The 261,594-nt window shown below is 61.5% G+C and overlaps 8 protein-coding genes across 32 annotated transcripts; 5 read left to right on the forward strand and 3 right to left on the reverse strand.

Annotated features, from left to right (window-relative positions):
* Positions 1-2,152: 2,152 nt before the first annotated feature.
* Positions 2,153-117,285, reverse strand: R3HDM2 (R3H domain containing 2). 11 transcript variants are annotated; one of them, XM_044994698.1, is made up of 25 exons: positions 117,062-117,285; positions 50,925-51,120; positions 46,304-46,345; positions 44,548-44,634; positions 42,975-43,101; positions 40,917-40,995; positions 39,671-39,730; positions 37,879-38,019; positions 37,344-37,452; positions 35,472-35,567; positions 33,009-33,040; positions 32,855-32,908; positions 28,812-29,032; positions 25,993-26,153; positions 21,325-21,414; positions 20,272-20,514; positions 18,338-18,464; positions 16,784-17,022; positions 15,923-16,077; positions 15,103-15,203; positions 6,752-6,921; positions 6,451-6,595; positions 5,664-5,764; positions 4,303-4,387; positions 2,176-2,653 (listed from the first exon to the last, which is right to left on the reverse strand). In XM_044994698.1, the coding sequence occupies exons 2-25, from the start codon at positions 51,087-51,089 to the stop codon at positions 2,301-2,303; spliced, it is 3,183 nt and encodes a 1,060-aa protein (XP_044850633.1). In that variant the 5' UTR covers positions 51,090-51,120; positions 117,062-117,285; the 3' UTR covers positions 2,176-2,300. The 11 variants fall into 11 exon arrangements, with proteins under 11 accessions (XP_044850634.1, XP_044850633.1, XP_044850631.1 ...); XM_044994696.1 differs by lacking the exon at positions 117,062-117,285 and adding an exon at positions 103,440-103,644; XM_044994697.1 differs by lacking the exon at positions 117,062-117,285 and adding an exon at positions 103,530-103,630.
* A 2,457-nt stretch (positions 117,286-119,742) lies between these two features.
* INHBC (inhibin subunit beta C) lies at positions 119,743-129,075 on the forward strand. Its single transcript, XM_044994364.1, has 2 exons — positions 119,743-120,377; positions 127,331-129,075. Exons 1-2 carry the CDS (start codon positions 120,050-120,052, stop codon positions 128,071-128,073), a joined length of 1,071 nt encoding a protein of 356 aa, XP_044850299.1. The 5' UTR covers positions 119,743-120,049; the 3' UTR covers positions 128,074-129,075.
* Positions 129,076-144,076: 15,001 nt separating this feature from the next.
* Positions 144,077-148,802, forward strand: LOC123353347 (inhibin beta C chain-like). The gene is made up of 2 exons (XM_044994363.1): positions 144,077-145,321; positions 146,839-148,802. Exons 1-2 carry the CDS (start codon positions 144,934-144,936, stop codon positions 147,567-147,569), a joined length of 1,119 nt encoding a protein of 372 aa, XP_044850298.1. The 5' UTR covers positions 144,077-144,933; the 3' UTR covers positions 147,570-148,802.
* Positions 148,803-154,610: 5,808 nt separating this feature from the next.
* On the forward strand, positions 154,611-200,707 carry GLI1 (GLI family zinc finger 1). 5 transcript variants are annotated; one of them, XM_044995753.1, is made up of 13 exons: positions 154,611-154,771; positions 160,776-161,038; positions 189,268-189,439; positions 189,829-189,927; positions 190,092-190,287; positions 190,915-191,071; positions 191,392-191,490; positions 191,816-191,956; positions 192,210-192,359; positions 192,609-192,773; positions 194,943-195,191; positions 195,414-195,693; positions 197,536-200,707. In XM_044995753.1, the coding sequence occupies exons 3-13, from the start codon at positions 189,349-189,351 to the stop codon at positions 199,677-199,679; spliced, it is 3,771 nt and encodes a 1,256-aa protein (XP_044851688.1). In that variant the 5' UTR covers positions 154,611-154,771; positions 160,776-161,038; positions 189,268-189,348; the 3' UTR covers positions 199,680-200,707. The 5 variants fall into 5 exon arrangements, with proteins under 5 accessions (XP_044851688.1, XP_044851690.1, XP_044851687.1 ...); XM_044995755.1 differs by lacking the exon at positions 154,611-154,771 and having other exon boundaries at positions 160,265-161,038; positions 197,536-197,687; positions 197,820-200,707; XM_044995752.1 differs by lacking the exon at positions 154,611-154,771 and adding an exon at positions 160,265-160,665.
* An 11,034-nt stretch (positions 200,708-211,741) lies between these two features.
* On the forward strand, positions 211,742-216,945 carry LOC123353762 (zinc finger E-box-binding homeobox 1-like). The gene is made up of 8 exons (XM_044995172.1): positions 211,742-212,033; positions 213,185-213,334; positions 213,776-213,969; positions 214,204-214,291; positions 214,847-215,436; positions 215,733-215,886; positions 216,338-216,606; positions 216,910-216,945. Exons 1-8 carry the CDS (start codon positions 211,742-211,744, stop codon positions 216,943-216,945), a joined length of 1,773 nt encoding a protein of 590 aa, XP_044851107.1.
* A 722-nt stretch (positions 216,946-217,667) lies between these two features.
* ARHGAP9 (Rho GTPase activating protein 9) lies at positions 217,668-241,991 on the reverse strand. Of its 8 annotated transcripts, none has more exons than XM_044994985.1 (20): positions 241,534-241,991; positions 240,787-240,848; positions 238,556-238,592; positions 237,268-237,679; positions 234,224-234,480; positions 232,341-232,559; positions 231,312-231,458; positions 230,652-230,762; positions 230,264-230,325; positions 228,407-228,494; positions 227,309-227,404; positions 226,664-226,762; positions 224,158-224,284; positions 223,934-224,047; positions 221,652-221,750; positions 221,161-221,238; positions 220,910-220,963; positions 219,616-219,750; positions 219,201-219,306; positions 217,668-218,252 (listed from the first exon to the last, which is right to left on the reverse strand). In XM_044994985.1, exons 2-20 carry the CDS (start codon positions 240,810-240,812, stop codon positions 218,066-218,068), a joined length of 2,454 nt encoding a protein of 817 aa, XP_044850920.1. In that variant the 5' UTR covers positions 240,813-240,848; positions 241,534-241,991; the 3' UTR covers positions 217,668-218,065. The 8 variants fall into 8 exon arrangements, with proteins under 8 accessions (XP_044850920.1, XP_044850922.1, XP_044850921.1 ...); XM_044994987.1 differs by having other exon boundaries at positions 240,760-240,848; XM_044994986.1 differs by lacking the exon at positions 240,787-240,848.
* A 417-nt stretch (positions 241,992-242,408) lies between these two features.
* On the forward strand, positions 242,409-256,409 carry MARS1 (methionyl-tRNA synthetase 1). 4 transcript variants are annotated; one of them, XM_044994982.1, is made up of 22 exons: positions 242,409-242,592; positions 245,129-245,219; positions 246,182-246,260; positions 246,355-246,489; positions 246,891-246,966; positions 247,079-247,251; positions 247,857-247,969; positions 248,796-248,912; positions 249,350-249,553; positions 249,901-250,102; positions 250,362-250,436; positions 250,562-250,732; positions 251,026-251,121; positions 252,131-252,248; positions 253,305-253,518; positions 253,655-253,786; positions 254,268-254,372; positions 254,754-254,937; positions 255,050-255,121; positions 255,394-255,420; positions 255,699-255,815; positions 255,986-256,409. In XM_044994982.1, the coding sequence occupies exons 1-22, from the start codon at positions 242,535-242,537 to the stop codon at positions 256,136-256,138; spliced, it is 2,712 nt and encodes a 903-aa protein (XP_044850917.1). In that variant the 5' UTR covers positions 242,409-242,534; the 3' UTR covers positions 256,139-256,409. The 4 variants fall into 4 exon arrangements, with proteins under 4 accessions (XP_044850917.1, XP_044850915.1, XP_044850914.1 ...); XM_044994980.1 differs by lacking the exon at positions 242,409-242,592 and adding an exon at positions 242,741-243,220 and having other exon boundaries at positions 248,796-248,907; positions 249,345-249,553; XM_044994979.1 differs by lacking the exon at positions 242,409-242,592 and adding an exon at positions 242,750-243,220.
* A 154-nt stretch (positions 256,410-256,563) lies between these two features.
* On the reverse strand, positions 256,564-260,575 carry DDIT3 (DNA damage inducible transcript 3). The gene is made up of 4 exons (XM_044994994.1): positions 260,455-260,575; positions 257,884-257,931; positions 257,303-257,457; positions 256,564-257,225 (listed from the first exon to the last, which is right to left on the reverse strand). The coding sequence occupies exons 3-4, from the start codon at positions 257,429-257,431 to the stop codon at positions 256,782-256,784; spliced, it is 573 nt and encodes a 190-aa protein (XP_044850929.1). The 5' UTR covers positions 257,432-257,457; positions 257,884-257,931; positions 260,455-260,575; the 3' UTR covers positions 256,564-256,781.
* Positions 260,576-261,594: the final 1,019 nt, after the last annotated feature.

Genomic DNA, 261,594 nt, shown 5'->3' on the forward strand with positions numbered 1-261,594 from the left:
TAACACTCGATAGCGGGGGCCGGGGGCGCTTTGGGGGCGCAGGCTGCTGGCCGCCCCCCCCCCAGTCCGGAGGGGAAGGGGGTGTCTGAGACGGGTGCACAGCGAGCCAAGGCGGGGGGGGAAGGGGGGAGACACTCACCTCTGAGCTTCGGGCCCCCTCGCCGCTGGGTAAATCCTGCCCCGGAGCAGCTCAGCGCCGCGCAGATGGGCCCCGGCCTCGGCCTGGCCAGCGCCGACCCCCGGGCCTGGCTGCAGAGGGGCGCTCGGCGGCCGGCCGGGGACGGAGTGACAGGGCGAGAGGGGAGCGAACAGCTGAGCCCCATGCGGGAAGCTGACGCTGAGAAATTGGAGCCTGCACACGAGCAGGCCTGGCCGGCGGGAGCCGCTGGCTGGTTGCCTGGCGGGTGCGAGGCACCAATGGACGCGGGCACAGGTGGGACGGGCACTTGGGCTGCAGGTGTTCGGGTCCCACGTCCCCGCGGGTACGGGAAAGCTCGTCCTGCCCCCGGGATGCACCAAGCCATGGGGCCGCGCTTAGGATTCTCCTGGAACAGGGAGACCCAGCGGCCGAGGAGCAAGAGAGTGGTGGGCTTTCCCTTCCTGCAGGCATCGGGCTCCGGCAGGCTGGGGGGTGAGCCCCCCACGCAGGGCCTGAGGCTCGGTCTCCGGGCTGGGACAGGGCAAGGTCACGTCTGTGTCCTAGCTGGGGGGCCCTGCCCAAAGTTAGAGCAGCCTCGGGGTTGCTCCAGCTTGTGCTCCGTTCCCCATGGCCCTGGGCTGCAGACAGTACCCATAATGCAGGGAGGCTCCTGGGGAGATTGTGGCATCCCCAGTGTCGGAGTTTTGGGGGCAGGTTGGACAAACCCCTGGGTCACTGGGTCCTGCCTCCGCACTGGGCCCCTTCCAGCCCCCCATTGCTGGGATCTGGGCACAGAAGCTGGCTGGGGAGATGTGCAGCCGGGACCTCCCCCCCCCTGCTCATGGTGCCCCCGCTGCCCCGCCGGTACAGCCAGGCTGGTAAGAGAATCCCCCCCTGCCGGCTCTTACCTCTCGCTGCCGGCTTCTGCCTGTCACCGCGGGGGCTGGCCCGGCCCCTGGCCCCGGGGGGCTGGAGCGCCGCAGGCCGATGCCGGACCTGCCGGGAGGTCTGTGCCGGGCCTCGCTCCTCTCCCATGGCCTGGCGGGGCGGCGAGCCGGGCTGGTAGCAGCAGCCCACGGGCCGCGAGGCTTGGCCAGGTTCCCGCATGGCTGGGCCGGAGCCTGCTGGGTGCAGGGCCCGGGATCCCCCCCCCAAGGGGCACGGCTCAGTGCCACGAGGCCGATGCTGCGGGCAGGGGCTCTGCTGCGTCGGTGCCAGTTCCTGGAGGCTCCAGTTTGGGCAGGGATGTGGCCCTGGCTGCCCCAGGCTATGGGGCTCAGTGGGGAGCCCTCCCTCCCTCTGATCCTCTCCGGGGCCACCAGACAGCCCCATGCTGCCGGGAACGGGCTTGTGGGGGCAGCGAAGAGCTGGGGGGGGGCCCTGCCGCAGGGACTCTCACGCTGAAGGTCATGCCCCTCATTGCCCATCCAGGGGCGGGGGGGGGGGGGGGCTCGGCCCTACCCTACTCGGCATCTAGGCCTGCTCATTAGCCCTGCTGCTGGGGGGGGGCACATCCCACGGTGAGCACCCCTCCCCCGCTGGTGCCACCCCAGGAGGGGTCAAGAGAGGATGTTCCTGGAGGGATACCGGGGGGGGGGGGAAGAGGGGGCAGCGGGGGGGGAAGAGGGAGCAGACCCCAGTGGGGGAAGAGGGGGTGGTCCCGGGGTGGGTAGAGGGGGCAGACCCAGAGGGGGAAGAGGGGGTGGTCCTGGGGGGGTAGTCCCAGGGGGGTAGAGGGGGCAGACCCGGGGGGGGGAGAGGGGGGGTGGTCCCGGGGGGAAGAGGGGGCGGACCCAGAGCCACGGGGGCCGCGTCTCGCATTAACCCCCCCCCGCCCCCGCTGGGCACAGAAACCGGAAGCAGCTTTAAAGTGACGGACGATTTTTTTTTATATTTAAAAACAACCCCGCCCCCCCGCCCCCCCGGATTAAATAGACTGTACAGTGACCAGACCCAGCCAACACCGGCATGTGCAACGGAGCGCGGCGCCCGGCGCGGGACGAAACGAGACACGTGTCCGGGGGGGCGGGGGGGGCGCGTTACCGGGGGGAGGGGGGGCCATGTCCTTCCACTCCAGAAGGCGGCGGCGGCGGCTCAATTTCTCGTCTCTTCCTTGTGTCCATACCAATAGGGGCCGGGCGCGGGGGGGCGCGGGGGGGCCCTACTGGGAGCTGGCCCGCTCCAGCACCCGCAGGTCGAGGCTGCCCGTGGCCAGGCGCAGCCGGAAGCGGCTGGGCGCGCCGTTGAGGCGCAGCGAGGCGTTCTGGGCGGCCAGCGGGCTGGGGAACACGGCCACCACGGTGTACAAGGCCGCCAGGTCCGGGTGCCGGCCGTTCTCCGCCGGCCCGTGGTTGTCGCCTGCGCCGCCCCCGGCCCCGGCCCCGCGCCGCCCCGGAGGCTCCTTCAGCCACTGGATCTTGGCCCCGGCCATGGCGAGCTGGGTGAAGAGCTTGTCGGCCTCCGTGCGCGTGATGCCCTCGGGCAGGTCGGTCACCTCCAGCACCCGGCCCAGCACTGCGGGGAGACAAGGCCAGGTCAGCGGCTGGGAGCCAGGACTCCTGGGTTCCCTCCCCGGCTCTGGGAGGGGAGCGGGGTCTAGGGGTTAGAGCAGAGGGAGGGGGAAGCCAGGACTCCTGGGTTCCCTCCCCAGCTCTGGGAGGGGAGCGGGGTCTAGGGGTTAGAGCAGAGGGAGGGGGAAGCCAGGACTCCTGGGTTCCCTCCCCAGCTCTGGGAGGGGAGCGGGGTCTAGGGGTTAGAGCAGAGGGAGGGGGAAGCCAGGACTCCTGGGCTCTCTCCCCGGCTCTGGGAGGGAGTAGGGTCTAGAGGTTAGCGTGGGGGGGCTGGGAGCCAGGACGCCTGGGTTCTCTGGGAAGGGAGTGGTCGCTGCTTGAATCCCAGAGGTGGGAGTTGGGAAGTCCCTGCAGCTCATGCCCAGGGCACCCCCTGCTCCCTGCGGTGGGTGGGGCAATGCACGGCCCCATGCAGCCCTGCAGAGCCTGTTTTCCTCCCCTCGCTGGGCCCCGGCGCAGGACCTGGCTGTCACTTCGGGGCAAATGTTCCACCCTGGAGCCAGACTGGGGCCCGGGGACGCGGGTGGGGAGGGCTGGGGGGGACGAGCGCTCAGGGCTCCTTGGGGGGCTTTAGCACGGGGGCCTTTCCGGGCAGCACGGCCGGTCCCAGACACAAACCCAGCTCCCGGGGGAGGACGGGGGCAGCCGACGCCCAGGGGCCCTGGTTAATGCCTGACCTGGCCCAGAACTGAACCGCACCCGCCTGTGCCAGCCCCAAGCAGGGGGCAGAGCCGGGCTGCGCCCGCAGGCCGAGCTGCCCGTGCGCTGCAGCTGTCAGGGCACAGAGGGTGTCGCGGCCGCAGCTCTGGCTCCGGGAGCCAGGCGGGGGTGAGCGGCAGGTCCCGGCAGACTGAATTCTGTGCTAATATTAAACCAGCCTGTAACTGATCCCCCGGCCCCTCCCTGCTCTATTTCCACTGCCCGAGGGGGGCTCGCTTTAACAGCCTGCCAGGCACTGCTGCAGCTGTTTAACGCGGGGGGGGGTTAAGCCTCCCCTGAGCCCCTGGAAGGACACTGCCTTGCAGCCTGTCCCCAATTAGCAAGTGCTGATTGTGCTCCCCTGGGGGCCGGCTGAGCACCCTCTGCCCCGGGGCGTTTGGAGAGAACCATCCACCAGGCCCAAAGAGCAGCTTCAGCTGGGGGATCTCAAAGCACTTCACAAACGCGAACTGACCCTCCCAGCCCCAGGGCAGCGGGCGGCGTCACCCCGCTATGATCGAGGTGGGGAAACAGGCAGAGAGAGGGAGCTCTGCTCCAACCACTAGACTCCCCTCCCCTCCCCGAGCTGGGAACAGAACCCAGGAGCCCTCCAGCCGCTGGACACAGCTCAGCCGGGTGACCACAGGGCCCGTGGGGGGCAGAGAGGGCCAGTGGGGGAGGCCCGGTGGCCTCTCTGCTGCCAGCGCCCACAGTCTCCAAGGGGGCTCGTGGGCAGCACTTTGGACCAGGCGTCTCTCCTCTCTAGTGCCCCGCGGGTCCCGTCTGCCCAGTGACAAGGGCTCAAACCGCGCCCTCGGCAGGCGACTGGCGAGGGAGGCACCCGGGAGGCTGGGCTGGCGCGGGTGGGCGTGAGCAGCCCCCGAGGTCACTTGCCTACGTCGCTTGTGCCGAGGTCGGTGGACGCTGACTTGAGGGCCTGTCTCTTGCCCCGGTTTCCGTGTTTCATCCCTGTCTGGCCCTGGAAGAGCGAAAACAGTCTCACCCGGAGAAGCCGCCCCGTCCCGCAGAGCGGCTGGGAGCCCCTTGGCCAGCGGGCCCACCCGCCCAGAGCACAACGGTTCCCCAGCCCCCGGTGCAGCCGAGCTCAGGGCGCCCAGGGGCCCGTTTCCAGCCTGCATGCCCGGGCCAGGGAGCGAGGAAGCAGCTTGCTCCCTGTGCCGTCTCCATCTCGGGGGAGACGCTGCAGGACGCTCGGTGCGGACGTGACGGTTACATGGGAACGCAGCCGGACTGGTCAGCAGCCTCAGAGACGGGCTGCGGGCACTGGGCTAGGGCCCCAATCCGGCAGCACGTGGCGCGTCCCGGGGGAGCCCGAGCGTCCCGCTGCACCAGCCAGGGCCTAGGTCTGCAAAGGGCCACGCTCCGGGGGGGGCTGGCTCACTCGCCTGGCCTGCGGGAGGGGAAACCGGGGCTCACCCCCCACATTGTGCTTCTTTCTGAGGGGCAAAGGTGGCGGGGACCCCAGTGGCTGGAGTCGGAAGGGGGGTGGGAGGGTTGTTGGGCTTTTTCACAGGTAGGTGGGAAATTCTGCAGTTTCAAAGCTTGTTCCTTTCCCAGATCCAAATGCCGGATGCTTCAGAGAGACTGACCCGAACAGGCAGTTAGTGAGTGAGCCAGCCCCTGGCGTCCAGTCCCAGCTCCGGGCAGGCGGAGGCCACAGAGCCTGGGCTTCCATCCCTCACCATCTTGGCTAACAGCCACGGATGGACCCGTCCGCCGCGAACTCTGAACCTGCTTATACCCTTGGCCTTCCCAACGTGCCTGGCAATGAGTTCCACAGGTTAACTGGGCGTGGTGGGCAGGACTTGTTCCAGGTTTTGAGTTTGACAAAACCAGCGTTTTATGTCGAAAATCCACAGGCCGTGACAAACGTCTCCTGTTTCCCCACCTTGGGACTCAGGTCTGGCTTCCCCTGTCCAATTCTGGCTACAGCATCGGCGACGCCAGGCCAGCGAGCCCCTGCCCCGAGGGCGGGCTGGTGCCGCAGACAGACCCATAGGGATTGTATTAAAGTGCTCAGGGAGCAGCTCCCTCTGTGGAGCCCCCCAAGCTCTGCGTCCCCCAAAGAGCCCTCGAATCCGAACACGGAAGACCATTCACGAGCCCCCCCACTCCTCCGGATCTCCAGCCCGGGCAATGGCAACGCTGCCAGCCGACGTCGGGGGCCAGGAGGAGCACTGGCGGCGGTGGGGGGCCCCAGCCTGCCTCTGGGCTGGCGGCCGCAGTCCCCCTACCTGGTGCGCGCTGTAGTTGGACTGGCTGGGCAGCAGAGGAGGAGGGCAGATGGAGAGGTTGTACTGCAGCGGCTGGCCCAGCAGAGAGTAGCGCCCGTCGCCTGGAAAGCAGAAGCAGAGGTTTGGGGGTACTGGGGTGGGGTGGGGAGAGGTTTGGGGGGGCTGGGGCGGGGGGTGCAGCGCTGCGGAACCCCACAGGAGACAGTCCTGCCAGGGACACGCCCGTGTGCTCTGCCGCAGTCGTGCCCGTGAGCAGAGGTGAGGGCAGCAAGGGGGCGAGGCCTCCTCTCTGGGCACCGGTCTCACTGGCACAGGATGGAGAGGTGGGGAGGACGTGGCAGTGGAGGCAACGGACACTATGGAAATAACCCATCTGGTGGGTCCTGTAACAGCTGACCAGCAGGCCCTGCCCGGGTTCCGCCCCCTACAACAGCTGGCGCCGCCCCCTGCAACAGCTGGCCCCTCCCTGTGGGGAGCCAGGCTCCACCTCCTGCAACAGCTGGCCCCACCCCCTGCAGAGCCAGGCCCCGCCCCTGCAACAGATGGCCCCGCCCCATGGGGAGCCAGGCTCCGCCCCCAGAGCGCCAGGCTCTACCCAGCGACGTTGGGAGGCTGCCCCGGCAGGTCAGGGTTCACCCTCTGGCCACTGGCGCCTCCCCAGGGGGCCAGGCCAAGGGCCCACTGTGCGGATGCAAACTCCCACAATGCACCTGTCAGGCCCACCCCATGCCGTGGGCCCGGCCCCTCGGCGCTCTGAGCTTCAAACGCTCCCCGCAGCCCGTCTCACCTTGTGCTGGGCCCACGGGCCGGGGGAACTGCGTGAGGACCGGCAGCGGGCTGAGCCCTGTGCAGACGCTGTTGAGGTTGGTCACGGGAGACGGTGTCGGGGACTGAGTGGGGGACGTGATGGGGCTGGGTAGCTGGGTGCTGGCCTGGAGACGGGGGAAAGGGTTAGGCGCACGGATCGGGCCCCGAGCCCCCTACCCCCACCCCAAGGGGACGTGCTGAGCTGGCTCTCTGCAAGGGGCTGAATCCAAACCCCCAGCCCCCCCGGCATTGGGCTAGTGCCTGGCCCCCCCGCCCTGTACCTGGGCGCTGGTGTCTGGGCTGTACAGGTCCCCCGGCTTCTGCCCCCGCTGGTCGAGGCCATAGTATTTACAGTGGCTCCACTGCACCACGGGAGGGTTCTGCGGGGGCTGGGGGCCGCTGGGCACGTTCAGCTGCATCACGACCACGCCGGGCCCCGACGGAGACACCCCTGCCAAGAGGAGACGGCGGCTGGGACGGGAGCTCCCAGGGTCACAACACTGAGACTGGCACCCCCTGCCCCCAGCCAGGCCAGGGGCGCTCACATCAGAGCAGCCCCCCCAGCTACAGAAACCTCCACCTGGTGGTGCAGGGGCTTTCCAGGGGACCGTGCCTGGCACTGCACTCCACCCCCCGGTGGCTGGCACTGCATCTCCATGCCGTGCACTGCACCCCAATCCTTCCCTGTGCCTGACACTGCATCTCCATGCCTGGCACTGCACCCCAATCCTTCCCTGTGCCTGGCACTGCATCTCCCTGCCTGACACTGCACCCCAATCCTTCCCTGTGCCTGGCACTGCACTCCATCCCCCTGGTGGCTGGCACTGCATCTCCAAGCCTGGCACTGGACCCCAATCCTTCCCTGTGCCTGGCACTGCATCTCCCTGCCTGACACTGCACCCCAATCCTTCCCTGTGCCTGGCACTGCATCTCCCTGCCTGACACTGCACCCCAATCCTTCCCTGTACCTGGCACTGCACTCCATCCCCCTGGTGGCTGGCACTGCATCTCCAAGCCTGGCACTGGACCCCAATCCTTCCCTGTGCCTGGCACTGCATCTCCATGCCTGGCATTGCACCCCAATCCTTCCCTGTGCCTGGCACTGCATCTCCCTGCCTGACACTGCACCCCAATCCTTCCCTGTGCCTGGCACTGCACTCCATCCCCCTGGTGGCTGCCACTGCATCTCCAAGCCTGGCACTGGACCCCAATCCTTCCCTGTGCCTGGCACTGCATCTCCATGCCTGGCATTGCACCCAATCCTTCCCTGTGCCTGGCACTGCATCTCCATGCCTGGCACTGCACCCCAATCCTTCCCTGTGCCTGGCACTGCATCTCCCTGCCTGACACTGCACCCCAATCCTTCCCTGTGCCTGGCACTGCACCCCATCCCCCTGGTGGCTGGCACTGCATCTCCAAGCCTGGTATTGCACCCCAATCCTTCCCTGTGCCTGGCACTGCATCTCCCTGCCTGACACTGCACCCCAATCCTTCCCTGTGCCTGGCACTGCACCCCATCCCCCTGGTGGCTGGCACTGCATCTCCAAGCCTGGCAATGCACCCCAATGCTTCCCTGTGCCTGGCACTGCATCTCCATGCCTGGTATTGCACCCCAATCCTTCCCTGTGCCTGGCACTGCATCTCCATGCCTGGCACTGCACCCCAATCCTTCCCTGTGCCTGGCACTGCATCTCCCTGCCTGACACTGCACCCCAATCCTTCCCTGTGCCTGGCACTGCACCCCATCCCCCTGGTGGCTGGCACTGCATCTCCAAGCCTGGCACTGGACCCCAATCCTTCCCTGTGCCTGGCACTGCATCTCCATGCCTGGTATTGCACCCCAATCCTTCCCTGTGCCTGGCACTGCATCTCCCTGCCTGACACTGCACCCCAATCCTTCCCTGTGCCTGGCACTGCACCCCATCCCCCTGGTGGCTGGCACTGCATCTCCAAGCCTGGCAATGCACCCCAATGCTTCCCTGTGCCTGGCACTGCATCTCCATGCCTGGTATTGCACCCCAATCCTTCCCTGTGCCTGACACTGCATCTCCATGCCTGGCACTGCACCCCAATCCTTCCCTGTGCCTGGCACTGCATCTCCCTGCCTGACACTGCACCCCAATCCTTCCCTGTGCCTGGCACTGCACCCCATCCCCCTGGTGGCTGGCACTGCATCTCCAAGCCTGGCACTGCACCCCAATCCTTCCCTGTGCCTGGCACTGCATCTCCCTGCCTGACACTGCACCCCAATCCTTCCCTGTGCCTGGCACTGCACCCCATCCCCCTGGTGGCTGGCACTGCATCTCCAAGCCTGGCACTGCACCCCAATACTTCCCTGTGCCTGGCACTGCACCTCAATCCTTCCCTGTGCCTGGCACTGCATCTCCAAGCCTGGCACTGCACCCCAATCCTTCCCTGTGCCTGGCACTGCATCTCCCTGCCTGACACTGCACCCCAATCCTTCCCTGTGCCTGGCACTGCACCCCATCCCCCTGGTGGCTGGCACTGCACCCCAATACTTCCCTGTGCCTGGCACTGCACCTCAATCCTTCCCTGTACCTGGCACTGCATCTCCATGCCTGGCATTGCACCCCAATCCTTCCCTGTGCCTGACACTGCATCTCCATGCCTGGCACTGCACCCCATCCCCCTGGTGGCTGGCACTGCATCTCCATGCCGTGCACTGCACCTCAATCCTTCCCTGTGCCTGGCACTGCATTTCCCTGCCTGACACTGCACCTCAATCCTTCCCTGTGCCTGGCACTGCATCTCCATGCCTGACACTGCACCCCAATCCTTCCCTGCGCTGTGTCATGGAGTGTCGGGGAGACGAGGCCCTGCAACCCCGGCTACCTGTGATTCACCAGGACTCTCAGCCAGCCAATAAAACAGAAGGTTTATTAGACGACAGGGACACAGTCCAAGACAGGCCTTGTAGGTACAGACAACAGGACCCCCTCCGTCAGGTCCATCTTGGGGGGCCCCAGGGAGGCCAGAGCCCCATCTGGGCTCCCCTCTCTTTTCCCAGCCAGCTCCAAACTGAAACGCCCTCCAGCCATCTCAGCCTCCCCCTGGCTTCTCCCCCAGCCTTTGTCCACTGTCCCGGGCAGAGGGTGTCACCTGGCCTCCAACCCCCGTCCTGGGGTCTCCTGTTACCTGCTCAGGTCTCCTCCCTCAGGGAAAGTCTCCCATCCCCAATGCAGCCAGTCCCAGCAAAACTCCCCTGCAGCCTTCCCAGGTGAACACTCCCCACCCAGCATTCACAGAAAACATCAAGAACATTCCCACGTCGTCACATTTCTCCCCCCTTCGAGACCGAACTGAGCGGGGTCACTTCAGCCAGTGACCTGGGGAAGTTCAAACCCACCACCGTTCCCATGGATGCCCCAGCATCCCCCCCATTCTCTGGTGGGAATTACACCGGGCCCTTCCAGTTTCACGCCCCCCCTGTAGGTCGGGGTTGCTCGATAGCACTCGTAGTCCGCAGGTGGGAAGGCTTATGCTGCCCGTGCCCTTTTTCCACCCCAATACCCCTGGGGTTCAAGCTGGGCTGGGGGCTTCTCCCCACGTTCCAGTCTGGGGGGCTGTGATTCGGGCTCTCTTGGTTCAGAGCCCTGTTGACCTTAGCCACCCTCTGGAAAGGCTCCTCTGTGCTGGGCAAGGGCCCTAAAACCGTTTTCCCCTTGTCCTGGGACTTCCCCACCCTCTGGCAGGGGTCACAGGAGCGGCAGTACTGCCGGACATGGGGAAAGACCCCAGGCCTCTGCCTGATGCCTGAATTCCCTGGTGCCCTGAGAGGGGGATGTCATGGGCTGGGTACAGCGGCTGGCGGCGACACTTCCGGGGTACCTGGGTGTTCTGGGGGTTGCTTGGCCAGTCCCCTAGGTCCCCCCCATCAACACCTCAGTGAGCAAATGGTGGTGCACCCCCACTTCCTTGGGGCCCTCCTTGACCCCCTCATTTCAGATGCACCCTCGCCATGGGCACCTTGAATGGGGTCCCGCTCACCCCTGTCAGGGTCAGGTGAGTGTTGGGTAGCACCTGATCTGGGGCTACCACCTCGGGCCGGGCCAGTGTCACCTCAGCGCCCGTGTCCCAGTATCCATAGACTTTCCTCCCATCCACCTCCAGGGGAACAAGGCACTCGCTCCGCAGGGACAGCCCTGCGCCCACCCTGCAGACGGAGAACCTTGCGTCTGGAGCATCCAGCTCCCCAGAGAAGCTGGCCTGGGGCCCTCCTCCCTCCTGAGCAGTTGGGAAGCTGTCAGCCCCCCTTGCCTGGGAAGCCGGCCCCTCATCCGGCTGGATCCCTACCCAGTTAACCCTGTGTGGGTTCGATCTGCTTAGTCTGTCCTTGAGCCTGGGGCACTGGCTCCGAATGTGGCCTCTTTGGCCACAGTAATAGCAGGTCATGTCCCGTTGGTCCCCTCGAGTCGATCGGTTGGTCCTGACGCCGGATGTTCCCTTTGGGAGGGGATTCTCTGTTCCCCCTTTGGGAGGTCCCAGGGTGACTCTCTGCATCATGACCTGCTCCTTTGGGACTCCCCCCTGCCACCCCCTGACCGGCTGTTCACAAACTCGTCGGCCAGCCTGACCTGCGTGTCGTGGGTCCTCTGGCTTTTTGTCCACCAACCACAGCCTCAGTCGGACGGGCACTGTTCAGACAGTTGCTCCGGTACCATTAGGTTAACCACGTCCTCCCTAGCTGGGCCCCATCTGCCCACTTGTGGGCGTATCCCCACCTCCGGAGGCCAGTTCTAGATATGTGACCTGAGGGGTTTTACGCTCACTCCAGAACCTTTCCCGGTACATCTCGAGAGTCAGCCCAAACTCACGGAGCAGGGCCTTCTTGAACAGTTCATAGTCCCCGCCTCCGCCCCTTTCGTTGGGCTGTACGTTGCCACGGCTTTGGGGTCCAGTAAGGAGGTGAGAAACTGGAGCCTGTCTGCTCGGTCAAACCGGTGCAGCTCGCAGGCATTCAGGAAGTCATCCATGTCCTCCCCTTCCTTACGCCGGGCCAGGACGCCCTTGTCAAATCTCCACGCAGTCCTGGGTCTCCCATCACTCGCCGCAGCCGGGGGCCCGCTGCTCCTCAGCTTGGCCAACTCCAGCTCAGGCTGTCTCTGTTTCTCCTGTTCTGCTCGCTCCTCCATCAGTTACTGCTGCCTCAACTCCAGCTCTTTCAGCCTTATCTCCTTCTCCAGTTCCAGCCGCCTCAACTCCAGCGACGGGGAGCTCCGCCAGGACGATCCCCTGCTGGCCGCGGGGGTCACGGTGCCCTCGGTATTCTCTGGGCTCCTCCCAGCCCTTCCCCTAGGCATAGGTAGGAGGGGTCTTGGGAAGCCCTCAACCGCCGGCTGACCACTCCCATCTGGAACAGACACCGGTGCCTACGCTGCATCTGCCGGGCTGCTCCCCTCAGAGACAGGGTTCAGTTCATCCGATCGGTCCCCCTCCTCCAGCTGGGCCATCAGCTGGTCTTTGGTGAGCCTCCCAGTGCGCAGCCCCCTCTGCCTGCACCACTCCACCATGTCGCTCTTCAGGTGCTTGCTAAACATCTCCTTGCTGGCCACTCGCAGGCCTGTGTGCTCGCCGCTCCCCCCAGTTTCCAGGGAGACCCCGAGTGTGCCAGCCCTTCTCGAGGTCACCACCGCTCTGCCAGGGTCGAGCTGCAGACTCCTCCGCCCCTGGACCGCTCGCTGCAGTCCCCAGGGGGACCCTGTTACTGCAAAGTCCTTCTCGCTGGTCACACACTCCCAGGGGTTAATTGCCCCCTGAAACCGTCCCTCTCTGAGCCTTCAGCAGGCCTGGTCCTCGTTATCCCCCCTTCGTTTTACTGCTCCCCAGTCACTTACTGCACGGCGTGTGGGGGAGACAAGGCCCTGCACCCCCAGCTCCCTGCAATTCACTGGGACTCTCAGCCAGCCAGTGACACAGCAGGTTTATTTAGCCGACAGGAAGACAGTCCAGGACAGGTCTTGCAGGTACAGACAACAGGACCCCTCAGTTAGGTCCATCTTGGGGGGCCCCAGGGAGGCCAGAGCCCCATCTGGGCTCCCCTCCCTTTTCCCAGCCAGCTCCAAACTGAAACGCCCTCCAGCCATCTCAGCCTCCCTCCAGCTCCTCCCCTACCCTTTGTCCAGTGTCCCAGGCAGAGGTGTCACCTGGCCTCCAACCCCCCTCCTGGGGTCTCCTGTTACCTGCTCAGGTCTCCTCCCTCAGGGAAAGTCTCCCATCCCCAATGCAGCCAGTCCCAGCAAAACTCCCCTGCAGCCTTCCCAGGTGAACACTCCCCACTCAGCATTCAAAGAAAACATTAAGAACATTCCCACTTTGTCACAGCCTGGCACTGCACCTCCATGCCCGGCACTGCACCCCAATCCTTCCCAGTGGCTGGCACTGCACCTCATCCCCCTGGTGCCTGGCACTGCACTCCAATCCTATCCCCATGCTCCCCTGCCTCTGGCATGGCACCCGTATTCCTCCTCTCTGCATGCCTGGCACTGCGCCCCCATCACCCCCGCTGTGCCCACCCGCAGTGGAAACCAGGAGCTCCGGAGCCCCAGCCTGCACTTGGGTGACCCTGCAGGGCTGCAGCGAGGATGGCAGGGCGGGCGGCTCCAGGGCGTGTTCCCTTCCTGATCCAGACCACGCCAGGCTCCCCCAGGGAAAGAAACAGGGACCTGAGAGAGCAAAGCAGTGCCCTGGCTTGGCCACCGACGGCTCGGCTCCCCTGGGCTGGCTGGGGCAGCTCCGTCCCCCCGACCTCCTCTCTTCCCCCAGCCCCAGCCCTGCTCCTCAGGCGAGGCAGTGCAGCCTAGTAGGGCTAGCGCCACCTGGAACCGGCCTCCAGGCCAGACGGGCTGTGTGCTCCCGGGGTCGGCAGCTGCAGCCGCCCTGCCCTGGGAGCGGCTCACGGGTTCTCTGAGGCCCGGCCTGGCCAGCTAATGACACCGGGGGTTGCACTGCACTGGGACGGGACCGGGGCAGAGCCGGGTGGGGCCGTGTTCACCCCCTCGGTGCTGGCAGGAGGATGAGGGAAATTGACCAGTGCTAAATCCTGCTCCAGCCCCCGGGGGCAGCAGGGGGGCAGCTCGAGAAAGGCAGCCATAGCTGGGCTGGTGCAGCTGCTCTGCTCTGGCCTCGGCCTGGCTGCTGACCCCCGGCCCCCCAGCCAGCTGGCGAGGGGAAGGGTGGCATCACGGGCCACACAGCTGCTGCAGGGGCACTCCTGACCTAGCACGTCCCGGCCACTGGCTCGCAATGCCAGGCAGCCCCAGGGCTGTGGCTAATGCCGGTCAGCTACAGAGAGGTGTTAGTACGAAAACCCCGGCACTCTAGAGACGCAGTCCCTCGTACCGCCTGGCACCTCCCCCAGCACCTGCCCCTCCTGCATGGCCTGCTGCCCCCCGGATGTGCACCAGGGGCCCAGTTCAACATCCCCAGCAGAAACCCAATGGAGCTCGTGGGATTGCCGCCCCCCACCACTCTGCCCCCTCCCCACCCCCAGGGCTTCGCACACCCCACAACCACACAGCACACTTCATCCCACTTCACTGACAGGCCCCTGGTGAGTCACACAGCACGTGTGGTAGCCAAGGTGAGAACCAAGTCCCCCCTCTAGCCACTGGCCCCCACAGTCCTCCCAGAGCTGGGCATAGAACCCAGGAGTCCTGGCTCCCAGCCCCCACTGCTCTAACCCGCTAGCCCCCACACACCCCCCGAGCTGGGGATAGAACCCAGGAGTCCTGGCTCCCAGCCCCCCCTGCTCTAACCCGCTAGCCCCCACACACCCCCAGAGCTGGGCATAGAACCCAGGAGTCCTGGCTCCCAGCCCCCCCTGCTCTAACCCACTAGCCCCCACACCCCCCCTGAGCTGGGGACAGAACCCAGGAGTCCTGGCTCCCAGCCCCCCCTGCTCTAACCCGCTAGCCTCCACACACACCCCGAGCTGGGGACAGAACCCAGGAGTCCTGGCTCCCAGCCCCCTGGCTGTCACCACAATTTTAAAAGCTTGATTCCAGCCAACTCAAGGCTGTCGAGTCAGAACACCCAGAGCCTGCTGCAATACCTGGTGCTCCCAGCAGAGGGCACGCGAGGGCCGGGAAGAGCCCGGCTGGCCCTGGCTAGCCCACGGGCGGGGGCCGCTAGCCTCAGGCAGAGCAGGGCCCCCGGGCACCACTCCCAGCCACCGCGGGGGAGGCGCAGAGCTGGGCTCTGCGAGTGGAGCAGCCCCCCCCAGGGGCCTCGTTCTCTAGGCAAATGCTCCGTCCATCCCAGAGCGTCTGAACACTGAGCCGCCTCCGTCTCCCCCTCCAATTTCCCGACAGAGGCCTGGTGGCGGGAGGCCTGGCCGCCCAGCGCCTCCCCCGGAGCAGGCGCAGCAGCAGGACTGGCTGCCCCACACCAGGCTCTGCCTGCCCCACAGCCCGGCCTCGGCTCGTCTGCTGATGACCACGGGGACGTGCAACTGGGCTGAGACCCACCCGACTCAGTTCACAGGAGCCACCAACCGCTTCCCTTGGCCTGGGTTGGAGGGGGTGGGGGGGCTCAGCTGTGCCTTACCAACCCCCCCCAGAGAGCCAGCCCCTCCTGGGCTAGGACGCCAAGGGGCAGGGGGCTCTCTCCTTACCCGAATACTGCTGCTGCATCTGTGGCGGGCTGCAGGGCGAGGGAGACTGGGGCATCTGATACTGCTCGGAGCCGGGAGGCTGCAGGTACCCGACCGAGGGGCTGCCGGGAGGAGAGAGCAGCGGTGAGGCGTCAGAGCTGCATTTCCCCACCCCTGCCTTTGAGAGGCAGCTTCTCCCCAACACGGGCTGGGCGACTGCACCCGTTTGTGCTGGGGCCACCTGCCCCACTGCAGACGCACGGGGACTCGGGGCAGCCCTCCCTGGGCTGGCTCCTGTCTCACAGGCCCGCTCAGTGCAGCCGGTTCTGGGGAGCAGCACCACACAACGGCTGGGAGAAAGGAAACTCTGGCGATGCTGATGCCCCGACTCCTCGGGTGGGGAAGGCCGGCCAGGAGAGCAGGGGGACCCCAGCGCATCACCTGCCCTGCACCCTCCCGCGCTGAACCAGGCCTGGGCACGCTGCCACCCAGGGGCATCCAGGGTGGCACTCCAGCAGCAGGGCACCGCCCGCCCTGGCTCGGCGCTGCCCGAGGACATCACAGCCTGGGCATGGGGGCGACAGGCCTGCCTTGGAAGGAGCGAAACCCTCTGCTCCTCAGCAGCCGCGCCTAAGAGCCTGGGGCAGGAGAGGCCAAACGCAGCCCCCTAAGTGCGCCCCGGTCACCCCCCACTGCCCAGAATGGTGCTGGCCCAGCAGCAAACGCCGCTGATATTCTCTCCTTTGACCAAGGGCAGCAACCACCCACCGCCTGCCCCCCACGTGCAGAGCGCGCTGAGCTGCCCCCGTAGGCACCGGGCCAGAGACGCTGCTTCCCTTACCTGGTGCCGTTCTGCTGGGCTGTGGGGATGACGCTGTAATAGACCGGCATCCCGCCGGACTGCAGCCCTCCCTGCACTGACTGGCTGGCGGACACCAGCACCGGCTGCTGGAACGGCTGCTGGACCACCCCCTGCGACTCGCTAGCCACCGGGACCTGTGCCGAGAAGGGGAGGGGAGCCATGGAGAGCAGCACTGGAGGAGGTGGCGCTCCCACCCGGGGACCAGAAGCAAAGGAGGAACGTGAGAGTCCACACCAGCCTGGGGGCAGCCTGGCTAGGGAAGGGTGGAAGGCCCATTGCTAGGGACGTGCGGACGGAGAGCCCAGGCATTCTGGTCTGGGACTGGCTCTGCCCACACCCCGAGCCCCCAGCGTCAGGGCCTTTCGCACAGGGCCTCTCGCCCTGCCCAGCACGGGGAGGGAGTGCCGGGTTCACGCCACCGCCGGGGAATGAGAACACCCGGGGGTACTAGAAGCAAGGCGGGGGGAGCAGGCTTCTGGGGGACCCCGTCTGTGCAGCCGCATTATGCGCCCAGCCTCCAGTTCACACCCCCTGCTCCGGATTATTTCAGGAGCTAGAGGAATTTAGCTGCTCCCGCTGTGACTATTAATACCCGGTTACCCTGGAAACTGGCGCGGGGGCAGCGCTCAGACGTCAGGGCTCACACACCGGCCTGGCCCTGCCCGATCCCCCGGGCTGGCTCTTGGGGCGGCACGTGGGAGTGGCAGGAGCGACACGCAGGGGGGTTCCCTCGCCCGTGAGCCCAGGCTGACGCTGGGGTCCAGCAGCCTTATCTCAGCTGGGCTGGTGTCGGCCCCGGAGTTGTGTCACGCGTCCTCTGAGCGCCGCCCCGCTACCCACCTGGTACGAGGGCAGTGCCGTGTACTGGACCATCAGGCCTTGCATCTGGTTTCCCATGTTGCCTCTTTGATTGCTGAGGAGACCGGAGGTCTGCGGCTGCTGGACTCCCAGCATGCTTTGCATCTGGCTCCCCATGTTGCTCCTCTGATTGTTGAGGAGGCCGGGGGTCTGGGACGGCTGGACTCCCATCATGCCCTGGAACGTCTGCTGCTGGTTGGACATCATTGGCTGTAAACCTGCTGCGGGACAGGGGCGGGATGTAAGCGCATCTCTGGGGCGCCGCTGAACGCCAGTGACGAGCTCGGGTCCCTTCGTTCACGTTCATGCCCCGCACCCCAGCTGCAGCCAGGAAAAGCTCTGCAGCGAGGATGCCGCGTGGCACAAACCCGCGAGCAGGACGGACCCTACGACAGGCACTACAGTATTTCTACCCCGACCCCAGAGAGAGTTCCAACCTCACCCCCCCCAGTATTCCTAGCTGTTCTCTTGCCCTTTCCATCAGCAGCTCGCAGCGCACGTTACAAAGGGCGGCAGTATTATTCTCACCATTCTACAGATAGGGAAACTGAGGCACAGGGAAGGGCTGCGACTTGCCCAGTGACACCCGTCTGGTCAGTGACGGAGCTAGGAAGAGAACCCAGGGCTCCTGACTCCCAGTCCAGTGCACTTCCCACTAGGTCACACTGCCTCTTCCAGTTGGTTTATGCCTGAGCAGGAAAGGTTTTATGATATCTTGTGGCAGAGAGTCCCGCAGGCTGGATGGAAAAACTCCAGCTATAAAAACTCAGCCAGTTCTAAGTGTTCTTCTCATGCGTTAAACAGGCTTTAAAGCTCTGTCTTGCGTTCAGGTGATAAACACCAAAACTAAAGGTGAAACGCCAGCGGGGGTAGGAGCGGGAGACCCGCGGGACACAAGGCTTCTGGGCTGAGACAGAGGGTAGAAACTCCTCCTGGTTTCACAGCCTTAAAGGCCACATGGGACCATTGGCTCGCCCGGCTGGGCTCCTGCATAGCACACACCCTGGACTCCTGTCAAAGCCAAAGAGTTTAGTCAGACGGACACATTTCAGCCCCCAGGAAACTGAGCTGTGAGCCCAAGGCTAAGAACAGGGGAGACCCAGGTACCACCAAGGCCTGAGGCCATGGACCTCACAGGGAATTGGATAGGTGAGACTTGCCAAGCCGAGCACCCGCCCCCCACACTGCTGGAACCCCCACCCCCACCCCCGCTCCCCTTGCCAATCTGAGCTGGGGGGAAATCCCTGCCCAACCCCAAATCTGGCTGGTGGTGGGCCCCTGCGTGTGTGAACAAAGCCCACCGGCCAGGCAGCGAGAAAGAGGATTCGCTGTGCCGCCGTCTCCAACCCAGAGAAACATTCTGGAGCAAGTGAAGAGTAACCACGGGGAGTGGGCAGATAGACGAGGCCTGGGGAGCACAAGCCCTGCGCCCAGACTATTAATCTGGCACCGGGTGGAAGCAGCTCGGAAAAGGGCAGAAGGCCTCAGACCCCCCCCGCTGCCCAGCCCCGGCTGCTCCCTGCCCGAGCCCCTTACCCGGCTGTTGTGAAGGCTGCGGGAGCTGCTGATTGCGCTGGGGGCTGTAGGCCACCGGGTGGCTGAGAGGTCTGTATTGCTGGCTGGAGCTTGGATACTGCCCGGGCGGGTAGTAGGAAACCTGAATCTAACAGAACAGAGAAAGTGGGGGGTAAATGGAGCCGCTCTGAGTAACGGAGCCCCAGGCTTTCTGCCCTGCCCAGCCCGGCCCCCACAGGACTCCCGCTGTTAGACAGGAACGAGCCCCCACCCGCGAGCTCACGAAGCTGCCTCGCCAGGGCCGAGAGCCAGAGCCAGGGCTGCAGCCTGCGGGCGTGTGATGGGCACTGGGTGTGTTGGGAAGGGGAAGGGCAGGGGGATACGGTTAGTTGGTCTCTTGCTGCTGCTCACCCAGCAGCCCAGGTTCGGGAGCCCCAGCTCCTCCCCACACCAGGCCCCAGTGTCAGAACTTTGGAGCCCTATCGACGCGAGGACAAGCTGCAGGGCCGCTGTTTCTTTAGAGATCCCTAGAGCGTGAGGCTAGACGAGCCCGTTAGCGCGTCAGTGTAGAGATCACAGGCCAGCACGTCACCCAGTGACCCTGTGCAACGCGTTCGACTAAAGCATCTTCCAGCCAGGCTGGCTGTGGAGCCATCCAGAGGGGGAGACCCGCCCGCTCCCCTTGGCCGTCGCTTCCCAGAGCTCATCACCCGCCCTGCTAAACAGCGGGGCCCTTCTGCCAACCGGAACGGGGCTGGTTTCACCTTCCAGCCGCCGGTTCGCGTTCCACCTTCCTCTGCTAGGTCCGAGAGCCCCGCGGTACCTGGGATTCTCTCTGACCTGGACGCAGGGATCCCGTCACCACCCCCCTTCAGATTGCAGCCATCTCTGGGGGTGATACACTGCTCAGCACCACGCTGGGCAAGAGCGTAGGACAGGAAGTGAAGGAGAATCCCCTTCCCAATGGACGCTGACCAGCATCCTCTCTTACGCTCCACCCCAATGTCTCTCGTCATTCATGGGCTAGTCCCACCTCCTGATAACAGAGGCTCTGGGACTTTCCTGAAAGAATTCCTGGTTGAACTACAGCTGTTCTTGTAGAAAAAACATCCATGGCTCTTGATTTAAAACTGCCAGGGCCAGAGAACCCGCCACATCCCTCGGCAAGTTGTCCCGATGGTTCATTCCCATCACTGGTCAAAATGTCCCATTTCCAGTCTTAATATGCCAGGATTCAACGTCCAGCTGTTGGGTCATGTTAGAACTAGATACAAGAGCCTGTCACCAAAGTTTTGCTGCCCACGCAAGTACCCATAGACCTATTGTCAAGGCTTGGCCTATACTCGAAAGCCTGACTGATTATGGTGCAGTTAGAATTTGCCGGGCAGACGCTTTTATTTGGGAGTAAAAGTGGGGGGTTTCCGGTTTAGCTTAACCTCCTTCTATAAACTAAACCCAGAAAAGGCCTCCCCATAGCAGAGTAAGGCTGGGTCTATGCTTGGAAGGTTTTGCCGGCAGAGCTATGCTGGCCAAGCATCCCAAGCGTGGACACAGCGGATAGCTTCACAACGATACAGCCTATTCCAGCCCTGGGTCTGCGCTGGGGCTTTGCTGGCAACGCTCTGTTGGTTATGAGCTCATCCCAGCCCTGAACAACCGCTGCGCCTCCGGAGCGGAGTCTGAGTGCAGACCTGGCCCCAGAACGTCCCCTGGTAGACGACGGGAGGTCACATTCACACCGTAATTCCTACCCGTCTAGCCTTCCCGTGGGGCAGGGACTCTCTCTTTCTGGGGTGTGTGCAGCGCTGATCAGTGACTCAGGCCCGGCTGTGACACTGCAATACCCCTGGTAGCCAGCGCAAAGGATGCAGGCTGAGTCCCAACGTTCCCAGGGGGTGCCCCCCACTTCACCCCAACACCTGGCGCTTGCCTCGGTCCCAGCCCCTGCTGCTTACTTGCTGGGGAGGCTGCAGGTAGCCCTGGGGCTGCAGGACTTGCTGAGCGGGGGCCGTGTGGCCCGAGGTGGAGTAGCTGGAGGTGGGGAGGGGCTGTCCCGGGGACGCCATGATGAATCCCGTCTGCTGAGGATGCTGGGAGATGAGGGGCGGCTGGAACATGGCCGAGGACGGGTCCGGAGCGTCTGTGGAGCCCTGACGGCTGAGGCTGATCTGCCCAAAGGGGGAGCTGAGCTCTTCGGCCTGCAGGCGGAGGGAGAAGGAGAACAGAGCATGGGCAACGGTGTCTCTGGGTCATGCCAACAGCGAGGACGTGAAGCTGCTGCCCCCCCCCCCCCCGAGTTCTTATGGCCTTGGGGCCTGCCCTAAAGTTCAGACCCCTCCCTGCATCTTGCCCTGGCAGCCCCAGCCCGCCCCAGGCTAACGCCGCGCACTGCAGAGCCAAAGGGCAGCTGGTCGCTGCTGCTCGCAGCCTGCAGTGCTGCCTCCAGAACTGTTCCCAGCCGAGCACCTGCAAAGACCAGCAGGGACAGGACCGGAGCGCGTGGACGGAGGCGACCGGGCACGGGTCCGATGCTGCTCGTGCAGTCAGTCAGTAGCTTGACAGGCAGCACCCGCTGGCTGCTTTGGGAATCCAGACATCAGGCATTTGCAAAATGACCCCCGAATGCTGGTGCAGCCCCTCCGTCCTCTTTCCCTTGCTCGAGCGCCACCTGCTCACTGCTGCGTAAGGGAGCGCGTCCACTCCCTCCTACCACGCGGTGCTCTCCTTTCCCAGCATGCCCTGCGAGACAGCCCCAGGGGAGGCTGGGGGTCCCGGGGCCGAAGCACCGGGCGATGGGACGGGGGGCGAGCATGCTCAGTCTGGCGCCGCCTGGGAGTCCACACCTGCTTCTCAAGGCGCATTTAACACAAGCCACCAGGGCTACTGCCTGCAACCCGCCTGCCCTGGCGCTAGCCCCCTCCCGGAGAGTCGGGCCCTGCAGAACAGCCCGGGTTAGCAAAGCTCGCACAACACAGACACGGCACACACGGGACAGACACGGGTTATACCATGTTGTACTGCTGGGGCGGAGACACGGGCAGGAGGACCTGGGGGCAGGAGCTGGCAGAGAACTGAACAGGCTGCAGAGCTGGGACCGGCTGAGAGCAGCGGAGAAGGGGAGAGAAGAGAGAGGTGGGGGGGCATGGGGAGGGAGAGAAAGAAGGAAGGGCAAGGTTAGTCATCCGAGCTCATTCCACACACACACACCGGCGCGCGCTGAGGCGGCCAGCGGGGCTGCAGAAAGCTACGGTTTTTCATATCCCCGTGAAAAAGCAATGGATGCTGTGGGGAGCTGGGGAAGCCTGTCTCTGGGGGGGGCTGGAATGGGGGGGAAGAGGAATGGGGAGGGGGCAGCTGTCACCCCCCCACACACAAACCATGACGCTTTCTGCTCTACCCCCATGCAGGCACCACTGCTGGGCGCAGAGGGAGAGAGATCCCGCACTCCTCTCATGCCACCCCCGGGGTCCCCCCCCGCTGCCCCGCACCCCCATTTCAGCCACGGTGCCTTTCAGGGGCTGTTCAGCTGCCCGACGGCTCTTGGACTTGGGAAGATTTTTCTCATCACTGACCGCGCTGTAGTTTAACGCTGCTAACCCCACGTGACCCAACCTGCCATGAGATCAGCTACAAACCCATGAGAATTCAACCCCCGGGAAGTGCCGGGTTCTTCCCATTCACCCCCTGGTTCCAAGCTTTGCAGGGCCAAGATTCTCCTGTAATCACAGGACTCCGGGAGCTGAGGCTTTAGCCACGGCAAGACTTGGCCACACTGCACCTCCAAAGCCTTTGCCAACACCCTGTGGCTCCCGCCCAAACTCCCACCAGACCTCGGACAAAGCAACGGGGAAATCAACCACCGCGGGGGGGAACAGCCCCGTCCTGGCCATTTTGGGAGGGTGTGTGTGAAGCAAGCCCCCCTGCCCCCAGCTATTGGGGCAGCTGGAGCAGTTCAGCACCCCAAGGCCCCTGCCATTCCAAGCCACATCTGCTGCCTTCCATTCAGTTGTGCCATGGAGCTCGGACAGCTCTGAACCCCAGCCTGGCACCACGCCGCGCCTGGGGGTGCAAGGGGAAGCAGTGGGTGAAGCTGCCCTGCTTGGCCTCTGTGGTTCTGCTGCGCTGCTTTCTCAAGCGATTCCCACTGGGGCTAACACCCACCCCCCAACCCGCAGACCAACTCTCCCTGCAAGCCCTGGCTCAGCGCACGGGCGGGCGGGGAGCCAGCCACGCACCACGCAGAGTCTCCAGCCTCGTCTACACTGAGCGGTTCCATTCGCACTGAGTTCTGGCGGGCGAGCTGTCCGGAGGAGGCGGCAGGCACGGACTGCGTACACACAGTCAGCTGTTTTCTGATTCACCCGGATCAGCTGGTCTACATGGCTAGGACTCCGGGTGGAGTAAGCGCATGGCATTCGGGGTGGGTATCCCACTGTGCTTTGCTTCGTTGTGGCCTTGGTGCATTGTGGGATACGTAGCGGCAGTCAGACGGAAAGGGACAGGAGCTCTGGGGTGAAGGCAAACGGCTGCAGCCGGGGCCCAGAAACGGGCACTAGCCTGGGCCTCTTGTCACGGCGCCCAGCAGCGCTTGTTGTGCTTATGCCAGTTTGCTCAGCGCCCCGGTTCTTCGACTCACAGACTCGAAGGTCAGAAGGGACCATCCTGATCAGCTGGTCTGGCCTCCTTCACATTGCAGGCCACAGACCCTCGCCCACCCGGCTCCTGTAACAGCCCCTAGCCTCCTGCCGAGTCACCGACGTCCTCAGATCATGGTACAGAGAATCCACCATTGACACTCGTTGAAACCTGCAAGTGACCCCGTCCCCACGCGGCAGAGGAAGGCAAACCCCCCCGCCCACATGCCGCCCCCAGGGTCTCTGTCAACCTGACCCGGGGGGAAATTCCTTCCCGACCCCAAATACGACGACCAATTAGACCCTGAGCTGTGGGCAAGACCCACCAGCCAGACACTTGGGGAAGAATTCCCCGGAGTAACTCAGAGCCGCCCCCAGCCAGTGTCCTGTCTCTGGTCGCTGGAGATAGTTGCTGCTGGCAGTCGCAGAGCGGCTACATGCCATTGTAGGCAGCCCCATCACCCCTCCATAGACTAACCAAGCTGGGAGGGGGGGGTGACCCCACTGCTCCCCTGGGAAGCTGCTCCAGAGCCTCACTCCGCTGACGGTTAGAAACCTTCCCCTAATTCCAAGTTTACATTTGTTGGTGGCCAGTTTCTATCCGTTTGGTTTGGTCTTACAAGCAGCTTCCGGCTCGTGCCCTCCTGCCCCTCCCCAGTGCGAGTTCCGCTGTCTACCAACCCACCGAGGGGCAGAGAGGCCTTGGCGATCTAGGGCGGGGGGGGGCTGGTCCCCCTCCAGATGGAAGATGGGGAGTCTGGGTGGAACGGCAAACGTGGAGCTTCCCACACTCCCCTGCAACAAAACCTTGGTCCCAAGAGAGGTTACAATTCCCACGAGACGGCCTGCCGCTGGGCAGACACCCACTAGCTTTCCCATCAGCACCAGTCCCCCGGGGGAGCTGTCCCAGCACAGACAAGGTGTCGCTTTGCCTATGTTCGGCCATTCCCCGGAGGTAGGTTCCTGAGCAGATCCACACGCCGGGGCCACCCCAAGTCCAGCGTGTGGCACTGAAGCCCCGGACGGTCACGCACACAGCAGGAAAGTGGCTGGGAGCCATGGACCTGCGCAGGACACTGTCTCCCGAGACGAGGACGGTCCCCTCGCTCCTTTGGGGAACCTGCTATGGGGAGGGCAGGAAAGGGGACACTGAGCAACTCCCTCCGCAGAGAAACAGCTTTGGGAGCGACCCACAGAGCACTCAGACCAGAGCGGAGTGAGACTTTCCGATCAGCAAGCGGGAGCGAAAGCTGGCACCGTACGCAGGCGGCAATGCAGCCTCCCCTGCCAGCGGCTGGGACCGGCTACCACCACCGCCACCGCCCCTCACCCCGTCATTTGCTTGGGGGGGGGTGTGGCCAGCGAGAGACAGCCATGGAGACGTGGTTCCTGCAGGCTCCGAGAACGGAGCCGCGTCAGGAGGAACATCAAACGCAGGTGCTTTCTAAAGGGCCGTGCATCCACATCCGACCCTCCCGGCTGGAGGAGCATCCCGTGGGCGTGACCCAGGACAAGCATGATGGGGAGATGAACCTGGGCCTTTTAAAACACGGGAGACCAAACTCTACCCCCAGGGCTCAATCCCAGGCCTCCCGCTCCCTCTGACTGCGGCTGGGAGACAAAGCTAACCGGCTGCAGGATCGCAGGGCGGGAGAATTCAGACAAGCAGCAGCTTCTGCCGGTCCCTCCAGGGGGGCTGCAGGTCCGAGCACGCAGGGGGACTGGGAGCTGGCGTCTGAGGCTTTGTTTTCATGTCAGTTTACGGGCAGGCCAGATGCAAGTTGCCCTCTGCGAAGCTCAGGCAACCCGGCCTACTCAGGCCATCAGCTGAGCATAAGTGCGATTCTCAGAGGAGGGGGTATGGACCTGCCCAGAGCTCCAGGGTTTCCTGCTGCCTGCGAGCCACAGGAACGAGGAGCCAGGCAATGCCACGTGCCCTGCTGAGGCACAGACGGGTGGCAGTGCGGGCAGGCTGGCCCGGCGCAGCCTTCGCTGGTGTTTGCATGGAAGAGCTAAGAGGGACAGGACAAGCGGCCTGGCCTGAGGTCAGACAGCTGCTGGGTTCCCCGAGCCCACTGCCGCGCTGCTCAACCCTGCCAATCTCAGACCCCGTTCTCAGGAGGGGCAAGCACCAGGCTGGTGCCAGCACAGAGCACGGCCGTCTGGGGCACCAAAGGAAGGAAACTCTCAAGCTAAGAAGGGAAAATTCACCCGGGGAGCTCCCTGCTCCCACTCCACGGCAGGGGAAGGGCTCTGGATTCAGCGTCTTGAGATGGAGCTTTTAGAGAGCCAGATCGGAGCACAGGCCTGGAATCCTGGCTCCCAACACCGACTCTGTGGCCTGCAGCACGTCGCTCTCCCCCTCTGCCTTGCCTGCCCGCTCTGGGCTTCCCGGGGCACACGCAGGACTGATGGCTCCGGCGGCACTTTGCAGATACAAAGCTCAGAACACCAGCTCCACTTACCTTCTGCAGGCGAGACTCATGGGAAAGTCACGGAGACAGAGCAACACAGTGAGGTCTGGGGGTGCACCTATGCCAGGAGGGCAGAGCCCTACATCCACACCCAGCGTCCAGCTGGCGTGAACCCTCCTACCACGAGGCAGCGCCAGGGCAGGCAGGACAATGGGCTCTGGACTGCTGGGCAGTGCAGCCCACAGAACACTCTGCAGTGACCCCGCTGGCTGGGAGATCACAGCCCTGCCCATATAACTGGAATGCGAACTCCATCTCCCTCCTGAGGAGCCTCTGGGCGTTGGGGTCTGACTTCCTGAAAGTCAATGGGATTTGGGCACCTCAGCCCCTTTAGAAGTTAAACTCGAGGGCCCGATCCGGGGGCCGGAGCAGCGGCGCGGGCTGCCTTTCCCCGTTAGCCGACACTTTGCACAGCGAGGCAACTGCAACCCCCCAAAAACATCTGCACCCAGGAGCCTGGGGCCAACCTGCTGCCAACAAAGCCCGATTCTCAGCCTCTGGAGCTGGGGAGCTATTGCACTTCCGGAGCCGGGCGGGGGGAGCCTGAGGACACAGAGCTGTGACTCACCGGGGAGATCAGGTGATTACTCATCGCCGGCTGTTGCTGGGGAGTGGGTGGAAGTGCTTGGTGCTGCTGCGGCTGCTGCTGCACAGTGCATGGCAAGAAGCTCCCTCGGCCAGGCTGGGACGAGGAGACTTGGCTGCACGCTTCCGGGGCTAGCGACAGACCTGGCATGGAGAGACAAGAGGCAGCGTCGGTACCTGGGAGAGGGACCCGTGAGCTGGGCTGGCTGGCTCCCCATCCGCCCCCGGCTGTCCCGCCCAGGCTCATTCATCCGTATAAAGACATTTGGGTCTGCCTGCCAAATGGAAACCCTCCCCTGAGAAAGCTTCTGCTCTGGGAGCCGCGCGGGGATCAATGTGCTCCTAGATCGCGGCAGACGAGGAGCTGGTGCCACCCCTCTGAGGGGTCTCTGGGTTCTTGGCAGCCACTGAGCTGGCAGGTTGCTTGTTCTAACACATCACTAGCTGCTCGGCGGGAAAGCCACTTCCCCTCTCCCTGTCCACACTGCAAGCAGGAGGTGCGGCACGTAGGCAAGCTAGCTCGCTCCCACTAGCCGCCCCGGGCTGGCCATGCCCGGGACCCTGCCCGTGTACGTCTCTGGAGCGCAGGGTAGGCGCACCCAGCACACACGCTCACAGCTTTCTACGGTGCTCAATGCTGCACTGACGAGTTACATTACAAAATGGTGCTTTCCTGGCCCCCTTTGGTCTGTTCGCTAACTAGTCTAACCGCAGCTTGGCTGGGATCTCGCATTCCATGTGTGTGAAGCGCTTGGCACACTTGGGGGAGCTAATGCAATATTTTGCTCTGCCTGGCAGCTAGGGTGACCTGACAGCAAGTGTGAAAAATCGGGACGGGGGCTGGGGGGTAACGGGAGCCTATATAAGAAAAAGACCCAAAAATCGGGACTGTCTCTATAAAATTGAGACATCTGGTCACCCTACTGGCAACAGGAGAATTCTCCAACTCTCCTGTTCCAACTGGGTGCAAAAACCTGCCCAGAGCCAGGAGCATGCACCTGCATAGCTTGGGGAAGGAGCCAGGGTAAACAGGAGCAAACCTCTGCTGGCTGGAGGTCTCCACAGCACAGCACAAAGTGATTACTATAGAAAAAGAAGCAATTTGATGCGTTTGTTTGGTGGAATAAAATACCACATGCACATAATGTGGGGAACGTTTTCCCTCTGGCACTGGTCAGAGAGGGGCTGTTGAGAACAGAAGGGGAAGACGGAAGGCAATCCCCTTCACCAATAAAGACGCTAACAATGGGCAATCATCAGATATGAACAAGAGAGGGAAGAAAGGCGTGGCCAAAGGTACATCTCACTGGAGCCCCAGCTCTAACCAGGGCTAATACGTGGATGGTTGAAAGTGACTTGCGCTGCGCATACTGCAGGAAGCAGCAGGGTGGGCACGTGGCGGGGATCCATGCTGCAGAGTTTAATAAATCTCCTCTTCTGCACATTTTCCCGACTTAAAAAGTAGTAAGTCTGCAGAATAATTGCCTAACCCTGCATGGGCCTAGTAAGCCCACTCATTTGTCTATAGCAGGTTTGGAGAACGTTGGTTTCTTTAATTGCAAGTTACTTTTCTTCAGAGCAAAAAGAAGAAGGTATTTTCAGTTGGTTAGCCAGTGTATGAAGTCTGAATCCAAATCAGACCACGTACCCGAGAGACAGTCGTGGGAAAAAGTACGCACAGCTCCCTGCAATCAGAAACAGCAAGAACAGATCCTCTGCCGTGCCGCTAATTACAAGTATTTTCAAAAGAGCTCAGCTCCCACAATTTGAAAACCTAGCCCCAGTTGTGGGTGCTGGGCATGTGAAAATCTAGCCCCAAACTCGTAAGAAAACCTGGCCTCACAATGGGATGCGCCCAGCCCTGGTGCTACAAGGTAAAAGCTCCGTTGTAAAGGCCAGTCTATGCTCTGAAATAACACCCGGCAGATCCTAAGGTCAGTTCTTTACTCCTTCACTGGAGCAGGTTGTTGTGATGAAGCCAAACGATGTAAAACTCCACTAACCTAAACTAAGTAATGAATCGAAACTCAGCTATGAGATTCTCAGCACAGCACAGTGATGGCAGCTCTTCGGCGGGAGCGTTAGAGCGAAGGGGGAAGCAGGATTTCATTCTCCGCTAAGGTTTTTGTCAGTTGCCATCACCGCTGCGTGCAAGTGACGACGAAGCCGCAAGCTCTCTCCACTGAAAACGCCAGAGGACATCTGGAAATTCAGCACGCTGCTTTTCCTGCCTGTGACGTCCGGCTGGTCTCCCTAACAAGGAACCAGTCTGAGCGCTGGTAACGCCCCCGGGATGCCCTTAACCGGCACTCTCACCGGGCTGGGGACCAGTGTCAGTTCAGACCGGTTCACCAAGGCACGGGGGCTGAAATCCGTTATGGTGCGTCTGAAACTCCAGCCTGTGTTTAGTGGCTCTCTAAGAATTGGCAGCATCTGACCTGCTGTTAACTCTGACGAGATCAGCTAATTACTGGCTCCTTCCTCGTGAGAGCAAGAAAAGCGCAGGACGGTTTGTCTTGCGTGGGCAAAGTCCCCTTCCGGCAGCGAGAGCCCGCGGAGGGGGAGGAATGGGGGCCAGAGGACCTGCAGGCCCACGCGATGGGAGTGGGGCACCGCAGAGAACACACATGTTGCTGGGCCAGGAGATCACCAGTTCCAGTCCCCCCCGGCTGACATGTTAGATAAGGCCCCAGTGTCTGGTAGCTGCCCAGAGATGCACTAGCCCCCCCGACCTGCATGACACTGCATGACACCGGAATCACCGGCTCGGTGCTGTGGGCCCCAGCTCTGGCAAAGCGGTACCTGGCCTGGCTGTCCTGCTGGCGCTGCTCCCGATGCTGTCCCCTCGCGTGAGGATGGAGATGCCGCTGAAGCTGCTGGCTTTAGTGACGGGCGGGCGCAGGTTGCGGATGGAGCTGTCCGAGTCTGTGCTGCTCCAGGGCCGGGGCTCCAGCGACTTCAGCTCGCTCTCTGTGCTGCTCTGACGGCTGCCCGAGGCCCGGTTCAGAGCGTCCCGGTTCCCCCTGCAGAGACCACGGCGGTTACACGGCCTCTCCCAGCAGAGGGGAGCAGACGAACGAGCGCGAGCGGCGGCAGGAGTTCTGGAGCCCGGCACCAGACACGGGAAATGGGTGGTGCAGGGCTGCGGGAGTCCCCGGGGCTTTCCCAACGGCCTCGCTCGCAGGGCTGCTTGGGAACGAACTGGTCCGCTGACAAGCCGCCCCAAGAGCAGGCCTGGGCTGGCTCTGGCCAGAGACCCATGCACCCGGCTAACCCCCTACTCGCACCAGGAGCTGAAGGGGACACCTACACTGCAGCTGGGGGCGAGCTGGGCAGACAGACTGAAAAGCGCTGGGTGGATGCGGCACCGGTGGAGGTCCGGGCTGGCTACCCAAGCTCAAGCCCACTCTTCCCCCTGGGTCTGAGCTCGGGTGGCCAGCTCAAGCCTCTGCTGGTGCTGCTCTGCCCACACCGCTACTTGTAGTGTGTTCGGCCGAGCCCTGTCTGTCTGCCTGGGCCGGCAGCCCCGCTCCGCTGCAGGGCGGACGTGCCCTAATGGTCAAGCTCTCAGACCCTCCCTTTCTGAGGCAGAGACCGGCTTAGACCCCCACGTACACTAACACCCACCCAGCTCAAGGTCCCTTTGCTCTGCAGCAGCTGCTATACCAAGGAACCAGGCCCACGTCGTGCGGCTCTTTGTAGTTTAGTGTCGACACCCCCCCCGCCCCCCTGCCCCAAAGAAAGCCCCACTCGCTACCTCCGGGCAAGCCACCGGCTCCCGGCGGAGGTCAGGGGACAAGGCCAGATTTCTCCCCCTCCCCCAGGGTGGGGGCTGGATGTTAGAAGGGGGCCATGGCAGAGGACTTCGGTGGGACCCATGCCCAGCCCTCCCGCCCGCAGAGGAAGGGTCCCCCTGAACGTGTGTGGGGCAGCGGAACCAGAATTGTCACAAACACCATCCAGCCAGAGAGAGGGGCTTTGCGGGCTCTCCCCGACGTACAATCAGAGCTGAACCTCAGCCTCTGGGCTGGGAGCCCGGACCCCAGAGGGCGTGAATGGGTGCCACGAGGCCAGGCCGTGGGAGGGGCGGGGCTTTCGTGGAGTTGTGTCACCTGTCGGAACACCGGCTCCAGCTGATCGGGACCCCCCCCGGGGCTGCGGCTGCTCCCCACCCTGGTGTTTTGGCTATGCAGGCCCTGGAGCAGAACCCACCTCCTCCTCCCAGCTCCCAGCCATGGGGCGAGAATGCACATTGCACACGACCCACTGGTACGAGTGGGAGCTCGACGCCTACAGCAGAGGGGGCGGACTGGTGAAGCCGCAGCATCTTGCAGGGACAGTGGGGGCAAATCACCAGCTGAGCAAAGTCTAAGTAGCTTCTGGACACCACACCCGGTGCCCTCCGCGGCCCTCGCTTGGCCGACAGCCAGGGAACCGGAGTGTTGCTTTGTTTCTAACGGCTGAAGATCGTGCTGGTGGGAGGCTGAACCAGCTTCCAACACCCCCCTGCCCTGGCTGTAATGGGACGGTTCAGCCCGTTCGGAGCTACGGGGGAGCTGAGTCTCCATTCAACCCTCTGTCGCAATCATCCCCGATTCCTTTGGCCGGGTGAGAACACCTGCCAGCCACCCCAGACCGGACCCTGATGACCTACAGGTGGATAGGTTCCAGATTCTCCCTTGCTAATACCCTGAGCTATTCTGCAGTGCCCACGTCCGAACCCTGCCGCACAGCAACTGCCCGCCAGTGCTGTCTCACGCCGCGCCCTCAGCTAGTCGCGCTCCAGGAGCGTTCATTAGCACCGAGCTCTTCGCAGGGAATCGTTAATGAACAGCACGAAGAGAACGCTCTGAAACACTGAACTGCAGCAGGGTTCATTGGAACCTTGCACATTAAGGAGCACGGGGACCTGCCGTTCCCCTGCTGCCCCCACAGCCCCTCCCTGATGTCGCTGCCCCGGTGGCGGTGCCGGAAAGCCGAGGTTACAGGAACCGCCACGTGGGAGGGCTGTTGGGCTTCTTGGCGCCTGCTGCAAGCACAGCAGCCCGAGATGCTACCGCGGCGCTGCACGACGGGGGGCTCGGCTTCCGTGCCCCAGGGGCCCTGAGGTCTGGTGGTGGAGAGCGAGCGAGACAGAGCCCGGCACTGAACGACAGCGGGCGACAGACCCGCCAAGCTCCAGGTCAGTCCAGCTCCCCACAGACAAGGGCCATGGCCGGCAGGACTGAGGACGCAGGCCCCGAAACCCTTAGGCCCTTCTGAAACTTTGTACTCCCCCCCTCCCCCTGAAAAGCCCCCGTCACAAGCAGGGCTCACAGCTGCAGCCTCCCAGGGACGGGGGGCGCGAATGGGCCACGCAGACTCGGCTGTTGCCTACAGGCCCCCTCCTGCCACCCTCTGGTGCTGGGGGAAACGTAGCTCTGTGTTGGCCTAGGCCAGCAGCTCCCAATCGTTCCTGGTTCACTCACCACCTTCAACCCCGGGGACCAGCCCCGCCGGGCACCAAGCGCCCCCAGCCCCGGCCTTCAACCCCGGGGACCAGCCCCGCCAGGCACCAAGCGCCCCCAGCCCCGGCCCGGCCTTCAACCCCGGGGACCAGCCCCGCCGGTGCACCAAGCGCCCCCAGCCCCGGCCCTGCCTTCAACCCCGGGGACCAGCCCCGCCGGCGCACCAAGCGCCCCCAGCCCCGGCCCGGCCTTCAACCCCGGGGACCAGCCCCGCCGGTGCACCAAGCGCCCCCAGCCCCGGCCCGGCCTTCAACCCCGGGGACCAGCCCCGCCGGGCACCAAGCGCCCCCAGCCCCGGCCCGGCCTTCAACCCCGGGGACCAGCCCCGCCGGTGCACCAAGCGCCCCCAGCCCCGGCCCGGCCTTCAACCCCGGGGACCAGCCCCGCCGGGCACCAAACGCCCCCAGCCCCGGCCCAGCCATCAACCCCGGGGACCAGCCCCGCCGGCGCACCAAGCGCCCCCAGCCCCGGCCCAGCCATCAACCCCGGGGACCAGCCCCGCCGGGCACCAAGCGCCCCCAGCCCCGGCCCAGCCATCAACCCCGGGAACAGCCCCGCCGGGCACCAAGCGCCCCCAGCCCCGGCCCAGCCATCAACCCCGGGGACCAGCCCCGCCGGGCACCAAGCGCCCCCAGCCCCGGCCCGGCCTTCAACCCCGGGGACCAGCCCCGCCGGGCACCAAGCGCCCCCAGACCCGGCCCAGCCATCAACCCCGGGGACCAGCCCCGCCGGGCACCAAGCGCCCCCAGCCCCGGCCTTCAACCCCGGGGACCAGCCCCGCCGGGCACCAAGCGCCCCCAGCCCCGGCCCGGCCTGTCTGCTCTGCAGGCGCACAGAGCCCTTCGGGCTCTTAATCTGGCCCCTTTTGTCAGAAAGAACCGTCCGTCCGTCCGTCCGTTAAAAGAAATCAACAGAAAATGCGGCTGAAGTGGATTCCCTGGGCTCTCTGGCGCAACCCCCGGGGAACGTGCACCGCCAGGGCTCAGCCGTCCAAACACCACCACCAGGACCCAACACCGATGCACGTGTGAGGAGATGCTAATCTGATCCCTATTTAGACAGCTGGGGTTTATCACCCTGAGAACGCAGGTGTCAGAGGCAGGTGGGACCAGGTGGCTCGTGATCCTATGAGCCTTTCGCCTCCCCTCCTTCTCCCGCGACCCTTCAACCCTTGTTTGGAATGAATCAGCAAAAACGACTCCGGTGCAATTTAGTTTGGGAGACAAAAAAAAACAACGGATGTTGCAAAAGATACGACTCAAAGGACGCCACAAGCAGCCATGCATGGGGCGAGCTCCCGCTGCAGAACAACGTACGCAAGAAACCACACAGAGGTACCTAAAAATCTGCCTCCTTTTGTGAGAGCTAGAAGAAAAGCCTTCCTTGGCGAGTCTGTTGGTTAACATCAGAGAAAAGCATCGTTACAGGGTTACCGTGTCCTCCCCCGAGAAAGCTACAGGTGTGGCTGTGACACATGCTGGCTGGTACTAACCTGCTGTCGTTTAGATATCCGTTCTGACCCGTCTAGTGGCAGGGTGGAGCCGAGGAGGGGGAAAGAAAAGAGAAAATAACTGATAAGGCAGCAGTATTGGCACGTTACAAACAAAGGGGCGTCTGAACGCGGGGGGGGGGGGGGGCCGCTGGGCTCGGGATAGGGGCTGCGACACGCTCCTGTTGTCTCTGGCTCTCCAAGCCACTGGACACATTGCACGTCTGTCTAGATTCTTATTCCAGGGCCACCACCGGAGCATCAGGGACCTTTTCTAGCTCCTGCCTCCCCACGATGTCCCAGCACTCCCCAGATCCCCCGTGCTAGCGAGTGCTGGCCGACGCAGCATGGAGAGAAGAAGGGACTCACTCACACAAGAGAACCCAGGATTCCTGATGACTCCCTGGCCTTGCTCCAACCACTAGGCAATGCAGCAGTGCTTTCATAGTTCCCACATTCTCTAGCACGTCAGTGGCTCACACCCGGCAGTGTCGCCGGAGTTCAGCACGTGGCTCCCAACAAGGCACGATGAACACTGCATGCTGAGTCATTCCATTTCCTACCCTCTGCTCAGATGCAGCCCCACCTGCCAGAGGTTGCACGGTCGTCTCCCGAGGGTCACTAGACAATGACTCCCCCTGGGCCACCAGCCAGTAGCTCTGGCTAGCTCCCGGAGCGCTGTATCCTGACTCTCCCCTTGGCCAGAAACACGGCTTGGCGCAGGGGTCTTTTCAGCGCTCCGGGACCCCTCGCAGGGAGTGGGGGTGCGGCAGGTAAAGCCAGGAGCAGGTTATTAACCAGCCCAGATGCAGATTAGCATTTGGAACCGTCACTAAATCCAACTCCCCGTTTGTCCTGGCACAAGAATCCTGCCCAGAGCATGCTGCTAACAGGCACTGCTCAGCACGGCCTCTATCGCACCACTGCACTGCATTGACCTCACCCTCACCCCACTTCCATCCTGTAACCTCCCCCCCCCCGGGGGCCTGATTGCTACCTCCAGGGGCTGCCTCTAGGGAGCAAATTCCTTGAGGAACTTCCACTCCAGGTGGCCACTTAGCAAAAGAAAGAAAAACACCCCCTAACAGTCCCACCCCGGAAGGCGCAGACACATGGGTGCGGTCAGCATTCCCTCACCTGCTAGCTCAGCATGGCTACATTAGAAACGGCGGCCAGGAGATTCTGGGTACACAATTTGAGCTGACTGAAAAGGGCCGGATTCCCAGAGGGCGGGTGCTCTGCCCTGTCTGAAAAGCAGGTATCAAGTGGGGCCCCCGGAATCACCAGCCACTTGCAAAGAATCTCCCCGCCCCCCGTGACACTGCACCTCATAGTCATATTATGATGATATGGTTATAGCATAATTATGAGGCATTTCATGCAAGGTCAGTCGTGTGAGGCGTCATTGGGAAAGTTATGATTATCCTATGTGTGTGCAGGTATCAGTTTTGTCTCTGAAGTTATGGATATTGACTATGTATCTGTACTTCAAATGTAGTTACACCTGGGGAACACCCACTCGGCAAGATGTTTTCAGTCCTCGAGGGGGCCATTTGGGGGGGGAGTTGGGGATTGGCTCTGCTATGAGCAGGGGGGTTGGACTAGATACCTCCTGAGGTCCCTTCCAACCCTGATAGTCTATGAGTCTAAGGACTGAACGGGGGGAAGTGCTGGACCCAGGCTAAAGGGATTTCTAGCCTGTGGATGGAACCCCTGGGTTCCATAAAAACAGGACATCTGGTCACCCTGCTTAAGGATCTGCAGGTATCATCTCTTTGGGTGAGAATCTGCTAATTCATATCCAATCTCTTTAGTATAGTTTGCGTTTTTTATTTGCTAGGCAATCTGCTTTGATCTGTTTGCTATTCTTTATATTCACTTAAAATCATCTTTTGTAGTTAAACTTGTTTTTGTTTTAATCTAAACCAACGAGCTTTGCCTGGCGTGCTTGGGGAAAATCTCTGCTTGGTTAGCACAAGGGTGCATTGTTCCCTTCACACTGCAAGAGAGGCGGAGCGGGTATTAAACTCATAGACTGCCCAGATTTGACCAGGATGGTGCTGCTCCGGCGTCCCAAGCTGGGAAGCTGGTGGTTAGAGAGCCCGTGTGTAGCTGCAGCTGGGCGCGTCCCTACCTGTGTGAATGCTGGAGGGCTTTGCCGCTTGTCACATCAGCACAGTGCGAGAGGGAGCCCAGGCTGGTGGGTCAGGGGGCTCAGTGGTACCCCAGTTCAGGGGGCGCCCCGGGGGGGAACCTGTCACACCTCCGTTTCTAACCTAGCGACACTGATCAGGTCAGTGAAATGGCAAACCCACTGCCGGATCCAGCCCCCTGTTCACACGCCAAAATTATAACAACAAGCGTGGAGGGGGGGAGAGGGGCAGCTGGTTGGGGCGTGAGGGGCGCCAAAGAAAAAGCACCTTGAGAACCAAGAAGGGGGGAGGTCCTGCTAGCAGCCAGCCTTACCTCTCGCGCAAATATCCGCTCTCTGACCCTCTGATACTCCTCTTCTCGCTCTTCGATTGATTTGCTCCTCCTCCCGTCCTGCAATGGGATCCTGATCTAGAGTGACAGGCAGAATTCGGCTGGTTAAACGCTGGCTCCACGCACCCCGAGTGGAGCAGCAAGGGAAGGCGATGTGGCACAGCGCCCGGCGTCTGCCTGGTGCTCTGAGAACCCGACAAGGTCTCTGCCCCAAACGACTGCTGCTGGCAGGAAACGCTCTGGGGTCTTAACTGGCACATGTGTCCGGGTCAGGCAGAGCAGCTCTGCTTTGGATCAGCTGACTGGAGAGAGATCTCAGCTGCAGATGCTGTTTGTGGCTGGAAAGCGCACACCTCTGTTGCTAAGGGTACATCCACGCAGCTGCTGGGAGGTGTAAAATCTCCAGCTCAGCGACACATACACGTGCTAGCTCTGATCAAGCTAATGTGCTAAAAACAGCAGCTCAGCTGCGATGGCCCTGACCACCCATCTGGGATCTCAGACAAGATTACACTGGGGCAGCTAGTCCATCCTGCTATTTTTAGAGATCTTGCCGGATGAAAACTAGCGCGTGTACATCTATTGGAGCTGGAAATTACACCTCCCAGGTGCAGTGTGGACGTACCCCAGTGCTAACGGTGGCTGGCGCCATCAGAGCCTTCCTGCTTCGAAGCAGAGCCCCACGGCAAGGTGGAGCAAGGTTGCAAAATCCAAAGCGTAAAAGCTCCTCCCAGCTCCTGCACACCCTGTTGCTTGGACTCAAGATCTAGGCCTCATGAGAAGCATGGTAGCAAGGCAGGATCTGAGAAGAAGATGGGAGACTGCCCTCCCATGCAACAGCAGTTCTCTGTCCCAAGGAGCGAACCATCTAAAACAAGCATCGAAGCAAGCGATGAGAACACGTCAAGGGCGCTCCTGGGAGGAGAAGGCTACGGCAGAGAGGCGCATGAGACGGCTCCTTAGGAAGGATACCTGCCTCGCGCCAAGTTTTAGTTCTCCCAGTTTGTAGCCGGCATCCCAAGCGCAGGCGGGAAGGAGGTGAGCAGGGGGACGGTGCGCAGCAAAAGCAAACTCTGAGCGGGGCTGTGAAGCAGCAGAGCGGGGCTGCCTGGCACGAGGGCTCAGGCTGCAGGAAGCCACCAGCGTGGAGATGGAGCCGAGGGGTCCCTGCGCACGGAGGCTGCATCGCTCCTCTGAGTGAAGGCTCCCTTCTGGCCAGGGACCGAGGGGCCCTGCTGATTTCATTAGCCCGTGAAATGCTGCTTACTCGTCTGGCAGCCCTGGCGGGGGTGAGGGGTGACTTTGCGACGGCTCAAGCTCACTGTTTGTGCGGGGGAAATTCCTCGCTACTGCACGGCCCTTGGGGGCCCCTCGCCTGCCTGGCAACATGGTGAGGATTCCAGGGGAAAGCCTGGGGGGGGGGGGGGGGGAAGGATGCCAACTCGGAAAGCTCAAGAGGGCAATTGACTGGCAAGGCTGTTAACCATTTCACTGCTGAGCATTTAAGCAAAGGCCTTTTTTTTAATTCAGCCCAAACTGCTGGCGGGTTGAGGTCCAGTTTGCTGCAGAGCGCCTGGGGATCTGCCTCCCATCCACTGGCCCCCTGCTGCTGGAAGAGCCAGTAGGGGCCTCTGTGGCAGTTTCCTGGGAGTACAGCTGTGGAAGGAGACAGCACCGACCCAGGAGGGATTTCAAGCTGCCCCCATGCAAGCAGGAACGTCCCCAAACTCACTGATCAAAACACCGGCGGGTCCCATTCCCAGGCGACCAAGACGCCAAGAAACACCGAGCAAAGCTCGGCAGTCGCCCCTTCGGCTTTCGGGAAGGGCCTGGACACCTCTCACCCAAACTCACCTGATTATCGTCCCGGTCCATGCTGGCGTCGTCTCGCTTTAGGATGAACCTCTGCGGAAAGTCCACGTTCTTCTCGTCTTTGATGTGCTCGGAGAACCTTTGCTCGGGGCTGCAGGGAGGAAAGACGCCATCACGAGGGGCAGGCAAAGGTGAACGGGAACCTTCCCTGTGTTACTCTGCTGCCAGGCAGGGCCGGGGGTGCGAGGCAGAGGAGGTCAGGGCAGAGGTTCCAGGCTGCAAGCCACTGGGCGGCTCAAGCTGCCGTCAGACGGCCCCACCCGGTGCAGGCGGGCTGGGGCATCAGGGCATTCAAGGAAAGGGGAAGCTCCCACCCATGTCTGCACTTGGATTTGGGAGGGTGGGTCTCTAGGCTTCCCTCCTCTTTCATTCCCCCGCTCTCCACACCCCTTTAAAGGCCTGTCGGGATGAGGCTGTGAAATATTCCAGGCGTGCTTTGGGGATGCGGTGGGGTGTACGAGGCCAGGGAAGGGAGGGGGTTTCCCAGCCCTCCCCTCAGCCCCAGGGCTCTCCTTACATCCTGGTGTTACTGGTCTTGTTGATAATGACGGCTTTCCCAGTTTGGTCAACGTTATGGTCCATGCCGAAGTAGGCAGCTACCCTGTGCAAGAGCATCCTGTGATATGAGGTCATCTGCGGGAACTTCTTGAACTGATTGCTGAGAACAGAAGAGGGGACAGAGCCCTTGTATTCAGACTGCGTTAAACAGACCAGATTAACCTGACACAAGCAGGGTTCAGCCCAGAAAGACCAGGGCCCCGATTCAACACAGCATTTAAACACGTGCTTCGGGCTCAGCGACTTCACGCGCCAAAGCAGGGGTGGGATGACTCCCGGGCTTAACGCTGCGGAACCGGGACCCAAGGGAAGAAAGGCCCCGATTCACGCTTAACTTTCATCCCGTGCTTCGGGGCGTTGCTGGATTGGGGTCAGAAGCTGGTTCCAATGGGAGCTGGGTCAAGCAGGGAATTCCTTCACCCTGATCTCCTCCGTAAAGCCAGTGGAAAGCTCCCGACCACCCCCCGGGCTGTGTGAAGGGTGGGAGCAGCCCCCGGAGGGACGGGTGCTCTCAAGTGCTCTGGGTAGGAACGAGAGGGGAGTAGGACTTTGTGTTTTGAGCTGCCGCAGAGCAGGAGGAAAACCCTTAGAAAATCCGTTATGTCAAATCTCAGGCCCCCTGTTTAGAGGGGGCCCTGCCAAAACAGGAGCATCTTTAAAATGCGTCCTTCAAACAAACAAAGCTGACAGGGTCACGTTCGGACCCATCCAGAGTCTGTGCAAGAGACAGTTCAGGGCTGGGCACTGAGCTCTCGCTCTGACCTCCAGACAGGGAGGGCACCAGCACCAGACGCCTGCCCCTGCACCCCAGCTCTGCCCTGCAAGGGGCACCTCTGGGGGCAAGAGGGCAGTGGGTCTGCCTTGCCCCCAGGCTTCTCTGCTAAGCAGCTCCTGCCAACAGCTGAGCCAGCCTTTGTGACATGGGCCCTGGGAAGCGGCCTGGGACCCAAACGCATTTCACACAGTTGGTGCTTTCAGTCACTATGACCTGGTCTGGATGCGAACAGCAGCTAGCTGGCGAAAGGCTCTAGTCTTCCCACGCCCAGGAACGAGCCAGTCTCCCATGGGCCAGGGGCTGGGCTGGGCTGCAGACCTGTGCTCAATTCCCTGCTCTGCCTCCAAGTACCCAACTCACCCACCGGCCACACAAACCTCTGCCCTGGGTTGGCCAGGTGTTTCAAGCCCAGGCGAGCTTACACGGCTGGGGGGGCGGGCGGGGGGGTTAGAGTCTGAGTCTGCTTTAACTCTCGCTGGAACCTGCCCATTTTGCAGCGAGGACAGTGGCTAAGTCTCTCAAGCGTGGCTAGTCCTCCACTGCCATCTCCCTCCCTCCCTCCCCCAGGGAGTCTCCCCCAAAGGACAGACAAGTTACCCTGGAATTGACACAAGCGTCTCAGGACAAAGACTCACCCCAAGCCACACCCAACCAATGAGGACCCAGCAATTCGGAGAGGGCTTTGCTGTGAGGATGCTCGCACCCAGGCTAGGCTGACCCCATCTGTGAAACGGGGGGGGGGGGGGGGGAACAACCCTGCCCTGCCGCCCAGGGCTGTGGGAGGAAAAACGGACACATTCAATATTGTCAAGTGCTCAGATCCGGTGGCAATGGGAGCCGTAGAGCACAGCAGATGGAGCAGGCTGTTTTCAAGCAGCTCTTATCAGATATGCGTGAGCCCGTCAGAGCGAGAGCGCCTCCAACCGCCCCCGTCACCAACCAGCTTCGCTTCATGCAAACTCCGCTGGCCACTTACTTGTTATCGCTAATAAATTCCAGAATCTCCTGTTCTAACTTTAGCAGCATCATTCGATCCCTGTCCAGAAAAAGTGGGGAGGAGGAGAATCAATCAATCAATCACATTTCGAAGAGGAGAGAAGAACGCAGCTCATGTCGAGAACTGCAGGTTAACACTCCCTCCACCCCTGAGAAACAGAAAGTCCCTGGCATTAGCAAAGCTCCAGGTTATTAAAGACCCAGGCTTCGCCCTCCCTCCGCTGCAGCGTATAAAAAAAATACATAATCAAGGATGAGTCAAGTTTTTCTGTTCAAGGCGAGCCATTGCTGCATGATGACTGTGTTTCTGGGACCATTAGATCCTTGCGCCAGTGGTGGCCGTACAGACAGAAACACAAGCTTGTTATTTTTATGCCTAACCAGTGATTGGCAGCCGCTCTGATAGTTTATTACTGATATTGTGGCAGGCGCGCTACAGACAGGTCTTTGATAGCTATTTAGAGGAGGGATTTGAGAGCAATTAAGGCTCCCTTCCTGCCTGTATTCAAACCAATTATTTTTCCACCCTCAGTTTGAATCCGTAATGCATTAGCGTGTCTGTTTCACTAGCCTGCAATAATGAAACGACTGCTCCTCCTGCCTGGGTTTATCAACCTTCTACTCAGAGTCAAGTCCCCCTGAACTTCCAGATGTGAAACCCACCCCCAGGGGGGTTGCGATTTCTGACAGCCCCCCCGCCCCGCCCCGCATTTTGTCTGCAGTCTTGCAAACCCTTCCCTCAATCCAGGGGTGGCCAACCTGAGCCTGAGAAGGAGCCAGAATTTACCAATGTACATTGCCGAAGAGCCACAGTAATCAGTGAGCAGCCCCCCATCAGCTCCCCACCTCTAGTCGCCAGCGCCTCTCCCTCCCCCGCATGCGTCCCGCCTGCCGTGATCAGCTGTTTCGCATGCGCAGGAGGCTCTGGGGGGGCAGGGAGGGCACAGCATGTTTGGGGGAAGGGGCGGGGGCTTTGGGGGCAGGGCCAGGGGTTGAGCAGTGAGCCCCCCCCCGCCCCAGCACATTGGAAAGTTGGTGTCTGTAGCTCCAGCCCCGGCGTCAGCACCTATATAAGGAGCCGCATATTAACCTCTGAAGAGCCGCACGTGGCTCCGGAGCCACAGGCTGGCCACCCCTGCCTTAATCCCTGGAGTGTGGAGCATCGGTTAACAGCATCTTCCTCCCTCTGCTCAATCAACCGCTGGTTTTACCATCTTGTGACCTACCTTGGATTTTTTTTCAGTGTATTTACTAAAAATTCATGCAAATCTATTCCAGTGGAGTCTGTGTATTCTTGGCTGGAATCTGAAACAACACCAAGAGAACAGAGTCAGGGAAGCGTCCTGTCTTTTTCTTCAGAGTGTATTCAGCACCTAGGACTACGGGTCCTCATCCAGGACTCGGGCTTCTAAGTGCTACGGAAACACAATTATTCCTAAACCAGGCAGCACAAATGGGAAGCGATGGGATTCCTAGAGCGACTCTCTAGGGCTCAGTCACTGCCAGCGCGAGTGCGTATGAAGCCACTGAAGTCAATGGAGCTGACTCTGCTTAGAGCTAGAGAAATTAGCCCTAGATTATCAGTTTAAAGATTCTTACTACTAGCCACTGTCACGGAGTGTGGGGGGAGACAGGGCCCGGCACCCCCCACGTTCTGCGATTCACCACAACTCTCAGCCAGCCAGTAACACAGAAGGTTTATTAGACGACAGGAACACAGTCCAAGACAGGCCTTGTAGGTACAGAGAACAGGACCCCCTCAGTCAGGTCCATCTTGGGAGGTAGGGGGCCCAGACTCCCATGCTGGGGCTCCCTCCATTTCCCCAGCCAGCTCCAAACTGAAACTCTCCAGCCCCTCCTCTGGCCTTTGTCTCCTTCCCCAGGGCCAGGAGGCACCTGATCTTTTTGTTCTCCAACACCTTCAGATGGCACCTTGCAGGGGAGAGGCCCAGGCCATCAGTTGCCAGGAGACAGGGTGTCGCCAGTCTCTGTGCAGACCCCATCGCACTGGCCCCCTAGGGCTCTGCAACAATCCCACCCCCTGATCCCACCACCTAGATACTTACGAACTGCATAGGGGAAACTGTGGCACCCACACTATTCAGAGAAAACATTAAGCACATTCCCACTTCATCACAGCCGTTCAAAAGGAAGGGAGACTGCTCTTGTGATTACGGCACTTGCCAGGGACCCAGAACACCTGGGTTCAATTCCTGGCTCTGCCACACATTCCTTGCACGCTCGTGAGCAAGTCACAGAATCGCTCTGTGCCTCAGTTTCTCTAGCGGTAACACGGAGGGGGTGACAGTTCCCTAAACCCCCAGGGGCGGAGGGAAGATTAAAACATGAATACACATCTGGTCACCAGGGACCTATAAGAACCCACAAAGACCCAGAATAAAACAGTTTGCAAAGCACTGCAGACAACAGTTAGAGAAGGAAACGCGGAACGTTTTCATTCTAAAAATCTATTTAACATTCAGAGAAATAAAAATCTTCATGCAAAAGTTAAGGAGGCTGAAAAGAAATCTGCAAGAGCCCGATAGTCTCAGTGCCTCCCCGCTACACTGTTAAACAGGCCCCCCAAGCAGCGCTAGTGGGATGCCCTCTAGTGACCAAACGTGGACCCTCAGAAGCCTTCCACGTGAATGACTTTTGTACCCTAGACCTCAGCGGTCACTTCCCCGTGAACATCCTTCTTTAAAGTGGTAGCAGAAAAGCCGTACGGGACATTTCACCTGCCCCAACACAGCGGAGCGACTCTCAGCAGCAGGATTTCAGGTATGATTCGCTCTCTGGATGCAAATGTTAAACTTTGCTCTTTCAACCACTTTTATGTCCCGAAATTTTAAAAAGGGGATTTGTATAAAGCCTCTGGGTTGGACGTCTCCCAAACCCCCTCTACAGCCCCGTCTTTATTGGTGAGTTTCACCAAGAGACACTGAAAGCAGGAACTTCTCCGGGGTGGGGTTGTTTGTAGCTGCATCATTCAAAAACATCCAGATCTCCAAGACCATAAAAGGAAGCCACACGTCACAGAGCCATAGAAGCGTTGGCTGGACGGGACCCTGAGGTGTCAGCTAGTCCAGCCCCCCGTGCTGAAGCAGGATTTACTACACCATCCTGCACTGGGGTGTCCGGTAGAGCACCTTCGTTTACATGAACGCTCCCCCCTGCAAATGAAGTTATAACAAAACCCCAAAGGACGGTGCCAGTTAACGGAGCTCGGCTGAGTCCCGGCTGCCAGAACCCAGGCTCCTGCAGCCCCACGCCAGTGCACCGACCTCTAGAGAGCATTTTCCTTGGTGCCTTCTCCTTATTCTTGTCTTTTTCCTCTTTCTCGGGCCCATCTTTTGTCGACTTCTCCTCTTCCTTGTCCGAGGGGCAACTGACATGCAACTGAATAATGTCCTAGAAAGAAGCAAACAGCACTTTGTTGAGCTCAACGCCCCAAACGTCTCCTTGTGGCTCTTCGGCTTCCACGCACAGAGGCTGGCGTGAGCAGCACCAGGGAACACGCACTCGGTAGCTAAGTCACAGAATCACAGGACTGGAGGGGACCTCGATGGTCATCTAGTCCAGTCCCCTGCACTCATGGCAGGACTAAGTATTACCCAGCCCATCCCTGACAGGTGTTTGTCCAACCAGCTCGTAAAAATCTCCAATGATGGAGATTCCACAACCTCCCTGGGCAATTGATTCCGGGGCTTAACCAGCCTGACAGCCGGGCAGTTTTTCTTAATGTCCAACCTAAACCGCCCTTGCTGCAATTTAAGCCCCTTGCTTCTTGTCCTGTCCCCAGAGGTGATGGAGAACAATTTCTTCTCTCCCCCCCTTGTAACCACCTTTTATGCACTTGAAACTGTTACGTCCCCTCTCAGTCGTCTCTTCTCCAGACTAAACAAACCCAGGTTTTCAATCTTCCCTCCCAGGTCACCTTTTCTAGACCTTTCATCATTTTTGTTGCTCTCCTCTGGACTTTGTCCAATTTGTCCACATCTTTCCTAAAATGTGGCGCCCAGAACTGGCCACAATCCTCCAGCTGAGGCTGTATCCGCGCGGAGCAGAGCGGGAGAAGGACTCCTCCTGTCTTGCTCACAACACTCCTGCTAATGCAGCCCAGAACCGTGTTTGCTTTTTTTTGCCACAGCGTTACACTGTGCACTCATACGTAGCTTCCCCCAGTGCTCCTTCCTAGGCAGGTCATTGCCCATTTCGTACGTGTGCAACTGATGGTTCCTTCCTAAGGGGAGCACTTGGCATTTGTCCTTATTGAAGTTCATCCTATTTACCTCAGACCCTTTCTCCAGTTTGTCCAGATCATTCTGAATTTTAATCCTCTCCCCCAGAGCACTTACAACCTCTCCCAGCTTGGCATCATCCACAACCGTTATCTAGGCCATTATCTAAATCACTGATGAAGATATTGAACAGCAGACCCAGCACTGATCCCTGTGGGACCCCACTCGATATGCTGCGCTGGGATTCATGTTTGTTTGGGCAGGGCAGTTAAGTTGTTACTTATGATGCCTTTGCACACAAAGCAAATGGCTTGTCTTTATCAGCCAGCTGGTGTGAGTATAAATAGCAGGATAGTCCCGGTAGCTGCAGTGAAGGCACCAGGCCCTGGTCTCAGGTGGCTTTGTACCGGCATGGCTCCGCTGTGCTTCTGCAGCCTGGCTACGCTGCTATTTATACCAGCTAGTGCAAGAATGTGCCGTCGAGCAAGGGACTCGCCCCCTAGCTTGTACTGTGATGTGACCTAGGAAACAGAGCCATTGCCAGGCGCGCTTCTCCCAGGGACCAGCGCTGAAAAAGAGTGCTCACGTTTTAGGACCTGGCTAAATCTTGGCCTACCTGGGCTTCCAAGGGCCCATCCACAAAGGGGCTGGAGGATTCTTCACACACTGCCAGGCTCCTGACCAGCTTGAGCTTCGAATTAGACTGAAATACAAAGAAACACCACGTGCGTCTCAAGCGCACTCTGACGTGCGACTACGCCGCTCACTTCACCAGCGCCAATTAAACTGCTGCCATCACCATGACATGCCGGCTAAAACGCAAATTCTCCGAGCCGGCAGTAACACACGCCAAAGCAGAGCTCTGTGGGTGTGAGGGCAACAAATTATCCTTTTCTAGAGACCTTAATTGAGACTGACCCCCCCACACTTGAGGCGAACGGCTATTGTGCTAATCCACCGTACCACTTAGCCTCTGTTCGCATGAAATCTCGCCGAGCAGTTACACAGCCTGCTTCCGCCTCTGCAAGCCCACACACCAAACAACCTGCCAAGTGTTAAACCCTGAAACTGACTAAGTCTTTCGCAGCAGGAAGTGATGTTTCTGCTTTCCTTGGTTTAACTAAACGGCTGCCATCCCATTTCCACCGTACCTGCCTGCTCGATAACTTCGGGTTCAAAGTAACGCTTTTATAACGCTTCAGGACTCTCAGCCCTAAACGTGTCACCCAACCACCCAAGATCCTGGGGAGCTCCGGCTCTGGGGAGCAGGGCTGAGCCTAGCATGGGCTCTCCTCCACCGTGGGAGGGGGTCACCGGAGCACCAGCCTTCCTGGCTGCTGGATGCATTCCCAGATTAAGGCCAGATGAGACCATTAGATCATGTTGTCTGACCGCCACACAGGGTACTAATGAAGAAAGAAGGGTGCCATTGGGCAGATTATTCCAGCCCTGTTGCTTTCAGTCAACCATCCTAAGGCCAGATGGGACCACCCTGATCACCTAGAGTGACCTCCTGTGTAACATGGGCCCTGGGACCTCCCTGAAATAACCCACTTGAACTATGGCGTCTCCTTTAGAAAAACATTCAATCTTTATGGAAAAATCGCCAGTGGTCAAGAATCTGCCACAGCCCTTGGGAAGTCGTTCCAATGGCTTGTTACCCTCACTGCTAAAAACCTACATCTTGTTTCCACTTGGAATTTGTTTAGCTTCAAATTCCAGCCACTGGATTTTGTTAGGCCTTTGTCTGCTAAATAAAGGGAGTGGAGCAGGAAATAGATTAAAATCATATGTGATAAGCTGGCTCGTGCCACAATATCCTCTGAAGAGGAGGGAAAAATAGGTGTAACTAGATGGCTCCAAAACATTATTTTCCACTTATATTTTTCACTCTTATTTTAACGGGGTGAAAATTCACTCCTCCGCTGGGTCAATTGGTAGGTGAATGTCCTTAGTTGGGCAGAACACAGATGTATCCAAGTAAACAGCCACCCCACCAACTAACCGGACAAGCGAATTCCCTTCTGGAGTTTCATAGCCACAGGACTCCGTGGAGGGCACAGACCTAGCACTGAGAGCGCAGAGCAGCCCAGTGGCTTGTCAGGGTCCCCGGGGCTTGAGCGCAGGCTGTCAGTGTAATGAGAGAGAGCAGAACAAGCCAGCGAGGTGTCCAAACAGCTGCTGCGCTTGGCTCGAGGAGGCGGGGAGCTGATAGCTGGGGAACTGGTTTAATGGCCGGTTCCAGAAGCGCTAACTGGAGGATCGTGGCGTTCTGGGGTCAGTGTGGGACTCAAACCCTCTTGCCCCGGTAGCTCAGCGCTCCCACAGAAGGCAGGCCGGGGGGGTTGGGGGGGAAGGGGAAGGTCTCCTACCTTGGCTCTTTTTCTGGCGTGTCCATGATTTGAAGTCCGCCTCTGTGGAGAGAGGAAAGAGGAAGTGGGAGGTTTAATCTGAACCTGCAGTGACACACCACGGAGGCGCCCAAACCCCACCGCGTACACAGCACGTTCCAGGCCAAACCTCTCTGGTGGCAACAGAAGCAAGCGGATCCGAAAGGAGGCAGCACAGACGGTCGCCCACGGCCGCCTGTCAGACCCGAAGAGGCAAACATTCGCCGAGGAATCAGCAGAGGGGCTCAGACCCCTGGTCCCTCTAGCGCAGTGAAGTCTGCCCATCTCCGCCAGTGCGTGGCATCTGGTGCTTCAGAGGAAGGTGCAAAAAAAACCCCAGTAGCAGATGTGGGATAATCTGCCCCGACTTCAAGTCTAATCCTGGTCTCTAATAATTAGAGATTATTTTAAACCCTGAAGCACAAGGTTCATCTCCCTTCACAAATTTGTCATCATGAATTATAAAGCCAATCGAAGCCAGGACCTGGGTAGGCCTGATCACCAGGCCTGTGACGAGGCCCCAGCCGAAGACTGAACAGGAGCATGAAATGAAAGGTCGTAAATCCAGCCTGTCTGCGGCCCCCTCCTCGCCCCAGCCCGGAGTCTGAAACATGCACATGGCAGATGTTTAGCGCCGGCTTCCTCTAGCACCCCAGGAGCAGACCAACTTTCCTGCTGAGAGATGGCTGACTGAGATATTCCACAGAGAGAGGAGAGGATTAGAATGACTGGCTGCGGTGTGGCAGGATATGAAAGAGACAAGGTGGGTGAAGTAATTTCTTTTATTTGACCGACGTCTCATTCACCAATAAAAGATATTGCCTCTCCCACCTTGTCTTTGCAGTATAATAACGAAACGTTATTTACTCGCGATGGGGAGTAGGGATGCGTATGTGACGGGGCCGGCTGGAGTGGAGACAATACCCTCTTTATAGTTCACCCTCAACCGATGTGAAGTCTGCCAGTGTGTTCAGAATCTGCCTTCCAGGCCCGATGAAGAACTAGCGTTTCAGGACCTGACACCTGCAGCAGCCCTCGCTGCCGTTTAAAGCCCTCGGCAGCAGAGAGACACACAGAAGAGAGGTACAAGCAGCGGATGTTAACATTTCCCCATCGTACGCACAGCAAGTTCCCAGGAAGCGCCCGGATTGGTTTGTCCCTGAAATGACGCAGGTCTGGGAAGTCAGCATGAGGATTCTGGCCCCTACCTCGCTAAGCCAGGACAGTTAGATGGAGATGTACCACCTAAGTCTGCCTGGGAAGGTTTCCTTTGTAGCAGAGCTCTTCTCAGTGGAACAGCCCAAATCTCCGATAAAAGTCGACGCCTCTCACTCTGCTTCGGCACCGTACTGCGGCCATTTGATGCCAGCTGGAAGGAGAACGGCTGCAGAGCGATAAGAGGATTGCAGGCCGCCGGGACAGAGAGAGGTGGGGTCTAGCAAACACTAGCCAAACCGCTCCCAGACTCAGACCACAGGCCAGGAGATAACTTTGCTACAGAACTTCTTGCAAGAAGACTCTCTGGAGAGGGATCACTTACTGCTCACCACCTCCTCAGGGACGCCAGGGAGCTCTGGCTCCTTTCTGTCTACTATGCTCCCAATGCAGGTTTCCCTCCATTGGCTCCCACAGCGAGGTGTCGAGTCTGGAGTCTCACGCAGACCTAAATTGTCTGGGCTCAGGGGAGGAGCCTTCTGGCGTTGACTGTGCATGTGCTTTCTGGTGACACTCCTGTTTCATTCACCGTTTAGCAGCCAGGGCTGTGGTTGGGATCAAAAATCTGGCAATTTACCTCCTCGGGCTTTCGCCAGACCACAGCACAGAGTCCGTCCTATAGAGGAAGATCCTGAGTCCAAAAAGTAACCATGAAAACCCTTCACATCATCCATGGAAATGTGCAAACGGTGACTCGGGGGCAGCTGCTGGGGAGGGACAGGCTGGGAAATCTTTACCCTGCCCGGCCGAGCCTCCCAGAGCATCACACGGGGTAGCATGAAATGCAGAGCTCAGCAACGCTTCAGAACCAGCGTCTTTAGGTGGCGCAAAGAACAAGGCTTCAGGAGCTCAGGCGCTGTCTCGTCATCTCCCCGTCTGTCTGCGTCCGTCTGTTGTCTCTTGTCTTACACGTAGATTGTCGGCTCTTTGGGGCACAGACGGCTTTTTTGTCCTCTTTGTACCGCGCCTGGCACAGTCGGGTCGTGGGCCATGCCTGGGGCTCCTAAGGACTCCGATACATGCAGTAAATCAGGTTGTCAGCACAGGGGGGCACACAGGCCAGGTCTGAAGCAGAGATCACTTACCATGAGCCTTCTCACTCAAGTCAGAGAAGCAGGGGGCCTTTCACCATCTACGCTGGACTGATCCCTTTACGACTGTCACAAGCAGCCCTCTCTGCACTTCTCCAGCCGGGTCATGGGGGCACGTCTCAGTGCTCTGCAAACCTGCAGGAAGCCTCACGAGCCCCCTGGAAGCAGTGAGGCAATATCACCACCCCCACTGCAGTCAGGGGCCCACTGAGGGAAGGCTCGAAGCTCGACTGTCAGAGCGCCCTCAGCCCCTCTGCAAATCAGCCCTGCCCCCAGGTCACCTCCCCCTCCCCTGCTCCTTTCGCAGGCCTCGCTTCCAGACGGTGGTATCTTATTTGGCAGTCTTACTTTTCCTCCCTTAAAATCAGCTGCAGCCGTGGCTTCTCTTTGCGATCTGAAGCAGCCGAAGTCCTCCCCACCACGGGCTTGCAGAGCAGCTCGGTGATGAGGTCTCGTAAAGAAGCCGACCATCTGCCTGGCGCTGGGTGCTCCCAAGTCGCGGGAGCTGACGGGGCGGGCTCGGTTGCGATGGCTCCCGGAGGCAGACACCTGCAGCACGAGCGTCTCCGCTCGGCAAATGCCATCTGACACGCGTACTGACGCATTCGTCTCCATGTCAGAAGCCTCGCAGCGGAGCTCGTGACCAGCTCGCAGGGCCCGCTTACAGACAGCACCTCGTCGCGTAGCACGGATCGCAGCTCGGCGGGACCATGAGGCTCAGCCGGGCCGCTGGCACCAAGGGGAGTGGGGCCTTTCCCTGAATGCGCAAGACAGACAAATTCCTTTAAAAATGAGCTGGCTGGGAGCTGCCGCTCTGCAAGGAGCTCTGTCCTCTCAGCCAAAGTCCAAGCCTAGAAAAGCTAAGGAGCCATTTAACGAGCAATCGCACGCTAAACCCAGAGGTGAAGGGAACGGCCAAAGGCAACGAGCATCAGACGCTCAGCGTCCTTTCCACAGACCGAGCGCTAGAACTGGGGGGCCACCCCGCTGCAAGGGCCGATCCCGTCGGCTGCCACAACTCCACTTAGCAAGGGAGCAGGGAGCAGAGTGGCGAGAGGTACCTGAGCTTGGGCCGGGGTTATTGGAAGCAGTGGGACAAGCCGAGGGCCAGGTGAGCTCTGAGCGGGGGTCCCAAGACAGGCAATGACTCAGCAGCACCTGCCGCCATAGCAATCAAGGGGAAACGAATCACAGGGCTGGGGTGTCAATTGTTGCGGCTTCATTTGGAGCTGGACAAACCCCCTCCTACCCCATTCATCTTAAAGCGGCAGCGTCCTGGCCTATTGCTGCACAGCGATGGCGCTTGCATGCCAGTTTATATAGGAAATCTGGCGCCAGCCACTGGATTTCAAGCGCAGAATCACGCCGTGTATCATCCCAAACACGTCACGATCACAGCGACTACCATCCAGCAGCAAGGCCAACCTTCCCCACTTCAGTGCGAAGTACAACGGAAGCACCTTTAAGTGGTACGTTACCACAAATCGCCGTGTTTCGCAGAGATGGATGCAGCTTCAGCAAGATCCATTTTGGGATCTTTCCAAACCTTCCCTTCTGTGCCAACCGCAGGAGCCTGTTCTGAGAAAGCTGGAGTCTGTACCCTGGTGCCTTACTCAACGTGCTTGACAAGCCATGCCCACGCCCTACGACAGCTGGTGCCAGTCGGTCTGTATCTCAGTAGTGCCTAGAGACCACAACTGCGATCAGGCCCCATTGTATGGGGCACACAGTAAGAGACAGGTCCTGCCCCGAACAGCTTACAGGCTAAATAAACATAACAGGCAGGAGAAAGAGGCACAGAGAGGGGACATGACTTGGTGGTTACTCCAGTGATTTCGCTGGAGCGATGCGGATTTCCACAAGCTGAGGATCTGGCCCCCTAGTTGAATTCCTAACTCACCCACTTCCTGCAAGAGGGTTGGCTTGTTAAAGAAAACCCCGAGACGATCCAATTCAGCTCAAAACTTGGGTTCCTCCCTGAGGACTGCTCAGCCCACACACAATATCCTCTCTGTCTCTCTACAGAGCCACTCCCTCTTTCCTTACGTCCATCTGGGTAGGGTACTGAACCGCCTGCCTCAACGAGACAGCAAAACCCGCATAACCCTTTCCAGGCAGGATCTCCCCGCTAACTAGGTGGGTGTTTCATGTAAACATTTCCAGCCTTTGCAAAAGCATCAAATGGTTGGGGTGACTAGTGGGATGCCACGGGAGCCTCCACAAATTGGGCCAGTTTGCCATTGCCTCTCGTAATGGTAACGTTGGGACCGGAGGATGAAAAGGTGCCATGTGCTTACCTGAGACTCCTGCCGTACGTTGGCCTCCTCCCCTTCCTTCTCAACCTCTTCCTTGCTCGGTGACCTGGATACAAATTTGTTTTTGTTCACAGATTCCTCCACCAGCTTTTTTTCCGACTCTTTCATTATTTCCAGGGTCTCTTGCGTCGTGTTGCTGTTAGACATCGTCAGTGCAGTGCAGTGCAGCGATGGGCACCTGCAGGAGGAGAGGAGATGGGGCAGAGAGAGGGGAGTCAGGATGACGGGAGAGATCCAAGTCACAGCTTGGCCTCCTGGACAATTCGCTCACAATTTGCCCCATGGGATGGCCCTGCTCCCTCTGTAGCTCAAATGCCCCCAGGGACATCCCTGTGATACTTCCCGTGCAGCGATTCCCCTCGGTGCGAGTAAGAGCACCCGGGATTCATGCCCAACTTGCTGTCACCAGCTGGTTCCATACCCCCCCCCCCCCGATGCAGTCCCATTTTGCCAACAGCATGCACAAGCCAGAAACTTGCCGACTGCTGGAGCAGAAGCTGTGGGGTTCTCTGTAACTGAGAAGATGGAGCCAGGCTCGAATTAAGACAACCCTGGGCATGCCTAGGGGCACTTCAAAGCCCAACCCCTATTCTGTGGCTCCTGTCCCACCCCTATTCTGTGGCTCGTGCCCCACCCTCATTCCATGGCTCTGCCCCCCCCATCATGTAACAGCAGCAGCAGCGGCCAGACACACGTGTTGTCTTCTAAACAGGTAAGGAGCCCAATCCCACCACTCCAGACCTCTAGGCAGACTAAGTTCTGCCCCAGAGGAAGGACTCCACCTCCACCCAGCCAAGCAGAGGGCTGTGTGGCAGGGATCCCTGCTGACGCCACCCAGCAGAGCTACGATGGGGGTGACGGCAGAGAAGGTGTGCCCCCCAGAGCCTCGTCTGCTGAGGCAGCGTCCCCCAGAGCAGCGGCTCTGAATGAAAGCTAAGATGCTGATGTAACCACATGATTCCAGGTGGCTGGGCCTGTACTGCTTAAACCTTAATCCAGCACTGACTGGAGGCATGAATCCCTTGACGTCCAGAGGATCACCCTTAGAGGCCTCCAATACACACAACCCCACTCGGTCCACCCAGACACGCACCACCTACGCTGTAGAACACCATAATCGGTGTGGATGGACGCTAGGCAAACCGGCTTTATTTCACTCATCGCCATTTACTGCAGCGATTCCATGAAGGTGCAAACACACTTTCGACAGATGTGTCATTTTGCTGGCAACTTCGCAAGGTGCACTGAGGGTAAACTGAAATGCCACTAATGCAAAGCATACCCCATGGCCTAGTGGATAGCGAGCGGGACGCAAGAGACCTCGATTCAATTCCTGGCTCTGTCACTGGCCTGTTGGGTGAGTCACTTAAAAATCACTTAGTCGCCCCGCACCTCAGTTTCCCCATCTGTAAAATAGGGACAATGATACTCACCTTCTTTGTAAAGTGCTTTGCGAGCTATGGACCAAAAGAGCCAGGTGTGATTATTAGTATTAATATACCGTTAGGTGGAGATTTAATTTTCCTGCCTGCTTAAACTTTCTCAAGAGATCAGTTCAGAAAGTCGTCTCTGAACTTGCAGTTTGGAAGAGACCAGAGGCAGCATGGGCAGGGCCCAGTGTATTCCAAAGCCACGTCGCCCCCTTTCCTGCTGAGTTTGCTACAGACGCTTCTGATTGACAACAACAGTTTCTAGCCCATATGGTTGCAAAGAAACCCTTTCAAAGTTGAACAGAATCTAAACTTGACGCGGTGACATCTGCCTGAGACTGCAGACAGCCTGAAGCAACAGAACTGATGGAAGACTGTAATGATTCCAGTCATCAAAATAGAGGTTAATTCTGAAACCTAATAACGGCAATGTAAGTCAACTTTGTGAAATGGGTAGGTAATGAAGCTTCAGAGCAAGTAACTTGAACAGGCTTCTTCTAAGGACGACAATGCTTCTGAAATACTGTGGCTGCATTTGCAGTATACGGCCTGATATCTGTCCTACTGATATACTGGAAGGGGATATATAAATGAGAATGCACAGAACGTGTCTGCACTGGGACTGAGCCTGCTTGAATACAAAAAGCCTAGATTTAACACCTAAAGAGCTCTGTGCAGCTAGAAGGGTGGTCTCTTTCACCAGCGGAAGATGGTCCAGGAAAAGACATTACCTCACCCACTTTGTCTCTCTAATATCCTCGGACCAACGTGGCTCCACCACCACTTGAAAAACCTAAAAATATGTAAGCTTAGAAACTGGATGCACAGCTGACTGGATGCTTTGGCAGAACGTGCCTGAAAAAGAGTCAAACACAACCAAGATTTATTGACTGTGGGCTCTGCACGGGAATTGATAATATTCACTGGCTAATTCAGCCTCGTTCCACTTTAATTTGTAGCCCTGCTGAACATGGAACACAGGTTTCACTTTTATTGCAGCTACTGGCCTGGCAATACCAATCATTTAAATACTAATCACTAGTCTGAGTCCAGGAACAATTTCCACGTCCCAAGCCCAGGACGGAGAGCATTTTACTCCCGTTATTTATTTATGCAGGAGGTGTGGGAGGTTCTAAATTAACATGCTAATACAGCTTTCATTTCATAGCTACCCTCCCCTACTACTGTCACATTTACTGGTTCAAATTCATTCTGGGGGATACTGGGGAAAGGAATCTGACCATCAGGACAATGGCCATTTTACATGCAGGCTCCTGTTGAGTTTGGCGCTGGGTGAAAACACTGAAAGATAACTGCTGATCCTTCTGGCAAACGCAGGCCAGAAATCCAGAGGCAAAGGTTTCAGGAATTCATATGCAATGGAAGCTCTCTGTGAACCATAGACGTGTAGGACTGGAAGGGACCTCATAGGCCATTTAGTCCAATCCTCTGCACTCAAGGCAGGATTATGGAATAACTAGACCTTCTCTGACAGGTGTTTGTCTAACCTGTTCTTAAAAACCTCTGATGAGGGAGATTCCACAACCTCTCCAGGCAATTTGTTCCAGTGCTTAACCACAGACAGTTAGGAAGTTTTTCTTAATGTCCAACCTAAGCCTCCCTTGCTGCAGTTTAAGCCCGTTGCTTCTTGTCTTACCCTCAGAGGTTAAGGGAAACAATTTTTTTGTCCTTTTCTTTGTAATAAGCTTTTATGTACTTGAAAACTGTTATAATCTCTCTCTCTCCCCGCCCCCCGTCTTCTCTTCTCCAGACTAAACAAACCCAGGTTTTCAATCTTCCCTCCCAGGTCACATTTTCTAGACCTTTAATCATTTTTGTTGCTCTCCTCTGGACTTTCTCCAGTTTGTCCACCTCTTTCCTGAAATGTGGCGCCCAGAACTGGATGCAATATTCTGACTGAGGCCCAATCAACGTGGAGTAGAGCGGAAGAACTACTTCTCATGTCCCAGAATGACGCTCACTTTTTTTTGCAACAGTCTTCACTCATATTTAGCTTGTGATCCACTATGACCCCCAGATCCCTTTCCGCAGGACTCCTTCCTAGGCAGTCATTTCCCATTTTGTACGTGTGCAACTGATTGTTCCTTCCTAAGGGGAGCACTTTGCATTTGTCCTTATTGAAGTTCATCCTATTTACCTCAGACCCTTTCTCCAGTTTGTCCAGATCATTTTGAATTTTAATCCTCTCCTCCAAAGCACTTGCAGTCCCTCCCGGCTTGGTATCATCTGCAAACGTTACCAATGTACTCTCTAGGCCATTATCTAAACCACTGATGAAGATATTGAACAGAACCAGACCTAGGACTGATCCCCAGGGGACCCCACTTGTTATGGCCTTCCAGCTTGACTGTGAACCACTGGTAACTACTCTCTGGGAATGGTTTTCCAATGCGATTACAGGCTAGGACCTTGACAGAGAAACTCTAGGCTTGCATGCAAAACTAGGAGCATCATTTATTATTAATTATCTGTACATAGTAGCACCCAATTGACATCGAGGCCACACTGCGTTAGGCACTCCACACATGCGGTTTGTCTCCACTGCAATCTGAGGGTCAGTGCAGCTTGGGTAGACATACCTGCCCATAGATGCAGCAGCAGGGACTTCTGCAGCGATCAGCAACTCAAGTGCATACCTAGGTCTGGGTGGCTCCTACAGCATCACATCTACACTGCTGTTTTTAGCCACATAAAGCTAGGTTGGGTACGTTTACCTGTAATCAGCTGGGCCTGCAGCAGAGATACACCCACACAAAGGGTGGGATAGAGGAAGAATTAGTATTGCAGGGTTTGGGGGTTTTTGAGATACAGGATTAAAATGCCAGCTTGATCCACTTGGCTGCCAGTGCAGTGGTTTCCAGACCATGCAATTCCAGGAAAAACCTCCATGTGCCATGAGCTCTGTAGCACTCCAAGGCAAGCCAAGCCAAGCTCTCTGGCTGGACCTTAAGAACCAAAGTGACCAAGTAACCAAGGGCAAACGTGCTCCAGTCGGGTCCTAAGTCAGTTCCAACCTTGTCCCTGATTTGTACCCATGTCTGTTTCAGAATCGAAGTTGCTACGTACTAGAGCACAAGCGAAATGGCATGACCGAAACTGGGGTGTGCTGAAACCTGTAAGCTACCACTTTACATTCCAGGGGTTTCCTGATCCTCCTTGCACAGTCCGTCTGCAAAGAGCCAGCTTACAGCAAAGGGGAGTGATTGGGCCTCTCTGTTTTAGGGAGCAGCCTGCTTCGTCGCACACTGTTTCTGGGTTCGTGTGTGTTAGAATTCTGAATTTGAAGAAAGAAGTCAGGTTACGTTGCAACCTTCTAGTGACTGTAAATTGCCCCCTTTTCACCGGCCCCTGACAGCCTTTTGCAAGAACGCAGAATTGCCCAGGCACAGATCTGCCCCTGCCATGCCTCACTCCCCCCCGGAGCGTCTTCTTGGGAAAACAAAGGAAGGTAGCAGGAGAGGCAGGCTGCTGCGGAAGGGATTGAACCTTCCTGACTGCTGCATGCACAGTATCACCAATTATGTTACGTGGCTGACGTCTCCATCTCTGGCTCTGGATGTTAAGATGGGCACTAAGGAGATGCTGAGGGGAAAGCCAAGGCACCTGTGATCACCGAGAAAGTAAACAGTCCCAGAGGCCACGGCCTTGTTGTGGTTGGGTTCATTTCGAAGCAGAAAGGCGACAAAAAAACCCACCAGCAATCCCATAAGCAACTTTCTAGGCAGCGTGCCAAAGAGTGGCAAAGTGAGGATTCCTGAGTTCAGCTAAGGTTCTCTCCGCCCTGAGAGGCAGCAGTGGAATAAGTCACTAACAGAGATCCCAGCACACGTCTAATGCCATGTCCTCTGCAGCCAGCTAGTTGGCACCAGCTCTGCACAGCCCAGGCGATCAATTCTCAGCCTGGGGCAAAGCTCTCGGGCGCAATCTGTCGTTCCGGCCAGCGAACAGCCACTACCACAGGCCGAGGCAGAAGAGGGTCTGAGAGGAATCTGGAAAACGTACTGCAGGCTCCCAGCCGAGGGACCTGCACACAACTCACACGTGTCCATGAGGAGCCGTTCGGGTCTGACCTTCCCATGAGGGGCACAGGCTGGAGGTGAGGCCTGCCTGAGCCTGCTGTTATCTACGAGTATTAAAGAGACACCCTTTTTGCATAGGCTGGATTGGTAACACAACAAGGAGTACAACAGTCTGACACCAGCTTCCTTTGGCAGGTGTCACCTGGAGGAGATGGTTCCCTCAGGTGTTTTCCTCCTGCTGGAAGGTTCCAACAGCCCAAGGGCATTTGCTCAAAAGAACAGACTGGGTATCCAAAGCGACGGCTATGCTAGGCGAGCTGTGCCGTCACAGCCCAGGCTTGATAACGGACGGACTGTGCCCAGCTCAGCCAGAGCCCCTCCTTCCACCAACTATGCTTCAATGTTATTTGCTTTCCAAGCTCAATGTCCTTCCACGGGAGCTGGAATTCTGTTGGGGTCGCATGCACCTAGGAACCGAGCACACCACCTCCGGAGCACTGGGCTGCACAGTCAGCATGCTTGAGCTGGAAAACACGCAGGGAGAGGGTGGCTCTTTGATCCGAAGGGGCAGTTTAGAGGTCAGGACTCTGCAGTGGCAAAAGGAGACCTCCTGGGCAGCTTGGCTGGATATTCTGTAGCCTGGCACTTTATTTCCCAGGGGAAACATCTGCACTAAAATACGCAAGCAAATAGTCTGCAAAAGTCACCCCACTGCGACAGAACCGTCTCCCCCCACCAGCACTGTATTCAGGTGAAGGACAAGGGGGAGGAATCTTGGCCCATTTGTATCAGAGGGAGGAGAGAGTCTGCTACATACGTCTCATTCACAAAAGACCCGCATGATTATAGCCATTAACTATACCAAAAAAACCAACCTCCACCCCAAAACCCGCGTCCTCTAGCATCTCTCCTCTGCATACTGATTCAAAGCAGAGACATTGTGTTCCGCTGGTGCTTCTCATTAAAGGCTCTTGTAGAAGAGGTTTCCTTTCTGTGTGAATGAATCAGCCCCGCTCCCCCAGGACACGCGTGGGAGGCAGCGTAGGAGGTGGCTGACATGATCCGCTGTGACAACCAGCGACTTGCGGAGAAAGTGAAAGTTCGCAGGGCTGGGGGTGGGATGGGGAGCGGGGGGGGGGGGAGGGGGAGGGGAGGGGCGGTGCTGAGCTGCTCCTCACAAGGGATGAAATGATTACGTAGATACATCATCAGGGAAGCCACAAAATCTGGGTCAGGAGAGAAAACAATGAGCAGCAGGAGGAGAGGGAGCTGCTGTCAAATTTTCAGTTTGGGTTTGGGAGCTGGCAGGGTAAGCAGGCCAGCTAAGGCAGCAGCACGGTCCTTCATGCATGCCTGTTTGGGGTGGGGGAGGTGCACATCTACAGATACTGCCCCCCTCCCTAAGACAGGAATAAACTCCATCCCCTCTTACAGTTAGTAATGTCCTGCCAGTCCCTGCTGCTGCTCACCAGGGGTTCTCTGAGCACTTTGCCAACGCCAATAAACTACATTCAATCCATGCCAAAGAACCACCTCCCATGGGAGGCAGGCCCAGTCTGATTCTCATTTAACATGGGGGGAAACTGAGGCACAAAAGTCGCGTGACTTCCCTCACATTGTCACACAGCAAGTCAGTGACAGAGCCAGGCTCTCCCAGCCCCTTGCTCTGAACGTTAAACCAGGGCAGAAGGGATGTGAATCAGAAAGAAGTACTTCAGCATTTACTAGTTTGGAGGGGCCCGGTTTGCAGGGAGTGGCAGGAGATCACATGTAAGTGGGATCAGTTAGACTTGTTTCTTACTGGATTTACAGTGATGGGTTCACATCAGATCCTGTAAGTTACTTCATGGCTGGAAACTTGCCTGGTTTCCTTGTCCCGGGCCAGGAACGTGGTAATAGGGCGATTTTAGGGAACTCCAATATCTCAGCAGATTTCAGTTTACAGCATCGAATACTGAACTGTTCAGTGCAATCCTGCTTCTGCATGTTGCATCTGTCCAACAGCCTTCAATGCTTTCCAGAACAAACGCAAAGAGGAATCAAGTGCTGTAGGGGCGAAACATTGCCAAAGGAGATGGGGAAAAAGGCATAGTTCAGGCAGAGACACAGCAGGAGGTGGCAAAGGAGAAGGCTCTCACATCCAGGCTGCAGAAAGGAACAGAGAGATGGCTTGATGCCAGATGTCGGCTAGAGGACCAGACAGCGGGGACTCCACTGCAGGAAGGTAAAAAGCCCGACGGAAAGTCGGGCTTGTCCCCTTAACCATGGAATGTCCCTCTGCTCTGGAGTGCGGCATCTTGGATTCTCCATTGCTTTCGGGCCAATGCAGTAAGCTGGCCAGGCCATTCAGCACACTTCTCCTGCATGCACGGTTTCAAAGCCATGCTTAACCAGGTTTCAAAAACTGAACTCATGCACGCAAGATTAGCCAGTTGTTATTTTCAAAGGATCAAGTAGATCTTAACATGTGGTGGCAGGGGGTGGAGGGATCTTTCCAGGGCTTTTAACTCCTATCTCTCTTCTGTGTTACTCTTGTAATTATTTTTGCCTTCACAGGCCCGTTACGGACGAGCAGAGCCCATTCTTCACACCCAGACCTAGCCTACGCTGCTGGCTGTGTGGTAGGAAAATGTTGTTTCCAGAACAGACAGGACTGTAGCCACCAGATGCCAAGGAGAAAGCCTGGTACTTCTGTAAGAATAGCTGCTTTGGCTAACCAGGAAATAAAAACACATCCCTTTAAAACGGGATACTTGGAAATAAAACAGAGCCAGCCGTTCTTTTGGAAGACCCAAAATGCTCAGAAATATGCAACCCACATGCCAGCAGCTTATGCACACATGCCAGCCCAAGCAAGCAGGCAATCAAAAAGTTGGTTCTGAAGCCTGATCAGTCGGGCTGTAAGAGTTTGTTCATCCAAAGGCAGCTCTGCTAGGGAAACTGATGCCCAACTGCAATGAGAAAAAAAAAAAACTCCATCAAACCTTAAGAGAGACAAGAGAGAGGGAAAAATCTCCTCCTTTGCCCCAGTATGTTATTTCATAGCTCTATATAAGGCTTTGGTATTAATGTCGCATATCGCTGAATAAATACACCCTGCAAGGTTAAATGACGACATTCTCCCGTTCTGCTTGCTCATTGGCCTCCGGGTCGGCCAATCTGAACCACGGCTCCATGGCAACAGGCTCTAGCACCATGAGCAACTCGACAAGTTTTTTTTTATTTAGCTGTTTTAAAAAAAAAAAAACCAAAACCAGAAACTGCTGCAAATGTCTGTCATGTAACAGTTTGCACAGGAAGGAGGCGGCAGCAGAGAGACCCACAGCACGCTGCAAATCTGAGGCACTGGAAAAGCATCTGTTCCACTGGCGAATGTGCTGCCCGCCGCTGAAAGCTGGGTTTAGCAACAGCAATATTAGCACTATTTCACTGCATATGGGAATTTTCAGTTTCCCCACACTGCAGCCACTGGTAAAGCTTTCACTGTGGTAAAATTCAACTAGAACGTGCATCAAGAGGCTGTTCTGGAGAAGCGCTGTCCTCAGGCGGCTGTGGCACCTGATCGTAAAGGGCTCATCCCCAGCCCTCTGTACAAATCAAGCCTTATTTGGGCAGCACAACGTACCAGGAAACCACTGAAGCAAGAGCTTGAAAGCTAATGAGAGAAGTGCCCTTATAAGACTCCTTTTCTGTCCCATCCGCCCGTCTTCCTTCCTTAAAAAGGAAGGAGAGTTTCCACCAACAGGGAGCGGGGTTGGATGAAGGAAGACTATCCCACTACATTAGAAAGCTTCGGAGCATCGTTCTGAAAGAAGGCAAACGCCCCGGCTGTCTCAGTGCAAAGCTTTGGAAAAATGACCTATTTGGTGACATAGCCAGGATTTTCTCCACCTCTTCCCCTCCACATCTCCTGAACCCCTCTCCTTGTTCTTTTACAGATGTTTGAAAACGAGCTCTTTCTCTGACAGCTCGTGTGCCCGGTAAAACGGTGGAGGCCAGATGTCCTCCACAGCACAGGTCCTGTTACTTAATCGTCGCTTTAAGTCTTAATGTGCCTCATGACGACAAAGGTGGACACTCTGGAAATTATACTGCAGAGGGTTACGGCTTCAGGTGGCAGAATGAGCCGCAGGGGGTGGAGGGCGGCTTGTTATATAAGTGCCTATAGAAATCACAAGTGAGGGATGGGAAATGCAGCTGATCTAAGACATCTGGGAAGAGATTTTAGCTTTCCATGAGAAGTCAATAGGTGTCCAGCATCCACTGAGAGGAGCCATAAGTTAGATATCATGCGAGCGTATTGGGGATCAGATTTTCTATTCCCCAACAGTAGTTTCTACGTCTCCTTCATCAAAGGGGAGCACTCATGAGACTTCACATATCCCAAGCTCCACTGTTCCATCTTTCTCACCAATGATGCTACCGTGGACGGGGGAAATCTTATTTACTTACACAATGCAGGCCTTGCTCCTCTTTAGTGCAAAGCCTCGATCTGAGCAAAGCAGCCTCACTGGCCCCTCTACAGACCCTACGTTTGCTGCTTACGCTGCGGAGGGGGCAGGAAGCAATGGGGAGCTAGATGTGACCCAAGAGGACATGCTCATTTCTAATGGCTGTGTTCCTTTGTGTAACACGTAGGACATCCGACTCCCAAATTACTGGATGGCCACAAAGGCATTACACACTGCTCGGGTAACAGAGAAACCAGCCTCCAGCCAACCACGTGGTGGCTGGGCCCCCCATCTAGGGATGCTTACCAGCATTTAACCCTTCAATACCCAGGGTTGTCAGCAATCTCCCCTCCCAGGAGTTCATTCTGTACCAGGAAATTCAGTGTCTTTCCACCCACGAAGAGTTAATCTGAAGTGACTGGCTGACAGAACGCATAAGACTCTGAACCTCCAAGCCCCTACAAAAATGTTACAGCTGCACAGTTACATTAAGCAGAGCCCTGCTTCCTTTCATCTAGCAAGCTGGGGCACATCTTGAATCCATCTTTGTACAGAGGCAGAAGAGATGAGCTGTGATAACATTACTCTGGGGAGAGAGGACAGAGCAGTCGCTCTTCCCGATGCCAGCATGCGACTGCCGATAGTCCGACTATGCCCCACAGGGCAGTCCTCTTCCACAGGCGTAAATTGCCTGCTTAATTAATTAGCACAACAACCAGGGATGAGGTGCATTATGGGAAGTGCCAAAATTATTGCCACGATGGCTCTTCCTGGTTACATGTTAAACACGTGGGTTTGTATTACTTGGAATAACTCAAGTGATGTAATTTTATGAAAATAAACTATTTCTGTTACCTGGATCAATACAAGCACTAAGAATCAGGACGGATGTCAACTTGCTGCTCATGTAATCCATACTCTGACATTCCCAGCAGCACGACTGCTAAAAGACTCTTCTTGTGATACACAGACATCAACTGGGCCACAACCATAGAGGGGTTTGGTACTTGAGCACAAGGGGGAACCAATAAATATTGAGCACAGTTGTCCTGTGGGCTAATGAATGTCAACATTTGGTAGCCCATCAATTCACAGCCAACCACGTATCGGATGGAACAACAGTTTAACCAAGTTACTCTCTATTGCACTTGTTCAGAGTCTGTCATCCTGTGAATTGTAAAAGCTTCTGAGGAAGTGGCCGGGGAGCTTGGCACAAACCACGGTGCCTGGACCTACATGTGTTTTCAAAAGGATATTTTAAAACAGAGATGAGCTGCATGAGTTAAACAGCGGATTGCAAACTCCCCAGAGCAGGAATCAAGTCTCACAGGTGTGCAAAATACCTTACCCTGTTAGGAGCTGTATAAATATATAATAACGATTATTCCCTTGCTGGAAAATAAACAGCAGCAAGTATACAATGCATGTACTGAATCGTTACCTTCATTGCCACAAAATAAATATTTTTTCAAAGCTATTTAAAGTACGTCTACACTGCTAAAAAAGATCCGCCTCAGCAAATCTCAGTGCCTGGGTCAACTGACTCAGACTCATGCTACAGGGCTAAAAATAGCAGTGTAGATGTTCCCGCTCGGGCTGGTCCCTGGGCATTCAGACCCACCCTCTCATCAGGTTTCAGAGCCCGGGCTCCAGCCCTAGCGGAAAGGTCTTCACTGCTCTTTGTAGCCCTGTAGTGCAAGCCGTTGACCTGGGCTCTGAGACTCGCTGCCACGGGTCTTTTTTTGCCGTGTAGACGTACCCTTAGACACGGGTTACTGCTGCTGTTCATTTCACGGTCAACTCATAAAAACGCGAGGCATGCAGGGAGCGTGCAGAAAAGCAGCGAAGCCATCTCAAGCTGCAAATTCATCAGCCCTCGCAAGACAAGCAGCGTCAGGCTTGGACGGCATGTGGATGGGACCCCTCCCCCGACTTAGGCAGGCAGAAGCTCTGTAGGGAAAGGTGGAGGTGCTCCTCCCTTTGGGTCAGCATTATCCATTTTATCACTGATAACACTGTGCAAAACCGCAGGACCCCACATGGTGTGGGAGGCTGCTGGAGCTGTCAACCTTCGGCTATCGATCTAAGTTTTTCTCTCGTGTCCGTCACTGCTATCTGAACACTAAGACAGACTCAAGGATCTGAGCGCATGCAGTCATACGAGTTCCCATGGTGCTTTTCACAGGGTGTAAAATTCCAAATTCTGCAACTCCATTCTTGTTCCTCTAATTCCCCTGCAGTTTTCAACTCAATGCTGGCTCCTTTGTCACTTCCTGTCCCGAACGGTCATTGCGGTATTCCCGTACACCTGCACCCAGCTTACCTTCCAGAGGGGGCTGCATTTCAGTGGCAAGACAATTCCCTTGAATATCTTTGTTTTTAAACTAAGGGCTGGAGAAAAGACGACAGGCGCGGAGGAGCACATGGTTTGGACAGACACATCCTTCAGGGAAGGGTTTATTCAAGAGATACACTACTGCCTAGTAAATAGGAAAGAATAGAGGTTGGTAAAGTACAGGTAGGAACTGAAGAGAAACAATCAAACAAGAGCCCCATTCAATTACATCACATCAAGGCAGATAACTACATATTGACAACTTTTCTAAATGCTTGTATACAAATGCAAGAAGTCAAAATGCTAAGATGGGTGAACCCGAGTGCCTGGTATTAAATGAGGATATTGATAAAACAGGCTTCACAAAAACTTGGTGGACCAATGATAATCAATGGGAGACGATAACACCAGGGTACAATATATATAGGAATGACAGAGCAGATTGCCTGGGTGGGGGAGTGACACTACCTGTGAAAGAAAGCAGAGGATGGAGATGGATGGCAGGAGAGAGATCACTTATGTTCTTATGGTCATAGAGTAAAATACAGTAAAAATCTTAAATGGATCAAACTGTGCCACAGAACCTCTATGGACAGAAATCCCCTGCTTGAATAATTCGAGTGCAGCAATAGGAGCGTACTGCTGACCACCTGACCAGGATGGTGACAGTGATTCTGAAATGCTCAGGGAGATTAGAGAGGCTACAAAAACAGGCACCCAGTAGTAATGGGAGATTTCAACTATCACCCAGTTGACTGGGAAAATGTCACCCCAGAACAGGAGGCAGAAGAGAATTTCTAGACACTGCTTCTTGGAGCAGCCACCCCTGGGACCCACAAGGGGAGAGGCAGTTCTTGATTTAGTTCTAAGTGGCGCACAGGAAGTGAATGTAGCTGAACCGCTCAGTGATCACGACCATAATGTAATTACATTTAACATCCTTGTAGGGGGGAAATACCAGAAGAACCCCCCACAGTAGTGTTTCACTTCAAAAAGGGGAACAGCACAAAACTGAGGAAGCCAGGTAAAGAGAAATTAAAAGGAGCAATCACAAGAGTGAAACACCTGCAAGCTGCATGGAACCTAAAAATGCTCTCGTGGCTCCACAGAGTAAAAGAGGTGGCTGGAGACAAAAAGACATCCTGGAAATACTGGAAGTCAAACCCTACTGAGGAAAATAGAAAGGACCTTAAGCTCTGGCAACTCAGGTATAATTAGGGAGGCCAAAAATTTTTTTTGAAGAGCAACTAGCAAAAGACACACAAACTAAGAGCAAAACTTTTTTTCCCCAAGTACATCAGAAGCAGGAAGCCGGCCAAACAACCAGTGGGACGATCAAGATGCTAAAGGAGCACTCAAGAAAGACGAGGCTGTTGCGGAGAAACTAAGTGAATTCATTTGCTGGTCTTCATGGCTGAGGATGTGAGGGAGATTCCCACACCTGAGCCATTCCTTTTCGGTGACAAATCTGAGGAACCGTCCCAGACTGAGGCGTCAGTAGAGGAGGTTTTGCTAAATTAAACAGTAATAAGTCACCAGGACCACATGGGATTCACCCGAGAGTTCTGCAAGAACTCAAATGTGAAACTGCAGAACTCCTAACTGTGCTATGTGATCTATTGCTTCAATCAACCTCTGGCAGATAGCGAATGTGATGCCGATTTTTACAAAAAAGTAAAAGAGGCGATCGTGGCAATTACAGGCAGGTAAGACTCTCTTCAGTACCAGGCAAACCGGTTGAAACTACAGTAAAGAACAGAATTATCCGACCCACAGATGAACGTGATGCGGTGAGGAAGAGCCAATACGGCTTTTGTAAAGGGAACTCGTGCCTCACCAACCTATTGGAATTCTTTGAGAGCGTCAACAGACATGTGGAAAAGGGTGAGCCACTGGATACAGAGTACTTGGACTATCTGAAAGCCTTTGACAAGGTCCCTCCCCAAAGGCTCTTAAGCAAAGCAAGGAATCATGGGATAGAGGGGAGGTCCTCCCATGGATCAGTAACTGGTTAAAAGATAGGAAACAAAGGGTATGAATAAAAGGTCAGTTTTCACAATGGAGAGAGGTAAATAGCAGGGTCCTCCAAGGATCTGTACGGGGACCTCTGCTGTTCAACATATTCATAAACGATCTGGAAAAAGGGGAAACAGTGAGGCGGCAAAATTTGCAGATGATACAAAATTACTCAAAACAGTTAAATCCAAAGCAGCCTGCGAAGCGCTACAAAGGGATCTCACAAAACTGGGTGACCGGGCACCACAATGGCAGATGAAATTCAATGTCGGTAATGCACATTGGAGAATATTATCTCAAAACACATGCAAAATGACGGGGTCTAAATGAGTTCTCTCTCAAGACAGAGATCTTGGCGCAATTGTGGGTATTTCTTTGAAAACATCTCCTCAATGTGCAACTCCAATCAAAAAAATCTAACAGAATGTTAGGAACCATTAGGAAGGGGGTAGGGAATAAGACAGAAAATATCACAATGCCACTATACAAATCCCGCACCTTGAATACTGCGCGCAGTTCTGGTCGACCCCTCTCAAAAAAGACACATTAGAACTGGGAAAAGTACATAGAAGAGCAGCAAAAATGATTAGGGGCATGGAACAGCTTCCATGTGAAGAGAGATTAAAAAGACAGGAACTGTTCATATTAGAAGAGATACAGCTAAGGGGCGATACGATAGAGGTCTATCAAATCATGAATGCTGTGGAGAAATGTAGAAGGTGGCATCATTTATCCCTCAAATAACATAGGAACCAGGGATCAGCCAAAGAAATGAATAGGCAGCAGGTTTTAACTAAACACAAGGAAGTCCTTCTTCACACAACGCACAGTCGACCTGTGGAACTCACTGCTGAGGGACACTGTGAAGGCCAAAAGTATAACTGGTTTCACAAAAGAATTAGATCAGTTCATGGGGGATAGGACCGTCAATGGCTAATAGCCTAGATGGTCAGGGGCGCAACCCCATGTTCTCGGTGTCCCTAAACCTCTGGCTGCCAGAAGCTGGGACTGGATGACAAGGGATGGATCACTCGATAAATTGCTTTGTTCTGTTCACTCCCTCTTAAGCATCTGGCAGAGGCCATGGCCAGAGACAGGATACTGGGTGAGATGGACCACTGTATGGCCATTCTTATGTTCTGATCTCGCAAAGTGTTTGGGAGATCCTGCTGGATGGGAGAAGGTGCCATGTCAGTGCGAGATTATTATTTCGATGGGATTAAGACGTGTACTAACCATCCTGTCGCATGCCTGAAAATAGCCACTGCCGTGCTAACCTGGCTGTGGGAGAGGAGAGGACATTGCAGCGAGGCAGCATTCGAGAGTGAGATGGCTGACGATGACAGGCAGGGACTCGAGCCATTTCCATGCCCCAGAACCAGAACCCGAGCTTGGCTTTTAGCAGATAGAAACTCAGCCAAACTCACAATAAAACGACACCTCTGCCGTTCTGCTCATGTGCGGGGGGGTGGGGGGGGGAGAGGTCGGCCAGCATCCCCCGTTTTTCTTCCCACAGCCCCAGATGGAAGGCTAGGGCTGGCAGGCGGTCCCCATTGAGAAGTTTGCAGCTCCTGCAGTGGCCAGGGTGGGGGGTGTCCCTGTGTTTCCTCCCTTAAGGAAGGCGTGTGCTGCTCCCCAACCCAAGCATGGTCTGGGCCGTCAGGCAAACACTGCTCCATTGCACTGCCTTTCCTGTTCAGTTCACAAGGTGCAACTTACATCCCGAAAGCCAGGTCAGGATCTGGCCCTGTATTGCTGGGTCTAGGGAAATGAGGCTGGTGCACATTTTAAGCCTAATTGCAGTCTGGCTAGCTTTGCCCCCACAATGTTTTTGGGTGGGGCAGGGAAGCGACTTATCTCCAGGCTGAATTTGTACTTTATAAACCTCCATGAATAATGCAGGGATAACATCTACCTTCTGATGCCTAAAATGGTCTCAAGTGTGAACACAGTATTTAGCTTGACAAAGTGCCATTTAAATATAGGCCTCTGAACAATAGAGCTCTTCTACCAAAGCACGGCAGCTTGTACTGGCTCGGTCACAGATTTCAAAGCACCTGGATTCTTCCAGAGCCGTGAAACACCTTCCTTTATTAAGTATTGAGCAACAACAAGAAATAATCATCCAGAATCTTAACATCAAACCCGACTTTAAACCCAGAGGCTCCATGAAAAGCAGAGCCAGATGCAAACTCCCTCTTAGCAGACCCTGTTGGTTCCCTCACAGCAGGATGGACAGACATCAGGAAATAGGCTCAAAGAGGGAATAGAACAACCTGGCACATACAACGCAATTTACTCGTCCCTTCATATCTGTGTTCCCTTTCCTGCTACTGCCACAGTCGAGCTCACACTGCTCTGCTCACCCCACCCGAGGACATCACAGCCTGTCTCAGTGGAAATGGCTGTCGTCACTGTGAGATCAAAGGGAGGGGATGAGCTGACAGGGAAATCCCATTTCCAAACATGAATCTTTGATTTATAGCACGAGTGGCAGGAAGATTCGCATGCGAAAAAGGTAGCTGGGATACAGGATCAGCTGTGATGCATTCCGAGCGCCCAGCTCTCCAGGCTCCAAATTGCCTGAGCTACCTACAGACCGGCCTCTCAAACGCCCCTTGTATTAGTCCCCAACTTACCTGCGCTCCACACAAATACGGTGCTCCCCTCACTTTTAGTGCTCAAAATTGTTAGACTCATTAAACTGTGGCACGGACGAGATTTTCACAAGCACAATCGACCAGTCAAGCATCTCACTCCCAATGAAAGCCAGTACGATTTGGGGCTTGACTCCCACTGGTGGCTTTGATAACCTCTCCCACGTGCATTTTGTCTTAAGCACCACAAACCATAAGCAACTTAACATGGTGGGGTGGGGGTGCATAAGCCTGACCAGTAACATCCCTGCTGAAAATCCATTCCAAAAGGTACCTGGTAGCCAGCGACATGACATAGCTTTCACTTGCTGTCAAAGCGGAGCGCATGGACACTTGAGAGAAGACAGTTCTGCTCCCCAGGTCACACCACAACAAACTGCAGCAGCTCCTTATACTGCACCCACCACGGGATTGTCCGGCACTAGGGCTACGTGACACTTTCGATTCATTTTAAACTCCTAATGTCTCAGGTGCTTTGAATTTTTTCTCCCCTCTGAGATGCCAGATTTGTCTGGGATTTAATCAATTCTTTGCCATCTATAGCACTTTCCATGCAAGGACCTCAAAGCACTTTGCAGTTGTTATTATTTGTAATACCACATCACCACCTGAGAGCCCCAGTCACGGACCAAGACCCCACGGCGCTAGGCCCTGTACAAACCAGTGGCTGGGTAACACTTCCCCTCCTTTTAGACGAGTGGAGAGGACCGCACAGGGGGACAGACACAGTCCCCGGCACTAGTCAGTAGCCACTGAAGCTTAAGGCCTAGTTACTTAGAAAACGTGATTCTTATGGTGGCCGTGACTATGAGAGATCGAGGACTCCACCGCGCTAGACCCTGCACAAACAGAGCGACACACGCCGGCCCTGCCCCAAAAGACCTTACGAGCTACACAGAGCAGACAGACAAAGTGAAGGGAACCGTATTCAGCAAGCAGAGGCAACAAGAGGGTTACCAAAAGAAGATGGGTTTAAATGATGCCAGAGAGAGCTATTTAAATCATATGCTATTAGTGGGGTTATAAGGTCTTCTCCTAAAGCACACAGGGATTTCGGGGTGAGAGCTCCCCCCCACCCGATCTAAAGTCTTGGATTTGGGGGAGGAGGGGAGAGACCGTTTAAAAAAAAATGAGGATAATTAAGATGGACATCAGTGAGGAAGGACCAAGGTTTTCTCTAGCTGTGGAAGCTGTAAATATCCGTAGCCAGCTCCTCCCTGGGTCGCGGCTCAGGACAGATCTCTTTAAAGGGAGTACCTCGGCTCTCCATATCACACCAATTCTCCCTCCCCATCACCGGCTATCACTGTGCTTGCTCACCGACAGGGGAACTGCCATCCCTGACGTCAGAGCAGCAATTAATGAGGGTTGTCCACCACAGGGGTTTCCTGAAAAGCTAGCAAGAAATTATCCACCTACTTTCTACAGTGTCAAGATTCACTAAACCAGCTCGGCTCTGCATTGGGATTTCTTTAACCCTTCCGAGGCTGGAATGTCAATCCCTGGCACAGTTCCCTCCGCCAAGCGTCCTATCTCCGTCAGACAGCCCCAGGCAGAATTCCCCCCATCTGAACCAACAACAGAAACAGACCATGCCAGCTAGAAAGACGCTTGCAAACGCCAGGTTGGCAGCTTGTTTCGGGAAAGGGAGAAGGGTGTCTAAGAGTAAATACAGCTTTTAACCCCTTCCTCCTTGAGAACCGAGCAGGCTTTCATGTGCCATGTCTGTGCCAACTGGAACTGTAAGCTCAGCAAGGTGAAGACAACTGGTAGGAAGAACCAGCCAAGCTTCTACGTACCAATACTCATACAGCACTGATTCTGAGCAAAAGTTCACTGACTTCTTACCAGCTACTGAATGGGAAGATGCAAACGACAGACACACACAGACTGAAGGCCAAACTTCATAGCGGCAACACTGCAGAAGATGCCTGGATAGCTTTCAATTAGGGGATTATACTGGAACAACAGGCTCGGGGCTCAGTTAACCACAGTTGTTAAAACCTTCATGCTGTTTAAGCACCATATGAAGTGTGCCAGCCACTGGGGAACTTCTGTTGAAAAAAGGGTCTAGGCTCCAGCACCTGCTCATCCCCAAACCTCTCCCCTTCTAGGGCTCCTGCTCCTGCTTCATAACACTGTAGCACAGGGGTTGGCAACCTTCAGAAGTGCTGGGCCGAGTCTCCATTTATTCACTCGGAGTTAAGGTTTCGGTGCCAGTCATACATTTTAACGTTTTTAGAAGGTCTCTTTCTATAAGTCTATAATATAGAACTAAACTATTGTCGTATGTAAAGTAAATAAGGTTTTAAAAATGTTTAAGAAGCTTCATTTAAAATTAAATTAAAATGCAGAGCCCCCTGGACCGGTGGCCAGGCCCCGGGCAGTGTGAGTGCCACTGAAAATCAGCTCACATGCCGCCTTCGGCACGGGTGCCATAGGTTGCCTACCCCTGCTGTAGCAGAAGATAGCTCTTAGCCACTGGACATTTTAAGTAGCCACCAGGTACCACAGCAACTACGAATGACCAAGCCACGGATGTTTTCGAAGAAAGATGCAGAAATGGAACAGATCAAGGAATAAAATCCAGTGCTGAGATGATTGGAGGGCGGGGGGGGGGGGGAGAAACAGCTGCAACTTTGCAAAGCCAGCTCCGGGAGCTGGGTTTGAAAATGGAAGGGGAGTTGGGGAGGGGGTACATAATCCCAGTCCCCCACCTCCTTGCTGAAATGTCACCATTCAAAGCAGCAGATGCTGCTGCTATTTTCAGACCCTCCAGCTCCAGGTGATGCTCACAATTCTACATTCTGGGGCTTTTTCAAATTAAATAAACAAACAACCCAACAAACTAGCCTCGTTTTCGGGGGGGGGGGGGGGGGAAGGAAAGAGGTCCATTCAGCTACCAGCCCTCCCAGCTAGTGCATCATATTCAGCAGAACCAGTTCTCAACACTGGCTCTAAAGTGGAGAGCGTGCCATCGAATGGGATTTTCTCCTATATTTTAAGGCAACTCTTTGGAAGAGGTTTGGGGGGGCAGAATAACACCTCATGAGTCTGTTACTATCCAGACCAACACAACAAGACATTTATGATGAGAAAAATCTTAGCCAGAAGTGGTGGGGAGGGGAAGAAACAGCCCTGTAGAAAATCTAACTGCATAATTTAGCCTGAATATATCCAATGGCAGGCAGCCAGCCAGCCAGTCAATTGCTCACATCCGAATAGTCAACATGCAGCTTCAATCCAAACAACCCACCTCTGCCCTCTGAAATTTAATTTGGTGGTGGGGGGTGGGGGGCGCTTCTCTTTTTAACTGGAGAAGAAATTGCCAGGAGCAAGGTGCACGAATGCGCAGCCAAAACGCAACAAGACTTGATAGCCCGGCGTGAGGAACTCCTTAATGACACGGAGGAGCGCAGTATGTATATGGGGGATTCCCCTGTTTCCTGTAGCTGCATCCACAGCATCACAAAAGGAGGAAGGAGAAAGCCTCAGCTCTGGCTCAGAACCCCCGGAATGAAATAGGGACATCAAAGGGGGAGAGACTAGAGAGACTCCTGCACTAACCTGAGCATTTAACCCCATTCAAGCAACAGAAATCCTGACACTCATTCACCACACTGGAGTGGTACAGAAACCGGCATCATTTAAAACGTTCTCAACATTATATTCTGTATCTACAGAACCGAATCTCCGGTGAGCTCTCTAGCTCAAATTCACCGGAGACTTTATTCCAAAAATAAACTCACCCCAGTGGTTCTGCACTCACCGCAAGTCATCTATTCCCCGTTCTCAACGGAGACTTCATCGCCAGGACCGGTTCTAGAGGAATTTTGCCAGGAGATTGTTGCTTCTTGGAAGCCTCCTGCCCCCCCCCAACCCCCACCCCTGAATGAAATGCTAGCTATCTTTGCTGCTGCTACAGCAAGCTAATTGCTCTGACAAGCCGCTCTGAAGCAAAGCAGAGCCCAGCTGTTTGGAAGGATGTCATAGAGCTCTGCCAATAGCCACACACCCCCTCTCCTTCTCATTCAAATACTTCAATGGAGCTGCCTCCGCAAGGCTCAGAGAAGGCTTTAAAGATACAGCATCCCTTCTACTGCCAGGCACTATAACTGCTGTAGAAGAGATCACCCAAGAGTGCCGTGGAAAAGCAGAGGTAGGTTAGGGACAGGTTTAGCTGACTATCACTTTGCTCTATCACCATCATCTCCAAGCCAGCGGGAGGTTTGCATTTCTAACAGCTCCATTTTATTCTCTTTTTTTTTTTTTAAAGCATTTATTATTGGTTCAATGCTGACAATCCTCGCATTCCCTAGAAGGCGCAACCTATAGACCACCGTGAAGAGATTTTAAGCCGCTCTCTTACTTAACTTGCACCCGTGAAGAGACTCTTGAAGTCACGCCGAACTGCACAGAGCGCTGCACGAACACATAGCCCGGGTCCACACTAGAAAATTAGGTCAACTGAACTATATTGCTCAGGGTGTGAAAAATCCACCCCCGCGTGATGCAGACAGCGCTAGGCTGCAGAAGAATTCTTCCATCGACTTAGCTGGTGCCTCTCGGGGAGGTGGATTACCTACGCCGATGGGAGAACCCCTCCAGTCGGTGCACGTAGTGTCTACACTGAAGCACTGCAGCGTTTCAGGTGTAGACAGGCCCATCGTTAGAGAGAGTCCAACTTACAAAGAGCTTACAACCGAAACAGACAAGACACCACCTAGGTCTTAGCTAGCACTTTTCATCCGTAGATCTCAGCACACTTTACACGAAGCAGGTCAGTAATCATCACCCCCATTTTATAGATGGGGAAACTGAGACTCAGAAGGAAGAGACTTGCCCAGGGTCGCCCAGCAGACATGGGGCAGAGCTCGGAACAAAGCTCAGGTCTTGTGTCCCAGTCCAGCACAGAGATTAAGGGTAAAACTTTCCAAAACATCTAAGCGACTTACGAGCCTAAATCTTATTTTCAAAAGTAACTTGAACACTTAACCTAAGTCCCATTGACTTTCAATGAAAAATAGGGTCCTAAGTGCAGGGTCACTTTTGAAAATGGGACTTGGGTGCTTTTGAAAATGTTACCCTAAATGACTCGCTACAGGTCACACAGGGCGTCTGTGCCAGTCAGACTGGAACCCAGGTGTCCTGAGGGCCTCAGGACATGTGTTTGGTCTGGTTCCTGATGCTCCTTGACAGATATTCCATACTGGATCACTTGGTGATTACCTGTTCTGTTCATTCCCTCTGGGGCACGTGGCATTGGCCACTGTCAGAAGACAGGATACTGGGCTAGATGGGCCTTTGGTCTGCCCTAGTGTGGCCATTCTTATGTGCTTATATTCCAACATACTTGGAGTAGGATGATGAATGACTGTCTTGAGCTACAAAGAAATCTTTTTAATTATTTCAGAATCATTAAAAAATAGTATTGTGTCATGGCTGGCAGACTGTCCTTCTGACCTGCCTTTACAAGGGTTGCAAAGTTAATGTAATCCTTTGTATTCTTCTGCCCTACCCAAATACAGTGCACCGGTAACCCTAGTTCTTAAAGTAAAACAAACATCAGGCGCCCACCCCACTTGAACAACAGAACAAACGTAAGGTCTGATTCGGGAAGGCAGCCCTGTAGGTGTTTACATTTAAGCACATGCTTAGAGCCCCATGCAACTTAAGATGTTTAAAGCGCTTTCCTGAATCAGCACCTTATGGTACGTCTACACGGCAGTTAAAGACCCACAACAGTGTCTCTCAGAGCCCAGGTCAACTGACTTGGGCTCACAGGGCTTGGACTGTGGGCCTCAAACCAGCAGTGTTGACATTCAGTTGGGAGTCCGGTCTCTGAAACCCAGCAATGGGGAATGGGGTCTAAGGTGACCAGAGAGCAAGTGTGAAAAATCGGGACAGGAGGTGGTGGGGGGTAATAAGGGCCTATATTAAAAAAACACCCAAAAATCGGGACTGTCTCTATAAAATCAGGACATCTGGTCACCAGGGGCGGCTCTAGACATTTCGCCGCCCCAAGCACGGCGGCACGCCGCGGGGGGCGCTCTGCCAGTCATCGGTCCCGTGGCTCCGGTGGACCTCCCGCAGGCGTGCCTGCAGATGCTCCACCTCAGCCGCGGGACCAGCGGACCCTCCGCAGGCAAGCCGCCGAAGGCTGCCTGCCTGCCTGCCGCCCTCCCGGCGACCGGCAGAGCGCCCCCCGCGGCATGCCGCCCCAAGCACGCGCTTGGCGTGCTGGGGCCTGGAGCCGCCCCTGCTGGTCACCCTAATGGGGTCTCAAAGTCCAGCTCCAGCCTGAGCCCAAACGTCTACACAGCTATTTGTTAGCCCCACAGCCAAAGTCAACTGACCTGGGCTCTGAGACTCGGGGCCACAGGTTTTTTCTGCAGCGTAGACGTACCCCAGAGCCCACGTGAACAACACAGGAATATTCTTGACCAGCCATTCTTCCCTCTAAAACCTTTCGAGATGTTGGTAATTATAACTAGTCTCCTCACACTCTGCCCGAGGAAACATTTACATCAGAAGCTGCAAAATGGAAAGAGACAGATCTATGGGGTAAGAGTCCCTTAAATCCACCCCACCCACCCCCAATCATTTCAAGACTTTCCCCCCATGCCTGACACGCAACACTTAAGACTAAATGACTTGTTCACATTCACACAGGGAGTCTGAAGCGGAGCAGGGAAATGAATCCAGTCCCAGCTCTTCTGAAACGGGGCCCTTTGTGTAGGCTTGGACGGATTCGCTTTTTATCCATGAATGTCGATGTCCTCGTACACACAAACCAACAAAAAAAATACTTCCACCCAGGATCATCAACATTTAAGTAAGAGAAATGCTGCTTGAGAACGTCTTAGAGTTTGCTTTAAGGACATTTACTTTGTCCATTCTGATATGTGATGTCGACAACTTGTGTTTTAAATGGTTATAAATCTTAACTTTTTGACTCTCCACATCTATTGTCATTACTGTTTGACCCCCTTCCCCCCTTGTCTGATCCCCCCAGAACTTCCCACAACTGTGAAAATGTCAAATTGACAGAAAGTGGAAAAAAATGCTTGAAAATAAATATCAATATTCTCAGTCCAAATGATCATTCTGCCATGTCTACCCACGTGTCTGGAGTGTGCACTGACTGCCTAACGTGGGCCCTGATCCTGCAAACGCCCCAGGGAATAACTCCATCCACACACCGTCCCATTGAACTGAATGGATTGGAATTCCTCCTTGCAGAATCAGGGCCTGAGGCTGCAAGACTGACGCTGCAGGGGCTGGATATTTCTCTCTGTACTAGAGACGGTCTCAGCAAAGCTGCGAGGAGTCAGACGCTAAGGGAGGCAGTGACTGGCTGGCTCTGCAGCAGCGCTCTGCGCAGCTCAGCACTAAGCTAGTCTGGCAGCACATGCTCAGTGGCAGAGAGCGTGTGCTCAGAGTGACTCCCTGTGGCAACCGAACCCAGCTGAGCCGCAGGGCTCTCGGTGATTAGCCCCAGAACTCACCATCATTTTTTGTTTTGTTTTTTTTTAACTCCCTGGATTTGAGGTTAACCCTGGAGATCTCTGCTCTGGTCACGTTACTCCCAGGCAGCATCCTTTGCTCTTCAGGCCAGAAGGACTTCACAGGGCTGCACAGGGTCCAGATTCTTACGCTGCTCCATGCATGGAGTAGCTACAGAATTGGACAAAAGATTAAGCACTTGGAAAACTACCGGCAAGCCTTGCATGTGCCAGGGATCTTAGCCCAGCTAACCAGCCCACCATGCACTCTGCAGGCCTAAGGCTCCTCTGCCATTCCAATGAGTCTCTCCAACCCGTCCCCTCTCTGACTCAGGGTAGCTTAGAGCAGCCCCTGGCGTACCCCAGCTTGGGAGCTGTGCAGCATCAAAATGAGCAGTGGGGTAAAGGAAATCTCTAGCACGCCTCCAGCCCCTGCGGCGCTGCCTGGCCTTTCTACCCTCAAGGAACCTCATGCTTCAGAGGGTGTGATGGCGCGTGGCCAAGCAGGCCTGGCACATCTCCTGCAGGGGCCCTTTGGTTTAAACACCACGGCTGGTTATTAAGCCAGACTTAAAGCAGAGAGGAAAGTGCTGCAGAGCCTGACTAACGCAACTTCCTCACTCGCAGCCCAGCCACCTGCAGGAAGCTCAGCAGGGGGAGAGTTCACAGCCTGCATGTGCTTCTCCCCCGGGACCTTTCAGAGCGCTGCACTGGAGGAAGGGTGCAGATCAGCACAGGCTCATCCGGCCTTTTAAAGATGGCAGCCTAAATACACGCCTCCTTTTCGAGCCAGCAGCATGAAACAAGCGTGAGAGAGGCTTTCCTCGGCTGCACCTGTCCCCCAGCTGGGAGGCGGCAAATCCTGGGTGGGAGGAAGAGCCAGTGTGTCAGCCCCGCTCTCCCCCCCACCCCCGACAGCCTTGATTGCAGCAGGGGGGCGGGTAAGCCCCACATGTAACTTGCCCACATGTAACTTGTATCCTGCTTTTCACAGCTGAGCGCCGTTTGCTGAGACCCCGGGTGCGCGCAACGAAATCTAGGTCAGAGACAGGGAAGCGCAGGAGAGAAGCTGAAGCAAAGGGCATTGTTTGTGCTCTAGACTTGCAAGGAGGCTGCTGGCACATGGCATGGGAATACCGGGGAACAGGCTAGCAGCACAGGTGCAAAGAGCACCCCCAGGCATGAACCTTCCCTCCCAAGCAAATGCAGATGAAGTCGCTTGTTGCCGAAGGGGTCACCTGGTTGTTGGGCGTATCCCAAGAGCTGCAATACAAGGTACAGTTTCTAGCCTCATCTGCACTAGAGAGCACAAAGTTCATGGCACTGAACTGGCGGGACGGCACTGATGAAAACCCCGGTTGTGCAGCCGCGTCCACCCAGCGCGAAGCTGCCGCAGCAAGGCGGGTCTATACGTACAAGGCTAGCTCGGCCCACTGAGGCCTGGAATCTAGCACTACTCAAGCAGCCCCTTCCAGCCAGGCTGGGAATGGTGCAGAGGAGCTGCCTCCAGCTCTCCTTCGGCAGGAAAACCAGCGTGCCTGTGCCAATGCCGCTCGCCGGCCTGCTCCGTGCTTCCTTCAGAGCAGGCTGTAGTGAGGTCACACGAGAACAGGGATGAAGCCCCGAGCAGGAGCCACATGGGGTGCATGGGAAATTTGAGGGTTCCAAATATCTGGGCCATCCAGGACTCCAGCTCAACAGCCTTCGCCTGCACTGCCATAAACCAGGAGTCTGATTTGCACACTTAGACTGAAGGACCCCAGAGTCGAGGCAGCTGCCCTCAGCTCACCCCACGCCACTGTTGTGCTGCACAAGCCCAGAACAAGCTGCAAGCCTCCCTCGCCTTCTCTGCGGTGCACAGCAGCTCGGGGCAATGCCAGGACAGAGCTAGAGCCAGAACACCGTATCTTCGCTGTCAAACGTAAGCCGGCTCGAGGGAGGCTGGGTTGGCCACGGAGAGTGGGAGAGGAGAATTCTCAAATTAGGTCATAGCGAGAATTAGCACTTTGCTAGCTAGGATCCTACAGGAAAGTGTTTTGCCCTAGATTTGCGTTCCAGTGAACAAAAGTATCAGCTCACTGTGAATCACAGAAGCATCCTACGGAAAGCACTGCAAGGCATCGCGTTTGTCTGCTGCTCAGAGACTGGATATTAATGGCAGGCTGCACACACTGCACTTTGGAATTTAAAATCGTGTGCTGCCAGTTACCTTGCTTAACTATTCCTGGGGCCAGCCTGCTCGTCTAGCTCACCCCCCGCCTCTCTGCTCCCCACCAAGATTTCCAAGGCCTAACGATGGCGGGAGTGCCGCTAACGATCAAGCATGCTGGTAAGGATGTGCCTGTCCCATGCCAACGAGAACACGATGCTAAGCAGCTTTCTGGTTCGTAAACATTTCTGGATGGACTCCCAGCGCTAGGGGCGGGGATCCAATCTCGGCCTGACACCGAGGACTGGTGTAAATGAAGGAGCTGCCCTGGTTTTCCATTACTGACTACACCTACAAGCTACGACACGCAATAGGAGTCAACAGTGTGCCCTTGTTGCCAAGAAGGCTAATGGCATTTTGGGTTGTATAAGTAGGGGCATTTCCAGCAGATCGAGGGATGTGATCATTCCCCTCTACTCAGCACTGGTGAGGCCTCATTTGGAGTACTGTGTCCAGTTTTGGGCCCCACACTACAAGAAGGATGTGGATAAATTGGAGAGAGTCCAGCGGAGGGCAACAAAAATGATTAGGGGGCTGGAGCACATGACTTATGAGGAGAGGCTGAGGGAACTGGGATTGTTTAGTCTGCAGAAGAGAAGAATGAGGGGGGATTTGATAGCTGCTTTCAACTACCTGAAAGGGGGTTCCAAAGAGGATGGATCTAGACTGTTCTCAGTGGTAGAAGATGACAGAACAAGGAGTAATGGTCTCAAGTTGCAGAGGGGGAGGTTTAGGCTGGATATTAGGAAAAACTTTTTCACTAGTAGGGTGGTGAAGCACTGGAATGGGTTACCTAGGGAGGTAGTGGAATCTCCTTCCTTAGAGGTTTTTAAGGTCAGGCTTGACAAAGCCCTGGCTGGGATGATTTAGTTGGGTTTGGTCCTGCTTTGAGCAGGGGGTTGCACTAGATGACCTCCTGAGGTCCCTTCCAACCCTGAGATTCTATGATTCTATGGACCCTACACCATTAGTGGGGTCTTTTCCTTGGACTGGAACAGCTCACAGATTAATCCCCAGGAGCACACCTCAGTCAGAGGGAATGCTGCACGCGATGCGTGTTCTCCCTCCACTGCACTATGCTCATCTTCTACCTTTTGCTCCAACTCCAGGCCATGTGGCACCTAACAGGGGATTAGACTCAGTGTGGAAATCCCAGCTTTCCCGGAGGAACTGCCTGCCCTTGCTCAGTAGGCTTCTCTCCATGAATTCATCTAGTTCTTTTTTTAACCTGTTATGGTCTTGGCCTTCACAACATCCTCTGGCAAGGAGTTCCACAGGTTGACTGTGCGTTGTGTGAAGAAATACTTCCTTTTGTTTGTTTTAAGCCTACTGCCTGTTCATTTCATTTGGTGGCCCCTAGTTCTTGTGTTATGAGAAGTAGTAAATGACACTTCCCTATCTCCTGGTCAACCTCCTCCTTGCCCTGGCAAAAATGGCCATCTACGTGACCAGGGAGAGGCGGTTGGCCAATGGGGACTCCTGCGACTGTGGGGCTTGTTTCCGATCCTTAGTCCGTTCACGTCTCCGGGCGGAGTTCCTCTGGGCGGCGTCCGCTGGCTCCCTTGACGCCTTCGAGGAGCTGTGGGCGCTGTCCGGGGTTCTCTGCTCGGTGTCCCTGTCAGGCTCCCTTCTTATGACCCTTTGACCGCACTCCTGTCCCTGTTCTTTTATTAGTTGTCCCCCGCAATTAGTGGGTTTCTGAGGCCCTGTGGAACCTCCCCTTAGGCTGGGGGGGATCCGTTAGCACGGGGTGGGCTTCGCCCGCCCCGTTTCCCGGAAACCCAATAGATACTTTCTCTACACCAGTCATGATTTTATAGACCTCAGTCATATCTTCCCTCAGCCGTCTCTTTTCCAAGCTGAAAAGTCCCAGTCTTATCAATCTCTCCTCATACAGAAGCTGTTCCAGACCCCTAGTCATTTTGTTGCCCTTTTCTGAACCTTTTCCAATTCCAATATATATTTTTTTTAGATGGGGTGACCACATCTGCACGCAGCATTCACGTTACCATGGATTTATATAGAGGCAACATGATATTTTCTGTCCTATTCTCTATCCCTTTCTTAATGATTCCCAGCATTCGGTTCGCTTTTTTGACCTGCTGCTGCACACTGAGTGGATGTTTTCACAGTGACTCCAAGATCTCTTTCTTGAGTGGTAACAGCTAAGAGGTAACAGCTAGGGAGGAGCAAGGCAGGGGCTGTATGGAGCACCAAGGTTACGAAATACTCCTGGCGGACAACCCTGCACTGGGAGCCCACCTGTGTGCAGCGGCTTGTCTTGCACACGCTTCCAACCAGCAGCACAGCACATTCCACTGCCCCTGCTGGGGATGCAGGGAGGAAGGGCAGCTGCTGCTGTCTCTCCTCCTCCACCAACGCCTCCCCTAGCAGAGGAGAGAACCCCACTAAGGGAGTGGAGAGCAGCCTGGCCAACCCCCTGCCACCCTGCAGGAGAGGCCAGAAGTAAGTAAGGCGGCATGGGGGAGAAGGAAGCCAACCCCAGCAGGGAATAGGCGCAGGAGGAGGAGAGGAAATGAAGTGGTGAGAGACGCTCAGGGAAAGAGGGCAGAGGAACTGATCAATTTCAGCAGGTAGCTGGAAAAATCCCTCAGAAATAAAGTCCTTCCCACCCACTCCTTTTAAACACTGGCATTCCCACCTCCTTTGGATACGGGTCTGTGTTTGGGGAAGAGGGGAAAGATGGAGAAAAAACTGCCAACCCCCTGCCCCCCCGCAAGAAAAACAAATGAAATCACACACACACCCCCCATGGAGCCCAAAGCAAGCTTTAGTTGTCACACATCTGCATCCCAACGCAGCGGGTACTTGACCAAGGGAGAGGCTCCGGGTTCTCCCTCCCTCCCTGAGCTGCAGCCCAGAGCAAAGGGCAAGTTGTCAGCAGTCAAAACAGTGAAACTGAACTCCATCGTGAATGCGAGCCAGAGCCTAGGGCAGCACAGTTCTCCCCTCCCTGCCGCCCTGGCAAAGCCAATACTGACTACACAAAATCTGAATGATCACCTGTTATCACAGGTCGTGGCCAAACTCCCATCATCCCTTGCAGCCCCTTCCGAGCTGGGGCTAGCGTGATTTGACGTGCACCAAATCTGTCAGCGGCTCAAGACAGACACGTGGACACCAGCGAGCAGTGGCAAGAACGTACTGCTCCATTCAGCTCCAAACAATGATAAATAATTCAGGAAGAGAAATGCCGCAATAGAGAGTGCAGCAGGGTTTAAAAATAGAACATACGCTGAAGTCAGGGGAACAGGGAGGAGAGAGGGAGAGAGACAGAGAAAAGCTGTACAGAAAAGGGATCTGCACCGCCAAGACACTGCAACCAAGCCACCCAAAACTCTGCTTACTGATTTTTTAGGAACTCAACAATACAATCATAATTTGGATTGTGGTAGCATCTAAGAACCAGAGTCCTGGACCAAGACTGTGTGTTGATACTTAAAAAGGCATCAACATTTGTCCTACCCTTTTCAGAAGAAGGACTGCATTGGCCAGGCAAGTGTATCCCAGGGGTGGTGGGGGGAGACTCCTGAAAGCAAAACCTCCTTTCTTGTTACTTTTTTAGCTAGCCCCGTGCTCGCACAAGTGGCTGTTACTCGAAAGTGACCCAATAACTAACACGTCTATTTGTGTGATGGAGCGAACGAGACTATCAGTAAACATTTCGTTTGCCCAAATACCCCAGGGATTAGTACAAAAAGTGAGATTTTAAAAATTACAAGGGAAGGTAACGTAACAGGCCACTCACTTCTCAGAAATTCAATATTAGTGGAACTCTCCATTGCAACTCAGCCCGCTGCATCTCTTGTTTGCAATGGGGTCCTCTTTGCTACCTTGCTCAACCGTTAATGCAGTTTTAATTAAAACAATCACATTCTTAATCTGACACGTGAACTGCTAATATAGGGAAGATGTTAAATAAATAAAAAAATACATACAAAACCACATGGAACGGTGTTACAATTGAGAGGCCTGCGGTTCGATCAATATTTCATTTTGAAATGCCCTTGTGATCTTAGGAAAATCTACTGGTTCTTGAAAAGCTAGTCTGTAACAAAACACCCTCCGCTGTCTCCTGCTTGCCAAACTGCCCCTGCCTTCTGTTCCTGTGAGTGGACCAGAGCAGCAAGAGAGCCAGGAATCCTGCTCTCTCAACACTTCGGAGAGCAAAGTGGTTTGTATATTTCAGTGCCAGAGCAGCGAGACTGAGCAAAAGAGACGTTGGGATGCAGGCTCATCCGCCTGCAAACCAAAACACAGCTGCTGAGTGTCTAATTTTAGGTCTTTCCCTGCTGGGCCTCAACCAGACCAGAGATTTTCATGGTATTGTTTATATCTCCTACGACCAGGGGTGTGACGTTATTGACATAATCTGGGACCATATAGATCATTGTTGCAACCAAGTGGCACCAAATCTTGTACAAAGAGGGTCTCACAGGGTGTCTAAGACAAGGTTATGGTTTGCTGGTTATGCTATCTGTATGTGTGTATCATTTCTGTAGTTGGAGTTATGAATATTGGCTCTAGACTGTATTTCAAACTTATGCTCTGCTTCTGGGTGACACCCCAGACAAGTTTCAGAGGGGTAGCCATGTTAGTCTGGTTCTGTAGAAGCAGCAAAGAATCCTGTGGCACCTTATAGACTAACAGACGTTTTGCAGCATGAGCTTTTGTGGGTGAATACCCACTTCTTCGGATGCAAGCAGTGGAAATCCAACCAAAGACAAGTTGGTGTTAGCTCTGCCTAGCCTGCTTGATGACCCATTAAGGACCATCAGCTACACAACTGACCTGTTGAGAGAAGGCAGATATGCCTTGTAACTCAGCAAGGTATGCAGGGACTTGCCCATGTGACTCCAGACTCCATTTTGCTGTAATTTTCCACAATAAGAACAAAGAGATGTTCTTACACCTGGAAAAGACTATAAAAGGCTGATGCCTCATCTCCATCTTGTCTTCAATCCTGCTTCTTACCTCTGGAGGGACTTTGCTACAAACTGAAGCTCTGAACAAAGGACTGATGACCCATCCCAGCTGTGGATGTACTATACTCCAGAGACTTGATTTGAACCTGTAGTTTGTTCTATCACTGCTAAAAGCCTGAACCAAGAACTTTGCCATTATTGTATGTAATTGATTCCATTTTACCAACTCTTGCTCTCATCTCTATCTTTTTCTTTTTATGAATAAACCTTTAGATTTTAGATTCTAAAGGATTGGCAACAGCGTGATTTGTTGGTAAGATCTAACTTGTATACTGACCTGGGTCTGGGGCTTGGTCCTTTGGGATCGGGAGAACTTTTTTTTCCTTTTACTGGGGTATTGGTTTTCATAACCATTTGTCCCCATAACGAGTGGCACTGGTGGTGATACTGGGAAACTGGAGTGGTTAAGGGAATTGCTTGTGTGACTTGTGGTTAGCCAGTGGGGTAAAACCAAAGTCTTCTCTGTCTGGCTGGTTTGGTTTGCCTTAGAGGTGGAAAAACCCCAGCGTGGGGCTGCAATTGCCCTGCTTTAAGCAATTTGTCCTGAATTCGCTCTCTCAGTTGGGTCCCACCAGAACCAGCATCGTTACATGGGGCTACCCATGGCAAGCACTGGGCTGCTATCTGACACCACAGTGTGAAGAAGATAAAAAAGCCAAGCACAGAGTGAAGGTGAATTATCTATCGTGATGCTGATGCTGCTTTTTCAGGATAGCAAGTAACATTACTTTACTATAGCAGAAGCAGAGATTACGGAAATAACCCGAGTCCAGTGAACTGGGGCGTTTGTTTTTTTTTAAACTATTTATTGGAATTTTAAAGAAACAAAACAGTAATAAGAACAGCCCCCAAATTTTCCAAACGTAACAAAGAGACCAAGCTGTACTGTAAATAGCTGTTGAAAACACATAGCGGGCATCTACAGTTATAAACAAGGATATTCGCCTATAGATTCATCCTCTAATGGATTCTCTCCTGTTAAAAAGCCAGGTGGATCTCCATCCCTGATTTGAGTAATTCTCTTTCAGATACTCAGTGAAGGGAGCCAAATCTGAGGGAACTGGACTTGTTTAGTCTGCAGAAGAGAAGAGTGAGGAGGGATTTGATAGCAGCCTTCAACTACCTGAAGGGGGGTTCCAAAGAGGATGGAGCTCGGCTGTTCAGTGGTGGCAGATGACAGAACAAGGAGCAATGGTCTCAAGTTGCAGTGGGGGAGGTCTAGGCTGGATATTAGGAAAAACTTTTTTCACTAGGAGGGTGGTGAAGCACTGGAATGGGTTACCTAGGGAGGTGGTGGAATCTCCATCCTTAGAGGTTTTTAAGGTCAGGCTTGACAAAGCCCTTCCTGGAATGATTTAGTTGGGGTTGGTCCTGCTTTAAGCAGGGAGTTGGACTAGATACCTCCTGAGGTCTCTTCCAACCCTAATCTTCTATGAGTCTATGAAATCTGATTGCCAGCAGCCTCTCTTCTTTGCTTTATAGACGGTAGCCTTTTAATCTTGAGTCTCTATCACCATCATATCTAAACCTATTATCCCCATGTCAGTCGTTCTGGAAGTCTCTCTAGTAAGATCATTCTGTGTTTTGTAAGCAGACACGCTAGGTGTACAAAATGTGCTGAATAAATATCTACAATTACAACAGATAGTGACTGTAGAAAACAGACCTTGGGTTTCCTGGGGTCGATGCAGATTGTGTTACTACGGATATAAGTTTTACCACTCCATTCCACTGGCTTTTTAACTTTAGGCATGCCCCAACACATGGAATAAATGCTTGTTTACATGGGAAAATTATTCTGGAATAAGGTAGATTGGGAATTTAAAGCACAACAGCTATTCTGAAATGAGTGTCCACACAGGGAGTTAATCTGGAATAAGAGTGCCTGTTTTACAGTTTAACTTAATCCACTTTGGAATCCCCATTGCAGAATAGATATTCCAGTCAATTTCCTTATGTAAACAAGCCCAAGTCTCCTTTCTGGGGATTCCATCCTCAGCAATTTAGGGTTAGACCTGATTGGAACATGGGGAGCTTGTACTAAGTAGGACCCATTCAGAGCAGAATATTAAAGGTCCCAAACTTGGGTGACCTCTGTTATGTACCAAGATAGTGTGTGTCAGCTTTGAATGCCATGGAGCCTTCATTGGAGAGTCTTCATTATTTAGATTCAGATAATTAGCAAAGACATTCTAGGAAGCCTAACAATCAGAATCACATCCTGCCTTTGGAATATCTCTGGCTACAGACCCACAAACGCTTGCAGTCCTGCGGGAGAGCAGAGCGGAAGAGACAGACTGCCTCTCTATAGGGCTGAAGAAAGGATGATGCACCTGCCTCAACAGTGGGCTTCGGCATTACATGAGCCACAATGACCTAGGAGGATTAAGCCAGGCTGGGGAGCAGTTTAAATGCAAAGATGGGTTAAAAAGCCATTCAGCCAAGTGCAATAACCCCCACCCAGGCCCCCCACAGAAATGACCCAGAGACCCAACCCCTCACTGGGAGAGGTAGCCCAGCTGGTACGCTCTGGTAAGAGTAACACAATGCCAGCTCTGCAACCAAGAAATGCATTGCCAGAGGTCAAGGGCTCAGAGAAGGACCTGGAGTCACTAAGGCTACGTCTACACTACAGAGCCTATACCGGCATAACCCGCTAGAGCAGATGCAGCTCACACTGACAGAAGGAATTTTTCTACTGGTATAGGAACCCCGCCTCCCTAAACAATGCTAGTCATGCCGACCCAAGCGCTCGTCTGTCGGCATAGCTGCTTCCATGCTGGGGGGTTTGCTGGCATAGCTAGGTCAGTAGGGCTCTGTTTTTTCACATCCCTGACGGACATCACAGATATCATCATAGGTATCATGAAATCATAAGACTGGAAGAGACTTTGAGAGGTCTTCTAGTCCACTCCCTTGCACTCAAGGCAGGACTACGTACTTTCTACACCATAGTATTATCTAGACATAGCTATGCCAATATAAGTTTTAAGTGCAGACCAGGCCCAACAGAAAACGCTGTAAAACTGGGGCTCCCAGGTGAAATCAGAAATATCGCACACAGTGGATAACACTATGGGCCCATTCATTGTACTGGTTGGTTTCTGTGTTCTGAGCAGGTTTACCGCATCCTTCACCCTTCTGGCTAAGGAGGAGGGGATTACTTCTGTCCCCTAATGGGATAAGCCGCATTTGGGACAGGGAGTTCTTGCCAGAGTAACAGGCTATGTGGTCAGAAAGAACAGGATTAATGACTTCTCAATGTGAGCCACACCAGGAAAGTGGAAAAAGCCATAAAAGTGAGTAATTAGCCACTCAAACTCCAGTCGTCCCTGCCAACTGAGCTTGTATTCCTGACGTTTAGCCAAAATCTTAAGGCCTCTTCCCAGCTAAATTTCATGACACTTCACCATCAATCTCCATGAAATTCAAATGAGTCAGTCTCACGAATGTTAAAATATTGGTTGCTTCTGCCAGATGTTACTATATTATAGCCACAGCAGATGTTATTTACAAACAATATTCAGCAACTCCCAGCCCAATGAGGTGTGAGTGCGTCAGTGTAGTCTGTCTTTCAACCTTGACTCTGCGATCTAATGACTGAAGGCAGGAGACTGAACCCCAGGACTCCTGGGTTCTCTTCCAAGCCATGGAAGAGGAGTGTGGGATAGTCACGAGAAAAGGGAGCCAGGTAGTCAAGATTTCTGGGTTCTGTTCCACTGACTTGTATGAGACATTTGTCCAAGTCATTTCATTGTTCTGTGCCTCAGTTTCCCCATCTTTAACACATGGACACCACCATTCATCTTTGTAACGGGCTCTGAGATGTTCAGACAAAAGGGGCTAAAGAAGAACAAGCCGTTGTTATTCTCTGGCTGATAAACTTTATCCTCATGCCCGGCTTGAGTCCCATAATCAAAGAATCCATGCGACAGTCCTACCACTTCCATTAAAACAAACGACTTGACACAAGCCGACAAATTGTAACTCACGCTGCTCTAGACAAAAGTTAAATGTCTTGAAATGCCTCTGGGGCAGATCTGTGTCAACCGATCCATTGATTTTAAGGCTAGAAGGGACCATTATCATCATCTAATCTAACCTCCTGCCTCACATGGGCCAGAGGACCTCAGCCAAGACTAATCTGTGCACCAAGCCCGTAACTTCTGTTTGAGCGAGAGCAGATCTTTTAGAAAATCCAGTCTGGATTTACAGACTTTAAGTGAGGGAGGATCTATCACATCCCTAAATTGTTCCAATGGCTAATTAACCTGACTTTCAGAAGATAAGAACGGCCATACTGGGTCAGATCAATGGTCCACCTAGCCCAAGGGTAGGCAACCTATGGCACAGGTGCCGAAGGCAGCACGCGAGCTGGTTTTCAGTGGCACTCGCATTGCCTGGGTCCTGGCCACCAGTCTGGGGGGCTCTACATTTTAATTTAATTTTAAATGAAGCTTCTTAAACATTTTAAAAACCTTATTTACTTTACATACGACAATCGTTTAGTTCTATATTATAGACTTATAGAAAGAGACCTTCTAAAAATGTTAAAATGTATCACTGGCCCGCGAAACCTTAAATTAGAGTGAATAAATGAAGACTCAGCACCACTTCTGAAAAGTTGCCGACCCCTGACCTAGCCCATTATCCTGTCTTCCAAGAGTGGCCAAAGCCAGGTGTTTCAGAGGGAACGAACAGGACAGGGAATCATCAAGTGATCCATCCCATCGCCCATTCCCAGCTTCTGGCAAACAGAGGCTAGGGACACTTCCAAACATGGTTTTGCATGCCTGCCCATCCTGGCTAATAGCTATTGATGGACCTATCCTCTATGAGCCTATCTAGTTCTTTTTTGAACCCTGTTATAGTCTTGGCCTTCACAATGTCCTTGGGCAAAGAGTTCCACAGGTTGACTGTGCATTGTGTGAAGAAAAAAACCCCAAACCCTGTGCCTTACTTCTGATGAGTTCCCCACCAGCCACACATCCAGTTCAGCTGGGAGGAGCTAGAGCGTCTACCAGTGAAGAAAGTGACGTGGGATCCTGCTTTATAACAACAGCAAGTTTCAGTTTTAAACAGGAAAAATAGCAACTCGCTTTAATTTCAAAGTGTGACACAACCCCACCCCCCATAGTTTTATTTAAACAGTTAAATTTGCCAGTAGCAGTAACATGCAATTAACCTGACCACCCCTCCCACGGAAGCTCAGCAAAGCTGTAAAGCAAATTTATTAGGTGGAAGAACAGCACTTAACTGGCAACTCAAAAGGCAGCGTGATTTTACAAGGTGAGGCAAGAGAAGGGCACCTTTACCCGCCTGGCTGAACAGATGGCCAAAGTACTTCTGCACAAGAGAACTACCCTTTGGTGCACAGCAAAACAGGAAATCCTTCCACCACCCCCAGCCAGCTGGCTGCCAAAGCCGCTGCAAACATGCTCATGTCCAGGCCCCACTGCATCCCCTACACTATCGCCACCCCCGAGTGTTCAAAAATCGTAAGCTCAGCCAAAAACATCATGAGTGGCTTAAAAATCATGGAGATTTAAATAAACTAAGAAGAACGAATTTTGGTTCTGTTTATTTGCCTTCTAGTTCTGGAGACTTTAGGGTTTGTCTTTTCAAGCTTTTCTCTGCAGCCACAAGGGCTAGACACGTTTTTTTCCCCCTTAAAGAAAGGTGAAATTCTCCCATCGTCACCCAACTTCAGGAGCAGGGGCTTTAAGAATATTACAAGCTACCACAAGAGTTGGCAACTAAGAACACAGCTGGTGTCCACCAAGCCTCACACAGACTTTGGCTTGGAGAGGAGCTGAGTGTTTCACAGAGCAGCTCAACTGCATCCATGTCATAATGGCACCGACTTGAAGAGAGTTCAAGGACCGGGCTAAACCGACTTCAGACTTGATTGTGGCCACAGGGGTTCACACGCTGTGACGAAGTGGGACTGGTCTTACTGGGGGCTGGGTACAGAAACTAAGTTCCAGCAGCACAAATGCCTGACACTCTGTCTCCTAGCAACTGATGGCCGGGCCCCTCCCTGCAAAGGTGCATCTAAAGGTGTGCGAGACAAAGGGGTCAGGTGACCTCCTGGCCCGGGAAGGAAGCGGAGGAGAGAGGAGGGGCCGGAGGGGGTGGGGCAGACTGTTGTTGGCTGGGGAAACAGGGGAGCAGGGAGGAAGGGCTCTGATCCCCGAGGGGGGCTGCAAGGCCCCCAAAATGGACCTAACCGGGGGGATCTGGTTATCTGGGCCTGCAAAACCTGTGTTGGACTGTGTTCCTGTCGTCTAAATAAACCTTCTGCTTTACTGGCTGGCTGAGAGTCCTGGTGAATCGGCAGGGAGCCCGGGGGTGCAGGACCTGACTCCCCTACACTCCGTGACAACTGGTGGCAGCGGTGGGATCGACTGCACCCCGTGGACGGCGCTTCCTGCAGTAAGTGACTGGGGAGCAGTAAAACGAAGGGGCGATTCACCCCTGGGCGAGTGTGGCCAAAGAGCAGGACTTTGCAGTAACAGGGCCCCCCGGGGGATCGCAGCGAGCGATCCCAGGGGCGGAGGAGTCTGCTGCTCGACCCTGGCAGAGAGGGGGTGACCTCAAGGACTGGCACTCTAGGGGTCCCCCTGGAACCCGTGGGGAGTGGCGAGCACCCCGGCCTCCGAGTGGCCAGCAGGAAGATGTATGCCAAGAAGCGCAAGTGTGAGCTGGTGGAGCTGTGCAAGCAGAGGGGGCTGCGCAGTGGGAAGCTCACCAAGGCCCAGCTGATTGCCCGGCTGGAGGAGGGAGATCGCAGGAATGAACCGGTCCCTGTCTCTGAGGGAAGCAGCCGGGCAGATGCAGCGCAGGCACCAGTGTCTGTCCCTGCTGGGAGGGGTCAGCCGGCCGCTGAGGGCTCCCTGAGACCTCCCACCCCTAGGCCTAGGGGGAGGGGGAGGAGGAGCCCAGCTACCAAGGGCACCGTGACCCCCCCCGGCCAGCAGGGGATCGGCCCGGCGAAGCTCACCCCCCAGCCGGGGATCGTCCCGGCGACGCTCGGCCTCCGTGGAGCGCAGGCGGCTGGACTTGGAGAGAGAGATCAAACTGAGAGAGCTGGAGGAGAAGCAGAAGCAACGCGAATACGAGGAGAGGGAGAAGCAGAAGCAACGCAAATACGAGGAGAGGGAGAAGGAGCAGCAGCGCAGACATGAGCTGGCCATGGCCCAGCTGAGCAACAGTAAGGCCCCGGCTGCGGTGAGTGAGGGGGGGGCCCAAGCCTACAAAGAGCTTCGATAAGAACTTCCTGGCCCGGCGTAAGGAGGGGGAGGACATAGACACCTTCCTGACGGCCTTTGAGAATGCCTGCGAGCTGCACAAGGTTGACCCTGCAGACAGGATCCAGTTCCTCACCCCCTTACTGGACTCCACCGCCGTGGAGGTGTACAGCCGAATGAAAGGGGCGGAGGCGGGGGACTACAACCTGTTCAAAGAGGCCCTGCTCCGCGAGTTTGGGCTGACCCCGGAGATGTACCGGAAGAGGTTCCGGAGTCAACATAAGACCCGGGAGGTCACATACCTACAACTGGTCAACCGGGCGCAGGGGTACGCCCGCAAGTGGACAGCTGGGGCCCAAACTAGAGAGGACCTGCTTGACCTATTCGTACTGGAGCACCTGTATGAGCAGTGCCCATCGGACCTGAGGCTGTGGTTGATGGACCAGAAGCCGGAGAACCCGCAGCATGCAGGCCGGCTGGCCGACGAGTTTGTGGACCGTCGGGCAGGGGATAGCAGGGAGGCGTCTCGAAGGAGCAGGCCTGCCTCAACGCAGAGAGAGAGTCCCCATGGGACCTCCCAGAAGGAGCCGAGGGAGGGCCCCCACCAAAGGGAAACATCTGGCGTCAGGTCCAGTCGTCCCACTCGAGGGGAACCACGAGACATGGGTTGCTATCAGTGTGGCCAACAAGGCCACATATGGGCCCAGTGCCCCAAGCTCCGGGACAAACTGAGCAGACCAACCCCACACCGGGTCAACTTGGTAGAGACCCAGCCGGAGGAGGGGCAGCGTTCGCAGGAAAAGGGGGCTGGCCGCGTACCACCTGCGAAGGAGGGAGGGGGGCCCCGGGTCGGCCCCTCCGAGGGGCTGGATGCTCCCCGCCCTGAGTTTTGGGTTTACAGGGTGGACACAGGGCTGCCCCTCCGGAGCGAGTGCCTTGTTCCCCTGGAGGTAGACGGGAGGGAGGCCACTGGGTACTGGGACACGGGCGCAGAGGTGACGCTGGCCCGGCCCGAGGTGGTGGGCCTAGATCGGATGGTGCCCAACACCTACCTGACCCTAAGGGGTGTGATCGGAACCCCATTCTGGGGGAAGAGTTACCCCAGGTCATTCCAGTTTCCTGCCCCCAGGGGGAAGCCTTATGCCGCCCGCGCCCTTTCCCCACCCCAATACCCCTGGGGTGCACGCGGGGCTGGGGCCTTCTCCCCACATTCCAGTCTGGGGGGCTGTGATTTGGGCTCTCTCGGTTCAGAGCCCCCCTTCTGACCCTGGCCCCCCTCTGGACAGGCTCCTCGGGGCGGGGCGAGGGTCTTACAGCCATCTTCCCCCTGTCCCGGGCCTTCCTCCCCCTCTGGCAGGGGTCACAGGAGCGGCAGTGCTGCCGGACATGGGCAAAGACTCCAGGCCAGTAATAGTTTTGTAGCAGCCTCTGCTGGGTACGCCAGGCTCCCTGGTGCCCTGAGGGGGGAATGTCATGGGCCCGGCACAGCAGCTGGTGGCGATACTCCTGGGGTACCACCAGCTGCCTCCTGATCCCCCCTGACTCCATCTTCCCTGGGGGAGCCCATTCTCGGTACAGGAACCCCTTCTCCCACAGGAACCTTTTCCGGCCACCTCGTCCCAACAGTCTGCCCCGCCCCCTCCGGCCCCTCCTCTCTCCTCCGCTTCCTTCCCGGGCCAGGAGGTCACCTGACCCCTTTGTCTCCCACACCTTTAGATGCACCTTTGCAGGGAGGGGCCCGGCCATCAGTTGCTAGGAGACAGAGTGTCAGGCATTTGTGCTGCTGGAACTTAGTTTCTGTACCCAGCCCCCAGTAAGACCAGTCCCACTTCGTCACACACGCGTTCTCCCTGGGAGTCAACATTTTCTCTGTTTGGCTCAGCCCACTGGTATGGCCAGATTTGAGGCCTTTAGCTGTTTGAGTTTTGACAGAGACTGGAGAAACAAAACGTTAAACTAAAAAGATGGGCAGACTTTCTCTACGGGGGAAGGGGTGCTCACCACTGACTTTGGGGGGCTGAAAATTGCTCTGCAACACATGAATTGTTTTATAGGAGGAAAAGGTTATCTGTCAAGTTTGGGGGGGAGAGGGGGAATGATGATAAACGTCCTGCTTTCAAAGACCCTGAGCACCCTTTTCTCTCATTGACCAACTGGAGCTGGGGTTGCTCAGCATTTCTAAAAGACAGGTCACAACGCGAGAGCTGCTAATGGACTGGGATAATTCTCTGCTTTGTTCAGAAAGGTTGGGGGGGGGGTTACAGCAGTCTGGGACCCTGGACTCAATTCCTGGGTCATCACTTACCCTCTCTGTGCCTCAGATCCCCATCTGTAAAACAGGGATAACACCTCTGCTCTAATTAGGGTGTTGTGAGGATAAGTGCATTACAGTGATGGGGGATATAGATTAGTTGGAGATCCCTTCTTTCCCTTCATCCTTTCACTGTCTTGCCGAATAATGCTGTAAGCTCTTTGGGGCAGGGACCGTCTCGGGGGTCTGGGCAGTGCCCGAAACAATGGGACCTCGCTCCTGGTTGGTGCCTCCAAGTGCTACCATAAAACAAACCAAATACCACCAGCATTGCCTTTGGGATCTGAGCACATGAAGCCCGTGTTCCATGCATGGACCCATCTATTCGGGAAAATCCTATGCTCAAATGAGTCAGAGGAGGTGGGTACATTTAGCCAGACGCCAGAGTTGCATCGTTAAGGGACAGAAGCAGAGCAACGGCACATTATCCATGGGGAAGCAGCAACGGCGATAGTTTCCCACCACTGTAACTGACCCATTTCTCTAGCTGAGTCTGTTTCAAATTGATTTGCAAACTTCTAGAAATAGCCAGGCTTTAAATGGAGGCCAGAAAGATGCTGACGGTACTTTTCGGTTTGAGCTTTCGCTTCTCCCGTCCCTCTCCCATTTTCCATCCAGATTCACCACATCAAGGCCACAACAGGGCAGCCTTCTGTCAAACAAAGATCAAGGGTCACTGGTGACAGAGGTGGTAGGAGAAATGGGTCCTGGCCCTTGTAAAGAGTTCGAGCATCACAATGTTGCTGGACAGCCAGCTTAAGGCTGAGAATACTATGAGGGAAACCACCTTTGCAAAGAACATGAGATCGTTGGAGACTACAGTTAAGGGAGAAATCATAAGAATGTAAGAATGGCCATACTGAGTCAGACCAATGGTCTCTAGCCCAGTATCCTGTCTTCCGACAGTGGCCAGTACCAGGTGCCCCAGAGAGAATGAAAAGAACAGGGCAATTATCAAGTGATCCCTGCCCTGTCACTTATTCCCAGCTTCTGGTTTAGGGACGGGTTTAGGGACACCCAGAGCATGGGGTTGCGTGCCTGACCATCTTGGCTAATAGCCATTGATGGACTTACCCTAAGTGAACTTATCATATTCTTTATTGAACCCAGTTCTACTTTTGGCCTTCATGTCGTCACCTGGCAACAAGTTCCACAAGCTGACGAGGCGGTGTGAGAAGTAGTACTTCCTTTTGTTTGTTTTAAAGCTGCTGCCCATCCATTTCATTGGCTGACCCCTGGCTCTTGTGTCATGTGAAGGAGTAAATAACACTTCCTTATTCGCTTTCTCCACACCAGTCACGATTTTATAGACCTCACTCATATCCTCCCTTGGACGTCTCTTTTCCAAGCCGAACTGTCCATGTCTATTTAATCTCTCCTCATATGAAAGTTGTTATATACCCCTAATTAGTCCTTCTCTGTACTTTTTCCAATTCTAATATATCTTATTTGAGATGAGGCGACCAGAACTGCACACAGTATTCAAGATATTGGCGTACCACAAATTTATATAGTAGCATTATGATATTTTCTGTCTTAATACCTAACCCTTTCCTCACGGTTCCTAACATTGTTAGCTTTTCTGACTGCCCACCACACACTGAGCTATGTTTTCAGAGAACTATTCACAATTACTCCAAGATCTCTTTCTTGCGTGGTAACAACTAATTCAGACCCCATCATTTTCTATGGGTAGTTGGGATAATATTCTCCAATGTGCTCTACTTTGCAGATATCAACATTGAATTTCATCCGCTGTTTTTTGCCCAGTCACCCTGTTTTGTGAGATAGGTTTGTAACTTTTTGCAGTCAGCTTTGGACTTAATTACCTTGAATAATTGTGTATTGTCTGCAACTTTGCCACCTCACTGTTTACGCCTTTTCCCAGATCATTTGTAAATATGTTGAACAGTGCTGGTCCCAGTACAGATCCTTGGGGACCCTGCTACTTACCTCTCTCCACTGTGAAAACTAACCATTTATTCTTCTCTTTGTTTCCTATCTTTTAACCAGTTTCTGATCCATGTTTTCTTGTACGTTATTGTATACTGGCTCCAGACTGATTTTAAGTATCAAACTGGCACATCTAGTCACTCCTGAGACACACCGCATCGACTCCATCTAGTCCTTCTAGCAGTTCAAGCCACAGATTGAGACCTATCTTTTAGGCATGAATATCCTGCAGCATGTGACACAATACAGCTGAGTAGATTTCATCTCAAGACAATTGTTTAATGTTTAGCTGTGAGTCTAGAAACCCTCTTTTCAACAATGCAGGAAGAACCAGGGACCCACTGTATGAGAATGGAAAGACTCCTCTTCTGTACCCAAAAGCAGGAGACCACGGCAGCCGTACAGGTAGAACCCCCACAGCGCTCCTGCATTGCAAACGCCTCTTGAAAGGCACTACAGGATGACCTGAGCTAACTGAGCTTCACCTTAGATTGCACTGAGAGGGACAACTAACAATTTAAATACAACAAAAATCACCGGTGGCCCATGATGTGGGGGGAGGGGTTCGAGTTTTGTGCTTTGGGGGATGGGTCCTTTTTTTTGTGCTACTGTAATTTTAAAATATCCTCCTATTTTACATGAAAAAGTTGGGGCTTTTTTTGGCTAGTCATTAAAAAAAAAAAAGAAAAATGTGAAGAGGGAACAGTGATAAATTTCACCGGCAGAGTTGTGCCAGGGGAGACGCCTGGCTTGCTCAGAGCTCTGGAGAATTGCTATATATAAAGTAATGAAATATGTATTATGTCTATAGCACTGCCGACACGCTGGGCATTTCACAGACAAGCCCAGGAGGAAGTCGATACCCATGCCCTGAAGAGAGGCTGGCTGCCAAGCCAGGAAACCTGAACTAAACTAAGGTGCCACAAGGACTCCTCGTTGTTTAAACTAAGAACGTTTTCCCCTCACTTGCTTTACCGTTTAAATAAGATGGGTTCCTTCGGCAGCACGAGACAGCCCCATTCACGAGGCCTGGGAACATTCAGCCATTCTAGCAATCCAAGCGGCTCAGCACCCTTACATGCTTTACAATAACCACGAGACACCCCTGGAATGGATACAAATCCTGTCTGTTTGATCACTTCCAATAATATTCCAGCTCAACTACTTCTATTAGCACCATCACTAGACAGACTTGCAGATAAGGCAGGAACCAGCCTTTGTTTCAAGGGAGGGGTTATTTTACAAATCCACCTGTCTGCAACCCCAGACAACTACTTACATTGGGCTGCAGAAGTGGGAAAATGCCTCTAGTTGCCTGCAGGGCAAGCCTTAAAGATTCTGACCAAGGTTTACTTTGCATTCCCCGCAACCATGATGTCTAAATCATTCATTTTATGACACGTCAAATAGGAAGGAGGGTCTTACAGCAGCTTCCAAACAAGAGCCTCAAAGCACTTTCACGGCTGCCTAGAGACATTTTTTTGACCTGGTATAACTAGAACAGAGAGGTGCGTGAATTTTTACCAAGATACTGTGGACGCAATTAGACACAGCCTTACAGGGGCCAGCGAGTTTGTCCCGCAATGCCAAATCATTCTGGATGTTGCCAGGTTTGATACACTCACCCAGTTTGTTTTGGGATGGGGGGAATAAAGACACCAAGCCACACTTTCAAGCAGGATCAGAAGCATGAAGTCTTCCAAACCAGGTCAGTTTCCGAGCCACAAGGAGACATCTCCCATAATAAAGGGGCTCTGTGTCTAAACTCGGCCCAGGAGAAATGAGGCTCTCAAAGAAAATGATGTCAAAGCAATAGAAAAATTTTAAAACTTCATTCAAAAAGATATAAGAGGGCTGGTCTAATGAGTAGGCTGCATCTGCCCACACTCAATAATCAGCGGAGAGAAATTCAATGGGAGTCAGCAGTGACTCAATCTGCAGTGCACAAACCCAGAACGCGCTCCCAATACATAATGAAATTGGGCTTTCTACAGAACAACATACCAGCATGTGCCCTATTGACAAGCTGCATACAAGGGAATCCCAGCATTCTGACACTGCAACTGTCTTGGAAATCTGATCAATGCTTCTGCGGCTGCAGCCCACACTCAGGAACGAAAACAAGGCTCAGCAGGAGAAATCCTCACTTTTGCTTAGGAACTCAAAAGCCAGAAGTAGGTCGTGTTGTCTTTTAATCGGGTTCACTAGGGCTTAGAGAACAGGAGAAGGTGCAGGGGATTGTTTTAAGAGAAACTGGACATTCTGAACCAAGACAAGAGATTTCCCCCGGCACCTTTCTAGGGCACAGTCAGAAAAGCCAGTTCACAGATGGGAGGTTTCCAAAGAGAATGCTGAGTTGCTTATGGTAAACAGCAACCCCAACATCACTTTGAAAGGCATCTGATGTGGTTCCTTTCCTCCAGATAGAGGAAGAAACCTTCCTTAGCCAATATTCAAAGGGAGAGCTACCTGAGACACCTCAGTACAGAACTCAGTCGGGAGTGCTCTAATTTGGGGGAGGTTCTGCGTTAAATCCCGCAACAGGACTTCTGCCCCAGACTCACTGCAGTGGCCTAAGAGGTGCAGCGCTACCCCGAGAGCCCACCTGCTCATCTCCGGCTGCTCCTGTCTAGGGAAGGAGCTAACGATGGGTTACAGAGGGAGTTACTTTCATTTACACCTTCTTAGATGTCAGGTAGATCTACTGCCACAAAACCCCACAGACAAATTATTCACGAGCATGATGAGGTGCCTGTCTCCCGCTGCCCAGGGGTCCGTCTCTCTCGCTCTGTTTTTTATAGGTTTCAGAGTAGCAGCCGTGTTAGTCTGTATCCGCAAAAAGAACAGGAGTACTTGTGGCACCTTAGAGACTAACAAATTTATTTTAGCATGAGGTTTCGTGAGCTGCAGCACATCCGAAGAAGTGAGCTGCAGCTCACGAAAGCTCATGCTAAAATACATTTCTTAGTCTTTAAGGTGCCACAAGTCCTCCTGTTCTTTCTGTTTTTGATGTTACTGAACCAGGCGCTAACAATTGGGAAATCTCAAGCTCTATCTAGGAATTTATAGACTCCTCCTCCCCACTCCCTGCAGCATCTGAGCACCTTACAAACATTAACAAGTCCAACACTCCCCTGGGATGAGTCACTAGCATGTTCCCACTTATGCAGATGAGGAAATGAGCAAAGAGAGGGGAAGTGATTTGCCCAAGGACACAGAATCACAGAAATGTCCAGCTGGAAGGGACCTCGAGAGTTTATCCAGTCCAGCCCCCTGTGCTGAGGCAGGACCAAATAAACCTGGACAAGTCCTGACAGGTGTTTCTCCAACCTGCTCTTAAAAACCTCCAACAATGGGGATCCCACAACCTCCCTCGGAAGCCTGTTCCAGTACTTAACTACCCTTAGAGTTAGCAAGTTTTTCCTAATATCGAACCTAAATCTCCCTTGCAGCAGATGAAGCCCATGTCCCACCTTCAGTGGACACTGAGAACAATGATCATCGTCCTCTTTATAACACCCCTTAACATATTTGAAGACTTAGCACGTCACCTGCTCAGTCTTCTTTTCTCAAGATTTTAACCTTTCCTCATTGGCCAGGTTTTCTCAACCTTTGACAATTTTTGTCGCTCTCCTCTGGAATCTCTCCAATTTGTCTGCATCTTTCCTAAAGGTCATCTAGGGCAGAGCTGAGAATTGGATCTAGACTTCCTGATTCCCATCCGTCCTGAGAGCCAGAAGTCTAAAGTGAGGTTCTGATGGCCACACACACCTTAGATTACAGGTAGAGAAACATTTTTTTTTTTAAATCACCATCAGATTAAAGTCTTGTTTTTAAAAAATAAGTTTCCTTACCAACATAATCTTAGTGCATTGAAACTGGACAAATTTCGTTTTCTGCACCTCCCTCAGCTTAGACAATGAAACTAGACTAGTCATTATTAATAGCCATCGTGTTTATTATGATGGTGCCTAAGGGACCAACCGAGAATAGGGCCCCATTTTATTGTGCCTGTGTCGGATAAGCACTGTGCACATTACAACACTGCAGAAATAAATAATTCCTGTCTTTTAATTAGTGCTTAAAGTGTGTGAGAGGAAGTGGCCACAGACCCACTCAGAGAAACATAATTCAAAATCGAGCCAGGAACACACTTTAAGCACTGGTTACCAAAGTTGCTGCTCCCAGATTCTGATAGCCCCCCCATCCCCTCAGAAACGCTTTTTTTCAGACCACTTTAAAGCAGTGCTTTGAATAGTTCATTTCACTAGGGCGACAATGTTTGGGCTGAAATCGCCAGAGAAGAATGGTTACAGCCAAACAGCAACAACTTTTCACTGGGCACTTTAAAAGTTCATGCAGACATTTGTATTTATCTTAGATTTTATAATCACTTAACTCTACATTCTAATCCAACCTACACAACATTGTCCCTTTAAATGCCACACTGGGTGGAAGGAAAGTGTCTATTCCACCCCCTGCCCTACGGCAGAAAACTAAACCTATGCATGTCTCTATTAAACTGCTACCTACCAAGGACGGATTAATCATTTTTCCAGCACAACACTTCATGGCGACTGTATATAACCAATGTAATTCCCTGCCACCCAAACACAGCAGGAAATTGCCAATTAGGGATTTGCTACAGAATGCATTGTTTGCTCCCATACCTGAGCTTTCATTTCACTTACTGGACATGAAGTTCTTCCTTCAAATCAAAGTTTCAACCACAGCATCTAGTTTGGGGTTCTCAACTTCTGACATCCCAAGGCTGGCTCTCAGAAACTCCAGGGAACTGGGGGTGCTCAGCAATTCTGAAAAAATTAGGCCCCCGAGGACACCTCACACTGGGCTCCTGGAATCAGAGACCACTTCGGCACATTTGGTTGTAACTTTTCTAGTTGCAGTCACCTCCTTCAGGCTGGCAACGCTTCGGCTTGGCGCCGGGCATCAGCCTGTCTGGGAGAAGCCGGGCACCTGGGTTCTATCCACAGCCTCACTGCGTGACCTTGGGCAAGCCACTTCCCCTCTCTGTGCCTCAGATTATCCACCTGTAGAACAGGGCTAACACTCACCTATTACAGTGGGGCTAGGAGGATTAGTACATTAATGCTGAAAAAGCCCTTTTCAATTCCTTCAATGAAAGGTGCCAGAGAAGAGGAAAGTATTATCATTATTCCTCCACAACAGCCACTGCTTCACGGGCCGCTCTGACTCATGCTGGTTCCCCAGTTCCAAGTTTTAGTGCTTTAAAACCAGCTTCGCCCATCAAGACTCAGCCGAGGGCTTCAGCATCCATAGGGTTCAGAGCGCTACTTGCCACACTGCACAAAACAGGAACTTCCTCGGAGCGGCAATACGCTCAAGGAGCTGCCTGAAAACAACGAGCTTTCTAAGGCTTTGGCTACATGGGAATGTTAGACTTGTTCTCCAGGTATGATCTCCCACCCACGCCCCCCAGTATAAGAATGTCCATAGGGGTGTTTATACTTGTATAACTGATTTAAAAAAAAATTCCCCGTGTACACAATCCTGTGAACCCTTTGGGGCAGAAACAGTCTTTTCATCCTGCGTTTATACAGCAGCTAGCACCACAGGGTCCTGACCCACAGCTGGGGCTGCTAGGTAACAGACAAGCCCCAATTCACTGCTGAACAGACTGTGCAACGTATAAGAACGGCCGTACCGGGTCAGACCAAAGGTCCATCCAGCCCAGTATCCTGTCTACCAACAGTGGCCAATGCCAGGTGCCCCAGAGGGAGTGAACTTAACAGGCAATGATCAAGTGATCTCTCTCCTGCCGTCCATCACCATCCTCTGACAGACAGAGGCTAGGGACACCATTCCTTACCCATCCTGGCTAATAGCCATTAATGGACTTAACCTCCAGGAATGTATCTAGTTCTCTTTTAAAGCCTGTTGCCCAATCACTTAGTTTTGTGAGCTCTTTCTGAAGTTCTTCAGTCTGCTTTGGTCTTAACTATCTTGAGCAGTTTAGTATCGTCTGCAAACTTTGCCACCTCACTGTTTACCCCTTTCTCCAGATCATTTATGAATGAGTTGAATAGGATTAGTCCTAGGACTGACCCTTGGGGAACACCATTAGTTACCCATCTCCATTCTGAAAATTTACTATTTATTCCTACCCTTTGTTCCCTGTCTTTTAACCAGTTCTCAATCCATGAAAGGATCTTCCCTCTTATTCCATGACAACTTAATTTATATAAGAGCCTTTGGTGAGGGACCTTGTCAAAGGCTTTCTGGAAATCTAAGTACACTGTGTCCACTGGATCCCCCTTGTCCACATGTTTGTTGACTTCAAAGATCTCTAATAGATTAGTAAGACAGGATTTCCCTTTACAGAAACCATGTTGACTTTTGCCCAACAATTTATGTTCTTCTAGGTTTCAGACAATTTTATTCTTTACTATTGTTTCAACTAATTTGCCCAGTACTGACGTTAGATTTACCGGTCTGTAATTGCCAGGATCACCTCTAGAGCCCTTTTTAAATATTGGCGTTACATTAGCTATTTTCCAGTCATTGGGTACAGAAGCTGATTTAAAGGACAGGTTACAAACCATAGTTAATAGTTCCGCAATTTCAAATTTGAGTTCTTTCAGAACTCTTGGGTGAATATTATCTGGTCCCAACCATTTGTTACTGTTAAGTTTATCAATTAATTCCAAACCCTCCTCTAGTGACACTTCAATCTGTGACAATTCCTCAGATTTGTCACCTACAAAGGACAGCTCAGATTTGGGAATCTCCCTAACATCCTCAGCCGTGAAGTCTGAGGCTATGGCTACACTTGCACTTCAAAGCGCTGTCGCGGCAGCGCTTTGAAGCGCTAAGTGTAGCCAAAGCGCCAGCGCTGGGAGAGAGCTCTCCCAGCGCTGTCCGTACTCCACCTCCCTGTGGGGAATAACGTACAGCGCTGGGAGCCACGCTCCCAGCGCTGGGGCTTTGACCACACTGGCGCTTTGCAGCGCCGCAATTTGCAGCGCTGGAGAGGGTGTGTTTTCACACCCTGCTGCAGCGCTGCAAATTTGCAAGTGTAGCCAAGGCCTCAAGCAAAGAATTAATTTAGTTTCTCCGCAATGACTTTATCGCCTTTAAGCACTCCTTTTGTATCTCCATCGCCCAGGGGCCCCACTGGTTGTTTAGCAGGCTTCCTGCTTCTGATATACTTAAACATTTTGTTATTACCTTTTGAGTTTTTCGCTAGCTGTTCTTCAAACTTTTTTGGCTTTTCTTATTACATTTTTACACTTAATTTGGCAGTGTTTGTGCTCCTCTCTATTTACCTCAGTAGGATCTGATTTCCACTTTTTAAAAGATGCCTTTTTATCTCTCACTGCTTCTTTTACATGCCACCGGCAAATTCACTCTCGATCTATTTTCTCCAGTTGAACATCAGGTTTGGCCATTGTTTCATTTCCAGGGATAACTGCAGCCAATTGGCTATTCCCAGGAGTCAACGGGAGACACCTCCTCACAAGCCAAGTAATGAGGTGAAAGAGGATGCTGCATGGACTCTGCTCATCCTGGGACACGCATCCTTTCCAATCCTTCTCCTCTTAGCCATTCATTTCCCTGCTGCCCTGAGTTTCATCCTGGGCTTGTTTGTCTGGTCTCACTCAGAGTCAGGGATCTTTCAACCTGCAGTTTGTAAAGTGCCAGGTACAGATCTGGAGCCGTAACCCAGTAACAGCCACATTTTTTTTCAGGATTTAAAAAAAAAATTGGGCCATTTTGGCTAAAGTTTTCAAAAATGCCAAGTCCCATTTTCACAAGGGACTTAAACACCCTAATAACTGTGGCCCCAGGCGCCTAAAGATGCAGATCGGCGCCTAGTAAGATTGTCCAAGCACTCAAATCCCATTGATTTCAGGGGGAGTTAGGTGCCCAGGCATTTCTGAAACTCCCACTAAGTGCCTAGCTACATCTTTAGACCCCTAAATACCTTGTAAATCTGGTCCTAAGTCCCTGTTAAAAGTTTTACCCTTTAAAATTAAATGTTAGTTGAGTTTAATACAGGCAAAGTAGCTCAAATAACAAGATACATAGCACTTTTATAGCACCTTTCACGGGAGGATCTCAAAGCTCCTGTGCAAACATTAAGCCTCCAAACTCCCTTGTGAAGGAGGAACATTTTATTACACTCATAGCTCAGATTGCATAACTGAAGAGACAGGTGAAGCGACTTGCCCAAAGTTACCCTACAAATCATTGACAGAGGCAAGACTGGAAGCCAGGTGTCCAGGCTCCTGTTCCCCTCTCTAAACTGTACCAAACACCGCTTTGGCTTAAAGACACGCAGCAGACAGCAGCAAGACACTGCAAAGGCGGAAAACTCAACTGCTCTAATCAAACAAGCTGCCAAGTGCAAAACTCATCTGCTGAGCAGCCACACAGCATCCCCCAGAGATCTGAAAGCAGAGCAAGGAGACGCTCTGAGCTCAGGAACTTGGGGGTGAGCAGACAGAAAGCCTGGGATGCTGAGGAATTTTGACAGGACATGATTTAGGAGAGGGAAATCAGGCTGGATCATTAATCCAATCTGTCCCGAAGACACAGCTATCATGAGGTTTGCATTATCAGCTTTGTGAATGAGCAGGCATGTTGCTCTGACTTTCCGTAGGACCTGGGTTTAATAAAGTAACTGTGATGACAGATGCAAAAAGCTAATTTGAGGCTACTTTTCTTCTCTGCTGCTCCAGGAGCCTGGATATTATCTGCCTTGGCTCTTATTAAAATCCCCAGAGATCTCAATTCTGCAGCAGCACTAGTTAGTCTAAATTTAGCAAGGTAATGGAAAGAGTTAGAAGGCATGCAATTCATTTTAATATCTGCACCTTTAAAATCACTCAGAAATTAGCTGCCTGGCAACATAAAGCAGTCATCCAGAAAGAGAAAAATAATCAAGATATACGCTAGATTATCAATTGATACAGATGCTAATGATCCTAATTACAATACTCACTTCAAGAGCCTACAATGGCCAAATCTTTGACAAAAAATGCTTGCATGCCAAAGCGCGTAGGGAAAACGGCAGCGTTCAGGACATTTTAATAACCTGGTGTTAAATTACGGAGCAAGACTGTATCAGCAGCTCTTCTGCCAGTGTTTTCACATGTCACACAAAGTAAAGGTACACTGATAATCACGTTTATTTGGGTTCCTTATGGACACTGGCCATATACTGGGAAGTCACGTGGCAGGTTTCTCAAAGAAAGAATCAATTGGTCCAGTCACTACAACTGGGTTAACCTGCCTGACTCCCATGGAACTCTTGCTACACCAAAGTTATACGCAAAAACAGTTCTCTTACCTTTCATCACATGCAATAAACGGACACCCAAAATAGATGGCCTTTTGGCACGGAAGTGAAGACACCCACAGAGGTCGTTGCTCCTCTCACCTGACTGGTAACCGGACCCAATTCACAAGAGGGCTACCGCACGGAGCAGGAAATGCAAGTAGGGCTCTTCCAAGTCATGTCCAGGGGGGCTGCTTGGCTCTTCATTAGACTCCAGCTATTAAAGGAAAAGCTCACTCTAATAACGCACTGCTGAAACAGACGGCTGCCAGACACTCTGAAAAGGGCCCAGCAAAATCTCTACTTCGACTGCAAGTTCTTTGAGGCAGGGACCCTCATTTTGTTCTGTATTTGTACAGCGCCTGGCGCAACGGGATCCTGGCCTGTGCCTAGGGCTCCTAAGCGCCACTACAACACACACGTAATAAGAGGTTACAGACATACCTCCCAGAAGGCTCTGCAGTTCATCAGCATCCCGCAGTCAGGCGCCAGAAAGGCAGCCAGGAGTCACCACCCCACATCGCTTGCTGGAAACAAGCACTTGGCACTTCAGAGTCTGCCAGTTTGCTGCCACAGCGTCAACTCTTTTGTGATGCGGTTGTATTTTATTTTAAAGTAGAAAGCGTCCAAGGGCCAAACTAGAGTAACTCCCTCCCCCTTCCCTCCTCGTCAGAGCAAGAAACACTGATGGGAAAAGTGAAGACTGCAGCGTCTGCCAACTCCAAACATTAACGGCAGGCACTTACACGGTGCCCCCTGCTGCGGTGTGCTCTATGCCGGCAACGTACGGCAAAGTCCAAAGTACGCAGGCCCCATAGCACCTGCCAGCAAAGGGGTCACAATAAATCATCTAGGGTCTAAAATTAAAGTAGTTAGCGGCTTTTCAACGCCGCTCTCCTCCTTTTTGCTTACTGCTTGTTTGTCGACGTTTATACAGGAAACAACACTTGCCCTCTAAAAACATACTGGACATGCCAGGCTTATCTAAGTCACTGCGGACACCAGAAATAAGAGGCCCTAATACTGAGTCTAACTGTCAGAGCAGGACATTGAGAGTCAGGCCTCTTGGGTTCTTTTCCCAGCTCTGTCCCTTGGCACTTTGGCCAAGTCCCTTCCCCTCTAGGGGCTTCAGACTCTCAGTCTGTGATATAAGGTTCCTGCTTCCCTACCTCACAGGCCTACTAAGAGATTCACTGTTCTTAAGAGCTTTGAGATCCGCAGAGGACAGAATCTAGAGGAGGATAATGGGCTGTTACTATTGGAAATTTTTCAGAACAGGTTTGATAAACACCTGCCAGGGGTGGTCTAGGTATGTGAGGTCCTGCCTCAGGGCAGGGACTGGAGTAGACGACCTCTCGAGGTCCCTTCCAGCCCTGCATTTCTAGGATTAGAAACTAGCATTATGCAGAATAGAAAGCGCTTTAAGACAGAAGTAGCTACTTTACTCTTTATGAATTACACTTAAACAGCGAAGCTTAAACCGCTTCATGACAGGTGGAAAGTGTGATCCGAGGTCCCTTCTCCCTCTACAGACCTTAATGCCACCACATCAGAGGCCTGCTGCTCCCATTTCAGTCTCAATATAACACAAACCTTCAGCACACCACACCGAGCTGCCGCAGTATGTCACGGATGAACTTCTTAATTTTTATTTTTAAAAAGGCTTGGGCCAACACAAAGGTTAAACACCGCTGGCATTGACAGAGCCTACTTCCAGCCAAGATGAAAATCCATTTCTGGGACTGTGCAAGCAAGCAGAGAAATCTGAACACCTTCTGTCTTTTGATTAGCTTTGGGCTCCGAAGGACAGGTTATAGGGTCTGACCTTGCGGCCACTGGGGAGCTTTGTCTTGCTTTCAACAGGCACCAGATCAGACCCATGCTGCTTAAAGCTTCGGCCCTCAGAGAACAAAAATAAACCTCTCTTTGGTAGAATCATTTCTAGCTCAAGATTTTAGCTCCCCCAGAAAACGATGATCTGCCCAGCTATGGAACTCTAACATGGATCAAGTGTTTTATCAACAGCTATGTTCATTCAAAAAAAAAAAAAAAGTAGAATGAAGAATTCTCTACTCTTCCCAGTTTTGACCGAGATACTGCACCAAGTGAATCAGCAACATGACAGAAATGGATTTAAAATAAATAGAAATCCCAGAGCTGCCCTTTCACTAATGGGTGCAGTTGGCATATTCTATAATAAACAGGTAAAAATTACAATATTAAGATATATGGTGTTCATTAGTATTTTCCACTCTTCTTCTGGACTAATATAAAATATTGAATACAGCCCCAAAATCTAATGAAAACAACTTCCCCGACTGAGCGACCACATTCAGGATCAGCGGAGTTATCCATTACCACTGAGCCATGGCTGTTCTCAGCAAACATGCCCAGACTGCTACTCAAAACATCAAACGCTAGGCCAAGATTTACAAAAGAGACTCGTTATTTTGGGAACCCAACTTGATACCCCTTAAAGAAAGTGATGGAAAGGGAAAGGTAGAACGGGAGAGCCTGGGCCAAAGGGATGATGGCATCAGGAGAGTATAAAAGTTGAAAGTGGGGGGAACTCACTCCCCACATCCTCCCCAGTGGTTTAGCCTACAGATTGCCTCCTTAAGAACCCTTAATAATAATAATATAGAGAGATATACCCATCTCATAGATCTGGAAGGGACCCTGAAAGGTCACTGAGTCCAGCCCCCTGGCTTCACTAGCAGGACCAAGTACTGATCTTGCCCAAGATCCCCCTCAAGGATTGAACTCACAACCCTGGGTTTAGCAGGCCAATGCTCAAGCCACTGAGCTATCCCTCCCCCCTTCTTTCTCTCTGTCTTCAGGCTAGAAATGTAAAAGTTTTCCCGCAAGCTTTCAACAAACATTGCAGAGTGCACAATTTCATGCTAATGCAAGAACAGAAACGTATCGTATGGAACGTTGCAGTAAGAGCTTTTCTGTGCTTCTAGACCAGGTGAACAGGTCCCATGTGCTTGAAGCTGGGAGGTGCATCAGACAGAAAGGATGAAGCTCGAAGAAGATGAAATTTCACATGGCTGATGCTCAATAGGCGACACTTCAGGCATGGCGTTAATGGAGTAATGCAGTGTCTTGTAAGAGAAATTCTAGTCACTGCATCTAACTACAGATCACTAGAAACAACCGGTATGTGTCAAACAGAAGTACGAATAATTATCGAGCGGGAACCCCTGTCTCAGCAATCTGATCGCACTGTCGTGTGGTTACAGCACTGGACTGAAACTCATGGGATCTGGATTCAAATCGTAGCTCTGCCACAAATTCCTGTATGAATATGGGAAACTCATTTAGTCTTTCCTGGCCTCAGTTTCCCTTTTGTAACATAAGCCAAACAAATTCTCCTCTTATCCTCTCTCTGTTTAGACTGTAAACTCCAAAAAGGTTCCTGCATTCAAATGCCAAACTGCATCTCCTGCCTCTAAAACTGCATCACCGGATTGGACTTCCTGCTGGGAAATACCATGAAAGAGAGACCACTGCCAGTCGCACTGAAGGAGGTATTCAGAAGAATGACAGGTAGTTTTAGAAACTCTTCTGAGACACCATTTTTAATGCATATCCTCTTATTCAGTAAATACTCAATTACAGTTCTATGGAAACTCTTGCACAACGCTAAAAGTGCCAGGTAACATTTAAAATGTTATGCTGCTCTGGCTCCCCATTTCCAAATTGAAACTTACAAGAAATCTTGATCTCTGAAACCTCCTGCACACAATGCTTCAGCCAGTTTAATTTGTGTTAGTCCTCTCTGCATTATGGATAGCAATGAAAATTGACGAGGACAGGCCACATACTCAGAAGCTGCTTGGTTGGAGATCATAATCTTATCACATTTTACTTTGCTGTTAGAGGAAACAGAATACAGCGAGAGGGGGAATGGTGGGGGGGGGACCACAAGGTGGTGGGGGGGAGACAGAGAGAAAGGCAGAGCAGAGAACAGAAGGGCTGGTTTATGGTGTTTTTGTACCCATATAGCTAAATCAGTACAGAAACTGTGAGTAAAGAAAGGGAGAAAGAGATAGAAGTCTGGTCTAGGTGAAGACGTTGCATGGGTTGAACTTACCCAGCGCAAGAGGCTGTGTGGACACTGATTTCGGTATGAGTGGCTTATTTCAGTTTCGTTTTTGTCAAGGTGTTCACTGGAACAAAACAGGTATGTTTTACATCGACCTTAACTAGCTACATCAAGGTAAAAACTGTCTTGTCTCCACTGGGATTTTACAGCAAGTTAGCAATCTCAATGTAAAAACATGGGGTTTTTTACAGTGAAGACAGAGCCTTGATCTATTAGGAACAGCTTTAACTAAGCCAAATAAGTCGCTCTTACGCTGAATTAGGAACATTCACACAGGCTTCTGCACCAGATTAACTACACCAGCATACACTAAACCAGTGCAATTATCTCACGTTAACAAGCCCTTAGTTAAACTGGTGGCAAAATCCCTTGTTTCAGTTTATCTTAAGCCCCCTTCCTAACTGACTTAAGCTAAACAGCAATAAGCCTGTCTTAAAGTAAAATGAATGTCCAATCCTTTGCATTAGTTTAACTAAACAGGTGTAAAATCATGTTAAAACTTGTGCAACTTTCATGCGTAGACCTGCCCAGAGGAGGTGTAAGAATGAGCAAAGAGGAGGAAGCCAAAAAAAGGAATTCTGATGTTTTAAAAAAAAAAAAAAGTAGAGTTTCTTAAAATACATATTGAACTAGTCAAAGTTTGCATTAAATACTGCACGTGCGCACACACGCCCTTGACCTGTGAGCCTCTGGTCCATCATATTAAGAAAGCCAAAAATATTTTAAAAAGGGAACAGAATTTTAGAAGACGCTAGGTGAAATCCTGACTCTACTGAAGACAATGGCAAAGCTGCCATCAGAGTGGCCAAGATTTCACCCATCACACTTGTAAAATAATATAAAAACAAACTTCAGAGCTGAACGTACCCTCCCAGGCTGAATACAACTCCACAGCCAGATTTCTGTTAAGGGCTGAATTATAAACCTCCCCCTGAAAAGAGGGTCTTATAATGGAAGTGATGACACAACCTTAAATATAGCAGCACAAATGGCATTGCTATTATAAGGGGAACTAAAAGCATCTGCATGCAGACGAGGGGATTTGGATATCATGGAGAGAAGCCAGAGGCGGTGGGGAACGTGACAGTCAGTGGGGGCTAAAGACAGAGAGACGGTCTCTGATCCACCATCCCTCTGCTTTGCCAGCAGGGCCAGCCCCAACCAAGTTTGTCTGCTTCTCCCGCAAACCTCTCCACACTCTCTTGCGCATTGCCTTTACTCCCCGAGCTGACCCATAGGTCTGCTGCCTCTACTCCTCAAGACACTGCTGCTGCGACACCTTGGTGTACCTCTCAACAGTCCCAGGTCTCACAGGACTGTCCCACTGTGAACCCCAAACCCGCTATCCCAGCTGAAGTAGCTCCTGTTGCACGGGACTGGGTGGGCTCGGCTCCCTGTTCCCAGTGCTGCAATCTGCTCGCCGGCGCCCCAGGGTCACAGCACTGCTCAGGTTTGGCCCAGCCCCCCTTCACCGGGGGGCAGCCCGCCTGAATCTGAGTAAGTGACATTGCCACCTTATGCAGAGGATCACAGGGTCACTCATTCACATTTGGCCTGGCCACCCCCACCCCCTCTTTAGCCACTGAAATCTTGTGGGGGTGGGAGGAAGCCTTGAGAACATCAACCAACTCATGGTGGCTAGATTTGGAGGGCCACCAACAACAGACATTTGTTTAATTTATACTGAATTTGAAGCACTACTGTTGCTCCTTCCACACACACACACACACACACACACACACACACACACTGACCAGCAGCAGAATTCCAGAGCCTTGCAGGCCAGCTGCCCAAGGAGGAGAAATCGGTCATGCAGGGTCTAGGTACATCCTCAGTGTAACTTGCTTTATTTACACTACATATGCCAACACCCTCTTCTCCAGTAAAACAGAGCAAGACGTGCAAAGCTGCACCAGTTTAACTAAAGGGATGGGATCACACCCCTTTTAACTAAACCAGTGCAGTGTATTGGCCCTGCATCAGCTTAAACCTAGTGTTCCACCAATCGCCTCGGCACCCCTTGGCATCAGGGCGTGGCATTGCAGGGTCTTTCCCTGGAGATCGCACCTCTGACCCTGCGCTGTCCTGTCTCTGTCCAGGACTCAGCCCTTTGGCTAAGTTACGTCAAGTCTGGACGTCTTACAGGGTCACAAAAGTCCAAATAGAAGTTCACACAACAAGGGTGGTTCTGTCATGCCTGGGCTCCTCTCCAGCATCCCCCCTCCAGCATCTTCTGGACTCTCTCTGGCTCTGGGATAGAGCCCTGACTTCCCAGGCTCCTTCACCATCCCAGCCCCTCTCCCAGACCCCACTACAGGGCCTTCCACAGAAGCCCAGCTTGCTTCCTGGAGCTACTCCTGCAACAGTCTTCTCAGTCCTCTAGTGGGGCCCAGTGTTTCAGGGGGAGCCCCAGCCCGTCTGTTCCGCCCCCTCCGGCGGAGATGCAGTTATTTATAGCACAAGTGGGCGGACTGAACAGAGCTGGCTAACCCCAGGCCTCCTGGCCCTTAAAGGGACAGGCCATCCTGGGTACATCTACACTGGAATAAAGACCCACCGCACAGCTGCAGCTGGCCTGGGTCCGCTGATTCGGGCTCGCAGGGCTAAAAATTGCTGTGTAGACATTCAGTTCTGGGACCCCCAGCTGAGCCTGAATGTCGACACGGCAATATTACAGCCCCACAGCCTGAGCCCAAGACAGCGGACCCAGGCCAGCTGCAGCTGTTTAACTGCTTTGTAGACATCCCCCTTTACACATCTCTTAAGGTGAAGTGAGATGGGTTTAAGTTAATGTAGGCCACACCCAGCGCTGCGCTGGTTTAACCAAATCGAGTGCAACATCACAGCTCTAGCTAAACTGGTACAAATGTGTGTGCACACAAAGCCCTGCATCTCTGCTGGCCTGGCAGCAAAGGAAGGTAAAAAATGTGAGCCAACCAATCCAGAGACGCTGAACCAAAGAGAAGCCAGCCGAGACCCTGGGCCACAGCTTGGTGAGGCAGGAAGGGCCCCATTCAGTTCAGTGAGGGATAGACTCAAGATGCCCAGTAAAGAGCATTTCATTGCCAACACAGGTAACTCTTCCATTCCTCATGTAAGCAAGACAAGGAAGACCCCCCTCAGTTCCACCATTTGCGGCAAGCAGCATCCCATTTTGGTGCATCCACCACTTATTTTCCTTCCGCCCTCAAGGAGCCATGCACCAGGAACCTGAGAGACACACTCCAGCCCACCAAGGAGCCCAGCAGAGATCGGAGAGCTGCACGCTCATATTCTGAACATCTGCACAATCTGCTGTGAGCGGCACCTCCCCTGGGGAGAGCTTGGAAGAGCGTGGCGGTGTCAGGGTGTCACGCAAAACGGAGCTCCTGGATGTTACCACAGCACAAATAAATCATTCATAATAGGGGAGAGCCCCCTGAGTAAATGCAGGTAGATTGACCCAATTTTATCTGATTATCAGAATTTTAAAAAAATATATTGTTGATCTTTATGGTCCTGAACTGGTTTCTCTGCTGCCTCATTCCATTGCAACGATTGCCAGTGCCCCAAGAGTGGGATGGCAGAGCAGGGCTTGTATATTTAATCACGTCCATCTTTGCTCACCGGGCAAGAGTCAAGACTGTCTCCCTGGGACGAAGGACAGAGACATCCTTGAGGGGGCCATTTAGGGAACTGGGGTAAAAATCTGTCTGGGGATTGGTCCTGCTTTGAGCAAGAGGTTGGACTAGATGACCTCCCGAGGTCCCTTCCAACCCTGATATTCTATGATTCTATGATCCTCAAAACCTCAGCCAGCGAGCACACTGCGCATCTGATAATCAGCCAGGTGATCAATCGATAAGGGGAAAATGGGACTGGATATTCCCCTGGAATAACACAGGAACGCTGGGGGCCAAGGGGATAGACTGGGCGACACAGGATTCCAGCCATTCATTCCAAACTTCAGACCTCAATGAGATATTAGTGCAGGGGTGGCCAACCTGAGCCTGAGAAGGAGCCAGAATTTACCAATGTACCTTGCCAAAGAGCCACAGTAATACATCAGCAGCCCCCCCATCAGTTTCCCCCCTGCTCCCAGCCAGTAGCGTCGCTAGTGGGGGAGCACAAGTGGCACCTTGTCAATTTGAGCAGTGAGCCCCCCCCAGCACATTGGAAAGTTGGTGTCCGTAGCTCCAGCCCCGGAGTCGGTGCCTATACAAGGAGCCGCATATTAACTCCTGAAGAGCCTCATGTGGCTCCGGAGCCACAGGTTGGCCACCCCTGCATTAGTGAATAAAACTTACTAAGACCCCAGATGGGAGGCCAGCAGTTTACTGAACTACTGTCCAACGTTACTAAACGGCTCAGCATTTTGTCTCCGTGTTCATGCAGCAAATGGAACGAGCGAATACAACAGCTCCATATGCTACTCACCTCTAGGTTCCGATCCAGCCCCAGGTCTTGGCTGGGGAGCGGAAGCAGCCAGGGAATGGGATACAGCCCTTCTCACCTCCAGGGAACCAAATCCAAGGAGCGGCAGGTTCTCTTTTCAAATGGCCATTTGGTGGCCTGCATGGAAGGAGCTGGAGGATTTCAATGCAGGCGCCCCCGCACACACACAGAAATCTACCATCACAGCTAGCAAGTCTCAGATAAGCCAGTGGCTGAACTGGCCAGGAGACGGACCCCCTAACTCCTACAGGCCCCCTAAATCTGGAGTCCTGGTTTACTGGTGGGTGAAGCCGCTATGCAAATATGCCTAGGCTGTGCCAGTTCAGTAGGCAGAATAAATCAGTCTCCAGAGCTATCAACCTAGCACCTTTCATCAGCATCTAAATTCTCTTCCATTAAAAAAAAGAGAGAACAGTTGAAAGCTGCCAGGACTTTAGATCCAGATGGAATCCACCCTTGCGTTCCAAGGGAGCCAGTGAAAGAGATGGGAAATCTTCAGCAAATACATTTCACAGCTCTTTGAAAATACAGGAGGCACAGACAGAGTGCTGAGACACTGAGAGAACAGCTGTATTTAACAAAGGATTTAGGCAAACAGGCTGCTAACTACCAAATTGCTACCTTTGCTCTGAAGGAAAGTACTGGGGACACTCACAGCTATGACTTAATTAAGGATTGCCAACACGAATTTAAGAGGAGAGGCAGGGAAGTTATGCCATTCACACTTGAGAGAACTTAGGCAGAAAAAGCAGAATGGATTTGGGGGGAATGAATAAAGCAGTGAGAGATCTTAACTTTTCTAAATGGTTAGAGAAAGCAGGCCTGAATGTTCAAAGGGAGACTGAACATGTAGGCTGAATTCCCAGCCGGGAAGGCAACAGGTGCACCAAGCCCACTTCAGCTGGCGTCAGAGACAAGGAGGATTGAACCCAGGCCAGCCACTGGTGGAATTTCTTTACACGGAGAACAGTTAAAGGAGCATGAAGGCTGGGAGGCCTAAAAGTAGCTCGGCCAGCTGTGTTTTGATTTGCAGACACACACGTGTGCTCGTCCGTTTCATTTCTGGCAAATGGGCTGGGGACTGAAACACACCAACGCTGCTGCCCAGAGTGACGGAAGAGAAGAATTCCCGTGTGCATCGGGCGCGTACGGGACCTTCGCAGGCAGGAAAAGGTCACATTCTCACAAACATGGGCGCAACCTGGGGGTGGTTACTAAAGCTTTAACTCTGCAGCCTTTATTCAATTCTCCCCCTTGTTTCCCAGGTGCTGCTCCCCTTCTAGGAACGCCAGAGTCAGTCTGCAGGGAAATGTGTCCCCGTTGGTGGCTGCTCCTTGGATCCCAAGGAAAGATCCTAAAGATCCTGCTCCTCCAAAGAACTCCCCCGTCCCCCAATACCAAACCACTCAGTTAAGCCCTAGGAATCCGATGTCTTAAGAACGATGGAAGCTTCCTTTGGAGGAACGGTTGCAGAGTGGGAGCCGTGTTAGTCTGTATCAGCAAAAAGAACGAGGAGTACTTGTGGCACCTTAGAGACTAACACATTTATTTGGGCATAAGCTTTCGTGGGCTAAAACCCACTTCATCGGATGCATGCAGTGGAAAATACAGTAGGAAGATATATATATACACAGAGAACATGGAAAAATGGGTGTTGCCATACCAACTCTAACAAGACTAATCAATTAAGGTGGGCTATTATCAGGAGGAGAAAAAAACTTTTGTAGTGATAATCAGGATGGCCTTTTTCAAACAATGACAAGAAGGTGTGAGTAACAGTAGGGGAAAAGTTAGCTTGGGGAAATAGTTTTTACTTTGGGTAATAACCCATCCACTCCCAGTCTTTATTCAAGCCTAATTTAATGGTGTCCAGTTTGCAAATTAATTCCAATTCTGCCGTTTCGCGTTGGAGTCTGTTTTTGAATTTTTTTTGTTGGAGAATTGCGACTTTTAGGAGGAACGAGATAACTCGCAGGGCCGTGCACCTTCCGTTGCTCCTGCTTCCCAGCAAGCGCGTGCAAAGAGTTGCAACCAGCCACGCGGAGGAGGAAAGAACCCAGGTCTGTGGCAGAGCCCACAAGGGAAGACTCTGCTCCTGCCCCCACCGCCAAAAGAGTAACACAAAGTGCAGTTGAGCCACCCTGCCTCCCTAGGAGGTCATGACCTTGAACCCCTCCGTGGGACACAGGCAGGGGAAAGATGAAGCAAGGAAGAGACAGCACCAAGCAGTCTGAGAACACTAGGATGAGGGGGAGAGGTTGGGACTGCAAACTGCTACACTAGACCAGATATAGCTTCAAAAGCTGACAGCGACACGAAGAGCGCTGGGGGGGATCCCATCCCCATGCAACTTCCTTGGAAATGGTGGCATTTTTCCCACCCCCACCCCAAGAAGTTAGGGAGCAGGCAGCTAAAAGAAATGCTCTGAGTTCAGGCATTTAACATTTAAGTTAAATGAGAAATTTACATTTACAAAGCTCCTTTCATAGACTGAGGCTATGTCTCCACTCACAACACTACAGCCCCATAGCGCTTCCGTGTAGACCCGTGGTTCTCAACCCACGACCCAATCAACACACAGTTGTGGCTCACGTGACCTCCTTGGGGCCATACAGGTAATATATATGTCATGTGGATGCTGCCCACATAACACGGAGAGCTTCATATGCGGTCCACAATGGTAAATAGATGGAGAACCACTGGTGCAGACACTCATTACAGCAATGGGAGGGGTTCTCCCAAGGGGCAGTAGGTAGGTCAGTGACACCAGAGGTTGGGTCGGCGTAGCTACATCTCTCAGGCACGTGGATTTTTCACACCCCTGAGACACTGAGCTCTGCCAATGTCAGTTTTCAGTACAGACCAGCCCTTAGATCACACACTAAGCTAAGCATAAATACCTACTGAAGTGGGAGCTGGCCACAGAAGGCCTTGAGATCAGACAAGTGGTTTGCATGCTGGTATAACAAAGGGATCACTTCACCACGCACTGAAATGCAGCCACCTCAGGAACCAAACACAGCACCCATTTAACAGCGCACAGCAATGGTACAAGACAGTTTAGGCCAGGAAGTGAACAAGAATCAAGTCTAATTACCTGAGCTGGAATCTGGTCAAGACGCAGAGTTGAATACCCCATATTCAGGGGGCAGGGGGAGTGCCATGCCAGCCACGGGAGTTCTGAAAGCCACAAATGGCCTTGGCCAAGCTTTTCAGAAGTGAGTAACAATGATTATGCCCTTAATTTCTGGGAGCCCAACTTGAAACACCTCAAAGGGAGCTGATTATCGGAAAGTCCTGAGCACCCACTCCCTGAAAGTCAGGCCCCTTTGCAGTGCCTGTCTCAAGCCAGACAGCTAAAAATATTAGTCACTTTTGAAAATCTTAACGGGGGTTTTAGTTTCATAGTCCCTTCAGCAGCTCCCCACCAATTCGGAGGGAAAAGTACATCTAACAATCATGCCTCTGCGGGTTCTCCCAGGCACTGGCCAAGCCCTATTTTGCTTGCAAGCCACGAGGGGATGCCAGCCCGAGGTGTTCTCGATCCCAGCACAAGGTGTTCTGGCTGCAGCTAGGAGCCTAGGCGAACCACAGGTGCGCGTATGGTAAGACAGGCGTCTCCTGACACAGAACTAGAGGAGAGGAGGCCTCATGACAGGAGCTCCCCCAGGGCACAGAAGGTGTAATCAACCTACAGGTCAGAGACAGAGCACAAAGTGCAGGCCCAGACACCACTCCGATAGAAGAGAAGCTGCTAAGGGCTTTATGTACAAGTTTATGTTTTATGCTCAGCTCAGGAGCCGCTAGGTTAGCTGCCTGCATTAAGGTACAATACAGGAGAAATAAAGGAAAGGGGAGGAGGCATAAATCAAATCTAGCCCATATTGTGAAGAGACTGCAATCCTATGACAATAGTCCAGCCATGATAGGACTAGTACCTGGCCCACCATTCCAGCAGCCAGCATGACTCACCGTAACTTGAGCATGGGCACTCTTTGGACAGCCCAGGGCAACTGGCCTTCTGCAAGAAGATTCTGCAAGGTTGGAGATCACGGAGATCACATAAAACCATAGAGATTGGCTCAGCGGCGTGGGCCTCAGATCCCAAGGCTCAGTTTTGGTCACCCTATCTCAAAATAGGCATGGAAGCAGTTCAGAGAGAGGCATGAAAAACAATCAGATGCCTGGGAAGACTTCCACAGAAGATGGGGACTGTTCAAGAGATGACAGGACAGAAGAGGGTGTGATAGAAGTTCATAAAATAACTCATGATACAGGGGCTCCTATCTACCCTCTCCTAACACGAGATCACAGGGACACGTCCAATGAAACTGATCAAATGAAAATGTTTATACACCACCTGCAAAATTCACTGCCAAAAGAGATCTTCATAGCAGGATTCAGAGGACGGGATAGGATAGCGAAAATAGCGAGTTACATTAAACATGATATTAAACAAATACTGTAAGGGATAAAACCTGACACAGGGCATAAGGCAATGGCTAACTGACAGTGGTTTGGATGAAACATCCCTTTTAAGAACCTTATTCTATAATTAAGGGGCTTCTTGCAACTCTCCCTGAAGCATCCATAGATGGTCAGACAGAGGACAGTGAACTATATAATACAGACCACTGGCCTGGCCTGCTCTCCAGCCTTATGGCAAACAAACCAAGTCCCAGGAAGTTTACTGTGTTTGTATTTTTCAGAGGAGCTCTTAAAAGCAAAGGCCCTGTTCTGTAAGGATATTAAAGTTCCCATCATGCTTTTCAAAAGAGCAGGGTGTTTGCTCTCATTTCCAGGCCCAGAATTCCTCTCCCCATATCGCCAGCTGCTGCCCTCCAGTCCAGAGGTGGCTGCTAGCTGCCTTTCGAAAGTGCTGCGTGCAGGTAGTTTGTGAGTAACAATAAATAACAGTAATTTCTCTCTCTTACGGAGCGCTTTTCATCAACAGATCTCATAACACTTCACAATCTTTAATCTCTCTCTCTCTGAGATGAATGAGGCCACAAACACCCTCACCCCCACGTTATCACAAACTTTGGGCCTTTCAGATGCCCTCAGATCCCATCTGGACACATCCCTTTACCTCTGACTCCCAGAGACACTGGTCCCAGAATACCACTGGCATAGGCAGGTGGCCAGTTACAAGCTCCCCGACATGCTGACACCACATGAAGCTTTTCAAGCCTCCTGCTGGTTCCTGGCTCCTGCAGAAGTTGCAGGTGGCCAGAGAAGCAAGAGCCCCAACCCTCAGGCACTGGCCTGGGACGTTCAGAACAAAGGGGGACCCTCAGGAAGCTGGGAGATGAGGAACCCCCCTCCCCAATTTCACCCTTCGCTCCCCCACAAGAATCTCCAACAGCAGAGACCCCGGGGGCCTCTCGGAGCACCCAAGTGCAAAGCAGCAGGGCCGAAGGGAGGGCAACGGGGCGCCGCTAGAGGACAGGAAAACGACTCCGCCTTTGAGCACGCACCTGTGCTCCCACCTGCCCCTTGGCCCGGGGCTGGGCCTCCCGCAGGCCCCACGCTGAGCGGGGGGCGGGAAGGGGGGGCGCCTTTGCCATCCACCCCGAGCCCGGGAAGGGGGCTGGTGACACCCCCCCACCCTCCTCTGGGTACAAACTTCTCAACTCCAAAGGGGGGGGGGTAACGCCCCTCGCCTCCCTTCCAAGCACCGAACGTAGGGGGCTGCTAAACCCCTCCCCCCCCGCTCCCCCACCCCTGGGGGAGGGTCTAGCCCCTTCCCCCCCCCGAGGGGACGGGTAATAGCCCCCCCCAGAGCCCCCCCTCCGGGGCGGAAGGGGGAGTTTTACTTACCCCGGGGGGGTCTGCCCCCCTCCCTCTCTGGTCTCCGCTGCCGCCCCCGGGGGCGGGGGGGCTCTGCCGAGCGGGGCCTGGCCCGGCCCCTCCTCTGGAGCGGGGAGGGGGGTTCGGGGGTTCCGGGGCTGGGATCGGGGGGGCCGGGGCGGCCGCGGGGGGGTCGGTGCCGCGGGGGGGGCCCGGGCCGGGCCGGGGGGGGCCGGGGGCGGGCGGAGAAAAGAAAAGAAGGAAAAAAACCGAAAAGGAGGAAAAGAAAAAAAAAGAAAGAAAAAAAAAAGGAAAGAAGCTGCTGGCCCCTCCCCCAGCCGGCGTGCGCGCTGCGTCACCGCTACGTGCGGCCTCGCGTCAACGCGCCGCGCCGCGCCGCGCCCCGGGCCGCCTACCCCGGGCCGCGTTGCCAGGGGCAACAGCGAGACGCGCCCCGCAGCGGCCCCTGTCGGCCCGGAGGGGCGGAGCCTTGCGGCCCCGCGCCACCTTAAAGGGGGAGCGAGCGCCCCAGCCTGCCTCGCGTCCGCAGTGCCCATGCGCGGGGAGGCTCCGCCCCCGGCCCCCCTGCTCTCCCAACCCCTCCCTCCAGCCCCCACTGTTCCACCCCCCGCTCCCCCATCCCCCTGCTCCAGTCCCCCACTGTTCCACCTCTCCCACCCCCTTGCTCCCCCATCCTGCTCCAGGTCCCCCATTGTTCCACCACCCCCTGCTCTCTTAGCCCCCCTGCTTCAGCCCCCCCCCCACTTTTCCACCTCCAGGGCCCCCCACCCACTGATCCAGCCCCTCACTGTTCTATCCATCCAGCTCCCCCCACCCCCACTACTCTTGCCCCCATTTCTCCAGCCCCCCAGCCTCCCCACTGTTCCACACCACCTCCTGCCCCAGACCCCATTTCCCTTTTTTTTTTTTCCCCAACAAAAAAAACAAGAGCATTTTTAACCAAAATGCGAAATTTTAATTTTGGTCAACAGGTTATTTGTCAGAAGTGTGTTTTGATTGGAAAAAATGAAGCCAGCTCTATACGGGCCTTTCCCTGCCCCAGGCCAGCTGGGTAAAACTGGTTGATTTTTTTTTTCCCACCATCAAAATGTATTTGTTGGCATCCACCTCAAATCTTCTGGCCTGCTGGTCCCAGCGGCAGCTGTCTGAGGGCTAGGCCTGGTTTACCACACAGCTACAGCGCTCAGAGGGGTGAAAGCGATACACCCTTGAGTGCCGTAGCAATGCTAATCTAACCCCCAGTGTAGACAGCCAGGTCGATGCTGCCTACAACAGAAAAACCCGCTGCATCATTGTAGGTAGCATCTACGCACCCCCACCACCACCTCTCGGGCATTACAGCAATATAGCTCCAGTGCCAGAGATGTGTAGCTATGGCCCTACGCTAGGAGTGCTTTGCTAGTGCATCTGTCCCAGCATACTGTCCTGGCAAAGCGCTCCTTGTGTGGACGTGGCTTCTACCCTTATCAGTCTAGCCACCTGTGTCTACACTAGGGGCTTTTGGCAACATAGCTTTGTCGGCCAGAGATCACAACCCCATCCCACCGCTGACCGAGGGAGCCGTGCCAGCAACAGTCTGTAAAGCAGACCCAGCCTGAGATTTGGGAATACCTCTCCTCCAGCTCTGTCTCTGCTACAGCCACTCGCTCTCCTATGCTGGGACCAGCTGTCTGCCAATAACTCTTTGCCACACACAGACTGCAAGCTCTGTGGGGCAGGGACAGGCTGTGTGCATTTGTCCAGCGCCCGGGACAACGGGGCCCTGACCTGACTGACACCTGTAGTCACTATCCCAGTACAAATGTAATAGTCACACACTGACTCCTGTGTTCAGTCCCAAATCAGCCATGTTTTCAGCCTTTTTTTTTTTTAATTGATCTTGGCTTCTAAGTCACAAAACCCAGCCAGATCCAGCAGGACCCCAAACACATCTCTCCCCCAGGTCTACCTTAACACCTCCAAAATCCGTGTCCTACGGGAACGTTCTTGCGGGATCAGAGGGGCGTTTATCTGCACTGGGATCAGCCAATATTTGCGTCAGAGCAGTGAAACGAGACTTCCCAGTAATCCAGGAGTGGGGCTGTGAAATCAGCTCACAGAAGTGCAGCCTCCACATTGGCTTTGACCCTCCCGGCACTGACTTTGTGGGGCTCCTTTTCCAGACGGGAACCCAGCTCCATTGCTGTGGTGGTAACTGACCTTGTGCTGTTTGAGAAAATCAGCCTGCTGGATCCCTATTCTCTTTGCCTGCGGGGATCAGAAAGAGATGGCCACCGGGCAAGCCCTCCTGCTTTTAATACTCATCGGAGTAGCCGAGCCAGGGGCAGGTAGATGCCCTGCCTGCGAGATGGCAGCCCTGGACCCAGAGGTGCAGAAGACGTTCCTCACTGAGCTAGCAAAGCAAAGTATTCTTTCCAAGCTGCATTTGAAGGAGCGACCCAATGTGACCCAGCCAGTCTTCAGTGCTGGCCTCCTGACAGCTCTGGGGAGGCTACGTGTCGGGCGCACGAACCCGAACGTCACGTTGGAGATGCCAAACCAGAGCCCCAAGACTGATGAGCAAGAGTATGAGATTCTCAGCTTTGCTGAGCCAGGTCTGTAAGGTCTCACGGGGTGTCTCAAGGGGTGCTGCAGGGGCATATCGTGGGAAATCATCCCCCAAGAGGGGCCTCTGCATGGGGGTATTTTACCCCATTGCAACCCCAAAAGGATGCAGGAACATAAATCACTCCCCCGAGCACTTACATCCAACCTTACACCGCAAGGAAATAAACACATAAGAGTAGTCCACTGTCAAACTGGAGGAGAGTGTTTAGCGGGGTTCTGCAGGGGTCAGTCCTGGGTCTGGCACTATTCAATATTTTCATCAGTGACTTGGGTAATGGAGTGGAGGGAATGCTGCTACAGCTTGCGGATGACATCAAGGCGGGAGGAGTAGCAAGCTTTGGCCTTCAGGTTTAGAATTCAAGTCCTTGACGAATCAGAGCATTGATCTGAAATCAACAAGATGCAAGCCGATAAAGACAGAGGGCAAAGTACGTCACTGAGGAAGGAAAAATCCAACGCACAACTACATGTTGGTCACGGGGAGGGGAACTGGCGAGGTGGTCGTACTGCTGAAAAGGGTCGGGGGGGGGGAGAGTGGATCACAAATTGCCGATGAGTCAACAATGGGACGCAGTCGCGAAAAAGGCTCATGTCATTTGGAGCTGTATTAACAGGTGTGTTGGGCGTAAGACACGCGGCGGGGGCTCAGCTGGTGTGTTGCGACCAGTTCTGGGCACCGCACTTTAGGAGAGATGGAGACAAACCGGAGAGTCCAGAGGAGAGCAGCAAAACATGATCAAAGGTTTAGAAATCCCGACCTGTGAGGAAAGGTTAAAATAATTGGGCAGTTTAGAAGACTGATGGGGGGACCTGATAACCATCTTCCAGTGTGTTAAGGGCTGTTACAAAGAGGCTGGAGATAAATTGTTCTCTATATCCACTGAAGGTGGAACAAGAAGCACTGGGCTTCATCAGCACCAAGGGAGATTTAGGTTTGATATGAGGAAAATCTTTCCAACTATGAACATAAGAACATAAGAGTAATTAAGCTCTGGGATAGGCTCAGGGAGGTGGTGGGATCCCCCTCGCTGGAGGTTTTTAAGATCAGGTGGACAAACAGCTGTCAGGACTTGTCTAGGTTTACTTGGTCCTGCCTCAACACAGGGGGCTGGGCTGGATAAACTCTCGAGGTTCCTTCCAGCCCACTGCTACGATTCCATAAGGCCACATTCTCTGTGGGTATAGCGGGGTGAAACACCATTTAAGTCAGCAGGGCAGGTCCCGTTCACAGCAGCAGATTTCGGCCGTGGAGCAGAATTAGCCCCCGGAGAAGGCAGCGGTAGATGTCTGGCTGGCTGGCCTCCAGTGAAGGCAGTGGTAGATGTCTGGCTGGCCCCTGGTGAAGACAGCGGTCAATGGCTGGCTGGCCCCCGGTGAAGGGAGTGGTAGATGGCTGGCTGGCTGGCCCCCGGTGAGGGGAGCGGTAGATGGCTGGCTGGCTGGCTGGCCCCTGGTGAAGGCAGCGGTCGATGGCTGGCTGGCTGGCCCCCGGTGAAGGCAGCGGTCGATGGCTGGCTGGCTGGCTGGCCCCCGGTGAAGGCAGCGGTCGATGGCTGGCTGGCTGGCCCCCGGTGAAGGCAGCGGTCGATGGCTGGCTGGCTGGCCCCTGGTGAAGGCAGCGGTCGATGGCTGGCTGACTAGCCCCTGGTGAAGGCAGCGGAAGATGGCTGGCTGACTAGCCCCTGGTGAATGCAGCGGAAGATGGATGGCTGGCTGGCTGGCTGGCCCCTGGTGAAGGCAGCAGTAGATGGCTGGCTGGCTGGCCCCTGGTGAAGGCAGCGGTCGATGGCTGGCTGGCTGGCTGGCCCCCGGTGAAGGCAGCGGTCGATGGCTGGCTGGCCCCTGGTGAAGGGAGCGGTAGATGGCTGGCTGACTAGCCCCTGGTGAAGGCAGCGGAAGATGGCTGGCTGGCCCCCGGTGAAGGCAACGGTGGATGGATGGATGGATGGATGGCCCCTGGTGAAGGCAGCGGTAGATGGCTGGCTGGCCCCTGGTGAAGGCAGCGGTCGATGGCTGGCTGGCTGGCCCCCGGTGAAGGCAGCGGTCGATGGCTGGCTGGCTGGCCCCTGGTGAAGGCAGCGGAAGATGGCTGGCTGACTAGCCCCTGGTGAAGGCAGCGGTAGATGGCTGGCTGGCCCCCGGTGAAGGCAACGGTAGATGGATGGCTGGCTGGCTGGCTCCTGGTGAAGGCAGCAGTAGATGGCTGGCTGGCTGGCCCCTGGTGAAGGGAGCGGTCGATGGCTGGCTGGCCCCCGGTGAAGGCAGCGGTAGATGGATGGATGGCCCCCGGTGAAGGCAGCAGTAGATGGCTGGCTGGCTGGCTGGCCCCTGGTGAAGGCAGCAGTAGATGGCTGGCTGGCTGGCTGGCCCCTGGTGAAGACAGCGGAAGATGGATGGATGGCTGGCTGGCCCCTGGTGAAGGCAGCGGTCAATGGCTGGCTGGCCCCTGGTGAAGGCAGCAGTAGATGGCTGGCTGGCTGGCCCCTGGTGAAGGGAGCGGTCGATGGCTGGCTGGCCCCCGGTTAAGGCAGCGGTAGATGGATGGCTGGCTGGCTGGCCCCCGGTGAAGGCAGCGGTAGATGGTATGACGGTGCTGCCCGTGGGAGCCAGCTGAGGTCACTCAATCAGGGTGAACTGCAAACCAAACGGGGCAGACAAACCCCCAAATGCTGGTGGTTATTTCAATACTTAGATTTACCAAACCAGCACAAAGCAGCTTCTATAGTACCTGTGATAGACCCAGGCCAGTTGGGTACAGCAGAATAGCAGAAGGCAGATATACTGGCCACTGGATTAACAGTTTTCTGTTCTCTGACTGACCAGAGCAGGAGCTGCTCCAGGCTAATGAGAACACCTGACTCTAATTAAGCTGTAAAGAGTCAGGTGAGGCCATTCAGTTAATGTGACCACCTGACTCTAATTAAGGCCCTGCTGATACTATAAAAAGGGCTCACTCCAGTCAGGCAGGGGAGTCAGGGAGCCAGGGGAGAGGAAGTGCGGCTGAAGGGCTGGTTACTGAAGACACCCTCAAACCATCGTTAAAGGAGCCCTAAGGTAAGGGTGAAGAAGGGAGAAGCAGGAGAGCTGTGGGGAAGTGGCCCAGGGAAATGTAGCAACTCTGGCAGTGAAAGGTTGGCTGCCAACAGCTGCTGCCATTAGGGCCCCTGGGCCGGAACCCGGAGTAGAGGGCGGGCCCGGGTTCCCCCCAACCCACCACTACAGGAACAGCTCCTGGGAGGGGAAGTCAGGTCCCTGTCAGGACAGGAGGCTGAACAGAGACGGTGGGAGTTCTCTCACCAACCTCCTTGCAGCCTATGATGAAAAGGGCTCAGTAGACTGTGACCCTGGCCCTAGAGAGAGAAGGGCTACGTGGAGGGTCACAGTGAGCCACTGAGGCTAAGCATAAACCGCCTAGAAGCGCAGGACCCACAGGAGCAAGGTCAGAGCTCTGCCACATACCTCACTGGTCACTTAGAAGTCCAAACCCCGCAGTTCCCTTAAAGTGCCCAGCCTCAGGCCTCCCTCCAGACACACCTGTCAGATATGATGATGATTTCTGAGAATCTTACTTCATCATATAAAAGAAAAGGTTCTTTCAATCCCAAAGGATCAGCCACATACCCGGGTCCAATTATAACTTAGATCTTCCCCAAAATACACACTATAGCCAATTCTTATTAACTAAGCTAAAATTTATTAAAAAAGAAAAGAGAGAGAGTGTTGGTTAAAAGATCAATAGACAGACAGACTTGAATTCAATTCTTGAGGTTCAGATACATAGCAGAGATGAGCTTGTAGTTGCCAAAAGTCCTTTTAGAAATAGTCCATAGGTTATAGTCCAATGTCCATATTCAGAGTGGCTCCAGTCAATGACTGGGGATCTCAATCCTTATGGCTTAAGGTTTCCCGCTCTTGAAACCCAAAGCAGATCTGAGATGAAGCAGGATCATGTCCCAGGCTTCTTATACATTTCCAGCAGCCTTTTGGCCTGAGAAAACAATAGGCTTAACTCCTTCCCCCAAACATCCTGGCAATTAGCACAGAGTAATTTATCCATTAAACAGTTCAGATACAGGTTAGCACAACCTTCAAAGAGACACATAGACAATAATACTATTTCACTCAAGTATCATTATAAATGTTAATATTCCTTTTTTGATCTTTGAATTAAAACTATAGCAATAGACAAGACTTGTTTGCTGACATCACAAGACCTGAGCAAACATCTCCCCTTCTACCTCTAACAATGCAGACTTGCATTTCAAAGCTTTAGTCATTTACATATCTGCCTAACCAGTCCTTAAGGTTCACCCATGGGTCAGGTCAGTCTATGAGTTAATTAACTCTTTCTGGCCCTTTCACCTTTCAAGGAGATATTATATCACACTCATAACGTCACAGATGGCTGGCTGGCCGGCCCCCGGTGAAGGCAGCAGTCGATGGCTGGCTGTCTGACTAGCCCCCGGTGAAGGCAGCGGTAGATGGCTGGCTAACCCCCGGTGAAGGCAGCGGTAGATGGCTGGCTAACCCCCGGTGAAGGCAGCGGTCGATGGCTGGCTGGCTGGCCCCCGGTGAAGGCAGCGGTAGATGGCAGCGGTGAATGAGGCCTTTTGCTTAGTTGAATTTTTGTTCCACTGTGCTTTATGGTACAGTACACCTCTACCCCGATATAATGCCACCCTATATAACACTAATTCGGATATAACACGGTAAAGCAGTGCTCCAGGGGGACAGGGCTGCGTGCTCCATCGGATCAAAGCAAGTTCGATATAACGAGGTTTCACCTATAACACGGTAAGATTTTTTGGCTCCCGAGGACAGCGTTATATCGGGGTAGAGGTGTACTTGAAAAACCCTCTGACTCGTTAGCTCAAAGCTAGACGGGAGAGGAGCTAATGTAACTCTGTGGAGAGAGTACAGGGGGCGCTAGATGGTTGGGGATGCTGCTGTCGAACAGCTGCCATGTTCCGCCCCAGATGCAGCTCCGTGTTCAGAGGGCATTGCTGAGTGCATACAGATTGTAAAGTGCTATGGGATCCTTCACTCCCCCAGTGTAAAACAGGATTAATTTCTCCTTCCATGGAAATTCAGCCGCCTCTGGGGTGGAACACAGCCCCAACCCTCCCTCAGCAGCACTAACCCACCCGGTTCTTAGGTGGAGGAGGTGAAGATCAACATATCCAGCTGAAATACCAGGTGCTTGGGATAAAAAGCGACTTCTCAATGCAGAATTTAGCCAGCGCCCCAGGGCTGACACCCCAGCCTCACATTCTATCCTGTCATTTTATATAAAAAGCACCATCAGCTCTTTAGCACCGATGGCGATGAAGATGGTGTTTCCGGTGAAAGCCAGCACCGCGCCCCCTAGCACTCTGCCAAGGGCTCGCTTGGGCCAGACTGAGAAGACCACCAAAGCACTGGGCTTTCTTTGTCAGGCTCCCACCCACAGACTCACTAGCACCCGCCTGCTTAGCTCACCAGCGGGCAGCCAGGGCGGCCCGGGCCGGCAGGCGCAGGAGTCTCCTGGTAATGGTTTTGGCTGGGCATGGAGCTGTCTGAAGTGCAGCCAGCAAGACGGTTGCCGGGCCCGGCCCTTGTGTGTATTTTTCCATGGATGTCACTGTGCCTGTGGAAGGAGCTGCTGGCCAGGGAGCCTCCGTGGTACTGGGTCTGTACACCCACGGAGGCAGGTCTGGACGCCCCGTGCCATGTCCCAGGCAGGCCCATTGGCCAAAGGAATGACACACTGTGTTCTTCAAACATCCCAGAACAGTGCTCCCCCGGAATACATCGTAGCCCGATGCAGGCCCGGACAGAGAATCTCCTAGCGCAGAGATGTGGCTGCAAATGAACATGCATCATGGCCCAGCCCATCAATCCATCCTCTAGATCAGGGGTGGGCAAACTGTTTGGCCTGAGGGCCACAGCGGGGTTCCAGAACTGTATGGAGGGCCAGGTAGGGAAAGCTTTGCCTCCCCAAACAGCCTGGCCCCTGCCCCCTATCCACCCCTTCCCACTTCCCACCCCCTGACTGCTCCCCTCAGAACCCCCGCCCCATCCAACCGCCCCCTGACTGCCCCCCAGGATCCCTGCCCCTTATCCAACCTCCCCGCCCCCTTACCATGCCGCTCAGAACAGCAGGACTGGCAGAGGCCAGCAGCAGAGGCTGCGGGGAAGGGGAACAGCAGGGGAGGGGCCGGGGACGAGCCTCCCCGGCAGGGAGCTTAAGGGTCAGGCAGGATGGTCCCACAGGCCGCATGTGGCCCGCGGGCCATAGTTTGCTCACCTCTGCTCTCGATCCAGACGCAAAGAAAGGGATTTTTCTTTTCGGATTTAGATCTGTAATGCCGGGAGAACGGTGATCTTACATTTATAGGCGGCGTCTCCTAAGGGATCTGGGAACAGCAGCTATAGGCAAGGATCTCACCATCCCCTGCTGAAATGCAGCTGCCTCTGGGGTGAGATAAAACAGCACAGTAACACTGCACAGTGATTCAGGCAGCAGGAAGTGGAAAATGGGCCAGATCCTCAGCTGGTGCGGGTCAGTGTCGCTTCATTCAAGTCAATGAGGATTGTCACCAGTTGAAGATCTGGCCCCATATCTTTCTCCAGCTTTACCAGCAAAGGGAATGTAGGAAAGGACACCAGAATTACCAGCCTAGCCGATATTCCGCTGCTCGCCATTGGAGTAAGTCTGGAGGCGAAGGAAAACGTAGGGCCACCCCAGGCGTGGCATATCCCGGTCGGTGGAGTCCCACGCCGTGGCCCCAGAGCTGGGCTTAGCATTTCATGCAGTGGTCTCCTGTTCCCTCCAGTCTAGTTCCCCCCATCCCCAATAGAAAGGGCACTCCTGCCCCCCCTCCAATGCCAGCCTAGCCCAGCTGCAGTGGAGCCCTCACTGCTTCCTTTCCTAATACCCCCCTTGCTGCTTTGTCTGCAGGGCCCACCGCTCCCAACAGGACGCGTCTGCACTTCCGCTTCACCCAGGACGCCGGCAGAAGCGTGCACGTCCTCCGTGCCGACATGTACGTGTTCCTGGCAGCCCCCAGCGGCCCCGCGCGCAGGGTCACGGCGAAGCTGCTGTTGTCCGAGCCGGGCGATGCAAACCCGACGCTGGTGGGCAGCAGACAGCTGGAGGTGAAGCGGGGAGGCTGGGCCGCGGTGGAGGTGAGGACAGCTGTCCAGAGCTTCTTCAGCAAAGCCGGCCAGAGACTAACGGCGGAGCTGGAGCTTGAAGGAAGCCCGGAGCCTGCCCTGCTTCTCAGCAGCAGCGACTCTCACCGGCCGTTCATGGTGGCCAAGGCCCGGGCCAGACCCCGACACCGGCTTCGCCGCCGGGCCGTCGAGTGCAGTAGCAACTCCAGGATGTGCTGCAGGAAGCAGTTCTTCGTCGACTTCAAGGAGATCGGCTGGGAGGACTGGATCATCCAGCCCGAGGGCTACCGCATGAACTACTGCACGGGGCCCTGCCCCACCCACGTGGCCGGCATGCCCGGCCTGGCCGCCTCCTTCCACACAGCCATCCTGAATCTCATCAAGGCCAACGACGCGCACGCCGCCTTCAGCTCCTGCTGCGTCCCCACGCGCCGCCGGCCCCTCTCTCTGCTCTACTACGACCAGGACAGCAACGTCGTCAAGACCGACATCCCCAACATGATCGTGGAGGCCTGCGGCTGCACCTAACCCGCTGCCTGGCGCGCACGCAGCTGCCTTGGCACTGAGCAATTCCTCCCTCCAACCGGGACTGGGCAGAGATTCCCCCGCCGAGGCCCCGTTCCCACTGGTCCTGCTGTTGGAATTCACGTCCTTCGTGTACGTGACTGATCGTGCCGCTGAACCGTGCCGTGTCAAGCACCTTCTCTCCGGAGGACGGGTACTGGAATCTCACCCCCCAGCCAACGGCCTCCCTCTGCCCTTTCCCGAGCCGTCCTGCAGACGCCAACCAAGGGCCCTTTGCAGCAGTGGGTTCTGCCATGTGAAGACCCACCCTGCAGGGAAATTGGCCCGAGCCCCCCAGACCTCAGAGACCGCCGGGGGAGATGCTGGGCAGGGTCAGAGAGGAGGTCAGTGCTGCTAGACAAATTCAGGCGGGAGGAAAGAAGGCGTAAATTCCTGATGGGGAGAGTAACTAGCCATGGGCACAGTTTACCAAGGGCCGGGCGGCTTCGCCATCACGGGCCATTTTGAAATTGGGACTGGATGATTTTCCAAAAGCTCTGCTCTCGGAACAACGGTGGGGATGCTACCCAGGGGCTCAGACGAGACAGTCACAAGGGGCCTTGGGATCTCTGGGTCTGCGGCTGAGCGGGGCGGGGCACAGGGGGCCACTTCATGTCGCTTGGGACTAGGGTGACCAGACAGCAAGTGTGAAAAATCTGGATGGGGGTGGGGGGTAATAGGTCCCTATAGAAGAAAAAGCCTTGAATATCGGGACTGTCCCTATAAAATCGGGGCATCTGGTCACCCTACTTGGCACCGAATGGGAGCTGCAGCCTGGGAGGCCAGCTGGCACGCGTCGAGTCCTGTGGAACCAGGAGAGCGGTTTGGGGTGAGGCGAGCTGGTCCCGACGGGAGGGATGCAGCCCCGGCTTCTCTGTCCGTAAGGCGCCCACAGCCCTTTAAAGTGCCTGTTCCTCCCTCCCTGAGCAGCCTCTGTCCTGTGCACTCAATAAAATGCTGCATCTGTGTGCGCGTCACCTCAGTCAGCTCGCAAGTCCCTCCCCATCGCCACACGCGGATCCCAGTCCTGCCCCAGCCCCAGCCGGTGCCTGGAGCCACCACGCAGCTGCCACGGCTAGTGCTGCGCAGCGCCCAGCGGGCACCGGGAGCTGAACCAACCAGGGCTGCCCCCACCCGCCAGCCATTCCCCATCAGGGGCCAGGCAGGCTCGGCCTCGCACGCCAGGGCCCGCCCTGATTCCAGGGGCTACTCGAGAGGCTGCTGCCAGCTCCCCAAGCCTCAGGGGGCCCGGGACTTGCTTGCCCCTGCCGCAGGCTCTTGCTGCCGGCTCCTGGGGGTCGCCTCCCGAGGGGCAGCGCTCGGGAGCGTGGGGCTGCGGATCCTGGCTCTCTGCAGCCGGCCCGCTGGGGGCGGAGAGGGGGCGTAGCAGGGATGGTGGGAGCTGTTACCAATCGCTGCTTGCTCAACTCGCATCCACGCACCCAAACAGCACGCGGAGGGGTGCCAAGCCAGCTGGGGGGCAAAAGTCCTCCCCCAGCTGGGCAAACATGATCTTTTCTGTTTCTTTGGCGAGATGGGATCTGATCCAACAGCCAAGGCCCCTGAGGACATCATGCAGCTGGCTCAGGGACGCTTGGCTCTGGGTCTGACACGTGCACACGGTCCCCAAGTGGGGACATCCGGACTGGTCCCCTGCAGAGCGTCCGGCTTGGGGGCCTCTCAGCACGGCTTGGCTCTGGGCTCCTGGCTGCGCCCCAGCGCCGCTCCTGGGCTAGGGGCTGGAGAATGAGCTGCCCCAGGCCTGTCCTGCTCGGAGGGCAGGGGGCAGGACAACCGGCAGGTCGGGTGTCTAAACCGGGCCGGGCCTCCTGCTGGGAAACCTGGGGTGACCCTGCCTCGACTCCCAAAGCCAAGGCTGAGCTCCGTGCGGAGAACCTCGCTGCCACCTGGATCGTGGGCCCCAGCAGATGCAGCCAGGGAAGCGGGGTCTGAGGGCAGCACCGCGGGGCCGACTCTGGAGTACGGGGCTGGGTTCCGCTCTCCCCTGCAGTTTCCAATGCGACAGGGCTAGGATAGAAGCCACCTTCCACTCCACCTAGTCCAGATCCTGCTCTTACAGCAGCCTCAGGGCTGCTCTAATTTCTGCTCTGCCCCCGCCCACTCTGGAACCAAGAATACCCATAATTCAGTGCATTGCAGCCATGGCCCTGATCCACCCCATACACCAGGAGCAAGGTTGGTGCAGGGATCTTATGCCAGCTCCACACTGATTCTTAGGGGTCATTTCCCCTCTGTTAAGGCCCCTTTACGGAGCTGGAGCAGGACAAAGGTTCCTGGATACAACAGAGAATCCAAACTCCTCGCTGTATTGGAGTCACTCCAGATTTGCACCAGTGTAAACGAGATGTTATCAGCGTAGCAGTTCATCCTGGCGAAAGGGGCTGGACTGGCAGCCCCTGGTAATATCCCTGTTTCTCCAGAGAGCCCTGCAAGGCCGGGATGGAGAACATGGACATTTCTTTGCTATTATTGCAGGGGGGTGGGGGTGGAAATGCATGACTCAGTTTCCCCACTCCCTTTGCATTGTCAGCCCCAGGGAAGGCAGGGGTTCATTGCTCCTCATGGCCAGGATGGGAATGGATGGGCTGCTCGACCAGGTGGCTGTCTGGGCTGGTCTGACTGAAGGAGAACTGGCCCCACGTGCATGGTGGGCCGGACAATCATTGTTAAGGACCGGCCGTCAGGGTAGGGCTGCCAACTTTCTAACTGTGCAAACCTGAAACCCTTGCCCCACCCCTGCCCCGAGCCCCCTCTCCTCTGAGGCCCCACCCCCCCTCACTCCAGCCCCCCTCCCTCTGTCACTTGCTCTCCACCACCCTCACTCACTTTCACTGTGCTGGGGCAGGGGGTTGGGATGTGGGAGGGGGTGAGAGCTCCAGGGTGGGGCCAGAAATGAGGGGTTCAGGGCACATGGGGGGCAGGTTGGGGCGTGGGGTCTGGGAGGGAGTTAGGGTGCAGGAGGGGTCCGACCTGGGGCTGGGGGGCAGGTGGGGGCGCGGGGTCTGGGAGGGAGTTAGGGTGCAGGAGGGGTCCGACCTGGGGCTGGGGGGCAGGTGGGGGCGCGGGGTCTGGGAGGGAGTTAGGGTGGGGGAGGGGTCTGACCTGGGGCTGGGGGTCAGGTGGGGGCGCGGGGTCTGGGAGGGAGTTAGGGGGGGGGAGGGGTCTGACCGGGGGCTGGGGGGCAGGTGGGGGTGCGGGGTCTGGGAGGGAGTTAGGGTGGGGGAGGGGTCCGACCTGGGGCATGGGGGGCAGGTGGGGGCGCGGGGTCTGGGAGGGAGTTAGGGTGGGGGAGGGGTCTGACCTGGGGCGGGGGGGCCGGTGGGGGCTCGGCGTCTGGGAGGGAGTTAGGGTGCAGGAGGGGTCTGACCTGGGGCTGGGGGGCAGGTGGGGGCGCGGGGTCTGGGAGGGAGTTAGGGTGCAGGAGGGGTCTGACCTGGAGCATGGGGGGCAGGTGGGGGCGCGGGGTCTGGGAGGGAGTTAGGGTGCAGGAGGGGTCCGACCTGGGGCTGGGGGGCAGGTGGGGGTGTGGGGTCTGGGAGTTATTAGGGTGCAGGAGGGGTCCGACCTGGGGCATGGGGGGCAGGTGGGGGCGTGGGGTCTGGGAGTTATTAGGGTGCAGGAGGGGTCTGACCTGGGGCTGGGGGGCAGATGGGGGTGTGGGGTCTGGGAGGGAGTTAGGGTGCAGGAGGGGTCTGACCTGGGGCATGGGGGGCAGGTGGGGGCGTGGGGTCTGGGAGGGAGTTAGGGTGCAGGAGGGGTCTGACCTGGGGCATGGGGGGCAGGTGGGGGCGTGGGGTCTGGGAGTTATTAGGGTGCAGGAGGGGTCCGACCTGGGGCATGGGGGGGAGGTTGGGGCGCGGGGTCTGGGAGTTATTAGGGAGCAGGAGGGGTCCGACCTGGGGCTGGGGGGCAGGTGGGGGCGCGGGGTCTGGGAGTTATTAGGGAGCAGGAGGGGGTTCAGACCTGCGACAGGGGGTTCGGGATGTGGGCTCCAGCACCGAGAGGGAGATGACTGCTGGAGGTTTGGCTCAGGGGGGCCGGTGATGCTCCCAGAGCAGACTCTCGGTCCAGCTCTGCTCTGACCAGAGAGCCCCTGAAGGCTGGATTCCAGCTGACCATCTGCAAGTCTCTCCCCCGGGTCTGGGCCCATCTGGGCTCCCTGGAGAGCCAGGAACGCCGGGTGCGAGAGCCCGAGGGCCCCGACTCGGCAGTGGAGCTGCGAGGCTCAGCACTGTAACCCTCAGTGTCCAGACATGTCCCCCCTGGACTGGGAGAGGGGAGCCCCGTGACCCGTTCAGCCCCAGGCCTCTCCGCTGGGGCGCTCCTTTGGGCCGCGTGCAGCTGGGCGAGCCCACGGAAGCCCAGTTCCCAGCTGCGGCCGGGGGCAGCTTCCAGACCCCAGCCAGCGGGCTGGGGTCTCCGCCCGGGGTCTCAAGAGGTGACACATGTCACAGGCCCAGCTGGCTCGGGGAAAAGCCGCCTCGGGGGGACGTGCCGCTGTGGGCAGAGCACTTTCGAAGTGGGGTGTTTCCTTCCCACTTTCCTGGGTTCACCGTCACCGCGGCGAAACATTCCAACACCCCTCCCCCCCCCGCCCCAAATTTCCACTCCGTGGACGTTTCAACTCTTCATCCCCATTCGAACCGAAAACTAATTTCGGATGTTGGGATTTCCCACCGGCTGAACTTCCCGGCTTCTGACCCATCCCGGCCACCAGCATCGGTGCGCACAGACCCAGCCCCGGTGCCCCCCAGGCCGTGCCGATGCTCCGCAGTTCACTCCCCTAGCGAGAGCTGCCGCCAGCTGCACCCGCAGCCCGTGGCAGCGAATCGAAGCCAGATTCCACCTTTCCCCCCTTATCTCGCTGGGCCTGGGGCAGGCTGACTTGATAAGGGGGGATGTGTCTGTGCGTGGCGGGGGGGGGCAAAGGTTCCTCCGGCCAGTCCGACACATGGGACCCGTTATGTAATCTTGTGGGCCTCCGTCCTGGCGGCTCGGCTGTCACTCAGGACTCCACGCAGCAGCTAACCTGGTGCAAGGAGGTGTCCCCCCAACCCCCAGGAAAAAGCCCCATGCAGAGGGCCCTGGCCTGGCTCCACAGCAGGAAGCGCTGGGGGCAGGGTATGGAGAGGCTGGGGGCAGGGCACAGGCAGGAGGGGGCGGACTGGACCTGCACCCTAACCAGGGGCCACACCAGCCCCTGAACGGGCAAGGCATATGCCGGTCCCTGCGCAGGGAGGAAGCTACAGCTTTGAGTCCGTCCGTCCCCCCACCCCCGCGGACCCCCCGATGCAAAGGCCCTGGGGGCACCACTGGGCCTGTAGCCGGCGGCACCTCTCTAGCACCCCTGGGTGAGAGCGGGAGCCCTGCTCCTGTGTCGGAGGCCTGCGGGTCTGCTGTGCCACTGGGCCCCTGCTCCCTTGCCGGGGGGAAGTTCAAGGGAGTCCAGACAAAGTCAGCAGTCCTCCCCCCACCCCCCCAAGCAGAGGCCTGCGTCGTGGGGAAGCCGCCTCGAGAAGAGGAAAGCAGCAGAGCCCTTCTCCCGTCTCCGAGGGCCTGGCCGGCCCAGCGTGGCAACCCCCGGCTGCGCTCGGAGTTGCAATCCCGCTCCTCCGGGTAGAGCCCTGCACTGGCCAGGGCCCCGTGTCCCCTTCAAGGACTCGCCCGTCTGCTGGCTTCACCCGCCACCCAGGGGCACTGGGTTGAGGCCGATTGTGCCCAGAGAGCTCCAACTCCTCCCTGACTGGGGGAGGGGGTCTGGCCCCCCAGCGGCCCCTGGAACAGACTGTTCCATATGCCCACACAGCCCCTGGCGAGCGTGCGGCTCGGCTCCCCGAGTCCCAGCTGCACAGCATTCGCTCAGCCTTGTGGCTCTGGAAGTCCCCAGTTCAATCCCTGCTGTGTCTGCCAAGCGGGCGCCTGCCCCTCGCTCCTGGCCCATTCAGGCCCCAGCCCTGCCCATCATGGGGTGGGCAGCGTCTGGAGCCCGAGGCCGATCCTGTCCATCAGGGGATCGATGCCCTCTGGGGCCCAAGGCTGGCTTTGCGCAAAGCCGAAGGGATGTTGTGTTTTTATTCATCCCTCCCTGTCTGTGTTTGTTCATCTCGGGGGGCCAGGGGTGCTGGGGAGGATCCCAGGCTGAGCCGCGCAGAGCCCTGCGGGCGGACAACACGGCCCCTCTATCCTGCCTCAGCTGGGCAGCGGCTCCGCGTGGCAGGAGTCCGTAAGGTTAAAAGCCGGGCTGGCGCATTGTGATCATCTTGTCTGGCCTCCCGGGGAATGATTATTATTGCAGTAGCACGTCTAACCCCCGCTGTGCCGGGCGCCAAAGGGCTCGCCGGCTAAGCAGACATAGGTTGGGAGGGGAAACTGAGGAACAGAGTGGGTAAGTGAGTTGCCCCAGGTCCTGCAGCAGCTCAGTGGCAGAGGACTCCTGGGCCCCGGGCGGGAATGGTTCCAGCTTCCAGCCCTGGGCACTTGTCCTGCCCCCATCTGGCATCTGAGAGCCCCCTCCCGGCAGGAGCGTTCGCCCCATGGAGGCATCTATTGAGGCACAACCGTTCCTTCTCTCTGCGTGCCACGCCCGAGTCCCTCCGTGCTGGGCGTGTTTTCCAGCCTTCAGTCTGTGGGAGTAGCTCTTCCGTCTCCTGCTCGCCGGTTCGAAGCCAGTGTGTGCTGTGCAGCCCTCCAGGCGGTGTCTACACTGCACACCAAGGCTGGGATCTGACGCAGGTGGGCCAAGCCCCGCTTCTGTCCGCACACAAATCAGTCTGAGCGCTCAGCGTCCAGGCCGTAGGTCCCTGCGAGGGGGGCGGGTCAGAGCGCACATCCTGCCGGGACGCGGGTCCGAGCCTCTCGCTCTGCTGTGAGGACGCAGCGCAAGCCGCAGACCTGAGCCGAAAGGGCTGCGTAGCGTAGCATGGACACTGGGAGGGGGCACTCTACCGGCTGCAGGTGGCGCCCCCGCCTGTCCGTTCTGGGGATTAGCACCGTGTGGCCGATGCCCCTTCCTGGGGTACCCCTCTGCCGAGCTCCGTCTCTTTTGCCGTCTTGCCTCAGGAGCTGCTGCCTCCTTGTGACTCAGGTCTCCGGCTAGGGCACTCACGGCATCTCCCCCTTCCGCACGCCGGGTCTCCGGCACTGCCCTGCTGGTACCATTTCCCCAGGGGCCGGTAGGGGAACCCGGGCCCGCCCGCTACACTGGGTCCCCAGTCCAGAGACCCCGTACCCGGCAACTGTGGACGGCTTTCGCTCAGACCCGTCCCTGGCCCCCTTCTGCCAGCTTCTGGTTCCCCCTCTCCGTGTGCACCAGCTCCAGCTCCCTCCTCCTGCAGCCCTCTTCTGCTGCCGGCTTCCTGGCTTTATAGCCAGACCCCGGTCCTCCCCCAGCTGTAGGGTCCCCCCGGCTGTCCTGCAGGTGCAGACTATATTCACTCCTTTGGGCGGGGGGTGGGGTGGGCTCCCCATCACAGACACCTTGGCCCGGCTGTGAGACCCACCCCAGTGCAGACGCTCGCAAGTGCAGGCTTGGAAACACCGAGTCCACCGGCCCGGGTCCCCCAGACCCGGGTTTAACCCCCCAACATTGTTCCTGTCTGACAGCCCCTCACTGGCCCACGTGGGAAACGAACTGGGGGCTTGGCCAAGATCTCAGCAGGCTGGTCACCGTCACACGCAAGCCGACAAGCTCACCCTGGTCCTGACGTCTCACAATAGCCACTCGCTCTCCCCCTGGCAAGGACACTTCTGCAGCATCAGCAAGCGAGGCCAAGACTGGGATCAGCCACGGATCCTGGGTGATGGATCCCTGTACAAACAGCCGCTGCGCCCCAGCCCAGAGATGGCTGCATCTCAGCACCAGAGACACAACTCCCTTCCCATCCCTCCAGGGCAGGGCACACTGGAAGGGGACAACAAGGGGGGGAGATCACCTGTCCCCCCTGCCCCTACAGCTGTACCTGCACTGAGGATGTGCAGATTAATCAGGCGGAGATGCTGAGAGCTGGGTGCTGCAAAGCCCAGCCTCAGGCCCTGGGGGCAGCCAGTACAGCCCCCTTTGCCACCCGCATCTTTTTAACCAACGTGCGAATGCCTCTTCCCTCACTGGAGTCAGTGGGCTGGGAATCAGGACACCCTGGGTTCTGGCTCTGCCACTGACCTCGGCCAAATCACTCCCTCGCCCAGTGCCTCAGTTTCCCCACCCTGACCTTCCTTTGGAAAGTGCTCTGGGGGAGAAGTGCAGCGTAAGGGGTGGCTGTTACCGAGTGGGTGTCAGGCCGCCAGCCCGAGCGAATAGAAATAGACAGTGGGAAGTTACTGGACCTTGAAATAGGATTCCCACTAGGGAAGAGGAAGCGGCTACCATCCCTCTCCCAGCATCCAGTCTCCTCTCTCCGCTGGCCCTTCCTCGGCCCCCTTCCTAGATGCCTGGAGCGGCACTCGACGTGGGGTCCTGGCGTGCGTTCTGCAGCCCACCCAGGGAGCCAGGGCGCACACAGGCCCCGCGGCCAGGAGGCGAGGCATATGGCTGGAGTATTTATAGCCCTCGCACGCTTCCTGTGCAGAGTGATTCAGAACCGAAGGGGCTGCGTTTGGCTTTACGTGCGAATGAGGAGCTAGAAAGGAAGCCGAAAGCCAGCAGAACGCGGGGCTGTTCTGCGTGGGCAGAATCCGTAACAGCAGCAGCAGCCGCAGCCATCTCTGTTTCTGGAGCGCGATCCTGAGGTGTTTTACAAACCGGGATAACCCACCCACCACCAAAAGGCAGCCACCTCTGGGGTTGGGCCTGGCAGCTGTTTGCACCGGGATCCTTCGTCCAGCGCTGAGATGCAGCCACCTCTGGGGTGAGACACAGCAGCTGTTTTTAGAGGGATCGTTCCACTCCCCATTGAAATGCAGCTGCCTCTGGGGTGGGGTACAGCAGCTGTTTAAAAGCCTCATCCCACCACCCTACAACAGCTTTGGATAAGAAGTGAAGGAAATTCCCATCTCCTGCAGCGGAGGGTAGGGTGTGGCCGCCAGAGCTACTCTCAGCCAACAGGAGCCCGGGGTCTCTAACCCCAAAGGTTATTCCCTCTTCTCTGCCATTTGGCACATGTGACTGCACAGCGCCCCCTCGGGGCAGTGCGCGCCGTGCTGACTCTGCATGTGGGAAGTGCTATATCTTAAGCCCGTTTTCATTGGGTTCTCAGTAGCAGTTTCCCCTGCGCAACGTTTCTAAGGCGCCGTTAAAAGTCCGGTTGGCAGCACAGTGGGGCTGACCCAAGCTCCCTGCCCTGGCTCCGTGCGGCTCCCGGAAGCGGCCGGGGTGTCCCTGCGGCCCCTAGACACAGGGGTGATCAGGGAAGCTCCGTGCGCTGCCCCTGCCCCCAGTGCTGGCTCCGCAGCCCCCACTGGCCAGGAATGGTGGCCAATGGGAGCTGTGGGGGCGGCGTGCAGAGCCCCCTGGCCCCTGTGCCTAGGAGCCGGACATGCTGCCGCTTCCGGGAGCTGCGCTGGGCCACGGCAGGCAGGGAGCCTCCCTTAGCCTCGCTGTGCCACCAACCGGGTGCTGCCCGAGGTAAGCGCCACCTGGCTGGAACCCACACCCCGAATCTCCTCCCGCACACCCACCCCCTGCCCCAGGTCAGAACCCCCTGCCACACCCTAACTCCCTCCTGGGGCCTGCACCCAACCCCCTGCCCCAGCCCTGCGCACCCTCCTGGAGCGTCCTCCTGCACCCCAACCCCCTGCCCCAGGTCAGAACCCCCTGCCACACCCTAACTCCCTCCTGGGGCCTGCACCCAACCCCCTGCCCCAGCCCTGCGCCCCCTCCTGGAGCGTCCTCCTGCACCCAACCCCCTATCCCAGCCCTGCACCCCCTCCTGGAGCGTCCTCCCGCACCCAACCCCCTGCCCCAGGTCAGAACCCCCTGCCACACCCTAACTCCCTCCTGGGGCCTGCACCCCAACCCCCTGCCCCAGCCCTGCGCCCCCTCCTGGAGCGTCCTCCTGCACCCCAACCCCCTGCCCCAGGTCAGAACCCCCTGCCACACCCTAACTCCCTCCTGGGGCCTGCACCCCAACCCCCTGCCCCAGCCCTGCGCACCCTCCTGGAGCGTCCTCCCGCACCCAACCCCCTGCCCCAGCCCTGCGCCCCCTCCTGGAGCGTCCTCCCGCACCCAACCCCCTGCCCCAGCCCTGCGCCCCCTCCTGGAGCGTCCTCCAGCACCCAACCCCCTGCCCCAGCCCTGCGCCCCCTCCTGGAGCGTCCTCCTGCACCCAACCCCCTGCGCCAGCCCTGCGCCCCCTCCTGGAGCGTCCTCCTGCACCCAACCCCCTGCGCCAGCCCTGCGCCCCCTCCTGGAGCGTCCTCCTGCACCCAACCCCCTATCCCAGCCCTGCGCCTCCTCCTGGAGCGTCCTCCTGCACCCAACCCCCTGCGCCAGCCCTGCGCCCCCTCCTGGAGCGTCCTCCTGCACCCAACCCCCTGCCCCAGCCCTGTGCCCCCTCCTGGAGCGTCCTCCCGCACCCAACCCCCTATCCCAGCCCTGCGCCCCCTCCTGCATCCCAAAATCTGGCTCCTATGGGCTGAGCCCTGGGGGGAGACTCCTGGTCCAGCTCGGCTCAGCTCAGAGCCCAGCCCTGAGTCAATGAGCCAAACTGCGACAGGAGACCCTGCTGCCGGTGAGGTCCCTTCACTCCAGCCCCTCGGCTGATCCAGCCTCCTGGGGGGGTTTCAGAACCAACCCAGAGCAAGACCCAGAGGAGGCTGCAGGGCTGATATGGCTCTGGGGGTGGGGGTGGAGAATAAACCAGGCTGGGGCCAAACGTCTCCCTGGACTCTGCACTTGGATCCGCGGGGCCGCCACGGGCCTCTTCCCTCTGCCGGGATCTAGACGCTGCCCGTTTCTCCTGAAGGAGCCTGTGCCAAGATCAACAGCCGCACTGTGAAGGTCCAAGGGCACCCGGTGCCAGCGGCTGGAGCAGGGTCTCCAGGCAGCGCTGGGTTCAGGGGGCGGGGTGGGAATTCCTCACAGCGGCCGCTTTCTACCAGGAAAAGGGCTTGGCTCTCGGCTGCTGTCTCGGGGCAATTTCTCACCGTGGGCGGTGGGGGCAGCCGGCCTGGCCCTGGCACCTGTGCAAAGGCCCAAGGGGCAGCACGACCGGGCGCTGGAGCCGTTATGCCCGGAGAGGATAATCCCCAGAGCCCAGCTCCCGGCCTGTCCTGCCTGGGGCCTTTGAGAGGAGGCTCTGCAGGGACATTCCTGGCCCCAGGGGGATTTTCCGGAGAAGGGGAGAGGGGCAGAGTTCTCAACTGAAATCTCCCCTCTCTGCTCCCGCCCAGCCCTGGGGCCTGGCCGGCCAGGTGGGGACAGGGAGGGCCGTCTGGGGCGATGTCACGGGCAGCCCAGGAGTTCGAAGCCAAGAACCAGCTTTGCGGTAGAGGGGTGGCACAGAGACTGTCCCTGCACGCCCCCTTGTGCCTGGATGCGACAATGCGGCCGCTCAGCCTCAGTTTCCCCACCACCATCTTTGGCCTGCTCCAGCAGAGAGGAGATCGGGCCCTTCCGGTCGAGCCTTCTGGGGTAAGAGCTAATCAACACACCAAGCAAAAGACTCCTCCGTCCAGCTGGGCTTGGCCTCCAGCTCCCTCCCAGCTCGTCCTCCCCTCACAACTGGCTGCAGGACTCCTCGGCCAGGCCATGCCTCTCCTCCGCTCAAGGGCTCCAGCAGGCCCCAGTCCTCCTACGGTCCTTGGGCCCAAGCCAGAGGGAGCAAACAACAGACCTGGGAATAGAACCCAGGAGTCCTGACTCCCAGACCCCTCCCCTCCAGACGCCACTCCCTTCCTCGGGTGGGGTCTGTCTAACAGGGGGAGGGGCTACAACTAGCCCCGCCCACCTAGTACCCAGCATCCTTTGCAGCAGCAATCGTCTCCGCCCTGCCGCCTCGGGGAGGGGGTGGATGCATCGCGACACTGGTGGGGTGTCAGGGCGCAGCCGGGGCTCTGGGCACCCGCCCCATGGGGTGCCCAGCGTGGGAGCTGCCGGAGCCGGAGCCTGGCAAGCTGGGGACACAGAGGAGGTGAAATGGGGATCCAGCGGGCTCAGGGTCCCCAGTGGCTCCCAGTGCGTGACCAGCTGCCCCAGAGCCCCAGCTCCGACGCCGGCCGGCCGCAGGTGCCCTGCAAGGGGCGGGGTGTGGCTCCTTGACAAACCCAGCAGTGGGGAGGCAGGTCCATAAAATGGGGTGTCATGTGACACCCCCCCGCCCCCGCCCCCGGGCAGGTGGTTGGGATCCTTCAGACTTAGCTCCGTTAGCTCGACGCTGCACAGACCCAAAGCCACGCACGGCACAGCCACTAGAGGGGGACACTGAGCCAACGCGCTGTGGGCCGCCGGGACTTGGCCTCCAGCAGGGGGCGCAATAGGAGGGACCCAAGGAAGCAGAACAGGGGGGCGCAGTGGTAAAGCCCCAGAGGAGCGGGGCAGAGACCCACGGCCCAGAGCAGAGAGCTTCGCCCGGGGCCGGGGAGGCTCCCCAGGAGATGGCTACGCCCTGCCTCTAATACTGGGCAAGCCCCATGCCCCCGGGGTCCCTCCAAGGACGGAGCAGCCCCTGGGGGCACTGGGGGCAGCTAGAGAGAGGGGGCGGCATGCTTTGCGCCAGGAGGCGCGGAGGGCAGAGGTTTCCCTATGGCTGGGCTCTAGGAGGCTACGCCGGGGATCGAACCGGGGATCGGCAGAGCTAGAAGCACAAGCTGCTGCAGCTTGGACCTTGTGGGGGCCGAGGCACCCAGTGGGTCACAGCATGTGCGACACCCCCCACTACTGCTAGGTGGCGCTAGCATCCCAGGAGCCATGTAGGCCCCCTAAGTAGCCAGGCGGTACCTCCGACCCAGCCCTGGGGCAGCGGGGAGCGGGAGGGAGGAGGGTGTGCAGAGCCAGAGGCCAGGGGCTCCGTCCTGGTGCAAGTGGAGACGAGGGGCTCAGGGCGACCCAGCCTGGCTCGTGCCCCATCGGTGCCAGCTGTGGGGCGCAGGCTGCAGGGACACATGGGAGCATCTCCTGTTCCGGAGCCATCGCAGCCTGGACGGGGGCCGGAGCGGGACGTCCTGGTGCTGGGTGGTCTCCTCTTGCAGCGACTGGGAGGGCAAAGGGAGACGGGGCACTGACCTTGCTGGTTTGATCTGCTCTGGCACTGGGCTGGGGGGTGGGGAGCGGGGGGCGACCTGGTCTGTGACCAGATCGAACGGTTCTTGTGCTCGTTGGTTCACAGAATCAGGCCCCAAGGTTCTGGGGGGATTTAGCACCAAGACCCCCCCAGGATGGAGCAGGACTCAGGCCCGGGAGCTCCCCACCCCTTGCCCAGTTTCCGGGGGCACTGGGAACCAATGTCCTCCCCTCCCACCATGCGCTGTACTGGAGCCCCCTGCCCCGAGCGGCTGCCCACCAGCAGGGCCTGCGTCCCACCCCTGTGCACTGGCCTCCTGGCAGGCCTGGCACTCGGCGCTGGGTGCCCTGGCAGGCAGAGAGTGGCCCTGGTTGGCAGCACCCTCTGTGCCCTCTGCTCTTGCAGGCAGATGCCAGCCTGCCAGTGGCTCCGGCAGGGCCCTGAATGCAGAGAAGCCAGCAGCGTGTTTACCATCAGAGAAAGCTGCCAGTCCTGGGGGGTCTGTCCCTCCCCAGCCCAGCCCGCTCAGCTCTGAGGGACCCCCACGCAACGTGGGGGGACTAGGAGCATCTTGCAGAGACGGGGGTTGCTCGCTGCAAAGCCCCGTGCGCCCAGGAGAGAAAATGCCCTGCTGCGCTCGCCGCCACGACGCCATGGCGATGGGCACATCAGAGCCAACGAGACCAGCTGGCCTGGGCGCAGTCGGGCTCCCTCGTTGCGGGGCGAGGGGGGGCTCACTCCTTGGTCCGGCTGCCGTGGTGCGTTTTAACCAGCTCCCTGCCTCCCGGCCCCGCAGGACACGGTCCGGAGGGCCGGGCACCACGAGGGGCAGCCTGTGCCCTGCATGCCCCGTCGTGGTGCCAGGCGGGGCTGCGGGCTTTGCTTTCTTGGAACCGTTTGATAAACAACAACCCTTATGCAATGCGAGCCGCCGCTCCGACAATACTGTACCGACCTTTGCCCTACATCCCATCCGTGCCCTTTGGCAAGGCAGGGCTGCGTGGCTGGCGGGGGGGGGGGGGGCTGGAGCCAGCTGACCCAGCCCAAGGCCAACAGGGCCTGGTACTGACTGGCAGTCCAAGGGCTTGATGACGCCGGGGTCCCAAGGCAGGGGAGGGGGCTAGCGCTGAGAGCCTGGGACCCCCTGGCATCAGCCGGACGGGGAGCAGAAACGGGGAGCCTGGCCCTGGCCTCGCCAACCCCACAGGGCCAAGAGCAGAGCCCTCTCCGCCTCGCGCCCCCCGGCCCTGCAGCGGGATCCCGCTCTCAGCCTGCAGTGAGGAGGGGAAGGCAGCAGGGGGCACCCTGCCGGGCGGTGTCGTGAGATTCCCCACCGCTGCCCCCAATTCTGGAGCGGGTGCGACACTCTCCCGGGTCAGCCTGTAACTGCTGCCACCTGCCGGGCTGCCAGGTGCTGGCCGTGGGTCCGGGCCTGGCCTCAGAGCTCACCGGGAATCTCCCTCTTCCTCCTTCCCCAGACTGACCCGGGCAGAGCCCAGAGCCAGCTGCAGCCTGCGGCGCCCGGCCCGGGCTGCCAAAACACAGCCCCCGCCCCTGCTCTCCGCTGGCTGCCAGGCCGGCGCCCAGCGCATCCATCCCGTGCCGCACGCTCTGTGCCAAGGCGGCTTTCCCCACGTGGCGGCTTCACACCCAGCCCCCTCGGGAGGAAGGTCTCGTGCTTTGGCTGGCACCCATCGGTAGCTCGTTAGCGCTGGCTGAGCTTAACGACAGCTTGGCAGCACCCTGCCCCGGCCCGCTGCTCGCTGCCCCCCGATACCACCTCGCTCCTGCCTCATGCAGGAGGCCGTGATTGTCCCTGGGAGTCGCCCCCTTGCACTGGGACAATGCACACGTGCAAATTGCATTTTCCTGGTGGTTGGAGCCCCCCGAAAGCACCAACTCGGTGTGTGTGTGTGTGTGTGTGTGTGTGTGCGCGTGTGTGTGCGTGTGTGTGTGTGCCCCTGCATGCACGGGGGCGGCCGTGTCCATGTGCACTGCACCAGATACAAGACACCCCCCGCCCCCTCGGAGCCGGGCAGCAGCAGCAGGGGCAGGCTGGTGAAAGGGCAGCACACATGCCCCGGTGGCAGCACCGTGCCAGGGCTCATTACTCACTGTTGACATTCCTGGGCTATTCTGGGAGCGCGGCCCCGGCCTGCCACAGACTTCGGCCCCGGCCCCGCGGTTGCGTCATGCCACGTGAGTGCTTTTTCCCAGACGGCCTGGTGAACCTGCCGCGCTTACCCTCTGCCCCCGGAGCTCCGTTGCCGAGACTTTGGATGCCAGCGCGTCCCGGTCCGACGGGCAGTGGGGATCAGCCAACGCCTCCTGGGCCAGGGGAGCTCCCCTCCGGACACTGCGCCGCCTACCCCCCTCCCCAGACCCCTGCGCCTGGGATACCCCCAAACCCAGCCTGTGGGGCAAGGAGAGAAGAGGTGATCTCACTCTGCAGTGCCCCCGCCGGGAGGTGCCCGAGACTGCCCCACCCCAGCCGGCGTGGCAGGAAGGGGGCCTGACTGGGGCAGCAGAAATGGACCCCAAACCCCAGCCGGGCCTGTGCTGAGCCGGGCTGGGCCAGGACTGGCTCCCCCTCAGCCGGGCGTGGCGGGGCCGAGCGGGAGTCAGCAGCCTCCCCTGGCTGGTGCATTCTCTGCAGCTCTCACGCGCCGGCAGCATCCTGGCCCGGCTGCCCCCCAGCTCCCCACGGCGTCCGGACCAAGCAAAGGCCACGTGGCAGCCGCAAGGGGCCTCGGCTGCTGAGCTCAGCTCCTGGTGTCAGGCCCCGGTGCCGGTAACGTGGCACGTGCCAGCATCAGCGCCCGGAGAGGGACCGTTACCGCTAATGGGGCAGCGTATCTGGGACTGAGCCCTTTGGTGATAAGGGTGCTCGGGCAGGCAATCCTGCTGGGGGGTGCGCCGGGCCCAAGCCCCAGCTCCACCGCCCTCCCCCTCCTCTGCCCCCCACTTGGTCTGTTGTGGGGGGGCCGTGGGTGGAGGGGTGGGGGCTGGCTAGTGAGCAGTGGCCCCCCCAGGCTGCAGGAGGCAGGCGGAGAAAGGAGAAACCTGGCAAAGGGACGTTAACCCCTGTGCCCTCTGCCCCCTCAGTGCCTGAGCAAAGGACCAGCTGGCACCGGCAACGCCCCCGGCCCCTGGAGGAAACACCCAGGGGTGTCGTGAGCTGCCACGGAACCAGGGGGCCCTTCCCAAAGGTGCCTGCTCTGTGCCCCCCAGCACCTCCCGACTGCCTGGGCAGCACAACCTTCTCCATTCTTGCATCATGCCCCTTGCTGGGAGCCCTCGGCACCTGTTCCCGGCCGGGGGAGGCAGCACCCCCCATTCCCCCCCCCAGCCAGCACCCTCCCCCAGGGCCCCAGGTGCTGGCCAATCGCAGCAGGCAGGAGGGCAGGGCCTGCCCCTGTGACTGACAAGTGCCTGGAGCCTGGACGGGCAGCACCTCAAGCCAAGCCCTGAGTCGGGCTCCCTCGGGCGAGCAGCACCCATCTCAGCCCCTGGCACCCGGCTCCTCGCATGGCAGGTCGAGGCGGGGCAGCCTGGGTGTGACAGCAGGTGGCAGACTGGCTGGGCAGAGCTCGGAGACAAATCCTGAGGGCCTGGCACCGTCCCTACCCCCCGCCGCTCTCGGTTCTAGATGGCTCCTGGCTCCGGCGCACAGCTGGAGAGGAGCGGGCAGCCCCCGGGGGGTTGGCTAGCCCTGGCCGCCCTGGCCCTGCTGTGGGGATCCTCGGTCCAGGGAGGAGGGACGCCAGGGTGCCCGTCCTGCCGGATGCCCACCCTGGAGCCGGGCACGGAGAGGCGCTTCCTGCTCGAGCTGGCCAAGCGGCAGATCCTGGAGAAGCTGCACCTGAGTGAGAGGCCCAACGTCACCCAGCCGGTGCCCCGTGTGGCCATCGCCAACGCCCTGCACCGCCTGCATGTGGGCAAAGCCCGGCAGGAGGGGCAGCCGGGGCCCTTCGACCGCTGGGACGGCCCCAACGCCGACGAACTGGGCTACGAGATCATCAGTTTTGCCAAGACAGGTGGGTGCCGCGGACGGGGAACCGAGGCTGGCGGTGAGCCAGGAGCAGGGGTGGGAACAGGCGGGGACGGGGAGCGGGACGGAGCCAACGGCTCTGCCCCACCAAAGGGAACTTTGCCGATTGCAGGTGGGAAAACCTGGGGTCTGGAGAGCAGAGAAGGGGGGTGAGTGGGGAGAATGGGGACCTGGGGGGAGGCCCAGGCTTCTCTCAGGACAGACCATGCAGGGCGTGGGGGGCAGAGCCACCCCTCACCCGGCTACGAGGGCCCCACAGGTTTACCGAGCCCTTCCCTAGGGCTGGATAGTGCCACAGCATCACTCCTGGGTTCTGCCCCCAGCTCTGGGGGGGAGTGGGGTCTAGTGGTTATAGTCGGGGGGAGCGGCTGGGAGCCAGGACTCCTGGGTTCTCTCCCCAGCTAGGGGAGGGGAGTAGGGACTAGTAGTTAGAGCAGGGGGGCTGGGCGTCAGGACTCCTGGGTTCTCTCCCTGGCTCTGGGAGGGAAGTGGGGTGTAGTGGTTATTGCTGGGCTGGGAGCCAGGACTCCTGGGTTCTATCCCCAGCTATGGGAGGGAAGTGGGGACTAGTGGATAGAGCAGGGGGGGCTGGGAGCCGGGACTCCTGGGTTCTCTCCCCGGCTCTGGGAGGGAAGTGGGGTGTAGTGGTTAGGGCTGGGCTGGGAGCCAGGACTCCTGGGTTCTATCCCCAGCTATGGGAGGGAAGTGGGGACTAGTGGATAGAGCGCGGGGGGGGGGGGGGCTGGGAGCCAGGACTCCTGAGTTCTCTGCCTGGCTCTGGGAGGGAAGTGGGGTGTAGTGGTTAGGGCTGGGCTGGGCACCGGGACTCCTGGGTTCGAAGCCCAGCTCTTCTGGGACTCACTTTCCCCCATGGTGGAACTGGCTCCCTGAGGCTGTGATTCCTGCTGGTTTCCCAGCTGGGCTGGTCCGTGGATCTCTGACCGAGGGTGGGGGGAGGTCTATGGACCAGGGTGCCCTGTGCCTGCACCGAGGGCCTGGCAGTTCAGGGTGTAAGGGAGAGCTCTGGGCACTGGGATCCCCCCCCACTCCCATCCCACTGCTCCTGACACGCAGGGGAGGGGGCCTCTGGGGCTGGATGGGGGACAAACAGCCCCCCACGGGAATCTATTGCCCAGGGGATCAGCTCCCCCCAGCCCCATGTATGGGGGGCTGGAATCATCTGCAAACTCCTCCCCCTATGGGCCTATGCTGCCCATCCCACCATGGGACCCAGCACTGTCTCCCAATGCCCCCAGCCCATTGGCGCTGAGCCGGGGAGGGGGGCTCCTCGCTGTCACTGCCGGGTTCCCCTATGGGGGGCGCTAGAACGCCGCCTCCAGGGAAGGGACACGCCAGAGCTTGGTGGGGGCAGCGGGGCAGAGACAGGGCCACCGGGTGCCGGGGACTTGGCTGGGTGGAGCAGGGAGCCTGGTGCCAGCAGCGAGGACGGGCATTCCCCGCCTGGCACCGCCCCCCGTTCTCACAGCCCCGCTCTCCCCACAGAGTTCTTCTCGCCCTCCCGCACGGGCCTGCGTTTCCGGTTCAGCCGGGGCCCGGGCCGGGATGTCCACATCCTGCAGGCCCAGCTGTGGCTCTACGTCCGGGGCCCCCAGAGCGGGCTCTCCCCGGTCACGCTGCGGGTCTCCCTGGCGGGGGCGCTGCTGAGCGAGAGGCAGCTGGAGGCCCGGGCCGGTGGCTGGCAGACCTTCGCCCTCCTGCCTGCGCTCCAGGCCTTCTTCCGCGGGCAGGAGAAGACGCTGCGGCTGGAGCTGGAGTGCCGCGGGTGCCAGGCGAACGCCACGGCCGGGAGCGACGCCGGCGGCTCCCACCAGCCCTTCCTGGTGGCCAAGGCCACGGTGCGGGAGCCAGGGCAGCGGGTGGCCAAACGCAGCCTGCGCTGCGACCAGACCTCCAACCTGTGCTGCCGCAAGGACTATTACGTGGACTTCCGGGACATCGGGTGGAACGACTGGATCATCAAGCCAGAGGGCTACCAGATCAACTACTGCATGGGCCAGTGCCCGCACCACGTGGCCAGCAGCCCGGGCATGGCCTCCTCCTCCCACACGGCCGTGCTCAACCTGATCCGGGCCCACAACGTGCCGGCGGGCGGGCAGTCCTGCTGCGTGCCCACGCACCGCCGGCCCCTCTCCATCCTCTACTTCGACCGCAACAGCAACATCGTCAAGACCGACATCCCGGACATGATCGTGGACGCCTGCGGCTGCAGCTAGGGGGAGCGTGGCCGGGGGGCCCAGCTGCCCCTGGAGAGGTGGGGGGTGCGGGAAGCTCCCGGCGCCGTTCAGCACGGTTGGCGCAGACGGATGGAGTCTGCTCTGCCCAGTGCCCCAGGGCGCCGTTCGGGAGACGCGGGGTCAGGGATTGTTCTGGACTCTCACTCCCGGGGCCCAGGAGGAGGCTGGTTAACACGATACATCTCTTGGCGTGTGTTTGGGGGGGGCAGCTGGCTCCCCCCCAGCGCACGCACACATTTCAAGCACAAGTGTGCAAGGAGGAAACCGGGCCAGGTGCCAAGTGGAGGAAAGGTCTCCGGGCCGGCTGGGGGCCAACGCCCCACGGCACACGGCTCGGCCGCCCCAGCCCAGAGCTGGGTGGAAAACTTTGCCAGACAAAGCAGGTGGGTTCTTCTCACCGGGAATATCTCGATTTTAGGGGGACTGAGCAGAAAACCAGCAATTCCCAGCTGAGAAGAGGAAACCTTTGGGCCCGAAATGTCGAGTTGAGATTTTCCTTTTCCCAGCTGACCATGTTCCCCGGGTGCTTCCCAAGGGCCGTGGTGGATCTCCCAGACCCGGCGCTGTCCCAGTCGAGCCGGGCTGGTTTCCAACCCGAGCCCCACCGGGGGTTACGCCCGGGGGTGGTGAGACCCGCGCGCAGGAGGAAGCCGGACAAGCTGGGCGCAGCTGGGAACGGCCCCGAGAACGGCCAGTGCTCTGCAAGCCCCAGTTTGTCACCCCCAGGACGTTTCCCATGGAACATGGTCTCCCAGGCTCTGGTCCTTTCACCCTTTCTGGGGGGCCGCAGCCAATCACTGAGCAGGTCTCTGCTCTCCTGGCAGGGGTCCAGCCAGTTCTCCCAGCCTCGGCCGGGCACCGGGCACCGGGCACTGGGCACCGGCCCTGCAGACGGACCAGGGACCCGCTCGGATGCAGATTCTCTAGGGGGGTTTTCTCATTGCGGGGGCAGTTCTGCTGCCATGGGATGGGCACGTTCAATGCATTGGGGAAGTGTTTACTGTAGGGGAGGTGCCAGGCTCGGAGCAGGGCATGGGGTGGCCGGGAAGGGGGAACCTGCCCCCCCGGCTCCCCACCCCACCCTGCCGAGGAGCCTGGTGCCGCGTTTGCCTTTATGTATTTTCTTTTCGCACTAATGTAAAAAAATATTTTATTTTTATTTTATTTTATTTTATTATTTCAAGCGACGTCTCCAATAAACAGGTGAAACCACGGCGTGTTTGGCCTGAAATTCTCTACGGATCAGAGACACCGGGGCGAGGCTGATGGTTCAACCCAGCCAGTGCCCCTCACTCCCGACCCGCAGCCCCTGCTCCCCCAGCCCTGGGCCTCCCCACCCCCATCTCTGCTGGTGCCCCTCACTCCCGATCCGCAGCCCCTGCTAGCCCAGCCCTGCGCCCCCCCCAGCTCTGCCGGTGCCCCTCACTCCCGACCCGCAGCCCCAAAGCAATAGTCCAGTCCAGTCATCTTGGACCAAGGGCTTTAAGCACCACACAGGCGGCCTGAGGGGAGGGTTCAGGGCTACCCCAGAGCAGATTCCCAGTGACTCAGGCAGCCCCCCTGTGTTTACCAGCCCCCCAGATCTGCACAGGACCCCCTGCGGCTGAGGGGAGAACAGGGCCTTTGCTGGGGGTGATGCTACCCCGGGTGGGGGCAGGGGGGGAAGAGAAGCTGGGAGGTTCCTGGGCCAGTCCCAGGGGGCAAAGCTGGGCGTGTGCACGCTGGGTGCCAGCCCCAGCCCCCAGGCAGGTCCCAGCAAGCCCCCCAGCAGGGAGACCGAAGCCAGGACCATCCCAGGGGACCGAGCTCGTCTTTCCACGGCTGGCGGGAGAAGGAGGTCACTGGGCGTTGAGGGTCTCCTGGGGGTCGGGGGATCTGGGCATTGGGGGTCTGGGGAGCTGGGGTCTGGGGGTTGGGGAATCTGGGCATTGGGAGTAGCTGGGGCTTGGGGGTCAGAGGAGCTGGGGGTCAGGGGTTGGGGGAGCTGGGCACTGGGAGTCGGGGGATGGGGCAGTTGGGGGTCAGGGGAGCTGGGCATTGGGGGGAGCTGGGGGTCGGGGTGGCTGGGGGTGGGGGGAGCTGGGGGTGGGGGGAGCTGCGTAGCATCAGATGCCCCCCCAGTCCCGTCCCCTCCCCCGGCTCTCGTTGAGCCAGTGCTGGCTCAGGGCCGCGTTATCTGGGGCCAAGCCCTGGCCGCTCTCCCGGCCCCGCGCCCAGCGCCCGGGCAAAGGGCGACTTTCATCAGCTCCAGGCGGCCTGAACATGCAGGGATCAGCTGGAGATGGAGCCCCCCCTCCCCCCAGCCCTCCCCACGGCGAAAGGCCAAGCTGCCCCAAAGCGTTATCCCAGGCGACCCGCCCCGGTGCCCCTCACTCCTGACCCGCAGCCCCTGCTAGCCCAGCCCTGGGCTCCCCCACACCCCGGTGCCCCTCACTCCCGACCCGCAGCCCCTGCTAGCCCAGCCCTGGGCTCCCCACCCCCAGCTCTGCCGGTGCCCCAATGTTTAGTGGCACAGGCCTGGAGGGTGGCACCCCAGCTGTGTGTGCGTGTGTGTGGCACATGGACACACTGACACACTAACCACACCCAGAACCTCCTCGGCTCGTGGGCCCGAACCTCCGGGGCAGGGAGACACCCTCAGCTGGGGACCCCCATGCACCCAGGGGCCCTAGGACCTGGGCCACCCTTAGCTCAGGTCTCCCACCCACCCTGCTCCTTTCCCAGCCACTGAGACCTGGCACCCCCTAGGGGCTTCAACCCTCCTTTGTTCTCAGGTGTGCGCGGAGCTGCAGGTGGAAAGCGCGAGAGCTGGGGGCAGCGTCTGGAGGGGATTAGTCCTGGCCCAGCCCTGCTGCCGCACAGACACAGAGCGAGAGACAGACCCTGCCCCCGAGAGCTCACAAGGGCTGGGAGGGGAAACTGAGGCACAGAGGCACGAGGCTCTGGGGGTGAGTGGAAGACCAGGGGAATTACAGACCAGCAGCCTAACGGACACCTGGAAAGATACCGGAAGCCATTATAAGAAGCAGTTTGCGAGTATCCAGCGTTATAAGGAGTCGCCAAACCGCCCTCACTTCCTTCTTGGGTGGGGTTCCTGGCCTCAGGGATGGGGGAAGCTGCAGATTTTGGGGAGGTTTCGGACAGAGTCCCACATGCCGGGGGCACAAGCAGACTGGGGAGATGTGGGCTAGAGACGACGTTACGTTACTATCGGGTGGGTGCACAACTGGCTGAAGGAGCATCAGACGAGTTCGCTGTCAGACGGGGAGGGGGCCGGAGACCAGCCCTGGCGTCCTGGAGGCAGGACAAGATGTAGGAAAAACTGCTGCCCTCCAAGGGGCTGGAGCTGTGGAACGGCCGCAGGGGAGGCCGGGAACCCCCGTCAGGGCTGGTCCTGCCTCGGCGCAGGGGGCTGGCGGGGCTCAGGGTCCCTCGGGCAGGAGCCAGTCGCCAGGGGTAGGAGCCCAGGGCAGAGCCAGGTGACCCGGAGAGGGACAAGGCTGGGACCCCGCAGGAACCGGGGTTAGTGCAGCCAAGGCCCGGCCTGGTCGGGGAGCTGGGCCCCGGAGCCGAGCGGAGTCTCACGGGGGCAGGGGGGTGTCACTGCTGGAGGTGGCGGAGCTCCAGGGGGGAGGGAGGCTGGGCTCTCGCCCCCTCCTCACGGGCCCAGGGACCCCGCTGCTGCCCTGGGCTGGGGGGCGGGGAAGGGCCTGAGCCAGGGGGCGAGGGGAACCCTTCATGCTGCCCCTGCCCCCTCCTGATTGCAGGGGCTGGTGAGACAGCAGCCCCCCCCCCCGCAGCACTCAGCCCCGAGGCCGGCGGGCAGGGAGGGAGTTTGGCAGCTCCCAGGCGGCCCCCGGGGGCAGGATCGGGCCCACGAGTGCCCTGCTTCACAGCAGCGTGTGCGTGTGTTTGCACCACGGCCCCCCCCGGCTTCCCACTCGCCCCCGCCCCACACCAGGGCGGCCGGGCAGGGCTGGAGGCAAACACACTCAGCCCTCGGCACGGTGCACATCCCGCTGGTGACCGCAAGGGGGCGTCTGCACATCACTCCCCGGTCAGCAGGGGCAGAGCCGCGGGGAGCGCAGGGCCGGGCTGGCAGGGGGCTGCGGGTCGGGAGTGAGGGGCACCGGCAGGGCTGGGGGTGGGGAGCCCAGGGCTGGGCTAGCAGGGGCTGCGGGTCGGGAGTGAGGAGCACCGGCAGAGGCGGGGGTGGGGGTGAGCCCAGGGCCGGGCTGGCAGGGGGCTGCGGGTCGGGAGTGAGGGGCACCGGCAGGGCTGGGGGGAGCCCAGGGCTGGGCTGGCAGGGGGCTGCGGGTCGGGAGTGAGGGGCACCGGCAGGGCTGGGGGGAGCCCAGGGCTGGGCTAGCAGGGGGCTGCGGGTCGGGAGTGAGGGGCACCGGCAGAGCTGGGTGGGGGGAGCCCAGGGCCGGGCTGGCAGGGGCTGCGGGTCGGGAGTGAGGGGCACCGGCAGGGCTGGGGGGAGCCCAGGGCAGGGCTGGCAGGGGCTGCGGGTCGGGAGTGAGGGGCACCGGCAGAGTGGGGGTGGGGGGAGCCCAGGGCCGGGCTGGCAGGGGGCTGCGGGTCGGGAGTGAGGGGCACCGGCAGAGCTGGGGGGGGGTAGCAGGGATTTGCAGACAAATCTAGCTACAGACACCTAGGGTCAGACCCCAAATGCAGCATGTGACCCTGTCCCAGTGGGGGTCATGCCCCCCCAACACCCCTGGGGTCGGCCTCTCTCGCCCTCTGGCCCCTGAACAGGGGGTGGGGGTTACTTGGGGGGGGTGAATGGGGCAGGGTCAGTCCAGGCTCTGGGGTCTGGCCCCCAAGCAGACCCCACCCCCCGGCACAGCATGGGTCTGGCGCAGAGGTGCTGGAAGGGCCCTGCCGGGGATACTGCCCCACACGGGTTCTGGCCCATGATGTCACCCGCCGGGCGAAGGCCGTGCTCCCTGAACCGGATACTCGTGCCCCCCTGCCCCCGCCGGGACGGCCCTTTGCCCCGCATTCGGTCGCCACGGCAACAGTCCGGTGGGGGCGAGGCCACCTTAGGCTAAAAATAAACCCCACGAGGGTGGGTCATTACCCTGGTGCCAGGACTCCTGGGTTCTCTTCCCAGCCCTGGAGGGGTGGGGGGCTGATCATAGGACTGGGAGCCAGGACTCCTGGGTTCCAGGCCCAGCTCGGACGCAGGCTCCTTGGATGGCCTCACTCTGCCTCAGTTTCCCCACCTGTCCCTGTGGCCGTTTCCCTCCCGCCTCAGAGCGTCCCACTCACCTGGCAGCTGGGGGGAGGGGGCTTGGTCCAGGCCCAGGGGTAAGTGAGCGGTGCCCCAGCTCCCATGGGGCAGCGGGGGGGCTGGCTGGGGCATGTCCCCGTTGCTGGGAACAGTTTGGCCTTGGCTGAATTGGCAGGTCTGGAGGTGACGGGAATTGCAATCCCCTGCCGGAGTTACCCAAGCGGCAGCTGGCCCCGAACCCCCCCAGCACCGTGGGAGCCTGACCCCGGCACCTGCTGTTTGCTCACCCTTCACCCAGCAACCCACAACGTGGCGCTCGACTTTGGCTGGGGCTGGCGCGGGGAGCGGTTGCTAGCGCCCTCCTGGGGCCCCGGCCGGCCTGCAAACCGGGGCGAGCCCCATGGCGCCCGAACAGCCCCTAGCACCGCGACCCCTCCTGGAGCCAGCGCCCCCATCACATACCCCTCGTGGATTGGGGGGGCAGCAGAACTGGGGGTGGGGCACCCTTTGTCCTGCTCAGGCCAATGCCCCCAGAGCAGGGGCAGGAGGGAGCTGGGGGGGGAACAGGCGACCGGAGCCCGGTGCCAGCTCGGGGAGGGAGGGACGGGCGACCGGAGCCCGGTGCCAGCTCGGGGAGGGACGGGCGACCGGAGCCCGGTGCCAGCTCGGGGAGGGAGGGACGGGCGACCGGAGCCCGGTGCCAACTCGGGGAGGGAGGGACGGGCGACCGGAGCCCGGTGCCAGCTCGGGAAGGGACAGGCGACCGGAGCCCGGTGCCAGCTCGGGGAGGGACGGGCGTCCGGAGCCCGGTGCCAGCTCGGGGAGGGAGGGACGGGCGACCGGAGCCTGGTGCCAGCTCGGGGAGGGAGGGATGGGCGACCGGAGCCTGGTGCCAGCTCGGAGAGGGACGGGCGACCGGAGCCCGGTGCCAGCTCGGAGAGGGAGGGACGGGCGACCGGAGCCTGGTGCCAGCTCGGAGAGGGACGGGCGACCGGAGCCCGGTGCCAGCTCGGGGAGGGAGGGACGGGCGACCGGAGCCCGGTGCCAGCTCGGGGAGGGAGGGACGGGCGACCGGAGCCCGGTGCCAGCTCGGGGAGATGTAGGCAGAGTGTTACCTGTCCCAGAGACCCGTGCTCACTCGCGTCCTCCCCGCAGCCCCTGCTCCCCCCGGCCTCAGCACTCTTTATAGGCTCTGTGCTTCCCTCCAGTCCAGGGGACCCCTGTGGGGAAACGCCCCTCTCAGATGGCCGAAGACTGGCAGCGCGGCCAGCACGGGCGCGACGCCCTGACGCCCTGAGGTCTGGGAGTGAGTGGGGTGGGGCTGGCACGGCGGGGTTATGGCTGGTCCCGGGTTCCCCGCAGGGCTGTTTGCGCCAGGGGTTCCGGTCCAAGCCCAGCCCCGGATGGAGCAGCTGGGATCTGGGTGGGCGAGGGGTGAGGGCAGGCAGGGCCGGCTTCAAGCGGATTCACCCGATTCCCTGGAATCAGGCCCTGCGCCTAAGGGGGCCCCGCTCCGGGGGTCTTCGGTGGCATGGGAATCGGGACTCCTGGGTTCTATCCCTGGCTGGGGGAGGGGTCTAGTGGTTGGAGCGGGGGCAGGGCTGGGGGGCAGGACTCCTGGGTTCTATCCCTGGCTGGAGGAGGGGTCTAGTGGTTGGAGCGGAGGCAGGGCTTGGGGCAGGACTCCTGGGTTCTATCCCTGGCTGGGGGAGGGGTCTAGTGGTTGGAGCAGGGGCAGGGCTGGGGGCAGGACTCCTGGGTTCTATCCCCAGCCTGACTGGCCCCACCACAGTCCCCACTCCAGGCCCTTCCACTTGTACCAGGGCTCAGGCTCCTGATCCCATCACAGGCCCTAACGGAGCCATGTTAGCCCGGCCAACCCGTCTCCCCAGGGCCAGGAAACGCCCCCCCATCCCAGGGGGAATCCAGCGACCCCCCTGCGGTGAGTGGAGTTATCCCAGGGAGGCTGGCTGGGCCCTGAGGGTGGGGGGCAGGGGAACTGTATGGGGGGGGTTGTGGGGAGCTGGGAGATGGGGTGAACCATGAGAAGGGATGGGGGTGTGAGACCATGGGGGGTGAGCCTTGGGAGAGCTGGGGGGGGGGGAAGTCTTGGGGAAGAGAGCTGTGGGGGGATCAGCTTTGGGGGTGGAGTGAGCCTTGGAGGGGGAGAGCTGGGGGTGGGGTGATACCTAGGGGGGGAGAGCTGGGGGTGGGGCGATACCTAGGGGGGGAGAGCTGGGGGTGGGGGGAGCCTTGGCGGGGGGGGAGAGAGCTTGGGGGCTGAGCCTTGGGAGGGAGCTGTTGGGGGGAGAGCCTGGGGGGAGCAGAGAGCTGTGGTGAGGGAGAGCTGTGGGGGGGGAGAGCGGGGGGGGGGCGGAGAGCTGTGGTGAGGGAGAGAGCTGTGGGGGAGGTGAGCCTGGGGGGGGCAGAGAGCTGTGGTGAGGGAGAGCTGTGGGGCGGGGTAAGCCGGGGGGGGGGAGAGCTGTGGGGGGTGAGCCTGGGGGAGAGCTGTGGGGGTGGAGGAGCCTTGGGGTGAGAGCTGTGGGGGGAGAGCTGTGGGGGGGAGAGCTGTGGGGGTGGGGAGGGGGAGTCTTGGGGGGGCAGATAGCTGTGGGGGGGGAGAGCTGTGGGGGAGGAGAGCTGTGGGGGTGGGTAGGGGGAGCCTTGGGGGGGCAGAGAGCTGTGGGGGGGTGAGCTGTGGGGGGGAGAGCTGTGGGGGTGGGTAGGGGGAGCCTTGGGGGGGCAGACAGCTGTGGGGGGGGGGTGAGCTGTGCCCCAGCTCTCACGGGGGCCGGCCAGGCCCAGCTGCACCAGAGCCCCGAGGGGCCGGCCAGGCCCGGAGCAGCAGGTCGGGGTCACTGGCTTTGCGTGTCTGGCCCCTGGGCTGACGCCAGCCTGGCATTGACACCCCCAGCGTGCAGGGAGATTGCGTCATCGCCGCGTGACATCACACTACGAGGTGACAACGGCGTGACATCACCGCGTGACATCACCACGTGACGTGCTGGCGACGGGACACCGCCGCGTGACCCCAGGCCGGGAGGTGACCTCGCTCACTGTAGCGCGACCTTGAGGGCATGACGTCATCACGTCGGCTCTCGGCACCCCCCCCCCACACACACACACATGGAGCGTGACATCATTTCCTTTGGCCTGACATCATCGTGGGCCCTGTGAGGTCATCGCGCCATGGGGTGACATCGCCTCGCCCGTGCAGCCCGGGCTGGATTCGTGGCTCCCTAGTTGCTGTGCAAGGATCCAGAGCTGGCTCGCGCCACGGGCATGTCATAAATGACACGCGTCTCTGCCAGATCGACAGCCAACAAAACGGGGGATTCCCCCCCCACCCGTAGTCCCCTCCCTTTTCCGAGGCCCTCAAAGAAACAGGGAGTTTAAAGGTCAAATGCGACACCACTTCCTGGGGACCCTTTGCTGGCAGCCCCCGCAGAGAGGCCAGTGAGGGAAGGTGCCTCCCCCGCTCCCTGTCCCCCCAGATGGGGGTCAGCACATTGGCAGGGCTGGGACGTTGGGGGTGGGCAGAGGTTTCCCTGACTCTGCCCCCCTCTCGTCCCCGGAAAATCTGCCTTCTCAGCCAGGGGCCCCAAACCTGAGGCTTTGGAAAACCTCGGCCCCTGGAGATGTTTCATTCCAGACCCCGACCTTGCAAACCACTCGCTGGGGACGCCCTTTGCTGTGACGCTTCGGGGGGGGCACCCCAGTCCTCAGAGAACTGGCTGCAACTCACGGCTCCTCTGCACCTGCCGACTGCCCCCGCGGTGGGGAGAAGAGCCCCCCGGTTTGCCCCCAAGCTGCGCGGGGTCCCAGCCGCCCCCCCAAACCCGAGTGTCGCTGTGACCCTGTGTGCCAGGGGCATTGCCCGGAGCTGGGAGCCAGGCTCAGCCCCCGCCCCGGCCTCTTCCTCCCCAGGGTATTTTTTTGGAAGGGCGGGAGGCCTCAGGTTCAGATTTTGCCTTGGGCCTCTCCAAAACATCAGTGTTGCCCTGATGTCCCCTCTCGCCCTCCTCTTCCCATGAACTCCTCCGCTCCTGTACAGCTCCACAGCGCAGCACCTAGCACCGCGAAGGGCCTTCTCGGGCCGGGCGGGCAGGCAGAGGGCGTGACCCCCCCGCTCCGAGATGGCGCTTGGGTGGGGAACGTTGTGAGTTTGCACCAGGGTTTGGCTGCCTGCTGCCTTGTGTGTGTGTGTGCATAGGCGCCGACTTATATGGGGCTCTGGGGCTTTAGCCCCATGAATAAATCCCAAGCAGGGGCTCTGCCCCACCAATGTTTTTTCTCCCCTGCTTGGAGCGCCCCCCCGCCGCTGCCGCCGCCGCCAGGGCTGCCCAGAGCCCTTTAAATCCCAGCCGCGGCTGGGAATCAGAGGGCTCTGGGCTGCCTGCTGCAGCGGGAAGCCCAGAGCCCTCTGATTCCCGGCTGCGGCTGGGATTTAAAAGGCTCTGGGCTCCCCGCGGTTGCAGGCAGCCCAGAGCCCTTTAAATCCCAGCAGCGGCTGAGATTTAAAAGGCTCTGGGCTCCCCGCGGTTGCAGGCAGCCCAGAGCCCTCTGATTCCCGGCGGCGGCTGGGATTTAAAAGGCTCTGGGCTGCCCGCCGCAGCAGACAGCCCAGAGCCCTCTGATTCCCGGCCGCGGCTGGGATTTAAAGGGCTCTGGGCTGCCTGCAACCGCGGGGAGCGCAGAGCCTTTTAAATCCCAGCAGCGGCGGGGATTTAAAGGGCTCTGGGCTGCCTGCAAACGCGGGGAGCGCAGAGCCTTTTAAATCCCAGCCGCGGCTGGGATGTAAAGGGCGCTGGGCTGCCTGCAAACGCGGGGAGCCCAGAGCCCTTTAAATCCCAGCCGCGGCCGGGAATCAGAGGGCTCTGGGCTTCCCGCTGCAGCAGGCAGCCCAGAGCCCTCTGATTCCCGGCCGCGGCTGGGATTTAAAGGGCTCTGGGCTGCCTGCAAACGCGGGGAGCGCAGAGCCTTTTAACTCCCCGCCGCGGCTGGGATTTAAAGGGCTCTGGGCTGCCTGCAACCGCGGGGAGCCCAGAGCCTTTTAAATCTCAGCCGCGGCTGGGATTTAAAGGGCTCTGGGCTGCCTGCAAACGCGGGGAGCCCAGAGCCCTTTAAATCCCAGCCGCGGCCGGGAATCAGAGGGCTCTGGGCTGTCTGCTGCGGCGGGCAGCCCAGAGCCATTTAAATACCACCCCCGGCCGGGAATCAGAGGGCTCTGGGCTTCCCGCTGCAGCAGGCAGCCCAGAGCCCTCTGATTCCCGGCCGCGGCTGGGATTTAAAGGGCTCTGGGCTGCCTGCAAACGCGGGGAGCGCAGAGCCTTTTAAATCCCAGCCGCGGCTGGGATTTAAAGGGCTCTGGGCTGCCTGCAAACGCGGGGAGCGCAGAGCCTTTTAAATCCCAGCCCCGGCTGGGATTTAAAGGGCTCTGGGCTGCCTGCAAACGCGGGGAGCGCAGAGCCTTTTAAATCCCAGCCGCGGCCGGGAATCAGAGGGCTCTGGGCTTCCCCCTGCAGCCGGCCGCCCAGAGCCCACTGATTCCCGGCCGCGGCTGGGATTTAAAGTGCTCTGGGCTGCCTGCAACCGCGGGGAGCCCAGAGCCTTTTAAATCCGAGCCGCGGCCGGGAATCAGAGGGCTCTGGGCTCCCCGCCGCGGCGGGCAGCCCAGAGCCTTTTAAATCCCAGCCGCGGCCGGGAATCAGAGGGCTCTGGGCTGCCTGCTGCGGCGGGGAGCCCAGAGCCCTCTGATTCCCGGCCGCGGCTGGGATTTTAAAAGCTCTGTGCTCCCCGCGGGTGCAGGCAGCCCAGAGCCCTTTAAATCCCAGCAGCGGCTGAGATTTAAAGGGTTCTGGGCTCCCCGCCGCAGCGGGCAGCCCAGAGCCCTCTGATTCCCGCCGCTGGGATTCAAAGGGCTCTGGGATCCCCGCGGCTGCCAGCAGCCCAGAGCCCTTTGAATCCCAGCCTCTGTCCGCTGATTGCCCCCTCCCCAGACCCCTGCCCCAACTGCCCCCCAGAACCTCCACCCCCTATCTAAGCCCCACTGGTCCTTGTTCCCCAATTACCCCCTCCCGAGACCCCTGCCCCTAACTGCCCCTTGGGACCTCAGCCCCTATCTAAGCCTCCCTTCTCCTTGTCCCCAACTGCCCCCTCCTGAGACCCCACCCAACTTCCCCCCCGCAGGACCGCACCCCCTACCTGTCCCCTGATAAACCTCTTAGACTCCCATGCCTATCCAATTGCTGCCTGTCCCCTGACTGCCCCTTCGAACCTCTGCCCCATCCAACTCCCCCTGCTCCTTGTCCCTTGACTGCCCCCCGGAACTCCCTACCTCTTCTCCAACCCCCAAACCGCTTACTGTGCCACTCAGACCAGCGTATCTGGCTCCATGCAGCTCCAGACAGTTGCTGCCATGCTCCCCCATGGAGCCCACAGCCCTCTCCCACCCCCAGCACCTGCCTTCCAGATTTGAACACCTCAAAATTCAGGAGTGCTCAAGCTCGGTTTGGGCAGCTTTTACTTCATTTCTCCCAAATCAGTTTCCCCTGCAAGGTGCCAACTGAAGGTGTTGGAGAACAGAGAGATCAGGTGGCCTCCTAATGCCTGGAAAAGAGACAAAGGCCGGAGGAGGGAGTGTCAGTGCCTGTGCGGACTTCTGGGAAGTGCACGGTGTGGAAGGGGATGCTGTGATGCTTTGGAACATCTCCATACAAAGCCAGTCAGGACTCTGGGGGAGCCTCCTCTCTTGGAGCATACTGTCTCCAGGGCAAGAAGCTTACACCTTCCTGGGTCTGACCTCGGAGCATTCAGCATGCCCTTCCACGTCATGCACTTTCCAAAGTGAGTCTGCCCAGGCTGGTCCTGGGGCAACCAGAGGTCGCTGCACCCCAACTCTGCAGTCAGATGTGACTCTCAGCCAGACAGTAAAACAGAAGGTTTATTAGATGACGGGAACACAGTTTAAACAGAGCTTGTTGGTACAGAAAACAGAACCCCTCTGTCAGGTCCATCTTGGGGGGTGGGGAGCCCAGAACCAAGTTCTGGGTCTCTCCCAATTTCCCCAGCCAGCTCCAAACTGACACTCCCTCCTCTGGCCTCTGTGTCTCTTCTGGACAAGGAGGCCACCTGATCTCTTTGTCCCCAACACCTTCAGTTGGCATCTTGCAGGGGAAACTGAGGCACCCACACAGTATTCAGAGAAAATATTAAGAACATTCCCACTTCATCACAACAGATGCAACAAAATATAATACCGTATATTGAAGTAGGCAAGTGCTGCTTCTGACTTTCCACTTTTAATTGACCCTTGTAATCTTGTGGCGCTGACGCGTTGTAGCTTCATTTTATATCGGCTTACAGGGCGGGAGCGGGGGGGCACCACCATTTTGGGCCCCACCAAAAATTATACAAACCTGCCGCCTATGTGTGTGTGAGCGCGCCCACAGCTGTGTGTGTGCGTGCGTGTGCACAGATCCATCCCAGGTTTTCAAAGTGTCTCTGAAATTGTAGACAGCATGCTGTGTGAATTCAGATCCAGGGTCTTCCCTCACACAGCCTCACACAGAGCTCAGCCCTCCTCCTCCACATTCAGCCTTCAAAGTTTTTCTTAAAAAAAAAAAAAAAAAAAAGAGCTTCGCAAAACTGCTCCGCAACTTGAAAGGGGCAAAGAAAGAGATTTTTTTGTGTGTGTGTCTGTCCTGACACTTTCCCCAAAGCCCCAGCGCTGCATCAAAGCCCGGCGGCGTAACACTGAGTCGCTCTCCCATGTGGAAAGACTCAAGAAATCATCGGGAAAGTTTCTTAAAGAAAAACAAGACTTCCTTCTCCAAGGTGGTCCTGGGCTGCAGTCTGAGAAGGGAATATTTATAACCCGGCCTGCATCGGGCAGACAAAAAGCACATTTTTGTTAACCATTTCTTTCTCTTTTGGTGGATTTCAAGGGAAAAGACGGAAAGGAACGACGGGGAAAGTTTTGTGAAGAGGAATGTTAACGAGCTTCGTCGCCGCGGGTTCGGGTTTTCGTTTTTAATCGTTTCTCTGGATGTTACGTTTTTCTCCTGGAAAGAACCGAAGTGCCCCGAAAAGTGGAATTTCAGCCTTGAGGCACCAAAGGGTGCGATTTTGGGGGAGAAAACATCAAAAAGGAAAAGAAAAGGCTCCTTCCCTTGGAGCGCGAGTCACCGTCCCAGTCCAGCTCCCAAAGGTACGATGCATTTTTTTAAAATAACTTAAAAAAAAATGTAACTACAGTTTTGAGGGGGAGCAGGAATTTTGCCCGGTTTAACGGTTTCTGGTTCAAGGGGATGGTTTTGCTTATGGGACGCTTTGTCTCAGGACCTGCTGGATGACTTTAATTTTGTGGGGTTTTTTAAACCACAAAAACCTTTAGAAAGACGTGATCCTTTTTCGGCTCCACAAGATGCGGGAGCAGCTATTCCGGGACACCAAACTTCGGTGCCTACGGGGGAAACACAACTGGAGCTAGAATTCCTACGTGCCCCATGGCCAACAAAACCCGGCTGACTTGACAGTAAATTTCCCTTCATCCAAGTTTAATTTTGCAAAGTTACCAAATTGCTTTTCCCCTCCCTCCCTCCCTCTCCTTTTGGCAAAACAATCCAGGAGGCTCCCAACTTCTGGAATCGGCTCAGATCCAATTAAATCAGATGGGAGGGGGGGAACCCACAGCCAATTACTTTGCCAAATTGCAATTTGTCAGGCAGGGATTACGCAGCCCGAATAGGCGCTTTCCCCCGGCTTTCACTGCCTTTGCTTTTCGCACCGCTGCAATTTGTTTTGCTTTGTGAACTTGGCAAAATAATTCCTGGGCTGCAGGGCGGCCTCCCCCTCCTTCTTCGCCACAGGTCAGGCCAGGTCTCCCGTGGGTGCCGGTCCGTGGAGTTTGGCTGAGGATTTGTTTGGGATTGTGCCCTGGAGCGCTCCCACCCGCAGCAGGCCCAGCAGTGGGTGGCATTGACTGGCTGACACATCCGTCTGTCCCGTTCCCGGGTCACCCAGCGGTGCTGACGTATTGAGCGGCCCAGAGAGCCCAGCTTTTGCAGCTGGCTGGGGGCTCAGAGTAGGTTCAGACAACCCCAGATGGGGGGAAGGGGCCGGTGGAGGGCTCTGAGCGAGGGAAGTGACATCGCGCGGTTCTGTATTGTGATGTGGAGAGACACACGCACGCCTGGTGGCTGAGCCGAGATCACCCAAGGAGATCCTGGCGCACTTGCGCTAGCAGAGGCTGGAGCTGGCTGGGTGGGTGGGCGCCATGGGGACGGACCTGATGGGGGGACAGGTGCCGACAGACAGTGGATGCAAAGGCTGAGCTGGGCTGGGCTGCACGCTGGGGACGCGTGGGGAGGCCCAGTTCTCTGGCCCGTAGTCCAGGAGAAGGGAGCGGGGTGGCTGCCGAGGCCCCTGGGGAGCAGCGGATCTGGTGCTGCGTCCAGAGTGGGGCACCCGTCCGGGGCGGATCGGGCAATGGGGCCAGGGTGAGAAACGGGCACCCTTGGGGCAGCCTGTCCGTTGCCAGTGGGAATCCCCGGGGCGCCGGGAGGCCGCCATCCCGCTCCTGCCCGGCCCCACCAGAGCCCCAGGCCCTGCCAGGAGCCCCACACAGCTGCCACCTAGCCCCCATCGGTTCCACTGGCCAAGGCCCAGCCCCTCCCGCCCCCATCCATAGCCAGGTGGCACCTGGAGAGACGCTGGCCCCCTCCCGCCGGTGCCCACGGCCCACGCCCTGCCCGAGGGTCCCTGCCGGCCCATCTCCAGCCTGACCTCCCTGGTCAGTGGGAGGTGGAGCCTGGGTGCGACCCAGCCGCAGCCCTGGGGCACGGCTCCGCTGGCAGCGCCCGTTCAGGGTGAGGCCGAGGATTTTGCTCTCCCGCAACGAGCTTCCCAGAAGCCACCAGGAAACATTCCCGGGGGGCGGGAGGTGCCCAGCGACTGCCCCACCCGGGGAATCCTGCTGCCCAGCCCAGCGGCCCTGAGCCCCACTTTGCTGCATCAGCAATTCGTGGGCTTGCCACAGAGAGGTGACGTGACTGGGCGGGGAGGGGAGAATCCCTCCGTCGTGGCTCGTCAGGAGGTATGTTACGGTAACGCCTGGAGGTGCCACCTGTGATCGAGGCCCCGACGTGCCAGGTACTGCCCAGACCCGGCCCGAGATCCGGGCACGACACAGACCCTGCCCGAGATCCGGGCACGACACAGACCCTGCCCGCGATCAGGGCCCCACCAGGCCGGCCACAAAACAGACCCGGCCCGAGATCAGGGCACGACACAGACCCTGCCCGAGATCCGGGCCCCGCCGGGCCGGGCGCTGCCCAGACCCTGCCCGAGATCCGGGCCCCACCGGGCCGGGCGCTGCCCAGACCCTGCCCGCGATCAGGGCCCCGCCGGGCCGGCCACAAAACAGACCCGGCCCGAGATCAGGGCACGACACAGACCCTGCCCGAGATCAGGGCCCCACCAGGCCGGGCGCTGCCCAGACCCTGCCCGCGATCAGGGCCCCACCGGGCCGGGCACGACACAGACCCGGCCCGAGGTCACTACCTACAACCACCCGAGCGTCTCCACCCTGACGGGAGCTCACAGACCGTGGCCCATTCGGCCCTCAGCCTCTCTGCTGAGCCTTCACCCAGGGCCAGGGGCACGGGAGGCCTTGCCAGTGCAGACACGGATCTGCTAGGAGGCGGGCAGGCCCCGCTGACGCGGTGCAGGCAGGCAGCAAACGTTCAGCGGAGGGGAGCCAGCTCCCACGCGGGACCCAGGGAGAAGGGTCCAGGGGAGGGAACACCAGGCAGGGGGGCGGTGTGGACGCTCTGATTTCAGCCTGTACCCGCTGATGCTGGCTGACCCCTCCATGTGCCCCTGTTTCACCAAAGCTCGGGAGGCCCCGTCTCCATGGGGAAGCCGGGCTGGGACCCCCTAAGAGGCGAACACAGATGGAGCCGGTTACTCCGGCGCAGCCCTGGCTTGCGCGCTGCTTCGCTCCCGGCGACCGGCGGGATCCGAGCTGCCGCTGCTGAACCCCAAAGCAGGGCGGCGACTCTGAAACGGCTTGAAATTCAACCATGTAGACAAAACCCTTGTTAACCGGTTCAGACCCTCTGAGCCAAAGTCGCTGCGGAATGGGTTCGCTCCCATTTAACTAACCCAGTGCGAGTTCCTCTCTGGGCAGGGACACACCCAGCCCCCCACTCGGCTCCCGGCTCCCTGGGCGAACTGCCGCCAGGCTCGGCTCCATGGGCCCCATTTTCAGGGGCCAGATGTGGGCCCCCTGCTCGGGCACTGCCTGGGTGACACATCTGCGCTGCGCCCTTTGGGGACTCCGGGCTGAAGGGTCTGTCCCGTGGCGGCCAGGGGCCGGTGGGGCCTGGCCCGGCTACCTGCAGGGGTGGGGCAGTTACTGCTTTGTGTGGGGGTCGCGGCTGTCCTGGGGGTCGGGGTTCTTGGCAGTCTGGGCAGGGCGGCTGGGCGGGGCTTGGAGGGGGGCGGGGGGCTGGGTTTTTTAAGGTAAAGTGTCAATTTCAAATAATCTCATTGTTTGGCCTGAGAAGCCTGTAGCTATTCTGACCTCGTCGCAGTAACAGCTGGGGGCGGAAAGGTCGCCTGGGGGGAGGGCGGGCTGGGAGCCAGGACGCCTGGGTCCTATCGCCAGGTCTGGGAGGCCAGTGGGGCCTAGTGGGTTAGAGCTGGGGGGAGCCCCAGGACGCCTGGGTTCTGCTCACGCCTTCACCACTGACTCTGCGTGCGAATTTAGACAAGTCCCTTCGCCCCTCTGGGGTAATGACACTGAGCCGTGACTGAGGCTTTCATCCCCGGTTGGCCCCTGCAGGTCTTTGGCTGCCAAAGAAGTGGGAGCCGGGGTGAGAGCTGGGGTGGGTCCCAGGCTCGGCACAGGGCAGGGGGCCCGGCCCCGTCTGATACAGGTGATCTGGGCGCTGCGCCCTGGGTGCACGAGGACCTCGCCCGACGCGGGCTTCAGGCTGCGGCCCTGCAGCTCCGCTCCCACCCCCACCCGCCGTCCGTCTGCGTTTGCTGCTTGTTTATTTGTGTGTCTGGCTCCGTGCGGCTCAGCCCCGGCCCAGCGCTGGCTCCCATCGGCTCCGCGTTAGCCCTCGGCGAGCAGGGGGCAGCTGGGCCCGGGGACCCCAGGCCGAGAGGGGTCTGCACCCCGGAGCTGCGGGGGAGGCTGCCTCTGATCGCGGCCCTTCCCCGTGTCTCAGACACGCACGCAGGCCTGTGAACAGCCCATGGCTGCCTGTGGCTCAGCCGGGCGGGGTATTTCCATCACATGCTTGGTACACTTAGGTTCAGGTCGGGAGTGAGGGGCACCGGCAGAGCTGGGGGAGCCCAGGGCCGGGCTAGCAGGGGCTGCGGGTCGGGAGTGAGGGGCACTGGCAGGGCTGGGCTAGCAGGGGGCTGCGGGTCGGGAGTGAGGGGCACCGGCAGAGCTGGGTGGGGGAGCCCAGGGCTGGGTTAACAGGGTCTGCGGGTCGGGAGTGAGGAGCACCGGCAGAGCTGGGGGAGCCCAGGGCCAGGCTAGCAGGGGCTGCGGGTCGGGAGTGAGGGGCACCGGCAGAGCTGGGGGAGCCCAGGGCCGGGCTAGCAGGGGCTGCGGGTCGGGAGTGAGGGGCACTGGCAGGGCTGGGCTAGCAGGGGGCTGCGGGTCGGGAGTGAGGGGCACCGGCAGAGCTGGGTGGGGGAGCCCAGGGCTGGGTTAACAGGGTCTGCGGGTCGGGACTGAGGGGCACCGGCAGAGCTGGGGGAGCCCAGGGCCAGGCTAGCAGGGGCTGCGGGTCGGGAGTGAGGGGCACCGGCAGAGCTGGGGGAGCCCAGGGCCGGGCTGGCAGGGGCGGCGGGTCGGGAGTGCGGGGCACCGGCAGAGCTGGGTGGGGGAGCCCAGGGCCGGGCTAGCAGGGGCTGCGGGTCGGGAGTGAGGGGCACTGGCAGAGCTGGGTGGGGGAGCCCAGGGCCGGGCTAGCAGGGGCTGCGGGTCGGGACTGAGGGGCACCGGCAGAGCTGGGGGAGCCCAGGGCCGGGCTAGCAGGGGCTGCGGGTCGGGAGTGAGGGGCACCGGCAGAGCTGGGGGAGCCCAGGGCCGGGCTGGCAGGGGCTGCGGGTCGGGAGTGAGGGGCACCGGCAGAGCTGGGGGAGCCCAGGGCCGGGCTAGCAGGGGCTGCGGGTCGGGAGTGAGGGGCACCGGCAGAGCTGGGGGAACCCAGGGCCGGGCTAGCAGGGGCTGCGGGTCGGGAGTGAGGGGCACTGGCAGAGGCGGGCGCCTGGCCCGCTGGCAATGCGGCACGCCGAGCCGGGCGAGGCTGCCTGCTGCAGAGAAGCCTCTGTCCCGTGCAGTGATTCATCGCGGACACCTTGTAACATGTCGGGGCCACGGGGCGCGAAGGGAGAGGCTGGGAGCTGGAGCCGAGCCCGGAGCTGGAGAATCGTAACTCGATGCCCGCTGGGAGGGTGGGCGGGGGCGGGGAACACCCCACACCTGGTGGCAGCTGGGTGACCTTTTACATTCAAAGGGGCCCAGCCCCATTGTGCCACAGGCTGCTGCATGGGAGCAACTGTCCCTAATTCACAGGGCCCCCGCCAGCCCCTGCAGGGCCTCTCTCCAGCTCCATTCCCCCCGAATCAGCCGGGATGGAGGGGGAATGTCCCCTCCGACTTGGCTTTAGGGGCGTCTCTGCCCAGCCCTCTCCTGCTGGGGCAGCCGGGACTCCTGGGTTCTCTTGCTGAGTCGGACATGTGGCGTGTCTGTGGGTCTGAAGTCACTTCCCTGCGCTCTGCCTCAGTTTCCCCAAGGCCAGGAGGCTGCAGCACTGGCTCCCTGGCAGAGGTGAGGGGCTGCAGAGCCCCCTGCAGGGCACCCAGCAAGTGGGTGTTGCCCCACCGCCTACCCCAGCGCTGCAGTGCCTCACCCCCCCCACCCCCGAAGCTGCAGAGTAACGTGGGGACCAGCTGAGAGGAGAGGGAAGAAGCAGGGAAAACAGAGCTGGGTTTCGGCCACGCCACATCCGGGGATGAGGAGGAGGCAGGGGGAGTTTGGGGCTCCCTCCTCCCCAGATCTCAACACTCAGGCCAGGTCTGCACCGAGCAGCGCCAGGCGTTCCCAGGTGTGCTGGCGATGGTGGTTTGCGTGGTTCTGCGGGCTCCTTGGTACCGATCTAGTGGCACCCGGGCTTGGGGCATGGCCGGGAGGCTGCTGTCTAGGAACATAGGAACGGGCAGGCAGAGTGTTTCCTGGCTCAGACCCAGGGGCCTCAAGCCCAGGTTCTTTTCTCCTCCAGTGGCTTCCTGCAGGAGGCACTTGTGGGGTGAACCGCCGATAGGGGGGCTTCCTGCCCCAGAGCAGGAGGCGTTTGATCCCTCCCCCAAGCTCCCACCCGTCCCAGCGTCCCACTGTCCTTCCCCATCCTCAGTCGCATCCCGCTCTTGTGGCAGTGAGTTCCACAAGCTAACCGGGGAAGTGGGTGTGTATTAGATGTGGACAATAAGAGGGGTGATTTGGACAGACCGCGAACACCCAGAGTCTCTCCCTGTTCTCTGGCTCTGAGGAGGATGTGGTCTGGAGCTCCCGAGATCGGTGCTCGTTAGTGGAGAGGGGCGGAGGACCTGCTGACCATAGAGAAACTGGGATATTTAGGGTGATCCGTCATGGGGGAGCTGAGATTTCGGGGTTTGATCCCCACCCCCTGTGGTGGGAGACACCCATCCCTTCGCCATCATCCCGAGAGACCTGAGGTGTTGTCACTGCCCCAGCAAAGCTGATTGGCTGCTGTGTGACCCTGCCTGGATGTCCTGCCCTCAGCAAGGCGGGACTTCCTGGCTCGCCGGCCCGTCGCGAGTCAGGCCCCTCGCCTGGGAGGGGCTGGGGCAAGGGGAGAGGCGACGCTGAGCTAGGTCCCGCCCCAGTGGCCCCGTCGAAGGGAGCTGGGGCTCCCGGCGGGCGACTCCCAGCCAGGCGGATGCTTAGCCCCCCAGCGTGGCCGTCTGCAGCCCGTGCACTGGGAGGTGGAAAAGTTCCTCCCAGCAGCAGCTTCGTCGTGCCCCAGCTCCCGCTCCCCAATCCCGGCCCAGGGCTGTGCAAGCGGCTTCCAGGGAGCACTTTGTCGGGGCTGCCGTGAATCCCGTCCACGGGGCCAAAGCAAACAAGCAGCAGCCCCCTCCCCGCAGCCCCTGGACCACCTAGCAAGAGCAGGGACCCTGCCGGCCTGCGGCTCAGGGCGAGCGCCCCCGGCCCGCCTGGGCTGAGCAGGGCAGTGGGAGGGCAGGAGCGGAGACCAGACAGGGCAGGTGATTGTCCCAGGGCCCCTGCCCCCAGCTCTGCCGGTGCCCCTCACTCCCGACCCGCAGCCCCTGCCAGCCCAGCCCTGGGCCCCCCACCCCCAGCTCTGCCGGTGCCCCTCACTCCCGACCCGCAGCCCCTGCTAGCCCAGCCCTGGGCTCCCCCCACCCAGCTCTGCCGGTGCCCCTCACTCCCGACCCGCAGCCCCTGCTAGCCCAGCCCTGGGCTCCCCACCCCCAGCTCTGCCGGTGCCCCTCACTCCCGACCCGCAGCCCCTGCTAGCCCAGCCCTGGGCTCCCCACCCCCAGCTCTGCCGGTGCCCCTCACTCCCGACCCGCAGCGCCTGCCAGCCCTGCCCTGGGCTCCCCACCCCCAGCTCTGCCGGTGCCCCTCACTCCCAACCCGCAGCCCCTGCCAGCCCTGCCCTGGGCTCCCTCCCGCATCTTGGCCGGTGCCCCTCACATCTGTCTGAGTGTAGGTCTGTGTGTGTGTGTATGTGTGTGTGTGTGTGTAGGTCTGGGTGTGCATGTGTAGGTTTGGGTGTGTGTGTGCGTGTGCAGGTCTGTGTGTCTGGGTGTCTGGGTGTGTAGGTCTGATTGTGTGTGTGTGTGTAGGTCTGTGTGTGTGTAGGTCTGGGTGTGCATGTGTGCATGTGTAGGTCTGTGTGTGTGTGTAGGTCTGGGTGTGTGTGTGTAGGTCTGAGGGTGTGTGTGTGTGTGTGTAGGTCTCTGTGTGTGTGTGTGTGTGTAGGTCTGGGTGTGCGTGTGTAGGTCTGGGTGTGCATGTGGGCGTGTGTAGGTCTGGGTGTGCGTGTGTAGGTCTGGGTGTACATGTGTGTGTGTGTAGGTCTGGGTGTGTGTGTGTAGGTCTGGGTGTGTGTGTGTGCATGTAGGTCTGGGTGTACATGTGTGCGTGTGTAGGTCTGGGTGTGCATGTGTGTGCGTGTGTAGGTCTGGGTGTGCATGTGTGTGCATGTGTAGGTCTGGGTGTGCATGTGTGTGCGTGTGTAGGTCGGGGTGTGTGTGTGTAGATCTGGGTGTGCGTGTGTAGGTCTGGGTGTGCATGTGTGCGTGTGTAGGTCGGGGTGTGTGTGCGTAGATCTGGGTGTGCGTGCGTAGGTCTGGGTGTGCGTGTGTAGGTCTGGGTGTGTGTGTGTAGGTCTGGGTGTGTGTGTGTGCATGTAGGTCTGGGTGTACATGTGTGCGTGTGTAGGTCTGGGTGTGCATGTGTGTGCGTGTGTAGGTCTGGGTGTGCATGTGTGTGCATGTGTAGGTCTGGGTGTGCATGTGTGTGCGTGTGTAGGTCGGGGTGTGTGTGTGTAGATCTGGGTGTGCGTGTGTAGGTCTGGGTGTGCATGTGTGCGTGTGTAGGTCGGGGTGTGCGTGCGTAGGTCTGGGTGTGCGTGAGTAGGTCTGGGTGTACATGTGTGCGTGTGTAGGTCTGGGTGTGCGTGTGTAGGTCTGGGTGTGCATGTGTGCGTGTGTAGGTCGGGGTGTGCGTGCGTAGGTCTGGGTGTGCGTGTGTAGGTCTGGGTGTACATGTGTGCGTGCGTAGGTCTGGGTGTGCGTGTGTAGGTCTGGGTGTACATGTGTGCGTGCGTAGGTCTGGGTGTGCGTGTGTAGGTCTGGGTGTACATGTGTGCGTGTGTAGGTCGGGGTGTGTGTGTGTAGGTCGGGGTGTGCGTGTGTGCGTGTGTAGGTCTGGGTGTACATGTGTGTGCGTGTGTAGGTCTGGGTGTGCATGTGTGTGCATGTGTAGGTCTGGGTGTGCATGTGTGTGCGTGTGTAGGTCGGGGTGTGTGTGTGTAGATCTGGGGTGCGTGTGTAGGTCTGGGTGTGCATGTGTGCGTGTGTAGGTCGGGGTGTGTGTGCGTAGATCTGGGTGTGCGTGCGTAGGTCTGGGTGTGCGTGTGTAGGTCTGGGTGTACATGTGTGCGTGCGTAGGTCTGGGTGTGCGTGTGTAGGTCTGGGTGTACATGTGTGCGTGTGTAGGTCGGGGTGTGTGTGTGTAGGTCTGGGTGTACATGTGTGCGTGTGTAGGTCTGGGTGTGTGTACATCTCCGTGGGCGCAGGTCTCGGTTTGCCGCGTGCCCATGTGTCACTGCATGTGGGTGCCAAGCCAGATGTTCCAGCTGTTGGGCTGCCCGGGGAGTGAGGGGTGCTGCCCCCAGTTCGGTACCAGCCCACACAGGCCCCCTCACTGGGCACTGCCGGGAGCTCAGCTGGCCGTTCCCACGTGGGTTTCCCGGCGTGGCCAGGAGGAGAATGGAGGGGTGAAGGGCAGGGGGCCGGGGGGAAGCCCCCCCAGACCCCAGAGCAGGCGTTGCTAGGACAGCGGGGTGCATGGCCAGCACCCCGGGGCTGAACCGGGGCCTCTGGAGCAGGGGCCTGAGTCTCCCCATTGAAACAGCCGGGCTCCGCAGCTGGGGCTGGCCCTGGCCCCCCGCCAGCTCTGCGGGTCAGCACGCAGGGGGTTAACCCGGGGGGAGCCCCAGGGGCTCTGCTGGAGGGGAGTCCAGGGGAAGGTGCCTTCAGACACTGGGGCCCGGCCCCAGCCCCGGCCTCGGCTCTCCCAGCCCCCGGGCCAGCGGACCACCTTGGAACCGGTGCCCCGGCCCTCCCCGGCGCGGGGCTCGAGCGCCTTTCAGAGCCCCTGAACCTGAAGCGATGGGCTTTGAGGCAGCTGTCTGGCCCGGGCAGATTAGCAGCCTGGATTGAATGAGGCGGGCGGCCCAGCGGAGGGGTCAGGCGCGGTGGGGGGCTGGGACAGAGACACGAGGCCCCGTTCGGGGCAGGGAGAGCAGGGGCCGGCCTGGCCCTTCCCGGGGAACGGGAGTCCCGGAACCTCGGGGGCTTTCGACCCCCGGCCCCGGCTCACTGGTGATTTCCCTTTTCTCCGTGACCCAAACCCCGGGCGGGGCAGCCTGTGTCTGCATGGGGGGGTCTGCCGCCGATCCGGCCCCAGGGCGGGGGCACGGGCTGGCACAGGGGGGTGGGGAATGGGGCCTTCCCCTCTAGGGGGCTCTGGCTCCCATCCGGCCCCTGGCAGGGACCCTGGCCAGTTGTTCAGTGACTTCTGGGTGCGGGGAGCCCATGGGGGGCCTAGGGGAGCTCGTTCGGCAGGGGCTGCCCCCATCCTCCCATCCCTTATGCAAGCGGCGTGGCCGGGGAGTGGCGCTGGACGGGTGCGGCTGGCAGGCCGGGCAGTGCCGGGCATGGGGCACGCCCTGTGAACGGGGGCTGGCAGCAGGGTGGGGAGGGCGCGATGGCCGATCCCCGCAGGAGCCGGAGCAGCAGTTAAACCAGCTAAGGCCACACAGGGTTAAACCAATTGGGCACTTGGCTGACCCGGGGTCACTGAGCGCGGGAGGGGGTGGGGGGTGGCTGCCGGCCCAGCAGCCGTCTGGGCCCTGGGGTGGCCAGTGGCTCGGCTGGCAGAATTCCCCGAGGAGCTGGGCCCGACCCCCCCCCATGTCTGGGCAGCGGGGAGGGGATGCCATGGGGTCAGGCTACCCTTCAACCTGGCTCTACCAACACCCAGCACCCCAACCCCTCACCCCAATACCCAGACCCCCAACCCCTCACCCCAACACCCAGCCCCCCCAGACCTGTCACCCCAACACCCAGCACCCCAACCCCTCACCCCAATACCCAGCCCCCAGACCTGTTACCCCAATACCCAGCCCCCCAACCCCTCACCCCAACACCCAGACCCCCAACCCCTCACCCCAACACCCAGCCCCCCAGACCTGTCACCCCAACACCCAGACCCCCAACCCCTCACCCCAACACCCAGCCCCCCAGACCTGTCACCCCAACACCCAGCGCCCCAACCCCTCACCCCATATCACTAACCCCCAGACCTGTCACCCCAACACCCAGACCCCCAACCCCTCACCCCAACACCCCGCCCCCCAGACCTGTCACCCCAACACCCAGACCCCCAACCCCTCACCCCACCACCCAGACCCCCAGACCTGTCACCCCAGCACCCAGACCCCCAACCTCTCACCCCAAAACCCAGACCCCCGACCCCTCACCTCGATGCCCAGCCTCCCAGCCCCCTCACTCCAACACCCAGATCCTTCACCTCAACACCCAGCCCCCCAGATCACTGCACACCCTGGCTCAGCATGAGATTAACCCCTTGTCTGTCTGTCTGTCCGTCCCCATCCACCCCCCACCCCAAGCTCCAGGTCACTGTCCTTCTGCATGGGCCCCCACCCCTGGGCTGCTCCTGCCCAGGGGGGCACTGGGGAGCAGCTCTGCCCGGGGGGGGCACTGGGGAGCGGCTCTGCCCGGGGGGGGCACTGGGGAGCAGCTCTGCCCGGGGGGGGTTACTGGGGAGCGGCTCTGCCCGGGGGGGGCACTGGGGAGCAGCTCAGCCCGGGGGAGGTTACTGGGGAGCGGCTCAGCCTGGGGGGGGCACTGGGGAGCGGCTCTGCCCAGGGGGGTTACTGGGGAGCGGCTCAGCCCGGGGGGGGGCACTGGGGAGCAGGTCTGCCCAGGGGGGGGCACTGGGGAGCGGCTCAGCCCGGGGGGGGGCACTGGGGAGCAGCTCTGCCCGGGGGGGGCACTGGGGAGCGGCTCAGCCCGGGGGGGTTACTGTGGAGCGGCTCAGCCTGGGGGGGGGCACTGGGGAGCGGCTCAGCCTGGGGGGGGCACTGGGGAGCGGCTCTGCCCAGGGGGGGTTACTGGGGAGCAGCTCTGCCCGGGGGGGGGCACTGGGGAGCAGCTCAGCCCGGGGGGGGGCACTGGGGAGCAGCTCAGCCCGGGGGGGGGCCCGGGGGAGCCGCTCAGCCCGGGGGGGGGGCCCGGGGGCGCGGCTCAGCCCGGGGGGGGGCACTGGGGAGCGGCTCTGCCTGGGGGGGCACTGGGGAGCAGCTCTGCCCGGGGGGGGGCACTGGGGAGCGGCTCAGCCCGGGGGGGGGCACTGGGGAGCGGCTCAGCCTGGGGGGGGCACTGGGGAGCGGCTCAGCCCGGGGGGGGGGGGCACTGGGGAGCGGCTCTGCCTGGGGGGGCACTGGGGAGCAGCTCTGCCCGGGGGGGTTACTGGGGAGCGGCTCAGCCCGGGGGGGGGGCACTGGGGAGCGGCTCAGCCGGGGGGGGGCACTGGGGAGCGGCTCAGCCCGGGGGGGGGGGGCACTGGGGAGCGGCTCAGCCCGGGGGGGTTACTGGGGAGCGGCTCTGCCCGGGGGGGTGCACTGGGGAGCAGCACTGCCCAGGGGGTTACTGGGGAGCGGCTCAGCCCGGGGGGGGGGGCACTGGGGAGCAGCACAGCCCGGGGGGGTTACTGGGGAGCAGCTCTGCCCGGGGGGGTTACTGGGGAGCAGCTCAGCCCAGGGGGGGGGCACTGGGGAGCAGCTCTGCCCGGGGGGGGGCACTGGGGAGCACATCTGCCCGGGGGGGGCACTGGGGAGCGGCTCAGCCCAGGGGGGGGCACTGGGGAGCAGCTCTGCCCGGGGGGGGGCACTGGGGAGCGGCTCTGCCGGGGGGGGCACTGGGGAGCAGCTCTGCCCGGGGGGGGGCACGGGGGGGCGGCTCAGCCCGGGGGGGGGCACTGGGGAGCGGCTCAGCCCGGGGGGGGGGCACTGGGGAGCAGGTCTGCCCGGGGGGGGGCACTGGGGAGCAGGTCTGCCCAGGGGGTTACTGGGGAGCGGCTCAGCCCGGGGGGGGGGCACTGGGGAGCCGCTCTGCCCGGGGGGGTGACTGGGGAGCGGCTCAGCCGGGGGGGGCACTGGGGAGCAGCTCTGCCCGGGGGGGTTACTGGGGAGCAGCTCAGCCCGGGGGGGGGGCACTGGGGAGCGGCTCAGCCCGGGGGGGGCACTGGGGAGCGGCTCTGCCCGGGGGGGGCACTGGGGAGCGGCTCTGCCCGGGGGGGGCACTGGGGAGCAGCTCTGCCCGGGGGGGTTACTGGGGAGCGGCTCAGCCGGGGGGGGCACAGGGGAGCCGCTCGGCCCGGGGGGGTTACTGGGGAGCAGCTCAGCCCGGGGGGGGGGCACTGGGGAGCGGCTCAGCCCGGGGGGGGCACTGGGGAGCGGCTCTGCCCGGGGGGGGCCCGGGGGCGCTCCTCTGCCCAGGGGGTTACTGGGGAGCGGCTCTGCCCGGGGGGGGGGGCACTGGGGAGCAGCTCTGCCCAGGGGGGGCACTGGGGAGCGGCTCAGCCCGGGGGGGGGGGCGCTGGGGAGCAGCTCTGCCCCGGGGGGGAGCTGGGGAGCGGCTCAGCCCGGGGGGGGCACGGGGGAGCGGCTCAGCCCGGGGGGGGCACGGGGGAGCGGCTCAGCACGGGGGGGGCACTGGGGAGCAGCTCTGCCCAGGGGGTTACTGGGGAGCGGCTCAGCCCGGGGGGGGCACTGGGGAGCGGCTCAGCCCGGGGGGGGGCACTGGGGAGCGGCTCAGCCCGGGGGGGGGCACTGGGGAGCAGCTCTGCCCAGGGGGGGCACTGGGGAGCGGCTCTGCCCAGGGGGGGCACTGGGGAGCGGCTCAGCCTGGGGGGGCACTGGGGAGCGGCTCTGCCCGGGGGGGGCACTGGGGAGCGGCTCAGCCCGGGGGGGGCACTGGGGAGCGGCTCTGCCCGGGGGGGGCACTGGGGAGCGGCTCAGCCTGGGGGGGGCACTGGGGAGCAGCTCTGCCCGGGGGGGGGCACTGGGGAGCGGCTCAGCCCCACCCCGGAGTTCACGGCGCAGCAGCCTGGGCCCTGAGCTGGGTGATGGATTTTGCCACACAAGCTGAGCTGCCTCTTTATCGGGCCTGGGATCTCGGCCTAATCCAGCCCTGACGTCAGGTCTCCCCGCAGTGGGGCTGGGGGCCGTTAACCCTGTGGGGGCTGGGCCGCACCAGCTGGAAAAATGCTTCCAGGAGAAGCCCTCAAGCTTCACCCTGGGAGACAGAGGGACAGGAGTAGGGGGGGGGGGCAGAGGTGAGGGGGGCAGGGCTGGGCTAGCAGGGGCTGCGGGTCGGGAGTGAGGGGCACCGGCAGGTTGGCTGGAGATCCCAGGGCTGGGCTAGCAGGGGCTGCGGGTCGGGAGTGAGGGGCACCGGCAGGTTGGCTGGAGATCCCAGGGCCGGGCTAGCAGGGGCTGTGGGTCGGGATCGGGGCCGGGCGTGTGCGTGTTACGTGCACGTTTTGTAACCTGCACTTTCCCCAGACTATGTAGCCGCCCCGTTTACTCAGCGGCCCAGCGGGGGCGGCCCCGGGAGTTCCCCTGCAGGCTCCCTGGTTCCCAACCTACCAGTGAGCTGGGAGGGGCCCCATCTCCCATTCCCACCCCAGCCAGGCCCTGGGGCTGGAGCCGAGCCGGCGCCCCCAAGAGGGGTAAACCCCAGTCCATTCCCTGCCCCCTCCTGCCCCCCTGACAGCGATCCCAGGCCGGGCAGGCGGGAGGCTGATGCGTCGGCTCAGGGCATCTTTCCGGTTCGAACAGGGGGCACAGGGGGTGGGGGGAGTCCCAGGCCCTGAGACTTCTTGGGGGCTGCAAGCGTCTGGCCCGGAAGCTGCTGACCGTAGAGTGGGGAGAAGCGTCCCCGTGTCCCTTCCGTTCGGGGTTTGTTCTTGGGGAGCTGGGGAACGTCCCCCCAGATATGGAAGGGGCGGCGGGATGGAAACAGAGACCATGGCCAGTCTGGGGCATCTATCTATCTCTCCCCAGCCACCCCAGCCACCCCCTCTATCTATCTATCCCCAGCCACCCCCTCTATCTATCCCCAGCCACCCCATCTATCTATCTACCCCCAGCCACCCCAGCCACCCCCTCTATCTATCTATCTATCTATCTATCTATCTATCTATCTATCCATCCCCAGCCACCCCCTCTATCTATCTTTCTATCTATCTATCTATCTATCTATCTATCTATCTATCCCCAGCCACCCCCCATCTCTCTCTGTCTCTCTCTCTCTCTCTCCAGGCTCCTCGGGAAACACGGGCCGGGGGCCGCTCTGCGGGGGTTGCAGGAGCCCCCCCGTGCCCAGCGAGCGGCGTTTGGGCGGCGAAGGCCGGGGCTTCGCGCCGGGCGCTGCAGCCTCTGGCCGCAGCCCGTGTTCTTGGCAGGCGCGGGAGGAATGTGTGTCAGTTTGAGTTTCTTGGCAGGGAAGGTTCCTTCAATCCAGCCTGCGCTTGGCTCTCAAATTTATGCCCATAGGCTGCTACTTGGGTGGGCCGGGGCCGGCTGGGCCGGGAAGGGGGGGGCTGCGCGTGAGGGAGCTGGCTCGTCGTTCCCATTGGCTGCCGGGACGGGAGCTCGTCTCTTCTGCTCCTTCTCCCGCCCCAAACTCTTCCTGCCGGGGGTGGGGGGAACCCCCTGGGGCCGGTTCAGCCCCCCAAGCCGCATGCTGGGCCCCCCGCTGACAGCTCTGGGGCAGCCACTGGGGGTGAGCAGCCTTGGGAAGCCAGGGGGTGCTCCCCGGCATGTCCTGCAGCTGGGGTCCCCCCCACTCGGCTGGGAGAAGCGCAGGGTTAGGCCCAGGCGGGAGATCTGGCCCCCAGCCCCTGCTCCAGCCCGGGCGCATGGGAGCGCCTAGAAACTGGCTGCGGGAAGGGAGGGCAGAGCGGCCCAATCTCTCTCTGTTCTGTTCAGCAGGACGGTGCCGTACTGGCATGTGTGTGGGTGGCCGGGCGTGCCATGGATGCTGCTCGGAGTGGAGCGGGGTGAGCTGTGGACATGGAGTGGCCATCAGTGGGCCGCGAATGTGCATGCAGTGTATGTGGGGTGCACGCGTGTGCTGTGCATGCAGCAGCATGTGTGCGTGTGTGCGTTCTGTGTACAGTTTGTGTGACATGCATGTGGCTATGTGTGTTGTGTGTACAGTCCATGTGAGATCCATGTGACTGCATATGTGTTGTACGTACAGTCCGTGTGGAATGCATGTGACCACATGTATTGTAAGTACAGTCGGTGTGGTGTGCATGTGATCATATGTGTTGTGTGTACAGTCGGTGTGGTGTGCATGCGACCACGTGTGTTGTGTGTACAGTCGGTGTGGTGTGCATGTGACCACGTGTGTTGTGTGTACAGTCCGTGTGCTGTGCATGAGACCACGTGTGTTGTGTGTACAGTCCGTGTGCTGTGCATGCACTTGCTGAGTGGGTGACGTGGGCACACCCTTATGAGAGGCAGCTGACGATGAGGATGGTGTGAAGCAGGGTCTTGCCCTGGGTGGCTCCGCGCCCCCCACCCGGTGTTTCTGCCTCGCTGCAGGTGCCCCCTCCTGTCTGCATGGCTGGTCTGTGCCCCGCGGCTCGGTGCTGCTTGGGGGGAACTGCTAGCCCAGCCCTGGGCTCCCCACCCCGAGCTCTGCCGGTGCCCCTCACTCCCGACCCGCAGCCCCTGCCAGCCCAGCCCTGGGCTCCCCACCCCACAGCTCTGCCGGTGCCCCTCACTCCCAACCCGCAGCCCCTGCTAGCCCAGACCTGCCCCCCAGCTCTGCCGGTGCCCCTCACTCCCGACCCGCAGCCCCTGCTAGCCCAGCCCTGGGCTCCCCACCCCCAGCTCTGCCGGTGCCCCTCACTCCCGACCCGCAGCCCCTGCTAGCCCAGCCCTGGGCTCCCCACCACCAGCTCTGCCGGTGCCCCTCACTCCTGACCCGCAGCCCCTGCCAGCCCAGCCCTGGGCTCCCCACCCCGAGCTCTGCCGGTGCCCCTCACTCCCGACCCGCAGCCCCTGCCAGCCCAGCCCTGGGCTCCCCCCCAGCTCAGCCAGTGCCCCTCACTCCCGACCCGCAGCCCCTGCCAGCCCAGCCCTGGGCTCCCCACCCCGAGCTCTGCCGGTGCCCCTCACTCCTGACAAGGTGGCTCCAGGATTGGGAGTAGCAAGGCCTGTTGAATAGTGGTGGGGCGTGTTCCCGGCTGCAGAGGTCCCACACACGGCTGTGCAATGCGGCGGAGACCCAGCGTCCAAGGCCGAGCGAACCCTGGCGGGCAGGGCAGGGCAGGGCAGGGCAGGGCAGGGCAATGGAGCCAGGCCAGGCCGTGTGTTCTGCCGTCGGGCGACACCGCGCCGTGCAATGCGAACGCGGCGCAATCCCCGACCCGGCGACGCAACGCGCTGGGCGGTGCGGTGCCAGGGCCGAGGCAGGCCAAGCCATCCAGCCTCGTTGGCAGCAACCGACTCGGACGCCGTCCGGTACCGGGCACTGACACGCCCGCCGTGCACACTGCCCCCTGCTGGCGCTCAGTCATTCATGCCTGGTGGGAGCCGGCGCCGCTAACGGGGATTCGTTCAGTAGAGGACTGAAGGCAGCGGCTGTGCCCTGAGCAGGGCCCTGGTGCATCGGTGAAGCTCCGGGTGGGCACGTCCCCCACTGCCCCGGAAGCGCCCGCGGGCACAGCCAGGCCTGGGTAGCTGCACCCCCACCCCCAGCAATGCCTGCAGCCCCCCTCAGGAATGCCCTCTGCCTGTCACTCAGCGTCGCCATGGAAACTCCCCTTTCGAAAAGTGCCGTGTGGGGGCGGGACCCAGAGGAGGGGTGTAGGGAGAGGGGGAAGCAGAGGAGGGGTCCTGCGGGGGGGGGCTGGAGAAGACGCTGGAAGGGGAGGAGTTCACAGCCCTCCCTGCACCGGGGGAGGGGAAGAGCAGGCTTTGAACGCCCCCCTCCCCCCCAGCAATCTCTGCTAGGCCCCTGGGCCGGGCCAGCCCAGCGGGGGGGGCGGGGGGCCTGGGCTGTGCAGAAGGGGCTCGGGTTGAGCTGGACGCTGGTGCACGTTAGAACAGGAGTCGCAACAATGGCTGTTCCCAGGCCGCGCTGGGTGACGCCGCCTGAGCCAGAGGCTAATTACTGGCTTAAAGTATTATATGGTGCGGCGCCCGTGTCTCACCAGTGCGGCGCCCGTGTCTCACCAGTGCGGCGCCCGTGTATCTCACCAGTGCGGCGCCCGTGTCTCACCAGTGCGGCCCGTGTCTCACCAGTGCGACGCCCGTGTCTCACCAGTGCGGCGCCCGTATCTCACCAGTGCGGCGCCCGTGTCTCACCAGTGCGGCCCGTGTATCTCACCAGTGCGGCACCCGTGTCTCACCAGTGCGGCCCGTGTCTCACCAGTGCTGTGCCCGTGTATCTCACCAGTGCGGCCCGTGTCTCTCACCAGTGCGGCACCCGTGTCTCACCAGTGCGGCGCGTGTATCTCACCAGTGCGGCGCCCGTGTCTCACCAGTGCGGCGCCCGTGTTTCACCAGTGCTGTGCCCGTGTATCTCACCAGTGCGGCGCCCGTATCTCACCAGTGTGATGCCCGTGTCTCACCAGTCCGGCGCGTGTATCTCACCAGTGCAGTGCCCATATCTCACCAGTGCGGCGCGTGTATCTCACCAGTTTGGCGCGTGTATCTCACCAGTGCGACGCCAATATCTCACCAGTGCGGCGCCCGTATCTCACCAGTGTGGCACCCGTGTCTCACCAGTGCGGCGCCCGTATCTCACCAGTGCGATGCCCGTGTCTCACCAGTTTGGTGCGTGTATCTCACCAGTGCAACGCCAATATCTCACCAGTGCGGCGCCCGTATCTCACCAGTGCGGCACCCGTCTCTCACCAGTGCGACGCCCACTTCTCACCAGTGCGGCGCCCATGTCTCACCAGTGCAACAGGCACCCTGCTGCTGGTTTAATGTGGGCCGCTGGTACCAGCTGGTGGGTAATAATGTGCACACATCTGCATCGTTAGTGAGAGACCCTACAATAACGAACCAATGTGCAAACATCCCCAGCGCTAGTGAGAGACCCTACAATAACAAACCAGGGTGCACACATCGCCAGTGCTAGTGAGAGACCCTACAATAACAAACCAGTGTGCACACATCGCCAGCGCTAGTGAGAGACCCTACAATAACGAACCAGTGTGCAAACATCCCCAGCGCTAGTGAGAGACCCTACAATAATAGAAATGAAGTCGTTGCAGTGAGCGCCAGCGATTCGGGGCGGTGCCTCCCCCGCCAGCTCAGCGTTCCTCGCCCTCTTGGTTGTGGTGGGAACCGTGGGGCGCGGCAGCAGCGGGAGAGGGAGGGGGTGCCGAGACTGCAGCGACCCGGGGGGTGATGGCAGCTCATGCACATGTACCCGAGCTCGCTGTCACGCGGACGGACCTCACGCCTCAGGGCAGCAGCTGCCACGGCAGAGGGGTGCCCCGTCGCCCGCCCCTGCCACTCTGCTGAGGCCGTCAGGGGGTTGCGTTGGGGGACCTGGGTTCTAAGCCTGACTCTGCCACTTTGGGCACCCCGCGTGCCTCAGTTTCCCCACCTGTGTCGGGAGGGTAGTCGTTCTGTTTTGGTGAGGCAGGGCCCGTCGTGCCCTCGGTGTCCATGCAGCACCTGGCACAGCACGGAAACCTCCTTTGTGATGGGGTCCCGGGGCCAGGGCTGGCACCTCCCTGCGTCTCTGTGCCCCACGCTCCCTGGGGGACCCAAGCATGGGCTGGGGAGGCTGGCAGTGCCCATTAGGGCTGCAGGGGGGCCGTGGGGCCGGGGCTCGGGTATTTCCCAGATGTTCCTGGTGCAGGATGGAGCCATGGTCCCAAGCGCTGAGATCCCGGGCAGGGCCGACGCAGGTTGTAGCAGGGCACTGTGAGGGAGGGAGCCAGGCTGCCCTCCTGGCTCGCATGCCGTGCCCATCCCCCTGGTGTCTGGGCGCTCACCGGAAAGTGCTTGATGGGGGGATGGGAAATGGGGGGAGGGCTCATCTGATCCCATCCAAGCCCCCTGATTGTGTGTGGGGGGGGGAAATGCCCCCCCACGTCCTTCCTGTCATCTGTTTATCCCACAACTCCCTTCCCCAGCGCCCGTCCCCCCTCCCCGCACCTCGTGTGCCCTGATCCCCTGGCAGAGTGTGGTCGGCGCTGCCGGCCTGGGGACCAGAGACCGGACAGGGCCCTTCCCCTGCCCCCCAACCCCAGGGGAGCGCCCCCTGGCTCCAGCACGCGGGTGCCCATCCCCTGCCTGTCACGCCCCCAGGGGCTCCCAGCCTCGGGAGACCAGGAACTGGGCAGCAGCCAGGCCTCCCGGAAGGGCACCCAGCCCCTGAGCTCCACTGGCAGCCTGGCACGGCGGGCGGGTGGCACAGTGGGCGGCTCCGAGGCCTGGCGACAGAGCAGGCAGCTAGGAAACGTGACCCTCGGCCTGGCCTCAGGGCTCCTCCCCCAGCTGCTTCCCCCTTCCCTCGTCACGGCCCCCCCAGCCTGGCCGTGCCCCCCGGCACCCCCGCTTGGCCGTGCCCCGGTCCCACTGCCGGTGCCGAGCCCCCCGTTCCACCTGGCACAGCGGGGTGCCCGTGCTGCACCCCCACTCAGGCCGTGGGGCCCCCTCCTCCCCAGCTCTGGGTCCCTGGCCCCCCAGCACAGCAGTGCCCTGGGCCTACGTGCGGATCCGTGGGGCTCTGCAGCCGGAGGGGGTGGGGGGGATGGCTCAGGCTGATGGGATGCACTCAGCACGCAAGCCTTGACCTGGAGCCAGCGAGGGGGCAGCTGGGGGGGATTCACGGGGGAGGGGGCAGCCAGAGACATAACAGAACCCCCCCCCCGGCACAGATGTGGCCATGGCGCTGGAGAGGGAAGGCTGGCCCAATGGGGGGGGGCCTAGACCCCAGTCCTCCTCCCTGCTCTACCCTGTGCCTTGGGAGAGGCTCCGTGCCTCAGTGTCCCCATCTGTACAATGGGGTGTTGTCAGGTGCTCATGCAATGAGGGCCGCGTAGGCGCCTCCACAGACCTGCCCCGAGCAGTGATAAACGGGGGTGGGAGAGGGGGAGCATTCGGGGGCGGGGCGGGGGGAGATGGTGCCCCATAGGAAGGGCTGGAAGCCTCGCTGGGGGGCACTGAACATTACAAGAGCCTTGGGCATCTGGTGGGCAGGGCCCCTCGCGCCACTTCAGGGGAACCTCTCTCCAGCCAGCCTCTGGCACAAATCCCGGGGCCCTGCCCGGGGCTCTGCCCTGCCGGGGACGGGACGTGCCGCCGGCCAGGGTGTGGGGCAGCTTGTCCGGCCGGAGATAATCCCAGGGGCCCTTCTGACTCTGAACGCTGGGAATGGGGATTGCGACGGGGGGACTCCAGGTTGGGGGTCAGGACTCCTGGGTTCTGCTCCGGGAGAGGGGCAGGGTCCAGTGGGTTAAAGCGGGGGGTGCGGGGCTGGAGCTCACAGGACTCCTGGGTTCTGCTCCGGGAGAGGGGCAGGGTCGAGTGGGTTAAAGCGGGGGGTGCGGGGCTGGAGCTCACAGGACTCCTGGGTTCTGCTCTGGGAGAGGGGCAGGGTCGAGTGGGTTAAAGCGGGGGGCGCGGGGCTGGAGGTCAGGACTCCTGGGTTCTATCCCCAGCTCTCCTGCTGCCTCCCTGCTCATGCGGCTGTTTCAGGGGTTCGGTGCGATGCCAGGGGGCACCCCCTATGTACGGTGCGGGGCCACGGTGAGGCGGCACGTAGCCGTGGATCCCGGCGAGGGAAGGGGTGTCCGGCGGGAGCTGGGTGCACAGTGGGGGTTAGGGCTCGGGGGGGGGGGGAGTTCACACCCCGGGGCCCTTAGCTGCCCAGCGGGATGGGACCCACGGCCACCAGCTGTGGGTCTTAGCCCCCCCACACACACACGGGCCGGGCCGGGCGGGGGCTGGATGGGGAAGCAGAGGGGGTGGAGCAGCGATTGACTCAATTACTTGACAAACTTTTGAGAGTGGCCCTGCAAACTCCTGTCCCTCCTTCCGGGGGGGGGGCAGGGGGATTTCCCCAGGCTCCCAGCATCCCAGAGCCTCGTGCCCCCCCCTCGCTGGGGGGGAGGGGAGTGCGCCCCTTTCTCTGCCCCCCCCGAATCTCTCCCTCAGGGAAATGCCGCTATTCCTCCCTCCTGCTTTACCGCCCCCACTTCTCATTTCGTGCCCCCCCGGCCTTGTCCTGTGCCCCATCTCTGTGCATCGCACCCCCATGGTCCCTGCCCCCAGCCTCCTGCCTCCTGCCCCCAGCAGCCCCCTCTTCTTCCACTCCCCCCCCATCTGGTTTCACACCCCTGCCCTCCCCCCACCCCATTCTTCCCCGGTGACACGCAGACAAAGCCCCCAGACGAGCTCTCAAAGGGGGAACTGAGGCGTGAGAATCCGCCCCCCCCCCCCATTGCAAACCAAACCCTTCTTCTTCCCAGCAGGCCGCGGGGCCCTGCCCCCCCGTTTTGGGGGTGAGCCCCCCCCGCTCTCCAGGGAGAGGCTGGAAGGAGCTGAGGGCGCCGATGCTGAATGCCACACACAGACAGCCCCCCCGCTCCGCCGCCCCCACACTCCAGCTTGTTCTCATTTCGCGGCCCAGCTCAGCCCTGGCTCCCGCTCCACTCCCAGGCAGGGCCCCGCACCCGGGTGGGCCAGCCACGGGGAAGGGGCTGCCCAGTGCCGGGCCACGGGGCGCTCGCCCCGCCGGGGAAGAGCGAGCCCCACCGTGCCTCAGTTTCCCCCCTTTGGAAATGGGCATGAACGGTCCCGATCTGTGCGTGTGTGTGTAAGTGTGCACACGTGTTTGTATGTGTACATGTGTGTGCACATGCGTGTGCTGGCACCTCTCCCTGCCTGTGCGTCTTCAGCCATTAATAGCTAGGAAGCAGAGAGAAGCAGCTGCTGAGTCAGACACTGAACTGGGATTCGGGAGACCTGGAATCGCATCCCAGCTCTGCCTCAGTTTCCCCTCCCACCCTTGTGTAAATGAGCCTGGAAGCTCTGGGGGCCACACAGCCCTGCCAGTGGTGCCTGGGGGCCGTGGCCCGGGTGGGGTTGGGGGCCGTTCTCGGTGAGGCGTTTGATGTAGTTGGATTGTTTTTAATTACCAAAGCCGCACGTCAGACGCGCTGCTTGCAACCTGGGTGGGAGCAGGGGGGTCGGGGCTGCCCTCACCCCATGGGGCGGGGGGCTGGTTCCTGGGGTTGTGAAGTCAGCTGGTCCTGAGGCCTGGTGGGGACCGGCCGGGGGCTCCCCACGATCCCGACTGGCTGGGGCTGAGGCTCAGGAGAGGGATGGAGCTTTTTGCCTCAAGGATGTTAGTTCGGATCTGGCCTCAGGGCGAGGGCTTGGCGAGCTCGGGGAGGTGGGGAATGGGACACGGGGGGGGGGGGGGAGGTGCCCAGCGGAGATGGTGGGAGCTGCTCTGCCTGGGGGCCAAGGTGGGGGGTGCTGTCCCGGGAGCGCCAAGCGGGCACTCTGGGGCACTCTGCCCTGGAGGGGGCGCCCAGCGGGGGCGCTCTGCGTTGGGGGTGGCGCCCAGCGGGCTCTCTGGGGCACTGTGCCCTGGAGGGGGCGCCCAGCGGGGGCGCTCTGCGTTGGGGGTGGCGCCCAGCAGGGGCGCTCTGCGTTGGGGGTGGCACCCAGCGGGGGTGCTCTGCGTTGGGGGTGGCACCCAGCGGGGGCGCTCTGCGTTGGGGGTGGCACCCAGCGGGCACTCTGGGGCACTCTGCCCTGGAGGGGGCGCTCAGCGGGGGCGCTCTGCGTTGGGGGTGGCACCCAGCGGGCTCTCTGGGGCACTGTGCTCTGGAGGGGGCGCCCAGCGGGGGCGCTCTGCGTTGGGGGTGGCACCCAGCGGGCTCTCTGGGGCACTGTGCTCTGGAGGGGGCGCCCAGCGGGGGCGCTCTGCGTTGGAGGGGGTGCCCAGCGGGGGCGCTCTGCGTTGGGGGTGGCGCCCAGCGGGCACTCAGGCTGTCTGGAGGCCCCACAAATGGCCTCTTTTGCTCGTTTTATTTTGCAATGACCCAGACCAGGGGTCCCCAACGCGGTGCCCGTGGGCACCATGGCGCCCGCCGGGGCGTCTTAAGTGCGCCCGCGTCCTGGCCGGCGCACGAGCAGCCGCCGAAATGCTGCCGATTTTCAGCAGTATTTCGGCGGCGACGCCTCTGGATGCTGCCGCTTGCCGGCGGAATTTCGGTGGCTGCTCGTCCGCCGCAATGATCCTCCGTGGGTCGTCTGGTGCCCGCCAGACAAAACAGGTTGGGGACCCCTGACCCAGACGGTCCCATGCCCCCCACAATGTCTGATGCTGACTAATGGGGTGTGGGGAAGAGATCGGGGGGGGGGTGAAAAAATCCTACCCCCCCCCCAATCAAACAGACTCGGTTCTTGTGCAGCAGAGAAGTTGCTCTTTCCCGTCACCAGCTGGCTGCCAGCTGCAAAGTCCCCTTCCCATCCCCCCGCCTGCTTCCCCCCAGCCCCCCCACCCCGCACACCCCCAGATCTGTCTGCCCCGGCCAGGAGGGCGGCCCCAGACGTTTCTTGGACGCACTTGAAACGCTCGGCCTGGGACCCTGCGAACGCCCCGGCCGGGGAGGATAAACAGACGATTTGCCCCACACACGTACGAGGGGAGAAGGTGTCTGGGGGAGGGGGGCGCACAGTGGGCCTGGGGCCGGGGAGGGGGGAATTTACCCAGCTTGGCTCATGGCCCGGACCAGCCCAGCGGGAGCCAGCAGCACCAAGAACCTGCTCGTCTGGGGGGAAGGCCGGGGGGGGGTGAGGGGGCAGATCCCGGCGGGTTTGGGGAGCGAGGACCCGCTCTCACCTTTCCCCTCCCGGGCAGCGGGTCAGAGCAGCTGCTGGTGCTGAGCCAGGCAGGGTCAGGCCCTGGGCCCCCCTCCCCAACCTGTGCTTGGCCGGCTCATCTGCCCCACGCTCGTGCAACGGGGGTCGCTGGGGGTCGCGGAAACCATGTAGGATCCACCCTCCTGGGCAGACGTGCTCACGCCCTGCGGTCACAGCCGGGTGCCAGAGGATCCGTCGTGGGGGGGGCACCTCTGCCCTCGTGCTTGGGGATTCCATTGTAGGCCGAGCCATGTGTCCTAGCCCCTGCACAGCTCACACCGGATGGGAGATTCCCCTCTAGGGTGTGAGGTCCAATCTGGTGCATGACGAGGGTTCGGGGGGAACATGGAGACCAGGCTGGGGAGGTCTCGCTGTGCTCGGGTGGAGGGGAGACACACACACACACACACCCCGCCCTGGAGCAGCTGCCCAGGACACGTCCCGTGGGCACTCGCCCGTCAGCAGAAATGGCTGCTAATTGACCCGTGCCGCAGCCTTGGCACTCGGGGGGGGGAGGGCACTGGGGCCGGAGCACACACCTCGCTGTGCCACCGCCTGGCCCGGCCCCAAAGCAAACCCCGCTCTGCGCGATGTCAAAACAACCCCCCCGCAGCCCGAGCAGGCCTGGGAGCGGGCTGGCCAGGAGCTCGGCCATTATCGGCTTCCAAGTCATAACAAACGCCCAGAACACCCACCTCGCCGGCCGGCCCCGGGCTGGCTGGGAAAGCAGGAACGCGGGGCCGGGCGCGGGACCCGGAGCCTGCAGCCCCCGGGACAGCCTGGCTCGCTGCGCTGCGCCACCGCAGGCATCTCCCTCGCCCGCCTGGGGCCTGGGGCAAGGGCCGGCCCTGCGCTGGGGGGCGTCCCGGGCCTGCTCCCCTGGTTTTATCTCACCCCTGGCTCTTCCCTTGCGCCCCGGCCACCCCGGCGAGGGGGGCAGGTTCTTACAGACGTCCTGTAAAGCCCGCGGGGCCGAGGAGCCGGGTTTGCCGGGGGGGGCAGCCCAGCTGGATTCCTGCCAGTGGCTCGGCACTTTCAGACCAGGCCTCGCATGCCCGGAAGTCAGCGCCCGGGCGGTTGTGGGGGAACCAGCCACAGTGTGGCTTTGCCTCCCTGGGTATCATGGGCCTGGCACCATGGCCAGGTGCCAGTGGGATCCCATCTGGACTGTGCCAGGCCTGGCACCGTGGGGAGCTCATCTGGCTGCACCAGGCCCGGCTCCACAGCCACACGCCACGGGGAGACGATCTGGGCCCGGCACCACGGCCACGCACCACGGGGAGCCGATCCAGACCTTGCTGGGCCTGGCCCCACGACCACGCACCACGGGGAGCCGATCCGGACTGTGCCGGGACCGGCACCACAGCCACACGCCACAGGGAGCCGATCGGGACCTTGACACACCATGGCCACGCGCCATGAGGAGCTGATCCGCACTGTGTCAAGCCCGGCACTACGGCCACGCGCCACAGGGAGCTGATCCACACTGTGCCGGGCCTGGCACCACGCACCACGGGGAGACGATCCAGACCTTGCCAGGCCCGGCACCACGGCCACGCGCCACAGGGAGCCAATCTGGACGTTGCTGGGCCCGGCACCACGGTCACATGCCACAGGGAGCCGATCCGCTCTGCTGAGCTCTGGAGCTCAGCACCAGTACATGGGCCGAAGGAGGGTTAGCAGAGGGCGTGCACCACGGGAAGATGATCCAGACCTTGCCAGGCCCGGCAGCAAGGCCACACGCCATGGGGAGCCGCTCTGGACATTGCCGGGCCCGGCACCACAGCCACACGCCATGGGGAGCCGCTCTGGACATTGCCGGGCCCGGCACCATGGCCACGCACCACGGGGAGCCGATCCGGACCTTGCTGGGCCCGGCCCCATGCCACAGGGAGCTGATCCGCACTGTGCCGGGCCCAGCACCACGGCCACACGCCACAGGGAGACGATCTGGACCTTGCTGGGCCCGGCACCACGGCCACATGCCACGGGGAGCCGATCCGCTCTGTGCCGAGCTCTGGAGCTCAGCACCAGTGCATGGGCCGAAGGAGGGTTAGCAGAGGGCGTGCAGAGGTGGGAGATGGGGACGGGGTGCAGCAGACTGTGGGTACAGCCGCCGAGCTGGCTCCCCATTGGCCCTCCCCCATCTCTGCAAGCCCCCCCTTTCCATGCACCCGAGCAGAGCAGGGGGCATGTGAATCAGACTCCGAAACCTTCAGCACAAGGCTGAGCCGCCCCGTGGGTGGGCGGGCGCCTTTCTCAGTGCGTGTCCGGGTCCGCGCGTCTGGTCACGGGCGTTTACTTGTCCAACGGCAGACGTGCGTCTGCATTTGCACACGTGTGTTTCCATGTGTGTGGGTCCCTGCTTGTGCGTACATGAGTGTGTCTAGGGGTGTGTCTGGGCATGCGTGTGGGTTGGGGGGGGTTGATGCGTGTGTGGGTGCGTATCTGTGTGGGTGGATCTGGCTCTCGGCTTGGCCTGTGCCAATTGCAGGACGGCAGCGGGCAGCAGGGGAGCTCAGTCCGGCCGAGGGGCCGGGTGTGGGGCTGCGTGGGGCTCTGGCATCGCTGGAAGGGGCGCGGGGGCTGCCATGAGACAGAGGGATGGGCCATGTAAGAGACTGGTGGGGCCGGGAGGGGGACATTTTCCACACCTCCTCCTGCCAGAGCCCCCAGGCTGGGGGCGCAGCGTGGAGGGGCCGCGTCACTTCCATTCATGGGTGGCTTGGGGTCAGGCTGGTGCTGGGGGGTCGACCGTGGTGGCCTGTGGGACCACAGCTGGGATGGGGCACCTGGCTGAGCCGTGGGGGGACTGAGTGGGAGGGGGGACGTGTCCCCCAAAACCCTTCCCCATTCCCCCCACGGTGCCTGCCTCAGCCGGTGTGACCAGCCCCCCTGGCGCCGCCGACCAGGCCCTGTCAGTCTGCGGGGAAGTGGGGGCTCGGAGGTTGGCCTGGGCCGCAGCCTGGTGCCAGGGCTGGTGGCGAGACACCGGCCCCGTGCAGGATTGGCGGGCAGGCCTGGCACAGACCCACAAGGGGGTCCTGCCTTTGGGGGAGCCCCCGGCCCAGGAGCATCTGGGAACAGCCAGGGGCAGATGGAGGGAGGAGAGAGACGGGGGGTTAACCCCAGGGCAGGGGGGGAAGTCACCTTGTTGGAGATGGGGCGGGGAGGAGAGGACGGTCCCCCCCCACCAGACCCACTGTCCTGGCCCTGCCGGGGTGCTGCCCCCCCGTCGGCACCTGGTCTCCCCCAAGATCCCGTGATGGAGGCTCAGCCCTTGCCTGGGAGGAGGGGGCTACCGGGTTGGGGTGCAGACGAGGGGTGAGGGGGCCCAGGCCGTGGGGGCTGGGCAGCAGCAAGCATCGGCTGGGGGAGGGCTGGGCACCCTCTGCTGGGGCCAGAGGCCGTGGGGATGGGCAGCCCAGTGTCCTGAAAGGGCCTGGGCTCTGCAGCCATGGCTCCCTCTGCTGGAGACAGGGGGCGTTGCGGGACCAGCGTGTGGCTGCCAGTGGGGAGCGGGTGCCAGGGGCTGACCTAGGGGGCTGGGCAGGACTGGGCCACATGGGGCAGCCCAGGGGCCATGGCTACCCGGCAGGGTACCAACGCCCGCCCTCCTCTCCCCCAGGCCTGCCCCCCCGGGGGGTCGGCGGCTCCCCCCCCGCCCGGAGCGGATGTGCCCCTGAGCGCGCCCGGGGCCTGACGGAGCATGTTCGACCCCAGGAACCCCCCCAGGAGCGGCTACATGGAGCACTGCTACCTGCGCCCCCGGCACGCGCCCGGCCCCGGCCTGGCCGACGGTGAGTCCCGACCGCGCGGCCCCTGCCCCCTCTGCGCCCCTTTACCGGTCCCACCCTCCGTCCCCTGCCCCCTCTGCGCCCCTTTACTGGTCCCACCCTCCGTCTCCTGCCCCCTCTGCGCCCCTTTACCAGACCCACCCTCCATCCCCCGCCCCCTCTGCGCCCCTTTACCGGTCCCACCCTCCGTCCCCCGCCCCCTCTGCGCCCCTTTACCGGTCCCACCCTCCGTCCCCCGCCCCCTTCCACCCTCAATCCCTCCATCCCTCGCCCCACCCCTCTTCCACCTGTCCCGCCCTCCGTCCGTCCATCCCCTGCCCCGCCCCCAGCACCAAGCCCTGGGAGGTGAGGGCGGGGGCTGCCCAGGACTAACGACCCCCCCTTCTTTTCAGGGCTGAACGACTTCCCCATGTGCCACCAGGCCAACCTGATGGGCAGTCACCATGGGTACGGGCTGGCGCCGGGCAACGAGCATGCTGGGAATGCCACCGGTAGGTCGGTGCCCGGGGGATCCGGCTGGCCTTGGGGGGCGGGCGAAGGGGAGGGGTTCCCAGCAGACGCCCCAGCCCGCTCTGTGGGGGACGGGCGCCGGCGCCAGAGGGGGCATCGGGGCCCAGCGCACTCAGCCCCGGTTCCCCGTCTCTGCCCGGCCCAGGGTCCCGGTTCTCCACGCCCCGGAGCACGGCCAAGCTGACCAAGAAGCGGGCGCTGTCCATCTCGCCGCTGTCCGACGCCAGCATCGACCTGCAGACCGTCATCCGCACCTCGCCCAACTCCCTGGTGGCCTTCATCAACTCACGCTGCGCCTCGGCCAGCGGCTCCTACGGGCACCTCTCCATTGGCACCATCAGGTGGGCGCGGGCGGGCGGGCGGGCCCCAGAGCTGGCCTGGCCTGAGCCGAGGTGGAAAAGGTGCTTTGTCAGCCTGTCCAGTCCAACTCCCAGAGGCTGGAGCAGCCTGGTTCTCTCCCCAGCTCTGGGAGGACAGTGGGGGCCTAGTGGTTAGAGCAGGGGGGGCTGGGAGCCAGGACGCCTGGGTTCTATTCCTGGCTCTGGGAAGGGAGTCAGGCCTAGTGGTTAGAGCGGGGGGGGGCTGGGAGCCAGGACGCCTGGGTTCCATTCCTGGCTCTGGGAGGGGAGTGGGGTCTAGTGGTTAGACCAGGGAGGCTGGGAGCCAGGACGCCTGGGTTCCATCCCCGGCTCTGTCATTGACCCATCGTGTGACCTTTGCCAGGTCCCTTTGCTGCTCTGTGCCTCAGTTTCCCTATGTGTCAGTGAGGGAGTGCGAGGGGGGGCAGGTTAGTGACTGAGTCTCTGCCAAGTGCGGGGAGGGGGTCTGGGGCAGGCTGAGCCTCTCTGCCTTGCTGTACACATGGCAGGAGGCCCGAGGCCGGGTGCGAGGGGCCCCTCCCCACAGGCTGGGATGGGGGGGGCGACACCTCCGGGGGGGGTCCCACTCACTCTCCTTCTGACTTTCAGCCCGTCCCTGGGCTTCCAAAGCCCCATGGCTCACCCGAAGGGGCAAGGGGCAGCGTTCGGCCCCCCCATGCCCCACTGTGGCTCCCATGAACACCTCCCCGGCCGGCCGGGGTTCCTGCACCATCCCCCGCCCCGCGGGACAGCGAAGCACTGCCAGGTAAGGGGCCCCCGCCTGGGGGAGCACCAAGCGCACGGCACACAATGGCCACAGGGGGGCAGCACTGAGAACCGTCCCCACTGGAGTCTGGGGTGTTTAACGAGCCAGGCGCCCCCGCCCTGCCCGCCAGCCCCAGCGACGGGGGTGGGGGGAAGCTGCCAGGCTGGAGCCCCGACACCCCCTCCTGGCAGGAGCGGCAGCGCCAAGCCCTGGGGGGGGGAAGCTGGAGCTCTGCCCGGTGGAGGGGCAGGGCTGCCGTGCCCCCCCACGGACCCCCCGCTGCCTGAGCTCATCCCGTTTCGCTCCCCCTCCCAATGCAGATGAAATCAGAGCCGAGCCTGGGCGATGCCCTGGCCACCACGGGCCTGGAGGAGAGATCGGAGGGCGACGTCTCCAGCCCGGCCTCCACGGGGACGCAGGTAACGGGCAGGGTCCGACTCCCCCTCGGCCCCCAGCCAGGCCCGGAGTCCAGCCCCCCAGCGTCGGCCGCGGCAGCCACCGCCGGGCTCCCTGCTCACGTCGCCCGCGGGCACCCGGGGCCGCCGGCAGGAGGCTGCCCCAAGCTCCCACTCCCCCGCTGGGCCCAGACACCCCAACCCAGCCACGTCGCCCGTCACCCACAGGGGGCGCTGCTGGTATGAGCACGGGGGGGGGGTCTGCCCGCCGGTGACCCCCTCCCCGGGGCCCAGCCTCTCTCGGCTGGCGGGTGCGTGCGCTGACCCGGCGGTGCCCCCCCTGCCCTAGGACCCCCTGCTGGGGATGCTGGAGCCCCGGGAGGAGCTGGAGAAGGAGGACGGGAAGCAGGAGGCAGAGGCCGTGTACGAGACCAACTGCCACTGGGAGGGGTGCAGCAAAGAGTTCGACACCCAGGAGCAGCTGGTGCACGTGAGTCGGGGACGCCGGCTCGGACCCCCCCCCCCCCCGAGCCCGTCGCGGGATCAACCCCGACCTGCAGCCCCTGCTGGCCCAGCCCTGGGCTCCCCACCCCCAGCTCTGCCGGTGCCCCTCACTCCCGACCCGCAGCCCCCTGCCTATCACCACTGTGCCCCTGAACCAGTCCTGGAAGCCATCTCTGCAGAGGCCTGGGGGCTGCTGGCTGGGTGCCCCCCCTGACCCACACCCTGCTCCGCCCCCACAGCACATTAACAACGAGCACATCCACGGGGAGAAGAAGGAGTTTGTGTGCCACTGGCTGGAGTGCTCACGGGAGCAGCGGCCCTTCAAGGCGCAGTACATGCTGGTGGTGCACATGCGGCGGCACACGGGCGAGAAGCCTCACAAGTGCACGGTGAGTGTGAGCCGGGCGCAGGCCAGACACGCCAGCCGGGCGGGGGTGGGACTCTCCTCCCCCCAGGTGTCGGGCTCTGGGTGCAGATCCTGGGGGGGATCCGCGACTGTGCTCTGGGTGCAGGGGGGTGAAGGTTCTTTGCTCGGGGGTGTCAGAGTAGAGGTGGGGTCGGCGTGTATGTCCTGGGGGGGCTGTGGATGCCCCGCAGGGCAGCAGGGGGTGGCGTCTCTCTCACAGCTCTCTGCGCAGTTCGAGGGCTGTCACAAGGCCTACTCACGCCTGGAGAACCTCAAGACCCACCTGCGGTCGCACACGGGCGAGAAGCCGTATGTCTGCGAGCACGAGGGCTGCAACAAGGCCTTCTCCAACGCCTCGGACCGCGCCAAGCACCAGAACCGCACCCACTCCAACGAGGTACGCCCCCCCACCCGACATGGTACAGCCCGCTCCCCCCACTCCAATGAGGTACACCCCCCACCCGACATGGTACGGCCCACTCCCCCCACTCCAACGAGATACGCCCCCCCAACATGGTACGGCCCGCTCCCCCCACTCCAACGAGGTACGCCCCCCACCCAATATGGTACAGCCTGCTCCCCCCACTCCAACGAGGTACGCCCCCCCAACATGGTACGGCCCGCTCCCCCCACTCCAATGAGGTAAGCCCCCCCACCCAACATGGTACAGCCTGCTCCCCTCACTCCAACGAGGTATGCCCCCCTGACATGGTACGGCCCGCTCCCCCCACTCCAATGAGGTAGGCCCCCCCACTTGACATGGTACAGCCTGGTCTCCCCACTCCAGTGAGGTACACTCCCCCACCTGACATGGTACGGCCTGCTCCCCCCACTCCAATGAGGTACGCCCCCCGACTCGACATGGTACAGTCCACTCCCCCCCCCCCAACAAGTTTCAGAGTAGCAGCCGGGTTAGTCTGTATCCGCAAAAAGAACAGGAGCACTTGTGGCACCTTAGAGACTAACACATTTATCTGAGCATAAGCTTTCGTGGGCTACAAAGGTGCACCCCCCACCCGACATGGTACAGCCTGCTCCCCCCACTCCAACAAGATACACCCCTCACCCGACATGGTACAGCCTGCTCTCCCCATTCCAGCGAGGCACACCCCTGCACCCAACATGGTACAGCCCGCTCTCCCCACTCTGGCGAGGTACAGCCCCCGACCCAAGATGGTACAGCCTGCTCTCCCCATTCCAGCAACATACCCCTGCACCCCACATGGAATGGCCCATTCCCCCCACCCCAACGAGGTACACTCCCCCCTCACCCCCAATCCATAATGGTACAGCCTGTTTCCCCCATGCCAACAAGAGGCACCCCCATGTCACCCCCTGCCAAGGAGGTAGGACACCCCCCCCCCGTTACCAGATGTGCCCGTTACTTGGGGGTACGCTCATTGATTAGGGTTACTCGGGGGGGGGGTTCTGTAAACACACACACACACACACACACACACACACACTGTACTGTAGTAACCCACTTGATGAGCAAACCCCACAGGATTCTGGGCGCTGCAGGGATCTTTAGCTTAGGTAACAGGAGCGTTGCTGCAGAGTGAATAGGGAAGCTAAAAACACAAAAGGTGAAGTTCAGCGAATGAGACGCAACCAGCTTAACCGTAAAAGTTATTTAGTGAAACTAGTGACACCCACCCAAAGGAGCAATAGGACAGTTGCATTGTTAATGGTTCATACCTGCAGTGCAAAAGAAAACGGGGGGAGGGGGAATCTCACCCACTCCAGGAGGCTTGACCTGGTCGGGGTTCCCGGGTGCGGGTGGGAGCTCAGGGTCCTGAGTGCGGGAGCCAGGCAGAGCCCCCAGCCCGATGGAGCCCAGTGGAACTGATGCAGCGTTTGGGTCCAGGCATCAGAACACTGACTTGGGCAGAGGTAGGGGGTTTTGTAGAGAAAGTACAATGGCTGAAGGGAGAACAGGAGATTTGTTTCCCGGTAAACTGATGACTCAGGGTTTTCTTTAGGCTGGACAATAGGAGCTGCTCACTCTCGGCTGTGGGTGGCGTTTTCTTCCAGGGAGCTCACAGTGCAGCTAGGACTAACGGCTCCCCTCTGACACTTGACAATAACAGATGGGGAGGTGTCGATTCCAGGAGAGCCAGCCACTCCCAGGCCCTAGTCCAGCAGCGGCTGGACCCAGAGCAAAGACCCGTCCCTGCCCCACGAGCTCCCGCTCTGGAGCAAGACCCTCCAGCTGTTCCGGGATTTGCCCCCCGGTGCCACGCGGCTGAAGCCAGCCTCACACTTCAGGGGGATTGATCCCCGGCTGCTGCTGCCCAGTCCCCCCCCGGCACAGTCAGGAACCTGGGCTGGCTGGACCCCGGGTCTGGCAATGCCTCTGTTCCCGACAGGGCACGTTCCATGCCCCCCAGTACGGCCCCCTCCCGTGTCGGTGCCCGGCCTCCCCTGGGGTTGGCACCCCTGGCTTTGGAATCAGGTGGAATCTGAGGTGGTCTTTCCCCAGCGGGCAGCTCTCCACGCCCAGAGGTGCCCATGGGGCTGTCTCCCGGGCTGAGCTAACCCCCCCATCTCGCCCCCCCCCATGCAGAAGCCGTACGTCTGCAAGATCCCCGGCTGCACCAAGCGCTACACGGACCCCAGCTCCCTGCGCAAGCACGTCAAGACGGTGCACGGCCCCGACGCCCACGTCACCAAGAAGCATCGGGGCGACATGGTGCTGAGCCGGGCGCTGGCTGCCCTGGGGGCCCCCGCAGACATGAAGCAGGAGAAGGAGGGAGGCTGCCCCGGCGAGGGCAGGAAGGACGAGGGGAAGCTGATGGTGCCTGAGGCCACCTTGGTACGGAGCGGGGTGGGGCAGGGGGGCAAATTGGGCACAGGGGGCTCCGGGCTGCCATGCTACAGGACGAGGCCCTGCCATGGGGGGGTTGGATTCTGGGCTGCGGGGGGAGGGAATTCCTCACTGCCTGAGCTGCGGGGGGTTGGCGTGCGGCCAGGGGGTGCCCCGGAGGCTGTGGCTAATGAGGGGCCGGCACCTCCCCTCCGGTCCCTGTCTCCCCAGAAGCCCCAGCCCAGTCCCGGCGGGCAGTCGTCCTGCAGCAGCGAGCGCTCGCCCCTCGGCAGCGCCAACAACAACGACAGCGGGGTGGAGATGAACGCCAACCCGGGCGGCAGCTTCGAGGACCTGTCCACGCTGGAGGACCCCCCCCCGGGGGAGCCCATGGGCGCCTCGGGGCTCTCGGCCCTGCGCCGCCTGGAGAACCTCCGCATCGACAAGTTCAAGCAGCTGCGGAAGCCCCCGCCCGGCAAGGGCCTGAAGCTGCCGGCCATCCCTGGCACCGGTGAGCCCTCGGCCGGGCAGGGCCAGGCCAGCGAGGGCTGGGGCGGGAAACCACCCTGGGCAGGAAGGGGGTGCCGGGAGCGGATCGGGGGCTCAACGGGGGGCGCTCTCCCCTGGCAGCCAGCGCTGGCCCCATTGCGGCACTAGGGGGCGCTGTGCTGTAGGGAGCGGGGGGCTCAGCAGGGGGCGCTTTCCCCGTCAGGCTGCGTTGGTCCCAGGGCCCTGGCATGGCACTAGGGGGCGCTGTGCTGTAGGGAGTGGGGGGGGGCTCAGCAGGGGGCGCTCTCCCCCTCAGGCTGCATTGGTCCCAGGGCCCTGGCACGGCACTAGGGGGCGCTGTGCTGTAGGGAGCAGGGCGGGGGGCTCAGCAGGGGGCGCTCTCCCCCTCAGGCTGCGTTGGTCCCAGGGCCCTGGCAGGGCACTTGGGGGCGCTGTGCTGTTGGGTGCAGGGCGGGGGGCTCAGCAGGGGGCGCTGTCCCGTCGGGCTGTGTTGGTCCCAGGGCCCTGGCACGGCACTAGGGGGCGCTGTGCTGTAGGGAGTGGGGGGGGGCTCAGCAGGGGGCGCTCTCCCCCTCAGGCTGCATTGGTCCCAGGGCCCTGGCACGGCACTAGGGGGCGCTGTGCTGTAGGGAGCAGGGCGGGGGGCTCAGCAGGGGGCGCTCTCCCCCTCAGGCTGCGTTGGTCCCAGGGCCCTGGCACGGCACTAGGGGGCGCTGTGCTGTAGGGAGCAGGGCGGGGGGCTCAGCAGGGGGCGCTCTCCCCCTCAGGCTGCATTGGTCCCAGGGCCCTGGCACGGCACTAGGGGGCGCTGTGCTCCCACTGGTCTTGTCTTACAGCTAAGACATGAACCGGAGCTGCACTGAGCTCGGGGTCCCGGCCACATTCAGAGCTCAGTATTTCTGCTCTGCCCCCCACCCCTCCATGTCCCCGCCCCTGCCATTCAATCGGACACATTCTCTGCCCCCGGCCCCAGAGGCAGCTGCACCTCGGGCCTGGAGGAGGGCTCTTGGTATAAACAGCTGCCGTGCCCCACCCCAGAGGTGGCTGCATGGCGCCGGGTGGACAGGCTCGGGGAGGTTCCAGTGAGTGGGGCCAGATGGGGACTGCGGGGGCTTGTGCCTCTGGCAGGGCACAGGGCTGGGGCAGGTGGGTCCAGCCTCCCAGAGGGCCACTAGGGGTCTCTGAGATGAGACCAGCCCCCCCACTGCCCTGGGGATAAAAGGAATGGGGAGCAGCCAGCCCCAGGGGGAGGGTGAAGGACCCCGCAGCCAGCTCGACGCCAGCTCAGTTACAGAACAAGAGTTTAGATCCGGACCCCCCCCACACACACCCCCAGCCATCTGCACCCCCCCAGTCCCCTCAGCCACCTGCAACCCCCCCAGATACCCCCAGCCACCTGCAGCCCCAGCCATCTGCACCCCCCCACACACCCCCAGCCATCTGCACCCCCCCAGGGCCCTCAGCCACCTGCAATCCCCCCAGATACCCCCAGCCACCTGCGCCCCCAGCCGCCCCCAGGCACCTGCAACCCCCCCCAGCTACTCCCAGCCATCTGCACCCCCTCAGTCGCCTCAGCCACCTGCAACCCCCCCAGATACACCCAGCCACCTGCAACCCCCCCAGCTACTCCCAACCACCTGCACCCCCCTCAGTTACCCCCCCACACCTGACCCCCTGGCCAGCAACATGCACCTGCACCTCCCAGCTGCCCCCGTGCCTTGGCTTTTGGCCCAACTCCCCCCCCATCCTTCCCCACCCCGCAGGTGCTGGGCCTGTGCCCTGGGAGCCAGGCCCGTTCCCGTCCCTGCAGTAACCCGCCCCCCCCACCCCGCCGCCTTTGCAGGCCCCGCCGGGGAGATGCCCAGCCTGTGCGGCCCACCCCCCGCGGCCTCCCACCGCCGCGTCCTGGAGCTCTCCGCCAGCGACCTGGCCTCCGCGCCGCCGGCGAGCGAGCGCCGGGCCAGCACCACCAGCACCGTCAGCTCGGCCTACACCGTCAGCCGCCGCTCCTCGCTGGCCTCGCCCTACCCGCGGGCCGCCGAGGGGCCGGGGGGGCTCCCCAACAGCCTGGGCCTGGCCGACGCCTACGACCCCATCTCCCCCGACGCCTCCCGGCGCTCCAGCGAGGCCAGCCACTGCGGGGGGCTGCCGGGCCTGACGCCGGCCCAGCAGTACCACCTCAAAGCCAAGTACGCCGCGGCCACCGGCGGCCCCCCGCCCACCCCGTTGCCCAGCATGGAGCGGGCGGCCCTGGCTGGCAGGACGGGGTTCCCCGGGGACTACCCGGGCCCAGCCGGGCCATCCTTCCTGGCCAACGGCTCGCTGCGGCGGCACGGCACCACCGAGTACCCCGGCTACAGCCTCCACCCGCACCTGGCGCCCGGGCACGGCACCCGGCGGGCCAGCGACCCCGCCCGGACGGCGGCCGAGCCGCACGCCGCGCCCAACGTGCAGCGCTTCACGAGCCTGGGTAACGTGAGCGCGCCGGCCCTGAGCCGGGCCGGCCTGCAGCCCCTCGGGGGCACCGACGCCAGCCTGCAGCGCCACCTCTTCTCCCCTCGCCCGCCCAGCATCAGCGAGAACGTCTTCCTGGAGAGCGTGGCCATGGAGGGGCCCGGGGAGCTGGAGCAGTACCTGGGCTACCCGGAGCAGGGCTTCCAGTGCCAGGGGCCGGGCATGGAGCTGCAGGGGGAGGGTGCCTATATCGGCGCCCACAGGACCATGGGGGGCATGCAGCTGAGCCCCGGGGCCCACGGGGAGCTGCAGGGGGGCCTGGGGCAGCCCGATTACTCCCTCCCCCAGTGCCAGGTGACCCAGCACTTCCAGGGCATGCGCCCGCCCGATGCCAGCATCCTAGCGCCCTGGGACGAGGCCGCCCCGGCGAGCCTGGAGATGAACCCCCTGGTGCCCAGCCCGCTGGGCAGCCGGCACTGCCACCACCAGTACCCGACTCCGGGTGCCTGCGAGCCGCAGCCCAAGCACATGGGCATGTGCCACCCGGGCGGGTTCGCCGGCGGGCAGCAGTTTGGCGAGCTCAGCCAGCTGCAGATCAAAGCCGAGCAGCAGCTGCCGGCGCCGGCGCTGACCCCCTGCCAGAACGTGCCGCAGCCGCCAGCAGCTCCCTTCGGCCAGCCCAGGGCCATGGCGGCCGCCCCCGGCAGCGGGTACCAGGCCGAGCCCCAGCAGGGCTCCTGCTTCGCCATGACCCCCCCGGGCAGGCGGCCCCAGACCCCCATGCTGCAGGCCAAGGAGCTGATGGTGCGGAATTACGTGCAGTCCCAGCAGGCGCTGATGTGGGGGGAGCAGCCGCAGCCCCCCCCGAAGGCCGGGGACCTCCTGATGGGGCTGGGCGGGGAGCCCCTGCGGCACCCCCCGGCGCCCCAGCCGTACCTCAGCCCCAAGTATGCCGGCTACCCGGCCAAGCCAGGGCCCCCCCTGGGCCCGCCCGAGGACCAGCCCCCGGCCAGCCAGTGCTTCCGGCCCGAGCTGGTGCCCCACCCGCCTGGCGGGCCCAGGCCCCCGAGCAGGCAGCAGAGCCTGGGCTACGTGGGCAGCCCCGCCTGCGAGCCCCCCGAGGCCAGTCCCCGCCGGCTGCTGCGGCTGCCCCCCCTGCACGCCCCGCCCGAGGGCCCCGCCGAGCCGGCCCTGCTCTTCTACCCGGGGCCGGGGAAGGGCGCCCAGGGGCACCAGCCGGGCAGCTGCGGGGGCCAGGATCCCGGCCGGCCCTTCGCCCCCGGCCTGGAGCGCCTCAAGCCCGACTCCTTCCCCTACCTGGCGCCGGAGGGGCAGGTCTCCAGCAGCCTGGACTCGCTGGACCTGGAGAACACGCACCTGCACTTCACGGCCATCCTGGACGACCCGGAGCCCCCGGGCCTGAGCCCCGCCCGGCTGCCCCCGCCCGGGCCCCCCAACATGGCCGTGGGAGACATGAGCTCCATGCTGAGCTCGCTGGCGGGGGAGAACCACTTCCTCAACACCCTGTCCTGAGGCGCCCGCGCCCTCCCCGGGCCCCCAGCGCCAGCGGGCAGGAGAGGCCCCCCTCGACGGGCTGCCCAGCGCCCCACACCCGGGAGAAGGGGCCCCCCATGGGCATGGGATGCTCCCGGCGATTCAGCAGCCACCCACTGTCCGGCCGTCCATCTGTCCATCCCTCCTCCGGCCTTCCAGCCCCCCATCCCTATGGGCTTTGTCGGAACAGGACGAGCCTCTGCTCCCCTCTGCAGCCGCAGGGCAGCTCCCCCAGGCCCTCAGGGGGCCGTCCTGGGAGATCTCCCACCCCCATCCCACTCCCCTCGTGGGGGCCTCGAGTCTTTCCAGGGCAGGAGGGAGGGGGAGGGCCCGTTATAAGCAGCTGCGCGCCCCACCCCAGAGGCAGCTGCATGATCCCCAGGCTGTGGGGTGGGGGAGCCTCGAGGGCAGGGCATCTGGAGCCCCTTCAAGCCCCTGAGACTGCCCTGGGCTGGCCAGGAAGGCGGTGACAGGCCATGGGGGGGGGCAGCCCCCACCAGACTGCAGTGCCCAGTGCCCTCCGTCCCTGTGCCAGGCTGCCCCCATGCCAGGGCCCTTCTCCCATCAGATGCTGCATGCGTAGCCCGTCCACAGACCGCCCCATCCTATCGTCCCTTCTCTGGGCCAGGGTCTGCTGCAATTTACCCCCCCCCCATTCCGCCTCTGCCCCCCCTCCAGTGGCACGGCGGGGGAGGGGCTCGCAGCAAAGTCTTAACTTAAAACTGAAAAACCAAAGAAAAATAATTTTTAAAAAACCCGTCGTCTCGTTCGCTGCGTTTGGTCTGAGCGACAGGCGGGCGCTGCCGGCTCCCGCCCACCGGGGCAGGAGATCTGCTGGACAGGCTGGCGGGGGAATGGCCAAAATCCGACTCCTGGTGCCCGGCGCGGCCCCGGCGCAGCTCTGTACATAGTATCTATACGCGCCCGTGGGGTTTTGTACCTGTCAAGCGCCGGCCTCTGTTTGCTAGCAACAAAAAATTCCAATACGAACTAATCATTAAACAAAAAATTCCTCAGGGGAGTGAAATTGTTGTTGATTTCTGGTCCTGGAGCAGCTAGAAGCCAAAGGATCGGGGCCCCGTTGTGCCCGGCGCTGCCCAGACCCCGACCGAGATCAGGGCCCCATCGTGCCGGGCGCTGCCCAGACCCCGACCGAGATCAGGGCCCCGTCGTGCCGGGCGCTGCCCAGACCCCGACCGAGATCAGGGCCCCGTCGTGCCGGGCGCTGCCCAGACCCCGACCGAGATCAGGGCCCCGCCGGGCCGGGCGCTGCCCAGACCCTGACCGAGATCAGGGCCCCGCCGGGCCGGGCGCTGCCCAGACCCCGACCGAGATCAGGGCCCCGCCGGGCCGGGCGCTGCCCAGACCCCGACCGAGATCAGGGCCCCGCCGGGCCGGGCGCTGCCCAGACCCCGACCGAGATCAGGGCCCCGTCGTGCCGGGCGCTGCCCAGACCCCGACCGAGATCAGGCCCCCGTCGTGCCGGGCGCTGCCCAGACCCTACCCGAGATCAGGGCCCCGTCGTGCCGGGCGCTGCCCAGACCCCGACCGAGATCAGGGCCCCGTCGTGCCGGGCGCTGCCCAGACCCCGACCGAGATCAGGGCCCCGTCGTGCCGGGCGCTGCCCAGACCCCGACTGAGATCAGGGCCCCCCCGGGCCGGGCGCTGCCCAGACCCCGACCGAGATCAGGGCCCCGTCGCGCCGGGCGCGGCCCAGACCCCGGCCGAGATCAGGGCCCCGTCGCGCCGGGCGCTGCCCAGACCCCGACCGAGATCAGGGCCCCGCCGGGCCGGGCGCTGCCCAGACCCCGACCGAGATCAGGGCCCCGTCGCGCCGGGCGCGGCCCAGACCCCGACCGAGATCAGGGCCCCGCCGCGCCGGGCGCTGCCCAGACCCCGGCCGAGATCAGGGCCCCGTCGCGCCGGGCGCGGCCCAGACCCCAACCGAGATCAGGGCCCCGTCGTGCCGGGCGCTGCCCAGACCCCGACCGAGATCAGGGCCCCGCCGGGCCGGGCGCTGCCCAGACCCCAGGCAAGATGCTAAACGCCGCAGGATGTTCCGGCGAACGCCGCTCTCCAGGTGGCTTGTGCCATCCGGGCTAAAAGCCCAGCAGCCGAGGGCTGGAGGCGGCGTGGCGGCAAACCCCCTCTCCCATGGGTGCATCGAGTCTGTTCCCACGTTGGACCCGCGCAGAAACGGCCCAAATGACGAACAATCGCTACGGCCCAGCGCTGGAGAAGGGGCCCCCGACGGCCCAGTGTATCTAGGGTGTCCTGGCTCGCCGAGCTCACCAAACTCACATGCACCCTTCAGCTCAGCCCCATGATCCAGTGTCAAATCATTCCCCCAGCGGAGAGAGGAGACTGTGCCACAGCCCAGGGCAAAGGGACTGCTTGTGGCGCAAGGCGCGGTTCACCTGCGGGACTCCACGCTGCAGGAGGCCACCGAGGCCTCAGCTCCTCCGGGAGATGGCACCATGCCGCGGGGTTGCACAGCCCTGGGGGGAGCGGGGGTGGATGGCCCCGGGTGAGCATCACACGCCCTCGCTAGGGGCTGGCCCCATTGCAGCTGGGTGGGAACAGGGGCAGCAACGACAGGGGCTCTGGACTGCCAGGGTTCGGGGCTGGCGTCAGGAGGGAACGTTTCCCCCCCACACCGTCAGGGCAGGAGCTGGGGGGTGAAGCCTTCGTCAGGGCAGCATTGACAAGCTCCATGGGCCAGGTGGCTGCTGGGGGCGACCCCCTGGTTCGATGTGGGGTGAGTCCCACAGTCCCTGCCCATAGGGCCGGGGGGGGGGGCACCCTGGATGTGCTGCTAACAAGCCCCAGCCCCTGGATCCTCCCCCACTGTGGCTTCCCCCGACCCCAGGCCTCTGGGGCCGGGGGGGCTGCCCCGGGTCCCATCCAGCCGTGGCTTTCTGGGGGCCGGGGGCTCAGCAGGGGCGGGGCTGCCGGACGAAATCCTCCCCTTGTGCCATCACGTCGCAAAGGCAGCTGGGGGCTCGGCCCCGGGCCCCGGCCTCGCTGTGCCAGGGCTGGTCAGACACCAAGCGAGACGCAGCCCCCGCCCCTGGGAACCAGGCCCCCAGCCGAGATGGGGGCGCTGCCCCCCCCCAGCCAGAGTCCCGGCAGCAGCCCCCCGTGCGTGGGCGCTGGGCAGGGGGGGGCAGGGGCTCTCTGCTGCTGGACTCCCCTAAACCCTTCCGGGGCGACGTTCCTGGGCCAGGGGGATTGGCTGGCCCCCTACGAGCCCCCCGGCTCCCTCCCCGGCTGCGTCCCCGCCCCTCACAGGAGCGTAGTTTTCTCATGGCACATGGTGCGGACGCCCCCACCCGGCCCTGGCCCCCGGGCAGTGTGAGGTCACCGGGATCTGGGCCTCCCCCCACCCGTCTGGGAAGCTCCTGGATTTCACTCCACTGCCTGCCCCCCTCGCCCTGGGAACATCGGGGGGGGGGGGCTGACATCAGCCCAGCCTCCCCCCGCGCCCCTGCCCCAGAGCGCCCGGCCCTCTGCCCCTTGGCCAGACCCCAGCCAGGGGGGCTGAGGGGACAGGACACCCCCCGGCCCCGTCTGGGCTGGGTGGAGCAGGGTTTGGCGGGTGGGCCTGGTCCCACTCCCAGGGGGGTCTTGGGGGGGGGGCTCCTCAGGCCAGTCCCTTGCTCTGGGGAACGACTTTAGGGGCTGGGGCCCTTTTGGGGGGGGAACCTCGTTGGCAGGGGCAGGTGGGGGGACGCCCCACCCTTTGCACAGACCCGGGGCCCATCAGAGGGTCCCTCAGCCCCCCCCAACCCCCATAGCTGGGGCCCAGCTCAGGCTGCTGCCGCGGGCACTGGCTTGTGGGGCAGGCCCCTCGCTGGGGGAGGCTTTGGGGGGTTCCTCTGGCGTCCCAGGCCACAGGCCACAGGCCTGACGGTGGGGAAGGGGGAACAATTGTCCCGGGCCCCGAGCTCAGGGCCCCCGACGTGCTGGGGCCCCACATCTCTTGCTGGGCTGGTGCCCCCCAGAGTTGGGGGGCTCTGAGGAACGAAGGGGGGGGGCTCGTTTGGGAGCGGCAGGCACCCGAGAGCGGAGCAGGGGGCTCAGCCTGCACCTGGTCAGTACGGGTCCCCCAGCCCCCCCATGGGCACTGACACCCCCCCGGCTGCTGGGGGGGGAACAGGCTGCAGCGACTGAGCTCCCAGCCTCCCCCCAGGGCAGGGGGCGTTACGGGGGGAGGGGGAAACTCGCTCAAACGGGAGCCAGGGCCCTAATCACAGAACTCCCAGAAGAGCCGGACTGGGAGGTTTGGGGGCTGAGCCGGGACAGCCCCCCGCCCTCGAGGAAGCCGTGCGGGGGGGTTAATCAGCACAGGATGCGCCGGCGGGGGCACCGCCCACCGCTCGCTCCCTTTCGCGGGGGCCTGCAGCTCTGGGGGGCTCCGGGACAGGATGTGGGGAGAGGGGCCGGCACACGGGGCAGGGGGAGCAAAGCAGATGGGTGGTGACGGCGTTTTACATGGTTACAGTGGGGGGCTGGGAGCCAGCATGCCTGGGTTCTCCCCCTGGCTCTGGGAGGGGAGTGGGGTCCAGTGGTCGGAGCAGGGCGGGCTGGGAGCCAGGACGCCTGGGTTCTCCCCCCGGCTCTGGGAGGGGAGCGGGGCCCAGTGGTCGGAGCAGGGGGGGCTAGGAGCCAGGACGCCTGGGTTCTCCCCCCAGCTCTGGGAGGGGAGCGGGGCCCAGTGGTCGGAGCAGGGGGGCTGGGAGCCAGGACGCCTGGGTTCTTCCCCTGGCTCTGGGAGGGGAGCGGGGCCCAGTGGTCAGAGCAGGGGGGCTGGGAGCCAGGACGCCTGGGTTCGTCCCCTGGCTCTGGGAGGGGAGTGGGGTCTAGTGGTCAGAGCAGGGGGGGCTGGGTGTCAGGGCATCTGGAGCTGAGGCAGCTGCACTGACTCACCCGCTGGTTCAGGCGTCACTTCCCAGATCCCCTGGGCGGGTGGAGAGTTTTATCAGCAAACAAATGTTCTGGTAACTCCCGGTGCCCCCCTCAGGTGTGGGGGGGGATGCAGGCCGGGGGGGGTTTCTGAGGTTGGTTCAGTGACTGTTCTAAGGAAGATGCCGGGCTGAGACTCAGGTAAGTCAGGCAAAGGATGTGAAAATCTCCCCCCGCCCCCCTCCCCCAGGTCTACCAGTGCCCCTCACTCCTGACCCGCAGCCCCTGCTAGCCCAGCCCTGGGCTCCCCCCAGGTCTGCTGGTGCCCCTCACTCCCGACCCGCAGCCCCTGCTAGCCCAGCCCTGGGCTCCCCCCAGGTCTGCTGGTGCCCCTCACTCCCGACCCGCAGCCCCTGCTAGCCCAGCCCTGGGCTCCCCCCAGGTCTGCTGGTGCCCCTCACTCCCGACCCGCAGCCCCTGCTGGCCCAGCCCTGGGCTCCCCGCCCCAGCTCTGCTGGTGCCCCTCACTCCCGACCCGCAGCCCCTGCTAGCCCAGCCCTGGGCTCCCCCCAGGTCTGCTGGTGCCCCTCACTCCCGACCCGCAGCCCCTGCTAGCCCAGCCCTGGGCTCCCCCCAGGTCTGCTGGTGCCCCTCACTCCCGACCCGCAGCCCCTGCTAGCCCGGCCCTGGGCTCCCCCCAGGTCTGCTGGTGCCCCTCACTCCCGCCCCGCAGCCCCTGCTAGCCCAGCCTTGGGCTCCCTCTAGCTCTGCCGTGGCCCCTCACTCCCGACCCGCAGCCCCTGCTAGCCCGGCCCTGGGCTCCCCCCAGCTCTGCCGGTGCCCCTCACTCCCGAGCCGCAGCCCCCCCTTAGTCCATGCCGGGACAATGCTGCTGGACGAGCGGAGTGTTGATGACACAGAAGCGCCCACTGGTGACTCACGTCCCTGGTGCAGAATTTTCACTCCCACTTCCCGCTCTCAAAGTGGCAGCTGGACTCTCCCCACTCGACACCCCCCCACACTGGACACTCCGTCTAGAAGCTGCCCCCCAGTGCGGCGTGGGGGGGAGGCTGTCCCTGGGTGGGGGGAACTGGAGGGTCCCTCACTGGGACGGTGCCTGGCCGCTTCCTGGCCCCGCTCTGGGCTGGAAAGTCCCAGTAATGGGAAGATCTCAGAGCCCCCAGCCTGTGCCAGTCGCGTCCTGCAGGCATCACCCCCTCTCCTACAACTGGGGGAACCGAGCCACACGCCCAGGGTCACGCAGGGAGCCAGTGGCAGAGGGAGGGTTAGAACCCAGGTATCCGGGACCTCCCGGGGCTGGGTGGGGTGGGGCCAGAGGGCGAAGCCGTCCAAGTGAGGGGTGCTGCTGGGGGGGAGGCGTTCCCCAAAGCCCGTGGGGGGGGAGGGCATCTGGAAGAAACAGGCTGAGCTCCCGGGGGGGGGGGGGATCTGCCCACGGCTGGGTCCCTCCTCCCACGATGCCCGTGCCATGGTCCCCAGGCCTGGGCACCCCAGGCCCAGCTAACGCCAGCCCGGCCTAGGAGCGCCAGGGGGCAGCAGGGCGCGCTAACAGCTGAGAGAAAGGGAGGGGCTCCTGCTCTGATGTCATGGGCGGGGATGATGTCATAGCCCTGATGATGATGTCACGGCCTGCCTGGGCTGTGGCAAAATCCCCACCACACCCTTCACGGCCTCTCAGCCAATAGGCTCCCGGGATGAAGATTAACCCCGTCCGCTCTGCCCTGCTCCGTCTCCTGCCATCCCCACTTGGGCCCAGGGCCCAACCTGCCCCGGTGAGCGAGGCAGCGGGAAGGGTCCGAGGGGGCTGGCTTCAGGGCAAGCGGGGGGAAACTGAGGCAGCGAGAGGGGAAGTGACACACCCGAGATCACCGCAACGGCGGCCCTGCCAGGGGCCATGTGAGTGGCTAGTGGACTCTGTTCTGGCCTCGGGGGGGAGGGGGGTCCGGGGGGGGGCGGGGAGGGGGAGGGGTGCGCCCTGTCCTGGCTTTCTCCCCCCCACTGCCTGCTCCCCGCCCCTCCCCCATGGCCTGTACTCCTGGGGTGCTCCCTGCCCCCCAATGCCTGAATGGGGTGACCCCAGCGCCCCCCCTTACTGCCCCCCGGCCCCCTTGCGGGGAGCGGACACCCCGGGCCGCTCCCTCCCCGCCCCGCCCGAATCCCGCCCCCCGCCGTCGGGGCGGGTCCGGGCAGCGGCCCCGGGGCGCCCCGCACTCAGCCCGCGGAGCCGGCGGCAGCCCCGCACCGTGGCCCCGGAGCCCCGCGGGAGACGCGGTGAGGAAGCGGCCGGGCTCTGCCCCCCGGGGCTGGGTGACAGGAGTTGAGCCGGGGCTCGGGGGCTAGTTGGGGGGCTGGGCTGAGGGGCGATTTGTGGGGCAGGGATCGGAGCAGGGGGGGGGGGCTGGGAGTGGAGTGGGGGGCTGGCTCGGGGGCTGGGATCAGAGGGGGGACCGGCTGGGGGGCTGGGAGTGGAGTGGGGGGCTGGCTGGGGGGCTGGGATCAGAGGGGGGACCGGCTGGGGGGCTGGGATCAGAGGGGGGGCTGGCTGGGGGGCTGGGAGTGGAGTGGGGGGCTGGCTGGGGGGCTGGGATCAGAGGGGGGACCGGCTGGGGGGCTGGGAGTGGAGTGGGGTGGTTGGCTTTGCTGATTGTGTTTATTAATTAGCAAATTAATTAGTGACGTGGGGGGAAGCAGAGTCAGATTCCTCCTTCGCTCTGAGGGTCTTGGGGGCACAGGGCTGGTGACCCTGGGGCTGGGTCGGGGTCGCTCACTGGGGGAGTTTTACCCCCGTCCATGTGCCTGCTGGGGGGAATTGCAGTGGGGAGGGGTGTGTGGTGTGTGCAGTGTGTGTGTGTGTGTGTGTGTGTGTGTCAGGGTTATGTGTGGTGTGTGTACATCAGGTGGTTGTGCATGGTTGTGTGTGTGTGTCAGGTGGTTGTGCGTGGCAGTTGTGCGAGGTGTGTCAGGTGGTTGTGCATGATGTGTGTGTGTGTGTGTCAGGTGGTTGTCTGTGGCAGTTGTGCGAGGTGTGTCAGGTGGTTGTGCATGGTGTGTGTGTGTGTCAGGGCTGTGCATAGTGTGTGTGTGTGTCAGGTGGTTGTGCATGGCAGTTGTGCGAGGTGTCAGGCGGTTGTGCACAGTGTGTGTGTCAAGTGGTTGTGCATGGCAGTTGTGCGAGGTGTGTCAGGTGGTTGTGCACAGTGTGCGTGTGTCAGGGTTGCTGTGCATGGTGTGTGTGTGTCAGGCGGTTGTGCGTGGCAGTTGTGCGAGATGTGTCAGGCGGTTGTGCACGGGGTGTGTGTGTGTGTATCAGGTGGTTGTGCATGGCAGTTGTACGAGGTGCGTGAGGTGGTTGTGCATGGTGGGTGGGTGTCAGGGCTGTGCACGGTATGTGTGTGTCAGGTGGTTGTGCATGGCAGTTTTGTGAGGTGTGTCAGGCGGTTGTGCACGGTGTGTGTGTGTGTCAGATGGTTGTGCACAGTGTGTGTGTGTGTCAGGTGGTTGTGCATGGCAGTTGTGCAAGGTGTGTCAGGTGGTTGTGCACGGTGTGTGTGTGTCTGGGTTGCTGTGCACTGTGTGTGTGTGTGTCAGGTGGTTGTGCGTGGTAGTTGTGCGAGGTGTCAGGCAGTTGTGCGCGGTGTGTGTGTGTCAGGGTTGCTGTACATGCTCTTGCCCAGCAGTCGCTCTTTGCTGGTAGTTTTCTGGCTACGGGGTGTCGCCCCCTCGCTCCTGGGGGCCCTCGGGAGGTGGGTCCTGGTCCCTGGGCTCCTGGGCCCATCCCCCTTGTGGAGGTGGGGTGGGGGGCAGGGCAGCGTACCGGGGGCCCAACTCGTGCCCCCAGAGCAGTGCGGCCCCGGTGGGCTGGACGGTCCAAGGGCCCTGGGGTGGGATATTGGGCTCCTGGGTGGCTGGGCCACTAGCCCCCTGCCTGCGGCTCTGCCATGCACCCTCTGCTCTGGGTCCTCCCAGGCCCGATCACTGGCCTCTGGCTACAGATGGGGAAACTGAGGCCCAGAAAGGGAGGGAGTCACCCCAGGTCACACAGCGAGTCGGGGCAGAGCTGGGGCTAGAACCCAGGAGTCCTGATTCCTCCTCCCCCGCTCTAACCACTAGCCCCCACTCCCCTCCAGAGCTGGGGATAGAACCCAGGAGTCCTGGGCCCAGCCTCTCTCATTTGAGATGTAACATGCTGCCAAGTCTCTGTCACATCCGACTTCCTGGGCGCCCTGCCCAGCCCGGCTGCCCGGGGAAGCTGGCGGCGCCCGGGCTGCGTGATGGACGGGGCTGGGCTGCTGAGCCGGGGTGGAGGCTGCGGCTGGTATCTCAGCGGGTACCTGCCTCGTACAGGTACCACCCTGCACACATCTTCAAAGGCACCTGATGGGGTGGGGCTGGCCCGGGGGCGCCAGGCTGGGCCGTGTGCCCGGGAGCCCGGCTGCGTGGGGAACCTGCACCGAGCCGGGCCCTGCGGGAAGGGGCGCCGGGTCCCTGCTCCCCTCCTGCCCCGCTTGGGGCAACACCCCGACTTGATGGCCCCAGCCCCCACTGTCCCCAGTAGGCTGGGCTAGCAGGGGCTGCGGGTCGGGAGTGAGGGGCACCGGCAGAGCTGGGGGTGGGGAGCCCAGGGCTGGGCTAGCAGGGGCTGCGGGTCGGGAGTGAGGGGCACCGGCAGAGCTGGGGGTGGGGAGCCCAGGGCTGGGCTAGCAGGGGCTGCAGGTCGGGAGTGAGGGGCACCTGCAGGGCTGGGGGAGGGGTGTGGAGTCTGCACACTCCCCAGCTGTCCAAGACTCTGACTAGAGTTACCCCGATGCCCAGGTGGGTCCCTGGGTTTGGCAGCTGCCTCTGACTCCCCCCATGTGAGTGTGTGAAACCACAGCCCAGCGCCGCCCCCCTGCCCAGCCCTGAGCCCCCCTCCTCCGGCCCAGTGCCTGCGTGTGCGTGTTGTTGTGCATTTGGGCCTCTGACTGCGTGTGTGTGACTGCGTGTGTTGTGCATCTGTGTGTGGTGTGCATACGTGTGTGTGCTGTGCATCCATGCATGGTGTGCATACGTGTGTGTGACTGCGTGTGTTGTGCATCTGTGTGTGGTGTGCATACGTGTGTGTGACTTTGTGTGATGTGCATACGTGTCTGTGCCTGCGTGTGACGGCGTGTCTGTGCGTGTGACGGCGTGTGGGACTGCAGGGCCCCATGTCTGCTGCCCTCCGCTCGGCTCTGGTGCCCCCCCGGGCTGTTCCTGGGGGTCCTCCCCCATTCCTGGGCGGGTAGGAGCTCTGGCCACGGGGCCAGGTCTGGGACCCGCTGTCTGGGGGGTCGGGGCCAGGACACCAGATGGGTTCCAAGGGAGCTGCCCCCCCCGGGCCGGTGCATGCAGGGGGGGCAGCGAGGGCACCGGCACATGCAGCCCAGACGCCCGTATGATGGGCTGGCTCCAGCTCTCCGCTCCCCTCCAGCTCTGGCTGCCTGGGCCCGGGGGGCACCGGGAAGGCGCTGAACCTCCCCCCCCACCGGGGCCAGGCAGCCCCCAGCCTCAGGGGAAAGCGGTGGTGATGGGGGTGGTATTTACCCCATCCCGGCTGGTCTCAGTGCCAGGGGACGAGCCTGCCCCACGCTGCCCCTGAGCCAGCCTGTTCCCTGCCCCGCCCCTGGGCGCTGACGTGGGGCTGGCAGCCCAGCGCAGGGTTTCCACAGGCCCCTGTGCCCCGGGCTGCGTCAGGGGCCAGGCCTGGGAGCATTCAGCTCCCACCCCCTGCCCGCCCTGGGGAGCCCCCCTGTTCCCACGGGGTCCCCGGCAGGGCGGGGGCGGGAACTGAGTCAGCGAGCGGGGCAGGAAACGGCCCCTTCTCTGCGCTCCAGCGAGCGCCCGCTGGGGGTGTGCGGCCTGCGAGTGCTGCGGCCGCGTCTCCGGCTGCTGGCCCGGTCCGGCCCCGTGTGCTCAGCGCCTGCGAGGGACCCGCCTGCCCTCGGCCCCTCCTGGGGGCACCTGGGCCCCACACGCTGACATAGGCCCAGCGCCAGGGCAGGGGAGCCGCTGGGATCCAGAGCGTAACGAACCCACGGGGCAGGGACTGGCCCAGCTACTGGTGCCCCTCACTCCCGACCCGCAGCCCCTGCCAGCCCAGCCCTGGGTTCCCCCAGCTCTGCCGGTGCCCCTCACTCCCGACCCGCAGCCCCTGCCAGCCCAGCCCTGGGTTCCCCCAGCTCTGCCGGTGCCCCTCACTCCCGACCCACAGCCCCTGCCAGCCCAGCCCTGGGCTCCCCCCCGCACAGCTCTGCCGGTGCCCCTCACTCCCGACCCGCAGCCCCTGCCAGCCCGACCCTGGGTTCCCCCCTCAGCTCTGCCGGTGCCCCTCACTCCCGACCCGCAGCCCCCTGCCAGCCCAGCCCTGGGTTCCCCCAGCTCTGCCGGTGCCCCTCACTCCCGACCCGCAGCCCCTGCTAGCCCGGCCCTGGGCTCCCCCCCCAGCTCTGCCGGTGCCCCTCACTCCCGACCCGCAGCCCCTGCTAGCCCGGCCCTGGGCTCCCCCCCAAGCTCTGCCGGTGCCCCTCACTCCTGACCCGCATCCCCAGTCGGAGGTGAGGATGGGGCCAGGTTCTCTCCAGCGTGGAGAGTCTCTGCCCCGGGCGGGGGCAGGGGGAGCTGCAGCTTCCCACCCCCTCAGCCTCCTCCGGCAGGAAGTGAAACAGCTTCTCCTGGAAACCTCCTGTCACACCCCCCATCCCCCAGCTCCCAGCATGACGGGGCAGGGGCAGCCCCACGGGGCAGGGGCAGCCCCAGAGAAGCTGGCGGGGGAGGGGATCCATCTAAGGAAAGCAAAAGTCCTGCAAGGTGGAGAACAGGGAGGTGAAGCTGGGTCCTAGGGGAGCCCCCAGCCCAGCCCTGCCGGTGCCCCTCACTCCCGACCCGCAGCCCCCTGCTAGCCCAGCCCTGCCGGTGCCCCTCACTCCCGACCCGCAGCCCCCTGCTGGCCCAGCCCTGGGCTCCACCCATCAGCCCCTGGGTGCCGGGGCAGGTTCTGGATACGCAGGCCAGGCTCGGGGGAGGAGCGGGTGGTGGCGAGGGTGCTAACCCCGTCCCCGGCTGTCTCCCCGCCCCACACTCCTGGCACCCGGGCGAAGATGGTGTCACGGCTGCAGCGAGGGGCTGCCAGCTCCCTGCCCCCGCGCTCCCCTCTGTGCGGGGTCCTGGGGAGTTTCCAGGCCTCGTTCTTCCCCCCGGCCCCCAAGGGCCCTGCAGGGCCCGGCTCCCCCGGCCGCCTGCCCGCAGATCTCGCTTGTGGTGAGTCTGACTCAGAACAGAACAGGCCACAGCAGCCCCTGTCCCTGCCCGGGGAGACTTGGCCAGTAGCTGCCAGGCTCCCTGCCTCCCCCTCGTCTTCGTGTGCTGGAGACCCTACAAAAACAAACCAGGGTGAGCATGTGACTGGGGGGGGATCAGCTTCAAGCCTCCTCAAGGTTATTGTAAGGAATCGTGTGCGCACGTTTGCGTGTGTGTGTGTGTGTGTGTGTGTGTGTATGTGCACACGTTTGCGTGTGCGGTGAATGGGGTGTGTGTGTGCGCGCGTGCATGTTTGTGTGTGTGTGTGTGTGGGCACATTTGCGTGTGCGGTGAATGGGGTGTGTGTGTGCGCGTGTGCATGTTTGCGTGTGTGTGTGTGGGTGTGCACACGTTTGCGTGTGCGGTGAATGGGGGGGGTGTGGGGGGTGTCGCATGTGCCCCTCATGTACTGGAAGGGGGTTCAGGGCTCTGCAGCCGTGTGCGCTGGCGGGTTTAACCCTCGCAGGCCTGGCTCTCGCTGGCTGGCTGGTATTTCTGGGCCTGTCCCAGGCGCGGGCACTCGGTGGTTGCCCAGGCCCTGGCACGGTGCCCGCGGGGCGACAGGAGGTCTCCAGACCCCCCGCCGGTGTCAGGGGAATTCCCGGGGCTGCCGGGAACCAAAGGCCTTTCGCCAGGGCCCCTCCAGGCACGCGCGGCGCTGGGGGGCTGCAGGACGCAGCCCAGCCCCAGCGAGGGTTTTCAGGGCTGCGCCCCCCCGGGAGGGACAAACAGCTCTCGGGGTGGCCTAGGTGATACTTGGTCCTGGCACGAGAGGCCTGGACGTCTCGAGGTCCCTTCCAGTCCTGTGATTCTCTGCCATGAGACCCCACCAGCTGCTCCGGCGGGATCTCCACCCCGCGCCCCCCCGCAGCAGGGCAGCGCAGAGGCCACACCCTCGCCTGGGCCGATTTCCGCCCCCCCCCTCCCCGTGGGGGGCTGCTCGGCCTCGGTGCAGGCCAGGGCTGGGCCTTGGGCGTTCTCACACCTGTTCCTGCAGCGCCTGGGGCCGGATGTGCAAGGGGAGCTCCGCCCGTGCTGCCTGGGCCACAGGGCGGGTGGCAAGTGGGGAGTCCCCCCAGAGCCTGCCCTGGGGCTTGACGAGGCTGTGTGGGGCTGGAGCTGCTGGGCCAGGCAGGTGATGTAGGGGGGGATTCGGGGCAGGGGGGATTCAGGGTGCAGGCCCCAGAGGGGCTGCCCGAGTTTCTCTCCCCGTCCCTGACTGGCTCCCGTCTCTCCTGCTGCAGCGCTGGCTTTCAGGGGGGGCAGGGACCCCCGGGAGACTGAGCTGAGCCAGGACCCCAGCTCCACGGCTGCCCTCCTGCCGGCGCCCAGAGACCAAGGCAGAGCCGTGGGCGAAATGCACCAGAGACGCAGTCACCCGGACCCCAACCACGGTAAGGCCTAGCGGCAAACTCCACCTTCAGCACCAGCCCGGCCCTCTCCAGGGGGTGTCCCAGCCTGGGTCTGCCCCACAGCTCTGCTGGTGCCCCTCACTCCTGACCTGCAGCCCCTGCCAGCCCAGCCCTGGGCTCCGCCACCAGCTCTGCCGGTGCCCCTCACTCCCGACCCGCAGCCACTGCTAGCCCAGCCCTGGGCTCCCCCACCCAGCTCTGCCGGTGCCCCTCACTCCCAACCCGCAGCCCCTGCCAGCCCAGCCCTGGGCTCCCCCCTTACCCAGCTCTGCCGGTGCCCCTCACTCCCGACCCGCAGACCCTGCTAGCCCAGCCCTGGGCTCCCCACCCCCAGCTCTGCCGGTGCCCCTCACTCCCGACCCGCAGCCCCCCCAACCAGCCCTGGCTGCTGCTGTGCCTGGCGACGCTGCTCTCTCTCCCCAGGTCGGACTCCGGAGCCCCCTGAAGCGCCAGCGCCGTGGCCGGGTGCCCCGTCCTGCGAGTGCGAATCTCGCGCCTTCGACTGCCTGAGCCAGCGCGCCCGGCTCCGGCTCCAGGGGGCCCTGGGGGGCACGGCCCAGCTCAGCCAGCACGTGGCCACACACTGCCGGCCCCCAGCCCGCCCCACCCCCAGCCAGGTGCGGCGCAGCCAGTGCCGGGGGGCGGGGGGACCCCTGGGGCCTGGGCGTGGCAGGGAAGGTGGGGGAGGCTGAGCCCTGAGAGGAGTGGGGGGCAGGGGGAACCAAGGGGAAGCTGGGGCGGGGGCAGTGGGGGTGCGGGGAGCTCTGGGGAGCTCGGGGGGGGGGAGCAGGGAACTCGGGGGGGGGACAGCTCCGTCCAGCCCCTAACGATGGGGGTTTGTCTCGGGGCAGGCGGAGACGCGGCCGTTCAGGTGCCCGGCCTGCGGGAAGGGCTTCAAATACAAACACCACCTGAAAGAGCATGAACGAATCCACAGCGGTGAGACCCCCCCTGCTCCCCCTGCTCCCCCCAATAACCCCCCCGCTGTCAGCGCATCCACAGCAGAGAGACCCCCCTGCTCCGCCTGCTCCCCCCAACCCCCCAATAACCCCCCCCGTCAGCGCATCCACAGCGGTGAGACCCCCCTGCTCCCCCCAACCCCTCCCGCTGTCAGCGCATCCACAGCGGTGAGACCCCCCTGCTCTCCCCAAGCTCCCCCCACTGTCACCGCATCCACAGCGGTGAGACTCTCCTGCTCCCCCCGTCCCCCCAACAACCCCCCCGCTGTCAACGCATCCACAGCAGAGAGACCCCCCATCCCCCTCTGTCCCTCCACTCTCCTCCCTCCCCCCACCACTGTCAGCGCATCCACAGCGCTGAGGCCCCCCCAGCCTCCCATGCAGCCCATGCCCCCCATGTCCCAGCGCTCGGGTGAGAGTGGGGGGATGGGATGGGCCCCGCGTCTGCGCGTCTTTTTCTCACCCCCTGCGGCTCTCAGAGCTCGTGTCCCTGTCCCCCCCCCCAGCACTGACCCCTGTCTCCGTCCCCCCCCAGGCGAGAAGCCCTACGAATGTGCCACCTGCCAGAAGCGCTTCTCCCATTCCGGCTCCTACAGCTCCCACCTCAGCTCCCACCGCTGCCTGCTGCCCTCCCCCCCGGCCCCATGGGAGAGCCGCCCATGTGCTGCCAGGCCCCGGGGGGGCCGCACTGGGGGCTGCGGGGCCTACGGCAGAGACCTCCGCTTCCCGCACAGCCCCGGCCCAGCCCGGCCCCTTCTGGGCCCCCCTGACCTGGGAATGGAGGGACCCAGAGATGCCAATGGGCCAGGGCCTGGCCCTGACCGGGGCCCCCCCGAGACCCCCACCATGGAGCAGCCCTTGGACCTGTCTCTGCCCAAGCCAGGCAAGGAGCCGGAGCCCGGCCCGGTGCCCTACGAGCCCCTCTACCTGCCCACCTCCCTCTGCCCCCTCTTCCCAGCCTTCCTGTCCAGCACCCTCAGCCATCTCCTCCCGCACGGGGCCCCTCGGCTGCACGGGAACCCGGACCTGCCGGCCCCCCAGTTCCTGCCCTTTCTGCTCTGCCCATACGGGGCGGAGTCGGAGCCAGCACTGCCCACGGGCCACTGGGAGCAACACGGGCCTCCGGTGAGAAACTGCCCTGGGAAAGTGGGGCTGCGGGTCGGGAGTGAGGGGCACCGGCAGAGGTGTGGGGAGCCCAGGGCCGGGCTAGCAGGGGTTGCGGGTCAGGAGTGAGGGGCACCAGCAGAGCTGGGTGTGGGGGGAGCCCAGGGCTGGGCTAGCAGGGGCTGCGGGTTGGGAGTGAGGGGCACCGGCAGAGCTGGGGGGTGTTGCATTCCCTGGTTTGGCCCGTGCCGGCCGGGGGTGGGGGGGCTGCAGAGTTCCCTGCCTCAGCCCCACTGACGGCCCCATTCCTGCCCCAGGGAGCCGGGGGGCGCCCCCTGCAGGCAGGCAGGGAGCCGGGGGGCGGCCGGAGGCGGTTACGCAGGACCCCTGACGGGCTGTATCTGTGCGAACTCTGCCCCAAAACCTTCCGGAAGAGCAGCTCCTTCCTGCGGCACCAGTACGAGCACACGGGTGAGCTGGGGGGGCCCAGTGGGGGGGGGGAGCTGGGGTTGGGGGAAGGGGGCTGGGATTGGGGAGCCGGGGGGGGGGTCTCAGCAGGGAAGGCGGGGAGATCCCGGCGGGGGGGGGCGGGATTGGGGGGCTGGGGGATCCTGGCGGGGGGTCCCAGCAGGGAAGGTGGGGAGATCCCGGCGGGGGGGGTGGGATTGGGGGGGCCCAGGGATTCCAGCAGGGGGTCCCAGCAGGGAAGGTGGGGAGATCCCGGCGGGGGGGCGGGATTGGGGGGCTGGGGGATCCTGGCGGGGGGGTCCCAGCAGGGAAGGTGGGGAGATCCCGGCGGGGGGCGGGATTGGGGGGCCCGGGGATCCCGGCGGGGGGTCCCAGCAGGGAAGGTGGGAGATCCCGGCAGGGGGCGGGATTGGGGGGCCGGGGGTTCCCCGCACTGACGTGCCCGTCCCCGCAGGGAGGCGCCCGCACGGCTGCCCGCTCTGCCCCAAGGCCTTCAAGCACAAGCACCACCTGGCGGAACACGCCCGGCTGCACTCGGGGGAGCGCCCGTTCCAGTGCGCCCGCTGCGCCCGCCGCTTCGCCCACTCCGGCTCCTACTCGCAGCACGTCAACCACCGGCAGGGCTGCTGCCGGGCCTGGGGTGCCCCTGCCCCCCGTGGGGAGACCCCTGCTCCCAGCCGTGCACCCCAGGGGGAGATCCCCACCCCCCACGGGGAGATCCTGGCCCCCGCCCCCTGCGGGGAGGCCCCTGCCCCCCACAGGGAGACCCCCGCCCCCAGCTGCACACCTCAGGGGGAGACCCCCGCCCCCCACAGGGAGATCCTGGCCCCTGCCCCCCATGGGGAGACCCCTGCCCTCCCCAGGGAGACCCCCACCCTCAGCCGCACACCCCATGGGGAGACCCCCGCCCCCCATGGGGAGACTCCCACCCTCAGCCGCACACCCCATGGGGAGACCCCTGCCCCCGAAGGGGGAGAGCCTGGCCCCCTGTTACCAGGGCGACACCCCGGCCTCCATCCCTCACAGGGAGATCCTGGCCCCCACCCACTGTCACCAGGGTGACACACCGGCCCCCATCTCCCATGGGGAGACCCCAGGCACCCCCACCCCGGGCACCAGGACCTCAGGGAGCCCCCACTGGGCTCCCCCCCCGCGACTCTCCCGTCAGGCCAGGCCAGGCCCCCCAGCGTCGGGGTGGGCAGCTGGCAGGCGCCTGCTGGGGCTCCCTCCCCCCACCCATGGCGCTGGGCAGGCACCGCGGGCACCCGCCCAGAGCCCGCAGTTCATGCTGCTCAGCAGAGCCTGTAGCGGCAAAGCTTCCTGCCCTCCCAGCCGGGCCCCAGTGCGAGTCCTGCCACCCCCCCGGCCCCGGCCCCGGCGCACCCAGGGAGTTTCGCTCTGCGGCCCATGAAGGACCCTGGCAGCGCGTGGCACAACCTCCGGCTCGGGGGGGGGGGGTTGTTCTGATTGTAAACTGGGGAGAGAAATCAATAAATAAATAACCCCCCCCCCCCCCCGGCATGGCTGAGTCCATCGCGGAGCGGGGCCGATGCCCTCAGGACAGTGGGGTGGGGGGCACTCAGTGCGGGGCGCAATGGGGTTGCTGCCCCCAAGGGACTCCTGGCTTCTATTCTCCGGGGGGGGGGAGTGGGTTAGAGGGGAAGCGATTGGGGGAGGGACTAACTGCCCCCCCTCCACTGACCCCCAGCTCACAGTAACTGGGGTGACCCCCCCTCCCCCACCGCGAATCACAGCACAGAGACGGGAGGCTCCCTGAGCAGCCATTTACTGCCCGGCTCCGGGCTCGAGAGTCCAGACAGACGGTGCCCTGGGCACGACAGACCCGGCAGGGCAGAGGGCGCCGGGCACAGGCTGGCTCGGGGGGCGGGGAATGGGGCACCGGCGCCCACCCGGCGTATGGCCCAAGGGAGGGGCTCCATTGTCCGAAGCCCGGGGGCAGGCCGGGGCCCCAGGGCCATTGTCCTTGGCTGGCGCCGAGGCCGGCGTGTTCCAGGTGGCGGCGCTGGCCCTGGTCCGGGGTGGGGGGCTCAGCTGGCGCCGGGGCCGGCGTGTTCCAGGCGGCGGCGCTGGCCCTGGTCTGGGGTGGGGGGCTCAGCTGGCGCCGGGGCCGGCGTGTTCCAGGCGGCGGCGCTGGCCCTGGTCCGGGGCAGGGCTGGGGGGCTCAGCTGGGGCCGGGGGCCGGGAAGATGCGCTGGAACTCGGCGAGCAGCAGCTCCACGGCCTGGTTCTGGTGGACCATGTCCACGGCCATGCTGGCCAGCTCCTTCTCGGGCCGCAGCAGCGTGGGGCCGAAGACGATGCCGATGTTCTGCCGGGTCATGCGGTTAGCGTCGGCGTACTCCATCACCCTGGGGGGCGGCAGAGAGGGGCCCCTCAATCCCGACCCGCAGCCCCCCATGTCCACCGGGGCCCCTCAATCCCGACCCGCAGCCCCCCATGTCCACCGGGGCCCCTCAATCCCGACCCGCAGCCCCCCATGTCCACTGGGCCCCCCAAGCCTGACCCGCTACCCCCCCAGCCACTGGGGCCCTTCAATCCCGACCTGCAGCCCCCCAAGGCCACTGGGCCCCTCAATCCCGACCTGCAGCTCCCCAGCCACCGGGGCCCCTCAATCCTGACCTGCAGCCCCCCATGTCCACTGGGGCCCCCAATCCTGACCCGCTACCCCCCCAGCCACTGGGGCCCTTCAATCCCGACCTGCAGCCCCCCAAGGCCACTGGGCCCCTCAATCCCGACCTGCAGCCCCCCATGTCCACTGGGCCCCCCCAATCCTGACCCGCTGCCCCCCCAACCACTGGGGCCCTTCAATCCCGACCTGCAGCCCCCCAAGGCCACTGTTAGCCCTCAATCCCGATCTGCAGCCCCCCAAGGCCACTGGGCCCCTCAATCCCGACCTGCAGCCCCCCATGTCCACTGGGCCCCCCCAATCCTGACCCGCTGCCCCCCCAACCACTGGGGCCCTTCAATCCCGACCTGCAGCCCCCCAAGGCCACTGGGCCCCTCAATCCCGACCTGCAGCCCCCCAGCCACCGGGGCCCCTCAATCCTGACCTGCAGCCCCCCATGTCCACTGGGGCCCCCAATCCTGACCCGCTGCCCCCCCAGCCACTGGTACCCCTCAATCCCAACCTGCAGCCCCCCAAGGCCACTGGTGCCCCTCAAGCCCAACCCTCTGCCCCTGCCGGCCGCTGGGGCCCCCTGTGTCTGCCAGGGCCCCTCAATCCTGACCTGCAGCCCCTGGCTCTGTCCCCCACCCCAGGGACATCTGCCCCCCCGGATTTCCCAGCCCCCCCTTACTTGCGGAGGTGGCGCAGGATGTAGCGCAGGGTGGCGTAGTTGGGCGGGGGCAGGCTCTGGACCAGCTCGGCCAGGCGCTGCACCCGCTCGCCGTAGGCCGGGAGCTCTGTGGGGAGAAGCGACGTGACTCTGCAGCTGGACGAGATGGGGGCCCAGGGCTGCCCCCCACCCCACCCCCAGGAGTCTGTGGGCACCAGCCACGCGGGGCAGCCTGGGTCCCTGGGGTTGGGTGGCCCACAAGGGGGGGTGGAGCCACACGGGGCATCAGCCAGCACCCGCCCCCCCTGCCCCTGCCTGGGATTGGGGCACGTGGCACAGGGGAGACCCCATGGTGGGGGGCTGGGCACTAGCTGGGCCCCGGGGGGAGAGGCTGGGCACAGGGGAGGCCCCGCGGGGGGGGGCAGCGTGTCCTTACTGACGGCGGCCACGAAGGCGTCGAAGAGGGCGAAGGGCACCAGGGGCTCGGGCAGCTCGCGGAAGAAGAGCTTGAGGGCGCCGGTCACAACGTGGACGTCGTCCCACTCGGGGTCAGCCAGGCTCAGCCGCTCCTCTGGGGGACACGGGCGGGTCAGCCACGGGGGGGCAGCGCGGGGGGGCGCCGCGGGGGGCGCCACGAGGGGCGCAGGGCCGGCCCAGCCGCGCTGGAGAGGCCGAGCCAGCCCCACGGCGAGCGCCCAGGGTGTGGACTACGGGGGCCACTGCACCCCCTCACCCAGTGCAGCCTGAGGTCATGGACACCCCCACGTCGAACACCCCCGCGCCCCCAAGCGCCGCGTGCCCTGCTGGCATCGGGAACCCCCACGTCGAACACCCCCGTGCCCCCCGAGCGCCGCGTGCCCTGCTGGCATCGCCGGGAACCCCCACGTCGAACACCCCCGAGTGCCGCGTGCCCTGCTGGCAACACCGGGCACCCCCACGTCGAACACCCCCGCGCCCCCCGAGCGCCGTGTGCCCTGCTGGCATCGCCGGGAACCCCCACGTCGAACACCCCCGTGCCCCCCGAGCGCCGCGTGCCCTGCTGGCATCGCCGGGAACCCCCACGTCGAACACCCCCTAGCGCCACGTGCCCTGCTGGCATCGCCGGGAACCCCCACGTCAAACACCCCCGCGCCCCCCCGAGTGCCGCGTGCCCCGCTGGCATCGCCGGGAACCCCCACGTCGAACACCCCCGAGTGCCGCGTGCCCTGCTGGCAACACCGGGCACCCCCACGTCGAACACCCCCGCGCCCCCCGAGCGCCGTGTGCCCTGCTGCCTGGGCCGGGAACCCCCACGTCGAACACCCCCCTGCCCCCCGAGCGCCGCGTGCCCTGCTGGCATTGCCGGGAACCCCCACGTCGAACACCCCCTAGCGCCGCGTGCCCTGCTGGCATTGCCGGGAACCCCCACGTCAAACACCCCCGCGCCCCCCGAGCGCTGCGTGCCCCGCTGGCATCGCCGGGCACCCCCACGTCGAACACCCCCCAAGCGCCGCGTGCCCCGCCGGCGACGCCGGGCACCCCCACGTCGAACACCCCCCAAGCGCCGCGTGCCCCGCTGGCGACGCCGGGCACCCCCACGTCGAACACCCCCCAAGCGCCGCGTGCCCTGCTGACGACGCCGGGCACCCCACGGGGCTCTGCGCACAGGCCCAGCCGCGGGGGCAGGCAGGCCGCGGGCCCAGCGCAAGGGGAGGGGACGCGCACACGGTGCCCGCCCGGCACGGCTCTACCTTGGCACGGCTGCTCCGGGAAGACGTAGCGCCCGTCCGAGGTCACTGCCCGCTCTGCAAAACAACACACCCCGTCACGGCCCCACCCTGCTGGCAGCCAACGGGGCAGGGCTTACGGGGAGGCCGGCTGGGTGGGGCCACTGCAGCCCCGGGGCAAAGGCCAAGGGCCACGGTGAGGGGCGGCCGCCCCCCCGCAGGGAGCAGCTCCTGGGGCAGCTGCCCCCTCTCGCCCCCCGGGCGCAGACGCTCACCCCGGTCGACGGCAAAGCGCAGCTTCTGGATCACGGCCAGGTTCCCGCTCACCCGGTAGATCCCGTCCACGTCCAGGCCTGCGGGGGCGGGGGAGGGAGGGGGTGAGACTCTGCTCGGGGCAGTTGTGACTCCTGCCCCCCCCTGCAGAACCCCGTGTGCCCCCCGCCTGCCCCCCCGCCCCTGCTCCCAGAGCCGTGGGACCTCGCCCACCCCTCAGCCCCTGCTCAGGGCTCCGTGTGGCCCCCGCCCCTGCTGGAGCCCCCCCCACGTCTGCCCCCCGAGGGTTCTTCCCCCTCCCTGGGTGCTGGTGGCGCTGGCTGGGCACGGGCGGAACGACCCGTGGGCTGGGGCGCGAGGGGCTCTGGGACGCCCCCGTATGTGGGGCCCATGCAGAAAGACCCCCCCCGAATGGCAGGCAGGGCCCCAGGGAGGGAGGGGCTCCACGCTGGGGGGGCCTGGCACACCGGGCACCTGCCCGCGGGGCTCCTACCTCTCTTCTCCACGGCCTCCACGCAGAGCCGAACGAAGCGGGGCACCGTGTCGTTCTCCCGCTGGCACAGGGCGTCCAGCCGGCAGCCGAAGACCTGGTCTGGAGAGAGGGCAGCGGTGGGGGCCAGGCCGGGCCGGGGGTCCTCAGGGGTGTAGAAACAGACCCGGGGGCGGGGGGAGGGCAGCTCTCACCCCCAAGGGCTGCCCAGCCCGGCCCCTTGCCCCACCAGCTGCAATCCCAACAGCTGCCACTGGGGGGTGCTGTGGGCACCAAGTTTTGGGTGAGTGAAAAGGGGAGGCTGGGGGGGGGAGGCAGGGCTGAGTGGGGGCAGGGGGCAGTTTTTACAAATATGCAGATTTCCTTATTAAATCATTTGCATCAAATGTCCCCGAAGGCCACGCGGTCCTGTATCAGCGGGAGGGGGGAGCAGGGCGGGGCATATGGGGTCCCCTCCTTGACTGAACCCCTTCGTCTGCAGCTTCTGAAGTGGCGGGGGCAGGGGGTGGGTGACAGAGGGGCTGGGGGAGATGAGGAGCAAGGGGTGGGGGTGTTCTGGGGGGCAGGGGGCTGGGGTGCAGAGGGTGGGGAAGCGATACATGGGCTGGGGGGCAGGGGGATGGGGTGAAGGTAGATGGGGGCAGGGGGCGCGACGGGGAAGGGGGTCCCCACCTCGAATGAGCCCCTTCTCCTGCAGGCTCTGCAGCGGTGGGGCAGGGGGCGCAGGGGGAATGGGGTACAGGGGGATGGGCTGCAGAGGGGTGGGCTGTGACATGAACTGGAACCGTGTAGCTCATTGTTGCACCCAAGGTGCTGTTGGCGAAAGGTTGGCGGGCGGGGTCCCGGGAGGGGTCCGGGTACGTGTGTCCCGTTGTAGCTGACGTTAGGGGTATTGGCTCCGTACTGTCTGTATTTCAAATGTTCGCTCTGCTTCTGGGGGACACGCCAGCCAAGTTGGTGTCAGCTCTGCCCAGCCTGCTTGATGGCCCATTAAGGACCATCAGCTACACAATTGACCCATGGAGAGGAGGCAGATCTGCCTTGTGACTCAGCAAGGTGCAGGGACTGGCCCATGTGACTCCAGACTCCATTTTGCTGTAATTTTCCACAGTAAGAACAAAGAGATGTTCTTACACCTGGAAAAGCCTATATAAGGCTGATGCCTCATCTCCATCTTGTCTTCAATCCTGCTTCTTACCTCTGGAGGGACTTTGCTACAAGCTGAAGCTCTGAATGACCCATCCCAGTGGGGGATGTTCCAGAGACTTGATTTGAACCTGCAGTTTATTCCATCACTGCTGCAAGCCTGAACCAAGAACTTTGCCATCACTGTATGGAATTGATTCCATTTAACCAACTCTTGCTCTCATCTCTACCTTTTTCCTTTTATGAATAAACCTTTCGATTTTAGATTCTAAAGGATTGGCAGCAGCGTGATTCGTGGGTAAGATCTGATGTGTATTGACCTGGGTCTGGGGCTTGGTCCTTTGGGATGGGAAGAATTTTTTTTCTTTGACTGGGGCATTGGTTTTCATAACCATTCGTCCCCATAGCGAGTGGCCCTGGTGGTGATACTGGGACACTGGAGCGTCTGAGGGAATTGCTGGGGTGACGTGTGGTTAGCCAGTGGGGTGAGAGCGAAGTCCTCTCTGGCTGGCTGGTCTGGTGCCTTCGAGGTGGAAACCCCCAGCCTGGGGCTGTAACTGCCCTGCTCTGAGCAATCTGTCCTGAATCGGCTCTCTCAGTTGGGTCCCCGGAACCAGCATCGTTATAGGGCCGGCAGGGGGAGTGATGGGAGAGGGGGGTCCCCACCTCGGATGAGCCCCGTCTCCTGCAGGCTCTGCAGCGGTGGGGCAGGGGGAGCGACGGGGGGGTCCCCACCTCGGATGAGCCCCGTCTCCTGCAGGCTCTGCAGCGGTGGGGCAGGGGGGTGGGATGCAGGGGCAGTGGGGGGCACAGGGAGCGATGGGGGGGTCCCCACCTCGGATGAGCCCCTTCTCCTGCAGGCTCTGCAGCAGGGGGGCAGGGGGGTGGGATGCAGGGGGAGTGGGGGGCACGGGGAGCGACGGGGGGGGATCCCCACCTCGGATGAGCCCCGTCTCCTGCAGGCTCTGCAGCGGAGGGGCAGGAGGGTGGGACGCAGGGGGAGTGGGGGGCACGGGGAGCGACGGGGGGATCCCCACCTCGGATGAGCCCCGTCTCCTGCAGGCTCTGCAGCGGTGGGGCAAGGGGGTGGGACGCAGGGGGAGTGGGGGGCACGGGGAGCGACGGGGGGGGATCCCCACCTCGGATGAGCCCCTTCTCCTGCAGGCTCTGCAGCGGGGGCCGCTTGACGATGAAGCGCCTGAGTTTGCTCTTGACTCGCTTCCTCTCGCTGCTGTCCGGGCTGCGGAGGGAGCCTGGAGGGGGGCAGAGGGGGTGAAGTAGCCACAGAGCCCCCCAGGCCCGTCGCCCCCTTCCCTCCCCCAAGCCCAAGGCCAGCCCCCCCCCCCATGCGGAGGGCACCTACCGGAGGATTTCCAGCTGTCCTTCGGCCTCAGCCCCTCGTCCTCCTCGTCCCCGCTCAGATCCCCCAGCTCGGAGCTGCCCGCCCGGCGCAGCACGTAGCCCGGCTCGTCCAGGGGGTTCTCCCGGTCCTGGGGCGCAGGGGGACGCGTCAGGCCAGGCAGCAGCCAGTGGGGGATGGGAACCGCTCCCAGCCACGCAAGGGGACAGAGCCGGAGGGGCAGCGTGCTGGGCATTCCCCACGTTCGGGGCAACCCAGAGCTGGGACAGCAGGTCGGGATTGAGGGGGGCCAAGGGGGCAGAGCCCAGGGCTGGGCTAGTAGGGGCTGCAGGTCGGGAGTGAGGGGCACCGGCAGAGCTGGGTGGGGGGAGCCCAGGGCCGGGCCAGCAGGGGCTGCGGGTCGGGAGTGAGGGGCACCGGCAGAGCTGGGTGGGGGGAGCCCAGGGCCGGGCCGGCAGGGGCTGCGGGTCGGGAGTGAGGGGCACCGGCAGAGCTGGGTGGGGGGAGCCCAGGGCCGGGCCGGCAGGGGCTGCGGGTCGGGAGTGAGGGGCACCGGCAGAGCTGGGTGGGGGGAGCCCAGGGCCGGGCCGGCAGGGGCTGCGGGTCGGGAGTGAGGGGCACCGGCACAGCTGGGTGGGGGGAGCCCAGGGCCGGGCTGGCAGGGGCTGCGGGTCGGGAGTGAGGGGCACCGGCAGAGCTGGGTGGGGGGAGCCCAGGGCCGGGCTGGCAGGGGCTGCGGGTCGGGAGTGAGGGGCACCGGCAGAGCTGGGTGGGGGGAGCCCAGGGCCGGGCTGGCAGGGGCTGCGGGTCGGGAGTGAGGGGCACCGGCAGAGCTGGGTGGGGGAGCCCAGGGCCGGGCTGGCAGGGGCTGCGGGTCGGGAGTGAGGGGCACTGGTGGACCCGGTGGGGGAGCCCAGGGCCGGGCTGGCAGGGGCTGCGGGTCGGGAGTGAGGGGCATCGGCAGAGCTGGGTGGGGGGAGCCCAGGGCCGGGCTGGCAGGGGCTGCGGGTCGGGAGTGAGGGGCACCGGCAGAGCTGGGTGGGGGGAGCCCAGGGCCGGGCTGGCAGGGGCTGCGGGTCGGGAGTGAGGGGCACCGGCAGAGCTGGGGGTGGGGAGCCCAGGTGTGGGCGGGCAGGGGCTGCGGGTCGGGAGTGAGGGGCACCGGCAGAGCTGGGTGGGGGGAGCCCAGGGCCGGGCTGGCAGGGGCTGCGGGTCGGGAGTGAGGGGCACCGGCAGAGCTGGGTGGGGGGAGCCCAGGGCCGGGCTGGCAGGGGCTGCGGGTCGGGAGTGAGGGGCACCGGCAGAGCTGGGTGGGGGGAGCCCAGGGCTGGGCTGGCAGGGGCTGCGGGTCGGGAGTGAGGGGCACCGGCAGAGCTGGGGGTGGGGAGCCCAGGGCCGGGCTGGCAGGGGCTGCGGGTCGGGAGTGAGGGGCACCGGCAGAGCTGGGTGGGGGGAGCCCAGGGCCGGGCTGGCAGGGGCTGCGGGTCGGGAGTGAGGGGCATCGGCAGAGCGGGGGGGGGGGCGCCCAGGGCCGGGCTGGCAGGGGCTGCGGGTCGGGAGTGAGGGGCACCGGCAGAGCTGGGTGGGGGGAGCCCAGGGCCGGGCTGGCAGGGGCTGCGGGTCGGGAGTGAGGGGCACCGGCAGAGCTGGGGGGAGCCCAGGGCAGGGCTGGCAGGGGCTGCGGGTCGGGAGTGAGGGGCACCGGCAGAGCTGGGTGGGGGGAGCCCAGGGCCGGGCTGGCAGGGGCTGCGGGTCAGGAGTGAGGGGCACCGGCAGAGCTGGGTGGCGGGAGCCCAGGGCCGGGCTGGCAGGGGCTGCGGGTCAGGAGTGAGGGGCACCGGCAGAGCTGGGTGGGGGGAGCCCAGGGCCGGGCTGGCAGGGGCTGCGGGTCGGGAGTGAGGGGCACCGGCAGAGCTGGGTGGGGGGAGCCCAGGGCTGGGCTGGCAGGGGCTGCGGGTCGGGAGTGAGGGGCACCGGCAGAGCTGGGTGCGGGGAGCCCAGGGCTGGGCTGGCAGGGGCTGCGGGTCGGGAGTGAGGGGCACCGGCAGAGCTGGGTGGCGGGAGCCCAGGGCCGGGCTGGCAGGGGCTGCGGGTCGGGAGTGAGGGGCACCGGCAGAGCTGGGTGGGGGGAGCCCAGGGCCGGGCTGGGAGGGGCTGCGGGTCGGGAGTGAGGGGCACCGGCAGAGCTGGGTGGGGGGAGCCCAGGGCCGGGCTGGCAGGGGCTGCGGGTCGGGAGTGAGGGGCACCGGCAGAGCTGGGGGAGGGAGCCCAGGGCCGGGCTGGCAGGGGCTGCGGGTCGGGAGTGAGGGGCACCGGCAGAGCTGGGTGGGGGGAGCCCAGGGCCGGGCTGGCAGGGGCTGCGGGTCGGGAGTGAGGGGCACCGGCAGGGCGGGGGGGGAAGTTGGTGGGGGGCAGCTCCTTTATCCCCTCCCGTCCCCAGCTCTCCCACAGGTGGGGCCCCCAATACCCAGGCCTGGGCCGCGTTAACCCTTTGCCTGCCGGCACTCACCAGCCTACGGATGACGCCCTTGATAGTCTGGTGCCAGTCCTGGATCTCGGCCTCGCTGTCCGACTGCAGCAGGAACTCGTTGCCAGTCACTGTGCGGAGCTGCCGGGGGGGCACAGGCAGGTCAGGGGGCCGGGCAGGGGCAGCCCCCTCCCCGCAGGGCCCCCATGGGCAGTTGAGGGGAGCGTCTCTCAGGCTGCTCTGGGGGGTTGCTGGAAGCCGGGGGCGGTTCTGGGTCCATGGGGGGGGTTGCTGGAAGCCGGGGGGGGTTCTGGGTCCATGGGGGGGTTGCTGGGATCCCAGGGGGTGGTTTCTGAGTCCCTGGGGGGGGCATTGCTGGGAGCCGGGGGGGGCTCTGGATCCTCGGGGGGGGGGGTTGCTGGAAGCCAGGGGGGTTCTGGGTCCCTGAGGGGGTATGACTGGGAGCTGGGGGGGATCTGGGTCCGTGGGGAGGTTGCTGGGATCCCAGGGGGGGTTTCTGGATCCCTGGGGGGGCGTTGCTGGGAGCCAGGGGGGTTCTGGATCTGTGGGGAGGTTGCTGGGAGCCAGGGGGGGGTTCTGGTTCCCTGGGGGGGGATGGCTGGGAGCTGGGGGGGGTTGGGTCCCTGGGGGGGCGTTGCTGGGAGTTGGGGCTCCCCACACACTCACATGAATGACGTTCTTCTTGCTGGACAAGTCTCGCGCCCGCTCCAGCACGGCGCCCCGCAGGTCCACGCTGCTCTCAGGCCTGCTGCTGGCGGGTCTCTGGGGGGCCAGGGGAGGGGGCGTCAGGGCAGCACACCCGGGCATCGCTCGGCCTCGGGGCTGCTGGGGGGCTCTGGGGGGCCCGGGGAGGGGGCGTCAGGGCAGCACCCCCGGGCATCGCTCGGCCTCGGGGCTGCTGGGGGGCTCTGGGGGGCCAGGGGAGGGGGCGTCAGGGCAGCACCCCCGGGCATCGCTCGGCCTCGGGGCTGCTGGGGGGCACGGGGGGGCCAGGGGGGGGGGCGGCAGGGCAGCACCCCCGGGCATCGCTCGGCCTCGGGGCTGCTGGGGGGGCTCTGGGGGGCCAGGGGAGGGGGTGTCAGGTCAGCACCCCCGGGCATCGCTCGGCCTCGGGGCTGCTGGGGGGGCTCTGGGGGGCCAGGGGGGGGGGGGGCAGGGCAGCACCCCGGGGCAACGGTCGGCCTCTCGGGGCTGGTGGGGGGGCTCTGGGGGCCAGGGGAGGGGGCGTCAGGGCAGCACCCCCGGGCATCGCTCGGCCTCGGGGCTGCTGGGGGGGCTCTGGGGGCCCGGGGGGGGGGGTCAGGGCAGCACCCCCGGGCATCGCTCGGCCTCGGGGCTGCTGGGGGGGCTCTGGGGCCAGGGGAGGGGGCGTCAGGGCAGCACCCCCGGGCATCGCTCGGCCTCGGGGCTGCTGGGGGGGCTCTGGGGGCCAGGGGAGGGGGTGTCAGGGCAGCACCCCCGGGCATCGCTCGGCCTCGGGGCTGCTGGGGGGGCTCTGGGGGCCAGGGGAGGGGGCGTCAGGGCAGCACCCCCGGGCATCGCTCGGCCTCGGGGCTGCTGGGGGGGCTCTGGGGGCCAGGGGAGGGGGCGTCAGGGCAGCACCCACGGGCATCGCTCGGCCTCGGGGCTGCAGGGGGGCTGCACGGGGGGGCATGGGGGCAGGGCGGCCCCTTCCCAGGCAGCTCCCAGCCCCTGGGGTCTGGGACAGGTGTGACCCCCTCCCCCTCCCCCGCTCACTCCCCCCACCCCCAGCTCCCCACTCACCCAGCTGGCCGGGGCCGGGCCCTTGAGATCCTTGTAGAAGACGAGGCTGTTCCCAGCCAGCACCACCCAGGAGACACCCCAGCTCTTCCTGCAGAGAGAGGGGGCTGAGCCCAGCTGGGACAGCCCCCCCCCCCCCCCGGGAGCCCCAGCTCCCCCCCCGCCAGGCCCTGAGCTCCCCCCCCCGGGAGCCCCAGCTCCCCCCCCGCCATGCCCTGAGCTCCCCCCCCTGGGAGCCCCAGCTCCCCCCCCGCCATGCCCTGAGCTCCCCCTCCCTGGGCCCCGAGCTCCCCCTCCGCCTGGCCCTGAGCTGCCCCCCCCGGGAGCCCCTGCTCCCCCCCCGCCCTGCCCTGAGGTCCCCCCCCCGGGAGCCCCAGCTCCCCCCCCGCCATGCCCTGAGCTCCCCCTCCCTGGGCCCCGAGCTCCCCCCCCGCCATGCCCTGAGCTCCCCCCCCCTGGAGCCCCAGCTCCCCCCCCGCCATGCCCTGAGCTCCCCCCTCCCTGGGCCCCGAGCTCCCCCCCCCACGGGCTCTGGGCAGCTGAGAAAGGCCCCTTTGTCCATTCATGCCCAGGACGTCCCTTGTCCAACCCCCCTGGGCTGTGAGGCCGAGCGGCTCCCTGCACCCACCACAGGGACCCCCCTCCTGCCCCCCCCAGACGCCTCCCCCACCACAGGGACCCCCCTCCTGCCCCCCCAGGACACCTCCCGCCTCCACAGGGACCCCCCCTCCGACCCCGCCCGGTGCCTCCCCCACCACGGCCCCCTCTCCTGCCCCCCCCAGGACACCTCCCCCCTCCACAGGGACCCCCCCTCCTGCCCCCCCAGGACACCTCCCCCCTCCACAGGGACCCCCATCCTGCCCCCCCAGCGCCTCCCCCACCACGGCCCCCCCTTCTGACCCCCCAGGACACCTCCCCCCTCCACAGGGACCCCCGCTGCTGTACCCCCAGGACTCCTCCCCCCTCCTCAGTGACGCCCATCCTGCCCCCCCAGCGCCTCCCCCACCACGGCCCCCCCTTCTGACCCCCCAGGACACCTCCCCCCTCCACAGGGACCCCCCCTCCGACCCCGCCCGGTGCCTCCCCCACCACGGCCCCCCCGTCTGACCCCCCAGGACACCTCCCCCCTCCACCGGGAGCGCCATCCTGCCCCCCCCGGCGCCTCCCCCCCCACAGGGTCCCCCCTCTTGCCCCCCCAGGACACCTCCCCCCTCCACAGGGACCCCCCCTCCGACCCCACCCGGTGCCTACTCCACCACGGCCCACTCTCCGGCCCCCCCCAGGACTCCTACGCCCTCCACATTGTCCCCCCCTTCTGTCCCCCCAGGACACCTCCCCCCTCCACAGGGACCCCCCTCCTGCCCCCCAGGACACCTCCCCCCACCACAGGGACCCCCCATCCTGCCCCCCGGCGCCTCCCCCACCACGGCCCCCCCGTCTGACCCCCCAGGACACCTCCCCCCTCCACAGGGACCCCCCCTCCTGCCCCCCCAGTGCCTCCCCCACCACGGCCCCCCCTCCTGCCCCCCCAGGACACCTCTCCCCTCCACAGGGTCCTCCCTCCTACTCCGCCAGGCGCCTCCCCCGCCACAAGGACCCTCCTTCCTGCCCCCCCGGACCCGTCCCCGCAACACAGGGACCCTCCCTCCTGCTCCCCCAGGATGCCTCCCCCACCACGGCCCCCGCTCCTGCCCCCCAGGACACCTCCCCCATCCACAGGGACCCTCCTTCCTGCCCCCCCGGACACCTACCCCCACCACAGGGACCCCCCATCCTGCCCCCCAGGATACCTCCCCCCATCACAGGGACCCCCCCCAGATGCCTGCCACCTGCTGCAGGGACACCCCCACACACACGTACCTGAGTTTCCGGCCACCCTCTGCAATCTTGGTTTTGTTCAGCTGCCCGGCCTTCTCCACTTCCTGCCATGGGGAGAATCGTCAGCCCCCCGACCCCTCACAGCCCTGCCCCCCACTCCCTCCCTCTCCTCCACAGCCCCCTGGTCAACCCCACCCCTCACCCCCCACAGCCCTGCCTCCCGCTCCCTCCCCCCAACCTGATCCACCCAGCGGGGGCCCCAGGCTGCAGCCAACTCTTGGGAATTGAATCAATTTGGGGGTGACCAAGGGGATGGGGCAAGGGCCCATTTACACGCCCCTCCCCGGCACTGGGACCTGCTGGCTCGGAGCTTCCTGTGCAGTGACCAGGGGGGGGCAGGGGAGCAGGAGAGGGCTGGGGGGTAACTCACATGGGGTAAGTCGGAGGGGTGAGGGGGGGAGCCCCCAGGGCAGGTGGAGGGGGGACCGGTCCCCACCCAATCCTCAAAGTTGTGCTGGGAGCGATTCCTGCGGTGAGACACCTGCAGAGAGAGTGAGAGAGCAGGGGAGATGGGTCACTGCCCCCCAACACCTTGCCCCCCGACCCAGCTCCCAGTGCCCTGTCTCCCCAGCCTGCCCCCTGACACCTGGCCCCCCAACACTCTGCCCCCACCCTACCCCCAATGCCCGGCCCCCCACCCTACCCCCAACACCCTGCCTCCCCATCCAGCCCCCCAACACCCTGTCTCCCCACCCTGCCCCCAACATCCTGCCCCCTGAAGGAGGATGTGGGATTTGCTTGGGCTCCCCCCAGAATGCTCACCCATGCCCCAAACACACCGTCTCCCTGAGAAAGAACATGGGCTTGCTGCCCCATACACCCTCCTGCCCGCCCCCCAGAGCAAGGGACCCACCTCCCATGCACCCTGCAGCCCCAGAGACAGAAGAGTACAGACACCCCTCTCCTGACACGTGCCCCCCCAAGATGTGGCCCGAGGACCAGCCCTGCCCCCAACACACCGACCCCAGAGAAACAACACTGCGCTGCCCCCAGCCCCCCACGCGACCCCAGTCCCCTGCAGGCATCTCACCTTGGGCACGCGGGACTCTGGCAAGATCATGGATTTGGTGTAGCCGAGCCGGGCGGCCCGAACACTGCCCCCGCCCTGCGCCAGCGTCTCCCCCGGGTCAGCGGCGGCCGGGGACTCGGGGCTCAGGGCCTCCACGGGGAGCAAACTCTGCAGGGGAGAGGGGAGCGAGTCAGGGAGTGCCCCTCATCCTGCAGCAAGGTGGTGCCCCTCACTCCCGACCCGCAGCCCCTGCTAGCCCAGCCCTGGGCTCCCCCCAGCTCTGCCGGGGCCCCTCACTCCCGACCCGCAGCCCCTGCTAACCCGGCCCTGGGCTCCCCCCAGCTCTGCCGGGGCCCCTCACTCCTGACCCGCAGCCCCTGCTAACCCAGCCCTGGGCTCCCCCCAGCTCTGCCGGTGCCCCTCACTCCCGACCCGCAGCCCCTGCTAACCCGGCCCTGGGCTCCCCCCCAGCTCTGCCGGGGCCCCTCACTCCCGACCCGCAGCCCCTGCTAACCCGGCCCTGGGCTCCCCCCCAGCTCTGCCGGGGCCCCTCACTCCTGACCCGCAGCCCCCTGCTAGCCCAGCCCTGGGCTCCCCCCAGCTCTGCCGGTGCCCCTCACTCCCGACCCGCAGCCCCTGCTAACCCGGCCCTGGGCTCCCCCCCAGCTCTGCCGGTGCCCCTCACTCCCGACCCGCAGCCCCTGCTAACCCGGCCCTGGGCTCCCCCCCAGCTCTGCCGGGGCCCCTCACTCCCGACCTGCAGCCCCTGCTAGCCCGGCCCTGCCCCCCCCCATCTCTGCCGGGGCCCCTCCTGACCTGCTCTGCTCTTGGTACCGCGCTCCTGGGACACTGTCGCAGCAGGAGACTCCTGGGTTTTGCCCACGGCCCACCCAGCTCCCTCCCCTCCCTGGGGGGCTTCGTTAGAGCAATTAGTGCTGAGCCTTCTCAGGCCCCTGGCGGGCAGCCCGGGTGCTTGGCTCAGCCAGGCCAGGGCACAGGAGGCCGGGCAGCACACCCAGCCAGGGGGACAATGGGGCAGCCCCCTCCTACCATCTCCCGGTGGCGCCTCGGAGGTTTCCAAGACTTGTCGCCTGTCTCCGGGTTGTAGAAGTAGCTGCGGCCGGTGCTGGGGTCAAGGTGGCGCTCCCAGGTGTCCAGCACCTGCAGCGGGGGGCCGCTGGGGTTGGGGGGCTCCCCCCTCACCCGCTTGATCTCCTCCAGGTTGCAGTAAATGGGGGGCTCCTCCATGGTGGCTCCAGGGGGTGGAACCTGCAGGGCATGCGGGGGGCTGGTTACTGTCAGGGCTGCTGCCCCCAGGGGCTACAGGGAACCCCCCCACCCCAATGTCGGAGTCGGGGGTGCACAGTCAGACAGAATCCAGCCTGCTTGGGAGCAGAGGGTCCAAAGTTCCTCGCAGAGCCCCAAGGAGGGGCTGCGGGTCGGGAGTGAGGGGCACCGGCAGAGCTGGGGGGCGGGGAGGCCTGGCAGCTGGAAGGGGTCAGTCTCCTGGGCTGGGACTCGGGGGGAGGGCCCTGGGCTCTGCCCCCCGCAATGCACTTTGCTGGGCGTCCCTGGTGGGTGCTAACCAGCCCTGTCCTACGCTGGGGCCCCGGCGACTAACAACCCGCCTGTCACCCGCTGCCTGGGAGTCCCTGCCGGCCGCGCGGGGGGGGGGGGGGGGCGGGGGGCGGGCCCTTGGAGGCAACGAAGCCGAGCCGGTTCCTCGCCCGGGGGGAGTGAGCCCCGAGGGGGGACCCCGCCCCAGAGTCCTGGCCGGCTGCATCCGGAGTGGGTGCTGAGCCCCGGGGCTGGGACCCCCCGACACACCCGCCCCTCCTCTCCCTCCCGGCCCTGGGCGAAGCAGATAAACTTTTGCCTTAGCCAAGGTCGGGAACGGTTTCCCCAGAGCGGCTTGGAACAATGCCAGGGGCCCTGAGCCGCCCGTCAGCTGGTGCCCCCGGCTCCCGCCCCCCTCCTGAGCCCCCTGCGCCCCCGTCCCTCCCCCCTCGTCCCTCCCCCTCCTGAGCCCCCTGCTCCCCCCCGTCCTGAGCCCCCTGTCCCCTACCCCTTGCTCTGCCTACTCCGCCCTACCACTTCCTGTGCCCTCCATCATCCCCACCCGCATACCCCAGGCCCCCTCGTCCCTGCTCAGCCCCTCTGCCCCCTACCCTGCACCCGGTTCCCTCCCCGCAGTGCCCTTCCTCCCTCCCCAGGACCCTCTCCTCTCCCTCCGGCCCCCCAAGCCCCGCTGCCCGCCCTCCCCCCAGGTCCCAAGCAGACACTCACGGCTTGGCGCTGCTGCTCAGCCCGTCAGTCCCCCCACCCGGGGGGGGGGCCGCTGAGCACTCAGCCCCGGCCCCCCACAGCAGCTGGGCCTGCAGCCCTTGGGGAGCTGAGTCTGTAGCGTTGCTCCAGGCCGCACCCCGTGGGGCAGCCCCTCCCACAGTTCACCCCACATCCTGTGGGTTAGCACAGCCCTTGCACCTACACTTCCCTCCCTGTGGTCAGAGAGAGGAAGAAAGAGGAAGGCGGGTGGGTGGGACAGGGGAGGCTCCTAAATGAACCCAAGGCCAGAGCCAGGCACCAGGGAGCCCAGGGCTGGGCTAGCAGGGGCTGCGGGTCGGGAGTGAGGGGCACCGGCAGAGCTGGGGGGGGCAGAAGCCCAGGGCTGGGCTGGCAGGGGCTGCGGGTCGGGAGTGAGGGGCACCGGCAGAGCTGGGGGGGGGCAGAAGCCCAGGGCTGGGCTAGCAGGGGCTGCGGGTCGGGAGTGAGGGGCACCGGCAGAGCTGGGGGGCTGCCCAGTGCTGTGGGACTGCTCCACCCCTGCCCGTCTGCTCTGGGTGGGTGATGTGGAGAAGGGAAGGGCAGGGCGGGACTGGGGGGGGGAGCCAGATGCACACACTCCTGCCCCTCCCCCCGGAGGCCATACTCACTCCAGGGGGGCTGACCCCCTGCCCCACCGGCTCCGGGCACCGCTCCTGCTGGCATCTGGGGGCCAGCGCGTCCCTGCCGGGGCTCTGGGCCAGGCCGGCGGCGCTGACGCTCCTGCTGACGGGGTGGGCCGGGCCGAGCTGGGGGCCGGGGTCCCAGGCTGGCAGGCTCAGGCTGTGGCAGGAGTGGTGGCCGGGCTCGGCAGGCCGGGCTGGGGGGCTGGACAGGTCCTGGAGGGATCGGTACCGCGGCTGCAGGCCTGGCAAGGGGGAGGGAACAGCTGGGTCAGAGCCCCTGGTGCGCCAGGGGGCAGCGGGGGGAGAGGAGGCGGCGCCTCAGCTTATGAACAGCACCTGGGCCGACAGAGGGTCCCCCACTGCTCAGCTCAGAGCCTGGGACCCCCCCCCCAGCTCTGGGCATGACCCCACTGTCCCCCTGGCTTCACAGCTCATTCCACAGAAGCCTCCTCTAGCGCCCCCGGCCGAGCCCCCCACCCGCTCCCTGCAGCCCAGCGCCCCCGGCTCAGCCCCCCACCCAGCTCCCTACAGCCCAGCGCCCCCGGCCCAGCCCCCCACCCAGCTCCCTGCAGCCCAGCGCCCCCTGCCGAGCCCCCCACCCAGCTCCCTGCAGCCCAGCGCCCCCGGCCGAGCCCCCCACCCGCTCCCTGCAGCCCAGCGCCCCCGGCTCAGCCCCCCACCCAGCTCCCTACAGCCCAGCGCCCCCGGCCGAGCCCCCCACCCAGCTCCCTGCAGCCCAGCGCCCCCGGCCGAGCCCCCCACCCAGCTCCCTGCAGCCCAGCGCCCCCTGCCGAGCCCCCCACCCAGCTCCCTGCAGCCCAGCGCCCCCGGACGAGCCCCCCCCCCCGCTCCCTGCAGCCCAGCGCCCCCGGCCCAGCCCCCCACCCAGCTCCCTGCAGCCCAGCGCCCCCGGCCGAGCCCCCCACCCAGCTCCCTGCAGCCCAGCGCCCCCTGCCGAGCCCCCCACCCAGCTCCCTGCAGCCCAGCGCCCCCTGCCGAGCCCCCCACCCAGCTCCCTGCAGCCCAGCGCCCCCGGCCGAGCCCCCCACCCAGCTCCCTGCAGCCCAGCGCCCCCGGCCCAGCCCCCCACCCAGCTCCCTGCAGCCCAGCGCCCCCGGCCGAGCCCCCCACCCAGCTCCCTGCAGCCCAGCGCCCCCTGCCGAGCCCCCCACCCAGCACCCTGCAGCCCAGCGCCCCCGGCCGAGCCCCCCACCCGCTCCCTGCAGCCCAGCGCCCCCGGCCGAGCCCCCCACCCGCTCCCTGCAGCCCAGCGCCCCCGGCCGAGCCCCCCACCCGCTCCCTGCAGCCCAGCGCCCCCGGCCGAGCCCCCCACCCAGCTCCCTGCAGCCCAGCGCCCCCGGCCGAGCCCCCCACCCAGCTCCCTGCAGCCCAGCGCCCCCGGCCGAGCCCCCCACCCAGCTCCCTGCAGCCCAGCGCCCCCGGCCGAGCCCCCCACCCAGCTCCCTGCAGCCCAGCGCCCCCGGCCGAGCCCCCCACCCAGCTCCCTGCAGCCCAGCGCCCCCGGCCGAGCCCCCCACCCAGCTCCCTGCAGCCCAGCGCCCCCGGCCGAGCCCCCCACCCAGCTCCCTGCAGCCCAGCGCCCCCGGCCGAGCCCCCCTCCCAGCTCCCTGCAGCCCAGCGCCCCCGGCCGAGCCCCCCACCCAGCTCCCTGCAGCCCAGCGCCCCCGGCCGAGCCCCCCCCCCAGCTCCCAGCAGCCCCGCGCCCCCGGCCGTGCCCCCCACCCAGCTCCCTGCAGCCCAGCGCCCCCGGCCGAGCCCCCCACCCAGCTCCCTGCAGCCCAGCGCCCCCGGCCGAGCCCCCCACCCAGCTCCCTGCAGCCCAGCGCCCCCGGCCGAGCCCCCCACCCAGCTCCCTGCAGCCCAGCGCCCCCGGCCGAGCCCCCCACCCAGCTCCCTGCAGCCCAGCGCCCCCGGCCGAGCCCCCCACCCAGCTCCCTGCAGCCCAGCGCCCCCGGCCGAGCCCCCCACCCAGCTCCCTGCAGCCCAGCGCCCCCGGCCGAGCCCCCCACCCAGCTCCCTGCAGCCCAGCGCCCCCGGCCGAGCCCCCCACCCGCTCCCTGCAGCCCAGCGCCCCCTGCCGAGCCCCCCACCCAGCTCCCTGCAGCCCAGCGCCCCCTGCTGAGCCCCCCACCCGCTCCCTGCAGCCCAGCCCCCCCTGCTGAGCCCCCCCACCCAGCTCCCTGCAGCACAGAGCCCCCCAGCACCACACTGGGGCCAGCATCCCCTGCTGAACCCCCTATGACAAAGCAGGAATTTTGTAACATTTCCACGCAGCCTGTGCGTGCCTCAGTTTCCGCCCTGTCCCCCGGGGTGGCAAAGGGCTGTTTGCTCCCAGGGCAGGCGAAGAGGTGGAGGTGTGGGTGGCGCCCGGCTGGCTTGGCCTTAATCCCAGGAGCGGCTGAGAAGACAATGGCCACCCCAATTGCCCAGACACTGATACCTAGCAACCCAGGTCAGAGATCTGGGCCCCGCCTCGCCGCAGGGGCTGAGCGAGGGGCGGGAGACGGGCTGGCTACTGCGGAGGGGGTGGGCTCTGAGCCAGGGGACGGAGAGTCACAGCTGGAACAAGGGGGTTCCCCACAGCCTGGCCGAGTGCTGGGGTGCCCAGAGCCTTCGTCCCTCAGCGCTAGCCCAGGGCTTCCCGGGCCAGGGTCCCGGTGACACACCCGCCATGGGAGCGCCCCTGCAGCTGGCGGGCGAGGGGCACAGAGCAGACTAGTCACCCTCAGGGGTCTGGCTCAGTGAGACTCACTGGCAGAGCTCCTGGCGGGACGCAGGGGGGCTGACGGCCAGGGGGCCGGTCTAAGGAGGCAGGGAAGCCACATGGGAGACCCTGGAGGGAGAGCGACACCCCGAGGGGGTCTGGCTCCTCCCAGAGACCGGTCCTGATCCTGTGGATCTGTGACACCCCCAGGCTGGTCCCTGCAGCCCAGTACCCACTCGTGCCAAGCTGGCAGGGGAGAGAGCCCCCTGCTGAGCCCTCACCCTGCCCCCTGGCAGACACTCACCCGGGGACAGGTGCTGCCCGGTGCCAGTGGCTGCGAGCAGCGTGGCGCTCAGCCATGGGCCACCCTGCACATGTGGGGCCACCTCTGCCACGTAGGTGGCCGGCACGAAGATGGGCCGTGCCCTCCGGGGATCGCTGAGCCGCCGCACCTGCCACCAGTCCTCGTTGGACTTGCGCAGCAGCAGGAAGCGCTCGCCCTCCGCGATGGCCACCTGGCGCCCGTCCTCCGCCTCGTACTGGTAGTCGTAGAGGGCTCGCAGCGCCACGGCCGAGGAGCCTGGCGAGGGGCCGGCCCGGCGCCAGGACCGGCCTTCCAGCCGCCACCGCCCTGACAGCATCTCAGCGAGGGGGAGAGCGGCTGGCCGCTCTGTGTGCGCCGCCAGCCCAGCCCAGCCGGGGCCCAGCACCGTCATCTGGAAGGAGAAGGCAGGGGACCAGGCTGAGACACGGGGCGTCGGCCCCAATGGCGTGGGGAAAGGGGGACCAGCTGGCTTGGGGTGCGGGAAATGGGGGCTTTCCCCTCTGGGCTGCACGGTGCCAGTGTGTGCCCAGGCGGCCTGACCCACTCCTCCCCATGGCCCAGACCTCCTGGCCTCAGGCCTGCTGCTGGACCGGCGGGGAGTGGGGGGCGCTGCAGAGACTGGGACATGGCTGCTGGCCCTGCCCCCCCAGAGGACATGTCCAAGCCAGGGCTCAGCGCCCTGGTAGCGGCCAGTGGGTGAGGCCACGTGGCTACAGGAAGCCCAGATGCTGCTACAACAGGAAGCCAGCCAGCTCTGCGGCTTTCCAGCCAGTGGCTCATCGCAGGCGGCCACGTACAGCTCGGGGTGACTGGCTCTGTCGGGGGGGGGGGGGGGCAGGGCCCTGGCATATCCTCCCCTCCCCAGACCAGGCAGCCTTGGGCAGAGGGGAGCAGAATCGGCTCTTGCCCAGAGCCCGAACCAGCAACTGTATGGTGGAGACACAGCCCTGGGGATCCCCCCTCCTCCCTGGGTGACCCCAACATTTCCCCCAGAGGCGGGACCCTGGGGGGCATCTTCCAGGCCCCTTCCTCCGCCCGTGCGCCCTGGGCCGTGGGGATGGAGGTGGAGCCGAGAACCGGCATGGCAAGGGGGCTCGGCCCATGCTCTGTGCCCATGGGTCCGTTGCAGGTGCCCAGAGCCACAGGGGCAGGCGTCTGCATGGGGCTGGGCAGAGGAGGGGGCCAGCTGCCCTGAACCCAAGGAGAGGACGTGGCCAGGAGGGACCTCAGGCTCCGGGAGGTGTTGGCGTGGCGCGCAGGGACTCACCACCGCCGGGGCGCTGCCATGGGGTGGCCTGCAGGACCTGGGGGGGAAGGAGAAAAGCAGGCACTGAAGGGTACCAGGGTGCTGAGCTGGGTGCATCCGTCCCCAAGGGGCGAAGGCCGGGCTGCGCTTACAAAGCTGGCGCCCCTTGTGACGACGCGGGAATGTTCTTGATGTTTTCTGTGAATGCTGAGTGGGGAGTGTTGACCTGGGAAGGCTGCAGGGGAGTTTTGCTGGGACTGGCTGCATTGGGGCTGGGAGACTTTCCCTGAGGGAGGAGACCTGAGCAGGTAACAGGAGACCCCAGGAGGGGGGATGGAGGGCAGGTGACACCCTCTGCCCGGGACACTGGACAAAGGGTGGGGGAGGAGCCGGGGGGGAGGCTGAGTGAGAGGCTGGAGGGCGTTTCAGTTGGGAGCTGGCTGGGGAAATGGAGGGGAGCTCAGATGGGATCTGGCCTCCCTGCCCCCCCCCATGGACCTAACTGAGGGGTCCTGTTGTCTGTACCTACAAGGCCTGTCTTGGACTGTGTCCCTGTCATCCCAAAAACCTTCTGTGTTACTGGCTGGCTCAGAGTCCCGGGGAATCGCAGGGAGTGGGGGTGCAGGGCCCTGACTCCTCCACACTCTGTGACACCCCTGCCAGCCCAGGCTCTCAAAGCCCTGTCAGCAGGTCAGCTTCGCCCCACTGACAGAGCAAGAACCTGGGGCACGGCGGGGGGATACCCCCAAGGCAGAGTTACCAGCAGAGCCAGGGGTGGAACCCAGGAGTCCTGACTTCCAGCCCTCCGCTCTAACCACTAGATCCCCTCTCAGAGCTGGGGATGGAACCCAGGAGTCCTGGCTCCCAGGCCCCCCCTGTAACCACTAGATCCCCCCTCCCCTCTCAGAGCTGGGGATGGAACCCAGGAGTCCTGGCTCCTGACTGCCCATTCTGCATGTGACTATGGGAAGGGGGAGCCAGACACAACGCGCCTGTCGGGATCTCCAGCGGCGGGACTGGTGTTTGCTCTGCGCTGCGTGGGGCCAGTCCACGCCCTCCCCTGTGCAGCCAAGAACCAAGGTGCCAGTTGGCACCAAGGAGGGGAATTGAGGCCCAGAGTGACTGGCCAAGGACCGGGTGGGGGTATGTGTGTGTTCTTGGTGCCCGTCTCTGAGATGCTCCGGCTGGGTGGAGGAGCGGCTGGGGGCCTTGAAGTCAGGGACCCCGACAAGGCAGCCGCTGGCCCAGCCTCACTCCCCTCCCCCTCCCCCCGGCCTCGAGGCAGCACAAAGGACCTGGTTTTCATTGTTTTCGTACAGTCACACACACACCCACACCCCGGCGTGCAGAGCGCAGGTACCGCATTTCCGCTCGGCGAGGGGCACCGGCTTCCTGTGAGCCGAGCTGCGGCGTGAGCAGAGCGAGTCTCTGGCTCCAGCGCCCTGGGGCGCAGCCCATGCTCAGCCCAGGTGGGAAGGAGAGAACTGGGTGGGGGGAAGACCCATGTGGAATTAAACAATCGTGAGAGGAGAGTCCTGTTCCCTCTAACCCACCTCCCTGCCGGGCCCTCATCAGACTCCACCGCACCCCCCAGGACAAACCTCAATTTGACGGGATGCAGCTAGCTCTGGGTGGTGCCTACATTGCAGCCAGCGATGAGGATTAACAGCCCTTCAAGACTCTGCATCCCCCAGGCCCTCTCTGCTTCTTTATCACTGATTCCAAAATACACCATGCCCCCCCTTGGCCAGGGGGCTATTCCCTGGAGACCCCTTCATCTAGTCGCTCTGGGAAACTGCATCTGACAGCCAAGCCTCGTCAACTACCCCCGCCTCTGTCCAGGTCTGTCCCTTCCCCTCGCCCCGAAGCTGCAAGTTCTGAAATGGACTGTCCTTGGCAAGTCACCGGTTAAACTGGACCCTCGGCCCGTGCACGAAACCAACGGCAGTCCATCGAAAATGCAACCCTGCGGCTGAGGCGCTGAGCAAACGTCAGCCAAATCCAACAGGAGCCGCAGGGAGGCGTGATGCCTTGGGCAATCAGAGACACGCCCACTGAGAGGGAGGGAGGCTGCCGTGGGGATGGGATACAGGGCAGGGATCTAGGAGATCAGGGTTCCTCTGCTGCTGACTCACTGGTGACCTTGGGCAAGTCATTTCATCTACCCCTGGCCTCAGTTTCTCCATCTGGAAAATGGGGATCTGCGTCTCCCACAAACAACACACCTGGATTTTCCTCCTTCTCCCTCTTACCAATCGCGTGCCCCCCTCGTGGGCATTGGGAAGCCTGGGGCCTCGTCCTAGGGCTGCCACTTCTGAGGTAGAAAAACATAGGACAGGTGGGGTGATCCTGAGCCTCTAAAACTGGACAGCCGGCAGCGTGTGCCGCGCAAGCATCCTTGCACATTTCCCAGGACAGCTACCTCCAGAAATGGCCCATCCTGGGAAAATCTGCCTCGTCCGCCCCTTTTGACCGTTCCCAGGAGTAAAGAGTCCCACCTACCACCCCTCTGTTTTATTCTCCGTCCCTGCAGCCTGGACTGCCCGGCTTAGCCTGGGTGGCTCCCCCAGATGTTGTTCTGAAAGCTGCATTTCCTTGCGTGCCGGGGGCGGTGTGGAGACAGACAACGTGTGGTTGAATTGCCGGCTCAGCGCCTTTCCTCTTGCAAAGTTGTGCCTCAGACAACCTGCAGCTGTGCGTGGCACCAGCCCGGCGGTGGCTGTGCGTGGCTGTAGTAGTAGGATTTAGCCCGGCAGTGGCTCTCTGTATGGGATGCCCAGGCAGCAGCACCCGTGTGTGTTGCGTTGACAGGGTTTTTCCCACTGGCGCATGCTCTCGGAGGGAGCCTTGCAGAGATGCCCCCCCCCCGTATCTTTCTAAGGAGCCCCATGGCTCTGAGCAGCATCTCACGAGGGCTTCAGTGCCAGGAGCGCGGGTACCTTCTCCCGGGCTAAGAGGCTGGGCAGAAAAGTCCGTCCCCGTCCCATTAGGCCCCTTACCTGGCCGCTCACTGTCCAGTCGCTCCCCTCACTGCGGTACCTCCTGCAACTTTGCTGGCAGCTTCTCAGCAGCGGCTGCCAAAGGAGGAGGGTCCTGGGACAGCACAGGCCCACGTCAGCAGCTGTAGTGACACCTCCCCGGCCATGTGACAGGCAGCCAGGGCTGGCCCTGGGCACAGAGCTTGGCTGCTGCTGGGGGCACCAGGACTCCTGGGTTCTATTCCTGGCTGTGGGAAGGGAGCAGGGCCTAGTGGATGAGAGTGGTGGGAGGGGCTGGGTGTCAGGACTCCTGGATTCTGTTCCTGGTGGTGGGGTCTGGTGGTTAGAGCTGGGGGAGGGGCACCCGATCTCCTGGGTTCTGCTCCCAGTTCTGGAAGGAGGTGTGCTCTAGCAGCAAGAACAAACAGAGCACTGGATTCAGGACTCCTGGGTCCCATCTGTGGCTCTGTCACTGACTCGCAGGGTGAGCAGTGGGCGTTCTCCACTCAGGCTGTGCCAGGGAAGGTGACGCTATCCAGCGCCGCTGGGCTGACGCTGAGCCGAGTGTGTGTCCGGCAGCGGAGTCCGGTGCGTATTGTTGCTCGTTGCTCTCTTGTGCCATGCTGCTGTGGTTGCTCTGTGCGGTAGCTGAGCTCTGGAGCACACGCTGGCCTCCTCACAACCCCAGTGGGCACCCTGGGATGCTCCCAAGCGCTGCAAGTCCGAGGGTTTGGGAGACTCCATCCTTGTCTTGTTACGAAGGAAGCTGTTAGCCCCAATCTGAACTTTCCTGGATTTTTCCAGCCCACACCGAAAGGAAGGATGGGCCAGCAGTGGGGCACACGCATAACCTGGGTTCAAGGCCCTGCTCTGGCAGCTTCACTGGGTGACTATGGGCATGTCACTTCGTGTCTTTGTGCCTCAGTTTCCCTTCTGTGCAACAATGGGGCCAGAGAAGGGTTAAACCCTAGACAGGTCGATCCAGCCCATTGTCCCTGGGAACGCTGTGAGGTCTCGACGTCATGACATCGTTCTCCTACGTCAGACGTGCTATGACATCACCAGAGGCGGCACCCGAAGGTGAGGGCGAAGGCGTGTGCGAGGTCAGAAATGGTGTGTGTGTCACGCGTGATGTGGGGTGCAATACGGTGACGTCGTGGCTTTCCGTTGGGCTGCCCCGCCCCCCCGTGATGAAGCTCCCATGATGTCATGGTGTGTGCTGGTGACGTCACAGCGTGGTGCTGTGACGTTCCCACTGCCATTTTGCATGAGGTAATGAGGTGTGTGTGTGAAATGAGATTAATGGGGGGGGTCTGCCCCGTTCCCATGGTAACCCTAGTAACCATGGCCATCCTAGCCCCGTTTCCTGGTGACCATAGCAACCTGGCCAGGACCCCTCTCCTTGGTAACCACCAGCCTAGCGGCCGTTTCACGACACTTCCGCGCTGCGCCGCGGTGCATTGTGGGGCTCGTAGTCCCGCCGCGGCCGGCGGGCGCGGGCGGCGCCGGGGAGCGAGGGCGGCGGGACTACAGGCCCCAGGCGCCCCGGCCCGGCCCGGCGGACCGGTTGCATCAGCGGGCGGCGGGGAGTGTGGCCGGGCGAGGATGCGGCTCTACCTGAGCGAGGGCAGCGCCCAGGGCCTCAAGGTGCTGGCGGCGGCCGGGGCCAGCGGGGCCCGCGTGCGGCTGGAGCGGGTCCCCCCGGACGGTGAGTGGGGTGGGGCCCGCCCCCGCCCCCGCCCCGCCCCGCGCTCGCCCCCCCAACCTCCTCCTGCCCCTCCCTCGCCCCCCACCCCGGCCCCTCTGCCTCCTCCCTGGCCCCCCCGTGCCACCCTCCCAACTCCCTCCTGCTCCTCGGCCCCGGCCCAGCGCCCCCAGCACCCCCCCGGCCTCGTTCCCGGCCCCCCCCTACCCTCTCCCAACCCCGTGCCCGCCCCTCGCCCCCCCAGCGCCCCCTCCCAACTCCCTCCTGCTCCCACCGTGCCCCCCAGCCTCCTCCCTGGCCCCCCCGTGCCACCCTCCCACCTCCCTTCTGTCCCTCGGCTCCCCCTTGCCTCCCGGCCCCCCCAACCTCCTCCTGCCCCTCCCGACCCCCAGCGCCCCCCACCCCGGCCCCCCAGCCTCCTCCCTGGCCCCCCCGTGCCACCCTCCCAACTCCCTTCTGTCCCTCGCCCCCCCCTTGCCTCCCGGCCCCCCCAACCCCCTCCTGCTCCTCACCCCCCCGCGGCCCCCCAACCTCCCCTTGCCCCTCAGCCCCCCTGATCGCTCCCTTGGCCCCCGAACCCCCTCCTGCCCCTCGACCCCCCCCCAGCGCCCCCCTCCCTACCCCCAGCGCCCCCCACCTTGGACCCCACCTGCCTCCTCCCTGGCCCCCCCCATCCTGCCCCTCGACCCCTGTGCGTTGGCCCCCCCTGCTTGCCCCTTGGCCCCCCAATCCCCTCCTGTCCCTTGCCCCCCCTGCCCCCCTCCTGCCCCTTGCCCGCCCTGGCTCCTCTGCCTGCCCCCCCCCACTCCCCTCCCAAGCCCCACCTGCCTCCTCCCATGGCCCCCCCCCGCACTCCCATCCCAACACCTCCAGTGCCCCCCTCACAACCCCACCTGCCCGCCCCTTGGTGCCCCCCGGACTCCCCTGGGCGGATCCCTGAACCGCCACATGCTTGACCTGCTGTCCTGTGCCTGGGACCCCCCTGGCTCAGCACCACCCCCCAGTGCCCCCCAACCCCTATCTGCCCTAGTGTCCTGCCTCCCAATTCCCCTTCCCCTCCAACCCCAGTCTTCTAGTGCTCCACTTCTCTGGTGGTCCTCCCCCCCGGGACACCCCCCTCTTCCAGCCCGGGACACCCCCCTCTTCCAGCCCGGGCTCCCCAGGGCTTCTTCCTCCTCTCCCCATGGCCCCCAGGACCCCTCCTGTCCAACCTCCCCATGTTCCCCCCGAGAACTTTGCCTCCCCCTCCCCCAGGATTACTCCTGGCCGTGCCCCTGTGCCCCCCTCCCCATGTCATCCCCCCTTTCTGCCCAGGGCACATCCCCCGTGTCCCCTCAGGAGACCTCTCCACCTGCCCATGGCTCCCTCACAGTGCTCCCCTCCCACCTGGAGCCCCCACAGCTCCTTGCCAGATGTGACCTCCCCCCCACCTGCATCACAGACCATCTTCTGTGACCCCCTTCCCGGTGTCCTCTCGCCGTTCTCAGGGACCCGTCTCTACTGCCCCTTGTTTCCCTAGCCCAGGGGCTCTCAAACTTTTGCACTGGTGACCCCTTTCACACAGCAAGTCTCTGAGTGCGACCCCCCCCCTTATAAATTAAGAAGACGTTTTTGTATATTTAACACCATTATAAATGCTGGAAGCAAAGCGGGGTTTAGGGTGGAGGCTGACAGCTCGCGATCCCCCATGTAATAACCTCGTGACCCCCTGAGGGGTCCCGACCCCCAGTCTGAGAACCCCTGCCCTAGCCCCTTTTTCTCTGGGGTCACCTCCCTCAGGGCCCCCCAATCCTCCCGGTTGTGCCTTAGCTCCCCCAGGGCCCATGCCCCTCAATCCTCCCCTCTCCCTAGGCCCCGGTCTCCTTGGCTCAGGCTCCAGTGCCCTAATGCCACATGCTTTTCCCTCGGCAGGTCGCGTGGTCCCTTTCCTCACCCACCCGCGGGTGCCAGCCCTGCACCTGGACAGCGGCACATTCCTCTTCTCCCCAAATGCCATCTGTCAGTAAGTGTCCCCTGCTGGTTTCTGGGCTGGCGGGTCGCCCCGGCCCCGGGGCGAGGTCGTGCCAGCACTCCCAGAGCACACGCTGTCCCGCTGCTGGGAACGGACCCCGACAGCGGCTCCCCGGTGCCTGCTGCAGTCGGACGAGGAACTTGGCATCTTGCTGTTCTTGGGTCCTGGCCGGTTCTTGGGCAATCAGCGTTCAGGGCCTAGCAATCCTCTGGTTTTGCTGAAGTGTTTCCTGCAGCTTTAGGGGAAGGGTTTCCTGGTGGCAACTGGGGAGTGGGCTCTGGTGCAGAGTTTCTCAAATGCGGCGTCTGGCCACTAGGGGGCCTGAAGAGCTTGGGCGGGGGGGGGGGGGGAGGCGGTTTGCAAAGTATCAACCTCTTCCCCTCCCTCCCTGTTGCTCCGGGATGTGCCCCTGGAGACAGGTGGGGCACAACACTGCAGGAGCAAGGTGAGTTCTCGACCCACCTTGGGCAGGAGGGGGGCAGGCGGGGCTTCTGCTGCCACCCCAGGCCCCCCTTGCATCCCCCCCACCCCCGGCTCCCGCTACCTCCCCCTCTCGCTTTCCCCCCCTTCCAGGGCTTAATCTGTCCTGGGGCTTGCTGAGAAAAGGGATATTAAGCAGGCAAGTCTCACTTTTCCAGCAGACCAGGATTTGGGGGGGTGGACGTGCAAGTTTATTTGTTTCTCCTGATGTTAATTAAGTGTTTTAGGGAAACGTGTCAGTGCGGCCGCCAGCGAGAGTGGGAGGCCACCAAAAAATATGCTAAGTCCCCTGCCTAGTGGTTAGAGCGAAGGGGACGTTGGGACTCCTGGGTCTGTGCCAGTGACGTGCTGTGTGAGTGTGGGGAAGTCAACGCTCCGGTGACGGGCGCTGAGTGGAGTTACCTGGGCTGCCAAATCCCTTGGGCTGGATCTGCCACATGCGTTCAGCCCTCCCCCTCCTTCCTGTCCTGCAGGTACTTCTTCCTCTTAGCTGGAAAGGAGCCCAACGATCTCACCAATCAGTGGCTTGAATGGGAAGCAACGGAGCTGCAGGTGGGTCACCCGGAGAAGCGCAACTTGGCAGCAACACGCGTGTCTGACGCACGGGCTGTCCCCGACGCTGCTAAACCTTTGTCTCTGTCCTTAGCCGGCCGTGTCCACAGCCCTGTATTGCCACCTGGTGCAAGGAAAGAAAGGAGGAGAGGTTCTGGGGGCCATCAGGAAAACGTTAACCTACATTGATCAAAGCTTGACCAGCAAAGCCACTCCTTACCTCGCCGGGGTGAGTAATGTATGGCCTGGGGAACCGAGACCCGCTGAGCTGAAGTGCCTTGTCTGTCCCACAGCAAGGGCATGGCCGGGTTGGGAATAGAACCCAGGAGTCCTGGCTTTTGGTCCCCTGATCTTTGGAAGCGCTTAAATCGTTAGCCCGGGGAGCCCCAACTTCACCCCCCAAAGGGCAGCTGGCCAGGTGCTCAAAGTCACGTGAAGGAAGCAGCTTGTAGCTTCTGTCTCTGATGTGGTGAGCTCTGCCCGCGGAGGACGAGTCCCAGCATGCAATGCTAGCGTCTGGCTCGGCGCTGCAGGGACGTACCGCTCTCCTGCAACACACATGGCTGCACAAAGACCCTCGGCGTCCGGCGCCCCGCTGCTCTCGCCCTCACGCGCTCTGCTTCCCTCTAGGAGGCAGAATCGGTAGCCGACATTGTCCTGTGGGCCACCCTGTTCCCTGTGCTGCGGGATGAATCCTGCCTGCCAGGTAAGAGCTGCCGCCGGGGGCCGAGGGTCTGCTCAGGACCGGGCGCCTGCGCCCACCCGGGGTGATGCTTTTCTTGGCCTCTTGGCGCTGACGCCCTTCTCCTCTTTCGAAGACGAGCTGCAGGCTCTGAGGAGCTGGTTCCAGACCATGAACCTCTCGGAGCCCTGCAGAAGCGCCGCGGTGTCCGTGCTGACGCCCAAGGGAGCCCAGGCGTTCAAGGTTTATCTGCAGAAACAGCTAGGGCCCAGCCTGCACTGGGAGAAGCCAGCAGCTAACGAGCCAGAGGTACTGTCCCCCCTTCGCTCCGGCACGGCTGCGCTCGGTGGACCTGGGGACTGAGCCAGGCTGGGGATTCCCACAGTTCTTCAGAGCATGGAAACCCTCTCGAGAGAGAGAAGTGCTGTACGGAGCCTCTCTGGCCCTGTCCGCTCAGCCATGGACCCATGCTGCTGCTGCCGTTCTGTGTTTGGCCCATGGGGATCAGGCTGCAGCCCGACCTGGGAGCGGGTAGGGTGGGGGGTATCCCTGCTGGTCAGAGAAACCCACAGGCCTTTAAACAGCGGCTGTTCTGAGCTCTGGGCCCCGAACCCAAGTGTGTGTCATAAAGCCACCCCCCGGGGACCACTGAACTGAAAGACGACTGGGACCAGCGAGGCTTACGGTGGGTGTGCGGGCGCCTGCTTCGCGGGAGGAGAAGCTCCAAGCCCCCTGCCTGGAGCAGTGCCCGTCCTTCCCCTGGGTGTGGGGACGCTCTCCAGCCCCACACTGGGATGCAGGGCTCCAGCTGGCAGCTTTCTCCGCCAGTGGCGTTGCCTTGAGCGTCTGCGGCCCGAGTGCCAAGCCCAGCTGCTGCCCCGCCCCGCTCACCCGGCGTCCCTCCCTCCCGCTAGGAAGAGGAATTGGCCGAGCGCTCGTTGTCGGAGGAAGAAATCGCAGCCGCTGCGGAAGCCTGGGCCAGAGGCCCGGCAGCCCTGCCCGAACGCTGGCAGCCGCCGAGCCCTGTGTGAGTGCCGTGGGGCGGGGAGAAGGGAGCTGAGCGGGGGGCTGGAGGGCGCGGGACTGGCTGCTGAGCTCACCCGTGGGGGGAGGCGCTGCTGTGTAAGGGGCCGGCTCTGTCGCCCGTGAAAGTTGTCATGGACTTTGCGGGAGAGAAGGCCCTGCACCCTCGGCTTCCTGCGATTCACCGTGGCTCTCAGCCAGCCAGTAACACAGAAGGTTTATTAGCCGACAGGAACACAGTTCAAGACCGGCCTTGCAGGTACAGACAACAGGACCCCCTCAGTCGGGTCCATCTTAGACCTCCTGGCCTCCCCTGGCCCCCCATCTGGGCTCCCCTCCATTTCCCCAGCCAGCTCCAAACTGAAACTCTCCAGCCCCTCCTCTCGCTTGTGTCTCTTTCCTGGGCCAGGAGGCACCTGAACTCTTTGTTCTCCAACACCTTCCGTTGGCACCTTGCAGAGGAGGGGCCGAGGCCATCAGTTGCCAGGAGACAGGGTGTCGGCCATTCTCTGTGCAGACCCCATCGCACTGGTCCCCTAGGGCTCTGCAACAATCCCACACCCCATGACACTCGAGAAATGCATAGGGGAAACTGAGGCACCCACACAGCATTCAGAGAAAACATTAAGAACATTCCCACTTTGTCACAAAAGGCCCTTTGGCTGGCCCATGATCGCTAGGGGAGCGATGGGAGGGGGCCCCTCATCCTGTTCTCTCCCTGGGCAGCGTACCCAGCCCCTGCTGGTTTGGGGGCAAGGCCCAGCCATCTGCCCCCAGCCTGCAGGCCAGGATCCCCCTCCCTGGGGGGCTCATGGCCCTTCTCTCCCCAGGCTGCCCGTGGAGGGCAGAAGGAACGTCCTGATCACCAGCGCCTTGCCCTACGTCAACAACGTGCCCCACCTGGGGAACATCATCGGCTGCGTCCTCAGCGCCGACGTCTTCGCCAGGTACGGCGGCCCGGGGCAGGTCCCGGCGGCTTTGGCCGGGAGCCTCGGCCAGCCCCCAGCGCAGCCCTGCTGGGCTCCCAGAGGAAGGGGAACGCAGGGTCTTCCCAGCTGGAGCAGCCGTGTCCCAGCCTGGAGGAGGGCGAGGGTTGGGCTGGCAGAGGGGGCCCACGCTGCTGTGTAGGCAAGACTGGCACCCATGACCCTGGGTACCGTGGGCACTTGGAGTACCGGGGCGGTAGGTCCACCTGTCCCCTTGGGTCAGTGAGGGAGAAGGGTACCCAAGCACAGAGCTTAGAGGCCACTTCCCAGAGCCTGCCCCGCCCCAGGGGTCCAGCGCAGCAGCCCTCAAACCCCATGGGCCTCTGCAGCCCCCAAGGGCAGCGGGGCTCAAGCCCCCTCCAGGGGATCCCGTCTCCTAAGGCTCCCCCCTCGGCCAGGTACTGCCGTCTGCGGAACTGGAACACGCTGTACGTGTGCGGCACGGACGAGTACGGCACAGCCACAGAGACCAAGGCCCTGGAGGAGGGGCTGACACCGCAGCAGATCTGCGACAAGTACAACGCCATCCACGCCCAGATCTACCGCTGGTTCGACATCTCCTTTGACTACTTTGGCCGGACCACCACGGCCCACCAGACCACGTAGGTGTCGCGCCGGCCGGGGGTGTCACTGGAGCGGGGCCCGGGAGAGTGGGGCTGGACTGGGGAGGGCGCGCGAGCAGCGAGACCCGGGGAGGGAGGCGAAAGCAGAGCTGGGGAACGTGGGACACTCCCCGTGGGGCTGCCATGGCTCCGTCAGGACACCGCAGTTGTCTCCAGGGCCTAGCGCGTTGGGCACTGTTCCCCCTCCAGACCAAGGCACGAGCTGCCCCCCGCGTTCCTTGAGCAGCTGTTACGGTCTGGGGGCGATGGCTGGCGGGCGGCGGGGCCCCATGCGTAGCGCTTGCTGGAGGGGGGCTGTTCTCCCATCATCCCGTGGCATGTCTCAGGATAGCCCAGGACATCTTCCAGCGCCTGCTGGAGCGCGACATGCTGCTGACGGACACCGTGGACCAGCTGCGGTGCGAGCGCTGCCAGCGCTTCTTGGCCGACCGCTTCGTGGAGGGCACCTGCCCCTTCTGCAACTACGAGGAGGCCCGGGGCGACCAGTGCGACAAGTGCGGGAAGCTCATCAATGCGGTGGAGCTCAAGGTACCGCGGTCAGCGGGGGGCAGAGACGCTCTCCCGGGGCCATGCAGGGCTGGCGTGGGGGAGTCGGGCATGGCAGGAGCAGGGCAGTAAGCGCTTGGCCGCTGTCTGTCCCACCCCGGCGTGACACTCCCCAAGGACCCTGGGAAGGCGGCTCTCTGCTTGTGCCCATCGGCCCATGAACCCCGGCCTCATGCGCTGCGGTCTCTGCGTCCCCCCCCCCCCCCAGGTGCTTCACAGGCCGTGTGCTTCCTCCCCCCAGAAACCTCAGTGCAAAGTGTGCAAAGACTCCCCGGTGGTGAAGTCCTCGCAGCATCTCTTCCTGGACCTGCCCAAGGTGAGTGCTGGGAGGGGAGGGGAAGGAGTCCGGAGCAGGGGGTGGAGGAACCCGCCTGCCCCCCAAAATAAAAAAATTCTGCGACAGCGGGTTCTAGCTCCGGCTTGTTTCTCGTCCCCCGGCAGCTGGAGGGGCGCCTGGAGAAGTGGCTGGAGCAGTCGTGGGCCACGGGCGACTGGACGGCCAACTCCCGCTTCATCACCCGCTCCTGGATCCGCGACGGCCTCAAGCCCCGCTGCATCACCCGCGACCTGAAATGGGGGACGCCCGTCCCCCTGGACGGCTTCCGTGACAAGGTGAGCTGGGCTGCGGGCGGATGGGGCTGGAGCATCTCAGCCTGGGACCCCCTGCTGCTCGCTCTGTCACCGGGAGCGTCCTCTGCCCTGGTGCTCGAGCGGGGCGTCTGCCTTGCAGCCGTGGGCCTGCTCTGGGGCGGGCCAGCCTGGGACGTGCTGCCCCTGAGGTACTGCCCTGCTTCGTCCCATGTATGTGCCCTGGGTGAGGGCAGCGAGCTCCGCCTCAGAGACTGACCTGGCCAAAGGCGAGCGAGCCCCTGTGCCCATGTGCCGCTCCGTCCCTGTCCCCCCAGGTGTTCTACGTCTGGTTCGATGCCCCGATCGGCTACCTGTCCATCACGGCCAACTACACAGACCAGTGGGAGAGATGGTGGAAGAACCCGCAGCAGGTGAGGCGCCGTCGAGCCCGGGCCCCTTGGAGGGTTGGGATCTGGCCCCAGCTTGGGGCGGGGGGGAGTCGGGACTCTTGGGTTCTGCTCCGGATCTGCAGCCTGTCCCCTCCCCCCCTCGTGGTGCCATGGCTGGAAAATGCTCTAGGGCGTGGGCGTGTTTTTGCCCAAGGGCCACATCTGGGTAGGGAAATCGTATGGGGGGGCCATGAATGCTCACGAAATTGGGGTTGGGGTGTGGGAGGGGGTGACGGGCTCTGGGGTGGGGTCAGAAATGAGTTCAGGGTGCAGGAGGGGGCTCTGGGCTGGGACCGAGGGTGGGAGGGGGATCAGGGCTGGGGAAGGGAGTTGGGGTGTGGGGAGAGGCTATGGGGTGCAGGCTCCGGGTGGCACTTATCTCAAGCAGCTCCCAGAAGCAGTGGCATGTCCCCTCTCCGGCTCCTACGCAGAGGCGCTGCCAGGCGGCTGTGCGCTGCCCTGTCTGCAGGCACCACCCTCCATCTCCCATTGGCTGTGGTTCCCAGCCAATGGGAGCTGCGTGGGCAGCGTGCAGAGTGGAGCCCCTTGGGTGCCCATATGCGTAGGAGCCGGAGGGGGGGACATGCCACTGCTTCTGGGAGCCGCACGGAGCGGGAAGCCCCGGACCCCACTCCCTGGCGGGAGCTCGAGGCCAGATGAGAACAGCTGGAGGGCCGGCCAGGCCATAGTTTGCCCACCCCTGCTCTAGGAGGCGGGTGGGAGCCCAGCCGGGACTCACTAGGAGTCTGGAATGGGCAGAACTTGCCAGTGAGATGAGACGGGGCAAGGGAGGGGCAGCGCCCACGGTGCCACCCAGCTCCAGGGGGCCTGGGGGCCGGGGGCCAGGCTGGCTCTGAGGATGGGACTGAGCCCCCCCCCCCAGCCGTGCCACTGGGCTCAGCACAGCCAGGAGTGACCCCTCCCCCCCCAGCCGTGCCACTGGGCTCAGCACAGCCAGGACTGACACCACCACCCCCACACACATCTTCAGGTCCAGCTCTACAACTTCATGGCCAAGGACAACGTCCCCTTCCACAGCGTCATCTTCCCCTGCTCGCTGCTCGGTGCCGAGGACAACTACACGCTGGTCAACCACCTCGTCGCCACGGGTACCGTGGGGGGGGGGCCTGGCTGCTCGGGGGCAGGCCAGGGAGGGACTGGGGACAGTGCGGGGGGGGGGGGGGCCGGGCGGGGTTGGTTGCTAGGGGGCAGTGCGGAGGGGCAGAGCAGGGTTGGTTGCTAGGGGGCAGAGCAGGGTTGGTTGCTACGGGGCAGTGCTGGGTGGCCAGGGCGGGATTGGTTGCTAGGGGCAGAGCAGGGTTGGTTGCTAGGGGGCAGTGCTGGGTGTGCCAGGGCAGGGTTGGTTGCTAGGGGGCAGCGCGGGGTTGGTTGCTAGGGGGCAGCGCGGGGTTGGTTGCTAGGGGGCAGCGCGGGGTTGGTTGCTAGGGGGCAGCGCGGGTTGGTTGCTAGGGGGCAGAGCGGGGTTGGTTGCTACGGGGCAGTGCTGGGTGGCCAGGGCGGGGTTGGTTGCTAGGGGGCAGCGCGGGGTTGGTTGCTAGGGGGCAGTGCGGGGTTGGTTGCTACGGGGCAGTGCTGGGTGGCCAGAGTGGGATTGGTTGCTAGCGGCAGAACAGGGTTGGTTGCTAGGGGGCAGTGCTGGGTGTGCCAGGGCGGGTTGGTTGCTAGGGGGCAGTGCGGGGTTGGTTGCTAGGGGGCAGCGCGGGGTTGGTTGCTAGGGGGCAGAGCGGGGTTGGTTGCTACGGGGCAGTGCTGGGTGGCCAGGGCGGGGTTGGTTGCTAGGGGGCAGCGCGGGGTTGGTTGCTAGGGGGCAGCGCGGGGTTGGTTGCTACGGGGCAGTGCTGGGTGGCCAGGGTGGGATTGGTTGCTAGGGGCAGAACAGGGTTGGTTGCTAGGGGGCAGTGCTGGGTGTGCCAGGGCGGGTTGGTTGCTAGGGGGCAGTGCGGGGTGCGCCAGGGCGGGGTTGGTTGCTAGGGGGCAGCGCGGGGTGTGCCAGGGTGGGGTTGGTTGCTAGGGGGCAGTGCGGGGTTGGTTGCTAGGGGGCAGCGCGGGGTGGGCCAGGGAGGAGTTAGGTCACGGGGGCCGCAGGCTATGGGGCAGGCTCGGGGGGATGACGTGCAGACTCCAGTCTCTCGCGCCCTCCCCAGAGTACCTGAACTACGAGGACGGGAAGTTCTCCAAGAGCCGCGGCGTGGGGGTGTTTGGGGACATGGCCCAGGACACGGGGATCCCCGCCGACATCTGGCGCTTCTACCTGCTCTTCCTGCGGCCCGAGGGGCAGGACAGCGCCTTCTCCTGGACCGACCTCCTGCTGAAGAACAACTCCGAGCTGCTCAACAACCTGGGCAACTTCGTCAACAGGTACCGGGTGGGCGGGGGGCGCCGGGCTGCGGGGGCTGGGAGCTGGGGCAGGCTGTGGATGTGGGGGGCTCTGGTGGGAGGAGATGGGCCAGGCTTGGCGTGGGTGGGACTTGGCTCACGCTCTCTCCCCCCTCAGGGCCGGGATGTTCGTCTGTAAGTTCTTCGGTGGGCGCGTCCCCCCCATGGAGCTGGGCGCGGACGACAGGCGGCTGCTGGCTCATGTCACCCTGGAGCTGCGCCAGTACAACCAGCTGCTGGAGAAGGTCCGGTGCGTCCCGGGGGCTGAGGGGCACCGGGGGGCTGGCTCTGGCCGCGCCCTGCCCAGCTGTGGTCAGCGGGGGGAGGGGGCACAGAGTGGCCAGGCCCCAGAGGCCCCGCTGCCCTGTGCTGGTTTGCTCCAGGGGGGTACATGGGGCAGTCCGTGCCCCACTCAGCCAGGGACAGCGAGCTGGTGAGATTCCTTCCCCCCGGCGGGTCTCGCCCGCATGCTCAGGGTCCAGCTGGTCACCGTAAGTGGGGTCGGGGTGGAATCCCCCCCCCCCCCCCCCGGTCATATTGGCCGAGATTTTCGCCTCCCCCTGCAGCAAGGGGCCCGGGCAGATGTGAACTGGCATCAGTGGTGCCTTCTCTGGACCGTGGGCTCTGGAACCCAGGATTGGAGGTCGGGGGCCTGCGAGGTGCAGGGCAGACTAGGGGATCACCCTGCTCCATGCTGGCTGCAGAGTCTGAGTCCGTGTCCCCCCCCCCAGGATCCGGGACGCCCTGCGCTGCATCCTGAGCATTTCTCGCTATGGCAACCAGTACATCCAGGTGAACGAGCCCTGGAAACGGATCAAGGGTCACGACGCTGACAGGTAGGGGGCAGGGCCAGACCCACCTACCAGCTCGCCCCTGGGGAGCAGAGGAACCCCGGGGGGGGGGAAGGATTGGGGCTGCCTGGCTCAGCGAGGTGGGGGAGCTGTTCCACTGGCTTAGCCAAGTCCTAGTGACCAGGTTAATGGGTCAAACTTGCCTCCCCCCACTTGATATGGGATCCCCCCCCCCCCACTACCCCAACCCTGGGCTCCCCCCACAGCTCTGCCCCTCAATCCTGACCCACAGCCCCTGCCAGCCCAGCCTGCCCATGGTGCTGATTCTGGCCTTCAGTTTTGTGGCTGGGAGCCGGGTCGATGCCCCCAAACACTGAGATTGCTGGAGTCGTCGCCCCGCTCTGATGGGGTGGTCCCGTTTTCCAGGACTCGGGCGGGCACGGTGACGGGCGTGGCCGTCAATATCGCTGCCCTGATCTCAGTCATGCTGCAGCCCTACATGCCCTGCATCAGCGCCACCATCCAGCGCCAGCTCTGTGTGCCGCAGGCCTGCAACGTGCTGACGGACACCTTCCTCTGCCTCCTGCCGCCCGGGCACCAGATCGGCACGGTAGGTGCACAGCCTGGGCCTGGCGTGGGGGGTTGGCGGAGTCTGCAGGCGAGGGGGGCGGAGGGAAGGCGGCGGGCAGGCCGGATGTTAACGTCTCCCCCTCCCCTGCCAGGTGAACCCCCTGTTCCAGAAGCTGGAGAACGAGCAGATTGAAGCCCTGCGGAAGCGGTTTGGAGGAGGGCAGGTGAGCCCCAATCCTGACCCCCGTCCCCTGCCTGTGGAATCTGGCACCCTGGGCGTGCTCGTACAGACAGCCATTTCCTGGGGGCTGGGGCAGGCCCCCCTGCTCCTGTGTGACCCACTGCTGGAAGGAGCCCTGCTGTGCAGGAGCTGGCAGGGAGCGGGTGAATCTCTGTCCCCGGGGGAGGGCGGGAAGCCCTCGCTTGCCTTGCCCAGCCGCATGCTTTGTGCTCTTGCTACCTGTCCTCACCTGCTGTCTCCTCTCTCCTTTCCCAGCCTGAAGACTCCACCTTGGAGCTGCAGGTAACGCTGGCCCCACTCTCTGGGGTACGCCTGGGGCTTGGCGGGGGACCGGGGGGGGCCATGAGTGACCTGTCCCTGCCTTTCCCCCCAGTGCCGTGTGGCCCAGCCCTGCGGGAGTTACGCATGCATGGTGCCCTCGCCGATGCCCTGGGGGCACTGCCCCTACCCCCTGCCTGGCTCCACCAGGGGGAACTCCGGGGAGGGAGCTCGGCTAGGCCTGGCGAAGGCCGGCAGAGCCTGCTGTGTTGGGACTCCCTGACGTCCCTTCCCCTCCGCAGGCACAGGCTGCCCGCATGGCCTCGGCCGACGTGACACCCCCTGGGCCTGGGGGAGGCGCTGTGCTGGCAGGGGACCCCCAGAAGGTCAAGGAGCTGGCTGAGGAGGTGGCCAAACAGGTGAGTGGCACCTCTGCTTGTGCTCAGGGCAGGCTGCATTCCTGGCAGGGCGAAGCCCCCCAGGCCCTGCGGTTCAGCTTCTCCCCCGCCTGGGGCCAGAGCCGCTCCGGCTCTGCACGGGGCAGGGAGGGAGCCCGAGCACTGAGCTAACAGCTGCCCTCTGTGCCCAGGCCGACCACGTGCGCCAGCTGAAGGCCAGCAAGGCAGAGAAGGGGCAGATTGACAGCGAGGTTGCCAAGCTGCTGGAGCTGAAGAAGCAGCTGGCGCTGGCCGAGGGGAAGACCCCCGAGCCGCCGGCTCCCAAGGGGAAGAAGAGGAAATAGCTCCCGAGTGGCAGCCCCCCTGGTTCTCCCCCTGCTGGGAGAGCTGCACCTGCCCCCTCCAGCCCCAGAAGAAATACCTGTGAGCAGCCCAGGCTGTGGGGCCTGGCCCTGCCTCCCCTTTGGGCCCCTCCTGCAGCAACTGCGCCGAGTGCAAGGGGCCCCCGCCCCGCCTCCCGCCGTTCCCAGCCCACACAAGGACCCGCAGAGCCGCTCGGGCAGACGGGCTGTAATGGGGGACCGTGCGGGGCCGTACAATAAAGGGTTTGCTAGACATGCTGTGATGCTTGTTACAACAGCCCCTGCCGCAGCTGCAGGACTCACCGGCCCTCGTTAAATAGCAGTTCGTCAGGGGCAGGGTTGTGCCAGCTGGCCAGCGAGAACGTGGCCGAGTGCCCGTGAGCCCCAAGCACCCCGCTGGCACAACCAGGAGTGGGAGCTCCCGCCCGCAGCACCCGTAGGGCCCCCCGGGGCTGTGCTCTGAGTCAGTCTGCCCAGGGCAGCCACTGGTCCGTTCAGCCTCAGGTCCAGCCCCGGCTCTGCACAGGTGTCTTGTGGCAAGTGGGCCACACCCCACCGGGGCCCAGCTGCCCCCCGTGAGTCCAGCAGGCACAGGACACTGCAGCCCCTTGGGCTCAGTTCAGCCCTACACCTTCTGCAGGTTCACCATGCGTTCGATCAGCGCCGCCCTGGTGGCCTCCACCTCCGCGCTCAGCCGCTCAATCTCCTGCTTGAGCCGCTCGTTCTCGGCCGCCAGCTCTGTCACCCTCCTCTCGTTCTGCTCCTTCTCCCCGCTCCGCTTCTTGCCCTGCCCCTGGGGCTGGCTGCTTCTCTTCCTCTTCACGCCGCGGGCCGGGCCGGCCCCCTCCTCGTCCTCCGTGCAGGTCTGAGCCGGGGAGCTCTGGCTGGAGTCGGATTCAGGGAGCCCCGGCAGCTCCTCGGCCGTTCCGCTCAGCAGCTCCAGCAGCTCGGCCGTCAAGCTGGCATCCAGCTCGCAGCTCTCGGGGGCATCGCCTGTCGGCTCCGCCAAGGGGGCTGGGCAGTCCAAGCCCCATAGCAGCGCCGTGGCATCAAGTGTGACAAGGTCCTTCTGGAGAAGAGAGAGAGAGTCAGTGGGGCCAAGGGGCAAGCCAGGCTAGTGGGCCCCCCTGCCTGCCCCTTACTCACCTGTTCCGCTCCCCCGGGGGGCAGGGATGTCCCCCCATTCTCATCTGAGGACAGCACCTCCTGCAGGTCCTCGTACCAGGCCTCCAGCTCCCAGCTGGGCAGGGAGGTGGGCACCGGCTCGGCTGCCATCGTCAGGTCTGGGCCAGGCAGTCTCCCTGGCGAAAGAGGGAGAAAACCGTTAGCAGCAGGCCCAAAACCGGGCCCAGGGGGCACCATCCAAAGCTCCCCTCGGCAACCCTACAATAAAACAAAGCAGCAGCTGCGGGAAGAGCCGAAAGGGGCCCCGGGAGAGGCTCTAAGGACAACACCACGTCCCGCAGTCATGCTGGGGGGCCAGCGGCTTCAGCCCAGGGGAGAGAGCAGCATGTCTCAGCCTGATGCCCTGGCTGGAGCAGCGCTGCCCCCCCGGGGCGTGTCCACAGCCTGGCCGAGTGGGGCAGGCCGGCTCTCTCCAGCACAGCGAGCAGGAAAGCTGCCTTTCACCGCTGCAGAGGGAACTCGGGGGCCGGGACCTGGCCCCATGGGACCCCCATCTCAGCTGCATCCCACCCTAACACGTACCGACCAGCCCCAGGCCTCACCTGCTCTCACGTGTGGTGATGTATGAAGATGCACTTTCGTCTAGAAGACTGGGGGAAAAGCAAAGATGGAATCAGACAAGGCAGCAGTTTGGCAAATCCCCCCCTGGGCCCCATGAGGCCAGAACCAGGCAGCACTAGCAGGGATGGAAAGGAAGGTGCGAGCCAAAAATCTACAGGGAACTGCTGCTTGTCCTTCCCTCCAGCCTGGTGTGACCCCCAGGACCCCTCCCCGCTGGGAACTGCTGCCTGCTCCAGCCTAGGGTGACCCCAGGACCCCTCCCCGCCGGGAACTGCTGCCTGCTCCAGCCTAGGGTGACCCCAGGACCCCTCCCCGCTGGGAACTGCTGCCTGCTCCAGCCCAGGGTGACCCCAGGACCCCTCCCCGCTGGGAACTGCTGCCTGCTCCAGCCTAGGGTGACCCCAGGACCCCTCCCCGCTGGGAACTGCTGCCTGCTCCAGCCCAGGGTGACCCCCCAGGACCCCTCCCCGCTGGGAACTGCTGCCTGCTCCAGCCTAGGGTGACCCCAGGACCCCTCCTCGCTGGGAACTGCTGCCTGCTCCAGCCCAGGGTGACCCCAGGACCCCTCCCCACCGGGAACTGCTGCCTGCTCCAGCCCAGGGTGACCCCAGGACCCCTCCTCGCTGGGAACTGCTGCCTGCTCCAGCCCAGGGTGACCCCAGGACCCCTCCCCGCCGGGAACTGCTGCCTGCTCCAGCCCAGGGTGACCCCCCAGGACCCCTCCCCGCCAGGAACTGCTGCCTGCTCCAGCCCAGGGTGACCCCAGGACCCCTCCCCGCTGGGAACTGCTGCCTGCTCCAGCCCAGGGTGACCCCAGGACCCCTCCCCGCTGCCTGCTCCAGCCCAGGGTGACCCCCCAGGACCCCTCCCCGCCAGGAACTGCTGCCTGCTCCAGCCCAGGGTGACCCCAGGACCCCTCCCGCTGGGAACTGCTGCCTGCTCCAGCCCAGGGTGACCCCAGGACCCCTCCCCGCTGGGAACTGCTGCCTGCTCCAGCCCAGGGTGACCCCAGGACCCCTCCCCGCTGCCTGATCCAGCCCAGGGTGACCCCCCAGGACCCCTCCCCGCCGGGAACTGCTGGCTGCTCCAGCCCAGGGTGACCCCAGGACCCCTCCCCGCCGGGAACTGCTGCCTGCTCCAGCCCAGGGTGACCCCAGGACCCCTCCCCGCCGGGAACTGCTGCCTGCTCCAGCCACTGGCTATTTTTAGCCTATGATGTTCAGGAACTTCCAAGCAATGAGCCAAGCTGCCCGTGTGCCTCACTGTGGCCCTCTCCCAGCCGGCTGCTTCCACCCTGCTGCTGGGGAAAGAGCCAGGATCTCCTCCCAAGTGCAGCCATCAGAGGCAGTGCTGCTGAAAGCCACCCTGAGCCTGGGCTTTGCAGCTGGGATCAAGAGCCAAGAGGAACTGGGTTCTCTTGCTGATAGAGCAAAGCTCTGCAGCCTCGGGCCGAGCTGGTCTGGGAGCCTGGGGAGAGGAGCTGCCTCCTCTAACACTGCCCTCGCCCCCATGGTATCTCAGCCTCTTAGTTGTTGTGGGGCAAGTGCCCCTGGGGGGGTTCCCTGGCCAGTTAAGGCAGCATTTCAGAGCAGTGCTTCCCCGGTAACCCCCAGAGACACTCCAAGGGCTTTCGTCAGCCATCCCGCGCTGCGCTTCTGGGGCAACTGATGCAAGAAGGCGGCTGAGGAAGGGGTCCAGAACCACCTTGGGGCCTGGCTGCATGGAGCCACCACCAAGGTCCCAGAGGAATTGGAGCAGAGGCTGGGTGGTCCAGGCAGGAGCACCTAGCCTCTCAGTAGCACTAGGGAAGGAAGTTGTGTTCCCCTCGCACCCGTTACCCTGCAGGGCTGCAAACGGCCAAGGATCTCCTGGAGCAGGAGGGACTGGGCTCCCCAGGCCAGCACTCGAGCCCTCAGCCCCACTGCTCATCCCAGCCAAGTCTAACGTGCCCCCCACCCTGGCCTCTAAGTGCCACGGCAGGGTCACAGGGAATTCACAGCGGGAGTCTGGAACTTGTATCAGTTCCCCAGATGCCAGCAGCCACCCCGCTCCCTGCATTTCAACTGGCGTGGGGCAGGGGCCTGCCCCCCCCGGTGCACCATGGTAAGGACACTGACTGCAGAGGTCAGGCAGAGAAGGGCTGAGCTCATGCAAGGTCAGAGCTAGGAATAGAACCCAGGAGTCCTGGCTCAGGCAGTTTCCTCCCTCCCCTCACTGGGACAGAACCCGAGTAGCCCAGACACCTAGTCCCCTGGTGGTACTCCCCTCCCAGAGATGGATAGAACCCAGGAGTCCGGGCTCCCAGCCCCCCCACCCAGGAGTCTGGGCTCCCAGCTCCCCTCATATAGAACCCAGGAGTGCGGGCTCCCTGCCACCCTCCCCCCCGTATAGAACCCAGGAGTGCGGGCTCCCCACATGTAGAACCCCTAGGCCCCCTGCCCCTCCCCCCCACATAGAACCCAGGAGTCCGGGCTGCCACTCTAGCCCTGCCCACACGGCGCCTGGCCAATGGGCTGGTGATAAGGCCCCAGGGGCTCGCCCCCCCCCCGCACCTTCCTGCGCGGCCCCTGCTCCCCCTGGCCCCGGCTCCCGCGCTGCTTCCGGCTCATCCTCGCCCGCATCTTCTCCCTGCTGCTGCCGGTCTGGAACCGCCGCCTCGGCCGCCGCGCGCCCTTTAAAAAGCCCGCATGACGCAACCCTTGCACCAGCTCTGGCCAATTGGCGGTGCCCCCTTGATGACGTAGCCTTCGCCGCCGGCCAATCGGCCTGGCGGGACCCGCCCCCTGACGGTGACAGCGCGAGCACCCGCCGCGTCGCACCCGGAAGTGGCTCCCGCTGGGTCACGAGTCTTAAAGGGTGAGTCACGCGGCGGGTGATGCAACGTCTGGCAACGGGGGCCCGGGCGCGCGGCGCGCCGCTCCGAGAGCCGGCGTGACGTCACGCCCCGCCCGCTAGCCCCTTAAAGGGCCAGACCCAGGGGGGGAGGCAGGGCCAGCTCCCGCCCCCAGCCCCCCTCCAGGGACCCCCAGGGTAACCCCCCGGCAGCCCCCCAGACCAGGGACCCCTCTGGGGCCACGTCCCCCCTCCCGGGCCCAGCCCCCCAAGAACCCCCCATCCCAGGGACCCCCCTAGGGTAACCCCCCGGCAGCCCCCCTGGCCAGCTCCCCCCGACCAGGGACCCCCCCAGGGTAACACCCCCTCTCAGGGCCAGCCCCCGCCAAACCCCCATCCAGAGACCCCCTAGGGTAACCCCCCGGCAGCCCCCCTGGCCAGCTCCCCCAGACCAGGGACCCCCCTGGGGCCATGTCCCCCCTCCCGGGCCCAGCCCCCCCCCCCAAAACAACCTCCCAGGGACGCCCCTGGGACAACACTCCCTTTCCAGGGCCTCCCTGCCGGCCAGAGAGCCCCACTGAGGCTCCCCCCCACGCCAAAGATCCCCCAAGACAAAGGCCTGTAGCCCCTGAGGAGGGGCAGACAAGGATCCTCCAGGCCAGAGGCCCCCAGGGAAAGGGTCCCCAGATCTGTGGGACCTCAAGGGAGCCCTGGGGCAAGGACTCCAGCAGGAACATCCCAGGGAGGGGGTCAAAGACCTCCCCGGCCAATGTCAGGGACCCCCAACACCAGGGGAGCCCTGGGGGGAGGTGCTGGGGGCAGTCTGAGCACGTCCCAGGGGAGCTAGGAGGGCTGAGCCC

The sequence above is a fragment of the Mauremys mutica genome, chromosome 20, assembly GCF_020497125.1.
Source record: "Mauremys mutica isolate MM-2020 ecotype Southern chromosome 20, ASM2049712v1, whole genome shotgun sequence".
NCBI classification, from domain to species: Eukaryota; Metazoa; Chordata; order Testudines; family Geoemydidae; genus Mauremys; species Mauremys mutica.

Bases quoted from the DNA above. Each gene is read 5' to 3' on its own strand.
- R3HDM2 (XM_044994698.1), bottom strand. From the start codon at position 51,089: ATGTCTAACAGCAACACGACGCAAGAGACCCTGGAAATAATGAAAGAG. The intron at 43,102-44,547 runs GTAGGCCAAGAT...GCTTCTTTCTAG, and splicing joins ATGGGCCCTTGGAAGCCCAG to GACATTATTCAGTTGCATGT. The intron at 40,996-42,974 runs GTCGGTGCACTG...GTGTTGTTTCAG, and splicing joins AAGGAAAATGCTCTCTAGAG to ATTCCAGCCAAGAATACACA.
- INHBC (XM_044994364.1), top strand. From the start codon at position 120,050: ATGGCCACCGGGCAAGCCCTCCTGCTTTTAATACTCATCGGAGTAGCC. The intron at 120,378-127,330 runs GTCTGTAAGGTC...CTTTGTCTGCAG, and splicing joins TCTCAGCTTTGCTGAGCCAG to GGCCCACCGCTCCCAACAGG.
- LOC123353347 (XM_044994363.1), top strand. From the start codon at position 144,934: ATGGCTCCTGGCTCCGGCGCACAGCTGGAGAGGAGCGGGCAGCCCCCG. The intron at 145,322-146,838 runs GTGGGTGCCGCG...CTCTCCCCACAG, and splicing joins CATCAGTTTTGCCAAGACAG to AGTTCTTCTCGCCCTCCCGC.
- GLI1 (XM_044995753.1), top strand. From the start codon at position 189,349: ATGTTCGACCCCAGGAACCCCCCCAGGAGCGGCTACATGGAGCACTGC. The intron at 192,774-194,942 runs GTACGCCCCCCC...CCCCCCATGCAG, and splicing joins ACCGCACCCACTCCAACGAG to AAGCCGTACGTCTGCAAGAT. The intron at 195,694-197,535 runs GTGAGCCCTCGG...CCGCCTTTGCAG, and splicing joins GCCGGCCATCCCTGGCACCG to GCCCCGCCGGGGAGATGCCC.
- LOC123353762 (XM_044995172.1), top strand. From the start codon at position 211,742: ATGGTGTCACGGCTGCAGCGAGGGGCTGCCAGCTCCCTGCCCCCGCGC. The intron at 214,292-214,846 runs GTGAGACCCCCC...GTCCCCCCCCAG, and splicing joins GCATGAACGAATCCACAGCG to GCGAGAAGCCCTACGAATGT. The intron at 215,887-216,337 runs GTGAGCTGGGGG...CCGTCCCCGCAG, and splicing joins GCACCAGTACGAGCACACGG to GGAGGCGCCCGCACGGCTGC.
- ARHGAP9 (XM_044994983.1), bottom strand. From the start codon at position 238,801: ATGCAGCCAGTCCCAGCAAAACTCCCCTGCAGCCTTCCCAGGTCAACA. The intron at 234,481-237,267 runs GTGAGTGTCTGC...CCCCCTTGCCAG, and splicing joins CGGGCAGCACCTGTCCCCGG to GCCTGCAGCCGCGGTACCGA. The intron at 230,326-230,651 runs GTGAGTTACCCC...TCCCCATGGCAG, and splicing joins ACCCCTCCGACTTACCCCAT to GAAGTGGAGAAGGCCGGGCA.
- MARS1 (XM_044994980.1), top strand. From the start codon at position 242,788: ATGAGGTGTGTGTGTGAAATGAGATTAATGGGGGGGGTCTGCCCCGTT. The intron at 250,437-250,561 runs GTGAGTGCTGGG...GTCCCCCGGCAG, and splicing joins TCTTCCTGGACCTGCCCAAG to CTGGAGGGGCGCCTGGAGAA. The intron at 255,421-255,698 runs GTAACGCTGGCC...TCCCCTCCGCAG, and splicing joins ACTCCACCTTGGAGCTGCAG to GCACAGGCTGCCCGCATGGC.
- DDIT3 (XM_044994994.1), bottom strand. From the start codon at position 257,431: ATGGCAGCCGAGCCGGTGCCCACCTCCCTGCCCAGCTGGGAGCTGGAG. The intron at 257,226-257,302 runs GTGAGTAAGGGG...TCTCTTCTCCAG, and splicing joins CCCCCGGGGGAGCGGAACAG to AAGGACCTTGTCACACTTGA.